Source organism: Ranitomeya imitator, chromosome 1 (assembly GCF_032444005.1).
Source record: "Ranitomeya imitator isolate aRanImi1 chromosome 1, aRanImi1.pri, whole genome shotgun sequence".
NCBI classification, from domain to species: Eukaryota; Metazoa; Chordata; class Amphibia; order Anura; family Dendrobatidae; genus Ranitomeya; species Ranitomeya imitator.
This window is the reverse complement of record NC_091282.1, coordinates 713,070,963-713,359,320: the sequence shown is the minus strand read 5'-3', so window position 1 is coordinate 713,359,320 and position 288,358 is coordinate 713,070,963. Positions and strand designations below refer to the sequence as shown.

The window sequence follows — 288,358 nt, the reverse complement described above, 5'->3', positions numbered from 1 at the left end:
TCTAAACAACATCTGCTGGGGGCTGTGAGGTCTGGAAATTGGGAATTGCTTGTCTAAAGCCACCTTCTTTATCTAAGAACAACTCTATCTCTGTTCTGACCAATACATGCATTTAATGGACTCCCAATAATTCATGATTTTTTAATTCATGAATAGGAGCTGATCCACATTGATGAGCTGATCACGGCATGGATGTCCGTTTTTACACAAGGCTTGCCTGAATTGAACAAATTCTTTAGCCCTAATTTGTGATTCTGCCTTTCCTTGGAATACTTACCATATGTCAAGCACATGGCTTTTTTTTTTATTTATTTTTTTTAATACAACTCACATTCGCTAATATATATTTAGTTTTTTTACCTGTGGATTTTCCGCATCTAATGCAGTTATATGGAGAAAATCCACATAAATCTTCGCACTCGAAAGAGAAAGTGAATTGGATTTCAAACACACACAAAAAAGCACAATTGGTTGTAAGATTTCTATAAATCCCAACCACTTTGCTGGACCTGTAAGACATGACTTTTGTGCAACAAATGTCTTTACAGCACAATGTTCACTAATAAAAGAAATTGCTTCCTGTTAAACTACCCATCGCACCCCATGAGATCCTAGACAGTTCTCGATAACTTTGTATGCCATCCCTGCAGCAAGGTAAGCAAAGACTTTGGCACCACCGTGGTGGAGCAACTGCTTCAACAGGTGGCAATTAACTTTATTTTCACACATTTCCTTCTTTTAGACTTTTTAAAAAATATTAGACAATCCTTCTAAACTAATAATTTTATTGTGGTAGTTATCTGGAGTCACTCACTTGCATCTGAGAAGTGAGAGGCGTTGATGGCGTTATAACCCCACAGCCATCTTCAGCACCGCTCGCTTCTGATGAGGAAGGCACTGGACCTGTCGCCTCTCTGCAACTATACAATGTCAGAGTGTACAACTGCCATTCATACACTTGTGGTAACATGCATGTAGCGAGGGAGATAACTGACTGCCAGTCATGTCTGACACTTCTCTCTGTGGAGCTTTCTCAAGAAGTCTTGAATGCACAATGATAGTTTAAACACAACAGCCTTCTATAGAAATAACTTAATGTACATATACTTTCCTTTTATTTTCCAGTCTCACACAATCTTGCTTGTCCAGCCTACAAAGAGGCCTGAAGGAAGAACATATGCAGATTATGAATCAGTCAATGAGTGCATGGAAGGTATGAGCTCGTTATTTTACTCAAGTACAGTATAGCATGTGAATATTTTTTTTTTATCCAGCTTCCATTTAACATTGCAGTAATGTATTACATATAGCCAGGAAAAAGAGTAGTTGGCACTGCTGTTGTCAGCATGTAATCAAGGAAGGAAGTTTTGGCCTTTAGTGAGATGCGGGGCAAAAGCAGGGAGAACATGTAGCACACAGCCAACGGCTATTTCAACTCCTAAAACTCTTTCTCAAGGCTCACCATCCGTATCGGTCATCAATATCCGATCAGTGGCGGTCTGCCACTCCACCAATCGGCAGCAGGCGGATGTTGTCTCTTGTGGAAATGAACATCACAGCTCAATCCAAATGTTTAGTGGCTGCTGTCGGACACTGCTCACCCACTACTATTTGTAAGCAGAATAGGTAATCAATACCAGGTTGGTGGAAGTCCAGAACTCGACTGCCCCACCGATCAGCTGTTCATGAGCACAGATCAGACCAGCACAGCTCTGTCCACTGTTTAGTGGCCGCTTCTGGGTACTGAAGATCTGCTCCTATTCAGTTGAACAGGAGTGGATCCGCAGTACTAACCGACGACCACTATATAGCTGATGTATCTTTGCTGGTCAGCTCTGCATCTGGCTGACACTGAGAACAGCTGATTAAGTGGTGGACCTCCACCAACCTAGCTTGTTTCAAAGGGCTCTGTCAGCACAGAATGACTTTTCAATCCAAGTACAGATGCTCAGTGCATCACACCCTCCCACCTGCTTAGTTTACCTCTGTCTCCACCCTTCTCTGGCCAGAGCTGTCAGTCAAATAAGGCAATGGAGTTCGAGGGGAAAACAAGCAGGTGGGAAGCCTTAAAGGGACACTGTCACCTGAATTTGGAGGGAACAATCTTCAGCCATGGAGGCGGGGTTTTTGGGTGTTTGATTCACCCTTTCCTTACCCACTGGCTGCATCCTGGCTGCAATATTGGATTGAAGTTCATTCTCTGTCCTCCATAGTACACGCCAGCGCAAGGCAAGATGGCCTTGCGCAGGCGTGTACTATGGAGGACAGAGAATGAACTTCAATCCAATATTGCAGCCAGCATGCCGCCAGCAGGTAAGGAAAGGGTGAATCAAACACCCAAAAACCCCGCCTCCATGGCTGAAGATTGTTCCCTCCAAATTCAGGTGACAGTGTCCCTTTAAATGACTGGCCATGCTATAAAACACAGGGTGGCCATTCTGTGCTGACAGTCTCTTTAAGGAAAAGTCATAATTATCGAAGTAGTTTAACAGCACTTTACAAACTGCCAGAAACATCAGATCTACAGATACAACCCTGAGCTCTGCTGTCTGTATATTGGTAATGGCGGCAGCAGTCTGTTTGACCACTGAGCCACTGTGCTGCCCTATATAGTACAGTGCTTGCCACGGAGCCATCGTGCCACTGCGCTGTCATATATAAAGTAGTGCTAACCGCTGAGCCACCATGCTGCTCTATTTATAGTACAGTGCTAACCACTGAGACACCTTGCCGCCCTCTATATAGTACAGTGCTAACCACTGAGCCATCATGCTGTCTTGGATATAGTAGTGCTAACCACTGAGCCACTGTTCTACCCACAATGTAGCTATCATTAATCAGTTATTTTCTTATGAAGAGGCAAGCAACAAATAATCTATTAAAATGTAGATATTTCCTGTTGATTTTTTTCGCGTGGCTGTTGACCTTTGCTCCGAATGATGGGTTATTATTCAGTATGCTAATAGCGGTTGTTTTTCTTACCTGTCAACAGTTTTCTGTAGTGCTAGTGATGAAAGTGGCACTCGGTACTGAGAGACGGACAATTTTTCTGCGTATAGTAAACTTTAAGGGGCTCTCCCGAGAATGTAGTTAAACGGCCCCTGTTATGCAGTTCAGTCGGCAGCCTGTCCTAGTCACGTGAAGAGAGGCTACAGTCTGAAGAAAAAGCTCCTGAAACCTACGTCTCATCTGACAGAGGAGCTGTATTGTCAGCACGCATACCTCTGCCAGTGGAGAACGGTTGTGACCGGAGAAGAAATGAATCTTCTCTTTGGCTGACTGAGCACAAAGGATTTATTTTCTCCAGCCCCAGTTTTCTGTGCAGGCAGCTGAGATTAATGTTATGATACTGTTCCTCTTGAGACACAGGTCTCGGGATCCGTTTCTTCAGACTGCAGCCTGTCCTGACACGTGACTAGGACGGGCTGCTATTTGAATTACGTGATGGCGGCTATATTATCACATTCTTGGAGAACCCCTTTAATAGAAGCTGTACAGAATTAGGAAAGCATGATTGTCTTTTTCAAGCCTCAACACCACACCTGCTGTGCAGTCTGCCTTGTTTGGCAGCTAAGCTTTAATATCATATGCAACCTGTGAACACGTGTGGCGCTGTATTTCAAAGAAAACCGCCATGTTTTTCTAAACCTGGATATCCCTTACGGTGCATGATTACTGTGGAGGGAGACAGTAGGATGTGACAAATCCTATTTGTGGTCTCCATAGGGAGCAATACACAGGACACAGTTCAGAGTGCTAGTTAGATAACTAGTGCAAGTTATCTGCTGGCTTTCATGGAGAACAAAGTAAGAGCTCTCCTGCAGCTTCTCATCACAATTCTTTGTTATATGATACAGGAGTGTGTAAGATGTATGAAGAACACTTAAAGAGAATGAATCCCAACAGCCCATCCATCACGTATGATATCAGCCAGCTGTTTGACTTCATTGATGACCTTGCAGACCTTAGCTGTCTAGTGTAAGTATATTGGCACTACATGGTGTGACAACTCTTATTACCACAAGGTGGTGGGTAATACAGGCTCAAGTATAAGATCACTAAACTGCAGAAAACCTCTATTTTCATTTTTATTGCTGCAAGAAACAGTGTGGACTGTTCCCTAAATATTACATTGCCGCATTGTTAGTGGAAGGATTTATTTGCCAGTGTTTAAAATTCTCCCAATATTGTCCCAATTCTGCCAGTTGATTCCACCTCTTCCTCGTCCCCTCTTCGACAAGGGATCACTGGACACCATGTACTGTAGGCTCCTGTGTTACACAAACATAACTAGAAGACCATGGAAATAAAAAAATTGGGGTGAAAATGGGGGTGCATCTTATGATGGGAATATACTTACAAATCCAGTGGCGGCGGTCCCAATGCAGCCTCTCTTCCCTGGCTGATGCAGTGGTGGTGGCGGGGCTCTGCCAGCATTGTGTCAAAGCCCGTAGACCCCCGCTCATCTGTTGCTGCAATGCGGTGGCATCGTTGCAGAGATCTGAACCTGAGCATGCGCCACCCCTGGCGGCCATTTTCCTGGAGCCACCACATTGCAGCAATGGAGCTGTGGGGTTTTCCTGGCTTTGACAAAATGCCGGTGGAGCCCCGCCACAACACAGAGCACTGCCACTGCAAAGGGATGGGATCTCCCGGAGGCCACCGCACCAGCCTGGACCACCAATCGACCCCTGTGACCACTCTTTCACCTGTGCCGATCCCTTCCCTGGTAGGCTGAATTCGGACTGTAAGACAGACCCCCATTTGACACATTTTTATTTATTTATTAATTCTCCCCCTCCCCCCTATTTTCCTTCTGAAAATTTGGGGTGCGGTTTATAGTTCTAAATAAATAAATATATATATATATATATTTTGCTCTCATTAATCTGACGCATGTAAATTTGACTTTGGTTCACAGCGTGTTTGCTCCTCCTGTTCTAGTAATTATTACAAAGCTAAAAATCGTAAACCGGAAAGCAACACTCTAGTGTGTTTTTGTTTTTTGTTCCCCCCTTCGTTTATTACAGCACCAGAATGGTGCTATTAATGTATGGTGCCTGCTCTTAGTCTTATAATTGCCATCTACCATCTTCTGCAATTATCCAGTCTGCTCCCATCGGTCTCCAGCAGTTTGTGACCTGCTGGATCGCTTCAGTGTTTGCTGGAGCAACAGGTAACTTTTCAATGCGAGTCTATGAAAGCATCAGTGTGGCTCTCAGACTTGGGGAAGAGACAGATGGCCGTATAACTCAGACGAGCATCATAATGCTTAGACTGGCCTGAGCGTGACAGCTGCATATAAATACATGCTGTCTCTCTTGGGTCGGGGGAGTTGACGGCGAGTCCGAGCATTGCATTGCTATCCTCGTTTGTTATACTGCCTCCCTTACATTGAGAGCCTGTGACGGTTGTCTCTGACTGGAGCGGAGCCGTGAAGAGCTGAAGGTGGTGGCTGGTGAGTATAATTGGGTGTAGGGATTTTGCATTATTAGAACTATTCCAGCACTGCAATAGAAAAAAACGCTGGAGTGGTGCAAGCCCAATTTTTGCTCTCTTGAGCTTCCCACAAACATGCATGCTTGGCTGAGCTTTCATTTTTATGCATTAGGTAGGATGTTATGGAATCCTGCTATTTATTGTATGTGGGTTTTTTTTAAACTATTATTCCCAGAACAAAACTAAAAAAATTAAACTTTGTTGAAACTAAAGCAGACCCAACCGTTTTGTATTCCAACATACGCTGTTTGGGGACATTTGGGATGGCCTCTTTAATATTAATCTAAGGGTGTTTTCATATTGCGCTGTTCTGCACGTTTGTGGGTCCTGTCGGGGCTTGTGTACGCACCCCCCTGCAAAACGGCATTTGGACATATGCGCCAACGTGAACATAGACTATAATGGTGCCGGGCAGAGCGAACGTGCTCTCCGACCTGCATCATTTTCCAATTGTTATTACTAAGCACAGCCGATTCCTTCAGTACTTGCAGCCTCTGCCCCTATGACAGCTCTAGCCATACAAAGTCACTGTAAATAAACGCACAGAAATGAAACTTAAGATCGATAACTGGAAAGCTTACCATTCCCCTTTTCAATTATATTTTTTTTGTATATTCCTAAAATGCTTCTGTGCTCTTCTGCAGGTATCGAGCGGACACTCAGACATATCAGCCCTATAACAAAGACTGGATCAAAGAGAAGATTTATGTTCTCCTTCGCCGACAGGCTCAGCAGGCGGGGAAGTAGGGAGGTGCGGCGGATGATGGTGTACAGCGGGCAGTAGAGGGCGATTTGTTTTGTAATATAGTGCTTTGTGTTTTGTTTGTACTGGGGACAACGTATTAGACCAATATGGAAACATTATGTTACAAACGTACACACCACTTCTGTTATGTTCACTCTGACCAACAGAACTAAAATAGCGACCGATTGTTTGCTTGTACCCCTGATAACCCCTGCAAAGTCTAGCTGTACCTTTCAGGATGGCTGGAGCGTGCAACATTTTTCAAAGCCCATATTTTTTTTTATTTTTTTTTTTATGGATTCACTATGCCCTAAATTTAATATTTTAGACAAAAATAAAATGACTTGGTAGTTAAAATGTGTGTTTTTATTTTTTAATGTGTGATTGTAATAACCAAGTTTTACTACGCAGCAGTATTGCTCAAAACACTAAGTGGGTATTTTCTTCTCTTGGCCATTGCATTCATTAAAAAGGTTTTCCACTTTTTTTTTTTTGATGTTCTACCATCCTACTTCTCCAGTGCAGTCTCTAGCCTATAACATTTCTTCAGATATGATGTCATCACTACAGCATTTGACCACTGCAGCCAATCACAGGGGTCATCAGTCTTGTGCTGTCTACATGTTCGTGATTGCTGAGCCCAGTGCTGTCAGCAGTAATCTCATGCTGTAGATGTGATGTCACGGTACAGCCGTGTCAACAAAGGCCATGAGTAGCAGAGTAGAGACAGTGTTGGAGCGGCAACAGTTAAATGGACATTCCAAACTTCAAGATCTTATCCCAATATATAGCAGGTGTAGTAATAGCAAATTTCTCCAATTAGAAATGTAGTATAGTTCTTCTGATTCACTGTGTCACTTACCCCTTGTGCAGGACATTGCAATAGGTTAGGTATCCATGGTTCCGACCACTAACAACTGTTAGAGTGGTTATAACCATAGATACCTAAGCTACTGCACATGGGGTAAGCGACATAGCAAATCAGACGAACTATACTACATTTATAATTGGAGGTATTTGCTAATATTTTAGCTACTGCATATTGGGACTGTAATGGGGAAAAACCGTGCTGGAGTACCTCTTTCAGTACCACCCCGTGTTTCAGGAGGTTCACTCTGCTTTGGCTGGAGTCTGAATGAAGGACGCTGGTTGGAACTGCTTGGTTACATGGGCGCATATAAAATCTCACTGCTTCTCCACGTATTTCCAGTCTGACAACACTTTATTCACAGGACACAGAATATATCACACAGATACAGAGGGCAGACCAATAGAAAAGCAGCAGGCCAGACATACAATAGCCGCAGGGGGCCCGGAGCCTGCCGATATTTACTGTGAGAATTACAAAGGTGGGGGAGGACAGAAGGGGGATGTCTTGTCCCCTCTGCCCAGGGGCGCAGCCTGTGTGCTGATGCATCTCACATGGAACCTATTATACATACATATAACTCAATATATTCTGGGTGCTGTGGGGTTCCGTAACACGGCTCCCCTTTTCAACGATGCGATCGGCATACACGGTCTGATCCTTAACGGATCGGTTTGGGGATGTCCGAAGTTTATGGGGTTGGTACAACTTCTGTTTGTCGACTTAGTCCATCGACGTTACCGTTTTTTGTTTGCCAGGTCTGTAGTGGATAGTGAAGTCCAGAGGTTGTAGGGCTAAACTCCACCGCAGTAATCTGGCGTTGTCTCCGGAGACCCGATTAAGCCAGACTAGGGGATTATGGTCCGTTAGGAGGGAAAACTGTCGTCCATACAAATATGGTTGCAACTTTTTGAGTGCCCATACTACTGCCAGGCACTCCTTCTCGATGGCTGCATATCTTACTTCACGGGGCAGTAGTTTCCGACGCGGGTAAGCTACTGGGTGTTCTTGGCTGTCCGGCCCGACTTGGCTCAGTACTACCCCCAATCCAAACATAGAAGCGTCTGTGTGAACAAGGAAACGTTTAGTTGGATCAGGTGCGGCCAATACAGGGGTATTGGTGAGGGCGTCCTTTAGTTGGCGGAAGGCTTCCTCACACTCTGGGGTCCAGGTTACCTGGCGGGGTTGGTTCTTACGGGTCAGATCAGTGAGGGGCTTGGCCACGCTGCTGTAATTGGGAACGAATTTCCTGTAATACCCCGCTGTCCCTAAAAACGCCATGGCCTGGGTTTTAGTGCGTGGGGTGGGCCATTTGGCTATGGCCTCAATCTTGGCTGGTTCTGGTCTCTGTTTCCCACTTCCCACCCAATGCCCTAAATACTGAACCTCTGCTTTGCCCACGTGACACTTGTTTGGGTTCAGGGTGATTCCGGCCTTGTGGATCCTGTCCAATACTGTCTCTGTGATTTAGATGCTCTTCCCATGTCGCTCTGTAGATGGCGATGTCGTCCAGGTAGGCACAAGCATAGTCCTGGAGACCATTCAGAACCCGGTCAGCCAGCCTCTGGAAGGTCGCCGGGGCATTCTTCATCCCGAATGGCATAACTCACAACTGGAATAAGCCGAACGGGGTGACAAATGCCGACTTGGGAATAGCGTCAGGACTAAGGGGAATCTGCCAGTAGCCTTTGTATAGATCGATGGTGGTCAAATACTTTGCCCCGCCAGCCGGTCTAACAAATCATCCACACGCGGCATGGGATACGCATCCGTCACTGTTTTCTCATTGAGCTTTCGATAGTCTACACAAAACCGTATAGTCCCATCCTTCTTGGGCACTAACACTACGGGGGATGCCCAGGGACTATCTTACTCTTCAATGACCCCTAAATGCAACATCTCTTGTATCTCTTGTCGCATCCCTTCTCGTACAGACTCGGGGACGCGGAAGGGGGATTGTCGCAAGGGGGTCTGATCCTGGGTCTCAACCTTGTGTTGTGCCAGGCGAGTGTACCCTGGTCTCCCCGAAAACATCCTCTGTCGCTGCCTCAACAACTCCTCTGCCTGCTGTCTCTCCCGGGGGCCTAGGTCTTCACCCAAGTGTACCTGGTCCCATGTTTTAGACTGAGTCCTTTCCCCTAAGACATCAGGCAAGGGAAGTCCGGCTATATCCTCTGCTTCAGGTGCACAGATGGCCACTACCTCTTCAGGGCGCTCCCGGTAGGGCTTCAGTGTATTCACGTGGAACATGCGGATAACCCTGGGGTCGTCACAATCGGCGACATTATAGGTGGTGTCGGCTATTTTCCCCACTACCTGGTAGGGCCCCTGCCATGCAGCTTGGAACTTGTTCTGCCTGGTGGGCTCTAACACCAGGACCTTCTGTCCTATTTCCAAGGTGCGCTCTCTGGCCCTCCGATCGTACCATACGCGTTGGCACCGCTGGGCCACCTGCATGTTCCCACATACAGCCTGGGTAAGCTCCTGTAGGCGGTCCCGGAATTCCAGCACATAGGGTACAATAGGTACCCCTTCTATGATGCCCTCCCCTTCCCAGTGTTCTAGCACTAAGTATAGAGGTCCCCTTACCCGTCTCCCGTATACAAGTTCGAACAGGGAGAACCCTGTGGATTCTTAGGGCACCTCCTGATAGGCAAACAGGAGGTGAGGCAAGAATTTCTCCCAGTCCCTGTAGGTCCTGGTAAAAGTCCCAATGAGTTGTTTTAACGTCCCCTTAAAGCGATCACACAACCCATTGGTTTGCGGGTGGTACGGGGCGCTTCTAATGGACTTTACGCAGCACAGCTTCCACAGTTGGTTAGTCACCTCTACTGTAAACTGGGTACCCTGGTCCGAGATAATCTCCCGGGGAAATCCAACCCATGAGAAAACCTGGAGCAGGGCAGCCGAAAACCTGGAGCAGGGCAGCCGCCACCGTCTCTGCCAGTATGTTAGGTAACGCAACCGCCTCCGGATACCGTGTGGCATAATCTACCACTGTCAATATATACCTTTTCCCTGACGGACTGGGTTTGGCTAACGGCCCTATCAGATCGACCGCTACTCGGCTAAATGGTTCCTCCACAATGGGGAGGGGGCATAATTTGGCCTTGCATCGATCTTCCCTCTTGCCAATGCGCTGGCAACTGTCACAGGTCTGGCAGTACTGACAATCATCATAGGTTACCCCCAGCCAAAAGAAGTTTTGTGTCAGACTATGCCTGGTGCGACTGACGCCGAAGCGCATGAGAGATTCGCAGTAACTCCTGCCTAGACTTCTTGGGAACTACCAGCTGTCGTTTTATAGTGGGGCTCGTCCCTGTGTGGTGCTGCTCTGTGATCCAGTAGAGGCGTCCCTGCTTCCATATAAACTGTTCCCCTTCCAGTACCCCTCTCCCTTCCTGTGCCTTCCCACGATATCCCTCCAATGAAGGATCCTCAAGTAACTCCCTCTTAAATTCATCTGGGGTGGCCCAAGAAATGTGTCTGGCTATGGGAATACGTGTAGGGCTGGGATGTCTTACCTGGGCCTCCTCTGAGTGTGATTCCACCTCCGCAGCTCGAGCTTGTCTCCGGGTGGTCACAGGATATGTCTCAGCCAGAGGGGCAACCGAGAAGACAGACAACATTGCCCCAAGTAATTTCCCAGCAAGACGTCTGCAGGCAAATCCTCCATCAAGCCGACCTCAACAAGGCCATCCCCGACTCCCAAGTTCAGGTGAATCCTGGCAGTGGGCAGTCGATGTATGGCTCCCCCTGCTACACGGACTGCCACTGTCTGGTCCATCTTCTCTTGGTTCCGGACGAGATGAGGCTTCGCAAGGGTCAAAGTTGCCCCTGAATCTCTTAGTCCCTGCATACGTTTCCCATTAACCCACACGACCTGTCGATGCTGTTGTCGATTATCTGCCCGAGCTGCCTGCACGGGGTCTACTTCATGCAGCACTTCCTCCATCTCTTCCACTCCTTGGTTAGTCGTAGTCCCCAATGCCGGGTCAGCTTCGCCTTGGTGGCAGTGTACAGCGGCCCGGCTGAAGGCAGCTGTTCCCGCCTTTGGCCACTGGGTATGCTGAGTCCAGTTGGGACATTGTCTTTGCAGGTGGCCCAGCTGACGGCAGGTGTGGCATCGCGCCCCAGGGGAACTGTGGTAGGCCGGGTTTCTAGCTGGTCCCCCTACAATCTTCGGTGGTTTGGGCCCCTCCAGGTCCATGGGCGGACCCCTAGTGACCATCTTTGATCCAGACAACTGAGGCCTCCTGGCATCATGATGTTCATCGGCCAGATGAGCGGCTTCCTCAAGAGTCGTTGGCCGCCTGTCCCGAAGCTATTCCTGTGTCTCGGGGGTTAGTCCATTAAAGAATCTTTCTAACAAGACCAGCTGGAGGACGTCCTCCTTAGTGGTTGCTTGGCTCCCTTGTACCCACTGTAGCCGTTACCGCCGTAATTTACAGGCCCATTCAGCGTGGGTATCAGTTACTCGTTTTATAAGTCCGCGGAACTTTTGGGGGTATGCCTCTGGTGTCGGCGCATATCGGGCAAAGATCACTTCTTTGATCCGCTCATAGTCCATACAGTCCTCATCGGGTACCGTGCGATAGGCGTCCGCTGCCCGGCCTGTCAGCTTGCTGGCCAGAATCTGAACCCGTTCCTCCAGCTTGATGAAGGGCACACTGCCGCTCAAAGTCCTGCAGAAAGTCATCAATGTCTTCCTCTGCCTCCCCCAACTGTCGGAAGGCATTATACTGGATCTTTTTGTGGCTTACTGTTGAAGGTACCTGGTCCAAGGCCAGAGCTCCCCCTGCTAGCTGACTCTCCTCTCTCCGCTCTGCCATCTCCATCTTGGCCAGCTCCACTTTGGTCCGCTCTGCCATCTCCATCATGGCTAGCTCTATCCTGGTCCGCTTGGCCATCTTTTCCTTCAGATCAGTACACACATAAGCCATCACCTCTCGTATGATCTCTACTGCAGGGTTTGGGCCATAGAACGCCAGTCTGTTCTTTACCTCTCTCTGGAATTCAATCTCCTCCACGTTCACATTGGGGGGCACTGCATTGTCGTGTTCCATGATGGCTGCTATCAAATCCGCTTTTGTTTTGTTGCTGGCGATTAACCCTTGGGCTTCCACCAGACCTTTTAATGTAGTCCTCTTTAACTTCTGGTAGTTGTTTTCCATTCATTCCTTTCCTCCTGTAGAAGGGGTATCACATCCCGCTGTCTGCCACTAGTGTAACGGGGAAAAACCATGCTGGGGTACCTCTTTCAGTACCACCCCGTGTTTCAGGAGGTCCACTCTGCTTTGGCTGGAGTCTGAATGAATTACGCTGGTTGGAACTGCTTGGTTACATGGGCGCATATAAAATCTCCACGTATTTCCAGTCTGACAACACTTTATTCACAGGACACAGAATATATCACACAGATACAGAGGGCAGACATCTATATATATAATTGTCTAAGGGTTTTTCCGTCTGTCTGTCCTGGAAATCCCACGTCCCTGATTGGCCTCGACCAATCAGAAACCGGCACAACATCGACGTAGAAATCCTGCGTCTCTGATTGGTCGAGGCTGCCAGGCCTCGACCAATCAGCAACGGGCACAGCGACGATGATGTCATAATGGTTGCCATGGCGACGATGATGTCATAAAGGTTGCCTCGATCAATCAGCGACGGACACAGTCTGCCGCGAATTCTGGAATCATCATTGTCCATATATTACAGGGACATGCATATTCTAGAATACCCGATGCGTTAGAATCGGGCCACAGTCTAGTCTATATATATAATTGTCTAAGGGTTTTTCCGTCTGTCTGTCTGTCTTTCTGTCTGTCTGTCCTGGAAATCCCGCGTCTCTGATTGGTCGAGGCCGCCAGGCCTCGACCAATCAGCGACGGGCACAGCGACGATGATGTCATAAAGGACGTAGACATCCCACGTTTCTGATTCAGCGACGGGCACAGTATCGGCGTAGATGTCATAATGGTTGCCATGGCGACGATGATGTCATAAAGGTTTCTTTAATGTCAGGTTGCACTCCTTGTTGGAATGCTCATGGAAATTCATGTTACAAAGTTTTTCTGACTATCAAATAACTGGAATTACTCCGAAATCCTCACCCTTCATACACTATAGAAGTAATTTACTTCTGCTATATTTAAGAGTTTTCTGATTTTGTGAAGTTATAGGATGGATAAGTTGTTGGGTTTTTGTCACTTACAGCCCGGCCCCACTTGTGATTTCCCCTTAAGACCCCCATTTTGGTCACGTTATGCTGTCGCTCCATTTACTCGCTGCTTGGTTAGAGATATCGGAGCGTTGTACTTGACTGTCAGTCCTGTAGACTGTGAATGGGGCGGCATGCGTGACTGCCACCTAACTCATCCTTGGCAATGGTTACATTCTTGTAGGTATTTGCGCCTATATGATGAGCAGTCTGATGTATGGCGTTATCTCTGCTGCTAAGGAGATGGGTTAGTAAAGAGCCACTGGGACCTTGTAAGTGTTCTTATTAGGCAGCAATGATTTGCATCGGGAAAAAGAATTGCACCATTGATACAAAGTGGTCTTTACCCTTAAATCGACGCACATTGGTCATCATGTCCGCTCCCTTTTCCAAAGCAGAAGTTTTTCCTTGTTTTGGAACTGCTGCGTCTTCAAAGTAAGCAATTCTACCTTCAATCTGCTTACCGTATTTTTCCGACTATAAGACGCACCTAGGTTTTAAAGGTGGAAAATAGGGAAAAAATATATGAAACAAAAAATGTGGTAAAATATTTAGCATAAATAGCATACTATTATATGTGGTGTTATATATGATTGTATGTTATGTTGGAAGCTCCTGGTAGAAGATGGTGCTGTGGGACCAGTGTGGTGTCTATAAAGTGCTATATGAAGATGCTGGAGGGTGAGTATAAGAATGGGGGCACAGGGCTTATATTTAAAGCACCACTCCAGCACAGATCTCATGGGAGAACTGCATGTCCTGCAGATCCTATGACATGCTGGGAGTTATAGTTCACTGCAGGAGTGTTAGAGTGCATTTTTATGTGTTGTAATTAATAAACTTTTAATACTTGTATAGGCTGTGCAGGTCCTGCAGCCAGCCAGCCACGCTGTGGTGACCGGTAGTAAAGGGCTGGAACATCACAACCGAGGAAGCTGCATTGTTTTCAGTAAAGTGTCTGCAGGACCTGTAATGACATCATGAAGAGGGAGGGCTCTGCTGTAATGTGCCCGCCCTCTTCATGACCTCACACAGGTCCTATACCATAGAACTCAGCAGAGCAGGTATGCGGCGATCTCTCCTCTGGCATCCTGCTCCTCCACCGGACACAGATCTCCCCAGCCGCTGCAGGAATCCGGTGCTGGGGAAACCACGTTGGTCCGCTGTTTAAGTGAAGGAATATTCATTTGCTGCTCACTGCTAGGCTCTGACAGGTAGGCGGGGAAGCGGCTAATGAACATTCCCTCACTTTAAGCATCGGGACCACGTGGTTTCCCCAGCGCTGGATTCCTGCCTCCTGCAAGTGGGATCCCAGTGCGATCCCACTCTGCCGTTGCCCCCTCTCCACATGTTACATTCGGACCATAAGACGCACCCCACATTTATCTCACAAATTTGGAGGAAAACAAGTGTCTTATGGTCCAAAAAATACGCTAGTTCTGTCCCGAAGGCTCTGTAGGTCTTCATGTCACGAATTGGGTTGTGGGTAACGCCTGCGTCTTCAGCTCAGGTTCATTATCCTATCATTATCTTGCACTGCTCCAACATAAGGCGTCGCCTTATCCCAGGGTATGTGCAAACGATGTATTTTATCAGGTGAGGAAGGTGTTTTAGGAATGCCAGCTTTTTCTTTTTGTTAATCACCCTGAATTGTCCTCAGGTGATGAGGTTAAGTCGTTAGGTGCTGCTCTATTTAACTCCACCTGGTGCTTTGATCCTGGCCTCCAGTCAATGTTCTAGTATTGGTCTTGCTTCCTCCTGGATCGTTCCTGTGGCCTGTCTATCCTGCATAAGCTAAGTTTTGCTTGTGTTATTTTTGTTTGCTATTTTTTCTGTCCAGCTTGCTATATTGGTTTTTCTTGCTTGCTGGAAGCTCTGAGAGGCAGAGGAAGCACCTCCGTACCGTTAGTCGGTGCGGAGGGTCTTTTTGCCCCTCTGCGTGGTTGTTTGTAGGTTTTTGTGTTGACCGCAAAGCTATCTTTCCTATCCTCGGTCTATTCAGTAAGTCGGGCCTCACTTTGCTAAATCTATTTCATCTCTGTGTTTGTATTTTCATCTTACTCACAGTCATTATATGTGGGGGGCTGCCTTTTCCTTTGGGGAATTTCTCTGAGGCAAGGTAGGCTTATTTTTCTATCTTCAGGGCTAGTTAGTTTCTCAGGCTGTGCCGAGTTGCATAGGGAGCGTTGGGCGCAATCCACGGCTACCTCTAGTGTGGTGTGTTAGGATTAGGGATTGCGGTCAGCAGAGTTCCCACGTCTCAGAGCTCGTCCTTTGTTTTTGGTAATTGTCAGGTCACTTTGTGTGCTCTGAACTTCAATGTCCATTGTGGTTCTGAATTACCTGTTCATTACAGTACTGGAGGCCCAAAGTACTAATGCTTCTCAATAGAGGGAAAAGAGAAGTTCTGAGACCATTTTTTTTTCTTTGCACTGTGTTCTGTCTTTCTTTTCCCCTTTACATCAGGGTGGTTCAGAACACAGGTGTGGACATGGACATTCAAGGTCTGTTCTCTTTGATGGATAATCTCGCTATAAATGTACAGCATATTCAAGATTTAGTGGTTCAGAATCCTATGTTAGAACCTAAAATTCCTATTCCTGAGTTATTTTCTGGAGATAGAGCTAAGTTTTTGAATTTTAAAAATAATTGTAAACTATTTCTGGCTTTGAAACCCCGCTCCTCTGGTGACCCAGTTCAACAAGTTAAGATCATTATTTCTTTATTACGTGGCGACCCTCAAGACTGGGCATTTTCCCTTGCGCCAGGAGATCCTGCATTATGTAATATTGATGCGTTTTTTCTGGCGCTCGGATTGCTATACGACGAACCAAATTCAGTGGATCAGGCAGAGAAAAATTTGCTGGCTCTGTGTCAGGGTCAGGATGAGATAGAGATTTATTGTCAGAAGTTTAGAAAGTGGTCCGTGCTCACTCAATGGAATGAATGTGTGCTGGCAGCTATTTTCAGAAAGGGTCTCTCTGAAGCCCTTAAGGATGTCATGGTGGGATTTCCTATGCCTGCTGGTCTGAATGAGTCTATGTCTTTGGCCATTCAGATCGGTCGACGCTTGCGCGAGCGTAAATCTGTGCACCATTTGGCGGTATTATCTGAGCATGAACCTGAGCCTATGCAGTGCGATAGGACTTTGACCAGAGCTGAAAGGCAAGAACACAGACGTCAGAATGGGCTGTGTTTCTACTGTGGTGATTCCACTCATGCTATCTCCGATTGTCCTAAGCGCACTAAGCGGTTCGCTAGGTCTGCCACCATTGGTACGATACAGTCGAAATTTCTTTTGTCCGTTACTTTGATCTGCTCTTTGTCTTCCTATTCTGTCATGGCATTTGTGGATTCAGGCGCTGCCCTGAATTTGATTGACTTGGAGTTTGCTAGGCGCTGTAGGTTTGTCTTGGAGCCCTTGCAGTGTCCTATTCCATTGAGAGGAATTGATGCTACGCCTTTGGCCAAGAATAAGCCTCAGTATTGGACCCAGCTGACCATGTGCATGGCTCCTGCGCACCAGGAGGATATTCGCTTTCTGGTGTTGCATAATCTGCATGATGTGGTCGTGTCGGGGTTGCCATGGCTACAAGTCCATAACCCAGTATTAGATTGGAAATCAATGTCTGTGTCCAGCTGGGGTTGTCAGGGGGTACATGGTGATGTTCCATTTCTGTCTATCTCATCATCCACCCCTTCTGAGGTCCCAGAGTTCTTGTCTGATTACCGGGATGTATTCGATGAGCCCAAGTCCAGTGCCCTACCTCCGCATAGGGATTGTGATTGTGCTATCGATTTGATTCCTGGTAGTAAGTTTCCTAAGGGTCGACTGTTTAATTTGTCTGTGCCTGAGCACGCCGCTATGCGGAGTTACGTGAAGGAGTCTTTGGAGAAGGGTCATATTCGCCCGTCATCGTTGCCATTGGGAGCTGGGTTCTTTTTTGTGGCCAAGAAGGATGGTTCACTGAGACCTTGTATTGATTACCGCCTTCTAAATAAAATTACGGTCAAATTTCAGTACCCCTTGCCGCTGCTGTCTGATTTGTTTGCTCGGATTAAGGGGGCTAGTTGGTTCACCAAGATAGATCTTCGTGGTGCGTATAATCTTGTGCGTATTAAACGGGGCGATGAATGGAAAACAGCATTTAATACGCCCGAAGGCCATTTTGAGTACCTGGTTATGCCATTCGGACTTTCTAATGCTCCATCAGTGTTTCAGTCCTTTATGCATGACATCTTCCGAGAGTACCTGGATAAATTCCTGGTTCACCAAGATAGATCTTCGTGGTGCGTATAATCTTGTGCGTATTAAACGGGGCGATGAATGGAAAACAGCATTTAATACGCCCGAAGGCCATTTTGAGTACCTGGTTATGCCATTCGGACTTTCTAATGCTCCATCAGTGTTTCAGTCCTTTATGCATGACATCTTCCGAGAGTACCTGGATAAATTCCTGATTGTATACTTGGATGATATTTTGGTCTTCTCGGATGATTGGGAGTCTCATGTGAAGCAGGTCAGAATGGTGTTCCAGGTCCTGCGTGCTAATTCTTTGTTTGTGAAGGGGTCAAAGTGTCTCTTTGGTGTTCAGAAGATTTCATTTTTGGGGTTCATTTTTTCTCCTACTATCGAGATGGACCCTGTTAAAGTTCAGGCCATTTATGATTGCACTCAGCCAACATCTCTGAAGAGTCTGCAGAAGTTCCTGGGCTTTGATAATTTTTATCGTCGCTTCATCGCTAATTTTTGTAGCATTGCTAAACCGTTGACTGATTTAACCAAGAAGGGTGCTGATGTGGTCAATTGGTCTTCTGCTGCTGTGGAAGCTTTTCAGGAGTTGAAGCGTCGTTTTTCTTCTGCCCCTGTGTTGTGCCAACCAGATGTTTCGCTTCCGTTCCAGGTCGAGGTTGATGCTTCCGAAATTGGAGCAGGGGCTGTTTTGTCGCAGAGAAGTTCTGATTGCTCGGTGATGAAACCATGCGCCTTCTTTTCCAGGAAATTTTCGCCTGCTGAGCGAAATTATGATGTTGGCAATCGAGAGTTGCTAGCAATGAAGTGGGCATTCGAGGAGTGGCGTCATTGGCTTGAAGGAGCTAAGCATCGCGTGGTGGTCTTGACTGATCACAAAAACTTGACTTATCTCGAGTCTGTCAAACGGTTGAATCCTAGACAGGCTCGTTGGTCGCTGTTTTTCTCCCGTTTTGACTTTGTGGTTTCGTACCTTCCGGGCTCTAAAAATGTGAAGGCGGATGCCCTGTCTAGGAGTTTTGTGCCCGATTCTCCGGGTTTGCCTGAGCCGGCGGGTATTCTCAAAGAGGGGGTAATTTTGTCTGCCATCTCCCCTGATTTGCGGCGGGTGCTGCAAAAATTTCAGGCTAATAGACCTGACCGTTGCCCAGCGGAGAAACTGTTTGTCCCTGATAGGTGGACGAATAAAGTTATCTCTGAGGTTCATTGTTCGGTGTTGGCTGGTCATCCTGGAATCTTTGGTACCAGAGATTTGGTGGCTAGATCCTTTTGGTGGCCGTCTCTGTCGCGGCATGTGCGTTCTTTTGTGCAGTCCTGTGGGATTTGTGCTCGGGCTAAGCCCTGCTGTTCTCGTGCCAGTGGGTTGCTTTTGCACTTGCTGGTCCCGAAGAGGCCTTGGACACATATCTCTATGGATTTTATTTCGGATCTCCCCGTCTCTCAAAGAATGTCGGTCATTTGGGTGGTTTGTGATCGCTTCTCTAAGATGGTCCATTTGGTGCCCTTGTCTAAATTGCCTTTCTCCTCTGATTTGGTGCCGTTGTTTTTCCAGCATGTGGTTCGTTTACATGGCATTCCAGAGAACATCGTTTCTGACAGAGGTTCCCAGTTTGTTTCGAGGTTTTGGCGAGCCTTTTGTGCTAGGATGGGCATTGATTTGTCTTTTTCCTCGGCTTACCATCCTCAGACAAATGACTTTGTCCCAGGAGAAGGCTCAACGTTTCGCTAACCGCAGGCGCTGTGTGGGTCCCCGACTTCGTGTTGGGGATTTGGTTTGGTTGTCATCTCGTTATATTCCTATGAAGGTTTCCTCTCCTAAATTTAAGCCTCGTTTCATTGGTCCATATAGGATTTCTGAGGTTCTTAATCCTGTGTCTTTTCGTTTGACTCTTCCAGCTTCTTTTTCCATCCATAACGTGTTCCATAGGTCATTGTTGCGGAGATACGTGGCACCTGTGGTTCCATCTATTGATCCTCCTGCTCCGGTTTTGGTTGAAGGGGAATTGGAGTATATAGTGGAGAAGATTTTGGATTCTCGTGTTTCGAGACGGAAACTCCAGTATCTGGTTAAGTGGAAAGGTTATGGTCAGGAAGATAATTCCTGGGTCTTTGCCTCTGATGTCCATGCTGCCGATCTGGTTCGTGCCTTTCATGTGGCTCATCCTGGTCGGCCTGGGGGCTCTGGTGAGGGTTCGGTGACCCCTCCTCAAGGGGGGGTACTGTTGTGAATTCTGTGGCCAAGCTCCCTCCTGTGGTCGAGAGTGGTACTTCGGCTGGTTCTGTCTATGAGCTTCCTTTGGTGGATGAGAGTGGTACTGCGGCTTCTGAGTTTCCTTCCTCAGGTGATGAGGTTAAGTCGTTAGGTGCTGCTCTATTTAACTCCACCTGGTGCTTTGATCCTGGCCTCCAGTCAATGTTCTAGTATTGGTCTTGCTTCCTCCTGGATCGTTCCTGTGGCCTGTCTATCCTGCATAAGCTAAGTTTTGCTTGTGTTATTTTTGTTTGCTATTTTTTCTGTCCAGCTTGCTATATTGGTTTTTCTTGCTTGCTGGAAGCTCTGAGACGCAGAGGAAGCACCTCCGTACCGTTAGTCGGTGCGGAGGGTCTTTTTGCCCCTCTGCGTGGTTGTTTGTAGGTTTTTGTGTTGACCGCAAAGCTATCTTTCCTATCCTCGGTCTATTCAGTAAGTCGGGCCTCACTTTGCTAAATCTATTTCATCTCTGTGTTTGTATTTTCATCTTACTCACAGTCATTATATGTGGGGGGCTGCCTTTTCCTTTGGGGAATTTCTCTGAGGCAAGGTAGGCTTATTTTTCTATCTTCAGGGCTAGTTAGTTTCTCAGGCTGTGCCGAGTTGCATAGGGAGCGTTGGGCGCAATCCACGGCTACCTCTAGTGTGGTGTGTTAGGATTAGGGATTGCGGTCAGCAGAGTTCCCACGTCTCAGAGCTCGTCCTTTGTTTTTGGTAATTGTCAGGTCACTTTGTGTGCTCTGAACTTCAATGTCCATTGTGGTTCTGAATTACCTGTTCATAACAGGGCCCCGACATGGGATACTCGCCACACACGGGCATATGAACACACCCACAAAATGCGCCACACACTACCACGTGTGTTGTGAATTCTGCTCTTGGTTTCCCTCCTGTGGTAGTAGGTGGGAATGCAGTGTCTCTGAGTCGCAGTCCTGGCCAGGTGTATCTGCTGATTGCAGTTCTGACTGGGATATTTAGGTGTGCTGGATTCATTAGTCCTTGCCAGTTCTCAATGTTTCTTGTGAAATGTTGGATCACTTTCTGGCTTCTGCTTAGCTGCCAATTCAGCAAAGATAAGTGTCTGTTCTTTTTCTGTGGCACACATTCAGAGTGCTTATATTCTGTGCTATTCATTTGTTTTTCTCTTGTCCAGCTTAGACTGTGTCAGTGTTTTCTCAGTCTTGTTGGATTCTCTGGAGTTGCAGATATACGCTCCACATCTTTAGTTAGATGGTGGAGTTTTTGTATTTTCTGCTGTGGATATTTTTGGAAGGATTTTTAATACTGACCGCTTAGTATCCTGTCCTATCCTTTCCTATTTAGCTAGTGTGTGCCTCATTTGCTAAATCCTGTTTCCTGCCTGCGTGTGTCTTTTCCTCTACTACTCACAGTCAATATATCCTTTGGGGTTCTGCTCTGAGGTAAGTTAGAAATTCCTATTTCCATCTATAGGGGTATTTAGTCCTCCGGCTGTGTCGAGGTGTCTAGGTTTTGTTAGGCACACCCCACGGCTACTTCTAGTTGCGGTGTTTAGACCAGGGTTTGCGGTCAGTATAGTTACCACCTACTCCAGTGAAAGTTTTCATGCTGCTCCAAGGTCACCTGATCATAACAGTACAACTGGCCAATAATGAGTTAAATGCATCTCAGAAGAAGGGAAGAAAGGTCTTGAGCCTTTTTTTTCTTCAGTCTACTTTGTCTTCTCCCTCTTTATCTCTGGGTGGCTGGCCTTGTGCTAGCATGAATGTTCAGGAATTAGCTTCTCGTGTAGACCAGCTTGCTACTAGGGTACAGGGTATTTCTGATTATATTGTTCAGACTCCTGTTTTAGAGCCAAAGATTCCTACTCCTGATTTGCTTTTTGGTGACAGGTCCAAATTTTTGAGTTTTAAAAAACAACTGTAAACTGTTTTTTGCTTTGAGACCTCGATCCTCCGGTGATTCCATTCAGCGGGTTAAAATTGTCATCTCCCTGCTGCGTGGCGACCCGCAGGATTGGGCATTTTCCCTGGAATCTGGGAATCCGGCTTTGCTTGATGTAGACTCCTTTTTTCAGGCTTTGGGATTGTTATATGATGAACCTAATTCTGTGGATCAAGCTGAGAAGACCTTGTTGGCCCTGTCTCAGGGTCAAGAGGCGGCAGAATTGTATTGTCAGAAATTCAGAAAATGGTCGGTGTTGACTAAATGGAATAATGATGCTTTGGCGGCAATTTTCAGAAAGGGTCTTTCTGAATCCGTTAAAGATGTTATGGTGGGGTTTCCCACGCCTTCCGGTCTGAGTGATTCTATGTCTCTGGCCATTCAGATTGACCGGCGCTTGCGGGAGCGCAGAACTGTGTGCGCTGTGGCGTTATCCTCAGAGCAAATTCCTGAGCCTATGCAGTGTGATAGGATTCTGTCTAGAACGGAACAACAAGGTTTCAGACGTCAGAATAGGTTGTGTTATTATTGTGGCGACGCTTCTCATGTCATTTCTGTCTGCCCTAAGCGGACAAAGAGGATCGCCAGTTCAATTACCATCATCTGTGTCCTTGATCTGCTCATTGTCATCATTTTCTGTCATGGCGTTTGTGGATTCAGGCGCCACCTTGAACTTAATGGACTTTCAGTTTGCCAAGCGTTGTGGTTTTCCCTTGCAGCCTTTGCAGAACCCTATTCCTTTAAGGGGCATTGATGCTACACCCTTGGCTAAAAATAAGCCCCAGTTTTGGACACAGGTGACCATGAGCATGGCGCCAGTCCATCAGGAAGATTGTCGATTTCTGGTGTTGCATAATTTGCATGATGCTATCGTACTGGGTTTTCCGTGGTTGCAGGTACATAATCCTGTGTTGGATTGGAAGTCCATGTCTGTGACTAGTTGGGGTTGTCAGGGGGTTCATAATGATGTTCCTTTGATGTTAATCTCTTCTTCCTCCTCTGAAATTCCAGAGTTTTTGTCTGATTTTCAGGATGTATTCGATGAGCCCAAGTCCAGTTTCCTTCCACCGCACAGGGACTGTGATTGTGCTATTGACTTAATTCCAGGCTGTAAGTTTCCTAAGGGTCGACTTTTCAACCTGTCTGTGCCTCAACATACCGCCATGTGGAGCTATATTAAGGAGTCTTTGGAGAAAGGGTATATTCGACCATCTTCTTCACCGTTGGGAGTGGGGTTCTTTTTTGTTGCTAAAAAAGATGGTTCCTTGAGACCCTGTATTGATTATCGCCTCTTGAATAAGATCACGGTCAAGTGTCAATACCCTTTACCTTTGCTTTCCGATTTGTTTGCTAGGATTAAGGGAGCTAGTTGGTTTACGAAGATTGACCTTCGGGGGGCATATAATCTTGTTCGTATTAAGCAGGGTGATGAATGGAAAACTGCGTTTAACACGCCCGAAGGCCATTTTGAATACCTTGTGATGCCATTTTGACTCTCTAATGCGCCATCTGTTTTTCAGTCCTTCATGCATGATATCTTCTGGACTTATCTTGATAAATTCTTGATTGTATATTTGGACGATATTTTGATTTTTTCCGATGATTGGGAGTCTCATGTGCAACAGGTCAGGATGGTATTTCAGATCCTTCGTGACAATGCTTTGTTTGTGAAAGGGTCTAAGTGTCTCTTTGGGGTGCAGGTTTCTTTTTTGGGCTTTATTTTTTCTCCCTCGTCTATAGAGATGGATCCGGTTAAGGTTCAGGCCATTCATGATTGGATTCAGCCCACATCCGTGAAGAGCCTTCAGAAATTTTTGGGTTTTGCAAATTTTTATCGCCGTTTCATTGCTAATTTTTCCAGCGTGGTTAAACCCTTGACCGATTTGACGAAGAAAGGCGCTGATGTGGCGAATTGGTCCTCTGCGGCTGTCTCTGCCTTTCAGGAGCTTAAACGTTGATTTACTTCTGCTCCGGTGTTGCGCCAACCGGTTGTTTCTCTTCCGTTTCAGGTTGAGGTTGACGCTTCTGAGATTGGGGCAGGGGCCGTTTTGTCTCACAGGGATCCTGTTGGTTCCTTGATGAAACCGTGTGCCTTCTTTTCCCGTAAGTTTTCGCCTGCTGAACGCAATTATGATGTCGGCAATCGGGAGTTGTTGGCTATGAAGTGGGCGTTTGAGGAGTGACGACATTGGCTTGAGGGAGCTAAGCACCGTATTGTGGTCTTAACCGATCATAAGAATCTGATTTACATCGAGTCTGCCAAACGGCTGAATCCTAGACAGGCTCGATGGTTCTTGTTTTTTTCCCGTTTTGATTTTGTGGTCTCATACCTTCCGGGTTCTAAGAATATTAAGGCTGATGCCCTCTCTAGGAGTTTTTTGCCTGATTCTCCTGAGGTCTTAGAACCGGTCGGTATTCTGAAAGAAGGGGTGGTCCTTTCTGCCATTTCCCCTGATTTACGACGGGTTCTTCAGGAATTTCAGGCTGACAAACCTGACCGCTGTCCTGTGGGGAAACTGTTTGTTCCTGACAGATGGACTAGTAGTGATTTCTGAGGTTCACTGTTCCGTGTTGGCTGGTCATCCTGGCATTTTTGGTACCAGAGACTTGGTTGGTAGGTCCTTTTGGTGGCCTTCTTTGTCGTGTGATGTGCGTTTTTTTGTGCAGTCCTGTGGGACTTGTGCGCGGGTCAAGCCTTGTTGTTCCCGTGCTAGTGGGTTGCTTTTGCCATTGCCAGTCCCTAAGAGGCCCTGGACGCATATTTCGATGGATTTTATTTCTGATCTCCCGGTCTCCCAGAAGATGTCTGTTATCTGGGTTGTTTGTGACCGGTTCTCTAAGATGGTTCATTTGGTGCCTTTGCCTAAATTTCCTTCCTCTTCAGATTTGGTTCCATTGTTTTTTCAGCATGTGGTTCGTTTGCATGGTATTCCGGAGAATATTGTGTCCGACAGAGGTTCCCAGTTTGTTTCTAGGTTTTCGCGGGCCTTTTGTGCTAGGTTGGGCATTGATTTGTCTTTTTCTTCTGCATTTCATCCTCAGACAAATGGCCAGACCGAGAGAACTAACCAGACTTTGGAGACTTATTTGAGATGCTTTGTGTCTGCTGATCAGGATGATTGGGTGGCCTTCTTGCCATTGGCCGAGTTTGCCCTTAATAATCGGGCTAGTTCGGCTACTTTGGTTTCGCCTTTCTTTTGTAATTTTGGTTTTCATCCTCGTTTTTCTTCTGGGCAGGTTGAGCCTTCTGACTGTCCTGGTGTGGATTCTGTGGTTGACAGGTTGCAGCAGATTTGGGCTCATGTGGTGGACAATTTGGTGTTGTCTCAGGAGGAGGCTCAACGTTTTGCTAACCATCGTCTGTGTGTTGGTTCCCGGCTTTGGGTTGGGGATCTGGTCTGGTTGTCTTCCCGTCATGTTCCTATGAAGGTTTCTTCCCCTAAGTGTAAGCCTCGGTTTATTGGTCCTTATAAAATTTCTGAGATTATTAATCCGGTGTCTTTTCGTTTGGCGCTTCCGGCCTCTTTTGCTATCCATAATGTCTTCCATAGATCTTTATTGCGGATATATATGGTGCCCGTTGTTCCCTCTGTTGATCCTCCGGCCCCTGTGTTGGTTGATGGAGAGTATGGAGGTTGAGAAGATTTTGGATTCTCGTTTTTCGAGGCGGAGGCTTCAGTACCTTGTCAAATGGAAGGGTTACAGCCAGGAGGATTATTCTTGGGTTTTTGCCTCTGATGTCCATGCTGCTGATTTGGTCCGTGCCTTTCATTTGGCTCATCCTGATCATCCTGGGGGCCCTGGTGAGGGTTCGGTGACCCCTCCTCAAGGGGGGGGGGGAGTACTGTTGTGAATTCTGCTCTTGGGTTCCCTCCTGTGGTTGTAGGTGGGAATGCAGTTGTCTCTGAGTCGCAGTCCTGGCCAGGTGTATCTGCTGATTGCAGTTCTGACTGGGATATTTAGGTGTGCAGGATTCATTAGTCCTTGCCAGTTGTCAATGTTTCTTGTGAAGTGTTGGATCACTTTCTGGCTTCTCCTGCTTAGCTGCCAATTCAGCAAAGATAAGTGTCTGCTTCTTTTTCTGTGGCACACATTCAGTGTGCTTATATTCTGTGCTATTCATTTGTTTTTCTCTTGTCCAGCTTAGACTGTGTCAGTGTTTTCTCAGTCTTGTTGGATTCTCTGGACTTGCGGATATACGCTCCACATCTTTAGTTAGATGGTGGAGTTTTTGTATTTTCTGCTGTGGATATTTTTGGAAGGATTTTTAATACTGACCGCTTAGTATCCTGTCCTATTCTATTTAGCTAGTGTGTGCCTCATTTGCTAAATCCTGTTTCCTGCCTGCGTTTGTCTTTTCAATATTTGTGGGGGGCTGCCTATCCTTTGGGGTTCTGCTCTGAGGCAAGGTAGAAATTCCTATTTCCATCTATAGGGGTATTTAGTCCTCCGGCTGTGTCGAGGTGTCTAGGTTTTGTTAGGCACACCCCACGGCTACTTCTAGTTGCGGTGTTTAGACCAGGGTTTGTGGTCAGTATAGTTACCACCTACTCCAGTGAAAGTTTTCATGCTGCTCCAAGGTCACCTGATCATAACACACGTGCTTGAACACATATTACCCTCAGCACACATTTCACCACACATACACCAACCTCGCCACATAAAAGTCGAAACACAAAAGTCGCGGCTCTAAACTCACCACGCGCAAAACTCGCCATATGCAAAAACTTGGTTCACGCAAAACTTGCCACAAGTGCAAAACTCACCTCATGGGAAACTCGCCACACGCAAAACTTGCATACGCGGAAAAATTGCCACATGCACAAAAGTTGCAACACATGCAAAAGTTGCCTCACACAAAACTTGCACATACTCAAAAGGCACCACACATAAAACTTGCCACACGCAAAACTCGCCATGCGCAAAACTTGCTGCACACAACTTGCTACACTAACCTGTCACATGCAACTCGACACACAAAAAGTTGCTACACGCATGTTGCCACACAAAACTCATCTCACAAAAGTCGCTACATGCATGTCGCCACACGCAACTCAACACACACAACTTGACAAACAAAACTCGCCCTAAAACACACACAAGTCTGTTATTATCCTTCCAAAATAAAAATCTGATTAATAAGCAAACTACAAGAGCAACAAATGTACCATATAGGAAATACGGCAGCTGTCAGTCACATGACCTGTCTATTATGTGTATGTGTGAGCTAATATATACTGCCAGGGGGATGGCTTCCTGTTGGCTGGGGATTTATCAGGCTGCCAATTTAGCTTACAAATACTGAGGTAAAAATACTGAGCAAATAACGTGTGAACGAGGTCTAATACAGGAGGAGATGACACACAGGTATATACTATATACAGGGGATATGACACACAGATATATACTATATACAGGAGAGATGACACACAGGTATATACTATATAGAGGAGGAGATGACATACAGGTACATACTATATACAGGAGGAGATGACATACAGGTATATACTATATACCGGAGGAGATGACACAGAGGTATATACTATATACAGGAGCAGATGACCTACAGGTATATACTATATACAGGAGGAGATGACATACAGGTATATACTATATATAGAAGGAGATGACATACAGGTATATACTATATATAGGAGGAGATGACATACAGGTATATACTATATACAGGGGAGATGACACACAGGTATATACTATATATAGAAGGAGATGACATACAGGTATATACTATATATAGGAGGAGATGACATACAGGTATATACTATATACAGGGGAGATGACACACAGGTATATACTATATATAGAAGGAGATGACATACAGGTATATACTATATATAGGAGGAGATGACATACAGGTATATACTATATACAGGGGAGATGACACACAGCAGGTATATACTATATACAGGGGAGATGACATACAGGTATATACTATATATAAGGGAGATGACAAACATGTATATACTGAGGTGAAAATGAGAGGTGTGAGGTGAAAATGAAAAGGTGTGAGTGCAAAATGAGAGGAGTGAGGGAAAATAGTGGAGTGATCGGAAAATGACAGATGTGATGTCGAAATGACAAGTGTTAGGGGGGAATGAGAGGAGTGAGGGAGAAAATGAGAGGTGTGAGGGAGAAAATGAGAGATGTGAGGGGGAAAATGAAAGATGTGATTGGGAAAATGAGAGGCGTGATGGGAAAATAAGAGAAGTGAGGTGCTATAACTAACCACAGATATTTACTATGCCCAGGCAACGACGGGCTCTTCAGCTAGTATGTTATAAAGCCAGAGACATGCCGAAGGTGTTCACAATCTCAGTCAGGCATATTGCATATGCTTTGGTATTGTCCCAGATTGTCCTCCTATTGGATTGTAGTGTTGAACCGCACTGGAGTGGTGTATGGGTGCGTTATCCCTAGGGATCCGTTGATATGTATATTAGGGTATGTGGAAGAAATATTAACTGACAACATGACTAACATTGTAATTGCAAGATTATGGTTTATTGCAAGGATATGCAAGATATTGGATTAGAGAGGAGCCTCTGTCCAGACGCGAATTCATCGCTCAAATTAACCATATAATTCAACTTGAGAAAAGTATTTACACCAAGAGAAACGAGCTGGAATTCTTCCATAAATTATGGCAGTCGTGGCTGGATAGGATTAATTATTGTTATACCAGTACATAGTATTATAGAGTACAACTTATGGTAAATTGGAACTCTGTTTGATATCGTCAACTATGGACGAATTATTGTTTGCTCCTGATATGGTCTCCGGGGGGGTGAGGTAATTTACTGTAAAACATAAAGTGAGTATAGACATGTGATTTGTTGTAAATCTTGTTATAGTTAATAAAAATGTATCTGATTATAAAATAATTAAAGCCAGAGACATGATTAGTGTAGTACTCAAGCAAGAGCAGGTTCATAGAGTGCATGGAGACTTTGTGGCTAGAATGGAGGTATTGGGGAACATTGTGGTTGTCATGGTCCATCAAGTTGGTTCAGATGGCATTGTGCCATTCAGATGGCAATGGGAATATTAAAGATGGTCGGCGGTAATTGCAATGGGAAATTGTAGCTGGCATGGAGGCATTGGGGCTATCATGTGGGAGTCTGGGACAATTAGGTTTTTTGTACTGTTCGTTTTGGCACTATTATTTGCATGGAATATTTTGCGGCTGTAGGGCCATTATGACTGGTATATAGAGCATTGATATCATTGTGTTTTTCATAATAGCATAGGGGGCTTTTTGGTTGTCATGGAGCACTGAAGTTGGTTCAGGAGGCATTGCAACTTGGCTTTTGAAGTTGTATCAGGTGGTTTCCTGACTTTCCTAGAGGCATTATGGTTGGAAAGTTGAGTACTGATGACATTCTGACTTGTATGGTAAACTTTGTGACTGACATGGGAGCAATATGACTGGCATATGAGGCATTGACAACATTGTGGGTTCAAGGAACATTGTAGCTGTCATGTCTTTGGCTACAGTTAGAGATATAATGGATATTATGATGGCATTCTAGCTTTTATAGAGACATTATGATTTTCATTTAGGTTCATGACTATTGTGACGGCATGGCAGAAATTGTGGCTAACGTAGGAGCATAATGACTGGCGTGGCTGGCATTGAGGGCATTGTAGTTGTTATGGAGCTGTAAAGCAGCCATGGGAGCCAGTTTACTGTGATGGGGCATTGACATCGTTGTGGTGGTCATTGGGGCATTTTGTCTGAGATTAAACACATTGTGGCATGTTTATAGAGCATTATGTCTGAAATGGGAGTATTGTTGCAGTCAACAGACATTTCTACTGGCATAGGGAATATTGTAGCTCACCTTTGCATTAATTCCTTTTGTTATTAAGCACTGTAGCTTGCATGTATAGCATTACGTAGTTGTTACATAGGTTGAAAAAGACCTAGGTCCATCAAGTTCAACCTTTCTCCACCAATTATACATTTTTTGTCTCTAAATTATCTAACCCAATGTTATGTGTACTGAGGAAATCATGCAATCTTTTTTTAAAAGCTGTTATAGTGTCTGCCATTACCACCTCTGGTGGGCATTCCTCAGTCTGACAGCTCTAATTGCAAAGAACGCTTTCCTGTTTAGCTGCCGGAATCACCTTTCTTCCACCATAATGAGTGCCCCCAGGTCCTTAGTATTATTCTTATTTATTTATATAGCACCACTGATTCCATAGTGCTGTACATGAGAAGGGTTTATGTGGCACCCCAGAGTCCGGTTGCCATGGTGACATTGCCTCCCTCTATGGGATGATGTCATGCCTGAAGGCAAGAAGGAAGGTCCACGTGCCAGGTAAGGCTTCTGTCACACTTCTGTTTTGTGACGGCCGTCGTAATGCGTCGGCACGATGTATCGACGGACATTGTGAAAAGATTGACAAGCGGATGTAACGGATCCAGTATGCGTCAAAATTGGTAGTACCTGAATTTTAATGAATACAATTCTGGAGAGAGAAAGAGAGAGAGAGATATTTTTCCAGACTTGAAAAATAGTTCCAGGCATGCTCAGACAGTGTACATGTCAATTCCTGCTCCAGGCCAGAAAGGGGAGCATCCTTATAAATTCTGGCCAGCAGGTGTGGTTAGTGAATCAGAAAGAAGTCAGCTGAGAGAGTAAACAGGGGAATTGTCATGGAAATGGGAGACAGCTGGAGCTGTGACAGGACAGTCAGAGAGGAGAGTTGGCAGTTGATCTGTGGAGAGGGAAGGGACAGGAGCAGAGACGAGCTCAGGGGAATAAAAAACAGTATAGCTGACCCCAGAGCGGAGCGCTGCTAAAAAGGGATGCCAGAGTCCTTGGCTGGGCGGGTGCTGTATGCCCTGACAGCCGAATCTGGAGGGCAGGGGACTGCAAGTTCCCTGGTCACACCAAACACCTGAAGGCACGGTAGCAGACCAAGAGACCGAGGCCGACAGTGAAAAGGACAGTGCCCGTGAAATAGGCTCACGCTGTCTGTCATACAGGTTAGTCTTCTTTTACACTTCCGTCATTCGGAGTGCGTCATAATGCAGTGAAGCGACGTATCGAAGGATGTTGTGAAAATAGTGGAAAACATGTGCAACGCATTCAGTGTTATGACGGATGCGTCGAAGGAGTTCCTGCCTGCATTTTCAGGTATAAAAAAAATCCTTCTGGGCATGCTCAGAATAAAAAAACGGGATACGTTGCTGGATTCCTGTGTTTGACAATCAGCAACGGATCCTGTGTCCATAGGCTTCCATTGTAGCCAGTTACGGGCAGCGCAGGACCCGTCGCTGAGCGATTTTCCGACGTGCAGGAAAAACGTTCCTCTGAATGTTTTCTCTGAACGACGGACCGATATTTTCCATCGGATCCAGTGCACGATGGATGAAACGGATGGCCATCCGTCATAATCCGTCGCTAATACAAGTCTATGGGAAAAAACAGGATCCTGCAGAAAAATTTGCAGGATCCTGTTTTTTCAAAACTTGACAGATTTCGACGGGAGAGAAAAGACGGAAGTTTGAAAGAGGCCTTAGAAATCACACAGGAGCGGGCCGCACCTTAGCTACAAGCAGCAGGGACCCTAAAAGAGCACAGAAGGAAAGTCCCCAACCTCACCTGGCAGGGTGGATCCCCTGAAAGCCTCCAGGCTCAATCCTCATCTGTAATTGGTACCCCAGATTGCATCTACTTTCAAGTAAAAGGTAAAGAAAACTGCACCGCTCTGTGTCCTTCATTTATTCTCTGCACCCCAATGTTCACCACCTTCTGACCAATCAAATATATTTGCCCTTGGGCCCCGCTCTACCCGTGGGGAGCTGAACCATCTTTGCTGCATCACCATCAGCCCCAGTGGACCTAAACTTCAGCATCGGCCACCCATTGCCGAACACCACGGGTGGCGTCACGATCAAACACCACATAATTATCCTCCATTTTATGCCAGGGCCACGGAAACGGATCACGGCGCCGTGACCTCCCCCATAGAACTGTCCAGTCCAATTTTGGATACCCCACGGCCCTGGCGGGCATGTCATTTACATAGAAATACAGATCACTTACAGTAAAAAAACTAACAATGACTGATTGTTGACAATGACCCTGCCATTGTGAGCTTACTTTCTACAGGATGATGGGGAAGGAGATAGTAGGTTTGGGATTACAGTAGCTCAGGTGGTGTTGAGGTGGCAGCGTGGTCATTGCAGGTTGTAAGCTTTTGTGGGAAGATGGGTTTTCAGGTTTCCGTCTGAAGGATCAGAATGTGGTGGATAATATGACGTGTTGGGGCACAGAATTCCAGAAGTTGGGGGATATTCGGGAGAAATCTTGGAGGCGGTTGGGTGAGGAACGAATAAGCATAGAGAAGAGAAGGATGTTTTGGGAAGACTGGAGATTACGTGAGGGAAAATATTGGGAGATTAATTCGGAGACATATGGAGCAGAAAGGTTATGGATGGCTTTGTACGTCAGTAGTAGGTAGGTAGTTTGAATTGGATACGTTGGGGAATTGGGAGCCAATGAAGGGATTTGCAAAGGAGAAGTAGTGTGGAGAGAAATGAATGTATTGGGCAGCAGAGTTAAGGACTGACTGGAGAGGTGCGAGAGTGTTAGCAGGGAAGCCACAGAGGAGGATGTTGCAGTAGTCAAGGCGGGAGATGATGAGGACATGCACAAGTATTTTAGCAGAATGAGGGTTGAAGAAAGGACAGATTCTGGAAATATTTTTGCGGCAACAGGAGGTGGCGAGAGCTTGGATGTGCGGTTTGAAGGACATGGCAAAGTCAAGAGTTACTCTGAGGCAGCGGATTTCCGGCACAGGGAAAAGCGTGATGTCATTTATTGTGATAGATGGATTAGGTAGGGAACATACGTGAGATGGAGGAAAGCTGATGAGTTCAGATTTGTTCAAATTGAGGAAGCGATAAGAGAAGGAGGATATAGTTGAAAGACACTCAGGGATTCTGAACAGCAGAGAGGTAACGTCTGGGCCAAAGAGTTAGATGTGAGTGTCATCAATGTACAGATGGTACTGGAAGCTATGGGACTTTGAGTTGTCAGAGGCCAAGGGTATAGATGGAGAAGAGTAGGGGTCCTAGGACAGAGCGTTGAGGGACTTCAAGAGATAGGTGGGATGAGGAAGTAGTGTGGGAGACGACAGGAGATCCAGGATAGCGCAAGGTCTTTGACATAAAAAAAGAGAGAATGTGTAGTAGGAGGCAGTAGTCAACTATGTCGAAAGCAGAGGACCGGTCTAGATGGAGGAGTATAGAGAATTGTCTGTTGGTTATGGCTTTAAGTCATTATTAATTTTGGTCAGGGCATTGTAGGACGTCGATGAGCGAGTTAGATGAGATATGGGAGGAAAGTTCAATGTGAACATGCTGCTCAAGGAGTTTGGAAATGAATGGGAGCAAAGATATGGGGCAATAGTATGGTCTTTGGAAAGAATAGGACATGTTCTCATCCTTTGTATTGAGCACACATATATTTATACATATAAATGAGATCTCTTGAGACATCTTTTTTGTAAGCTAAACAAGCCCAACTTTTCCAACCTCTCATCATATGAGAGTCCTTCCATCCCTTGTAATAATATAGTTGGCCGCCTTTGAACTAACTTTAACTTCTGAATATCCTTTGTGAAGTCTGTAGCCCAAAACTGGATCCCATATTCTAGATGTGGCTTCACAAGTGATTTATAAAGCGGTCACAATACTTTGGGCTCATGGGATTTTCTGTCTCTTTTTATACATCCTAAAATCTTTTTTGCTTTTGCGGCTGCTGCTTGACATCGAGTACTGCTGCTCAGCTTACTTGTAACCAGAATATCCAAGTCCTTCTCTTGTTCTGTAGTCTGAGTATATAAATTTCATTTTAAACATCAAGAATTTTTCATATAGAATTCACTTTTTTATGTCATAGCTCAATATTCACATGATTACATAAACATAGGCATAGGAAAAGCTTCAACACCAATGAGTATATTAACCAAAATGAATCTTTATTATTTGAATAAAATTTAAACAACACAATTATAAAAACCAAGTGCTGCTATGAATAGCGGCATACACAATATATCTTTTAATCAACTAAATGCACAAATCATAGTACTATCATATTTATTTAGTGCAAACATGATCAATGAAATGGCAATGAAACATGATTATGTTCTAGTAATAGATGCAGGAATCATAGTTCTATCAAATATTTTAGTACAAACATGATCATGAGTGTAACTACTTATAATACCAATTTGCTTAAGCAATGCAACAGTATAAATTAGGTAAGCAATACAACAGTATAACTTAGGTAAGCATAACAAAAAAACACTATATTTAGCGACCTGCTCCAGCTATATGAGTGACTGTACAGCTATTTGTAGTGTGCAGTGATGACATTTGAATAACTTGTACTAGATGGGAGTGCTTCATCTTCTACAACTAGCTGTACAGTCACTCATATAGCTGGAGCAGGTCACTAAATAGTGTTTTTGTTATGCTTACCTGATTATTCTGATATAATACCCATTTGCTTAAGTATTACAAGTCATTACTGTCAATCATGTTTGTACTAAAATATTTAATATCTTACATAATGTCATTGGCAAATACTGGCCCCTTACTCTCAATCCCATCCACAGATCCCTGCTGTACTCCACTGCTGACTATCCCATGTATCAACCATTGAGGACTCTCAATTCTAAATATATCCCATTTAGAGAGCGTACCATTGACGACGACTCAGTTTCCTGTCATTTAACCAATTCCTTACCCATATGCATATAGTTTCCCCAGTCCTTGCCTCTGTAGCTTCAGTATAAGGCTGTTAGGTGGAACAGTATCAAATGCCTTTGCAAAGTCCAAATAAATCACATTAGCCGCCTTACCAACATCCAGATTGGCACTTATCTCCTCATAGAGACCCAGAATTGGCTATACATGACCTGTCTTTCATGAATCCATGCTGGTTGTCAGTCATCTCTTATAATGCCCTCAAAAAACTTTGCACACTACTGATGTCAGACTTACCGGATGGCAGTTGCCAGGATCCACCTTCTTACCCTTCCTTAAATATCGGTACCACGTCAGCCATCCTCCAATTGGGTGGCACCCCCCCATTATACGAGAGTCTAAGAAGATAAGATACAGCAGTCTATCAATTACTGAGCTCAATACCCTCAGTATCCATGGATGCCATCTGGCCTGTACGGATTTGTAAATGTTTAATTTGTTCAGATGCAGGCATACTCTTCTTGTGTTAAACTAGATACCGTATATACTCGAGTATAAGCCAACCAGAATATAAGCCGAGACCCCTAATTTTGCCACAAAAAACTGGGAAAACTTAATTACTCGAGTATAAGCCTATAGTGGAAAATGCAGCAGCTACCGGTAAATGTCAAAAATAAAAATAGATACCAATAAAAGTAAAATTAATGGAGACATCAGTAGGTTAAGTGGAACTAGAGAGAGTACAAAGGAGGGCAACAAAATTAATAAAGGGGATGGGAGAACTACAATACCCAGATAGATTAGCGAAATTAGGATTATTTAGTCTAGAAAAAAGACGACTGAGGGGCGATCTAATAACCATGTATAAGTATATAAGGGGACAATACAAATATCTCGCTGAGGATCTGGTTATACCAAGGAAGGTGACGGGCACAAGGGGGCATTCTTTGCGTCTGGAGGAGAGAAGGTTTTTCCACCAACATAGAAGAGGATTCTTTACTGTTAGGGCAGTGAGAATCTGGAATTGCTTGCCTGAGGAGGTGGTGATGGCGAACTCAGTCGAGGGGTTCAAGAGAGGCCTGGATGTCTTCCTGGAGCAGAACAATATTGTATCATACAATTAGGTTCTGTAGAAGGACGTAGATCTGGGAATTTATTATGATCGAATATAGGCTGAACTGGATGGACAAATGTCTTTTTTCGGCCTTACTAACTATGTTACTATGTTACTATGTAAGTGTTTTTGAATATCCATATTGAATCAGGAGCCCCATATAATGCTCCATACAGTTCATGATGGGCCCCATAAGATGCTCCATATTAAAATATGCCCCATATAATGCTGCACAATTGTTGATTATGGCCCCATAAGATGCTCCAGAGACATTTGCCCCATACAATACTGCACAAATGCTGATTATGGCCCCATAAGATGCTCCACTGAGACATTTGCCCCATACAATGCTGCACAAATGGTGATTATGGCCCCATAAGATGCTTTATACAGACATTTGCCCCATATAATGGTGCACAAATGCTGATTATGGCCCAATAAGATGCTCCATAGACACATTTGCCCCATATAATGCTGCACAAATGCTGATAAAGGCCCCATAAGATGCTCCATAGACACATTTGCCCCGTATAATGCTCAACAAATCCTGATTATGACCCTATAAGATGCTCCATAGACTATTATGCCACATATGCTGTTGCTGCCATTAAAAAAAATGACATACTTGCCTCTCAGGCCCCCGACACTTGCTATAGTCACCTTTCCCCGTTCCAGTGCCGGGCGCCGCTGTGTCTTCTCCGTCCTCCACACTGACGCTCAGGCAGAGGGCACGCACTAACCACGTCATCGCTCCCTCTGACCTGAGCGTCACAGGCAGATGACATGGAAGACAGCGCCCGGCAGTGGAACGAGGAGATGTGAATATCTCCGTGCTCCCCTCCCCATTATACTCACCTGCTTCCGGCGCGGTTCCTGGCAGTTTCTCTGATGGACTCTCCGGGCGCGGCAGCTCTTCCAGCTTTGAGCGGTCACTGGTACCGCTCATTACAGTAATGAATATGCGGCTCCACCCCTATGGGAGTGGAGTCGCGTCTATATTCATTACTGTAATGAGCGGTACCATGTGACCGCTCAAAGCTGGAAGAGCTGCCGCGCCCAGAGACCATCGGAGATGCAGGGACCTCGCCAGGAGCAGGTGCAGTACTGTAGCTACCAGAGGGTGCAGGTGCCCCGGTGCTCAGAGGGGGCCCACCCAGAGCTACGCTACTGTAACTATCGGCGCCATCTCCCTACTCTGCAGCAGGCCGCTATGGGGTCCCTGAGTAGGCGGAGGGCCCGATGCCAGTAGTGGGCCCCCTACCTGTCATCGCAGGGTCAGCTGAACCGGCATTTTGCCATCATCCCCCTGTCAGCGTCTGATGTTGACGATGCTGACAGAGGGCGCAATGAGTCACTGTCCGGTGCCCGCTGTCAGGAGACAAGCAGGAGCTCTCAGAGCAGCGCAGGAAGAAAAGAGGTTAGTATTTTTTTAAGGGGTGCTGTCTTATACTAAAGGGTCTGCCTATGGGGAGTCTGCCTAATACTACAGGGTCTGCCTATGGGGGTCTGCCTAATACTTCAGGGTCTGCCTATGGGGGGTCTGCCTAATACTACAGGGTCTGCCTTATACTACAGGGTCTGCCTATGGGGGTCTGCCTTATACTGCAGGCTACACGGTCTGCCTTTGGGGGGTCTGCCTTATACTACAGGGCCTGCCTATGGGGGTCTGCCTTATACTACAGGGTCTGCCTATGGGGGTCTGCCTAATACTACAGGGTCTGCCTTTGGGGGGTCTGCCTTATACTACAGGGTCTGCCTATGGGGATGCTGCCTTATAGTACAGGGTCTGCCTATGGGGGTGCTGCCTTATAGTACAGGGTCTGCCTATAGGGGTGCTGCCTTATACCCTTATACTACAGGGTCTGCCTATAGGGGTGCTGTCTTATACTACAGGGTCTGCCTATAGGGGTGCTGCTTTGTACTACAGGGTCTGCCTGCGGGGTGCTACCTTGTGCTATAGAGTCTGCCTATGGGGAGTGCATTATACTATATTGAGGACTATCTGGTGCATTATACTATATACTATCTAGAGGGGCATCATACAGTGTGGGGATTACAGTGTTGGGGCCATCAAACAGTTTGTAGGCTACTAAAGGGTCAGTATACTGCGTATAAGAGAGCATCATACTGTGAATAGGGGAGCTGTACAGGGGGGCATACTTGGGACATTATTAAATGTAAAGTAGGCACTTATTGTTATAGGGGAACTCGGGTTACTGTGATTATCAAAGGGGCACACAGGGCAATATTACTTTCTAGGGGGCAAAATGTGGGCACTGTTTTCTAGGGCACTTGCACCCGGCATTACTATATTATAGAGGGGTGCCTTAGAATTTAGAGGGCACAAAGAATCACACAGCAGGTGCAGTAATAGGGACACATATGGCAGCAGCGGCTCAGTATTGGGGTATCGGGCAGTAATAGGGACACATATTGCAGCAGCGGCTCAGTATTGGGGTATCAGGTGCAGTAATAGGGACACATACAGCAGCAGCGGCTCAGTATTGGGGTATTAGGTGCAGTAATAGGGATACCTATGGCAGCAGTGGCTAGGTATTGGGGTATCAGCAGGATGAGGAGTTTGTGCAGGTTGGGAATAGATGGTGATGGCTGGAATATGAGAAGTGAAATGTGTCTTTGTTGTATTCTCTGCAGTCGAGTCCTGGCTGGAAGAAGTTGTCATGTCGGTCTGGGCCAGATGGAAAAGACGGGAAAAATGAACGATTCCATCATAAAGAACGTCAGCGGTAAGTCACCATCTGTAACTGTGCTGTGATCTATGTTCTGTAGAACTGGTATCTACCACCAGGGTCGGACTGGGGCACCAGGACACCGGAGAATCCTCCGGTGGGCCCCGCCCCCAGCTCCTGCCTCCTTCATTTGTGCCTGCTCTGCATCATGCTCATAGCTTGCGCACAGCAGTGCGCACTTTATTGTATAGACGGCACAGCTGGCAGACTGCACAGGTGATGGGAAGTGCAGGAGCAGCTCCTTCACATCACCTGCTGCCGCTGCCATTACTCTGCCAGGAGAGCTGTGTGTGGGGACCCTCACTTCAGCCAGCACAGTCAGAACAGCTGACTGTGAGGCTGAGAGCAGACATGCACACAACAGCTGACCGCAGTCACCTGTTTCCTGTGCTGCGTGTCTGTGCTCCTCTTCTACAAAGCCCTGGACAGCAGTGTAAACGCTGATTGGCTGCAATTCAGCCAGTCAGCGTTAGTTTTCTTTGTGTGAGCTCTCACCACAGCTCAGGCAAGGAGCTGTGCTGTGATTGGTCAGCAGTCCTGCCCAAGCAGCAGTGGAGCAGAGGGAGTCTGATGGCTGCAGTGTGACTAAGTAAATAACTATATGATGCACCCTGAGTAGATCTTCGGCCACAGAGGCAGTTAGGGGAGGGGGTCCCATTCATCCTAAGGCCATGTTCACACAGTGCGTTTTTTACTGCGGAACCGCAGCGTTTTTGCCGCTGCGGTTCCGCAGCTGTTTTCCATGCAGGGTACAGTACAATGTACCCTATGGAAAACAGGAACCACTGTGCACATGATCCTGAATTTTAAAAAAAAAGCCGCGCTGAATAGCTGCGGGAAAAAAGAAGTACCATGTCACTTCTTTTTTCGGAGCCGCAGCGGTTCTGCACCCATAGACCTCCATTGTGAGGTCAAACCCGCAGTAAAACCCGCAGATCAAAAATAGATCTGCGGGTTTTATTGCGGTTCGTGGTGCAGAACCGCTGCAGTAGGAAGTGCGGGGAAGCGGGCGGAAGTGCGTGGGTGGAGTGTGGCTGCCCCGATCCCACCCCCCATGCTCCGATGCCCCTCCCCCGTGCTCCGATGTCCCTCCCCCGTGCTCCGATGCCCCCCCCCGTGCTCCGATGCCCCCCCCGTGCCCTAATCTCCCCCCCTTATAGTTACCCGGCCTCCCGGTGTCCGTCCGGCCGTCTTCTCCCTGGGCGCCGCCATCTTGCAAAATGGCGGGCGCATGCGCAGTGCGCCCGCCGAATCTGCCGGCCGGCAGATTCGCTCCAAAGTGCATTTTGATCACTGAGATATAACCTATCTCAGTGATCAAAATAAAAAAATAGTAAATGACACCCCCCCCTTTGTCACCCCCATTGGTAGGGACAATAAAAAAATTAAGAATTTTTTTTTTTTTTTTCACTAAGGTTAGAATAGGGTTAGGGGTAGGGTTAGGGGTAGGGGTAGGGGTAGGGTTAGGGGTAGGGTTAGGGGTAGGGGTAGGGTTAGGGGTAGGGTTAGGGGTAGGGTTAGGGGTAGGGTTAGGGGTAGGGTTAGGGTATTTTCAGCCATTTTAGCCCTAAAAAGCTTCCTAGGAAACACACAGTCTCTGCATAGAAAACTGCATAAAAAAAAGGATAAAAAAACGCATCAAAAAACGCATCAAAAAAGGACAAAAAAAGGACCAAAAAAAGGACCTGCGTTTTCTGCCAAGAGCTGCAGTTTTTTAAAAAACAGTCCTGAAAAAAAAAGGATGGAAATCAGGAACGTGTGAACATACCCTAAAGGTGACATAGGGGAGGGGGCCCACAGTGATATTCTAATTTTCTTGTGGGTCCCATCCCCTATTGTGTCATCCACCTCTATTTTACTGTGGCTCCCCTTTCCCTCTCTGACTAGGCCCATAGGAAATCAGAGGTGACACAGTGGGGGAGGGGGCTCACAGGAAAATAGAGGTGACACAGTGGGGGAGGGGGCCCACAGGAAAATAGAGGTAGCACAGTGGGGGAGGGGGCCCACAGGATATTGGGTGACACAGTGGGGGAGGGGGCCACAGGAAAATAGAGGTAGCACAGTGGGGGAGGGGGCCCACAGGAAAATAGAGGTAGCACAGTGGGGGAGGGGGCCCACAGGATATTGGGTGACACAGTGGGGGAGGGGGCTCACAGGAAAATAGAGGTGACACAGTGGGGGAGGGGGCCCACAGGAAAATAGAGGTAGCACAGTGGGGGAGGGGGCCCACAGGAAAATAGAGGTAGCACAGTGGGGGAGGGGGCCCACAGGATATTGGGTGACACAGTGGGGAGGGGGCTCACAGGAAAATAGAGGTGACACAGTGGGGGCTCACAGGAAAATAGAGGTGACACAGTGGGGGAGGGGGCCCACAGGAAAATAGAGATAGCACAGTGGGGGAGGGGGCCCACAGGAAAATAGAGGTAGCACAGTGGGGGAGGGGGCCCACAGGATATTGGGTGACACAGTGGGGGAGGGGGCTCACAGGAAAATAGAGGTAACACAGTGGGGGAGGGGGCCCACAGGATATTGGGTGACACAGTGGGGGAGGGGGCTCACAGGAAAATAGAGGTAACACAGTGGGGGAGGGGGCCCACAGGAAAATAGAGATAGCACAGTGGGGGAGGGGGCCCACAGGAAAATAGAGGTAGCACAGTGGGGGAGGGGGCCCACAGGATATTGGGTGACACAGTGGGGGAGGGGGCCCACAGGAAAATAGAGGTGACACAGTGGGGGAGGGGGCCCACAGGAAAATAGAGGTGACACAGTGGGGGAGGGAGCCCACAGGAAAATAGAGGTAGCACAGTGATGGAGGGGGCCCACAGGACATTGGGTGACACAGTGGTGACGGGGGTCCTCAGGTAACACCTTTACGACATCAGCCTTACATGTATGGCGCGTGTTAAATGCCAGTGTCAATCTCTGACAGCAGCATATAATGACAGCCAGGGGTCTTCTTCCTGTGGCCAGGCGTTAAAGGAGACTGTGATTTCTGCTATCTGCAGTGATGCCGTGGTATCACTGCATATTATAGCACATGCGATCGGATGATCGCATCCTCATGTCCTCTAAGGGGGCTATCTGTACCAGTGAAAGGTAAAAACAAAATTTAAAAAATTCCTACAAGTTCAAATCACCCCTTTTAAGTCAATTGAAAATAAATATATTTAAAAAATAAAAAAAACAACACATATTTGGCATTGCTGGGTTCAGAAACGTCCGATCTATCAAAATATAAAAACAATTAACACGATCAGTAAACACCGTAAACAGAAACAACTCAAGAATTCCAAATGTCCTTTTTTCGGGTCGCCACAATTCCACAAAAAAAGCTATAACAAGTGATGAAAAAAATCACATTTATCCCAAAATCATACTAATGAAAACAATGTCTCGCCCCCAACAGAAACCTTCCCTGTGTGTAATAAAACATGCAGCAGTCGCCGTCTTCTGCCGCTGTGTCGTTGCTTCTGTCTTCTTCATTGCAGTGGAATATGGCCACCGGTAAGTATTTTACTACACACAGTGGACCTACATTACTGCTCTCCTGTGTGGTGTAGTATATAGAGGATCTGTCAGCTCTCCCGTGTGGTGTAGTATATAGAGGATCTGTCAGCTCTCCCGTGTGGTGTAGTATATAGAGGATCTGTCAGCTCTCCCGTGTGGTGTAGTATATAGAGGATCTGTCAGGTCTCCCGTGTGGTGTAGTATATAGAGGATCTGTCAGGTCTCCCGTGTGGTGTAGTATATAGAGGATCTGTCAGCTCTCCCGTGTGGTGTAGTATATAGAGGATCTGTCAGCTCTCCCGTGTGGTGTAGTATATAGAGGATCTGTCAGCTCTCCCGTGTGGTGTAGTATATAGAGGATCTGTCAGCTCTCCCGTGTGGTGTAGTATATAGAGGATCTGTCAGCTCTCCCGTGTGGTGTAGTATATAGAGGATCTGTCAGCTCTCCCGTGTGGTGTAGTATATAGAGGATCTGTCAGCTCTCCCGTGTGGTGTAGTATATAGAGGATCTGTCAGCTCTCCCGTGTGGTGTAGTATATAGAGGATCTGTCAGCTCTCCCGTGTGGTGTAGTATATAGAGGATCTGTCAGCTCTCCCGTGTGGTGTAGTATATAGAGGATCTGTCAGCTCTCCCGTGTGGTGTAGTATATAGAGGATCTGTCAGCTCTCCCGTGTGGTGTAGTATATAGAGGATCTGTCAGCTCTCCCGTGTGGTGTAGTATATAGAGGATCTGTCAGCTCTCCCGTGTGGTGTAGTATATAGAGGATCTGTCAGCTCTCCCGTGTGGTGTAGTATATAGAGGATCTGTCAGCTCTCCCGTGTGGTGTAGTATATATAGGATCTGTCAGCTCTCCCGTGTGGTGTAGTATATAGAGGATCTGTCAGCTCTCCCGTGTGGTGTAGTATATAGAGGATCTGTCAGCTCTCCCGTGTGGTGTAGTATATAGAGGATCTGTCAGCTCTCCCGTGTGGTGTAGTATATAGAGGATCTGTCAGCTCTCCCGTGTGGTGTAGTATATAGAGGATCTGTCAGCTCTCCCGTGTGGTGTAGTATATAGAGGATCTGTCAGCTCTCCCGTGTGGTGTAGTATATAAAGGATCTGTCAGCTCTCCCGTGTGGTGTAGTATATAGAGGATCTGTCGGCTCTCCCGTGTGGTGTAGTATATAGAGGATCTGTCGGCTCTCCCGTGTGGTGTAGTATATAGAGGATCTGTCGGCTCTCCCGTCTGGTGTAGTATATAGAGGATCTTTCGGCTCTCCCGTGTGGTGTAGTATATAGAGGATCTGTCGGCTCTCCCGTGTGGTGTAGTATATAGAGGATCTGTCGGCTCTCCCGTGTGGTGTAGTATATAGAGGATCTGTCGGCTCTCCCGTGTGGTGTAGTATATAGAGGATCTGTCGGCTCTCCCGTGTGGTGTAGTATATAGAGGATCTGTCGGCTCTCCCGTGTGGTGTAGTATATAGAGGATCTGTCAGCTCTCCCGTGTGGTGTAGTATATAAATGATCTGTCAGCTCTCCCGTGTGGTGTAGTATATATAGGATCTGTCAGCTCTCCCGTGTGGTGTAGTATATAGAGGATCTGTCGGCTCTCCCGTGTGGTGTAGTATATAGAGGATCTGTCGGCTCTCCCGTGTGGTGTAGTATATAGAGGATCTGTCGGCTCTCCCGTCTGGTGTAGTATATAGAGGATCTTTCGGCTCTCCCGTGTGGTGTAGTATATAGAGGATCTGTCGGCTCTCCCGTGTGGTGTAGTATATAGAGGATCTGTCAGTTCTCCCGGGTGGTGTAGTATATAGAGGATCTGTCAGCTCTCCCGTGTGGTGTAGTATATAGAGGATCTGTCAGCTCTCCCGTGTGGTGTAGTATATAGAGGATCTGTCAGTTCTCCCGTGTGGTGTAGTATATAGAGGATCTGTCAGCTCTCCCGTGTGGTGTAGTATATAGAGGATCTGTCAGCTCTCCCGTGTGGTGTAGTATATAGAGGATCTGTCAGCTCTCCCGTGTGGTGTAGTATATAGAGGATCTGTCAGCTCTCCCGTGTGGTGTAGTATATAGAGGATCTGTCAGCTCTCCCGTGTGGTGTAGTATATAGAGGATCTGTCAGCTCTCCCGTGTGGTGTAGTATATAGAGGATCTGTCAGCTCTCCCGTGTGGTGTAGTATATAGAGGATCTGTCAGCTCTCCCGTGTGGTCTAGTATATAGAGGATCTGTCAGCTCTCCCGTGTGGTGTAGTATATAGAGGATTTGTCAGCTCTCCCGTGTGGTGTAGTATATAGAGGATCTGTCAGCTCTCCCGTGTGATGTAGTATATAGAGGATCTGTCAGCTCTCCCGTGTGGTGTAGTATATAGAGGATCTGTCAGCTCTCTCGTGTGGTGTAGTATATAGAGGATCTGTCCGCTCTCCTGTGTGGTGTAGTATATAGGATCTATCCTGTGTGGTATTTTTACACGGCATGGTGGGCCCCAAGAATGATTTTTCTCTGGTGGGCCCAAGGTACTCCAGTCCGACGCTGTCTACCACTGACCATATGGCGGTAATATCCATGTTGGTCTTTATATAGAGATTATCTTCAGTAATCTGCTGATGTTTTCCTCCACTATTAGGGTGCGTCACCGAGTTGTAATCAAGGTTACCTGTTTAAGGGCTCACTCAGAAGCTTCGCCCCCCCTGAACCAAAACCCTAGCTACGCCTCTGAGCAGGTGAGTATGTCACAGCCGCCGCTCCCCCTCCCCTGCCGACCCCCAGGGACAATGACTTGAGTATAAGCCGAGAGGGGCACTTTCAGCCTAAAAAAATGGGCTGAAAATCTCGGCTTATACTCGAGTATACACTGTGTGCAGAAATATTAGGCAAGTTATATTTTAGAAAATTATTTTTATTATTGATCAACAACTATTTTCTCAATCAACCCAAAAGACTCATAAATATCAAAGCTTAATATTTTTGGAAGTTAGAGTGGTTTTTTTTAGATTTGGCTATCAAACGAGGATATCTGTTTGTGCAGGTAACTATTACTGTGCTGCTTAGTTTATTCTGATAGACTTTCAGTCATACATGGACATTTATGTAGTGCTAAAATGCCTGGTTCTATCATTTGTTGTATTTGTTATACTTTGCTGCCATCTACTGGCCGTTGCTATATCACACTGTAATATTTGTTATGGCATTTTTCCCACAACACCTTTCTGTCTTTAGCTCCTCCTATCTTTTTCCTTCTCTTCCTGTTTTGTACTCCGTGCCATCTTGGAATACACATGTGCTGCAGAGCTGGAGAAGGATTCTCTTGTTACCTCTAACCTGAAGCTTCTATTATCTCTATCTGGTGATTTTGTAACAGCTCTAACCTACAGTCCTCAGTCTCACCAAGGTACTGTAAATAAACCTGTTGAATGTATCACTGCATCATCCTTCCGGATCACCACGCGCGGCTGATAGAGACTGGTGGCACGGGTTGGCGAGTAACGCTACCTGCCATTGTTTATAGAAGAAGAAGAGGGGACGGGAAGAAAAACATTAGACTTGAACAAAGACGACCCAGGAAAACATACTCAGAAGGGAGGTAAGAACATTTCTAAAACAATCCACAGTGAGGAGATTGGAACAAAACAAAATCCTCTAAACTGCATGCTCGCAAACGCCAGAAGCCTGACAAACAAGATGGAAGAACTAGAAGCAGAAATATCTACAGGTAACTTTGACATAGTGGGAATAACCGAGACATGGTTAGATGAAAGCTATGACTGGCCAGTTAACTTACAGGGTTACAGTCTGTTTAGAAAGGATCGTAAAAATCGGAGAGGAGGAGGGGTTTGTCTCTATGTAAAGTCTTGTCTAAAGTCCACTTTAAGGGAGGATATTAGCGAAGGGAATGAGGATGTCGAGTCCATATGGGTTGAAATTCATGGAGGGAAAAATGGTAACAAAATTCTCATTGGGGTCTGTTACAAACCCCCAAATATAACAGAAAGCATGGAAAGTCTACTTCTAAAGCAGATAGATGAAGCTGCAACCCATAATGAGGTCCTGGTTATGGGGGACTTTAACTACCCGGATATTAACTGGGAAACAGAAACCTGTGAAACCCATAAAGGCAACAGGTTTCTGCTAATAACCAAGAAAAATTATCTTTCACAATTGGTGCAGAATCCAACCAGAGGAGCAGCACTTTTAGACCTAATACTATCTAATAGACCTGACAGAATAACAAATCTGCAGGTGGTTGGGCATTTAGGAAATAGCGACCACAATATTGTGCAGTTTCACCTGTCTTTCACTAGGGGGACTTGTCAGGGAGTCACAAAAACATTGAACTTTAGGAAGGCAAAGTTTGAACAGCTTAGAGATGCCCTTAATCTGGTAGACTGGGACAATATCCTCAGAAATGAGAATACAGATAATAAATGGGAAATGTTTAAGAACATCCTAAATAGGCAGTGTAAGCGGTTTATACCTTGTGGGAATAAAAGGACTAGAAATAGGAAAAACCCAATGTGGCTAAACAAAGAAGTAAGACAGGCAATTAACAGTAAAAAGAAAGCATTTGCACTACTAAAGCAGGATGGCACCATTGAAGCTCTAAAAAACTATAGGGAGAAAAATACTTTATCTAAAAAACTAATTAAAGCTGCCAAAAAGGAAACAGAGAAGCACATTGCTAAGGAGAGTAAAACTAATCCCAAACTGTTCTTCAACTATATCAATAGTAAAAGAATAAAAACTGAAAATGTAGGCCCCTTAAAAAATAGTGAGGAAAGAATGGTTGTAGATGACGAGGAAAAAGCTAACATATTAAACACCTTCTTCTCCACGGTATTCACGGTGGAAAATGAAATGCTAGGTGAAATCCCAAGAAACAATGAAAACCCTATATTAAGGGTCACCAATCTAACCCAAGAAGAGGTGCAAAACCGGCTAAATAAGATTAAAATAGATAAATCTCCGGGTCCGGATGGCATACACCCACGAGTACTAAGAGAACTAAGTAATGTAATAGATAAACCATTATTTCTTATTTTTAGTGACTCTATAGCGACAGGGTCTGTTCCGCAGGACTGGCGCATAGCAAATGTGGTGCCAATATTCAAAAAGGGCTCTAAAAGTGAACCTGGAAATTATAGGCCAGTAAGTCTAACCTCTATTGTTGGTAAAATATTTGAAGGGTTTCTGAGGGATGTTATTCTGGATTATCTCAATGAGAATAACTGTTTAACTCCATATCAGCATGGGTTTATGAGAAATCGCTCCTGTCAAACCAATCTAATCAGTTTTTATGAAGAGGTAAGCTATAGGCTGGACCACGGTGAGTCATTGGACGTGGTATATCTCGATTTTTCCAAAGCGTTTGATACCGTGCCGCACAAGAGGTTGGTACACAAAATGAGAATGCTTGGTCTGGGGGAAAATGTGTGTAAATGGGTTAGTAACTGGCTTAGTGATAGAAAGCAGAGGGTGGTTATAAATGGTATAGTCTCTAACTGGGTCGCTGTGACCAGTGGGGTACCGCAGGGGTCAGTATTGGGACCTGTTCTCTTCAACATATTCATTAATGATCTGGTAGAAGGTTTACACAGTAAAATATCGATATTTGCAGATGATACAAAACTATGTAAAGCAGTTAATACAAGAGAAGATAGTATTCTGCTACAGATGGATCTGGATAAGTTGGAAACTTGGGCTGAAAGGTGGCAGATGAGGTTTAACAATGATAAATGTAAGGTTATACACATGGGAAGAGGGAATCAATATCACCATTACACACTGAACGGGAAACCACTGGGTAAATCTGACAGGGAGAAGGACTTGGGGATCCTAGTTAATGATAAACTTACCTGGAGCAGCCAGTGCCAGGCAGCAGCTGCCAAGGCAAACAGGATCATGGGGTGCATTAAAAGAGGTCTGGATACACATGATGAGAGCATTATACTGCCTCTGTACAAATCCCTAGTTAGACCGCACATGGAGTACTGTGTCCAGTTTTGGGCACCGGTGCTCAGGAAGGATATAATGGAACTAGAGAGAGTACAAAGGAGGGCAACAAAATTAATAAAGGGGATGGGAGAACTACAATACCCAGATAGATTAGCGAAATTAGGATTATTTAGTCTAGAAAAAAGACGACTGAGGGGCGATCTAATAACCATGTATAAGTATATAAGGGGACAATACAAATATCTCGCTGAGGATCTGTTTATACCAAGGAAGGTGACGGGCACAAGGGGGCATTCTTTGCGTCTGGAGGAGAGAAGGTTTTTCCACCAACATAGAAGAGGATTCTTTACTGTTAGGGCAGTGAGAATCTGGAATTGCTTGCCTGAGGAGGTGGTGATGGCGAACTCAGTCGAGGGGTTCAAGAGAGGCCTGGATGTCTTCCTGGAGCAGAACAATATTGTATCATACAATTATTAGGTTCTGTAGAAGGACGTAGATCTGGGTATTTATTTATTATGATGGAATATAGGCTGAACTGGATGGACAAATGTCTTTTTTCGGCCTTACTAACTATGTTACTATGTTACTATGTTACTATATAGCGATTTGTGATCACATCCCTCAGACACATCTCATCCACGTATTTCGGTGGCAGAATAGTAACAAGAGACCTAAGTCTACAGTGTCTGTGTGCATATGCATTGTCTGCTAGCAAGTCTTAACCATCCGCCATCTTAGCTAAAACATGTCCACAAAAAGCACCGTGGACCCATCTGCAAGTGAAGCACATCAGGTTCCCGACACCAAAGATGCTGCAGGAGCAGAGTCCACACTTACTGCAGAGCAGGACGTACGACCCAAACGTGTAACCAAGCCGACACAAAAGGCCAGAGAGAACTTTGAGACTACTACAGACAAGTTCCATAATAACCTAGAACATTTATGGGGCAGAGTTGATCACTATTTAGCAGCTCTTCCACGTTACCACAGTGACGCTGCAGGTTTAACCACCACATTGAAGAGTTTATCTGCCGCCTATGATCGCTACCAGAGACTGTCTGCAAAGTACATCACATTTCTGAGTAACTGTGACATGGAAGATGCCCCAGCAGAACTAGCTGAAAGGGAAACTCTTCTCCAAGAAAAGACCTCATTAGTACGAGATGCCCAGGATAAAGCAGAACTCCGCATCGCTCACCTCCAAGAGGTTAGGTCACATCGCACAACATCGACCAAAATCACAGCTCGGTCTTCCAGATCATCTCACTCCAGGAAGTCAACATTGTCCGACAAGCTACTGGAGATCCGTGCAGCTGCAGAGGAAGCTAGAGTAAAAAGCTCCTTTGCTAAAAGGGAGGCTGAAGAGGAAGTGGAAGCTCAAAGAAACAAAGTGGAAGCTCAAAGAAATGAGATGGAAGCTCAAAGGAAATTAAAAATACTCCAAGCAGAAAGGGAAGAAGCAACAGCCCTTGCTAAACTGAAGGTCCTTGAACAAGCATTGGGACAAGAAGACAACTCGGACTGTCTTATTCCAGAAGAAATGGAGGACTCAGCTGATCGCACCTCTGACTACGTGCTAAGACATCTAACATCTGCACCAGCACCACCTCCAGTTTCTAACACGGATGCGCCCGCAAGTCAAGAAATGTCGCCACCTACTGCCGACAAGGTAACTTCCAGCACTAACTCACAATTTAGGCCACAGCCAGCGAACCCTATAGAGACTAAACCGCAGTTTAACCCTTATGCCGCATCATTTCGTCCTGATTTGTCGCAGTCATATAAGCCAGAGAACTTACATTCCCTACGGATACCACAAGTTCATCCTGCAACAATGACCGGGAGATCGGACATGTCTGACTTTGCCAGATACATGATTCGCCGGGAGTTAATAAACATTAGTCTCTCAAAGTTTGATGATCGTGCTGAGAATTATAGAGCCTGGAAATCCACCTTTCAAGCAGTGATCCAAGACCTTAATCTCACCGGCAAGGAACAACTGGATTTGCTTGTTAACTGGTTTGGCCCTGAATCAGTAGAGCGCATAAAGACAATAAGGGCAGTTCATGTGGACTATTCAGATGCAGGTCTTATTGCAGCCTGGGAGAGACTGGAACAAACCTACGGCAGCTCAGAAGCTATAGAATGTGCCTTATTTAAAAGACTGCAAACCTTCCCAAAGATAACTAACAAGGACAATAGAAAACTTCAAGATCTGAGCGACCTGCTAAAGGAAATAGAATTGGCAAAATTAGACCCACGTCTCTCAGGACTGAGCTACCTAGATACTGCTCATGGCGTTAATCCAATAGTGTCCAAGTTGCCACACGGCATGCAGGATAAATGGGCAGACCACGGCTCACGGTATAAAAGGCAGTATGATGTGTCCTTTCCCCCCTTTTCATATTTTTCCAGGTTCATCAGTGACCAAGCTCGGAAGAAGAATGATCCCAGCTTCGACTTCACTGAGCCTACTTCACCAGCATCATCATCATCTACAAGGTATGATAACATTGCCAAACGTAGAGATTCAAGGAACACAGTATCTGTGAGAAAGACTGACGTTCCACTTACTACACCTGCCTTCACTAAGACAAATAATGTTGCTCCTAAAGTCATGGACAGTAACCGCATGTGCCCTATCCACAAAAGGCCTCACCCACTTAAAGAATGCCGTGGATTCAGAGCAAGGAATTTGCAGGAGTGTAAAGATACCCTCAAGGAGCTTGGGATATGTTATAAGTGTTGCACCTCCTCAGACCACCTCGCTAAGGACTGTAAGGCCGCCATTAAGTGCACTGAATGCAGCAGTGATAAACACGTCACAGCCATGCATCCCACGCCGGCTCCACACAACTCACAACCTTCTGCAGCATCTAACCCTGCTCAAAAGCATGGCGGGGAGCCACAGGTCCCTGACCCAACTGCAGCTGCTGTTTCCTCCTCATGTACTGAAGTATGTGGAGAAGGGACTGATCCTAAATGCTGTGCCAAGGTATGTCTGATTAAGGTCTATCCAGTAGGACAACCCGACAAGGTCTCCAAAATGTATGCCATAATAGATGAGCAAAGTTACCGATCTCTAGCCATGCCCAAATTCTTTGAGATCTTCAACATAAAGGGACAAACGACTCCATAGACCCTCAACACCTGCTCTGGTCGTATTGAGACTTCTGGCAGGAGAGCCTCTGGGTACATAGTCTCTTCAATCAAGGGAAACATGCATATACCCTTGCCAACCCTAATTGAATGTGACCAGATACCTGATAACAGGGAGGAGATTCCCACTCCGGAAGCCGCACTTCATCATCGCCACTTGAGGCACCTGACTAATGAAATTCCTCCTCTGGACATGAATGCTGATATTCTAATCCTACTCGGAAGGGACATTCTGAAGGTCCATAAGGTACGCCAACAATGCAATGGTCCAGATGATGCTCCATACGCCCAAAGACTCGACCTAGGCTGGGTAATCGTGGGCGATGTATGTCTGGATAGGAGTCACAAGGCATCCGAAGTCAACGCCTGTAAAACGTATGTGCTCCAAAATGGTCGAGCAACTCACTTTAAGCCATGCCTTCATCACTACGAAGTGAAAGAGAGGTTCTCTGATTGCATCCAGGAGCCTGACATCATTCCCACTCCCTACGGTGATGACTTAGGGAGAACAGTGTTTCACACAACAAAAGATGACAACAAAGTCGCCTTATCCATAGAAGACAAGGAGTTTCTTAAAATTATGGACAGTGGATTCTTCAAAAATGAATCGGACCACTGGGTTGCTCCCTTACCCTTCAAGGCTTCAAGGACCAGGCTTCCTACCAACAGAGAACAGGCCTTATCTAGATTCATCTCACTGCAGAGAACGTTAAGGAACAAGCCTGAAATGAAGGAACATTTCATAGCCTTTATGGACAAGATATTTCGCAATGACCATGCAGAGCCAGCTCCACCATTGCAAGCTGATGAAGAATGCTGGTATCTCCCTGCCTTTGGAGTGTATCATCCAAGAAAGCCGAAACAAATCAGAGTGGTGTTCGATTCAAGCGCCAAACATGACGGCGTATCTCTGAATGACGTTCTCTTCACTGGTCCGAACCTGACTAACAACCTGGTGGGAGTGCTCATGAGATTCAGAAAGGAACCGGTCGCCATTACCGCCGACATCGAACAAATGTTCCATTGTTTCGTCGTGCAACAAGATCACAGAAATTATCTCCGTTTTCTATGGCACCGAGACAATGACACCAACAAGGAAATGATCGAATACCGCATGAAGGTGCACGTTTTCGGAAACAGTCCTTCTCCTGCAGTCGCTACATATGGCCTATGTAGGACCGCCTCCGATGGTGCTGCGGAGTTCGGGAAGGATGCCCAACAGTTCGTTGAAAAGGACTTCTACGTGGACGACGGTCTTAAATCCCTTCCTACAGTGGAGGAAGCCATTGATCTGCTCCAACGGACACAAGGTATGCTTTCTAAAGCTCATTTAAGATTGCATAAAATTGCCTCCAATAGTGCTGTTGTCATGAAGGCCTTTCACCCTAATGATCATGCCGCAGAATTTAGGGACTTGAACCTAGGCTCAGACAATCCACCAGTACAGAGAAGTCTAGGCCTGAGGTGGAACTTGCTAAATGACTCCTTCAGCTTTCAGGTTAGTGGTGCAGAAAAACCATTTACTAAGTGTGGGGTTCTGTCAGTGGTGAACAGTCTATATGATCCACTTGGGTTTGTCGCACCCCTGACTATACAAGGCAAGCTCCTGCTGAGACAACTCTCAGAGTACATTAAGGACTGGGATATACCACTCCCTGCAGACAAACAACTAAAGTGGAAGTCATGGAGAGAATCTCTTTGCGCCTTGGATAAGATCCACATACCACGTTGTTACACTCCGGCATCCCTAACTACAAGTCAAAGGAAGGAGATTCATGTATTCGCTGATGCCTCCACTGAAGCTATTGCTGCTGTCGCTTACTTGAAGGTTGTAGACTCTAATAATGAAGCCCATGTTGGATTTCTGTTTGGAAAGGCTAAACTGGCTCCTAAACCCGAGCACACCATACCCAGACTCGAGCTCTGTGGGGCTGTACTAGCCATAGAGATTGCAGACTTCATACAGAGCGAACTAGCTATTCACGTGGATGACACAAAATTCTACACAGACAGTAAGGTAGTTCTGGGCTACATATACAACCAGACGAAACGCTTCTACGTCTATGTCAGTAACCGAGTGGAAAGGATCAGGAAATCCTCCAAACCCCAGCAATGGCAGCACGTCCAATCCCATCTTAACCCTGCGGACCTTGCTACTAGACCATTGTCTATTGGTGCCTTCGCAAGCTCTTCTTGGTTGACTGGACCGGAGTTCCTTCACGAACAATGCAAAGAGACTGCCGTTGAAGACAGCTGCAGCCTTGAGGATCCAGATGTCGACCCAGAGATCCGTCCTGATTTCAGCACCTTCATCACCAAATTCAAGGAGAAGGTTGGCTTGGACTGTCAGCGTTTTGATCGCTTCTCAAGATGGACGAGGCTGGTTCGTGCCATTGCAAGGTTAGTACACATTGTACAATGCTATCGCAATAAGGACAGTAACACTGATTGTCACGGTTGGCATATCTGCCATAAGCCTCTCTCTGCAGAAGACATTGCTCTGAGTGAACTCATTGTGATACGCAATGTGCAGCAGAATGTTTTTCACAAGGAACTGGAATCTATGCTGATGGACTCAAATCTTTCAAGACTCACTCACGAGACCTTGACCACTTTCTTAGCAGAGGTCTCTGCTATAGTAAACTCAAGACCACTTGTACCCATATCTACGGATCCAGAATCTCCTACAATTCTCACTCCAGCAACTCTCCTCACCCAGAAACTTGGAACTGTTCCAAACCCGCCTGAAGACTCTGTGTCCAGTAACAAATATCAGAGACGGTGGAAATATGTGCAACATCTGGCTAATTGTTTCTGGAATAGATGGAAGAGGGAGTACCTGACACTTCTCCAAAAACGAAGAAAATGGCAACAAGTAAAGCCAAATTTACAAGTAGGAGATATTATCCTCATGAAAGACCAGAAGGAGGAAAGAAGCACATGGCCTATGGGACTTATATCTAAAACCTTTCCAAGTGACGATGGCAAGGTACGCAAGGTAGAAGTGACAGTTACTAAGCAAGGTGACCCCAAAACTTTCATTAGGCCTATATCAGAGATTATCTTACTCATACCGGTTGAGGATTGATTATCCATCCAATCAGTAGGAACTCTTTCAAGGAACTTCAACCTTTGGATTACAAATGGGTTGGAGACAGTTTGGCCTAGCGCGGCTTCTCCAATCCGAAGATGGGTTATCCGTTGGATTACTTCAAGAACTCGTTATAGACATTTGTCTATCTTGTTATTCAATATGTTATTGTTGCATTGCATGCGTTGTTTTTATCTTACAGGTTGAGGTATCCCTCCATGCACTTCTGGTAAACACTTCCAATTTGAGACTGGTATAGTGAAATCCGAGGATTTCAGACGGGGAGTGTGCTGCTTAGTTTATTCTGATAGACTTTCAGTCATACATGGACATTTATGTAGTGCTAAAATGCCTGGTTCTATCATTTGTTGTATTTGTTATACTTTGCTGCCATCTACTGGCCGTTGCTATATCACACTGTAATATATGTTATGGCATTTTTCCCACAACACCTTTCTGTCTTTAGCTCCTCCTATCTTTTTCCTTCTCTTCCTGTTTTGTACTCCGTGCCATCTTGGAATACACATGTGCTGCAGAGCTGGAGAAGGATTCTCTTGTTACCTCTAACCTGAAGCTTCTATTATCTCTATCTGATGATTTTGTAACAGCTCTAACCTACAGTCCTCAGTCTCACCAAGGTACTGTAAATAAACCTGTTGAATGTATCACTGCATCATCCTTCCGGATCACCACGCGCGGCTGATAGAGACTGGTGGCACGGGTTGGCGAGTAACGCTTCCTGCCATTGTTTATATAGCGATTTGTGATCACATCCCTCAGACACATCTCATCCACGTATATCGGTGGCAGAATAATTACTGTGCAGAATTATTAGGCAACTTAATAAAATCCAAACATATTCCCATCTCACTTGTTTATTTTCACCAGGTAAACCAATATAACTGCACAAAATTTAGAAATAAACATTTCTGATATGCAAAAACAAAACATTAGTGACCAATATAGCCACCTTTCTTTATGATGACACTCAACAGCCTTCCTTCCATAGATTCTGTCAGTTCTTTGATCTGTTTACAATCAACATTGCGTGCAGCAGCCACCAGACACTGTTCCGAGAGGTGGACTGTTTTCCCTCCCTGTAGATCTCACATTTTATGAGGGACCACAGGTTCTCTATGAGGTTCAGATCAGGTGAACAAGGGGCCCATGTCATTTTTTCTTCTTGGAGACCTTTACTGGCCAGCCACGCTGTGGAATAGTTGGAGGCATGTGATGGAGCATTGTCCTGCATGAAAATTACATTTTTCTTGAACGATACTGACTTCTTCCTGTACCACTGCTTGAAGAAGTTGTCTTCCAGAAACTGACAGTAGGTCTGGTAGTTGAGCTTCACTCCATCCTCAACCCGAAAAGGTCCCACAAGTTCATCTTTGATGATACCAACCCATACCAATACCCCACCTCCACCTTGCTGGCATCTGAGTCAGAGTGGAGCTCTCTGCCGTTTACTGATCCAGCCTCTGGCCCATCCATCTGGCCCATCAAGAGTCACTCATTTCATCAGTCCATAAAACCTTTGAAAAGTCAGTCTGAAGATATTTCTTGGCCCAGTCTTGACGTTTTATCTTATGTTTCTTGTTCAAAGGTTTTCAGCCTTCCTTACCTTGGCCATGTCCCTGAGTATCACACAACTTGTGCTTTTTGTTAGTCCAGTAACGTTGCAGCTCTGAAATATGGCAAAACTGGTGGCAAATGGCATCTTGCCAGCTTCACGCTTGATTTTCCTCAATTCATGGAGTTATTTTGCGCCTTTTTTGCCCAACACGCTTCTTGCGACCCTGTTGGATATTTGCCATGAAACGCTTGATTGTTCGGTGATCACTCTTCAACGGTTTGGCAATTTCAAGACTGCTGCATCCCTCTGCAAGACATATCACAATTTTGGACTTTTCAGAGCCCATCAAATCTTTTTTCTGACCCATTTTGCCAAAGGAAAGGAAGTTGACTAATAATTAAGCACACCTTATATAGGGTTTTGATGTCATTAGACAACACCCCCCCCCCCCCCCTCATTACAGAGATGCACATCACCTGATTTACTTAATTGGTAGTTGGCTCTCAAGCCTGAACAGCTTGGAGTAGAACAACATGTATAAAAAGTATCATGTGATCAAAATACAATTTGCCTATTAATTCTGCACACAGTGTATACGGTATATCAGGTGGTGAACTTTGATTTTTGCCTTGTTAAAAGATCCCTGGAGCAGTCAGTTCATTGGTGAACACGTATGAAAAGTGCCAGTTTAATATCTCCGCCTTTTCTTTGTGCTCTATAATTATCTTATTATCATCTTTTAAGGGGCTGATACATCAATACCAAATAGAAATAAAAGAGATTGTATGTATATATTTTGGGGAGATTTATTTTACTGTCGCTGGCAATTTGTTTTTCTGTAGATAACTACCTATTAGGATCTTTATACTCCTGAAATGCAATTTCTGTATTCTCAGCCTTCAAGATTTTGAATACCCTTTTGATTATATCTTATTAACCCCTTCACCCCAAATCCTGTTTCCACTTTCCTTACCAGGCCAATTTTTTTCAATTCTGACCACTGTCACTTTATGAGGTCATAATTCTGGAACTCTTCAATGGATAGAAATTTTGCGAAAAATGTGAAAATGTTGCAATTTTCAAACTTAATTTTTTTTACCTTAAATCAGAGAAATGTGTCACACAAAATACTGTAGTTAATAAATAACATTTTTGTCATGTCTACTTTACATCAGCACAATTTTTGAATTTTTTTTTATTAGGAAGTTGTAAGGGTTAAAAGTTGGTTGACCAGCGATTTCTATTTTTTTCTCATCAAGTGACACCATTCTAAAAACTGCACCCCTCAAGGTGCTCAAAAACCACATTCAAGAAGTTTGTTAACCCTTCAGGTGCTTCACAGGAATTAATGTAATGTGAAAGTAAAAATAAACATTTAACTTTTTTTTCACAAAAATTTTCCTTTAGACGCAATTTTTTTTTACTTTCACAAGGGTAACAGGAGAAAATAAACCATACAATTTGTTGTGCAATTTCTCCTGAGCATGCCGATACCCCTTATGCTGGGGAAAACCACTGCTTGGGTGCATGTCAGGGCTTGGAATGGAATGAGAACATTTGACTTTTTAAATATAAAATTTGCTGGCATAATTAGCAGGCGACATGTCGTGTTTGGAGAGCCCCTGATGTGACTAAACAGTGGAACCCTCCCTACAAGTGGCACCATTTTGGAAACTAGACCCCTCGGGGAACCTATCTAGATGTGTTTTGAGCAACTTGAAAACTCAGTTGCTTCACAAAAGTTTCTAACATTGAGCTGTGGAAAAAAAAAACACATTTTTCCCTCATCTTTTTTTAGCCCCAAATTTTGTATTTTCACATGGAAAATGGACCCCAAATTTGTTGGGCAATTTCTCCTGAGTACACTGATACTCCATATGAAAACTACTTTTGAGGCACAGTGCAAAGCACAGAAGGGAAGGAGTGCCACATTACAGTGCAGATTTTGCAGGACTAGTGTGAAGGTTCATGTCACATTGGCAGAGCCCCTGCGGTACCAGAACAGCAGAGCTCCCCATATGTGACCCAATTTTACAAACTATATTTCCCAATGAATTCATCTAGGGGTGCAGTGATCATAATGACATCACATGTATGCCACAGAATGTTATACCATTGGGCAGTGAAGAAAAAATAATTAACATTTTTACCACAAAGATTATGTGTTAGCCCCAAGTTTTACATTTTCATACTGGAAAATGGGAAAAAATGTCACCAGAATTTATCCCACAATTTTTGCTGAATATAGAAATACCCCATATGTGGCTGTACAGTACTGCTTAACCACTCGGCAAAACTTGGGAGGGACAGAGTGCTATTTGCCTCCTGGAGCAAAGATTTTCCTAAAATACTCTGCCGACTCCATATAGAGCCCCTAAGTGCTAGAAAAGCAGAATCCCCCTCAAGTAACCCTGGAAATTGTACTCCTTTGGGAATTTGTCTACAGGTGTAGTAACGAGTGGGACTCCATGGGTGTTTTCTAGAAACAAACAGTAGTACATGTTGCTGAGTGAAAATTGCAAACTGCCATTGTTATCACCAGTACATTATGCCCAGCTCGTGCTTCTGGAGACAAGCACCTGTAAATTAGGCGGGCTCTCGTCGCTACATAAATGCCAAATGTGAGTGAAAAATGTGGTTTAGGCACGCTGAGGCTTAGAAGGGAGGGGTGCACTTGGATTTGGGGGCACATCATTTGCTGAATTTCCATTCAGGGGTGAGGAGCCATTTTGTTTTTCCAGAGGCTTTGTGCAACCAGTAACGTGGAAGCCCCCTGTTTCCATTAACAGATAATAGACCTGAGTGGGGACTTGCTTTTTTTGTGGATTGAGTTGAAGCTTTTATTGGGAACATTTTACATAATGTTTGGGATCACATTTATCTGGCGCTCAACGCTGACCACTTACGTTGGGGTTTCCATCTAAATCTCTGAGTGACGTGATTCAGATGAAACCACCAAGACATCCACTCACTATAATGAGGCAGCAGAGTTACTCTGGACTCCGTCTGGCTTCTATTCAGCGGTGTCCTTCATTTCAGAAGAGCACAAAACTGTGGTCGACCGCAATTTTATGCATGCCTAAGGACATGTTCACACATTCAGAATTTGATCAGTATTTTACGTCAGTATTTGTAAGCAAAAACCAGGAGTGGAACAATCAGAAGAAAAATATAATGGAAACACGTGACCAGTTCTGTATTTATCACCCCCTCCTGCTTTTGGCTTACAAATATTGATGTAAAATACTGACCAAATACTGATAGTGTGAATGTGGCCTTATAAGACGGACACCAATGGATCACAAGTCTTACGGCGTCCACACTTCCTTCATCTGCCTCATTATAGGGAATCTTCTGTTTGGCGTTCTGTTTGAATCACCTATTTCAGAGATTTACATGGAAACCCTGATGTAAGCGCTCAGCACAGGATAAATGAGCACCGAGCCTTACTGTGACCTTTGGGAGGCAGAATGAAAAATATCAACAGCATGTGAAGAATTGTTGTTTTTTTTTTGGCCATTCATCATGCGGTATAAGTGATCAGGCAACTTTATTCTTCGGATCTGTGCGATTACCAGATTTATGTCGGTTTTTATGTTTGGCTGCTGTCACACAGTAAAAGACTCTTTTTATTGCAAAAACTTTTTTTGCATCTCCAAATTTAGACAGCTATAATTTTTCCATATTTCGACTGACAGAGTTATGTGACGGTTTGCTTCTTGCTGCACATGACATTTTTTAATCGCTTTCTATGCCAATTTTTGGGAGGTAGATTGAACAAAAACCAGCAATTCAGGAGTTGTTGTTTTTTTTAATATTGTTCGGCATGTGGTAAAATTGATAAAGCAGCTTTATTCTTTGGGTCAGTACAATTACAGCGATACACCATTTCAATTCTTCTTATGTTTTTGTCGCTTTTACACAAAAATTATTTTACAGAAATAATTATTTTTGCATAGCTTTATTCTAAGAGCTGTAACCTTTTTATTTTTCCACTGATGAAGCTGTATGGCACCTTGTTTTTTGCAGTACCATTTTTATTTATATTTGTCTTATTCAACGCGTTTTATTGCACTTTTTGTTCAGCGGTATGATGATAATGTATTGTTTTTTGCCTCGTTTTTAAACTTATTTTTTACAGTGTTCCCTAAAGAGGTTAACTAATGAGACAGTTTTATAGAGCGGGTCGTGCCGGATGCGACAATACCAAATATGTGTACTTTGTTTATTTTTTTATATATAAATGTATTTATTTGATTAATATTTTTTTCTGTTTTCTTCACTTGGCAATTTTTTTTATTTTTAAATATTTTACACATTTTAATCTTTTTTTTCTATTTTTTTTTTTACATTGTCCCACAATGGGACATCACTGTATTGTGACAGATCGCTGATCTGATACTCTGCAATGCTTCTGCACTGCAGGGCATAAGAGCAGCATCTGACAGGCAGGGAACTGACATGCCACATTGCCTGAAGGACCCCGCTGCCATCTTGCAGCCGAGGGTCACAATGGAGATCATCATCAGTACAATGTGATCGCATTGCGTTGTGCTGATGGAATCACACTGGGAGCACACTCCCTGTGCGATCTCAATGTCGCTGTCATTATTTCCAGCAGCACAAAGGGGTTAAACGCCCACGATCAGTACTATCACTGATCATGGGCGTTGTTGCAGGGTCTCACACAGAGCTGACACCTGCACCTGATCGTGTCGGCTCTCAGCGTGAGCCCCCGCAATTGCAGCGCCGTGCATGTACAGTGCTTTGCGGGAACTCCGCTCCCGCTGCGCTGTATGGCGCATGTCGGGAAGGAGTTAAACTTTGCACTGTTTTATTTATCCAAAATGTTTTATTTTTATGCCTGGATATTTTAGTACTAGAGGGTATAAGGTTTCTACAGGTTTCTAGTAGTATATCCTTAAATATACCTTGTTTATGTTCGTTATCCCCAGTTACCCTGGCATTGTCCCAGTCTACACGATTAAAGGGAACCTGCCACATCATTTTTAGGAACTAAACTGTCCCCAGTGTGTTGTTAGTGATGCAAGTTGTTTTCAATCAAAAGAGCGCTGTAATCATCTCCAAAATCACTTTGTATGCTTATGTAGTACCTTCTCTTTCAGTCATAGGGGTGGTGCTTCATTTTTTTTGGCACAAGCTTTTCATATTGTCTTCCCCCACGCACTCTGATTGATTGTTGTGTGTTGACGTTATGAGAATGTGCTCTAAAACCCTGCACTTGTGCAATGTTGACCTTGGTTACAAAGCCTGTAACTCACAGCGGCACCAGCGCATGCGCACAGTCAATGAAGTTTGGTAAGTACACACAGTTACAGTGTGCATGCGCTGAGAGGCGCAAGTGTGGAATTTTAGAGCAGATTCCTGTGACATTGGCTCTCCCTGGAACATTAATCAGAGTGCGTGGGCTTCCGCAATATAATATAATATATATATATATATATATATATAATGTTCCATGTATTGGGATTGGAGCTGTATACACCATACGCTCAATGTTAGATGGTGGTTCAGTGTAAGTTCAGCCTTTCTCCTAATACCCGGTCAAAATTTTTAAGGACCTTCCACCTCCCTCTAATTTTGTTATTGGTACCAATATGCACAATCACAGCTGGGTTTTTCCCAGACCCAGCAATCTGATCCGCAATATACTGAACCTGAGCACCCGGCAGACAACATAGTGTATTTTGCTCCTTCCTACAGCAATTGTTTTCCTGATTGCTAGGAGCAAGGTCCTGCTGCAGTGATCCCATTCCTGGGCTTGTATTCCTAATATCAGCCAAACCAGCATATTTACTAGGTTGTGCCAGATCAGGACTGATCTCCCTGGCACTTTTCCCCCTACCCCTTCTTCTGTTACCCAGATACGTACCTCTCCGTCCTGATCTTTCCTACATGTCACTGGCAATAGCCAGTGTATGCTCATTGAGTGCTTTACTCCTCTCCAGGTTTTCAATGCTCCTGAGTGTTAGACGCTGCACATTTAAAGCAAAGACAGACTGCTGTATTTCTTGTGTGAGAATCGCATCCTAAACCTCATACTGTCCGTAGGCTCTCCTGACCTGAGCTTGACAGCTGCACAGAAATCCATCACGCTGTCATGCTCGGGTCAGGAGAGGTGCCGGCCAGTCCGTGCCGTGCGATGCGATTCTCGCACGAGAAATACAGCAGTCTGACTCAGCCCTTAGATCCATTATCTAGGCTTCCAAACATACAACATGGTGACATCGGGTACTAATATATTCGCCCTCAAACAGCTGTTTAAGGCATCCATACATCTCACAAGATGCACACCTGGTGGTGTTGTCCATGGGAGCACACACTAAACAGTACAGATAAAAGCAGAGAAAACAATGAAAAACTTGTAAGGAAAACACCAAACGATGCTATTATGTTAAACTATGAAATTATGTTTAAGTATGCATTTATCTGCAGCCTCTGCTCAGCAGCTCTCGCTTGAATTCACTGGAACTTGTAGTTCTCCAACCAGCAAGGAACAGGTATGACTGCAACAAACATTTAAATCACAAGATCCCTTTTTTCCCCCTTCAACAGTGTTGATAGTGTTGTGACAGTCACTCAACCTTGTGGCTGAAATTAAGGTCAGTGTAGCTGAGATGATATTTTGTAGCCAACTTGGCGGCTTTTTGGGGGGGAATCTGGGCATTGATGTTCAACAGTGTGTAATTACGGCCATTGTGGTTTTCATGGTCAGATTTCTGCAGACATTTTTATGGGAATTTTGGCTTTAAGCCATTGTTTTGGGGGTAAAGTACATTTGGGCAGATTTATCAAAAATAATTTTTAGACAGTGTAATCTTAGACTCGTTGGTCTGAAAACATTACAGATATAGCATAGTAGCTTTTTGCAGGTTGATAAATTCAGTACATTATTTGACTGTCTGATGATTGGTCCATTTACACTGCAAGATAATATTGTTTCATGATAATTCTGCAGTGTAGACTGGCTACCGATCAACCAATGAGCAAGCAAAACGATAGTCCGTTAGAACAGTGGCAACTTAGTCTATGATCACATGCCCAGTAATGATCCAGCAGCAATCGTTGGCCCAAGTTGTGCAGACAACTTTTTCGTCAATTTTTAAATAACTGATCTCTGCTGTATGAGTTTCACATTGAAGTCAATGGAAATCGGATCCATTAATCAGCCATCCATTTTTCTTTCATATGTAACTGATCCATTTTTTTTTTTGCTTACTGGACACTATTAGGGGAACCCCAAACTTTAAAATGACGGTAATATGAATTTTGAGGAGCACGTTAGACTTATCTGAAAAAAGGGTTGAAAGAAAATAAAACAAAGACAGATTACTTATCACATAGACTTTGTCATCTAGGTCCACTTTTCTTTTTCTATGTTTTGTTATAAAACACAGAAGACCCACTATATAGCCAGATTTTCTGTGCACTGGTATTGAATTGTCTGTGTGCTTTTACCATGGGAAAACCTCTTCTGCTAAAGGAATTCTACTAACAATGCTTTGCTCAATTAATTAAAAAGTTTGAGATTTTTCGTAAAAGCTCATTGAGTATATTGAATAGTCGAAATATGAGCCATATATTTGGACACGAATTATAAACTGCATTAAACACAATGAACTCAAAAATGTAGCTAAAATTATATATTTCAAATTTATTTGTTGTGAGAACGGCTATTCTTATGCACCCTAGACTTCTTGAATAACGAGCCGATCAGTGGCCAAATGGGTCATGAAGTCAACAATGCAGAGGAATCGCGAACAATAAGTTAACATTAGATTATTACAAAATACTGTTGTCTTTCAGGTTCTGTTTCCATTGAAAAGGAACGCAATAATATTTAACTTCTAAGACAATCATCTCGGTCGTATACACAGTAACACAAAACTATTAAAGCTAGAGCTACAACTCCCCCATATTTTATTGACATGCAGAGCCAAGTATCAGAGGGTTGGATGTCTGAGCCTCTAAAATTTAGAATTACATGTATGATGAACCCCAGCAGAGCTTGAACATACAGAAAGGCCATTCGTTTTACATCGTCAAAAGACAATATCTGTGCAGCTGTAGATTTTGGATCCATTCACAAGGCCTCTAACACACAAATGTAAAGTATCACGTCCCTGGCTATTTGAAAGTCTTAAAAATTTGATGGTCGTTAACACATCACTTACTACACGTCAAGAAGTAATAATGTTATATTACTTTTAAGATGAAAAGATCCCGGTAGCCTTAAAGGCAACTGGTTTTAAGAACATCACATCTGTACTTACTGTGCAAAGAATAAGTAAACTTGCTGAAAACAGAAAATTAAGGGACCAAAATACCAAATATATCATCAAGAAAAAATAAAAACAGTTGGTGTCTGCCACGTCCAGAAGCAAATGGTCCCCTATAAAAAATAATAATAAAACCATGACAATATCATGTATTGCCACCCATGGTCTGGCAGTGTCTAAACCCCTACAAGGAGTCTGCGTATTTGATGTTTAGAACCGGGTGGTCCATAAATTGTTCCAGTGTCCCTCATCATGGATCATGTCCATGCAAAATTGTGATGATATGTGTTCAAGTTGCCTGAAGTAACTCCCACTGCTGACTTGTAAGATCTGACTGGCAAGGGTTGATCAGGACCCTGGAGGAATGAGTATCCAAACACATTGCACTGCTCAGGTGCTGCAAGAAGTGTCCTTTCAACTTCCATTTCTGAAAAAAAGGAATCAAAGTCAACACCATATACCAGTAATGCTGCCATAGTTTTAAAGAATTTTTAAAGCGAACCTGTCAGCAGGATTTTGCTAAGTAAACTACAGGCATTGTCATGTTGCCACTGTTAAACTGATTAAAATGATAGCTGGGGTGAAGAAATCCGTCTTGTGTAATCAGTGTTATAAGTTTTCATTTAATGAGATGCTCGTGGTCTGGGGCAGTACTGTAGGCAGAGTCTTACCTTCCTGCTCAAAGCCAGAGAAACCAAGAAGAGACCTGCCCACAGGCCGCCCTGAAGCACAAACAGTCTGCCTCTCTTTTTTTCTCTATGATGAACACATTTGTGTTCGGGGCGGCCGGTGGGCAGGTCTTTCCTTGGTTTCTCTGGCTTAGAGCCGGAAGATAAGACTCTGCTTACAGTCCTGCCCCGGAGCACGGGCATCTCATTACTTGAAAAATTCTAACACTGATTACACAAGAACCACAAGATGGATTTCTTCACCTCAGGTATCATCTTAATCAGTGTAACAATGCCAACATGACAATTCCCGTAGTTTACATAAAGCAAACCAGTCAGCAGGATTTTGCTAACACAGTAAAAGGATCGTAAAGTTAATTTTACAATAGTGACACAATTTTTAAAATCTGATGAAAGACGGGAAGGATAATATAATATAAATGGCATTTTTACAATTTTTATATTTTGCAGAATACAATATTATCATGGTCACAGTTTTGGGACACTCTGCAAAAACAAGGAAATGGTGCCAATAATGTTTTGACTTATGTTAGTTATGTAATGCAACCTGGCCAGATGGAGTGTCATATTTCAGGTATACTATGCTATCAGGCTATACACTGTAAGACACAAAAGAGCACAGTGAGGTCAAAAATACTCTGTTGTAAAAAAATCACAGTAATAAGCAAGTGCTAGTCAAAAGATGGAAAAAAAACAGGGTATTTAGTTGATACGTTTTTTTGCAAAAAAATGTATACTAAGCTGCTCCACCAATCGTCAAGGTATACCTATATAGAGCAGTCCTAACTAATGTATATAATCCCTATATGATGTATTTAAAAACCTGATCATCTGTATAGTACCTGTATAAGCAGGATTCAGAGAAGGAATATCCATGTGGACCTGCTAGATGGAACAGCTTTAGTGCAAATGACCCACACGGGAGTGGTGGACTCCCCAGTCTTGTAGAAACAAGAGAATAATTATAGAACCAGAAATTCATGGGCTACTTGCACATTGAACAAGTCTGTAGGAACACACCACCAAGAAACTTGAAGACACAAAAGAGTACAGTGAGGTCAAAAATACTCTGTTGTAAAAAAATCACAGTAATAAGCAAGTGCTAGTCAAAAGTCTGAACCCTGCTTATACAGGTACTATACAGATGATAAGGTTTTTAAATACATCAGATAGGGATTATATACATTAGATAGGATTGCTCTATATGGGTATACCTTGAAGATTGGTGGAGTAGCTTAGTATACATTTTTTTTGCAAAAAAAACGTATCAACTAAATACCCTGGTTTTTTTCCATCTTTTGACTAGCACTTGCTTATTACTGTGATTTTTTTTTACAACAGAGTATTTTTGACCTCATTGTGCTCTTTTGTGTCTTCAAGTTTCTTGGTGGTGTGAACATGATCCTACAGACTTGTTCAATGTGCAAGTAGCCCATGTGTTTCTGGTTCTATAATTATTCTCTTGTTTCTACAAGACTGGGAAGTCCACCACTCCCGTGTGGGTCATTTGCACTACAGCTGTTCATTAATGGGTGAGGACATTCCATATCCTTCCACTATTTATTTCTAAGTATTTCTGATCGAACATTGGGGTGGTTTTATTTGTACTGTTTGATTTTTTTTGAACTTTTGGAACAAAAGTGCACGATAGATATACATACAAGTGCATACTTTCCAACACCATCTTTATGGTTACTTTAGAGGTGCTCCACTTCCATATATGTTGTCCATTTGCATTGACTTATCTTTTCTTTTTGAGGCAGGTAATCATAATTCACTCTAGGTCTAATCATCCACTTGCCTCGATGTAGTTAACAGTGCGCTAATTCGCTCCATGTATAACTAAACATTATTGTGAGATATCTCTGCACTGTCCCACATGTATAGGTGTTTCATGATTCAAGTGTTGTCCACTTTGAGTTTTTATAGTATCAAGATTAAAAGTTATATTTTATTATTACTATACCCTTGCTGCTATTCCTCTCACAAACTTGATATTACAGGAACTTCCCAGTCTCTAGCATATACTATCCACCATGTATTTTCTTTCTCCAGCTCCAAAACAACACACAGCTGAACTAACCCTGCTGCCTGTTATTAGACTTGGTGTATGGGAGCGACCTTCCCCACCCAGGCTCTTTCGGTCTCTCCTAAATCCCAGACCCAAAATCCAGTCACAATAAAACCATCTCAGTAACACATACCTGCCATCCAGGACCTTACCTCCTGCTTTTTATGATTATATTAATAATAAGTTTGCTTTGCAGCAATGTATAAGCAATAATAATAGTTTTGTCAAGGCCTAATGGATAATTTTATGATCAATGTGGATATTTTTCCCGTAAGCATTTACATTAATTATATGAGCATACTTTCAATTTGGATTGTATAACAAAATCATTGTGTTTATTACCTACTGCCTGAACTCATCTTTGGGTTGCCGAATGGGAGCACGAATCGAGTATGCGCTTATTCACCACTGTAGGGCGGTGCCGACGCTGTGCGTCATCTCCCAGGTAACTGACCCCATTGCTAAACCTTGAGGTCATGCGACCGGGTGACATGAGCACTGTGCGACGGTCCCACCTCGTTACAGCAACATGACAATTTTGTGCTCATAACCACCAGACAACTTCCACCTTCCTGTTTGAATTACTATAATACACCTTTTTCTGCATGTTATACCACATCCTGACAAAACCACGGGTAGCAGTGAAATGCATGTCGAGGTTTTCCTCATGCCCCACATACAGACCAGGATGTCAGAAGGTAAGATAGGAGATGACAGTTGGTGCTCTTATGGTGAGTAAGGGAAGTGCTAGAGGCAAATAATGACATGTTACTGCAAGTTCCATAGAAGTTACTAAGCACCAACTGTCATCTCTCTCAGCAATGGGAAGATCTGCTTCTTCTATTTTCTGCTGTGTCACCGTGGACTGGGTCCTGTAGTCAGATAAATCTTGTACATGGTAGTTATAGAAGTATAGTCACCTGTCTGCTGTCTTTCTGGTTGCATGGTTCAAGCATAACCAAGGCCCCTGTTGAAAATGAGGTGATGGACAAGCATTTATCTTGCTGTCGGATCAAAGTGTCACTAAGCGTCCACTCCTGGAATTAAAACAGATCAGAAATTAGATTTATTAAAAAATAAAACTGTATAAATGGCACCAACTTCTCTGGCATCTACAATCTTCCCATGTTCAAAGTCACTCATGTCACATTTACATCTCTTTCCAACATTTTAACTCCCTCCCCCTTTGCCTGTAGCAGCCTCATGACCATTGGGACCAAAAAGGAAGTACAGGTAAATTTGGAGGATCCAAGCAGCGTTGGAACAGGAAAATAAATATTGATAAGATGATTAAAAAAATGGAAAGAACAAAATAAATAAAGGACTGAACTTTTTATGTTGCGATCATTTTCCTCATTTACATGTGTGGTTAGTGCAATGCTTGCATTTCCCTTACATGTGTGGTCGGTGCAGTGCTTGCAGTTCCCTTACATGTGTGGTCGGTGCAGTGCTTGCATTTCCCTTACATGTGTGGTCAGTGCAGTGCTTGCAGTTCCCTTACATGTGTGGTCGGTGCAGTACTTGCATTTCCCTTACATGTGTGGTCGGTGCAGTACTTGCAGTTCCCTTACATGTGTGGTCGGTGCAGTACTTGCATTTCCCTTACATGTGTGGTCGGTGCAGTGCTTGCATTTCCCTTACATGTGTGGTCGGAGCAGTGCTTGCAGTTCCCTTACATGTGTGGTCGGTGCAGTACTTGCATTTCCCTTACATGTGTGGTCGGTGCAGTACTTGCAGTTCCCTTACATGTGTGGTCGGTGCAGTACTTGCAGTTCCCTTACATGTGTGGTCGGTGCAGTACTTGCATTTCCCTTACATGTGTGGTCGGTGCAGTGCTTGCATTTCCCTTACATGTGTGGTCGGTGCAGTACTTGCAGTTCCCTTACATGTGTGGTCAGTGCAGTACTTGCATTTCCCTTACATGTGTGGTCGGTGCAGTGCTTGCATTTCCCTTACATGTGTGGTCGGTGCAGTGCTTGCATTTCCCTTACATGTGTGGTCGGTGCAGTGCTTGCAGTTCCCTTACATGTGTGGTCGGTGCAGTGCTTGCATTTCCCTTACATGTGTGGTCAGTGCAGTGCTTGCATTTCCCTTACATGTGTGGTCGGTGCAGTGCTTGCATTTCCCTTACATGTGTGGTCAGTGCAGTGCTTGCAGTTCCCTTACATGTGTGGTCGGTGCAGTACTTGCATTTCCCTTACATGTGTGGTCGGTGCAGTACTTGCATTTCCCTTACATGTGTGGTCGGTGCAGTACTTGCAGTTCCCTTACATGTGTGGTCGGTGCAGTACTTGCAGTTCCCTTACATGTGTGGTCGGTGCAGTGCTTGCATTTCCCTTACATGTGTGGTCGGTGCAGTACTTGCAGTTCCCTTACATGTGTGGTCGGTGCAGTGCTTGCATTTCCCTTACATGTGTGGTCGGTGCAGTACTTGCAGTTCCCTTACATGTGTGGTCGGTGCAGTACTTGCATTTCCCTTACATGTGTGGTCGGTGCAGTGCTTGCATTTCCCTTACATGTGTGGTCAGTGCAGTACTTGCATTTCCCTTACCTGTGTGGTCGGTGCAGTACTTGCATTTCCCTTACCTGTGTGGTCGGTGCAGTACTTGCATTTCCCTTACATGTGTGGTCGGTGCAGTACTTGCATTTCCCTTACATGTGTGGTCGGTGCAGTGCTTCCAGTTCCCTTACATGTGTGGTCAGTGCAGTGCTTGCATTTCCCTTACATGTGTGGTCGGTGCAGTACTTGCATTTCCCTTACATGTGTGGTCAGTGCAGTGCTTGCATTTCCCTTACATGTGTGGTCGGTGCAGTGCTTGCATTTCCCTTACATGTGTGGTCGGTGCAGTACTTGCATTTCCCTTACCTGTGTGGTCGGTGCAGTACTTGCATTTCCCTTACATGTGTGGTCGGTGCAGTACTTGCATTTCCCTTACATGTGTGGTCGGTGCAGTGCTTCCAGTTCCCTTACATGTGTGGTCGGTGCAGTGCTTGCAGTTCCCTTACCTGTGTGGTCGGTACAGTACTTGCATTTCCCTTACATGTGTGGTCGGTACAGTGCTTGCATTTCCCTTACATGTGTGTTCGGTACAATGCTTGCATTTCCCTTACATGTGTGGTCAGAGCAGTGCTTGCAGTTCCCTTACCTGTGTGGTCAGTGCAGTGGTTGCAGTTCCCTTACCTGTGTGGTCGGAGCAGTGCTTGCATTTCCCTTACATGTGTGGTCGGAGCAGTGCTAGTATTTCCCTTACCTGTGTGGTCGGTGCAGTACTTGCAGTTCCCTTACATGTGTGGTCGGTGCAGTACTTGCAGTTCCCTTACATGTGTGGTCGGTGCAGTACTTGCAGTTCCCTTACATGTGTGGTCGGTGCAGTGCTTGCAGTTCCCTTACATGTGTGGTCGGTGCAGTACTTGCATTTCCCTTACATGTGTGGTCGGTGCAGTACTTGCATTTCCCTTACATGTGTGGTCGGTGCAGTACTTGCAGTTCCCTTACATGTGTGGTCGGAGCAGTGCTAGCAGTTCCCTTACATGTGTGGTCGGTGCAGTACTTGCATTTCCCTTACATGTGTGGTCGGTGCAGTACTTGCATTTCCCTTACATGTGTGGTCGGTGCAGTACTTGCATTTCCCTTACATGTGTGGTCGATGCAGTACTTGCAGTTTTCTTACCTGTGTGGTCGGTGCAGTACTTGCATTTCCCTTACATGTGTGGTCGGTGCAGTACTTGCAGTTTTCTTACCTGTGTGGTCGGTGCAGTACTTGCATTTCCCTTACATGTGTGGTCGGTGCAGTACTTGCAGTTTTCTTACCTGTGTGGTCGGTGCAGTACTTGCATTTCCCTTACATGTGTGGTCGGTGCAGTACTTGCATTTCCCTTACCTGTGTGGTCGGTGCAGTACTTGCAGTTCCCTTACCTGTGTGGTCGGTGCAGTGCTTGCAGTTCCCTTACATGTGTGGTCGGAGCCGTGCTTGCATTTCCCTTACCTGTGTGGTCAGTGCAGTGGTTGCAGTTCCCTTACCTGTGTGGTCGGAGCAGTGCTTGCATTTCCCTTACATGTGTGGTCGGTGCAGTGCTTGCATTTCCCTTACATGTGTGGTCGGTGCAGTACTTGCATTTCCCTTACATGTGTGGTCGGTGCAGTACTTGCATTTCCTTTACCTGTGTGGTCGGTGCAGTACTTGCAGTTCCCTTACATGTGTGGTCGGAGCAGTGCTAGTATTTCCCTTACCTGTGTGGTCGGTGCAGTACTTGCATTTCCCTTACATGTGTGGTCGGTGCAGTACTTGCATTTCCCTTACCTGTGTGGTCGGTGCAGTACTTGCATTTCCTTTACCTGTGTGGTCGGTGCAGTACTTGCAGTTCCCTTACATGTGTGGTCGGAGCAGTGCTAGTATTTCCCTTACCTGTGTGGTCGGTGCAGTACTTGCATTTCCCTTACCTGTGTGGTCGGTGCAGTACTTGCATTTCCCTTACATGTGTGGTCGGTGCAGTGCTTGCATTTCCCTTACATGTGTGGTCGGTGCAGTACTTGCAGTTCCCTTACATGTGTGGTCGGTGCAGTACTTGCATTTCCCTTACATGTGTGGTCGGTGCAGTACTTGCAGTTCCCTTACATGTGTGGTCGGTGCAGTACTTGCAGTTCCCTTACATGTGTGGTCGGTGCAGTACTTGCTGTTCCCTTACATGTGTGGTCGGAGCAGTGCTTGCAGTTCCCTTACATGTGTGGTCGGTGCAGTACTTGCATTTCCCTTACCTGTGTGGTCGGTGCAGTACTTGCATTTCCCTTACATGTGTGGTCGGTGCAGTACTTGCATTTCCCTTACATGTGTGGTCGGTGCAGTACTTGCAGTTCCCTTACATGTGTGGTCGGAGCAGTGCTAGCAGTTCCCTTACATGTGTGGTCGGTGCAGTACTTGCATTTCCCTTACATGTGTGGTCGGTGCAGTACTTGCATTTCCCTTACATGTATGGTCGGTGCAGTACTTGCAGTTCCCTTACATGTGTGGTCGGAGCAGTGCTAGCAGTTCCCTTACATGTGTGGTCGGTGCAGTACTTGCATTTCCCTTACATGTGTGGTCGGTGCAGTACTTGCATTTCCCTTACATGTGTGGTCGGTGCAGTACTTGCAGTTTTCTTACCTGTGTGGTCGGTGCAGTACTTGCATTTCCCTTACATGTGTGGTCGGTGCAGTACTTGCATTTCCCTTACCTGTGTGGTCGGTGCAGTACTTGCATTTCCCTTACCTGTGTGGTCGGTGCAGTGCTTGCAGTTCCCTTACCTGTGTGGTCGGTGCAGTGCTTGCAGTTCCCTTACATGTGTGGTCGGAGCCGTGCTTGCATTTCCCTTACATGTGTGGTCGGTGCAGTACTTGCATTTCCCTTACATGTGTGGTCGGTGCAGTGCTTGCAGTTCCCTTACCTGTGTGGTCGGTGCAGTGCTTGCAGTTCCCTTACATGTGTGGTCGGAGCAGTGCTTGCAGTTCCCTTACATGTGTGGTCGGAGCAGTGCTTGCAGTTCCCTTAGCTGTGTGGTCGGTGCAGTGCTTGCAGTTCCCTTACATGTGTGGTCGGTGCAGTACTTGCAGTTCCCTTACATGTGTGGTCGGAGCAGTGCTTGCAGTTCCCTTACATGTGTGGTCGGTGCAGTATTTGCATTTCCCTTACCTGTGTGGTCGGTGCAGTACTTGCAGTTCCCTTACATGTGTGGTCGGTGCAGTACTTGCATTTCCCTTACATGTGTGGTCGGTGCAGTACTTGCAGTTCCCTTATATGTGTGGTCGGAGCAGTACTTGCAGTTCCCTTACATGTGTGGTCGGTGCAGTACTTGCAGTTCCCTTACATGTGTGGTCGGTGCAGTGCTTGCAGTTCCCTTACATGTGTGGTCGGTGCAGTACTTGCATTTCCCTTACATGTGTGGTCGGTGCAGTACTTGCAGTTCCCTTACATGTGTGGTCGGAGCAGTGCTTGCAGTTTAACATGTGTGGTCGGTGCAGTACTTGCATTTCCCTTACATGTGTGGTCGGTGCAGTGCTTGCAGTTCCCTTACCTGTGTGGTCGGTGCAGTGCTTGCATTTCCCTTACATGTGTGGTCGGTGCAGTACTTGCATTTCCCTTACATGTGTGGTCGGTGCAGTACTTGCATTTCCCTTACATGTGTGGTCGGTGCAGTACTTGCATTTCCCTTACCTGTGTGGTCGGTGCAGTACTTGCATTTCCCTTACCTGTGTGGTCGGTGCAGTACTTGCATTTCCCTTACATGTGTGGTCGGTGCAGTACTTGCATTTCCCTTACCTGTGTGGTCGGTGCAGTACTTGCATTTCCCTTACATGTGTGGTCGGTGCAGTACTTGCATTTCCCTTACCTGTGTGGTCGGTGCAGTACTTGCATTTCCCTTACATGTGTGGTCGGTGCAGTACTTGCATTTCCCTTACATGTGTGGTCGGTGCAGTACTTGCATTTCCCTTACCTGTGTGGTCGGTGCAGTACTTGCATTTCCCTTACATGTGTGGTCGGTGCAGTACTTGCATTTCCCTTACCTGTGTGGTCGGTGCAGTACTTGCATTTCCCTTACATGTGTGGTCGGTGCAGTACTTGCATTTCCCTTACATGTGTGGTCGGTGCAGTACTTGCAGTTCCCTTACATGTGTGGTCGGTGCAGTGCTTCCAGTTCCCTTACATGTGTGGTCGGTGCAGTACTTGCAGTTCCCTTACATGTGTGGTCGGTGCAGTACTTGCATTTCCCTTACCTGTGTGGTCGGTGCAGTACTTGCATTTCCCTTACATGTGTGGTCGGTGCAGTACTTGCATTTCCTTTACATGTGTGGTCGGTGCAGTACTTGCAGTTCCCTTACATGTGTGGTCGGAGCAGTGCTTGCAGTTCCCTTACATGTGTGGTCGGTGCAGTACTTGCATTTCCCTTACATGTGTGGTCGGTGCAGTACTTGCATTTCCCTTACATGTGTGGTCGGTGCAGTGCTTGCATTTCCCTTACATGTGTGGTCGGTGCAGTACTTGCAGTTCCCTTACATGTGTGGTCGGTGCAGTACTTGCAGTTCCCTTACATGTGTGGTCGGTGCAGTACTTGCAGTTCCCTTACATGTGTGGTCGGAGCAGTGCTTGCAGTTCCCTTACATGTGTGGTCGGTGCAGTACTTGCATTTCCCTTACATGTGTGGTCGGTGCAGTACTTGCATTTCCCTTACATGTGTGGTCGGTGCAGTACTTGCATTTCCCTTACATGTGTGGTCGGTGCAGTACTTGCAGTTCCCTTACATGTGTGGTCGGAGCAGTGCTAGCAGTTCCCTTACATGTGTGGTCGGTGCAGTACTTGCATTTCCCTTACATGTGTGGTCGGTGCAGTACTTGCATTTCCCTTACCTGTGTGGTCGGTGCAGTACTTGCATTTCCCTTACATGTGTGGTCGGTGCAGTACTTGCAGTTCCCTTACAAGTGTGGTCGGAGCAGTGCTTGCAGTTCCCTTACATGTGTGGTCGGTGCAGTATTTGCATTTCCCTTACCTGTGTGGTCGGTGCAGTACTTGCAGTTCCCTTACATGTGTGGTCGGAGCAGTACTTGCAGTTCCCTTACATGTGTGGTCGGAGCAGTACTTGCAGTTCCCTTACATGTGTGGTCGGTGCAGTACTTGCAGTTCCCTTACATGTGTGGTCGGTGCAGTGCTTGCAGTTCCCTTACATGTGTGGTCGGTGCAGTACTTGCATTTCCCTTACATGTGTGGTCGGTGCAGTACTTGCAGTTCCCTTACATGTGTGGTCGGAGCAGTGCTAGCAGTTTAACATGTGTGGTCGGTGCAGTACTTGCATTTCCCTTACATGTGTGGTCGGTGCAGTGCTTGCAGTTCCCTTACCTGTGTGGTCGGTGCAGTACTTGCATTTCCCTTACATGTGTGGTCGGTGCAGTACTTGCATTTCCCTTACATGTGTGGTCGGTGCAGTACTTGCATTTCCCTTACATGTGTGGTCGGTGCAGTACTTGCAGTTCCCTTACATGTGTGGTCGGAGCAGTGCTTGCAGTTTAACATGTGTGGTCGGTGCAGTACTTGCATTTCCCTTACCTGTGTGGTCGGTGCAGTGCTTGCAGTTCCCTTACCTGTGTGGTCGGTGCAGTACTTGCATTTCCCTTACCTGTGTGGTCGGTGCAGTACTTGCATTTCCCTTACATGTGTGGTCGGTGCAGTACTTGCATTTCCCTTACATGTGTGGTCGGTGCAGTACTTGCATTTCCCTTACATGTGTGGTCGGTGTAGTACTTGCATTTCCCTTACCTGTGTGGTCGGTGCAGTACTTGCATTTCCCTTACCTGTGTGGTCGGTGCAGTACTTGCATTTCCCTTACATGTGTGGTCGGTGCAGTACTTGCATTTCCCTTACCTGTGTGGTCGGTGCAGTACTTGCATTTCCCTTACATGTGTGGTCGGTGCAGTACTTGCATTTCCCTTACCTGTGTGGTCGGTGCAGTACTTGCATTTCCCTTACATGTGTGGTCGGTGCAGTACTTGCATTTCCCTTACATGTGTGGTCGGTGCAGTACTTGCATTTCCCTTACCTGTGTGGTCGGTGCAGTACTTGCATTTCCCTTACATGTGTGGTCGGTGCAGTACTTGCATTTCCCTTACATGTGTGGTCGGTGCAGTACTTGCATTTCCCTTACATGTGTGGTCGGTGCAGTACTTGCATTTCCCTTACATGTGTGGTCGGTGCAGTACTTGCATTTCCCTTACATGTGTGGTCGGTGCAGTGCTTCCAGTTCCCTTACATGTGTGGTCGGTGCAGTACTTGCAGTTCCCTTACATGTGTGGTCGGTGCAGTACTTGCATTTCCCTTACATGTGTGGTCGGTGCAGTACTTGCATTTCCCTTACATGTGTGGTCGGTGCAGTACTTGCATTTCCTTTACATGTGTGGTCGGTGCAGTACTTGCAGTTCCCTTACATGTGTGGTCGGTGCAGTACTTGCAGTTCCCTTACATGTGTGGTCGGAGCAGTGCTTGCAGTTCCCTTACATGTGTGGTCGGTGCAGTACTTGCATTTCCCTTACATGTGTGGTCGGTGCAGTACTTGCATTTCCCTTACATGTGTGGTCGGTGCAGTACTTGCATTTCCCTTACATGTGTGGTCGGTGCAGTACTTGCAGTTCCCTTACATGTGTGGTCGGAGCAGTGCTAGCAGTTCCCTTACATGTGTGGTCGGTGCAGTACTTGCATTTCCCTTACATGTGTGGTCGGTGCAGTACTTGCATTTCCCTTACATGTGTGGTCGGTGCAGTACTTGCATTTCCCTTACATGTGTGGTCGGTGCAGTACTTGCAGTTCCCTTACATGTGTGGTCGGTGCAGTACTTGCATTTCCCTTACATGTGTGGTCGGTGCAGTACTTGCATTTCCCTTACATGTGTGGTCGGTGCAGTACTTGCATTTCCCTTACATGTGTGGTCGGTGCAGTACTTGCATTTCCCTTACATGTGTGGTCGGAGCAGTACTTGCAGTTCCCTTACATGTGTGGTCGGTGCAGTACTTGCATTTCCCTTACATGTGTGGTCGGTGCAGTACTTGCATTTCCCTTACATGTGTGGTCGGTGCAGTACTTGCAGTTCCCTTACATGTGTGGTCGGAGCAGTGCTTGCAGTTCCCTTACATGTGTGGTCGGAGCAGTGCTAGCAGTTCCCTTACATGTGTGGTCGGTGCAGTACTTGCATTTCCCTTACATGTGTGGTCGGTGCAGTACTTGCATTTCCCTTACATGTGTGGTCGGTGCAGTACTTGCATTTCCCTTACATGTGTGGTCGGTGCAGTACTTGCATTTCCCTTACATGTGTGGTCGGTGCAGTACTTGCAGTTCCCTTACATGTGTGGTCGGAGCAGTGCTAGCAGTTCCCTTACATGTGTGGTCGGTGCAGTACTTGCATTTCCCTTACATGTGTGGTCGGTGCAGTACTTGCATTTCCCTTACATGTGTGGTCGGTGCAGTACTTGCAGTTTTCTTACATGTGTGGTCGGTGCAGTACTTGCATTTCCCTTACATGTGTGGTCGGTGCAGTACTTGCAGTTTTCTTACCTGTGTGGTCGGTGCAGTACTTGCATTTCCCTTACATGTGTGGTCGGTGCAGTACTTGCATTTCCCTTACCTGTGTGGTCGGTGCAGTACTTGCATTTCCCTTACCTGTGTGGTCGGTGCAGTGCTTGCAGTTCCCTTACCTGTGTGGTCGGTGCAGTGCTTGCAGTTCCCTTACATGTGTGGTCGGAGCCGTGCTTGCATTTCCCTTACATGTGTGGTCGGTGCAGTACTTGCATTTCCCTTACATGTGTGGTCGGTGCAGTGCTTGCAGTTCCCTTACCTGTGTGGTCGGTGCAGTGCTTGCAGTTCCCTTACATGTGTGGTCGGAGCAGTGCTTGCAGTTCCCTTACATGTGTGGTCGGAGCAGTGCTTGCAGTTCCCTTAGCTGTGGTCGGTGCAGTGCTTGCAGTTCCCTTACATGTGTGGTCGGTGCAGTACTTGCAGTTCCCTTACATGTGTGGTCGGAGCAGTGCTTGCAGTTCCCTTACATGTGTGGTCGGTGCAGTACTTGCATTTCCCTTACATGTGTGGTCGGTGCAGTGCTTCCAGTTCCCTTACATGTGTGGTCGGTGCAGTACTTGCAGTTCCCTTACATGTGTGGTCGGTGCAGTGCTTGCAGTTCCCTTACATGTGTGGTCGGTGCAGTACTTGCATTTCCCTTACATGTGTGGTCGGTGCAGTACTTGCAGTTCCTTTACATGTGTGGTCGGAGCAGTGCTTGCAGTTCCCTTACATGTGTGGTCGGTGCAGTACTTGCATTTCCCTTACCTGTGTGGTCGGTGCAGTACTTGCAGTTCCCTTACATGTGTGGTCGGTGCAGTACTTGCATTTCCCTTACATGTGTGGTCGGAGCAGTACTTGCAGTTCCCTTACATGTGTGGTCGGAGCAGTACTTGCAGTTCCCTTACATGTGTGGTCGGAGCAGTACTTGCAGTTCCCTTACATGTGTGGTCGGAGCAGTGCTTGCAGTTTAACATGTGTGGTCGGTGCAGTACTTGCATTTCCCTTACCTGTGTGGTCGGTGCAGTACTTGCATTTCCCTTACATGTGTGGTCGGTGCAGTACTTGCATTTCCCTTACCTGTGTGGTCGGTGCAGTACTTGCATTTCCCTTACATGTGTGGTCGGTGCAGTACTTGCATTTCCCTTACATGTGTGGTCGGTGCAGTACTTGCATTTCCCTTACATGTGTGGTCGGTGCAGTACTTGCAGTTCCCTTACATGTGTGGTCGGAGCAGTACTTGCATTTCCCTTACCTGTGTGGTCGGTGCAGTACTTGCAGTTCCCTTACATGTGTGGTCGGTGCAGTACTTGCATTTCCCTTACCTGTGTGGTCGGTGCAGTACTTGCAGTTCCCTTACATGTGTGGTCGGAGCAGTACTTGCAGTTCCCTTACATGTGTGGTCGGAGCAGTACTTGCAGGTCCCTTACATGTGTGGTCGGTGCAGTACTTGCAGTTCCCTTACATGTGTGGTCGGTGCAGTGCTTGCAGTTCCCTTACATGTGTGGTCGGTGCAGTACTTGCATTTCCCTTACATGTGTGGTCGGTGCAGTACTTGCAGTTCCCTTACATGTGTGGTCGGAGCAGTGCTTGCAGTTTAACATGTGTGGTCGGTGCAGTACTTGCATTTCCCTTACATGTGTGGTCGGTGCAGTGCTTGCAGTTCCCTTACCTGTGTGGTCGGTGCAGTACTTGCATTTCCCTTACATGTGTGGTCGGTGCAGTACTTGCATTTCCCTTACCTGTGTGGTCGGTGCAGTACTTGCATTTCCCTTACCTGTGTGGTCGGTGCAGTACTTGCATTTCCCTTACATGTGTGGTCGGTGCAGTACTTGCATTTCCCTTACCTGTGTGGTCGGTGCAGTACTTGCATTTCCCTTACATGTGTGGTCGGTGCAGTACTTGCATTTCCCTTACCTGTGTGGTCGGTGCAGTACTTGCATTTCCCTTACATGTGTGGTCGGTGCAGTACTTGCATTTCCCTTACATGTGTGGTCGGTGCAGTACTTGCATTTCCCTTACATGTGTGGTCGGTGCAGTACTTGCATTTCCCTTACATGTGTGGTCGGTGCAGTACTTGCATTTCCCTTACCTGTGTGGTCGGTGCAGTACTTGCATTTCCCTTACATGTGTGGTCGGTGCAGTACTTGCATTTCCCTTACATGTGTGGTCGGAGCAGTGCTTGCATTTCCCTTACATGTGTGGTCGGTGCAGTACTTGCATTTCCCTTACATGTGTGGTCGGTGCAGTACTTGCAGTTCCCTTACATGTGTGGTCGGAGCAGTGCTAGCAGTTCCCTTACCTGTGTGGTCGGTGCAGTACTTGCAGTTCCCTTACATGTGTGGTCGGTGCAGTACTTGCATTTCCCTTACATGTGTGGTCGGTGCAGTACTTGCATTTCCCTTACCTGTGTGGTCGGTGCAGTACTTGCATTTCCCTTACATGTGTGGTCGGTGCAGTACTTGCATTTCCCTTACATGTGTGGTCGGAGCAGTGCTTGCATTTCCCTTACATGTGTGGTCGGTGCAGTACTTGCATTTCCCTTACATGTGTGGTCGGTGCAGTACTTGCAGTTCCCTTACATGTGTGGTCGGAGCAGTGCTAGCAGTTCCCTTACCTGTGTGGTCGGTGCAGTACTTGCAGTTTTCTTACCTGTGTGGTCGGTGCAGTACTTGCATTTCCCTTACATGTGTGGTCGGTGCAGTGCTTGCAGTTCCCTTACCTGTGTGGTCGGTGCAGTGCTTGCAGTTCCCTTACATGTGTGGTCGGAGCAGTGCTTGCATTTCCCTTACATGTGTGGTCGGTGCAGTACTTGCATTTCCCTTATATGTGTGGTCGGTGCAGTGCTTGCAGTTCCCTTACCTGTGTGGTCGGTGCAGTGCTTGCAGTTCCCTTACATGTGTGGTCGGAGCAGTGCTTGCAGTTCCCTTACATGTGTGGTCGGAGCAGTGCTTGCAGTTCCCTTAGCTGTGTGGTCGGTGCAGTGCTTGCAGTTCCCTTACATGTGTGGTCGGTGCAGTACTTGCAGTTCCCTTACATGTGTGGTCGGAGCAGTGCTTGCAGTTCCCTTACATGTGTGGTCGGTGCAGTATTTGCATTTCCCTTACCTGTGTGGTCGGTGCAGTACTTGCAGTTCCCTTACATGTGTGGTCGGAGCAGTACTTGCAGTTCCCTTACATGTGTGGTCGGAGCAGTACTTGCAGTTCCCTTACATGTGTGGTCGGTGCAGTACTTGCAGTTCCCTTACATGTGTGGTCGGTGCAGTACTTGCAGTTCCCTTACATGTGTGGTCGGAGCAGTGCTTGCAGTTCCCTTACATGTGTGGTCGGTGCAGTATTTGCATTTCCCTTACCTGTGTGGTCGGTGCAGTACTTGCAGTTCCCTTACATGTGTGGTCGGAGCAGTACTTGCAGTTCCCTTACATGTGTGGTCGGAGCAGTACTTGCAGTTCCCTTACATGTGTGGTCGGTGCAGTACTTGCAGTTCCCTTACATGTGTGGTCGGTGCAGTACTTGCAGTTCCCTTACATGTGTGGTCGGAGCAGTACTTGCAGTTCCCTTACATGTGTGGTCGGAGCAGTACTTGCAGTTCCCTTACATGTGTGGTCGGTGCAGTACTTGCAGTTCCCTTACATGTGTGGTCGGTGCAGTATTTGCATTTCCCTTACATGTGTGGTCGGTGCAGTACTTGCATTTCCCTTACATGTGTGGTCGGTGCAGTGCTTGCAGTTCCCTTACCTGTGTGGTCGGTGCAGTACTTGCATTTCCCTTACATGTGTGGTCGGTGCAGTACTTGCATTTCCCTTACCTGTGTGGTCGGTGCAGTACTTGCATTTCCCTTACATGTGTGGTCGGTGCAGTACTTGCATTTCCCTTACATGTGTGGTCGGTGCAGTACTTGCATTTCCCTTACATGTGTGGTCGGTGCAGTACTTGCATTTCCCTTACCTGTGTGGTCGGTGCAGTACTTGCATTTCTCTTACCTGTGTGGTCGGTGCAGTACTTGCATTTCCCTTACATGTGTGGTCGGTGCAGTACTTGCATTTCCCTTACCTGTGTGGTCGGTGCAGTACTTGCATTTCCCTTACATGTGTGGTCGGTGCAGTACTTGCATTTCCCTTACCTGTGTGGTCGGTGCAGTACTTGCATTTCCCTTACATGTGTGGTCGGTGCAGTACTTGCATTTCCCTTACATGTGTGGTCGGTGCAGTACTTGCATTTCCCTTACATGTGTGGTCGGTGCAGTACTTGCATTTCCCTTACATGTGTGGTCGGTGCAGTACTTGCATTTCCCTTACATGTGTGGTCGGTGCAGTGCTTCCAGTTCCCTTACATGTGTGGTCGGTGCAGTACTTGCAGTTCCCTTACATGTGTGGTCGGTGCAGTACTTGCATTTCCCTTACATGTGTGGTCGGTGCAGTACTTGCATTTCCTTTACATGTGTGGTCGGTGCAGTACTTGCATTTCCTTTACATGTGTGGTCGGTGCAGTACTTGCATTTCCCTTACATGTGTGGTCGGTGCAGTACTTGCATTTCCCTTACATGTGTGGTCGGTGCAGTGCTTCCAGTTCCCTTACATGTGTGGTCGGTGCAGTACTTGCAGTTCCCTTACATGTGTGATCGGTGCAGTGCTTGCAGTTCCCTTACATGTGTGGTCGGTGCAGTACTTGCATTTCCCTTACCTGTGTGGTCGGTGCAGTACTTGCATTTCCCTTACATGTGTGGTCGGTGCAGTACTTGCATTTCCTTTACATGTGTGGTCGGTGCAGTACTTGCAGTTCCCTTACATGTGTGGTCGGAGCAGTGCTTGCAGTTCCCTTACATGTGTGGTCGGTGCAGTACTTGCATTTCCCTTACATGTGTGGTCGGTGCAGTACTTGCATTTCCCTTACATGTGTGGTCGGTGCAGTACTTGCATTTCCCTTACATGTGTGGTCGGTGCAGTACTTGCATTTCCCTTACATGTGTGGTCGGTGCAGTACTTGCATTTCCCTTACCTGTGTGGTCGGTGCAGTACTTGCATTTCCCTTACATGTGTGGTCGGTGCAGTACTTGCATTTCCCTTACATGTGTGGTCGGTGCAGTACTTGCATTTCCCTTACATGTGTGGTCGGTGCAGTGCTTCCAGTTCCCTTACATGTGTGGTCGGTGCAGTACTTGCAGTTCCCTTACATGTGTGGTCGGTGCAGTGCTTGCAGTTTCCTTACATGTGTGGTCGGTGCAGTACTTGCATTTCCTTTACATGTGTGGTCGGTGCAGTACTTGCAGTTCCCTTACATGTGTGGTCGGTGCAGTACTTGCATTTCCTTTACATGTGTGGTCGGTGCAGTACTTGCATTTCCTTTACATGTGTGGTCGGTGCAGTACTTGCATTTCCCTTACATGTGTGGTCGGTGCAGTACTTGCATTTCCCTTACATGTGTGGTCGGTGCAGTACTTGCATTTCCCTTACCTGTGTGGTCGGTGCAGTACTTGCATTTCTCTTACATGTGTGGTCGGTGCAGTACTTGCATTTCCCTTACCTGTGTGGTCGGTGCAGTACTTGCATTTCCCTTACATGTGTGGTCGGTGCAGTACTTGCATTTCCCTTACCTGTGTGGTCGGAGCAGTACTTGCATTTCCCTTACCTGTGTGGTCGGTGCAGTACTTGCATTTCCCTTACATGTGTGGTCGGAGCAGTGCTTCCAGTTCCCTTACATGTGTGGTCGGTGCAGTACTTGCAGTTCCCTTACATGTGTGGTCGGTGCAGTACTTGCATTTCCCTTACATGTGTGGTCGGTGCAGTGCTTCCAGTTCCCTTACATGTGTGGTCGGTGCAGTACTTGCAGTTCCCTTACATGTGTGGTCGGTGCAGTGCTTGCAGTTCCCTTACATGTGTGGTCGGTGCAGTACTTGCATTTCCCTTACATGTGTGGTCGGTGCAGTACTTGCATTTCCCTTACATGTGTGGTCGGTGCAGTACTTGCATTTCCCTTACCTGTGTGGTCGGAGCAGTACTTGCAGTTCCCTTACATGTGTGGTTGGTGCAGTACTTGCATTTCCCTTACATGTGTGGTCGGTGCAGTACTTGCATTTCCCTTACATGTGTGGTCGGAGCAGTGCTTGCAGTTCCCTTACATGTGTGGTCGGTGCAGTGCTTGCAGTTCCCTTACCTGTGTGGTTGGTGCAGTACTTGCATTTCCCTTACATGTGTGGTCGGTGCAGTACTTGCATTTCCCTTACATGTGTGGTCGGTGCAGTACTTGCATTTCCCTTACATGTGTGGTCGGTGCAGTACTTGCATTTCCCTTACATGTGTGGTCGGAGCAGTGCTTGCAGTTCCCTTACATGTGTGGTCGGTGCAGTGCTTGCAGTTCCCTTACCTGTGTGGTTGGTGCAGTACTTGCATTTCCCTTACATGTGTGGTCGGTGCAGTACTTGCATTTCCCTTACATGTGTGGTCGGTGCAGTGCTTGCAGTTCCCTTACATGTGTGGTCGGTGCAGTGCTTGCAGTTCCCTTACATGTGTGGTCGGTGCAGTACTTGCATTTCCCTTACATGTGTGGTCGGTGCAGTACTTGCATTTCCCTTACCTGTGTGGTCGGTGCAGTACTTGCAGTTCCCTTACATGTGTGGTCGGTGCAGTACTTGCATTTCCCTTACCTGTGTGGTTGGTGCAGTACTTGCATTTCCCTTACATGTGTGGTCGGTGCAGTACTTGCATTTCCCTTACCTGTGTGGTCGGTGCAGTACTTGCAGTTCCCTTACATGTGTGGTCGGTGCAGTACTTGCAGTTCCCTTACATGTGTGGTCGGTGCAGTACTTGCAGTTCCCTTACATGTGTGGTCGGTGCAGTACTTGCAGTTCCCTTACATGTGTGGTCGGTGCAGTGCTTGCAGTTCCCTTACATGTGTGGTCGGTGCAGTGCTTGCAGTTCCCTTACCTGTGTGGTTGGTGCAGTGCTTGCATTTCCCTTACATGTGTGGTCGGTGCAGTACTTGCATTTCCCTTACATGTGTGGTCGGTGCAGTACTTGCATTTCCCTTACATGTGTGGTCGGTGCAGTACTTGCATTTCCCTTACATGTGTGGTCGGTGCAGTACTTGCATTTCCCTTACATGTGTGGTCGGAGCAGTGCTTGCAGTTCCCTTAGATGTGTGGTCGGTGCAGTGCTTGCAGTTCCCTTACCTGTGTGGTTGGTGCAGTACTTGCATTTCCCTTACATGTGTGGTCGGTGCAGTACTTGCATTTCCCTTACATGTGTGGTCGGTGCAGTGCTTGCAGTTCCCTTACATGTGTGGTCGGTGCAGTGCTTGCAGTTCCCTTACATGTGTGGTCGGTGCAGTACTTGCATTTCCCTTACATGTGTGGTCGGTGCAGTACTTGCATTTCCCTTACCTGTGTGGTCGGTGCAGTACTTGCAGTTCCCTTACATGTGTGGTCGGTGCAGTACTTGCATTTCCCTTACCTGTGTGGTTGGTGCAGTACTTGCATTTCCCTTACCTGTGTGGTCGGTGCAGTACTTGCAGTTCCCTTACATGTGTGGTCGGTGCAGTACTTGCATTTCCCTTACCTGTGTGGTCGGTGCAGTACTTGCAGTTCCCTTACATGTGTGGTCGGTGCAGTACTTGCAGTTCCCTTACATGTGTGGTCGGTGCAGTACTTGCAGTTCCCTTACATGTGTGGTCGGTGCAGTACTTGCAGTTCCCTTACATGTGTGGTCGGTGCAGTGCTTGCAGTTCCCTTACATGTGTGGTCGGTGCAGTGCTTGCAGTTCCCTTACCTGTGTGGTTGGTGCAGTACTTGCATTTCCCTTACCTGTGTGGTTGGTGCAGTACTTGCATTTCCCTTACATGTGTGGTCGGTGCAGTACTTGCATTTCCCTTACATGTGTGGTCGGTGCAGTACTTGCAGTTCCCTTACATGTGTGGTCGGTGCAGTACTTGCAGTTCCCTTACATGTGTGGTCGGTGCAGTACTTGCAGTTCCCTTACATGTGTGGTCGGAGCAGTGCTAGCAGTTCCCTTACATGTCTGGTCGGTGCAGTACTTGCATTTCCCTTACATGTGTGGTCGGTGCAGTGCTTGCAGTTCCCTTACCTGTGTGGTCGGTGCAGTGCTAGCAGTTCCCTTACCTGTGTAGTCGGAGCAGTGCTAGCAGTTCCCTTGCAGCTTCCGACCCCAGCCAACGTATTTCCCGCTGTGTCTGGTCCTTGGGATTCCAAACAATTTCCTCCCTGCTTTATAATCCCTGTGATCACTTCTTTCTCGGGGATTCTATTTTATAAATATTACAATGTAATAAATATATAAAAATACATGTGATACAAATAACTTTTAAATATGTCCAGTCACTACACAAAAATTACATCTTTTGCACTATTTTGTCGCATACAAAGATTTGTAATAATGGTGGGTGAAGTTTATGCCAAGAACTGGTGCAAATTCATTGACAACTTCCCCACAATTTCTGCAAGGAGTCTGCATATCTTCACTATAAGGCTGCCGCCACACTATCAGTATTTGATCAGTATTTTACATCAGTATTTGTAAGCCAAAACCAGGAGTGGAACAAATAGAGGAAAAGTATAATAGAAACATATGCACCACTTCTGTATTTATCACCCACTCCTGGTTTTGGCTTACAAATACTGATGTAAAATACTGACCAAATACTGATAGTGTGACGGCAGCCTAAGGTTGTATGGCTACTGCGTGCTGCTGTGCCAGTGTTATTGTACTCTATGGACAGGGATATTTTCCCCTATAGGCAGCGCTTTCTTATATCCAAGTGCATACAGAGTCTAAATCAGGGATCTCAAACTCGGCTGGGTATATGGGCCGCATATAGAAAAAAAATTGATTTTAGGGGGCTGCATTCTTCGAAGGACAGTGACATTTTTAGTGATACCATTTTTTCTATACACCTTTTGAACATTTTTGCTGTGTTTATTTTTTTTTTATATCTTGGGTTGTTATGGATGTGGTGATAAATGTGCACTCATATTGTAATTATGTCCCCATATCCAGGTCCCCATATTGTAGTTATGTCACTTTCTTGTAGATATGTCCCCATCCAGGTTCTCATTGTATTTATGTCCCCATATTGTAGTTATGTTCCCATCCTGGTATGCGTGACCCCCTCATCTCCATTATGGTATGCACAGACGCATCATCCCCATCCTGGTATGCATGGCCCCCTCATCCCCATCCTGGTATGCGTGGCCCCCTCATCCACATCCTGGTATGCGTGGCCCCCTCATCCCCATCCTGGTCTGCATCACCCCCTCATCTCCATCCTGGTATGCACGGCCTCATCATCCCCATCCTGGTATGCATGGCCCCCTCATCTCCATCTTGGTATGCACGGCCCCCTCATCCTTATCCTGGTATGCACGGCCCCCTCATCCCTATCCTGGTATGCACGGCCTCATCATCCCCATCTTGGTATGCATGGCCCCCTCATCCCTATCCTGGTATGCACGGCCTCATCATCCCCATCTTGGTATGCACGGCCTAATCATCCCCATCTTGGTATGCATGGTCTCCTCATCCCCATCCTGGTATACAAGGCCCCATCAGAAAAACAAAAAAATAAACCATCCTACTTACCTACCCTGATCTCCCTCCCAGCGTCTTGTTCTGATGACAGCAGTCGATATATTCTTGTAAGCAGCGTATTGGAGTGACATCATGTGCCGCTTACAAGCAGAGGACAGCTGCTGGAATGCTCACTGCACCCCACGCCAGGACTGTAGGAGTGGAGAGCAGTGAATATTCTTTTATCTTTAGTAGTGCACACAGTAGTTGGCTGCAGAAACCAAGAGGAAAGTCCAGCTCCAGGTAAAATCAATGCGTCTATTTGAAAAATAGAATTTTTTAAAAATAAATCCTTGTCGTGAAAAAATAGAAAGTGAAGGGGGAAAGGGCAATGCAATGAAACGCATTGCACTGACCCCCTTTCACTTTTGGCATTGTCATGCCATTTTCGCCCAGATCTGACAAAGTGGGCAGAACTGGTTGGGAATAGTGATGTAGAGACCGCTGCTTGTCATAATCTCTTCAGGAATCAGGAGCTTCTGACTTGACTCCAGCACATCTCCTCATCGAGACCAGTGTGAACAACTCCAGTCTTGGTGAATCAGGCCCTGTGAGCACTTAGGCATAAGAAAGCATTGTATGATCTTTTTTTCTGCTTCTTGACAAAGAAGGCACCAAAAAAAAAAAAAAGAAAACGTCAAACTATAGGCATGAAAAATGCTGTCTGCACCTCAATGGCAGCCCATCTATAGCTGTGTACAAAACAGAGCAGTAAACAGTCGGGTGTATGGTCCCCCCAACACAGGAGCCCCTATTCTGGTACTGACTTACTTCAGTTCTGGGTAGACGTTCTGGAGGTACCACTGGAATGTTTTACAGCTCAACTTCTTTCTTAGCTCCAGTCGGTCAGACACACTACACAGAGGAGACAAATATTAATGGTTAAAATGCAAAAGGTTTGATTTCTCTAGAAATAACAGAGAAAAAAATCCAGTAATGTCAAAAGTTCTGCCACTAGATTAGCAGTGATGGATGAAATTGAACAGTGAGATTAAAATAAACTTCCTTAACTAAAGCGCTAATGGACCGCCCCCAAGGGCTATGGTACTCGGTATCGAGTCCTTCGGTTCTCAAGAGGGATGTCACGGTGGCTGACCCGGTCCGTGGCCCTCGGGATGTCCGTGTAAAAGGGAAAGGTCTTTAAAGGGATATGTTCGTGACGCCACCTGTGGTATTCGGTCAAGGTGACCGACGCTGCTTAGGGAGCCGCTGGGGTGATGTAATGGCAGCTAGATGGTATACCTTCCCACAGGTGAAGTGTGTCCTCAGGGCTTCCTAGTGTGTAGATGGTGGATGGTGTGAGGCGCAGTGAAGAACGAGGACACAAGGTTGCAGTCTCTTTACCTTTTACTGAAGGCTTCAGCGTCCACAGTGCAGAGCACCAGATCACTGGGCAGGCAGAGTCCGGCCGGTTTGGAGGCAAATCCAGAGTCCAATTATCCAGATAGAAATCAGTAGCCTTCCTCTAGTGTCGTGTGTTGTAGTACCTTACTGCTGAGACTCTCATAAAGTTCTCACAACTGTTGTAGATGTTCTAGATGTTATGTCTCTCTCTGTCCCCCAGATGGATAGGAAAAACCTGTATGACCGGTGGCTTAAGGCTTTTTACAGGGATTCTATCATGCCCCGGCCTCTAAGCGGTGCCACCGTGCCTCCTGGGTACAGGGGCGGATCAGTAATTTGCAATTAGCTGTCCTGCCGGTCTCTGGAGCAAGGCATAAAGGACTGTTGCTCCCTCGGTGTTCCGGCTACCGGGATCTTGCGCCTCAGAAGGAGGCAGTCTGTGTAGGGCAGAACTCCTTCTGGTATCCTCTCCTTTGCTATGACTTCTTCTCACTCTTTACAATACAATTCTCTTTTCGTGTCCTTTCTTGGGAACTGCCGCACTTAGGGCAGGTGCAGCTCCGTGACCCTCTGTCTAGGCCTCTGACAGGCTCCCACCCCTGTCAGGGACCAACTACCTGAGCAAAGCTCAGCCAGCAACTGCCTAACTTCCTCTCTAGGCCACCAGTTTTACCTAAGTGTGAAGAGTGCCCTAATAAAAAGGAGCATAGCTCCCCCTGGTGGACTGGAGTATGAAATGTGTTGTATGTTTGTGGTACCTGGTAAAGAGATCTCCTTTATTGCCTCCAAATGTAACATCACTCCCCCTAGAGGAAAATGTCATTACTGCAACGACCAGGACCCTGGGGCGCTGCACTAAAGCTTAAACATTTATGCTGAGTCCTCATGAGTTCCATTTACTGTGGACATTTTGTGCAACAATTCGAAATAAATCTGCAGGGAAATGCCCATGAAATTATACAGATTCTGCTGTGGATATAAAGCTGGGTTCCCGTTGGATTAGTGGAAAAACTCCGATGCAATGTTGGCCATTTGGCAAAAGAACTCACTTTCAGCCTCTCTATGGTGAGTAGTTGCCTATGGCGCAGCAATGTTGCCTTACAGCACTGGGGTCTTGGATTCAAATCCCACCAAGGACAACATCTGCAAGGAGTTTGTATGTTCTCCCTGTGTTTGTGTGGGTTTTCTCCGGTTTCCCCCAACACTCCAAAGACATACTGAGGAAATCTAGATTGTGAGCCCCAATGGGGACAGTGATGATCACATATGTAAAGCGCTGTAGAATATGATAGCGGTATACAAGCAAGTAAATGAAATATTGCGACATTACAGTATAAATTGAGAAAAGCTTCCAGCCATTCACTATGGCTACGTTCACAGACACAGTGTGCTCCAAACCTTACTTTGGTGGAGAAATCAATCCCCTGCAGCTCTTGTGGTGATGTTAGATGGGGGACTCGGCGACCTCTATATCCTGGCCCCCATGTCATCAATAAAGTTTTTGGTTTTTTTAGGTTTAAACCCCTAGATCTAAAGTAATCTGCAGACAAATCAGACACACTACGATTTGATTACGGATATCTTACCCACCAAATTTAGTGGGTGAATCCGCAACAAATCCATGCTCGGTCCACAGCAGAAATTGACGCACCGCTGATAAAATCCACACTGCAGATCCATTTTTAGGCAGATAAAAACTGAATGAGATTTTTTTTAAACCCTATTCCCATTTCTACAAGAAAAATCTATGGCATTTCCATCACGGGGAAAAGTGCTGGTACATAGAACATACACTAACAGTGCACAAAAGAAATCAGTGTAATGAAGACAAGGAAGAAGAAAAACACAAACAACTGTGCACTGGTGATAATCCGGCCTCCTGGTATAGGAAACTAAAATCACTGCTTACAGCTAGAAAGAAAAAGAAACACAAAAAAATTGTCCATTGGTTAACAGCACAAGAATGCATAAAGACAAAGCATAGAAAATGGATTAATGTTAAGCTGTACAGTTCCTCTGATTGATATTATGGAGTCTCAGATGTGGCGATGATTCTATTAAAGGGCCATACATTACATTTCATGTCTGCACTTCAAGCCATCAAAAAGGAAAATGGCTCCATGCCCCTTGAAAACAGCATTGCCACATGCTCCCCAATAGACAGTACAGTCTTTTGACCTCTGGAGCCCCCAATATACAGTATCTCACCACATACTGTAACTCCAGGCTCCTACTGTTTAATGTTGACCTGAGCAGGAATTCACTTTGCTGTAAGATGCTGCCACCTACTGGCCATGATGATTATGTCCATTGTATGCCCTAAAAGCTGGTGGAGTTGAATAATTGCAGACTAGAAGCTGACCTCAGATTTTCAAAACAATGCAGTGAGAAGTCACTTTTTTTGACAATCAAACTGATATATAACGACTGCACTTTCAATACTGGACTGTCATCTTCCTTGAGCTATACAGAAACAATGTGATGTTCATTTAAAAAAAAACCTGAAAAACCATAATGAGTAAGGCTACTTTCACACTAGCATCGTACGACGCACGTCGCAATGCGTCGTTTTGCCGAAAAATGCGTCCTGCAAAGTTGTCTGCAGGATGCGCTTTTTCTCCATAGGCTTGTATTAGCGACGCATTGCCACACGTCGCAACCATCATGCGACGGTTGCGTCGGACCGTCGGCACTAAAAATCATTGCTTGTAACGTTTTTTGGTGCGTTGTGCCCGCCATTTCCGACCGCGCATGCGCGTCCGGAACTCCGCCCCCTCCTCCCCGCAACTCACAATGGGGCAGCGGATGCGTTGTAATAATGCATCCGCTGCCCCCGTTGTGCTGCGTTGTGCCAGGATGCGTCGGAACATCGACGCTAGTGTGAAAGTAGCCTAAAAGAGCCTGGCACAATCACCCTCCTATTTTTTCTAGCATAAACTCCACATTGCTTCTATAGCTGTTTAACCTGAGGAATATACCTGCCAGATATGGAAACGTAATTATTTTAAGTATGCACATCTTTTTTTTCCATGGAGTGGAGCATTATTCTATTTTTTTCAGGAATTTAATCAGAATGTGTTCTTTTTAAATTTAAGCACACATTTAGCTGGTGCCCAGGATGTGCCCAGGATGGGGGACATATATACCTGGATGTGCCCAGGATGGGGGACATATATACTAGAGTGTGCCTTAGGATGAGGAACATGTATACTAGGATGGAGGACATATATACACTAAGATGTGCCCAGCCTGAGGGACATATATACTAGGAGGTGCCCAGGATGAGAGACATATACTAGTGTGTGCCCCAAGATGGGGACATATACTAGGGTGTGCCCCAGGATGAGGGACATATATACCAGGATGTGCCCAGGATGAGGGACATATATGCTAGGATGTGCCCAGGATGAGAGACATATACTAGGGTGTGCCCCAAGATAAGGGACATATATACCAGAAAGGAGAAACTTGTAAGTTCTTATAGGATTTAGAATGTTACAAGGGCCCATACATCTAACCAACATGTGGGGGAGGAGGGGAGCCCAGGTCCAAATCTTGCACCATCGGACTATAATTATGACACTGGATGCCAGATATGCTTGGTAGTGGATTCTCGCAGGGAGAACTATGCAATTGGAGCGCCCGCTAGGGCCTAGGGGATACTCGGTACCGGGTCTGGTGGTCGTTAAAGGGGTGGTCACGGTGGCAACGACCCGGTCCGTGGCCCTGGGCATCAAAATTAAAGGGAAGGACTTTAAAGGGGTTGTTGAATAAAGAATAAAGTTTGTTCATGACGCCACCTGTGGTATTCGGTCAGGGATGACCGACGCAGCTTAATGGGGTCCACTGGGGATGATGTTATGGCAGCCAGGATGGTATGGCTTCCCACAGGTGAAGCTGGGTTCCCAGGGCTCCCGGTGAAGTAGGGACATATGGTAGCTGATGTGGTGCCAGAAAGAATTAGAGGCCACATGGTTGCAGTCTCTTTACCTTTTACAGGGTAAGGCAACCACAGTCCAGGGTACGGATCACAGGTGATGGCGAGATCTGGCCAGCTTGGAAGCGATTCGGAAATTCCCCTAGCCAGGTGGGGTTGGAAGCATTCCTCACTGTGCTGTGTTGTAGTCCCTAGCTGCCTTAGGCTTCCCACAAGGTCCTCACTTTCTCTCTGTCCCTTTTTGGTAGGACACTACCCGCATTTCAGGTAACTCAAGCCTTTTTACAGGTGTCTCTAGTTATGACTCCGGGCTCTATGTGCTGCTGTGCCTTCGGGTGTTAATGGTGGACAGGCAACTTGAAATCTCCTGTCTGCCGGCATACAGTTACCCTCACAACCTCGGAATTCCGGCCTCCAGTCTTCTGCACTTCAGCGTGGAGGGAGCCTAGTCGCAGCTCCCCTCCAGCTCTTTCCTCTCCTTCGCTTCTTCTACCCTATCAGTCTCCTACAGACTGCTCTGTTTCTCTTTCCTCCTTCTAGGAGCTGCAGAATCACTCGTCTGCACGGCCCCAGCTTTCCACTCTCAGACTCTCTCTGTCTGACTCCTCTCTCCTCTGTCCCTCTGACAGACTCCCTATTTCCTCCTCCAGCTAGAATATATAGGGAAGTTCCCCTGAATCCAGGTCTCGAGCTCCCCCTTTTGGCCTGGAGTCAGAACAGTGTTGCATGCACTGGTTACCTGTTAAAGGGATCCTTCCTCGCTTCCAAGCCAGGCATCACCCTCCCCGAGATGAAAGCAATGCCACTGTAACAACCGGTTACCTGGGGTGTTACACAATGAGCAGTACAAACTTGAACATGCCAAACAATCAATTGTCCTGGGGCTCCCAAGAGCTACTAATTTGCATTTAACGCAAAAGACTGTTCTAGGATTTCTGAAATGACAAAAATATTTTATCTATGTGTTAAAACAATCTACTCACCTTCCAAAGGATTTTCCTATGGCAGATGGTCTGGCCTGGTAATAATACTGCTTATATTCATCCATCCAAACCTCTGCTGTCCGTTTGGTATTTCTGAAGGGATAAGGAAATGCAATTTTAGGCTTAAAACACATATCAAAACAGGTTATCCTGTACAGAACTACTGGAAATAAATAGTCCCGTTTCTCGAAGGAAATGTGCCGTCAGAAAATAACCTATTTTTTAAATTGGTTTTATATTAATACATATGTCTTATGTCATTACATTTTTTCATGTGACTGTTTATAATAATACTAAATGCTTGCAATTTTTATTCTAACCACTGAGCCTAATATTTCCTGTTCAGTACAGATTACTGATCAGTAGTATTATCACTACAGGGAAAATATCAATGACAGATAACTCAGAATCAAAATTTCACAATAGGTTATGTCACAGCTCCCCTCCTTCCCCTTCCTGTACACTTACCTCTTCGTAAGTCTCAAAGCATGCCTAGAAAGCTCACCTATGCAACCTAATAGGCCAGAGCCTGTTAAGTTCTGTCTATGGTCCAAATTGCTACGGTAAAACATATCTCTAAGGCTGGTTTCACACTAGCATTCAGCAGGGCTGCGGACGAAAGCCTTCTTCCTCTGTTAAGTTCCTCCCACTGCCACACCTCTTCCTTAAGCTCCGCCTACGTCTGCATGTGTCCTGCGTACCCTATCTTTAACATTGGGTTCGCAGGCCATGCTGATGTATGCGGATGCTTCCGCATGCGTCGTTTTGACGTTGCGCTCAACTGCGCTGAACGCAACATGTTGCATTTTGTTGCGGTCGGCGCAGCGACAAAACGGCGCATGCAGAGGCATCCGCATGGCCTGCGAACCCAATGTTAAAGATAGGTACGCAGGACGCAAGCAGACATAGGCGAAGCTGAAGCAAAAGGTACGACAGTGGGCGGGGCTTAACGGAGGAAGAAGGCTGCCATCCGCATTCCTGCTGAACGCTAGTGTGAAACTAGCCTAAATACTACAAGCTGCAAACAGAAAATAAAAACACATTATACATTAAAAAAAAATTGAATATTTCACCAGCTGGTTTTATTTGTTACAAAATAATATAGGAGAACATTTCACTTTAACTCATTAGTGCAAAATTATGTAGACACAAAAATCACTGGGCCCAGGTGGCATACACCCCTGAGCACTAAGTACCGTGATAGACAGGCCATTATTTCTAAAACTCAAGGATTCCATATTAAAAGGGGTCTGTACCACAGGACAACAAAAAGGTAGAAAATCTGAACCTGGATATCATAAACCGGTAAGATATCTATATATATAATTGTCTAAGGGTTTTTCCGTCTGTCTGTCTGTCTGTCTGTCCTGGAAATCCCGGCTCTCTGATTGGTCGAGGCCGCCAGGCCTCGACCAATCAGAGACCGGCACAGCATCGACGTAGAAATCCCGCGTCTCTGATTGGTCGAGGCCGCCAGGCCTCGACCAATCAGCAAAGGGCACAGCGACGATGATGTCATAATGGTTGCCACGGAGACGATGATGTCATAAAGGTTGCCTCGATCAATCAGCGACGGGCACAGTCTGCCGCGAATTCTGGAATCATCATTGTCCATATATTACAGGGACATGCATATTCTAGAATACCCGATGCGTTAGAATCGGGCCACAGTCTAGTCCTCTATAATGGGCAACATTTTCTAATTTTTCTTGGATTATCTCATTAAAAAGAACCTCACAAACCAGCACCAATGTGAGTCTTGTCAAACTAATCTGATCGACTTCTATGAGAAGGTAAGTTCCATACTGGAACAGGAAAACGCCATGGATGAGGTCTACCTGGATTTTTTTTTAAAGGTGATTGATACGGTGCCACAGAAAAGGTTGTTACATAATATTAGAGAAATGGGACTTGAGGAAGATATGTGTAACTGGGTTAACAACTGGCTCAGGGATAGGAAACAAAGAGTGATTATAAATGGAACAATACTCGGATTGGGTTGCAGTTAACAGTGAGGTACCACATTGGTCGGTATTGGGACCTCTTCTTTTTAACAGTATTTAATGACCTTATAGAAGGCATTTAGGGTATAATTTTAATATTTGCAGATCATACTAAACTCTGCAAGGTAATCAGCACAGAGGAAGATAATTTAATATTACAGAGGGATTTATGTAAGCTTGAGGAATGAGGAGAGAATTGGCAATTGAAGTTTAATGTAGATAAATGTAAGATTATGAACTTGGGCAGAGGAAATGTTTAATAATGTACTAAAAATAATAAAACAATAAGTAAAGTTGTCACTGAAAAAGACTTGGGTGTATAGGTGGACCTCAAACTCAACATAGTGGCCAGTGCCTTGCAGCTGCTGCCAAGGCAAATAAAATTATTGAATGTATTAAAGATACAGATATAGATGCTCAAGACAAGAACACACGGTAGTTTTGTCTCTATACAAGGGCGGCCACACTTAGAATGTGTACAATTTTGGGGTCCGGTGTATAAGAAGGACAGAGCTTAACTAGAGCGTGTGCAGAGAAGAGCGACCAAGGTTATTAAGGAAATGAGTAGTCTGCATTACCATGAAAGGTTGAACAACTTGGGGTTATTCAGTTTGGAAAAATAAAGGCTCAGAGGTGACCTTACTACAATGTACAAATACACTGACGAGCAATACAGTAACAATATTTTGAACTTTTGACTTTCAGGCTCCATATCTCGCCATCCACTACTGCTTTGAACGTGAGAATCTCATCATTTTATAAATGATTTCATACATAAATTTGATTTGCAAAAATTTAGCATATGATTGATTATGCAGATACTTGTGATGTCACTGCATTGTTACTGCTTTGCTTGTTTTGCTCCTAACAATCTATATTTAAATTTTTAGTATTTTGTTAGTATTTGGTAAATCCACCTTTGACTTTCAAGTCTGCCTGAATCCTTCTGGGCATGCTCTGGATCAGATACAAGCATGTCTCCAGCAAAATCCGATCCCAAGGTTGGTGCATACTGGTTGACTCTGACTTAGGTATGTCTACAGCTTTTTCTTCAACTCCAATACTAAGTGTTCAATGGGTTGAGGTCTGGGGACTGTGGAGGTCAATCCAGTACCAATACTTCATTGTAATTGAACCATTTCTTTGCCAATCTCACCAAATGCTTCAGGTCCTTGTCCTGCTGGAACACTATGTCATCCTTTTCATACCCATAGTACTCGAGTGTATGAAGTAACTCATCTTGTAGTATACTCACATATTGCTTAGCATTGAGACCACCATCGATCCTGTTCAAGTATCCAATACCTGGCTGTGAAACAACCCCATATCATCAGGTTTCCCCCACCGAACTGGACAGTTCCTTCTAATTCTTGATCTGTTAGCCCCTTTTTCATTGTTTCATCCAGACCCATTTGCACACATCACCCGTTTCCAATCTTCTACTATCCATTATTTGTACTTTTTTGCAAACTTGAGCTGACGCGTCTTATGATGATATAGGGCAGCACGGTGGCGCAGTGGTTAGCACATGTGGAGACCAGACTGAACCAAAGGATCCATTTTGTCTCCCAGATGAAATCTGCTTCTGCACAGCAAACTTGACATTTCCTTTTATAGAAGTAATCACGCGCGCATTTCTCCTTGATATTGTAGCCTTTCACCCACATACCAGATATTGTAACTTTTCACTAATATAGATTTGCTTTGTAAGTGATTATGAAATATGAGCGCTTGTGCGCATGTCTGTAAATGCCTAACTTCTTACTATATAAAGAAGGGGCAGCGCCCAGTGAGGCAGGCGTGCTCCGGGGCTACCCCTGTTTATGAACACACAACCTTTGTGCTGCGTGTCATTTACTTGGATTCCTCAATCCAGGAAGCCAGGGACGGAAGAGGACTCAACACACAGCAGCCTTGCAGCGCTGGGGTCCTGGGTTCTAATCCCACCCAGGACAACATCTGCAAAGAGTTTGTATGTTCTCTCCGTGTTTGCGTGGGTTTCCTCCGGGTTCTCTGGTTTCCTCCCACATTCCAAAGACATACTGTTAGGAATTCTAGATTGTGAGCCCCATCGGGGACAGTGATGATAATGTGTGCAAACTGTAAAGCGCTGCGGAATATGTTAGCGCTATATAAAAAATAAAGATTATTATTAAAGATTATATTGAAGTCTAGGCTTCTTCACCTTTTTCAGGCCACCATTTCAGACTTGTACAACACGCCTCGCAAGGTGCTTACATGGACGTCTGTGATCTCACTATTATGAAGCATACCGCTGCCACAACTGATAGACTTTGTGATGATCTGACTTGTTGACTCCGATATTTTGCCTGGACATCCACTTCTTGCCTTTTGAATGGACTGACTTTATTTGATTTTCTTCCAACTGTCATGGCACTCACATGATGCAGTTTGTCAATTTTTTTTAGCCGAGAGACCGCTATCGAAGAGCTCAGTAGCGTAACTACCAGGGGTGCAGAGGGGGCGGTCACCGCAGGACTTGTGCCCTGAGGGGGCCCACCCGGAGCTACACTACGCTACTGCACTGTGGCGGCATACAAATTACGCCGATACAGATACACTGTGGCAGAGCAGGGAGAGACGATCTCCCTGCTCTGCCAACTGGCCACTATGGGACCTCTGAGCAGGCAGGGGGGCCCCACTGCCAGTAGTGGCCCCCCGACCATCATCGCAGGGTCAACTGTATCGGTTAAATGCCGATACAGCTGACTGCATTGATGAGAGAGGGAGCATTATGCTTCCTCTCCCATCATCCCCCTCTCAGTGTCTGATGTTGCCAATGCCGACACTGACAGGGGTCACGATGACGTCACTACTCGGCGCACGCTGTCCGGAGATGTGCGGGCACTCAGAGCAGAGGAGGAACCAGGTAGAGAGAGGTGAGTATTGGATTTATTTTTTTATGGGGGTGCATTATACTATAGAGTCTGCCTGTGGGGTGTTGGGGGGTGCATTATGGAGTCCGCCTTCTATAGACTCTGCCTACGGTGGGAGGGCTGTATTATACTATAGAGTCTGCCTGTGTGGGGGTGCATTATGGAGCCTGCCTACGGTGGAGGGGGCTGTATTATACTATAGAGTCTGCCTGTGGGGGGTGCATTATGGAGTCTGCCTACTATAAAGTCTGCATATGGGGGGCTGTATTATACTATAGAGTCTGCCTATGGGGAGCTGCATTATACTATAGATTCTGCCTATGGGGGGCTGCATTATACTATAGAGCAGTGTTCCCCAACTCCGGTCCTCAAGAGCCACCAACAGGTCATGTTTTCAGGATTTCCTTAGTATTGCACAGGTGATAATTGCATCACCTGGACAGGCAAGCATTCAATCACCTGCGCAATACTAAGGAAATCCTGAAAACATGACCTGTTGGTGGCTCTTGAGGACCGGAGTTGGGGAACACTGCTATAGAGTCTGCCTAATGGGGGGTGCATTATACTAAATAGAGTCTGCCTAATAGGGGGTGCATTATACAGTATAGAGTCTGCCTGTGGGGGGTGCATTATACAATATAGGGTCTGCCTATGGGGGGTGCGTTATACTATATAGAGTCTGGTTAGGGGCCCACTCAGAAGTTTTGCCGGCCCTGAACCAAAACCCTAGCTACGCCTCTGGATGAGCTGGATGATGCGGTTTCTCTTTTCTTGGGAAATCTTCTTCATGGCTGCTTCTCTATTTGAACCAGTGATCTTTCACTTGGGAATCAACCCAATAACACACTGAACTATTAGGATATGTGAGAACAGGTTATAATTTGTACTCTTCAGGAAGAAAAAGATTTTTCCCACCACCAGGAGCAAATCAGTAACAATGCAGTGACATGACTAGAATCTTTACATCTAATCATATGCTAAATAGATACAAGTCAAATTTATGTATGAGATAGCCAAGATGACTGCCTATAAAATGATGGTAGTCTCACCTTTAAGGCAGTAGTGGATGGTGAGATATGGAGCCTGAAAGTCAAAAGGTCAAAACATGGTTACCCTTTTGCTCGTCCATGTATATGAGGGGACAGTACAGAGATCTTTATATAGATCTTTTACTCTTAAGGTACCGTCACACTAGACGATATCGCTAGCGATCCGTGACGTTGCAGCGTCCTCGCTAGCGATATCGTCCAGTGTGACAGACAGCAGCGATCAGGCCCCTGCTGTGCTGTCGCTGGTCGGGGAAGAAAGTCCAGAACTTTATTTCGTCGCTGGACTCCCCGCAGACATCGCTGAATCGGCGTGTGTGACACCGATTCAGCGATGTCTTCACTGGTAACCAGGGTAAACATCGGGTAACTAAGCGCAGGGCCGCGCTTAGTAACCCGATGTTTACCCTGGTTACCATCCTAAAAGTAAAAAAACAAACACTACATACTTACCTACAGCCGTCTGTCCTCCAGCGCTGTGCTCTGCTCTCCTCCTGTACTGGCTGTGAGCGTCGGTCAGCCGGAAAGCAGAGCGGTGACGTCACCGCTCTGCTTTCCGGCCGCTGTGCTCACACAGACAGTACAGGAGGAGTGCAGAGCACAGCGCTGGAGGACAGACGGCTGTAGGTAAGTATGTAGTGGTTGTTTTTTTACTTTTAGGATGGTAACTAGGGTAAACATCGGGTTACTAAGCGCGGCCCTGCGCTTAGTTACCCGATGTTTACCCTGGTTACCGGCATCGTTGGTCGCTGGAGAGTGGTCTGTGTGACAGCTCTCCAGCGACCAAACAGCGACGCTGCAGCGATCCGGATCGTTGTCGGTATCGCTGCAGCGTCGCTTAGTGTGACGGTACCTTTAAGCCTGTGATGACAAGAGGCACTCTTTACGTCTAGAGCAGCATTACCCAACAGATCATGATTTCAGAGTTTCGCACAGGTGAGAGAACCTGTGGCAATTGCTGATGCCTTGCTAATAACTCCATCACCTGTTCCATACTAAGGAAATCCTGAAAAGATTATGTGTTAGATGATGGAGTTTGGGAACACTGGTCTAAAGGAAAGAAGGTTTAATCATCAACAGATATCTATACTTTACTGTAAGAACAGTGAGATTACAGAACCTTCTGCCACATAATGTTCTAATGGTCTATTCACTAAAAAATACAAGGACGCCTGGATGCCTTACTTGAAAAGTATAATATTACAGGTTGTAGGCACTAGATTCTGTGATGGGACGTTGATCCAGGGAGCTAGTCTGATTGCTGTATATGGAGTCGGGAAGGAGTTTTTCCCATGATATAGCAATAGTCTCATGGGATTTTTGCCATCTTTTGGATCACCATGTTGGGGTATAGGTTGCACACAATGGACAATTAAGCATATACAGCAAAAACCGAAAAACATATTGATTCCAAAATTGCTGTTTTCTTTCTATTTTTCCCCAGCGGACCTCGGTATTTGGCCACTTCAATGCCACTGCACTCCACCGAACCTGCAGAAGCAAAAGCTGCATCTGCTTGCAGAATCTGGAGCGTAGAGTTGGAGCCACCAGCACAACCATGGACTGCTAATGAATCAGAAACGCACTGCTCCCTGGACAGCAGGAAGCCAAGAGGCCGGGGACTGGTGCGCTCCTGCTCAACAAGATGAACATAAATGATTTATCGTTTGACATCGAGCATAAGGCATAAGGAGGCATAAGGAGCAGTACATCTAATAAATGGGTTTTGACCCATTTTAACAAGCCCAGCCATTTATTCACTCAAAAATAAACTGCTGCTAGACACCTCTTCCTTTCTCCTTTCTCCTGCCCATTGAAAGAAAACAGGTACAACATGGCTCATCCAATAGATTTTTCACATAAGGACAAAAGGAAAAGAGGGAAACTAAATGGTTAAATACTGCAAGTAATGTATATGTGGCTGCAGTTTCCAGCTTGTAAGGGAGTGTCGCCATTTCTTGGTACAGACTCATTACAGAGCAGATTTTACAGGCTACATTAAAACATTTATTATGAAGGCATAAGTCAGATTTAATTGATCAGTAAATGTTTTGCAGATTTTGGCATCTGCTAAAACCCTCGCTGCTATAAGCATGGCCATTAATAACATTTGATTACATGGTTTATGGATTTTCCATCTAGTTTTCTTAAAACAGATATCTGTTTATATGACAGCAACCAATAACACATCCTAAAATTCATTTTATATGAACTTTCAGGCAAAATTAACTCTATCTTAAGCCTGTTCCCACGTCCCTATTTTACGGTCCGTGCACAGAAGCAATTTCTGGACCCACTGTGGTTTTCATAACTCTGAACCAACAGCCTGTGACCATTTACTCTGTGCAAAGGTGGCGTGGGATGTCCAGGGACATCAGGGCATACACTGCTCATGGCCATCCTGGGAACCAGCGCACGTAAGTGTGTTGTGCCTAGAACGTACTGGCTTCTCAGAGAATTTAACTTTGCCCTCAAATGATTCTTAGAATCTATGGTTGTCAAGGAAAACAACAGGGAGATCACAGAGATCGCATTGCTGCCACCAGTTTGTCAGAACACAGCCAGAGAATCATAGAGATCTCCCGGCTGGTACCAAGTTGTCAGGGAACAACACTCCTCCACCGCCACTCGCTAGGACAATTGAGTGACGAGTGATGGATGTGACCACGGCAGCTTCCACTACTAGGCCAGTTATTGGAGAACTCAAAGTAAGCGTATGGTACATACACATCTGGTCCAATATAGATGTATATTATACACACATGCTGTCTGCAACGAGTGTTCAATCGGACTGTATAAAAGACTGGTGGTGGCAGCTAGTTAGTTTTGTTATTGTGAAGCTGGCAGTGACCGTAAGGGGGTATATGTATATGTATACCCCTTTACGGTGGAGCTAGCTCCACCATAACTAAAGGAACTAGAGCTGCCACCACTGGAATGGGAAAAAAGCAGTTTGCTCGCAATTCTCTGTAAATATGGAGACTAGGGCCATAGGGCATCTCCACAAGTCATAAATTGGTCGTCTTTTATATTCTTTTGCAAGCTGCGCCTGAAATTTGTGTTTAGGACTGATCAGAAAACCAACTTTAATTATATGCAGCAGGGGGGTCTCCGCTGAATAAGGATCATGTGAAGTGTCATGGAGTGCTAGCCTTGCTTCAATGTTCACTTATGAGAACTATGAGATGAATTTATAGATTTTACAATTACATCTATGACAATGAAAACTAAATCCAAACTCTAACACGAGACCATACGGAGCCCCTTTAAAAATCATCATCAAGGGGCATGACCTGTTCTGCTACAATGGACCTAAAGGGTGCAGATGGGCATTACAGTGGACATTGCTTTTATTGGGACCTGCCGTAATAGAGCAACACTATAGAAGACAGCAAACAAAAGCATACAGCAGTATGACATTTGACCTGCATTAATGCTATATAAAATATACTGGTAAAAATGAAGGTACTTCACACATAAGTTGGCCAATTCATGAGAGCCCGTTAACCACGACAAGGCGACCTTTCTTTAATGGGACCCCTAAACCTAATATCATGCCTCTCCTGGGGTAAAAGCCTACAAATTTAAAGGGCAGGTAGGAGTCAGCACTAATCACAATGTTAATCCTAACAGCTCCTTAAATTTATAGACTTTTAGCCAGGGAGAGGCATAATAGGTTAGGGTCAAATCAAAAAAGGACGCCTTGTTGTGGCTGATGAGTTCTCATGAAATGGCCAATTATAGAAATGAAGGTGCTTTGCTCATAAAGTACCGTATATTCTATATTTGAGCAATGCTGTTCAAGTTTCATGTGTTGTGCAGTGTGCTGCTGTATTCTTTTGGTTTGTGTGTTATGCAGTCATAGCAGCTTGCACCTGTCCATACATGTTCTATTCTGTTCAGAGGTGCTGGTCAGTTTTTTTTTTGTAACTCTACAGAACACACATTTTAGTATATTTAAAAACTGTCAGTCATTCTGTAACCCCATTAAAAAGAGTTTACCCCGCATCATAAATGGTGAAAGATGCAAACTGAGAGTAAAAACAAGAAAATTAGCAATTTATTTGTTTAAAATCCTCTCTGTTTTCAAGAATAGGTAGGACTTTAATGATATTGTCTATTGATCATTGCCTAGTTTACCAGCCAATTCTTCAAAGCAGGGATCACTGAGCTCTTTGTTATTGAGCTTGTAAGTGCTGCTCTGAGGTTGGTAGGGACATTGGACCTGGCCAGCTGCCGATTCCAAACTGTCAATCAGAAGTGCTCCACTCTTGGACAATCATGAAAACTCAAGGAAGAGGAGCGGTGTGCTCCTGATTAGCAATGATGAGACATAACTTTACACCAAGATAGCAAAGGTAAAACATTGTGTTTAAAACAATATATAATCTATACTATAGAGAAAAAAAGAAGTAAATCTCCAGCGTGAAACTTGGATAAAAGTTCAATTTATTTAGACAAATCCATTAAAATCCTTATTTCATAGTGTTACAGGAAATGATGGGGTACATGATGCGTATCATATCATGTACCCCACATTTGCTGTACCATTATGAAATAAGGATTTTAATGGATTTGTCTAAATAAATTGAACTTTTATCCAAGTTTCGCGCTGGAGATTTACTTCTTTTTTTTTTCTGCTTCAAACTGGTGAGCTGAATTTTTTCCCCTTCCCTTTTTTCTTTGCATACATAATCTATACTATGATTCTATACTATAGTGCTGATGTATTTCCCTTCTACCTGTTTTGCATTAATATAATATAAATATAAATAATGTGTTAGCACATACTTGATATAGGTCAGAGCATTGCCGTCAGGAAATTCATAGGGGTGGCGTTTTCTAAAGACATGACCAACACGGCTGCAGGGAACAATTTCGAGGCTACCTCCACACATCCATACCCGGAAGGAGAGTTCTGCAATATAACAGGTCATTAAATCTCAAGAACTGGACATAATTGTTTAGACAGTAAATACATAAGATTTTGATTTCCATTCAATGTATTAACAGATTGTCTAATATGGCAAGACAAGAACAACTTGAATAATAAGAACATTAACAATACAAATATATCTATAACACATTTAGAACAAAAGGGATTATTCCCATTTTGGTGATTGTTGGCAAATTATTATTTATTTATTTATATAGCACCATTGATTCCATAGTGCGGTACATGGTGGGTTATAATTCCAGATATTGAAACTACACTGATAATGAGAACAGGGATCCCGCAACCAACGTTCACAAACTCAATGCAGTTTCAAGCATCTGCTTTTTCTGTTGCAACCCAAGTGCTACATCAGACAGCCGACCCAGCAGATTTTACATGCCATAAATGTCTCATACCTTTATAAGGAGAATCTGTCACCAGGTTTTTCCTATATAATCTGATAGCAGCCTGATGTAGGGATAGAGACCCTGATTCCAGCGATGTGTCACTTACTAGACTGTGTGTTACGGTTTCCACAAAATCAGTGTTTTATCAGCAGGAGATTATCACTACATGACTAGGTGTCTTGTGCCTCCTAGTCAACTGCTGTGTGTAACCCCGCCCCCAGCATGGATTGGCAGCTTTCTGTGTACACTGTATATTGACACAAAGCTACCAATCAGTGTTGTGGGCGAGGTTATATAGGGCTCATCACTCAGAGCTCTGCTAGATCTGCAGCAGAGAAAACAGGGATTCTATAACAACTGCTGCTGCCCCCAGTAAACCAAGTGACACATCGCTGGAATCATTGGAAAATAACAAATATGAAAAACAGCTGCTATAGAGAGAGGTTAGACTATTATATAGGCACAGTGCTCTAATATTAAGGCATGCAATCTATCCGAAGAATAGTAGCAGTTTATTTTTAGTGAGACTAATGCAATATACTAAATAATGCAGGTGTAGATACGTTAGATTAAAAAGGAAAAGGTAAGCTTGTGTTCAACGTGTATTTTTTGGGTTTGCAAACATGATTGCTAGAACAAAGGCTGCAGCATTGATGGGAAGCCAATGCCCAGTCGGATTGGAACTTAGAGCACCACTCCAGCAGTTTTTCTTTATTTTACCCCTGGAGTGGGGCCACTAATCTAAGATCCCTGTCCCTAGTCTCGTACTCACCAGCCGCCGTCTGCTTCTGTTATTGGCGGCTCTCCGGTCGCCTTCAACAGGTTGTGACCTCTTGGATCGCTCCAGTGTTTTCTGGGGAACTCGAAAGCCACAACTCAATGTAAGTCTATGAGAGACAGAATGAGGCCAGAACGAGGATCTCATAGACTTAGGCCGGGATCACACATACGCGAGATACGGTTGAGTCTCGCAGGTGAAAACCAAGCTCTGGCGCCAGTACTCCGGAGCGGAGCGTACAGGCACAGCAATACATGGAGCTGCACGCTCCGCTTCCAAGTGCCGGCGCCAGAGCTGAGTTTTCACCTGCGAGACTCGGCCGTATCTCGCGTATGTGTGATCCCGGCCTTACACTCAGAGCTTGTGACCGTTACATCTAACTTCCGGTCACAAGATGGCATATTAGGACCAGAGCTGCACTGGTAAGAGCTGAATTATAAAAAATTAAAATATTCCAGTGGTGCTTTAAAAAAATGATTTATTCCAGGAGATTTCTGAACTAAATGCTAACAATGCTGCTGCACACTAAGGGTGCACTACCAATGGCCGATCGTCCGGAACAAGTATTAATAGGAGCGAATGTTCATGAGCAAGCAATCACCGGACAATTAAAAATTATCGTTCTCGGCAGCACATCAACTTATGTAAACAAGTGATGTGCTGCCAAGAACAATGATTCTCTACTGTGCACATAATGATCATTAATATGACTGTTCTGTGTGCATAAAGTTGGGTCGGCAGCGTATCTAAAAAGGCTACTAAATGACTTGCATGTAGCCGATTGGAAGACGTTTTACATCCACAGGTTGGCAAGTGTAGTGGTAAGTTCACACAGGGCGTTTTGCTGCTTTTTTTTTTCTGCAACAAAACCTGATCTTCTTGGCAAGAAAGAAGCTGCGTCAAAAACACAGGTTTAGGTGCGATTTTGGTGCTTTTTTTTCTCTTTGTCCATGCTAATGTCCTTGGATTTTCAGCAGCAAATAATGATACCTGCGTTTTTGCTGCGTTTTTTTCAACACCCATTCAAGTCAATGGGTGAAAAAACGCAGCAAAAACGCTGAAAGAAGTGACATGCTCTATGTCCAAAAAAACGCAGCAAAGCACGAAACACTGATCACACAAAAACCCAATGTGTGTGCATGAGATTTCTGAAATCTAATAGGCTTTGCTAGTATTGTAAAAAGCAGCTGAAAATTAGCATAAAAAAACGCAGCAAAAAAACGCCCTGTGTGAACTTGCCCTAAGCCTACTTTTAAATGAGACTGCAGTATATAGCTCCCATAGTAATCAATGCAGTGTTCTTGTAAGGCTGGAGTCACACATGCGAGTTACACGTCTGTGTCTCGCATGTGAAAAGCAAGCTGTGGCGTCGGCACTTGGGAGCGGAGCGTGCGGCTCCATGTGTTGCTATGCGGCCGCACACTCCGCTCTGGAGTGCCGGCGCCAGAGCAGGGTTTTAACCTGTGAGACACAAACGTATTTCTTGCAAGTGAAAAGGAGCCCTAATACACGGATGCATATAGTCCTCCCGACCATGAAAAAAATGGGGAAATTATTGCGTTTGTTGCAGTAGCCCTATGTCTCTAAATACCCTAGGCAAAGTGGCGGCAGCACTCAGCAATGGCGAAACTCGGCAACAGGGGCACTCAGCAACGGCAACACTCAGCAACAGCGACACTAGCCAACGGTGACACTCAGCGACACTTGGCAACGGCGACACTCGGCAACAGGGGCACTCAGCAACGGCGACACTCAGCAACAGCGACACTAGCCAACGGTGACACTTAGCAACGGCGACACTCAGCAACGGCGACACTAGCCAACGGTGACACTCAGCAACGGCGACACTCGGCAACAGGGGCACTCAGCAACGGCGAAACTCGGCAACAGGGGCACTCAGCAACGGCGAAACTCGGCAACAGGGGCACTCCGCAACGGCGAAACTCGGCAACAGGGGCTCTCAGCAACGGCGACACTCAGCAATGGCGACACTCAGCAACGGCGACACTCAGCAACGGCGACACTCACTCTAGTTGCCCGCTCACCCCCTTTCCCAACTACACTCCTGATCAGGGCATAGACCAAATGCTTCCCAACCAGACATCCGCTGAACATGGCAGTGTTGCTTATAATAAACAGTCTCGGCTGATTCCATCTAAAGCCTACATTTTTCTAATGCAGAGAATACAATATATACTCTGGTTGCCATAGGTACCAAGATTACGTTCAGTAAAAGTCATTTCTGTCACAGAAGTCTTTGGTAAACATCGGGTTAACCGTTTTACAGCCCATCGTCTGTGTAAACTGCGCACATTTACTATTCTGCAGTATATGGGGCTTTAAATCTCTCTCTCTCTTTTTGCCAAGTTAATAAAGTATAATAAAAATCACAGACACACAGAGGAGGCGGCAGCTTCACCCACACATTTGCTACAAATCATAAGATTTATGGGGAGACGCAGGCAGATAAATAGCTGGAAGAATGATTCATCCGTATTTTATGGCGCAAGAGATAAATGGGTCCAAAACTAGCAAATGTATACGGAGTTTACTTTTCCATCAGTGCGGCTTAAGTGATTACTCATCAGCAGCCGGTACCACAGAATATGACAAATACACGCAAATGATCATTTACTATCCATCTGTTATAGGCACGAGAACAAGCAACACTTTCATCCCAGAGAAAGCAGGCGGCAAGGAAGGCAGCGTGGTGCGCATTATATGCAAAGGCTTCCAGATTTAGGGCAGAAAAAAAATGGTGGTGTGCACAAGTCATAATCAATTGTGTTTGCTTGTTTTGTTCTCTTATTATATATTCAATGACTGAAGAATAAATGGAAATCTGGTAATCAGTGCACACGATCGATTTTCTAGTAGAAGTGCCATCCATCATTTTCACAGATAGCACTTGTACCTATGATATTCTATGGGGCCGTGCATATGTCCGATATTGAACCGAAGGGTTACGTAAAAATCTGCCATGCATGTCTATGGTTCCGTGAAAAAAAAAAATACAGATTTTGATGAACAGATATTAAGGACAAGCTGGAGAAACTTTAGTTTTTATTTTTTCTTCTCCCCTTGTATGAGAAAAACTGATGTCAATTAACGTTTCATCAGAATAATCGGTCCATTTTTCATGTATGTGGAGATATCGGTCGTGTGAACCTACCTGCACCAGCAAAATCATCTTACAATCGATCAGACAGTGCAAGATTAATATACGGGCCCTTCACTGTCCAATATATCATCATAATGCACAATTCCACCGTAACTTTTGGTATGTCGGCCTCTGACCCTTTTTCTAGTCAAAAAACACCCTTTCTTTAAAAAAAAGACCCAAAATTAATGTCTATGAGGCTTGGGGGTCTGAGCTGTTCTGTTGTGCAAATTTGATTTTTTTTTTTTTTTTTTTTTTTTTTTTTTTTATACATGCATACAAAACATCTCTGCATGATTTCCCCCCTGAAGGCCTTAAAAAATTGGTCTGTTTGGTCTCTTTATGCAAGAAAGCATCTCCTGATAAATATACATTGCATGTGACACTTTCTTACTAATCTGTGATCAGCAGTGACACTTTGCCGCCTGCACGACTACTGTGGCTCTCCAGAAGAAATACCCAGCCGCACAAATTCGCTTACGCTGCCATGTGACTTCACACCTACTGCACTCCCTCCAGAAGACACAAGACTAAAATAAACTCACCAAAGTTTTCTCCTCCCCAGATGTCCATCTGAGTATCGTACTTTCCTAACTGGTTGAACCATGACTTGTCAATCACAAATATACCGCCAGCAATTACAGGAGTCCTGAAAAAAAAAAAAAAAAAAAGGCAGAAACAAGATAATTATTGTTACCAAGCGGCACTAGAAACATTTTACACTTCGGCCATGTTCCCACAATGATTCATTCAGAAAATCCGTTGCGTTTAAAAGTTCACGTAAAGTGGAAGTGATTTCATGTAAACTTATAATCGCTATCAGTTTAAAGGGGTTGTCCGGCCTTGGGGTACTCTATATGACTGCAGACTTGTGAATCCTCACACCTTGCACACTATGTGCTGTGAGGATTCATCCATGCTGGTGTTGGAAACGGGTGGTCATGTGACCGGAAGTACGCGATTTGCATATTTCCGGCCACATTCTGACTAGACGTGTCTGGCCTTGCTTGATACACTTTCATTGAGCGAGGCTGCGCACGTCTAGTTGGTTTGTGACCACATGTATGCATATCATATACTTACGGTCAGCACCGGAATATTCTCGCAGTGCGCAGTGTGCGTGACATGACTGTGCACAAGTTTACAGTACATAGTGACTGCAGACTTGTACCCCAAATCCATACCAAGCAAAAGAAATTTAAAATAAGCATCAAAAAAGAGGAAAACGCAACAAAATGCAATGACAATAATACATAAAGTGCAACAGTGGTTGTTATGTGTAAAAAAAAAAGCCAGGAACAAATGAAAGCAGGAACTTCGTGATGCGGAGGTCGAAGTAACAAGGCTATTGGGCTTACACGTTATTGGGAATCTGTCTGCAATTTTTTTCTATGTAATGTGAGACTTGCATAATGTAGGAGCAGAGCCCCTGATTTCAGTGAGGTGTCCCTTGTTCAGCAGCTCGCTGTAGATTCAATACAGACAGTGTTTTATCAGCAGGAGATTATCAGTGCAGAACTAGGTGTCTACTGCCAGGCAGTCCAGTTAATCTGGTAAAACCCTGCCCCCACGACTGACAGCTTGTTGACAATGCACAGTATACACTGGACGCTGCCAATCTGTGGTGTAGGCGGGGTTATATACATCTTAGAATTCTGAGCACTTACATTTACAGCAGAGAAAACAGGGATGCTATCAAAACTGCACCAAGCAGTCCAGTAAGTGACACACCACTGGAATCAGGGTCTCTGCCCCTACATTATGTTGCTCTCAGATTACATGACAAAAACCTGCTGACCGATTCCCTTTAAAAGATAGTCATGTATAAAAATTAAGGTGCAGGGTTGATTGTTTCTTTAACGATATCTACTTACTTTGATGATTTCACTTTTAAATTTCCGCATAGAAAATCTGCAGTGGCAAAAACTGCACCAACTGTGCCAATATGCCAAGCAGCATAGGAGAGAGTGGGAGACTTTCAGTTGAGATATAGTACCATGGAAAAGTTTTTGGCAAATATTTCAAAGCAGACTGGGGTTTCAAGATGTGCAGTTCAAGGTTTTTTTTTAAGCTCCAAGAAATAGGCAATGTGTAGGATCATAGGCACCGAAGAAACTTTGTGCAAGAGATTCAACAATATGCACAAAAACATAACTTGCAAAGGAAACTGCACAACCACTAGCCAGAATCTTTGAAAATTCCTGGAAAACAGGAAAAATCCCAGAAGATTAGAGAAGGGCAAATGTTGTCCCTATCTTCAAAGAAGGAAAGAAGATGGAGCCATGTCCCCATAAAACCCATTCCCAAATAAATACACACAGAGACGAAAGTAATGGAATAAAATGGCCGTGAGGTTTTATTTTGGGTTACATAAATAATTAATAAATAACCAATAAATAATGTTCCATATATTAAAATTCCAATAAATTCCAAATTTCCAGTAAAACCAAATCCACAGTGGCGTAGGAAGGGGAGTGCGGGGGGGTGGGGCGTCTTCAGCGCTCTCTGACTCTGCGACGTCTCAGGGCAGAGGGCGCGGTGACGTCATCACTGCGCGCTCAGCCTCTCTGTCCTGAGCGTTGCAGAGCCGGAGAGACGTTGAGTGCACCGGACCTGCGCTGGGAACGGGAGAGGTGAGGATTTTACTTTTTTTTTTTCTTTGTCTGACTGTCTGTCTGGGGGCAATGCTGGAGACCCTGGGGCAGATTTCTGGACAGACTGGGGCAGATTTCTGGACAGACTGGGGCAGATTTCTGGACAGACTGGGGCAATGCTGGACACTGGGGCAGATCGCTGGACACACTGGGGGCAATGCTGGATGCACTGGGGCAATGCTGGAGACCCTGGGGCAGAATTCTGGACACACTGGGGACAATGCTGGACACACTGGGGGCAATGCAGGACACACTGGGGCAGATTGCTGGACATACTGGGGCAGATTGCTGGACACACTGGGGGTAATATGCTGGACACACTGGGGCAGATTGCTGGACAACCTGGGGGTAATATGCTGGACACACTGGGGGTAATATTCTGGACACACTGGGGCAGATTGCTGGACACACTGGGGCAATGCTGGAGACCCTGGGGCAGATTTCTGGACACACTGGGGGCAATGCAGGACACACTGGGGCAATGCTGGACACACTGGGGCAGATTGCTGGACATACTGGGGCAGATTGCTGGACACACTGGGGGTAATATGCTGGACACACTGGGGCAGATTGCTGGACAAACTGGGGGTAATATGCTGGACACACTGGGGGTAATATGCTGGACACACTGGGGCAGATTGCTGGACAACCTGGGGGTAATATGCTGGACACACTGGGGGTAATATGCTGGACACACTGGGGCAGATTGCTGGACAACCTGGGGGTAATATGCTGGACACACTGGGGGTAATATGCTGGACACACTGGGGCAGATTGCTGGACACACTGGGGGCAATATGCTGGACACACTGGGGCAATGCTGGAGACCCTGGGGCAGATTTCTGGACACACTGGGGGCAATGCTGGACACACTGGGGCAATGCTGGACACACTGGGGCAGATTGCTGGACATACTGGGGCAGATTGCTGGACATACTGGGGCAGATTGCTGGACACACTGGGGGTAATATGCTGGACAAACTGGGGGTAATATGCTGGACACACTGGGGGTAATATGCTGGACACACTGGGGCAGATTGCTGGACAACCTGGGGGTAATATGCTGGACACACTGGGGGTAATATGCTGGACACACTGGGGCAGATTGCTGGACAACCTGGGGGTAATATGCTGGACACACTGGGTGTAATATGCTGGACACACTGGGGCAGATTGCTGGACACACTGGGGCAGATTGCTGGACACACTGGGGGCAGGACTTGAGGCATGGGCAGAATGTAGATACGGAGCATGATTGGAGACACGGGGCAGAATGAAAGACATGGGGCAGGATTGGATCATGGGGCAGGATGGATACGATGGAGACTGATGGGGCAGGATGGGGAGATCATATGGTGTAGAATGGATACTCATGAGGGCAGGATGGGAGAATATATGGCTGGAGCCAGGAATGAGATAAACGGGGCCAGGGTGGGGAATAGTATTACCATAGGGGCTAATTAAGGGATGTTATTACTGCAGTGATGTATTCAATTTATTTTTTGAGTATACTGTTTTAAATGGGGGGGCGGTCCTGTTACTGTGCAGAGTGACACTACATCGCCTTTTTTTCTTCATGTGGTGTAATGTAGAAGTTGTTAAAAATTAAGTAATGTGTTCTGCAAGCGGAGCTCGAAATAACTGTGTTATTTCCTGCAGAAACGAGTGCTGGCTGGGAGAAATGATGGCGGTCTGTGCTGGATGAAAGATGAATGAAGGACTTCATCTAGAGACGTCACTGGTGAGTCAGTGTTACCTATACACTGACACTATACACTATATACTATATACAGCGGTCCTGTGTACAATGTCACCAGTGATCACTGTATTACCTATACATTATATACAGAGCTCCTGTGTATAATACCACCAGTGATCTTTGTATTACCTCTACACAGACACTGCATACTAAGTACAGATCTCCTGTGAATACTGGCACTTATGGTGATAGTATTGTGTGTTTTTTTATTACTGATCAGTATTGTAGTATTCAGTCACTATGTGGTGGTAATATGTGGTCTGGAAATTGTGTTGTGGTATTTGTCCCTTGTATGTGCTATTTGGTCACCAAGTGGTGGTAATATGTGATCTGGTGGTATTTGTCCCTTGTATATAGTATTATTCGGTCACTATGTGGTCTGGTCTTGGTGTGGTGGAGTTTCTTCCTGTATGTGATATTATTGGTCTTGGTATAGTGGATTCTGTTGTGTATGGCGGTCATTTGTTCTCTCTGATATTAATTAATTAAAAGTCACAGGTTTGGCATGTGGGGGTGACACCATTAGGCCCAGTGTAAGTTCTACAAAACAGGAAAACTATTTTTGGTAAACTTTGTGTGTATTCAGTGGGGGGGGGGGGGGGCGCCAAACTCGGGAGCAGCCCTGGGCGGCAAAAGCTCTAGCTACGCCTCTGCAAATCCACCCATAACTGAGTGATTTTACCCCACGAATAAAACCATACGACAACTCATAACAAATAAATAAAGGGAGGGAGGGTGGGCTCTTCTTTCTTCGTGCGCCCGCAGACTGAGGTGACAGGAGCTTGACACGGGGTTATATCCCAGAAAAATACAGCCAAAACCGTTACCAGCTAATCAAAATTTGTCAATAAAAGGGTGCACAACCACTGGTCAGAGCCGGCTAGTCTATTAATAGCACACCGGTTACCATTACCTCAAGATTTTCTCCCCAGTAATATAGGAAGAATAAAGTGGGGGTTAGGGTATATGTGGACATGAGACCCCCGCCATATTTCTGTGTGTTTCGGCGGGGGGGCTTACAGGACATTACAGGTGTCATGATCCGGGTCGGAGTTTGCCATGTTTCTCCTTCTCCGGCCTGGTCATGGTGGGGTTAACTATTCCTGCCTCTCTTTGATTCGGAGTGGCTATTTCTCGGTTCTCTTGCTGGCAGCTTGTGTCAGTGATAGTTTTGGGTTTGCTGGACTGCTACCTGTGAAACCCCTGTGTTCCTTTTGCCTCTGACCTCCCTTAAGGCCCCGTCACACATAGCGACGCTTGAGCGATTCCGACAACGATACGACCTGTCAGGGATCGCTCAAGCGTCGCTATGTGGTCGCTGGTGAGATGTCAAACAGTGAGATCTCACCAACGACGCAGCAGCGATGCGGCGACCTGTAGCGACCTGTACAACGATCCTATTTCATGACGATTCAATGGGACGTCCTGTCAGCGAGGTCGTTGGTAAGGTGTCAAACACAGCGATGTGTGTTACCCAGCGGGACCTCAACGATCAAAAAATGGCCCAGGCCATTCCGACACGACCAGCGATCTCACAGCAGGGGCCTGATCGCTGCTACGTGTCACACATAGCGAGATCGCTACTGAGATCGCTGTTGCGTCACAAAACTTGTGACTCAGCAGCGATCTCGCTAGCGATCTCGCTGTGTGTGACGGGGGCTTTACCTGTACCTGACCTGTCTCCTGTACCCGACCTAGTTTGACTTTGGTGTGTATCCCCTCCTTTTGTGATTCGGCTAAAACTCTGACTTTGTCTCCGGTTTCTCGTCTTTGTTACCACACGTCTGTCTGGCTTTTTGACCTTTTGGCTTACTCTTACTCCGTTCTCTTTCTCACGTCTCTGGTACCTTTGCTCCTGGCTTGTTTGGACCCTCGGCTTGTATTTTGACCACAAGTTCTGTTTTCCCCTTTAAACTATACGCTTACCGACTGTTACGGACTTGGCTTGTTTTGACCACTCTCTGTCGCCACCTGGTGGCGCAGTGCAGCGTGCACTGGGCTGCAGTGTGGCAAGTGTGACCTCTTTTTCTGTCATCCACTCTCCTTCGTGGAGACTGCACATACCTGGATTGTTATAACAACACTAGTCCCATAAGGATAATAATAGGGCTAAGAAGAGATCCCACAAAATTAAAGATAAAAATATTTTTATTGTCAATAAATAAAACATAAAAAAACAGTTGATATATTCAAGAATAACCGTAATAAGGGACGCCCCCGGAAGAAGCTGGCGGCGAAACGCCCTTCGGGGTGAGGGGACGCCCGGTGAAGCTCTGCAGCAGGTAATATACCTTCCACAAAACAGTCTTATCTTCCCTGTACATTGAGGCTGGTCTAGCCTATTACACTTAATGTCTATTACGACTTGGGGTGATTTGGATATTCTATTTGTGGCATTTGAATCCAGATTTTCTAGGGTCCTGGGTGTATGGATATGCTGCTGATCTCCACCTATTTTTGTTCTTTGAAATATAGACTTTAGCTGGTATATTTTTAGCATTATTGGTATAGGATCTTTGTTAGCCATTATTATGTATGTAATGCAGTTGGTTGCTATATGCTCAATACCGGAGTCTATATTGTTTTGTGGCGTCCCTTATTACAGTTATTCTTGAATATATCAACTGTTTTTTTATGTTTTATTTATTGACAATAAAAATATTTTGATCTTTAATTTTGTGGGATCTCTTCTTAGCCCCATTATTATCTTTATGGGACTGGTGTTGTTATAGCGTTTTTGAAGTGCCCTAAGCGATTGTTGGGACATTTGGTGATTTATACCTGCATTGTTGTAGCGTGACAACAGGCCAGTGAGCCTCACTTATATACCAGGAAAGATATTTGAACAAATTGTTAAACAGCATATATGTAAGTACTTGGATATGAATACAGTAATTAACCAAATCCAGCATGGGCTTGTAGCAAACAAGTCATGCCAGACTAATCTAGTTTACTTCTATAATGGAATCACTGACTGGGTGGATCAGGGAAATGCGGTAGACATAGTGTATCTTGATTTCAGCAAAGCATTTGATAAAGTATGTCATATTATCCGTATTGAGAAAATGACCAAGTACAGGATTGACAAGGCTAAGGTTAGGTGGATTCATAACTGGTTCAGTGATCATACTCAAGAGTGATAATAAATGGTTGCACATTCAATTAGATAAGTGTTTCAAGTGAAGCACCAGAAGGCTCTATCTTGGCCCCAGTGTTTTTCAACAATTTTAAAAATGATCTAGATAAAAGAACTGAAGGTAAACTAATCAAATTTGCAGACGATGCAAAGCTAGGAGGGATAGCCCACACTAGAGAAGACAGAGATGGTCAGCGACTAATAGAATGGTATTTAACAGGAAGAAATGCAAGATTCTACATCTGGGCAAGAAAAACGAAAATTATATCTACAGAATGGGAAAAATAGACCTAAGCAACAGCACGTGTGAAAAAGGCTTGGGTGGACCAATAGATCACAGACTGCACATGAGTCAACAGTGTGATGCAAAAAAGGCAAACACAGTTCTATGATATATTAAGAGAAGCATAAAGTCTAGATCACGTGAAGTAATTATCCCCCTCTACTCCTCCTTGGTCAGACCCCATCTGAAATACTGTGTCCAGTTCTGGGCTCAACATTTAAAAAAAGACATTGAAGAACTGGAGCAGGTTCAGAGAAGAGATACCAGGATGGTGAGAGGCCTGCAAAGTATGTCCTATGAGGAACGGTTAAAGGATCAGGGAATGTTTAGCTTGCAAAAAAGAAGGCTAAGAGGACACTTAATAGCTGTCTACAAATATCTGAAGGGCTGTCACAGTGTAGAGGGATCATCATTATTCTCATTTGCGGAAACACATGAAGCAATGGAATGAAACTGAAAGGGAGAAGATACAGATTAGATATTAGATAAAACTTTTTGACAGTGAGGGCGATCAATGAGTGGAACAGGCTGCCACGAGAGGTGGCGAGTTCTCCTTCAATGGAAGTCTTCAAACAGAGGCTGGACAGACATCTGTCGGAGATGCTTTAGTAAATCCTGCATTGAGCAGGTGGTTGGACACAATGACTCTGCAGGTCCCTTTCAACTTTAACGTTCTATGATTTTTTAAACAACTGGTGTGAAGAAATATGGCAGCAGGTGTCTGGACTGATGAATTAAAATGTGGAATATTTGACTCAAATAGAAGGCAGTTTGTTCCCAATGAGCTTGAGTATAGTACGATGAGAATCTGCAAGAACAGTGAAGCATGGTCAAGGTTCCTTGGAAATTTGGGGCTGCATTTCAGCAAACTGAGTTCAGGATTAATGATGTCCTCAATGCTGAGAAATACAGGCAGATACCTATCCATCATGTAATACCATAAGAGAGGAATCTGATTGGCTCCAAATGTATTCTGCAGCAGAATAATGACCCCCAAACATTGCGAACTATCTTCAGCACAAAGAAGAACAAGGAAACCTGATCTCAGCATCATCCAGTCTATCTGGGATTACTTGAAGAGACAGAAGAATTTGTGCAATCCTACCCATCTGCCTAAAACCTTTGCACAGTACTGTATACAGTTCACAGATTTAATGTAGTTATATGCAAGTAAAAAAAAATTGCCTTCACACTCGCACACTTTTTTTCTAAAAAAAAAAAAAATACATGTAAGTATGCAAATTCTTTCAATTTTTAAGCTTTTTTTGGCGCATTTGCTTAAAAAATTTTTTTTCTATACTATGTTGTGCATAAATATGTGATTCTTCAGAATTTGTTTTAGTCTTTGCCTGATGAAGAGACGTATGTAGTCTCGAAAGCTTGCAATTTGTTACCATCTTTTCAGTTAGCCATTAAAAGGCATCAACCACTGAGGACTTTCAATTCTAAATATTTTTCTGTCTTTTTAGTTGCGTTCTTAAGATTAGGAATCCTATGATTCATAAGTTATGTGATTGCCAATCTTTTATTTTTTTAGAATCCCCCCAAAAAACACAATGGAGATCTAGTAGTCTACAGTATGCACAATTACAAAAATGCTCGTAATTTTGTCAATCCTGGGCAGAAATTATTCTGTCCCCGGGGCCTGTGGCTGCAAATATGGCTCTGTGAGATGCTGAATCTCTTCACCCTACTTACAATTGGCGACGGTCACAGATAGCTTAACTCAGCTGCAGGCACACATGTTATGAAGAATCCAGAAGAGACTTTGATTTCTTTAAGAATTCTTGTTGAATGCATACAAACAGCAGCAGGTAAAAAAGACTTTCTTCAGACAAGCTGAAAGCACATGTGCTTCTAATGAAGCCAAGATGGAGACTGAGACACAGGGAGAAGTGACATGACACCCAGCAGAGGGAGACAGGGAGACAGAAGGGACAAACTTCATGCAAAGAGAGGATTTCAGCTATGCAAAACACAGGAACACATAGCAACAATAAACAACATGAGAAACTGCAAAAAAGCATGTAAAATGTACAGGACAGTCTGTAAAATGTCTCATTCATGGGACATAACAGAAATAATGAGGGGAAAAAAAAGGGGGTAGAGAGCGCTACCTGAGCGTAGCAAGTATGATAAAGTCAATGATTCTGTAAATTGTATATGCTCACCTGAGCCGGTTGTGCAGGATAGGCACGACACAAGAAAAAAAGTTTGCATGTGGTTGGGACCTTGGGCCGTGGAGATGAAAAGCTCTGTGAAAATGCTCGCAAAATTAAATCCGTAAAAATAAAAATGTAGGTATTGTAATTGATATTTTCCCAAGGAAACATTTTACTGCTGCATTATCTGCCACACAAATGCAGCATTTTTAAGCTGTGGGTGAAGGCATCCAAAATGTTGCCTCTTCCAACCACTAATGGACGAAACTCATCATATACGAACCTGGCAGCATTTAATAAAAAACTGAACCAAATCATAGACAATTATAAATCACTGAGTTCACTATCTCTCCCGGTTTTTTATAATGCCCCAGGTAGGAAAGCATAGGAGACAGATCTAATAAAAGAACATATTAATAGTTAGAAGAGAGGTAGCGCTCACCGTATGGAGGACGTTGGGTCTGTGCGGGACATTTTCTGTTCTATGGGAATCTGTTCCCACTTAAAATGTAGACTCCAGTCAAAACCTAATAAGAAAACAGTAAAACCATAAGCAGCGTGCATTGGGTTTTTTCTTACGTAGCAAGTTTATTCTCATTTTAGGATAATTGGCAAAGTCATGGCTGCAGAAGTCATCTTCACCTACTATCTTAGACTATTAATTTCAACATGGCAAAAGATGGGAAGTCTCTAGTAAAAAAAACAAACATCTAAACCACTAACAAATAAGACTCGAATCCCCTCCCTCCCCTACTAGTTGTGCCATCCTACTACAAGTATTGCACTACAGATATACCACATTAAAATACAGTGGGCGAAATAAGTATTGAACTCGTCACCAATTTTTTAAGTACCGGTAAATATATTTCTAAAGGTGCTATTGACATGAAATTCTTACCAGATGGCGGAAACAACCCAACCAATTCACACAGGCAAAGAAATCACCATAGATGTCCATAAATTAAGATATGTGTAATAAAGAGAAATGAAGCAGGGAAAAAGTATTGAACACATGAAGAAAAAAGAGAGGTGTAAAAAGCCAAGGAAAGTCATGACACCAGCAGAAATTTATCAGTAATTGGAAAGCAATCTTGCCACTTGTTGAAAAATAATATCAGCTGGTTTCAACTGATGACCTATAAAAAGGTATCTCATTAACAAGGTGCCACACAAGAAACATCTCATGATAGGTAAAACCAGTGAACTGTCTCAAGATCTTTGCAACCTTATAAATGGAAAACATACTGATGGCATTGGTTACAGAAGGATTTCTAACCTACTGAAGGTTACAGTGAGCACTGTTTCTCTGTAATCTGTAAGTGGAAAGAACATCAATTTACCACAAACTGGTGACAACCAGGTGCTCCCCACAAGATTTTAGATAGAGGGGTGAAAAAAATTATCAGAAGAGTTGTCACAGAAAGACCTTGAAATAAGCAGGTACAATTGTTTCAAATAAACCAAGAAATAATGCACTCAATCGCCATGGCCTGTATGCACGCTCACCACACAAGACTCCATTGCTGAACAAAAAGCATCTTTAAAGTTTGCTTAACAACATTTAGACAAGCCTGGGAAATACTGGGAAAATATAGTCTGGTCAGATGAGATCAAAATTGAATTACACACCATTTTTGTAGGCTAAAAGTCACTGCATATCACCCCAGAAACACCATATCAACAGTGAAAATTGGAGGTGGGAACATCACGGTGTGAGGCTGTTTTTCAGCATACAACACTGAATAACTTCATATAATTGAAGGAAGGATGAATGGACAAATGTACTGAGACATTACTTTTCTGTCCCAGGCTCCATGGGATGAGGGAGGGGACAGACCAGGGATTAACAGGAGCATAGTGTGGTTGGAGACTCGGGCGTCTGCACCATCAAGAGTACCCTCGGGATGGGGATAGTTAGGATCCTAGTTTCAGGGACAGTTTGAGCCACCCACCAGACAGCGTGACAGGATTGTTACTGATATCTGGTGAGAATTCAATATGTGATATTTCATGTCAATGTGTGATAGGCTGGACAGTGGCACCAAGCCATATTAAGGGAGTCTATAGCAAGCTCTCAGTGGTGCCTAACAACCTCTGATCTGTGTGTCTTTAAATGGGGTACGACAGGGCTATACATCTACTTTTGCCCTACCTCCAATACAGTGTTCTGTGCGCAGGTGTCTCAAGACAAGGGTGAAATCCTTCCAATTTTATACCTGCACTGTTTTCGCCATGGGCACTTTATGCAATATCGTTCTTTCAATTTGTGGTTGTGTGTGTGTAGTATGTATTGTCTGTTGATGGGTTGTCAACAACTAAAGAGAAAAAAGCCAGCTCACCGAGTAGCCACCGCAGGTGCACGGAACTCCACGTAGATCAGCGTGGTCATCAAATGAAGAAAAAAAGAAAAAGAACCGTAGTAATCGAAACACGTCGCTGTTTGTGTCCCGGTGTGCGTCCGGAGAGCATGTCCCCACTGCTTTTATATTGGCAAAATAAAGTTTCAAGATGGAGCTGGAACGACTTTTTCTGTTGATGGGTTGTGTTAAAGGTTAAGTTTTGGTGTACTCTTTGCTTAGTACCAAGAGGAAACCCATGTAAACACAGGGAGAACATACAAACTCCTTGCAGATGTTATCCTCAGTGGGATTTGAACCCAAGAACCCAGCGATGCAAAGCAACAGTGCTAACCAGTCACACATATGGTTCAGTTTTTACACTAGCGTAAATCAAACAGTTTTGCATCCATTTTTTGTCTAACACCATTTAAAAAACAGAAGGTAAAATGCTTGAATTTTTTTTTTATCCATTGACTCTTCGAAATACACCAATTAAAAAACGACGAAACACAAATGGAACTCTGAAGATGAAAATCGCAAGGTGTCGTTTTTAACAGATCCCCACACTGCTGGTATTATTCTGATATGTTTTGCAAATAAAACTCGGCTATTAAAAGCAGAGCATCTGATAGTGGTGGAAGTTTGAGTGTGACTCGCCTAATTCGTTAAGAGACGCCTGATTCCTCTTAAATCAGGGGACGTGGAGTAAGATTTGTGGCATAGGGAAAGCCACAGTTTGCCATAAATTTGATGAGCAGGGGTCGCCCTGTCCCATCTCTATCCACTTTCTCAGAGTTGGCCAAAACTGGCATGAAAAAGCCAAAAAATTTTTGCTCAAAGCTTTTAATGCTCTTGTATTCTGGCATAAAATCTTTAATGAATTAAGGGCAGAAATCTCACTAATCCGACAATCTGATCTTTTTTTTTTTTTTTTTAAAGAGGATGAGTGTAAGGATCAATGAAACTTTATAAGTCAATGCGCTGTACATTTAAACAACGGAAAGCCACAGACGTGTAGAATGGATGTGTGAATGTACCTTCTACTTCAAGAAACACATTTAATATCACTCTAGTGCTCTCAAATCCAATCCAGCATGTGTGCAGAGCAGGATGTCAGTCAGAGTAATGGGAGTGATTACAAAGCAATGATGGCATAGCTGACTGATCGCTGCCCTAATAACTGGAAGCAAGCAGCTGCAGGGAGAATATAACTACATTTTCTCACTGCAGCCACACTTCCAATTAGGCTGTCACATTTACCTGCAGAATACCACGTACAGCTGCAGGTAAATACCGGTTGTTTTTGCCGACTGCATGCACGCAGTCACATGCAGACTAGAGTCCGCTATGTCTTGTAATGGTCTATTGAGCACATCAGCTGCGAATTTAGTTGGCATGTGAATGCAACTGCTGGTACCTGCAAGTAGAGCCGAATCCTAACAGTGCATTTGTCCGTGGGTGTACAAACCCATCAACCTTTCTAAATCTGACCAAGTGAAACATATATTTAAGACATATATATATATATATATATATATATATATATATATATATATTTAAGACCCCAAAGCCAAAAATAAAATGTAGAAAAAAATTACAAAGTAAATAAAACTCAGACGACATGGCATAAAGTATTACAGAATCTTACTCACCACCCCTGAGATCTGCAGAAGCTGCCAGATAAGCAAAGTTGTCCAAACTGATGACATCAATAATTGGACTAACAACACGGGTGTGATCCTATGTAAGACATGAAATATCAACACACATACAGTACAGTCTAAGAGGAGTCTGCTAGGAAGTCTCATTAGGATTTTAAAGGGGGTTTTCCACTACTCATGCATTGATACCCATACTAAGGGCTTGTGCACTTGACAGTGTTTTGGTCCGAGTGTGGAAGAAGGACTTAAAAAGGACCGCCTGATGACATCCCAAAACAAAAGGGAGTCTACCAACATGAAGCATCAAATGTGACAGAAAAACCAAGGGCAAAAAATGAAGGTAGCTTAAAACATTTTTGACAAAAGGAATATTGGAGAAGGGTTTACTTTTTGTACGCTCTGTCCTTTTCAATATAACTTCTGGAGGACACACCCTTTAATGATAGTAGCGAGAGATAAAACCTTTGATAGCAACTTACCTCCTTGACTCTCTGAAGTAGAGGTTGAAGCCACTCATTGTTGACCTCACAGTGACTGTCCAAGAAAGTTAGAATACCAGCAACAGCTGCCTCAGCTCCTCGGACTCGAGAACGGATCAATCCTAAAAGCAAATCCGAATAATAAATCAGGAGTCAAGATTTTAGCTATTTTCATCCTGACCTTGCACTAATAAAGGCTGTATGGAAGTCAGAATAAGTGGCTCTGTCTTAGGATTCCTATTAGAGCTTTACTTTTCTTCTGGAAAATGTCCATGCATGGTCAGAATTTCGGAGCAGAATGAACAAGTGAACAAGGCCTCATGTTTCCATGCCTCATCAGATGCTGTATTTATGGAGGAATTCTCCCTAAGAAGTCATGATTCTATGGGCGATGTAATAACCATGTATAAGTATATAAGGGGACAATACAAATATCTCGCTGAGTATCTGTTTATACCAAGGAAAGTGACAGGCACAAGGGGGCATTCTTTGCGTCTGGAGGAGAGAAGGTTTTTCCACCAACATAGAAGAGGATTCTTTACTGTTAGGGCAGTGAGAATTTGGAATTGCTTGCCTGAGGAGGTGGTGATGGCGAACTCAGTCGAGGGGTTCAAGAGAGGCCTGGATGTCTTCCTGGAGCAGAACAATATTGTATCATACAATTATTAGGTTCTGTAGAAGGACGTAGATCTGGGGATTTATTATGATGGAATATAGGCTGAACTGGATGGACAAATGTCTTTTTTCGGCCTTACTAACTATGTTACTATGTTACTATGTTACTATGATTCTATGGGGGAAAAGTGCAATATATAAAGAACCTGAACTGAGGCTTTCAAGGAGCACATGGAGGCCATACAGTTACATACCAGGCAGTCATACTAGACCTCTTACATGTGGCTTTAGGCTCTTTATGCTTTACACACCAGAGGTTTTGAATGCATAGTTGCCCACAAAGTGCAGAAGTAGTAATTTAGCATTTCTCCATTGACAACTTTACAATAAGGATTTCATATTTTTGTTGTGCATAATACACAGTGGGGAAAATAAGTATTTGATACACTGACGATTTTTCAAGTTTTCCCACCTACAAAGAATGGAGAGGTCTGTAATTTTTATCATAGGTACACTTCAGCTGTTAGAGACAGAATCTAAAAATAAAAAGCAGACAATCACATTGGATGATTTTTAAATAATTAATTTGCATTTTATTGGACAAAATATGTATTTGATACAATAGAAAAACAGAACTTAATACTTGGTACAGAAACCTTTGTTTGCCATTACAGAGGTCAAAGGTGTACTGTAGTTCTTGACCATTTACACACACTGCAGCAGGGATTTTGGCCCCCTCCTTCATACAGATCTTCTCCAGATCCTTCAGGTTTTGCGACTGTCACAGGGCAACATTGAGTTTCAGCTCCCTGTGTGTTTCAGATGATTGTTATGCTGGAAGACGCAGCCACGACCCATCTTCAATGCTCTTAATAAAGGGATGGAGGTTGTTGGCCAAAATCTTGAGATAATTGTGCTTACAGTTGTTGCCTTCTCACCAAGCTGCTTGCCTATTGTCCTGTAGCCCATCTCAATCTTGTGCAGGTCTACAATTTTGTTCCTGGTGTCCTTAGACAGCTCTTTGGTCTTGGCCATGGTGGAGAGGTTGAAGTGTGATTGAACTTGTTGCCTGTATAATAGATACCTGTCCACGCACTCAATTAAACAGGTGCAATTAATACAGGTAATGAGTACAGAGTAGGAGGGCTTCTTACAGAAAAACTAACAGGTCTCTTAGAGCCAGAATTCTTGCTGGTAGGTAGGTGATCAAATACTTATTTCGTGCAATAAATTGCAATTCTGGATTTTTTTTTCACGTTTCTGTCTCTCACAGTTGAATAATTTAGAAAAATCACAGACCTTTCCTTTCTTTGCGAGTGGGAAAACTTGCCACATTGGCAGTGTATCAAATACTTATTTTCTCCACTGTATACATTATCACTTGCTGAGCTGTTTATCATTGTTATTCAGTCAGTTTTTTTTCTGCTGATCTAGCAAAGCTGTGAATGCTGAGCTGTGTATGACTGCCACACCGCTGATTGGCTGGTTTCTGTGTACATAGGCAGAAAGCTGCTAATCAGTGGTGGTGGGGTTATACAGAGTAGTTGACTAGGAGGCACCAGACACCTAGACCTCTAGTGATGATCTCCTGCTTATAAAAACACAGATTTTATTGAAAACAAAAAACACACGGCCTTTTAATCCTAAAATATAAATAACTTTAAAACTCAGCCAACCTACAATACTATAAGGCTATGTTCACACGTTGCGGTTTTTACCGCGGATCCGCGGCGGTTTTGATGCTGCGGATCTGCAGCAGTTTTCCATGCGGTTTACAATACCATGTAAACCTATGGAAAACCAAATCCGCAGTACACATGCTGTGGAAAAAAAGCGCGGAAGCGTTGTTTTTTTTGCAGCATGTCAATTCTTTGTGCGGATCTGCAGCGTTTCTGCACCCATTGACTTGTATTGAGTCGGGCACTTCGGCAGCAAAACCGCAGATATAAAAAAGATCTGCGGTTTAGCTGTGGGTGAAACGCTGCAGATCAGGCGGAGACTGTGCGTGTCTGTGTGTGTGGGCGGGGTCTGTGTGGGCTGTCGGGGGTCTGTGTGGGCCTCTCGGTCGTCTGTGCTGGCTGTCAGGGGTCTGTGTGGGCCTCTCAGGGGTATGTGCGGGCCTCTTGGGGGTCTGTGCGGGTGTGCAGGCATCGTCTGATGGCAGTACAAGTCCCATCGGGCTATGCCTGCTACAATGACAGTGATTGACACATTAGCCAATGATGGGACAGTAGTAGTCCCATCATCCGGCTAATGTGTTGAATGTAACAAAAAAAAACCAACACAAACATATAACATACAACATATAACATACAGCATATAACAGGACATACAACATATAACATACAACATATAACAGAACATACAACATAACAGAACATACAACATATAACATACAACATATAACAGAACATGCAACATACAACATATAACATATAACATATAACATACAGCATATAACAGGACATACAACATATAACATACAACATATAACAGAACATACAACATAACAGAACATACAACATATAACATACAACATATAACAGAACATGCAACATACAACATATAACATATAACAGTACATACAACATATAACATACAACATATAACAGAACATACAACATATAACATAACATGCAACATATAACATAACATGCAACATAACAGAACATACAACATATAACATACAACATATAACAGAACATACAACATATAACATAACATGCAACATATAACATAACATGCAACATATAACAGAACATACAACATATAACATACAACATATAACAGAACATACAACATATAACATTCAACATATAACTGAACATACAACATATAACAGTACATACAACATACAACATATAACATACAACATATAACAGAACATAAAACATATAACATATAACAGAACATACAGCATACAACATATAATATAACAGAACATACAACATATAACAGTACATACAATATATAACATACAACATATAACAGAACATACAACATATAACATACCAGAACATACAACATATAACATACAACATATAACAGAACATACAACATATAGCATAACATACAACATACAACATAACAGAACATACAACATATAACATACTACATATAACAGAACATACAGCATATAACAGTGCATACAACATATAACATACAACATATAACAGAACATACAACATACAACAGTGCATACAACATACAACATATAACAGTACATACTACATACAACATATAATAACATGCAACATATAACAGAACATGCAACATATAACAGTACATACAACATATAACATACAACATATAACAGAACATACAACATACAACATATAACAGTGCATACAACATATAACAGTACATACTACATACAACATATAACATAACATACAACATACAACATATAACAGTACATACAACATATAACAGTACATACAACATATAACATACAATACATACACGCAGTACATGCATACATTACATACAATACATACATATAGACATACAGTACATATAACATAGAGTACATACTCACCATCACCTTGTCACCTTGATCCCCGAAGCCAGTGTCTCCTGTAAAAAATATTAAAATAATAAACAAACACTATACTCCCTGATCTGCAGAAATCCAATTAAAATGAGTGTCCCACGACGATCTCCCATGGAGAGCAGAAGCATCAGCTGATGCGACCGCTCTCCAGGGGCTCCAGGAATACAATGATGGAAGGTATCCTTCCGCACTGTATTCCTCCGCCACTGTAAAAAATAGTCCCTAGTCTCACTTTTGGCACTGCTGTGTGAGAAAATTCACACGCAGCAATGCCATAATGTGAGACCCTGAACTCAGGTAACCTCAATGATGCACTGCAGGAGCCATTGTCTCCTGTCAGTGTGTCACTGAAGGTCTATAGAGCAATGACATCACCTGATGTTACTGTTCTATTGGGGAGATCGTCGTGGGACACTCGTTATTAATTGGACTGTGTCAGACAGGGAGTATACGGTTTATTATTTTTATTTTTTTTACAGGCGATCGAGTATGGTAAGTATGGTTAAATTAAGAATATTAAAATACTTTTTTATGGCTGTGTCTTTATTATTATTTTTTTTAACTCTTTTACTACTCTAGGATTAATAATGGATAGGTGTCACGGGGCTACCGCGACAGAGAGGTTCCAGAGAACCGCAGCGCTCTGGGCCTCGTTCACACACGATGAACAGAAGCTCTTCTCCTGAATTCTGACCTGGCTGTCTTTTGCCAGCAGGGCAGGAGTTGAACCTTGTTGCTAAAGTTGCTGAGGGCTTGGACTCTCAGCTGAATTGGTTTTCGCAATCTCCTTTCCTATATAGACTCAGTCTTGACTACAACTGTTGTCAGTGATCAGTTCTGCTGCCTGGCTTGGAGGTTGAAGGAGCGTGGTATTAGGAGCTTGGAGGTTTATTTACAGAGATTGATGTTTTTTCCTTTTCTTCCCCTCTCTGTGTTCCCTCTGTGGTGGTGTGAGCATTTGGTGAGTTTGAGACTTTTAGTTACCTTGTCTGTATACCCTGTTTGCTTGTCATATTTATACACTGGTGCAGTCCTCCTCCCTGTGGAAAAGAGGGGGCCACTGATAGGACCTGCACAGGAGACAGGGATACGCTGGCAGCTCAGGCCTCCTAACCATCATAGGTACCCCTGAGATAAGGGAAAGCCAGGGCCCCTTATAGTGGCAGGGACAGGTGCGGGTCCCAGTACGCCATCCTGCCCCTTATCGCCGTTATCAGTGTGACAATAGGTGTCTTATTGACGCCTCTCCATTATTAACTGGGCTTACTGTCACCTTACAATAGCAAGGTGACATTAACCCCTTATTACCCCATATCCCACCGCTAAGTGGGAAGAGAGGGGCTAAGTGCCATTTCTGGGGCAGCTGGGGGCTGGTATTTGTAGCCGGGGGGGGGGGCAATATCCATGGACCCTTCCTAGGCTATGAATATCAGCCCGCAGCTGTCTGCGTAGCCTTTCTGGCTATAAAATATAGGGGGACCCCACATCATTTTTTTTGGGGGGGTCCCCCTATTTTAAAAGCCAGTAAAGGCCACACAGACAGCTGCGGGCTGATATTCATAGCCTGGGACGGGCCATGGGTATAGCCCCCTTCCCAGGCTACAAATATTGGCCCGCGGCCGTCGGCTTTCCCCCTCTAGCGCAGAAAACAGAAAACTGCGCGAGAGCCCACAACATTTTTTTTCGTTTTTTTTTTTTTTTTTTAATTAAACGCTCATTAAGAAACATAGGCCTCGCTATTATATATCTATGGATATATCCATAGATAAATCTATCTATACGTGGATATCTGTGGATATATGCAGCGCCCCAGAGACCTGGTCGTTGCAATAATGTCGCTCTGCCACTAAGGGGAGTGATGGTACGTCTGATGGCACTAAAGGGGTCTGACCAGGTATCACCAGCACACATTACACTTCACACTCCTGCCACTAGGGGGAACAAAAGGTTTTATTTATTAGGCCACTCCTCACACTGGTAAAACTAGGGGTTGGATAGGAAGTTAGACAGAAGCTGACTGGGTTTTGTCCAGGCAACATCCCGTGGCAGGGGGTGTTGCGGGGGGAAGATTCAGGGGGGTCCCTGTCAGGCGTGGGAACCTGGCAGGTACCTCGCGACAAGAACAGAACGAAACGGAACCGCGCCTGCACTACCTTGCGGCGGTATCCTAAGAAAGGACACGAAGCGAAGGATATTGTGGACAGTGAGAAACGAGATCAAGCACAAAGGAGAGCCAGTAGGAGTCGTGCCCCGAGAACGGCAACATCCTACTGAGGCGCGTAGCCGGTGCCCGGAATACAGAGGAAGTAACTGACTTTACGCCTTACTTCAAATACCGCAGGACAGTTAATTATAGGTTGGCTGTCTACCTTACATCACTTAAGCAGACATAGGGGGCAACGCGTGGAGAGGGGCGTCTCTAGGGTCCCGGAAGAGCTCCGAGCCTTCCCGTCAAACGGGTGCATCCTAGCCATAACAAACCTGGGGGACGGAGAATAGAAATTACTAGAAAGAAACGAGAAAGAACTAGAAAGAACGAGAACAGAAGTTGTGAGGACTATCCCGAATGCTCAGCAGGGAAGCACTACAACACACAGGCGCTAGTGGTAGGCAACGATTTCCACCTGCAAAGGGAACTCTGGATGTGCCTTTGGACCGGCCGGTCTCAGACAGCCCTGTTAACTGTGCTCTGGATTGAGGATCCTGAAGTCACCAGTAAAGAGGTAAAGAGACTGCAATCCTGTGTCCTCGTTATTGTCTGCACCTCACATCATCACCACCTACACTACTGGGAAGCCCTGGGGACTCACTTCACCTGTGGGAAGGTAAACCATCTAGCTGCCATCACATCACCCCAGTGGACCCCAAGCAGCGTCGGTCACCCTGACCGAATACCACAGGTGGGGTCACAAAACCTTAACAGACTCGTATCACCTTTCATTGGACGTCCCTTAGCAGGGTCACGGACCGGGTCCAGCCACGGTGACATCCCCAGATCTGAGCCAGAGAGGACCGGTACCGAGCAACCCGCTGCCCTGCGTCTGGGGGCGTTCCAACTTGGCGTCACGAATAGGATCGTACTTAAGCCTGAAGAATTGGGTCATGTGTGCCTTGGAACTGTGATTTATTGCAAAGACTGTGTATTGCTGATTGCCGCAAAGATTCCCGCCAAAACCGCCGCCATTATAGCGCCACGAGGAGCGCAGGAGAAGAAGAAGGGCATGGAGTTGTGGGCGTGAACGAACTGAGAAGCGTAAAAAGCCATGACCGCCCAGTATAAATATTTCTGTACCTTGAGGACGTGTCAGTCAGCGGCCGAGATCCGCCTCCTGATTCTCAATGGAGGGCAGAGACAAAGAAAACGGAACCGCACACGAAGGAGAGAGCGGGAAAGAGACCAGGAAGTGACCCATGTGGAGGACGCCATGGCCAGTCGCTCAGACCCAGAATGCGGGGTTGAAGCAGAGGGCTCCCCCAGCTACCCGGACGTGCACAGCAGCCAGATCTCCACGATTGGGACCGGTCTCCTGCAGGTTGAGATGGAGGATCTGATGGAGCAGCTCCTCCAGTTGCGGCTGGAGACCAAGGCCTCGTGCCAGGAGGCGCCGGCAGAGGACCCACCGACATTGGTTCCTTTGCCGCCAGCAGAGCCAACTGTGATGGAGGAAGCTGTATCGGCCCGTGAGTCCGCCGACCCTGCCCCGCTAGCGGAGGACCTGTTGATAGGCCTCGTCACAGCGCCCCCTCTCCCTGGGACCCATACGCTCCAGGGTCTTCCACACTGGGATCGGGCCACGGGCATGGAGCACTTCCTGAAGGCCCCGATCTCGCCGATCACCATGCCAGGCGAGGTCTATGCGGAGTGCACAGTGTGCCGCTGGGTGAACCCGGGATCTGACTTCATGGGGTTCCCCGGGGTGAAGACACAGGAAGGGGAGATGGTGGAGGCCCTCAGCTGGGAAGAATATCAGCCCAGCTACACCGGCAGTGGAAGAAGAAGGAGAGGGAGTACCAGGCTGAGCGAGAGGCCCACTACCAGCGGGACCTCGCGGTGAAGGACCGGGCCGCAAAGATCGTACCACCCAACAGGCCCCGCGCAGGCAGGGCACCGTCGTCGACTACAAGCTGCGTGGGGGATGGGGCTTTATTAAAGAGCCGGACCTGTATGCGGAGGTCTTTGAGAACCGGAGGGATGTGGAGTCCCATCTCAGAGAGGGCCACCCAGACCGGGATCTCTACCCGTGGGACGAGGTCACCTACACCTAGCACTTTGGGGAAAGGGGGTGGTTCGCCCTGAACGTCCACAAGCGGCGAGGCCCCGTGACACACTTGACTAAAGCGTCGGAGAAGCTGTCCCCCATAGCAAAGGCGCCCCATTGTGACTGGTCTACCACTATCACCAAGACTACGGTGGTTACCCCGACGTGCACCATCGTCAAGACCACCACCTGCACTGTGGATACCACTACCACAGTGGTAGCCGAAGGATCGGCCTCAGTGATGGCTAGTACCCAGGCCATTCCGGGCTCCAGAACTGTGGCCACCCAGACCCCTGCCTGGAGCGAAGGAGCTCCTGGGAACACACCTGGTGGCCGCAGGTATCCAGGTGGATGGCCCCGCCCACTGCTGCCTGCGGAGCTACAACCTCCAAAATCGAAATAAACCTTGAAGACCTGAACTTGTATATAGTTATTTAACTGTTTGTCTTCCTGCTATTTTGCTGCTCATACCCGTCTAGGGTTAACTCTTAAGGGATCCCTTCGTTTACCCGGGATCCCTCTTGTTTTTGGCTTGTTTGTTTGCCATCAGTGTTTTAAAGAACTGCCGAATCATGGACGGTGAATGATTCACAAACTGCATTGTAAATAGTTCGCACCATATTAAAGGTGCCCTCTACTGGTTTTACAAAGAAAGAAGGCTTTGTGAAGAGACTGTTTTTGAATACAGCGCAGAAGGTCTTGCTTTCTAATGGACTTGCAGACAGAGAGAATCTGCACTACCTCAAAGAGACTTGGTTCCCTCTTAAAGGGAATGTTCATATGTTGCACTTAAGTATAATGTTGCCTTAGGAAAGTTAAACTTGTAATAATGTTGAGATTTAGGAACTGTTAATGATGTTAATAGAGATTGAGGACAGGAAAAGTTGAAAGCCGAATTCCAACATAGTGAACCTGTAGGGGTTAGAGCAGGGGTCCCCAACTCCAGGCCTCGAGGGCCGCCAACAGTGCAGGTTTTCAGGATTTCTTTAGTATTGCATCGGTGGTAATGTGATCATCTGCACAGGTGATGATTCCAACCCCTGTGCAATACTAAGGAAATCCTGAAAACCTGCACTGTTGGTGGCCCTCGAGGCCTGGAGTTGGGGACCACTGGGTTAGAGAGTCCTCCTGAGAACCATAGAAAGATGGTTAATTACGTTGATAAAAGAACAGATGACAGTAGGCCCAGCCAAGGAGCTAGGCGGTCCTGCATTTGTGAAGTTAAAAAAATAAAGAAAAAGTTGAGTTTGCATTAAAGTACTTTATGGTAAGCCTTTAGTGGGTTCAGCCTATACGCCCTTAAAGGAGAAGTTAAATTATTGTTCAGAATTTGCACTTAGTAGAATACTCGGTGGGGTATCAGAAGTTATTTATAGTCAGAGTGTTATTTAAAATATTTAACCTTGTTTTCATTTGTAACGTTCAAGTGTCCTCACCTCCCATAAAGGGAAGCATTGTTATATTTACTTGTTTCAAGCATTTCAAAATTTGCATGTCTTTTGCTAACATGTATTGTTGTCCTTCTTCCCAGTCCAGGAGTACTAGATTTAACCGGGGGGAGTGCAGCGCCCCAGAGACCTGGTCGTTGCAGTACTGTCGCTCTGCCACTAAGGGGAGTGATGGTACGTCTGATGGCACTAAAGGAGTTCATCTGACCAGGTATCACCAGCACACATTACACTTCACACTCCTGCCACTAGGGGGAACAAAAGGTTTTATTTATTAGGCCACTCCTCACACTGGTAAAACTAGGGGTTGGATAGGAAGTTAGACAGAAGCTGACTGGGTTTTGTCCAGGCAACATCCCGTGGCAGGGGGTGTTGCGGGGGGAAGATTCAGGGGGGTCCCTGTCAGGCGTGGGAACCTGGCAGGTACCTCGCGACAAGAACAGAACGAAACGGAACCGCGCCTGCACTACCTTGCGGCGGTATCCTAAGAAAGGACACGAAGCGAAGGATATTGTGGACAGTGAGAAACGAGATCAAGCACAAAGGAGAGCCAGTAGGAGTCGTGCCCCGAGAACGGCAACATCCTACTGAGGCGCGTAGCCGGTGCCCGGAATACAGAGGAAGTAACTGACTTTACGCCTTACTTCAAATACCGCAGGACAGTTAATTATAGGTTGGCTGTCTACCTTACATCACTTAAGCAGACATAGGGGGCAACGCGTGGAGAGGGGCGTCTCTAGGGTCCCGGAAGAGCTCCGAGCCTTCCCGTCAAACGGGTGCATCCTAGCCATAACAAACCTGGGGGACGGAGAATAGAAATTACTAGAAAGAAACGAGAAAGAACTAGAAAGAACGAGAACAGAAGTTGTGAGGACTATCCCGAATGCTCAGCAGGGAAGCACTACAACACACAGGCGCTAGTGGTAGGCAACGATTTCCACCTGCAAAGGGAACTCTGGATGTGCCTTTGGACCGGCCGGTCTCAGACAGCCCTGTTAACTGTGCTCTGGATTGAGGATCCTGAAGTCACCAGTAAAGAGGTAAAGAGACTGCAATCCTGTGTCCTCGTTATTGTCTGCACCTCACATCATCACCACCTACACTACTGGGAAGCCCTGGGGACTCACTTCACCTGTGGGAAGGTAAACCATCTAGCTGCCATCACATCACCCCAGTGGACCCCAAGCAGCGTCGGTCACCCTGACCGAATACCACAGGTGGGGTCACAAAACCTTGACAGACTCGTATCACCTTTCATTGGACGTCCCTTAGCAGGGTCACGGACCGGGTCCAGCCACGGTGACATCCCCAGATCTGAGCCAGAGAGGACCGGTACCGAGCAACCCGCTGCCCTGCGTCTGGGGGCGTTCCAACTTGGCGTCACGAATAGGATCGTACTTAAGCCTGAAGAATTGGGTCATGTGTGCCTTGGAACTGTGATTTATTGCAAAGACTGTGTATTGCTGATTGCCGCAAAGATTCCCGCCAAAACCGCCGCCATTATAGCGCCACGAGGAGCGCAGGAGAAGAAGAAGGGCATGGAGTTGTGGGCGTGAACGAACTGAGAAGCGTAAAAAGCCATGACCGCCCAGTATAAATATTTCTGTACCTTGAGGACGTGTCAGTCAGCGGCCGAGATCCGCCTCCTGATTCTCAATGGAGGGCAGAGACAAAGAAAACGGAACCGCACACGAAGGAGAGAGCGGGAAAGAGACCAGGAAGTAACCCGCGGCCCTGTGTCTGGGGGCGCTCCATATATGTATAGCTATATCTATAGATATAACTATGGATATATGTATAGATATAACTATGGCTATATCGATCTATAGATATATTTATAGATAGATATATCTGTAGATACATAGATATACAGTGGGGCAAAAAAGTATTTAGTCAGTCAGCAATAGTGCAAGTTCCACCACTTAAAAAGATGAGAGGCGTCTGTAATTTACATCATAGGTAGACCTCAACTATGGGAGACAAACTGAGAAAAAAAAATCCAGAAAATCACATTGTCTGTTTTTTTTAACATTTTATTTGCATATTATGGTGGAAAATAAGTATTTGGTCAGAAACAAAATTTCATCTCAATACTTTGTAATATATCCTTTGTTGGCAATGACAGAGGTCAAACGTTTTCTGTAAGTCTTCACAAGGTTGCCACACACTGTTGTTGGTATGTTGGCCCATTCCTCCATGCAGATCTCCTCTAGAGCAGTGATGTTTTTGGCTTTTCGCTTGGCAACACGGACTTTCAACTCCCTCCAAAGGTTTTCTATAGGGTTGAGATCTGGAGACAGGCTAGGCCACTCCAGGACCTTGAAATGCTTCTTACGAAGCCACTCCTTCGTTGCCCTGGCGGTGTGCTTTGGATCATTGTCATGTTGAAAGACCCAACCACGTTTCATCTTCAATGCCCTTGCTGATGGAAGGAGGTTTGCCCTCAAAATCTCACGATACATGGCCCCATTCATTCTTTCATGTACCCGGATCAGTCGTCCTGGCCCCTTTGCAGAGAAACAGCCCCAAAGCATGATGTTTCCACCACCATGCTTTACAGTAGGTATGGTGTTTGATGGATGCAACTCAGTATTCTTTTTCCTCCAAACACGACAAGTTGTGTTTCTACCAAACAGTTCCAGTTTGGTTTCATCAGACCATAGGACATTCTCCCAAAACTCCTCTGGATCATCCAAATGCTCTCTAGCAAACTTCAGACGGGTCCGGACATGTACTGGCTTAAGCAGTGGGACACGTCTGGCACTGCAGGATCTGAGTCCATGGTGGCGTAGTGTGTTACTTATGGTAGTCCTTGTTACATTGGTCCCAGCTCTCTGCAGTTCATTCACTAGGTCCCCCCGCGTGGTTCTGGGATTTTTGCTCACCGTTCTTGTGATCATTCTGACCCCACGGGGTGGGATTTTGCGTGGAGCCCCAGATCGAGGGAGATTATCAGTGGTCTTATATGTCTTCCATTTTCTAATTATTGCTCCCACTGTTGATTTCTTCACTCCAAGCTGGTTGGCTATTGCAGATTCAGTCTTCCCAGCCTGGTGCAGGGCTACAATTTTGTTTCTGGTGTCCTTTGACAGCTCTTTGGTCTTCACCATAGTGGAGTTTGGAGTCAGACTGTTTGAGGGTGTGCACAGGTGTCTTTTTATACTGATAACAAGTTTAAACAGGTGCCATTACTACAGGTAATGAGTGGAGGAAAGAGGAGACTCTTAAAGAAGAAGTTACAGGTCTGTGAGAGCCAGAAATCTTGATTGTTTGCTTCTGACCAAATACTTATTTTCCACCATAAAATGCAAAAAAAATGATAAAAAAACAGACAATGTGATTTTCTGGATTTTTTTTTCTCAGTTTGTCTCCCATAGTTGAGGTCTACCTATGATGTAAATTACAGACGCCTCTCATCTTTTTAAGTGGTGGAACTTGCACTATTGCTGACTGACTAAATACTTTTTTGCCCCACTGTATCTATCCATATATCTATCTGGCTACTTTCACACATCAGGTTTTTGCCGTCAGGCACAATCCGGCAAGTTTTGAAAAAAACGGATCCGTGGTTTTTTTTTGCCGGATCCATTTTTTCTCATAGAGTTGTATTAGCACCAGATTGCGCCTGATGGCAACACGTTTCATCCGTTTTTTGCCGAATCCGTCAGAAAAGCTGTTTCTAGCGGATGGAGAAAACATACAGAAGAACGGTTTTTCTGTCCGGTGAAAAAATGCCCAGCGACGGATCCGGCGAAAAACATATGAAACTGAGATGTGAAATGATGAATCCGGCCTCCGATTCCAGTTTTTCATGCATTGTTCCATTGAAATCATGTACATTTTCTCTGTTCACCAGAAACAGTTTTTTTTACGAATTCGGCAAAAAACGGATGAAACATGAGGCCACCAGGCACAATCCGGCGCTAAAACAACTCTATGAGAAAAAAACAGATCCGGCGGAAAAAAAAAGGATCCGTTTTTTTAAAAACTCGCCAGATTTTGCCTGACGGCAAAAACCTGATGTGTGAAAGTAGCCTGACTATCCATATATCTATCTACATCTATCTATCTATCTCATTACATCTATCTATCTAAATTCAAAAAAAGAGGCAGCACTCCATTGTTTCAGTGGGATAAGGTGCAGGATTTTAATCAACCCACTTGTCTGGGCGACATTTCGGCTGCAAATGAGCCTTTCTCTGCTTGAGAAAACAAACAAGTGGGTTGATTAAAATCCTGCACCTTATCCCACTGAATTTTTTGAATTTATGAATTGTGGACAATCACTGGACAGATTGTCTGGGGGCCTTGCACCCGAAGATAAGTATTACACTGTGGTGTTCCTTTTTTTGTTTCTATCTATCTATCTATCTATCTATCTATCTATCTATCTATCTATCTATCTATCTATCTATCTATCTATCTATCTATCTACCTACCTACCTACCTATCTATCTATGTAATGGACTGTGGGTTGGACAAATGTAAAAGAGGAGGTTGGACAAGACATGACATCACAAATCTTTTTTTTTTGGTCAATAATATATCTTTATTTAGCTGTCAAAAACGCATACAAAAACGCATAAAAACCGAGCAAAACACGTATCAAAAACGCACCTGCGTTTTCTGCAAAGAGCTGTGGATTTAATGCAGAAAAATCCGCAGGCAAATCTGCAACGTGTGCACATACCCTAAGTCAAGAAAATGGTGGAAAAGTTTCCATTGAAAATCAGACTCAAGAAGACATGTTAACTCTTTCCCCAAAAAAATTTCACAAAATACACAACAGGCCATTTTACAAGTGTCATGAGTGACCGAGTATTAGGCTGCTGTCACACTAGCAGTATTTGGTCAGTATTTTACATCAGTATTTGTAAGCCAAAACCAGGAGTGGAACAATTAGAGGAAAAGTATAATAGAAACATATGCACCACTTCTGTATTTATCACCCACTCCTGGTTTTGGCTTACAAATACTGATGTAAAATACTGACCAAATACTGATAGTGTGACGGCAGCCTTAATCATGCATAGATGGTATCCGAGCGTCGTACATGCGATATGATGTAAGCAGCTTATATAGTGAATGTCAGTATGTTTTCCCACACGCTGGAATGTATTTTCACAGAACATCAAGTTTGTGCTAATAGAACAAAAATTCGATCAAAATCTAGAGAAATTGGAACAATTACAAGCACTTTTTAGTATGAAGCCTAGAAGAGGTCGGCACTCAGCACGCACTACATATTTCATTTTTTGTGAATTTGTTAATCCTAAATGCACAATTCTCGAGAGGGACATCTTTAGGTCTATTTGAGGACAAACAACCCTCTTTTTCTGTATGACAACCCCGTGATGAGCTAAACACGGGACCTCAATCAGTACATCGCTCTTGGCACTAGAGGATTAGCTCAGGAAGAAATTACTTTACAGGTCCATTTCTATTTCTTTCTTTAGATAAGTTGTAATACTTTCTCCCCTTATTCAGAGATAACAACCATGCACATCATGGTAATGTAACTGCATTCGGCTCCCCGGGGAAATACCACCCATCTGCGGAGAACTGACGGTCCATTAATATAGAGAGGATGTTAAAGCTAAACTCTCATTTTCCCTTGCTGTGAAGTTGAATACAATCTGTACCGTTCCTACTATTGAAAACCCCCATACACATTAGACTAATGTTGGTCAAAATACGCCAATAATGATGGGTTCAACATACAGTCTATTTTGTATGGTGGCCCCCAAATATTGATTGCTGGGGAAGTTAAAGGGATTTTGTCAGCAGGATCAAGCCTACTAAACCGTTTATATGGCCATGTAGGTCATAGAAAGTTGAATAAAACGATACCTTGGTATCTGCAATCCGATGTCTTATTTCAGAGAAATCCACTTTTTTCTTAATATGTAAATGAACCATAAAGATCTATGGGCTGGTCATAGAGATCAGTGTCCGGCCCATAGATCTTAACAGCTCATTTACATATTAAGAATTAAGTGGATTTCTCTGGAATAAGACATCGGATCACAGGTATCAAGGTATCGTTTTATTTAGCTTTCTATGACCTGCATGTCCAAATAGACGACTTATGAGGGTAAATCCTACTGATCCTTTTGTTCTCCCTTATAAAAGCCACCGCCAGAGACGTCTGACATTGACTCTCTCATAGAGAACACAGGAGAGGTTGGCTGAGCGACTGTTACCGTGTAAGGGCTCATTCAGACGTCAGTAATTTTCTCGTACTAGAAAAATCAGTCTGAGTTTCAACAATTACTTTTTTCATCCGTTTCATCAGAGTTAGGTTAGAAGGTAAGTTTTTAACAACAGAGTTTGGTCTATCTTTTCATCTCTAGAAATCTGTGAAAAACATGTTGGCATCCGATTTTTTTCACAGACCCATAGACTTACACTGACGTTTTTGATCAGATGCTCCGAACAAAATTGGACATGCCTCCGCAAGCCACAAAAAATCACGTACACGTGGACAGCTACATTCACTATTAGGTACAGTGCTGTCCATGAAAAACATGGATAGCACTCGTATGTAAAAGGCGGACGCCTGAATGAGCCCTAAGGGAGAGAAGGCCCTAGTTCGGCTGACAGCCATCCAATGTGAACAGGAGGCTTAAAGCTTTAAAGAAAATGACTGTAGTGGTTTAAAATAGGATTACTGAGTGACAGGCTGAACAATGTCTGTCATGATCTCTATTTTACCTCATATCAACAACCCCCCATTGGAATACCAGTACCCCTCCCTAGAACAGCCTGGAGTGGAGAACCATGGTGAGGACCCTCGCTAAGAGAACCTGTCGAGACGGAACAGTTTTTATAAGCGCCATTTATCTCAAAGGTTTTCCAAGTCCGATGTCTGTGCGCAAAGTTCTGGTGAACATGAGAGATTTCCCACAAAGAGCATTAAAAACAAGGTCAGCAGAAGGCAGACACAACCAGACACATAGCACCGAGCTCGTGTGCCCGGCAGCAGAAGAGCAAAAACACACACAATCACGGCTGCAATTTGCAGGCGAATTTCCACATTTGATTGAACGAAGTCAGACAAGGAGAGAAATTTCAATAATTATTATTATGCACCATAATATTTTTATTTCGCACCTTCTCTCCTGTTGTTTCTCAAGCATTTAACCTTGGGTATCTTCGTGAGGAGCTGGCAGTCATCGGCTGTGAAAAGAAGACAAGAAACAAACAATTGGCACATTGTAATTATGATTCGCCTGAAAAAAAAAAAAAAAAGAAAATTAACTCTCCAGAGTGTTTCCATAGGAAGAATCTGCTTTCACTTATTATCGTATTAATCAGACTGACAGCCTTAATCCTCTCAGCTAAAGTGCACTCATGCTCATCTGCTCAGATAGAAGCCACTTCACATGGCGAACGCCTTCATCTCTCCTCATCAGGTCATTCACGCAGAAGCCACACTCCATTACAGATCCATCTAATGCACAACTTGTCTGCAGACAGATCTGGGCAGATGCCATCTAAAGTGCTGAGCATTGCGGGATACATTATAGGGAAGCTGTCGATGGATCCATGCTGCCTGAACTGCGGGTGGCATGGATCAGAGCCTGGCAGCGGGATTTGTCTGAAATGCTGTGACGTTTCAGAATAAATATGGTTTTAATAATCGGATGGGGAAAGACCCAATGAGCCTGGTGTGGCCTTTGGTGGCTTCTCCCCACCTTGCTACAGGTGATGGACAGATCTCCCATAGAGAAAGACTTGTCAATAAACTGGTATTGGAGGAAGTCAGCTGGGGCCCCACCAGAGGAATAAGGTCTTTAGTTATAGCCCCTGCATATGCTGTCGCGTTTTCGAGAAAAACATGCCTGGCTGCAGTGGTACGGTGTAGGATTTCTCTGAAATGCTGCATTGTTTCAGATCACACATGGTTTTAGCGAATCGAATGAGGACTACAGGGAAAGAACTGATCAGTCCATTGCGGCCCCAGGGTCGGCTTCTCCCCCGTCACCTCTCTACAGGGGATTGACAGATGTCTACCGTGTGTATATAAAGACTTGTCAATTAACTGGGGTGGGAGGAAGTCGGCTGGGGCCGCACTGGACTAATCAGGTCTTTAGCGACGTCAGGTTCGGATTCATGCTGCCTGTGGTTCGAGCAGTAGAGCAGAAACTAACGTTTTTCAATTGTCTACAGGATAATACTCCATTTAATGCAGGCAGGGTAAATGTATGGCTTGCAGAAATATTCCCTGGTTGATTGAAGAGGTTACAGAATTGGGACCTTCTGTAGTTTTCATTTTCAGGAGCCGCTGTCCTAATGAGAAATCCCTTTAAGCCATTTCTTGCATGTTTCTAATATTTTTCATTTGCTGTATTTTTTTTCCTACCAACCAGTTCCACGTTCCGATCTCATGCAGTTACGTCCAAGATGTAGCAACCATTAGTAATTAGGTTTAATTACATGAATTGTCCCTGCCCGCTTTACTTCAGCTCCGACTCAATGCAGTACCTGATCTTGGGTTATTAAAACTTGTAAAATTTTACTATATCCATACTAGATCCTGATTAAGTTCCTTTTTGTATCACCATTCTTGAGACTGAGGGTAAAAATGAGGTTCATGCACGCTGAGATTGGCCTAGCATGCATAGTTATTTCTATGAGTACTACCTGTCAGAAAGCCCCAGTCAATAAGTGGAAAGACTAATATTTTACAGAATGCACTATCCATATCTAAAACATGTCATTTCACTTTTCTGTCCATTTAGCTTCATAAATTAATTTCTAATAAAGTATTAAATGATGTTTTGGCCTCCAAAATGTGCGGTTTTATTTAACCCCTTCATGACCCAGCCTATTTTGACCTGGCCGTTTTTTTGTAATTCTGACCAGTGTCCCTTTATGAGGTAATGACTCAGGAACGCTTCAACAGATCCTAGCGGTTCTGATAATGTTTTTTCGTGACATATTGGGCTTCATAATAGTGGTACATTTAGGTCGATAATTTTTGCGTTTATTTGTGAAAAAAATGGAAATTTGGCTAAAATTTTGAAAATTTAGCAATTTTCAAATTTTGAATCTTTATTCTGTTAAACAAGAGAGTTATGTGACACAAAATAGTTAATAAATAACATTAACCACATGTCTACTTTACATCAGCACAATTTTGGAAACAAAATGTTGTTTTGTTAGGAAGTTATAAGGGTTAAAATTTGACCAGCGATTTCTCATTTTTACAACGAAATTTACAAAACCATTTTTTTTAGGGACCACCTCACATTTGAAGTCAGTTTGATGGGGTCTATATGGCTGAAAATACCCAAAAGTGACACCATTCTAAAAACTGCACCCCTCAAGGTACTCAAAACCACATTCAAGAAGTTTATTAACCCTTCAGGTGCTTCACAGCAGCAGAAGCAACATGGAAGGAAAAAATGAACATTTAACTTTTTAGTTACAAAAGTGATTTTTAGCAACAATTTTTATATTTTCCCAAGGGTAAAAAGAGAAACTGGACCACAAAAGTTATTGTACAATTTATCCTGAGTACGCCGATACCCCATATGTGGGGGGGAACCACTGTTTGGGCGCACAACAGGGCTCGGAAGGAAAGAGCGCCATTTGACTTTTTCAATGAAAAATTGGCTCCAATCTTTAGTGGACACCATTTCGCGTTTGGAGAGCCCCTGTGTACCTAAACATTAGAGCTCCCCCACAAGTGACCACATTTTGGAAACTAGACCCCCCAAGGAGCTTATCTAGATGCATAGTGGGCACTTTGAACCCCCAGGTACTTCACAAATTGATCCTTAAAAATGAAAAAGTACTTTTTTCACAAAAAAATTATTTTAGCCTCACTTTTTTCATTTTCACATGGGCAACAGGATAAGATGGATCCTAAAATGTGTTGGGCAATTGCTCCTGAGTACACCGATACCTCATACAGTGGGGCAAAAAAGTATTTAGTCAGTCAGCAATAGTGCAAGTTCCACCACTTAAAAAGATGAGAGGCGTCTGTAATTTACATCATAGGTAGACCTCAACTATGGGAGACAAACTGAGAAAAAAAAATCCAGAAAATCACATTGTCTGTTTTTTTTTAACATTTTATTTGCATATTATGGTGGAAAATAAGTATTTGGGCAGAAACAAACAATCAAGATTTCTGGCTCTCACAGACCTGTAACTTCTTCTTTAAGAGTCTCCTCTTTCCTCCACTCATTACCTGTAGTAATGGCACCTGTTTAAACTTGTTATCAGTATAAAAAGACACCTGTGCACACCCTCAAACAGTCTGACTCCAAACTCCACTATGGTGAAGACCAAAGAGCTGTCAAAGGACACCAGAAACAAAATTGTAGCCCTGCACCAGGCTGGGAAGACTGAATCTGCAATAGCCAACCAGCTTGGAGTGAAGAAATCAACAGTGGGAGCAATAATTAGAAAATGGAAGACATACAAGACCACTGATAATCTCCCTCGATCTGGGGCTCCACGCAAAATCCCACCCCGTGGGGTCAGAATGATCACAAGAACGGTGAGCAAAAATCCCAGAACCACGCGGGGGGACCTAGTGAATGAACTGCAGAGAGCTGGGACCAATGTAACAAGGCCTACCATAAGTAACACACTACGCCACCATGGACTCAGATCCTGCAGTGCCAGACGTGTCCCACTGCTTAAGCCAGTACATGTGTGGGCCCGTCTGAAGTTTGCTAGAGAGCATTTGGATGATCCAGAGGAGTTTTGGGAGAATGTCCTATGGTCTGATGAAACCAAACTGGAACTGTTTGGTAGAAACACAACTTGTCGTGTTTGGAGGAAAAAGAATACTGAGTTGCATCCATCAAACACCATACCTACTGTAAAGCATGGTGGTGGAAACATCATGCTTTGGAGCGGTTTCTCTGCAAAGGGGCCAGGACGACTGATCCAGGTACATGAAAGAATGAATGGGGCCATGTATCGTGAGATTTTGAGTGCAAACCTCCTTCCATCAGCAAGGGCATTGAAGATGAAACGTGGCTGGGTCTTTCAACATGACAATGATCCAAAGCACACCACCAGGGCAACGAAGGAGTGGCTTCGTAAGAAGCATTTCAAGGTCCTGGAGTGGCCTAGCCAGTCTCCAGATCTCAACCCTATAGAAAACCTTTGGAGGGAGTTGAAAGTCCGTGTTGCCAAGCGAAAAGCCAAAAACATCACTGCTCTAGAGGAGATCTGCATGGAGGAATGGGCCAACATACCAACAACAGTGTGTGGCCACCTTGTGAAGACTTACAGAAAACGTTTGACCTCTGTCATTGCCAACAAAGGATATATTACAAAGTATTGAGATGAAATTTTGTTTCTGACCAAATACTTATTTTCCACCATAATATGCAAATAAAATGTTAAAAAAACAGACAATGTGATTTTCTGGATTTTTTTTTCTCAGTTTGTCTCCCATAGTTGAGGTCTACCTATGATGTAAATTACAGACGCCTCTCATCTTTTTAAGTGGTGGAACTTGCACTATTGCTGACTGACTAAATACTTTTTTGCCCCACTGTATGTGATCACAAACCACTGTTTGTGCACACGGCAAGGCTCGGAAAGGAAGGAGCGCTATTTGACTTTTGAATGAAAAATTAGCTCCAATCGTTAGCGGACACCATGTCGCATTTGGAGAGCCCCTGTGTGCCTAAACATTGGAGCTCCCCCACATGTGACCCCATTTTGGAAAGTAGACCCCCCAAGGAATTTATCTAGGTGCTTCACAAATTGATCTGTAAAAATGGAAAAATAACTTTTTTTTTTTTTTTTTACACAAAAAATTCTTTTAGCCTCAATTTGTTCATTTCCACATGGGCAACAGGATAAAATGGATCCTAAAATTTATTGGGCAATTTCTCCTGAGTATAATGATACCTCACATGTGGGGGTAAACCACTGTTTGGACACACGGCAGGGCTCGGAAGGGAAGGAGCGCTATTTGACTTTTTAAATGAAAAATTAGCTCCAATCGTTAGCGGACACCATGTCGCGTTTGGAGAGCCCCTGTGTGCCTAAACATTGGAGCTCCCCCACATGTGACCCCATTTTGGAAACTAGACCTCCCATGGAACTAATCTAGATGTGTGGTGACCACTTTAAACCCCCAAGTGCTTCACAGAAGTTTATAACGCAGAGCCGTGAAAATAAAAAATCATTTTTTTTTCCTCAAAAATTATTTTTCAGCCCAATGTTTTATTTTCACAAGAGTAACAGGAGAAATTGGACCCCAAAAGTTGTTGTCCAGTTTGTCCTGAGTATGCTGGTACCCCATATGTGGGGGTAAACCACTGTTTGGGAACACGTCGGAGCTCGGAAGGGAAGTAGTGACTTTTGAAATGCAGACTTTGATGGAATGGTCTGCGGGCGTCACGTTGCGTTTGCAGAGCTACTGATATGCCTAAACAGTAGAAACCCCCCTCAAGTGACCCCATTTTGGAAACTAGACCCCCCAAGGAACTTATCTAGATATGTGGTGAGCACTTTGAACCCCCAAGTGCTTCACAGAAGTTTACAACGCAGAGCCGTGAAGATAAAAAATCATTTTTCTTTCCTCAAAAATGATGTTTTAGCAAACAATTTTTTACTTTCACAAGGGTAACAGGAGGAATTGGACCCCAATAATTGTTGCCCAGTTTGTCCTGAGTATGCTGGTACCCCATATGTGGGGGTAAACCACTGTTTGGGTGCACGTCGGGGCTCGGAAGGGAGGGAGCACCATTTGACTTTTTGAACCCAAGATTTGCTGGAATCAATGGTGGCGCCATGTTGCGTTTAGAGACCCCTGATGTGCCTAAACAGTGGAAACCCCTCAATTCAAACTCCAACACTAACCCCAACACACCCCTAACCCTAATCCCAACTCTAGCCATAACCCTAATCACAACCCTAACCCCAACACACCCCTAACCACAACCCTAACCCCAACACACCCCTAAACCTAATCCCAACCCTAACCCTAATCCTAACCCTAATCCCAACCCTAACCACAACCCTAAACCCAACACACCCCTAACCCTAACCATAACCCTAACCACAAGCCTAATCTTAACCCTATTTCCAACCCTAGCCCTAATTCCAACCCTAACTTTAATTCCAACCCTAACCTTAAGGCTATGTGCCCACGTTGCGGATTCATGTGAGAAAAATCCGCAGGTTAAAAGGCACTGTGTTTTACCTGTGGATTTACCGTGGATTTCCAGTGTTTTTTGTGTGGATTTCACCTGCGGATTACTATTGAGGAACAGGTGTAAAACGCTGCGGAATCCGCACAAAGAATTGACATGCTGCGGAAAATACAACACAGCGTTTCCGCGCGGTATTTTCCATACCATGGGCACAGCGGATTTGGTTTTCCATATGTTTACATGGTACTGTAAACCTGATGTAAAACTGCTACGAATCCGCAGCGGCCAATCCGCTGCAGATCCGCAGCCAAATCCGCACCGTGTGCACATAGCCTAATTCTAACCCTAACCCTAGTTCTAACCCTAATTCTAGCCCTAACCCTAACCCTAGTGGAAAATACATATATATGTATGTATTATTATTATTATTATTTATTGTTATAGCGCCATTTATTCCATGGCGCTTTACATGTGAGGAGGGGTATACATAATGAAAACTATATATATATATATATATATATATATATATATATATATATATATATATGTTTTCTTTATTTTATTATTGTCCCTACCTATGAGGGTGATAAAGGGGGGGGGTTCATTTACTATTTTTTTATTTTGATCACTGTGATAGGTTTTATCACAGTGATCAAAGTGTACCTGGAATTAATCTGTCAGCCGGCAGATTCGGCGGGCGCACTGCGCATGCGCCCACCATTTTGGAAGATGGCGGCGCCCATGGAGAAGACGGACGCACACCGGGAGGTTCGGTAAGTATGAGGGGGTGGGATCGGAGCACGGGGGTGGATCAGAGCACGGGGGAGCGGACAGGAGGACGGGGGAGCGGACCGGAGGACGGAGGGGAGGAGATCAGTGGCGGTGGCGGGGGCAGATCGCGGTCTCCAGCCATGGCTGATGCTATTGCAGCATCGGCCATGGCTGGATTGTAATATTTCACCAATTTTCATTGGTGAAATATTACTATCGCTCTGATTGAAAGTGAAACGTCACTTTCAACAGCCAATCAGAGCGATCGTAGCCACGAGGGGCTAAGCCAAGCCCTTGGGCTCAAGTACCACTCCCCCAGTCCCTGCAGGTCGGGTGAAATTACAGTTAACCCTTTCATCCGACCTGCAGGAGCGCGATCCGACCATGACGCATATGCTGCGTCACAGGTCGGATTGGCACAGGTTTAGTAGTCAATGCAGTAATCAAGTAAATTCAATAAAGAGACCTCAATTAATTCTACTTCTTTATGAGAATATCATAAAACAGAATGGACTCTACATTTTGTGATAATATTTGTCACATTGGGGACATTTCGGGAGGGGATGCAGGAGTTGCACTTGCTCCTTGGGGCCCAGGAGACAACAAAGTCCATAAGGCACCTGGCACGTATAAGATGACCAAAACTATTCAAGACCTGCGATAGTTGGAGGTCCTGTTGTAGATTATGCATGGGATCCACCAGCTTAAAGTTACACCTCTGATCACGTTTAAAGTAATTGTTTGTCTATGGAGATTACATGGAGGTGTGGAGGCTTTTGTTAATCTGTTTATATGGTTGTGACAAAAGTCTATGGATGTCTCCAAGCTGATCTGACAGCAGGTATTACGCACCTGTCCTATTCTCAACTCCACTCCGTACTGGGAGCGAGTGAGGCCAATGACATCATTAGTATAAGACAGGTGCGGTATACCTGCTGCTCACGGAAGGCGGCATTCATTAGTAGGCGTGATGTTGTAAGGAGGTGGCAGAGAGCCTCATTGCTTCTCTCTCTCCAATGTGCTGGGCCCGTACATACTATGTGGTACCCGGACAGTGTACCCGTTTAGCAATGTCTGTATTTCTTATGCCTGGTATATTAATATATTGCCCATTTATTCCTATGTTCTGAGCTGTGCTAGTAATGTTTGATAATTCATTATATTTGCCTGTATGTTACAGACAGGGGCAGAAGAGGTTATCTCAGAGGGTTGGGTTAATAGCCCCAAAGATGAGCAGGAAGTTCCTGCTCCTCAGTTGGAGCCGAGGCAGGCTTGCCTACAGCAGGACGTGCTCCCCTGTGGGGAGCTGATCAAACCCCAGGAAGGGAAGAGACTGCTACTCCCGGACCCACAGGCAGTGAAATGGGTACCAGGACTGCGGAGGTGCCCCGCCGAAGGGTAATTCATCTGGGTTATATCTGTCCTGTCAGTTTCATATGCAAGGGGCCCGGGTAGTTCACTGACTGTATTCTCGGTGGACTCTGTTCGTGGACTGCAGCTTTAAGTGACTCGGCTAGGACTACCACCCCATGCTACCTTGTTACAATGTCACCTCCCGAAACAAAAGTGAGTGGATCCTGAATACCACTTTAAGTGGTTTCAGACAAGTATATTATAGGCACGTTTGTGATGTAAATTCTGGTCCAAACAGGATCTATGAAGCTGTGATTCCTAGCATCACTGCAGGATCAGAGGATTTTAAAGGGAGTGTCAGTAAGATGAACCCTCCTAAGCAGTCTATATGGGCATGTACACCATAGAAAATTTAATAAAATGATACCTTGATATCTGTGATTTGATGTCTTATTCCAGAAAAATCCACATTTTGTAAATGAATTGTTAAGATCTATGGGTCAGACATAGATCTCTCTGAGAATGTGCCTCCAGAGCTTACTATTAGATGAAAGGGGGTGTTACCAATGTGAGACATGTAATGACTGACAAGCTGCTCTCCTGATTTACATGTCTCACACTGGTAATGTTTTTTCCTTTAAAATAAGCTCTGGAGGAAAACTCTCAGGGAGATCTATGTCCAGCCCATAGATCTTAAAGGGACTCTGTCAGCACAGAATGACTGTTCAAACTAATTACTGCCATTCGGTGCTTCACAGTGGGGCCTTTTATTTCAATACACCATCCCCACATGCTTGGTTTCCACTTATCTCCATCTTGCTCATCTTGGATTGACAGCTCCGGCTTCATTGAGCTAGAGAAGGGTGGAGATAGATGGAAAACAAGCAGGTGAGAAGGTGTATATAAATGATTGCCCAGTGACGTAGTATACAGCACAGAGCCACGTAGTATATTGCCCAGTGACGTAGTATACAGCACAGAGCCACGTAGTATATTGCACAGCGAAGTAGTATACAGCACAGAGCCATGTATTATATTGCACAGCGAAGTAGTATACAGCACAGAGCCACGTAGTATATTGCCCAGTCAAGTAGTATATTGCTCAGCTACGTAGTATATTGCCCAGCTACGTAGTATATTGCCCAGCCAGGTTTGTCACAGTTTAAAAAATAAACATATACTCAACTTTCCGAGGGCCCCTTGTAGTCCACGGCAGCTTCCGGTCGCAGGGTTGGTATGAGCGCAGGACCTGTGATGACATCGCGGTCACAGACCGTGACATCATGGCAGGTCCTTCTCCCATACCATCTTTGCCACCGGAACCTGCAACGGAAGATGGCTGCCTGCGCGAGCGGCTCAGCGGACTACAGAGGGTGAGTATAGCAGTTTTTTTTTTTTTTTATTATTTTTATCATTACATTGTTTACTATTGATGCCGCATAGGCAGTGTCAATAGTAAAAAGTTGCGGACACACAGGGTTAATAGCGGCGGTAACGGAGTGCGTTACCCGCAGCATAACGCGGTCCGTTACCACTGGCATTAACCTTGTGTTAGTGGTGACCGGAGGGGAGTATGCGGGCGACAGGCACTGACTGCGGGGAGTAAGGAGCTGCCATTTTCTTCCGGACTGTGCCCGTCGCTGATTGGTCGCGGCAGCCATGACAGGCAGCTGGCGAGACCAATCAGCGAATGAATAACTGTGACAGAAAGACAGAAGGACAGAAAGACGGAAGTGACCCTTAGACAATTATATAGTAGATTGGCCCCACCATGAAGCACAATGTGCACATACTTGAGTTGAAAAGTCATTCTGTGCTGACAGAGTCTCTTTAACACCTGGATTTCTCTGGAATAAGACATCAGATGGCAGATATCATGGTCTCATTTCATTTAGCTTACTATGACCTACGAGTCCATATAGACGGCTTAGGAGGGTTGATCCTACTGACAGGTTCCCTTTAAATTAGGTCCAATCACACGACAATGGATACCTTCATGCCATCTTCGCGATCGGAATCTGTGTAGGATTCAAACTCTCAAGTCTATAAAAGCCATAAATAGATCCCATCTGCTGCACAGAATAACACCTTCTGTACGCACACAGCAGAATTAGCTCATCTCCCTCACGCTGTACCGAGGAGCATCAATATAGGAAAAAAAAAAGGGTATAAAGCGGAAAATATTATACATACAACTTAAAGAAATACTCACGGTCAGCACTGTAGTCATCCACTAAAATAATCTCTTGTATTAAACTAGGAGGGCTTCGGATTAAAACACTGTTAGAGAAAGGAAATACAGAATCAAGAGTTTTGCACTGTATCAGAGGATGCACAGAGTCTGTAATGTATCCCGTGTACAAATGTGATGCCCCGAACTAATGCCAACTACATCTGTGCCCATCAGGATGTCTCAACCCTGAAAACATTCACTGGTATTAGGTAGCAAAAAATTCCAAGACATTTTGGATCCCTTTTTTTTTTTTGCAGTTGACTGGAAGATCATATTTAATTCCTTATCTGCTGTGCATTACAATAGCATTACAATTACAATAGCAAAAGTTTAACCTCTTAGATGCTGCGGTCAAATGTGACAGCGACATTAACGGTAAGAAGTGGGGAATGAGCCTCGCGGTTCTGACACCCATGTCTTTATTGCTTGTACAAGTCCGCGCTTAACTGTAAAGTGCTGCAAATTATTATTATCAATCGTACAACATACTAAAGTAATTTTGGGCGACAAGAATATCAAGTAATCACAGGTACATGCTCCCTAAAGAGACTAATTAGAAATGCAAAAAATATTACAAATATACATTTTTAAAAATAATAGCAAATATAAACGTTGAATGCAGTTTCATACAACAATATAAGGGCTAAAACAAAATAAGTTTTCTTGCAGGATTTTTTATTTTTTAAACAACCAACAGTTTAAAAAAAAAATCCTATATAAATTTGCACGCACAGCCATACTGACTTGTTGCATAAAGTTACCAAGTCATTTTTATTCCAAAATTAAACATAGTAATAATGAGACCCCAATTTTATTATTTTTTTCAGAACATTATACCGTATGGTAAAATTATTCAAAATTGCAACATGTCCTGCAAAAAAAACAAACAAACAAAAAAAAGAAAAAAAAGGGCACTTTTGCTACCATAATATGTTCTCAAATCTCAAATAAACAAATGTGAATAAAAACAATCTTGCCAATAGTCTGGATTTAAAATGCATTGCTATTTTCTGACTGCAGCTCATATCCAGTTCTATGTGTCCCTATGGAAACAGAATAAAGGCTGATGCTGCCATCCATCTGAATTTTTATTTATTTTTTAACAGCTACGGGTCTGATTATAGTTTGTAACCATTAAGGCAGATCGATCTGCATAGATGTAAAAATTATAAAATATTTTAAATCAATGGCATTTGCAAAGTTGTTTCATTTAATACATTAGATGCATGGGAAATGCTTGCACATGCTTGACTGTAGGTACGGTCTTATTTTTTTTGTTGGCCTCATTCTGTTTTGGGTAATCAGTAGAATGATGTGCTTTACTACAAACTCCATCTTGGACTCATATGTTGAGTCAACTTTTCCCCTTTTTATATGGGTTCTGGTGTGATTTTGATATTGCCCACACCTGTTACTTGCCACATGGGAGTTTGAACGAGCATCGCATGTTTTCTATTATTTTTTATTTATATAGCACCATTGATTCCATGGTTCTGTACATGAGAAGGGGGTAACATACAAACTACAGACATAATTAACAGTAAACAAACTAACAATGATAGACTGGTATAGAGGGAAGAAGACCCTGACTTTGCAGGCTTCCATTCTAAAGGATGATGGGGAACAAGACAGTAGGTTGGGGGTTGCAGTAGTAGTAGTGTTAAGGTGGCAGTGTGGTCATTGCAGACTATAAATTTTCTTGAAGAGATGGGTTATCTGTCTGATGGATCCGGATATGATGGATAATCGGACGTGTCAGGGCACAGAATTCCAGAAGTTGGAGATATTTGGGAGAAGTCTTGGAGGTGGTTGGGTGAGGAACAAATAAGTGTGGAGGAGAGAAGGAGGTCTTGATTATGTGAAGGAAGAGATTATTTCAGAGATGTACAGAAGAGACAGATTAAGGATGGCTTTGTAGGTCACCTTTAGTTAGTAGTTTTAACTACTAATGTTGGGGAATTGGGAGCCAATAAAGGTATTTACAAAGGGGAGAAGCAGAGGAGTAGCGAGTAGAGATATGAACTACAGGTGCTTCTCAGAAAATTAGAATATCATCAAAAAGTTAATTTATTTCAGTTCAACACAAAAAGTGAAACTCATATTATATAGTGTCATTACAAACAGAGTGATCTATTTCAAGTGTTTATTTCTGTTAATGTTGATGTAATCAACAGCTTACAGCCAATGAAAACCCAAAAGTCATTAAGTCAGAAAATTAGAATACTTTATAACACCAGCTTGGAAAATGATTTTAAAATCCGAAATGTTGGCCTACTGAAATGTATGTTCCGTAAATGCACTTGTAACACCCCTTTAGGGCTACCACGGTACACTGGGTGTTATGGGGGGTCTCACCTCTCCAGGGCGCAGTGCCTCCACCCGAATCTTGATTGGAGCTCTCTCTCTGGGACTGCAGAAGGACTATTATCTTCTGCCAGGGGCTGATTCGGGAAACCCCTGCCACTCTCAGTACACACTCACAGGGATCAGGAGTAAAACAGTTTAACAGGTTTATTGCTATGCAGCATAAATGAGATGGATTTAAAAGAATAACATGAAATACAAATAACTGTGCTCTGTCAAGGTCATATACACATCTCACTCTAATTCTACTTCAACCCTGCAAGTATAACATAGTAGGGTTTTTTGTTTGTTTCTTCTAGTTTAACTCAGTCCAAACGTTGGGGCCCAGTTGCTGCGGATGCAGGCGCGCAAATTAAAACAGTCGGTGCACTTAGACGAATATAACTGGCAATAGTCTGAGCTGTAATGTACTCACTGTAAATGTACTAGAAGAGATGGAGGGCACCATCAAGCAAAAATACCATAACGGTAATAAAGGGGTCAACCCAAAGTGTGACCTGTAATAGCTACAACAAGAACAAGAAAAAGACGTCACACTATATATAATGGGGACCACCAAACAAGTAGTATGTAATCACATTTAAATTCTTTATTATGTCAGCCAAAAGAACACAAAGAAACACACCACACTTTTAAAAACATTTAAAAACAAAAATAAGACATCAGAGGTTCCAAATAAGGAACCCCCCCCCCTTGGACATGTAGTATAATAGGTATCATACAAATATACTTGTTAGTATAGTTACCAAAGGTACAGTATCCAATTTAAAATAAGGTCACGTGTGATTTTACTGGCCTAACAAGACAATGAGTAATTACAAGTCTAAAAGGTCACCTAAGTATCTGGCCCAGCTCGCAGTACTGAAGGGAAAAATATCTCTATGAACATACATATAATTGCTATAGTAGTAAATGTAAGCCAGAGGTTGTACACATGATAATTACAATAACAGGATATAGAAAATACATCACATATCAAATGTTCATAATGGGTCCCCCAAGTAAACAAAGTGTATAATCATGAACCGAAGGTGATCAGCCTCCAGCCCTTGAGAGGTGTCAATATAACAAAAAAAAATGAAGAGACCCTCAAGGTGTTAAACTAAGTCATGGAGAAAACATATGTACATAAATAAAGACAACCCTCAACAAACCAGATTGCTATCAAATGCTCAAAGAGTATCCCAGAAATATAGCCGAGCACTAACAGAAGTATATAGGGCCCCCTCACAGCCAGGTATAAACTTTCATGTAAGGCTGAAAATAGATGTAAATAAGGGAGTGCCCCCTCAGCTGTGCAGAGCGAACGTGGACCAAAGTACTGCCACAGTCTGACATACGAAAATAGTGGTGCTGCAAATACAACATGACCAGGATACCTATCCCTACAGCGGTCCAAGGGGCCAAAGCCCAACGCGTGTCGCCACAAGAGTGGCTTCGTCAGGAGCAGGTGCCGCAATGTGTGGCCGACCATTATTTTTATATACATCTAGCACATACCCCAATTACTGGATCCGCTGCAGCTGTGGAGCGGCATCATGAACTTGCTATCGTGGAGCAGGAGAACGGCGTTCCCCATGCCGGATATGATCACAAAATACACCCGTACATCCGGGAGTACCAAGATGGCCGAATAGGCCCCTAATGCGCATGCGCGGACCTGGCGTCAGTGAGTACAAAGATGGATGCAATAAGAACGTACTGCGCAAGCGCCGAACGAACTTAATCCCCTGCTGGGGAAAGGTAGTGAGCAAGAAACGTCATGATGCTCACTAACATGGCCCGCATAATGCACGGGCTAAACCAAAGGATGAACACACCCACCACACAGGGAGCAACGGCTCCGCTAGAGAGAAGTAGACTTAAACCATAACCCTAAGTACATGAGAGGTACAGTAAGTAGTGTCGCCGCCAAAAATACCAATATGAGCAAAAAGAACATTTTATATATGAACATAATTCTTGAACAATAGTACAATGCGATTCAAGACCACTGCGCCAAGATAAATATGAGACATAAGAATGGTAATCAGCAGGCTCAAATAGACCTAACTCGGTATATTGGAAAATGGTAAGACGGTCCCAACAGATGGCTCTGTAAACATAGCCATAATGTTGGGCCGGGGGTATGTATATCACATATGGTACCATATGCCCTAATTCAGCAATTTAAAGTCGCCACGATCTTATTACACATAATAGTATATACACAACTGGAAATAAGTGTATAAACATGAACAACACTGAACAATTTGCTTAAAAGAAAATATATATACTAATAGATCTTACGGACATGTTTCCACATATATACATACCCCGCCACAAGGGGATACCTGAATGAATGCCTTGTGACAAAAAGGCCCTCTGAAACAAATGGGTTCTTGAATGAGTAGACATCACATCTAAGACACAGAAAAGAGAGCCCCTTTCCATATATGCCAAAAGAGGGGATCACTCCACATTACCGCCCATACCTGCAAAATTGCAATAAGACCCAGAATTTTACAGATGACCAAATGCTCAACCCAGATAAAACCAGGTCTAATTATGGGTCTGATTGTTATTATCCACTTAGTATGATTTCTGCAAAGATAAGGGGCCTAGATTAGACGTCGATATTTACAAAATGTATGCGAGCTGGTGCCAGGCCCAGAACACTAAAGCTACAAATATCCCATGTCATCCAAAAAATACCCGCCAAGTACCTGAAATCACATAGAATGACACAAATGACAGAAGTAACACATCCCCATGTAGAGGAAAGGGGGGGGCTGAGACCAAAACCGCACAGGAGGAGGATGAACAAAAGAAGGAGAAGGAGAGCCATACATGTCCAGATTAACCATATCATAATTGTTTATAGAACCCGGTGAAGAGAAATTCCTCATTAAGGCCCCTCGGGGCCATGCTCTGTAGATTGTATATCCATTTTGTTTCACAACACAAAAGGCGGTTGGTAATGTCCCCACCCCTGATGTTGAGGTGCACTCCTTCCAGTCCCATAACCTTAAAGTTGGAGATATTACACCGATGATGGTCCAAAAAGTGTGCTGCCACAGAGGATAAAGTCTTATTCTTCGCCCGGTCCCTTGATGCCGTAGAGATACTTGAAAGATGCTGTTGCATTCTCCTCCTTAACTCTTGTGTAGTCTGCCCCACATACACCTTTGGGCAATCGCAGAAAATAGCATATACCAAGTTCCTGGATCTACAGTTAAAGTATTCCTTTGGTTGAATCCGACATGGTACTGTAGAGATAGAAAAACCATCCTGAGAAATCATAAAACGGCAAATATTGCACCCCCCACAGGGATAAGAACCAAAAATTCTGGTCCCTCGATTGAGCCTCGTAACAGGTCGTAGGTAATGGCTATGGCAAAGGTCATCCCTGAGATTTTTCGCCCTTCTTGCCACCATACAGGGTGAAGTGGAAACTACTGGTGGAATCTTTTTGTCGGTCATGAGAATATCCCAATTCCTACTGAGAAGGTCCCGTATATCCGCCCACTGGTTAGTAAAGGTAGTAATGATTGCCAGAGGGCGTGTAGAAGCACGTACCTTTTTTTCAAACAGGTGTTTCCGGTCCTGTTGGAGGGCATGTTGAAAAGCCCCTGAAACGAGTCTCTGTGGGTATCCTCTTTTCTTAAAGCGGGCCGAAAGGTCTCTTGCTTGATGCCTGAATTCCTCATCCGTGCTGCAATTCCTTCTAACACGTAAGAATTGTCCCTTCGGAATGCCCTTTCTAAGATGGAAAGGATGGAAACTCGTAAAGTGGAGAAGACTATTAGTAGCTGTAGTCTTACGGTGTAAGCCACTTACAATTTTAGAGTCCATAATCGAAAGTCTTAGATCCAGGAAGTCAATCGTAGTCTCTGAAATCACAGATGTAAGTTTAATGTTGAGATTATTGACATTGAGATCCCCAATGAATTGGTGGCAGTCCTCTACCGATCCCATCCATATCAGCAGGATGTCGTCAATATACCGTTGCCAGGTATGCACCCTTGAGCTAAACAAATGATGTTGGTACACCACTGTCTCCTCCCACCAACCTAAAAATAGGTTGGCGTAGGCGGGGGCACAGCGAGCCCCCATGGCAGTGCCGGACACTTGTCTAAAGAACTTTCTATCAAAGACAAAATAGTTCTTGTCCAGTATAAAGTATAATAATCTCAAAATGAAATTATCATGCTCAATAGATCTCTCCGTAGTTTTTTCAAAAAAATAAGAGACTGCCTGCATACCTGAACGATGTGCAATACTGGTGTACAAGGATTCCACATCCATACTGATTAGCAAGGTGTTATCAGGGATATTGCATTCTTCAAGGAGTTGTAATAAGTGGGTAGAGTCTCTAATAAATGATTTCAGGGAAGTAACCAGTGGCTGTAAAAAATGGTCAACATAAATACAAGGGCGTTCAAAAATACTCCCTATCCCTGAAACAATAGGCCTACCTGGTGGTTCCTCAAGAGACTTGTGAATTTTCGGTAGAGCATAGAAGGTAGGTATAGTTGGTACCGGTGTTAGAAGAAAATCCAATTCCTTCTTGGTCACAATATGATCCCGAAAGGCCCCATTAATGATACCGTCAAGCTGATCCTTGAAGAAACTCGTTGGATCTGAGGGTAGGATAGTATAGCAGTTGTTATTGCTAAGTTGTCGTGTGACTTCCTTGAGATATTGATCGTGTGGCCACAAGACAACATTTCCCCCTTTATCAGCCTCACGTACCACGAACTGATTGTTCCTCTTTAGATCTTGCAGAGCCCCAAGTTCTTCTCTACTAAGATTATTCGCCTTATGGGGGTCCAGTCTCAGATTCTCGATATCCCGACATGTTTTCTCAAAAAATATCTGGACCGCAGGGAACAAAGAGAAAGATGGAGTTGCCTGTGATGGGAGCCGTCTGGTAAATCTACCCCTGGATGGTGGGGTCTCATTTTCCTGCAGAAGTTCCAAGAGGTCCTGAAAGACCTGTCTCTCGTTATCCGGGAATGTGTCCAACAAGGTGGGTTGGTCATAAAGTAACCTGAAAGTCAATTGACGACAAAAAAGGTAAAGGTCTTTCACCAATACAAATTTATTTAGCGTGTTCATAGGCGAAAACGAAAGGCCCCTAGAAAGAACCTTAATTTCTGGTTCTGACAGTACGTGTGATGATAAATTGACTATCTGTAGATTACCTGACTGGGCCATTCCCTCTGTATCATCCATCATCTCCTCTTGTTGAACCTGGTTTCTCTCCTGTACGTGGGTGACCAATTCTTGTAACCTCTCCCCTTTCTTGTGTTTACTCCTCGTTTTTCTGCGACCCCTCCGACTGCGCCTTCCCCATCGCTGGGGTCTGAGGATAAAAAATCACTGGAGGACATTTCTGGGCCGGTATGACTCTCGGCCACCCTACCAAAATCATCAAAGAGAGGTCTTTTATTCCCCCGATGAGTCCATCTATAGGCTCTTCCATTAGTAAAGTCCGATTTGTCTCTGTGAAATTTATTCCTTTTGCGGGCGATGATCTCTTTCTCAAAGGTGTCGATTAGGTTCTTTAATTTTAATTGAAAAGGGTTAACTAAAGATTCCCTGTCAAATTCTGTGAGCTTGTTTTCACAGTTCTTGATTTCACTCTTAATTCTATTAAGCAAGGTCTGGTCATGTTCTATAAGCATGTCTATTAAAATGGTGGAACATTTGGCCAAACCTACCTCCCAGGTATGACGAAAATCAGGGGTAGTCTCCCAAGCCGGGAAGATCTGTACCCGTAAGCCACGTGGTATAAAATTGGCTTTTTTATATTCTTCTAGGCTTCTAATGTTCCACCATGTTTTAGTCAACGATTTATGTAAATTCAGAATTTTAGAAGAAAGATTATTAAAATCCCCATCCTTACTCGTATCTCCAGCTATAGTATTGGAGTCGCTATCAAACAAGCCCAAAGCTCTATTGCTCCATGCCGTCTCTCTGCTAGACAAATCCATATTGGGCCGCTAGATGCAATAACCAAACAATATAGATATAGTGCCTGAAGACTATAATCGTCCAATATGATGTGCCACTACTCCAGAAAAAGGAGGAACAAGAGCCCCCAAAAAAGACAAGTATGTACTAGAAGAGATGGAGGGCACCATCAAGCAAAAATACCATAACGGTAATAAAGGGGTCAACCCAAAGTGTGACCTGTAATAGCTACAACAAGAACAAGAAAAAGACGTCACACTATATATAATGGGGACCACCAAACAAGTAGTATGTAATCACATTTAAATTCTTTATTATGTCAGCCAAAAGAACACAAAGAAACACACCACACTTTTAAAAACATTTAAAAACAAAAATAAGACATCAGAGGTTCCAAATAAGGAACCCCCCCCTTGGACATGTAGTATAATAGGTATCATACAAATATACTTGTTAGTATAGTTACCAAAGGTACAGTATCCAATTTAAAATAAGGTCACGTGTGATTTTACTGGCCTAACAAGACAATGAGTAATTACAAGTCTAAAAGGTCACCTAAGTATCTGGCCCAGCTCGCAGTACTGAAGGGAAAAATATCTCTATGAACATACATATAATTGCTATAGTAGTAAATGTAAGCCAGAGGTTGTACACATGATAATTACAATAACAGGATATAGAAAATACATCACATATCAAATGTTCATAATGGGTCCCCCAAGTAAACAAAGTGTATAATCATGAACCGAAGGTGATCAGCCTCCAGCCCTTGAGAGGTGTCAATATAACAAAAAAAAATGAAGAGACCCTCAAGGTGTTAAACTAAGTCATGGAGAAAACATATGTACATAAATAAAGACAACCCTCAACAAACCAGATTGCTATCAAATGCTCAAAGAGTATCCCAGAAATATAGCCGAGCACTAACAGAAGTATATAGGGCCCCCTCACAACCAGGTATAAACTTGCATGTAAGGCTGAAAATAGATGTAAATAAGGGAGTGCCCCCTCAGCTGTGCAGAGTGAACGTGGACCAAAGTACTGCCACAGTCTGACATACGAAAATAGTGGTGCTGCAAATACAACATGACCAGGATACCTATCCCTACAGCGGTCCAAGGGGCCAAAGCCCAACGCGTGTCGCCACAAGAGTGGCTTCGTCAGGAGCAGGTGCCGCAATGTGTGGCCGACCATTATTTTTATATACATCTAGCACATACCCCAATTACTGGATCCGCTGCAGCTGTGGAGCGGCATCATGAACTTGCTATCGTGGAGCAGGAGAGCGGCGTTCCCCATGCCGGATATGATCACAAAATACACCCGTACATCCGGGAGTACCAAGATGGCCGAATAGGCCCCTAATGCGCATGCGCGGACCTGGCGTCAGTGAGTACAAAGATGGATGCAATAAGAACGTACTGCGCAAGCGCCGAACGAACTTAATCCCCTGCTGGGGAAAGGTAGTGAGCAAGAAACGTCATGATGCTCACTAACATGGCCCGCATAATGCACGGGCTAAACCAAAGGATGAACACACCCACCACACAGGGAGCAACGGCTCCGCTAGAGAGAAGTAGACTTAAACCATAACCCTAAGTACATGAGAGGTACAGTAAGTAGTGTCGCCGCCAAAAATACCAATATGAGCAAAAAGAACATTTTATATATGAACATAATTCTTGAACAATAGTACAATGCGATTCAAGACCACTGCGCCAAGATAAATATGAGACATAAGAATGGTAATCAGCAGGCTCAAATAGACCTAACTCGGTATATTGGAAAATGGTAAGACGGTCCCAACAGATGGCTCTGTAAACATAGCCATAATGTTGGGCCGGGGGTATGTATATCACATATGGTACCATATGCCCTAATTCAGCAATTTAAAGTCGCCACGATCTTATTACACATAATAGTATATACACAACTGGAAATAAGTGTATAAACATGAACAACACTGAACAATTTGCTTAAAAGAAAATATATATACTAATAGATCTTACGGACATGTTTCCACATATATACATACCCCGCCACAAGGGGATACCTGAATGAATGCCTTGTGACAAAAAGGCCCTCTGAAACAAATGGGTTCTTGAATGAGTAGACATCACATCTAAGACACAGAAAAGAGAGAGCCCCTTTCCATATATGCCAAAAGAGGGGATCACTCCACATTACCGCCCATACCTGCAAAATTGCAATAAGACCCAGAATTTTACAGATGACCAAATGCTCAACCCAGATAAAACCAATTCATTGGGGATCTCAATGTCAATAATCTCAACATTAAACTTACATCTGTGATTTCAGAGACTACGATTGACTTCCTGGATCTAAGACTTTCGATTATGGACTCTAAAATTGTAAGTGGCTTACACCGTAAGACTACAGCTACTAATAGTCTTCTCCACTTTACGAGTTTCCATCCTTTCCATCTTAGAAAGGGCATTCCGAAGGGACAATTCTTACGTGTTAGAAGGAATTGCAGCACGGATGAGGAATTCAGGCATCAAGCAAGAGACCTTTCGGCCCACTTTAAGAAAAGAGGATACCCACAGAGACTCGTTTCAGGGGCTTTTCAACATGCCCTCCAACAGGACCGGAAACACCTGTTTGAAAAAAAGGTACGTGCTTCTACACGCCCTCTGGCAATCATTACTACCTTTAATAACCAGTGGGCGGATATACGGGACCTTCTCAGTAGGAATTGGGATATTCTCATGACCGACAAAAAGATTCCACCAGTAGTTTCCACTTCACCCTGTATGGTGGCAAGAAGGGCGAAAAATCTCAGGGATGACCTTTGCCATAGCCATTACCTACGACCTGTTACGAGGCTCAATCGAGGGACCAGAATTTTTGGTTCTTATCCCTGTGGGGGGTGCAATATTTGCCGTTTTATGATTTCTCAGGATGGTTTTTCTATCTCTACAGTACCATGTCGGATTCAACCAAAGGAATACTTTAACTGTAGATCCAGGAACTTGGTATATGCTATTTTCTGCGATTGCCCAAAGGTGTATGTGGGGCAGACTACACAAGAGTTAAGGAGGAGAATGCAACAGCATCTTTCAAGTATCTCTACGGCATCAAGGGACCGGGTGAAGAATAAGACTTTATCCTCTGTGGCAGCACACTTTTTGGACCATCATCGGTGTAATATCTCCAACTTTAAGGTTATGGGACTGGAAGGAGTGCACCTCAACATCAGGGGTGGGGACATTACCAACCGCCTTTTGTGTTGTGAAACAAAATGGATATACAATCTACAGAGCATGGCCCCGAGGGGCCTTAATGAGGAATTTCTCTTCACCGGGTTCTATAAACAATTATGATATGGTTAATCTGGACATGTATGGCTCTCCTTCTCCTTCTTTTGTTCATCCTCCTCCTGTGCGGTTTTGGTCTCAGCCCCCCCCTTTCCTCTACATGGGGATGTGTTACTTCTGTCATTTGTGTCATTCTATGTGATTTCAGGTACTTGGCGGGTATTTTTTGGATGACATGGGATATTTGTAGCTTTAGTGTTCTGGGCCTGGCACCAGCTCGCATACATTTTGTAAATATCGACGTCTAATCTAGGCCCCTTATCTTTGCAGAAATCATACTAAGTGGATAATAACAATCAGACCCATAATTAGACCTGGTTTTATCTGGGTTGAGCATTTGGTCATCTGTAAAATTCTGGGTCTTATTGCAATTTTGCAGGTATGGGCGGTAATGTGGAGTGATCCCCTCTTTTGGCATATATGGAAAGGGGCTCTCTCTTTTCTGTGTCTTAGATGTGATGTCTACTCATTCAAGAACCCATTTGTTTCAGAGGGCCTTTTTGTCACAAGGCATTCATTCAGGTATCCCCTTGTGGCGGGGTATGTATATATGTGGAAACATGTCCGTAAGATCTATTAGTATATATATTTTCTTTTAAGCAAATTGTTCAGTGTTGTTCATGTTTATACACTTATTTCCAGTTGTGTATATACTATTATGTGTAATAAGATCGTGGCGACTTTAAATTGCTGAATTAGGGCATATGGTACCATATGTGATATACATACCCCCGGCCCAACATTATGGCTATGTTTACAGAGCCATCTGTTGGGACCGTCTTACCATTTTCCAATATACCGAGTTAGGTCTATTTGAGCCTGCTGATTACCATTCTTATGTCTCATATTTATCTTGGCGCAGTGGTCTTGAATCGCATTGTACTATTGTTCAAGAATTATGTTCATATATAAAATGTTCTTTTTGCTCATATTGGTATTTTTGGCGGCGACACTACTTACTGTACCTCTCATGTACTTAGGGTTATGGTTTAAGTCTACTTCTCTCTAGCGGAGCCGTTGCTCCCTGTGTGGTGGGTGTGTTCATCCTTTGGTTTAGCCCGTGCATTATGCGGGCCATGTTAGTGAGCATCATGACGTTTCTTGCTCACTACCTTTCCCCAGCAGGGGATTAAGTTCGTTCGGCGCTTGCGCAGTACGTTCTTATTGCATCCATCTTTGTACTCACTGACGCCAGGTCCGCGCATGCGCATTAGGGGCCTATTCGGCCATCTTGGTACTTCCGGATGTACGGGTGTATTTTGTGATCATATCCGGCATGGGGAACGCCGCTCTCCTGCTCCACGATAGCAAGTTCATGATGCCGCTCCACAGCTGCAGCGGATCCAGTAATTGGGGTATGTGCTAGATGTATATAAAAATAATGGTCGGCCACACATTGCGGCACCTGCTCCTGACGAAGCCACTCTTGTGGCGACACGCGTTGGGCTTTGGCCCCTTGGACCGCTGTAGGGATAGGTATCCTGGTCATGTTGTATTTGCAGCACCACTATTTTCGTATGTCAGACTGTGGCAGTACTTTGGTCCACGTTCGCTCTGCACAGCTGAGGGGGCACCCCCTTATTTACATCTATTTTCAGCCTTACATGCAAGTTTATACCTGGCTGTGAGGGGGCCCTATATACTTCTGTTAGTGCTCGGCTATATTTCTGGGATACTCTTTGAGCATTTGATAGCAATCTGGTTTGTTGAGGGTTGTCTTTATTTATGTACATATGTTTTCTCCATGACTTAGTTTAACACCTTGAGGGTCTCTTCATTTTTTTTTTTGTTATATTGACACCTCTCAAGGGCTGGAGGCTGATCACCTTCGGTTCATGATTATACACTTTGTTTACTTGGGGGACCCATTATGAACATTTGATATGTGATGTATTTTCTATATCCTGTTATTGTAATTATCATGTGTACAACCTCTGGCTTACATTTACTACTATAGCAATTATATGTATGTTCATAGAGATATTTTTCCCTTCAGTACTGCGAGCTGGGCCAGATACTTAGGTGACCTTTTAGACTTGTAATTACTCATTGTCTTGTTAGGCCAGTAAAATCACACGTGACCTTATTTTAAATTGGATACTGTACCTTTGGTAACTATACTAACAAGTATATTTGTATGATACCTATTATACTACATGTCCAAGGGGGGGTTCCTTATTTGGAACCTCTGATGGCTTATTTTTGTTTTTAAATGTTTTTAAAAGTGTGGTGTGTTTCTTTGTGTTCTTTTGGCTGACATAATAAAGAATTTAAATGTGATTACATACTACTTGTTTGGTGGTCCCCATTATATATAGTGTGACGTCTTTTTCTTGTTCTTGTTGTACTCACTGTAAATAACGCTGGTATGACCACAAGTCTCAGAAAGTCACTCACGGCACGTCTCTAACGGTCGGATGGTTCTCTGGACACCAGCTGGGGGCGGCCGGATTCAGTCCTTTATACTGTGGGAGTGCAGGCAGAAATCTCCAAGTTCTTGATGCAACTTGCTCCAGAGGGTAACACAAAGTCGCACTCTCTCCAGCAACACGAGTATATCCGGGAGGACAGCAACCCTGCAGCATGCGGCCAGGCAAGTCCCCCGTGCTCCGTCTCTCCCAACAAGATACCACGCTCTTTTCTTCCTCTGAATTCTTAGTTTCACTTTCTCCCCAGCTCCTGTGTCCAAGTCCCTCCTCCTCCAATCCAAGCTGTGTCATCTGACTCAAACAAGGATCCCTGGGAATTGTAGTCCAGGGGTCCTTGGGAATTGTAGTCCACTGCAGCTCAGAGGAAAATCTGCTAATGTCTGTAGGTCCTGGTATAACAGCAGCTGCAAAGCTCTTCTTAGTGTCTGTAAATCCCAGTATACCAGTAGCTGCCCTAACAGTTCCCAGTGCAGGTGTTACACTCTCCCCCTGGTGAGTCATTGAAAGTGTCCCATCACGACATGAGGACTCACCACCTGAAACATGAATGGGGGTTAAAGCATCCTGACTAACACCAAATTTACATGCACGCAAACCACCTCCTGGACACATAGGAGATACTGGGAAATAAGGCCAAACAGATTTTGAATTAAAGTGTATCAGCCGGGGGACCTCAGTGGTATGTCCCATTCTATCATAGGTCAGCATCATGGGTGGCCTAGTGTCCCGTTTGGGACGAGTGTGTACTGAGGGGGCCCCCTCCTCAGCTCCCGACTCTTGTCGGTCAAGAACGGGCTCCTCCAGGTGGATCTCTTCATTTAATAAATGTCCCTCTTCTGAACTCTCCCCCAATGGTGGGCAGAGCGCACTCGCCTCCTGACGAATGTCCTTTTTTTGTGCTTCCACTTCAGAAGTCTGGTTTTCAGGGCCCCCCCTCCCTATGGGGCATGGGTCCTCAGTCCACCTGTAGCTCCATTGACCTTCAGATCCCCATTCATCCCCAGACTCGCTGTCACTTCCTCCTGAAGCAACTCCAGGCTGGGGTGGTTGTTGACACCTACGACTTCTCCTATTGCATGGAAGGTTTGTATGACCTCCTTGGGTTGGCAATGGCGGTAACAGGATGTTTTTTCCCACAGGCAACAAATGGTGTCGATGATAGGTTTTGACAGCTCCACTCCCTTTCTCGGGCTTCACTCTGTAGGCCGGGACACCAGGCAGCTTCTCCATCACCACATAAGGGTCAGTACACCACCGATCAGCAAGCTTATGCTTCCCAGGAAGACCTAGAAGTTGGATAAGAACTCTATCTCCAAGCAGTAAAACTTGTTCCCGAACTCTACAGTCGCAGCGAGTCTTATTGCGCTTCCCTGACCGACCAGAGGCCTGCTCTGCCAATCTGTACGCTTTTTCCAAATCTTCTTTTAGCTGGGACACATATTTTAAATAGGTCTTCCCATTAGAATTTTCAAAGGATGTCCCAAAACTAATATCCACTGGTAGCCGAGCTTTTCTTCCAAACATGAGAAAATAGGGCGAGTATCCCGTTGACTCATTTGTGGTGCAATTGTAGGCATGAACCAACTGACTCACATGCCTGCTCCATTGTCCCTTCTTCCTGGGATCCAAAGTGCCTAACATGTTCAGAAGGGTACGGTTGAACCTCTCAGGTTGAGGATCCCCTTGGGGGTGATACGGGGTGGTTCTGGATTTCTTGATCCCACAGATAGCGCATAGCTCCTTGATTAGTCTACTTTCGAAATCTCTTCTTTGATCGGTATGGATGTGGGCAGGCAGCCCATAATGCACGAAGAACTTCTCCCATAGTGTTTTTGCTACAGTAGTTGCCCTTTGATCTTTGGTGGGGTAGGCTTGGGGATATCGGGTGAAATGGTCAGTGACCACTAACACATTACTGACATTGCTTTCATCAGGCTCGATGGAGAGGAAATCAATGCACACTAGCTCAAGTGGGCCATCACTGGTAATGTTCACAAGGGGGGCTGTTCTCAAAGGCAAGGTTTTTCTCAACACACATCGGGAGCATGATTTGCAGTAGTCTTCAATATCCGCTTCCATCCGAGGCCAGTAAAATCGGTCAGCCACAAGACTCGTGGTCTTTTCGATGCCGAGATGTCCATGGTCATCATGCAGGGACTTCATGACCATCCTCCGGAATCGGGTGGGTAACACCAGCTGTCGGTGGACTCCTTCCTTCTGGCGCTTTGCCTCCCGGTATAGTAGTCCATTTCTTACTACCAGAGACTCTAGCTGCCGCGTCAGCAGGACAGATTCCTCTGTTCGTAATGCATTCTTTTCGGGCCTCCAGCCCCTCTTAACCCACCATCGGACCACCCCCACTGATCGATCCTCCTGCTGCGCCTTTTGGACTTGATTACGAGTCAGTTGAGGGAGAAAGTCTGGGGTTACATTTGTCACTTGGCAGTACAACAACAGGAGCGCTTCACTGGATACTCCTAGGAATTCAGCACAACCCTGCATAGGGAGAGCATTAGTTTGATGTCTATGGCACAGAGTCTTCACCTCAGGGGCAGGGACCCCTATCCATCCTCCTTCTTCTTCTTCATTTAAGGGTTCCCTAGGCAGGCGAGAGAGTGTGTCTGCATCGATGTTACTGATCCCCGGTCGATATTTTAAGCTGAAATCGTACAAAGAGAGTGCGGCAAGCCACCGGTACCCCGTGGCATCCAGTTTTGCCGTGGTTCTCACGTAGGTTAATGGATTGTTGTCGGTATGAACCACAAAGGGTACCCCATAGAGGTAGTCATGCAGCGTGTCCACTACAGCCCATTTCAAGGCCAGAAACTCCAGTTTGTGGGCTGGGTAGTTGCGTTCACTGGGAGTCAATCCTCGACTAATGTAGTAGACGGGACGCAGACAGCCTTCACGGTCTTGATAAAGAATCCCTCCTAGCCCGTCAAGAGAAGCATCTACATGTAACACATATGGTTTGCTGGGGTCTGCATAGGCCAACACTGGGGTTTGGGTCAAGCATGACTTAAATTTCTCGAATGCCTCATCGCATGCCGATGTCCATCTATCCCCAAAAAGTTCGTTAACTTTGAAGTAGACCTTCTTTCCTGACCTTGAGGAATGGGCTGTCCTCCCGGAAGGGAGATACCCCTGAGTAAGGGCAGTTAACGGCTTCGCAATCCGAGAGTACTGGGGTACAAATCTTCGGTAGTATCCGCAAAATCCTAAAAAGGACCTAAGCTCCTTCAGTTTGGTGGGTTTTGGCCAGTTTACAACAGCCTCCACTTTGGCGGGGTCGGTGGAAATTCCTTCTCTGCTGACTATGTGCCCCACATATTTCACAGTCGTCTGGCAAATCCGGCACTTATCAAGGGACAACTTCAACCCAGCCTCCTTCAACCGATCCAGCACCTTGAACAACCGCTGGTTGTGTTCTTCCAGAGTCTTCCCAAAAACAATTAGATCATCGAGATAAACCAGGACCTCACGTAAGTGCATGTCCCCCACTACTTTGTCCATACATCTCTGAAAAGTGGCCGGAGCACCTGTCAGTCCTTGAGGCAGTCTCTGAAACTCGAAGAACCCAATGGGGCAGATAAAAGCAGTCTTCTCTTGATCTTCTTTTGACATGGGTATCTGATAGTAGCCACTCCGGAGATCTAACACAGAAAACCATTGGCTCCCTTGCAAGCAATCCAAAGCTTCATCGATTCTGGGCACAGTGTACTGGTCGGGGATCGTACGCTTATTCAAGGTTCGATAATCCACACACATCCGAATAGCTCCATTTTTCTTTCGAGCTATCACAATGGGGGAAGCATAAGGGCTACTAGATTCTATGATGACTCCTGTGTCTAACATACCGCGTAGATGCTGCCTGACATCTTCGATATCTGCTGGGGCCAATCTTCGGGACCTCTCTCGAAAAGGCTTTTGATCCTTCAACCGAATGCGATGCTCCACTCCATGAGCGAGGCCCATGTCCCATTCACCTAGAGAAAAAACTGCACCTCGCATCATCAGGCCATCAATGACCAACCCCCTCTCTTCTCCTTTTAGCTCGCTTCCTTCAAAACAAGGGTCAAAGCTTTCAGGCCGTAGTTCCCTCTTCTCCTCCTCTGTTCTCACATAGGCCTCCAGGCAGACTGGGTGGATGGATAGGGTCTGCGAGTAATTTTCTCCCCCAACTTCCCGACACCACTGAGCTAACGTACGGAAGATGTTGGCATTTGTTCCCACTATGACAGGTGTTTGTCTCTCATCTGCCTCGGCCTCTGGGCAGATTAGCGCTATGATGGGTATCTCTTTATCCACTCCAACAACAGTCTCTGAGAATCGTAGTGTCACGGACACGTATCCTCCGTAGGGGTAGCTGTGCTCACTCAGTCCCCACACCACGAGTCCAGACAACGGTTTCAGAGGCACTTTGGATAAATATCTCTTATACCATCCTTCAAAGATGATAGATACTTGAGACCCGCTATCCAGTAATACTGTGCAAGGTTGACCATTGATATATGCGGGGACATGTGGGGATGGTCCCACTAAACCTTCAGGCAGGGTTTTCGATGATGCACTATTAGATGGGGCGGTAGAGTAGGTCCTAGTTGCTGATGGGGGCTCAGTATGGGGTTCTACTGGCCCCCTTTCCCGTTTCCCGACTGCCTTTGAGAGTGATGGGGAAGCTGTGAAGAGTTCTTTGAGCTCCACCTCTTTGGACACTGACGAGCTATATGGCCTGGACTCCCACAGACAAAGCACCCTTCTGGTTTCCTACTCTCCACTCTACCGAGATCTTCTTTCTCTCTTCCTGAAACCAGTGTTTTCTGCTCGGCTACCTCCGCAACACTTTGAAGTCGCTGTATTGTCTTGGCCTGAGCACTTAACAGTTGTGTAATCTGCTCCCCCTGTTTCTCGATGACTTTCAACAGTTCTATGTGTCGGCAGTCGGCTTCTGGCTTCAAGGCAACAGTGGTCACCCGAGGGGATGCCTTCTCTCTTGCGGCCAAAATAACCTCCTCCTTCCTAACTTCCTTAAGCATCTCATGAAAAGATCCAGGAATCTTCTCTCTATCACAAGACCTCATCCGCTGGGCAATTGGATCATGAGTGAGAGCTCCTCTGAGTACTTGTTCCAGGCGACACTGATCAACTTCTTGAGGGCTGATGCCACCATTAGCTACTATTCTATGAACCAGCTTATCTAGTCGGTATAAATAGTCGGACATCTTCTCATCTGGCTGTTGGTAGGTGGTACGGAGTTTAAAGAGTAGATCAGTAGCATCTTCAGGGGATCCAAAAGCATCTTCTAAAGCACTCATATAATCTTGATAAGTTGCCAGAGGCTTGCTCCGCCAAGCAGCCTGCACCACCTCCATAGCAGTACCCTTCAAGCTCTCTACTATTCTCTGCCTCTTTACAGCATCAGTGCACTGCCACTCTTCTAGGCACTGTAAAGTGACATCCCTCCAAGTATCATATCCTTTTTCTCCAGTAGGGGTGGGGAGGGCACCCGAGAAAATTCTTAGACGACGGTAGTTCCCTTCTGGCTGCATCTTGGCAAACTGACTGACTAACTTTTCCATAGCTGTCATAAGCACATCAGCAGGGGCCGCTGTCTCTTCAGGACGGAATCTAGGTGGCGTAGAAGGTGGAGATATACTAGTCTTTCTAGGCTGAGTGGTTGATTCCTGTTGCCGGGTCTCAACTTCGGACTCAGTAGGCCAAGTGATCTGCCATTGTCGACCATACTCTGAAGACACAACTACCATAGAGGGGAAGTATTCTTTCCTCAAGATCTGCCCGGTTGAAATCAGGGCTGTGGGTAACTGTCCCCCCTTTTCCTTCCGGCGATCAACCACTTTAGGGTGGGCAAGTTCAGTGAGTCGGTTAACTATTTTCAGTATCTCTTCATCAGACGCATCACAGAGCTCACCACTCACTGCAAAGCTTTGTTTGGCGGGAACATCCATCTCTTCACACCATAAATACACTTCTTGTTCTGTTAAAGTCTCCATAGTAAATACTCCTGTGTTAGTTCTAGATCTCAGCAGTGCCTCCACTGTAACACCCCTTTAGGGCTACCACGGTACACTGGGTGTTATGGGGGGTCTCACCTCTCCAGGGCGCAGTGCCTCCACCCGAATCTTGATTGGAGTTCTCTCTCTGGGACTGCAGAAGGGCTATTATCTTCTGCCAGGGGCTGATTCGGGAAACCCCTGCCACTCTCAGTACACACTCACAGGGATCAGGAGTAAAACAGTTTAACAGGTTTATTGCTATGCAGCATAAATTAGATGGATTTAAAAGAATAACATGAAATACAAATAACTGTGCTCTGTCAAGGTCATATACACATCTCACTCTAATTCTACTTCAACCCTGCAAGTATAACGTAGTAGGGTTTTTTGTTTGTTTCTTCTAGTTTAACTCAGTCCAAACGTTGGGGCCCAGTTGCCGCGGATGCAGGCGCGCAAATTAAAACAGTTGGTGCACTTAGACGAATATAACTGGCAATAGTCTGAGCTGTAATGTACTCACTGTAAATAACGCTGGTATGACCACAAGTCTCAGAAAGTCACTCACGGCACGTCTCTAACGGTCGGATGGTTCTCTGGACACCAGCTGGGGGCGGCCGGATTCAGTCCTTTATACGGTGGGAGTGCAGGCAGAAATCTCCAAGTTCTTGATGCAACTTGCTCCAGAGGGTAACACAAAGTCGCACTCTCTCCAGCAACACGAGTATATCCGGGAGGACAGCAACCCTGCAGCATGCGGCCAGGCAAGTCCCCTGTGCTCCGTCTCTCCCAACAAGATACCACGCTCTTTTCTTCCTCTGAATTCTTAGTTTCACTTTCTCCCCAGCTCCTGCCTCCAAGTCCCTCCTCCTCCAATCCAAGCTGTGTCATCTGACTCAAACAAGGATCCCTGGGAATTGTAGTCCAGGGGTCCTTGGGAATTGTAGTCCACTGCAGCTCAGAGGAAAATCTGCTAATGTCTGTAGGTCCTGGTATAACAGCAGCTGCAAAGCTCTTCTTAGTGTCTGTAAATCCCAGTATACCAGTAGCTGCCCTAACAGTTCCCAGTGCAGGTGTTACACACTCAATACTTGATTGGTTTGCATCAGTTACTGCATTAATGCAGCGTTGCATGGAGGCGATCAGCCTGTGTCACTGCTGAGGTAACATAGTAACATAGTAACATAGTTAGTAAGGCCGAAAAAAGACATTTGTCCATCCAGTTCAGCCTATATTCCATCATAATAAATCCCCAGATCTACGTCCTTCTACAGAACCTAATTGTATGATACAATATTGTTCTGCTCCAGGAAGACATCCAGGCCTCTCTTGAACCCCTCGACTGAGTTCGCCATCACCACCTCCTCAGGCAAGCAATTCCAGATTCTCACTGCCCTAACAGTAAAGAATCCTCTTCTATGTTGGTGGAAAAACCTTCTCTCCTCCAGACGCAAAGAATGCCCCCTTGTGCCCGTCACCTTCCTTGGTATAAACAGATCCTCAGCGAGATATTTGTATTGTCCCCTTATATACTTATACATGGTTATTAGATCGCCCCTCAGTCGTCTTTTTTCTAGACTAAATAATCCTAATTTCGTTAATCTATCTGGGTATTGTAGTTCTCCCATCCCCTTTATTAATTTTGTTGCCCTCCTTTGTACTCTCTCTAGTTCCATTATATCCTTCCTGAGCACCGGTGCCCAAAACTGGACACAGTACTCCATGTGCGGTCTAACTAGGGATTTGTACAGAGGCAGTATAATGCTCTCATCATGTGTATCCAGACCTCTTTTAATGCACCCCATGATCCTGTTTGCCTTGGCAGCTGCTGCCTGGCACTGGCTGCTCCAGGTAAGTTTATCATTAACTAGGATCCCCAAGTCCTTCTCCCTGTCAGATTTACCCAGTGGTTTCCCATTCAGTGTGTAATGGTGACATTGATTCCTTCTTCCCATGTGTATAACCTTACATTTATCATTGTTAAACCTCATCTGCCACCTTTCAGCCCAAGTTTCCAACTTATCCAGATCCATCTGTAGCAGAATACTATCTTCTCTTGTATTAACTGCTTTACATAGTTTTGTATCATCTGCAAATATCGATATTTTACTGTGTAAACCTTCTACCAGATCATTAATGAATATGTTGAAGAGAACAGGTCCCAATACTGACCCCTGCGGTACCCCACTGGTCACAGCGACCCAGTTAGAGACTATACCATTTATAACCACCCTCTGCTTTCTATCACTAAGCCAGTTACTAACCCATTTACACACAATTTCCCCCAGACCAAGCATTCTCATTTTGTGTACCAACCTCTTGTGCGGCACGGTATCAAACGCTTTGGAAAAATCGAGATATACCACGTCCAATGACTCACCGTGGTCCAGCCTATAGCTTACCTCTTCATAAAAACTGATTAGATTGGTTTGACAGGAGCGATTTCTCATAAACCCATGCTGATATGGAGTTAAACAGTTATTCTCATTGAGATAATCCAGAATAACATCCCTCAGAAACCCTTCAAATATTTTACCAACAATAGAGGTTAGACTTACTGGCCTATAATTTCCAGGTTCACTTTTAGAGCCCTTTTTGAATATTGGCACCACATTTGCTATGCGCCAATCCTGCGGAACAGACCCTGTCTCTATAGAGTCCCTAAAAATAAGAAATAATGGTTTATCTATTACATTACTTAGTTCTCTTAGTACTCGTGGGTGTATGCCATCCGGACCCGGAGATTTATCTATTTTAATCTTATTTAGCCGGTTTCGCACCTCTTCTTGGGTTAGATTGGTGACCCTTAATATAGGGTTTTCATTGTTTCTTGGGATTTCACCTAGCATTTCATTTTCCACCGTGAATACCGTGGAGAAGAAGGTGTTTAATATGTTAGCTTTTTCCTCGTCATCTACAACCATTCTTTCCTCACTATTTTTTAAGGGGCCTACATTTTCAGTTTTTATTCTTTTACTATTGATATAGTTGAAGAACAGTTTGGGATTAGTTTTACTCTCCTTAGCAATGTGCTTCTCTGTTTCCTTTTTGGCAGCTTTAATTAGTTTTTTAGATAAAGTATTTTTCTCCCTATAGTTTTTTAGAGCTTCAATGGTGCCATCCTGCTTTAGTAGTGCAAATGCTTTCTTTTTACTGTTAATTGCCTGTCTTACTTCTTTGTTTAGCCACATTGGGTTTTTCCTATTTCTAGTCCTTTTATTCCCACAAGGTATAAACCGCTTACACTGCCTATTTAGGATGTTCTTAAACATTTCCCATTTATTATCTGTATTATTAGTTCTGAGGATATTGTCCCAGTCTACCAGATTAAGGGCATCTCTAAGCTGGTGTTATGGAAGCTTAGGTTGTTTTGATAGCAGCCTTCAGCTCATCTGCATTGTTGGGTCTGGTGTCTCTCATCTTCCCCTTTACAACACATAGATTCTCTATGGGGTTAAGGTCAGGCGAGTTTGCTGGCCAATCAAACACAGTGATACTGGTGTTTTTAAACCAGGTGTTGGTACTTTTGGCAGTGTGGACAGGTGCCAAGTCCTGCTGGAGAATGAAATTTCCATCTCCAAAAAGCTTGTCAGCAGAGGGAAGCATTAAGTGCTCTAAAATTTCCTGGTAGACGGCTGCGCTGACTTTGGTCTTGATAAAACAAAGTAAACCTACACCAGCAGATGACATGGCTCTACAAACCATCACTGATTGTAGAAACTTCACACTAGACCTCAAGCAGCTTGGATTGTGGCCTCTCCACTCTTCCTCCAGACTCTGGGACCTCGATTTCCAAATGCAAATTCTGCAAAATTTACTTTTATCTGAAAAAAACACCTTGGACCACTGAGCAACAGTCCAGTTCTTTTTCTCCTTGGCCCAGGTAAGACGCTTCTGGCGATGTTTATTGGTCATGAGTGGCTTGACACAAGGAATGTGACACTTATAGCCCATGTTCTGGATATGTCTGTGTGTGGTGCTCTTGAAGCAATGAATCCAGCAGCAGTCCACTCCTTGTGAATTTCTCCCAAATTTTTGAATAGCCTTTTCTTAACAATCATTTCAAGGCTGCTGTTATCCCGGTTGCTTGTGCACATTTTCCTACCACACTTTTTCCTTCCAATCAACTTTCCATTATTATTTTTGGACACAGCACTCTGTGAACAGCCATCTTCTTTAGCAATGATCTTTTGTGGCATACCCTCCTTGTGGAGTGTGTCAATGACTGCCTTCTGGACATCTGTCAAGTCAGTAGTCTTCCCCATGATTGTGAAGCCTACTGAAACAGACTAAGGAACGTTTTTTAAATGCTTAGGAAGACTTTTGCAGGTGTTTGTAGCTCTTCTAATTTACTGAGATAATGACTTTTAGGTTTTTATTGGCTGTAAACTATAATCAGCAAAATTAACCCCTTCCCGACATGCGCCGTACTAGTACGGCAGCACGATCGCGCGGTGTCACGGTGAGCACTGCGGCGATCGCGTGAGGGTGTCCGCAGCAATGCCCGCGATCGGCGCTAGCTAAAGGTACCTTCACACTCAGCGACGCTGCAGCGATACCGACAACGATGTCGATCGCTGCAGCGTCGCTGTTTGGCCACTGGAGAGCTGTCACACAGACAGCTCTCCAGCGACCAACAATCCCGAGGTCCCCGGTAACCAGGGTAAACATCGGGTTACTAAGCGCAGGGCCGCGCTTAGTAACCCAATGTTTACCATGGTTACCAGCGTAAACGTTAAAAAACAAACACTACATACTTACCTTCAGCTGTCTGTCCTCCGGCGCTCTGCTTTCCTCTGCACTCTCAGCGCCGGTCAGCCGGAAAGCAGAGCGGTGACGTCACCGCTGTGCTTTCCGTCTGGCCGGCGCTGACACAGGATGCAGGAGGAGTGCAGAGAAGCACAGCGCCGGGGACAGACAGCTGAAGGTAAGTATGTAGTGTTTGTTTTTTTAACGTTTACGCTGGTAACCAGGGTAAACATCGGGTTACTAAGCGCGGCTCTGCGCTTAGTAACCCGATGTTTACCCTGGTTACCAATGAAGACATCGCTGGATCGGCGTCACACACGCCGATCCAGCGATGTCAGCGGGAGATCCAGCGACGAAATAAAGTTCTGGACTTTCCTCAGCGACCAACGATCTCCCAGCAGGGGCCTGATCGCTGGTCGCTGTCACACATAACGATTTCCTTAACGATATTGTTGCTACATCACAAAAAGCAACGATATCGTTAACGATATCGTTATGTGTGACGGTACCTTAAATCCCCAAATAAAGAAAAAATATATATGTTTTCCAATAAATCCATTTATTTATGTAAACAAAAAGAACAATATAAGTACACATATTTGGTATCACCGCGTCTGTAACGACTCGCTCTATAAAACTATAACACTAGTTAACCCCTTCAGTGAACACCGCAAAAATAAAAAATAAAAAAACGAGGTAAAAAACAATGCTTTATCATCATACTGCTGAACAAAAAGTGCAATAAAATGTGATCAAAAAGACGGTTATAAATAAACATGGTACCGCTGAAAACGTCATCTTGTCCTGCAAAGAAAAAGCCGCCATACAGTATCATCAGCAGAAAAATAAAAAAGTTATAGCTCTCAGAATAAAGCGATGCAAAAACAATTATTTTTTATATAAAATAGTTTTTATTGTGTAAAAGCGCCAAAATATAAAAAAAATATAGATGAGGTATCGCTGTAATCGTACTGACCCAAAGAATAAAGCTGCTTTATCAATTTTACCACACACGGAACAGTATAAACGCCATGGGCCGGCTCCAGGATTTTGTGGGCCCCGGGCAAAAGAGTCTCAGTGGGCCCACATACCACGATTCATGATGCACAGATACGGCGGAGGAATAAAGATATACTACATAGGACCTAGCCTTCCCCCTCATCCTTCACATAGGCAGATATGCACACACACAATACGCAGACATACATACACATCTACAGTGCGCAGACGTGCACTCACACACACACACAATACGCAGACATGCACACACACACACAATATGCAGACATGCACACACACACACACACAATACGCAGACATGCACACACACACACACAATACGCAGACATGCACACACACACACAATACGCAGACATGCACACACACACACAATATGCAGACATGCACACACACACAATATGCAGACATGCACACACACACACAATACGCAGACATGCACACACACACACACAATACGCAGACATGCACATACACAATACGCAGACATGCACACACACACACACAATACGCAGACATGCACACACACACACACACAATACGCAGACATGCACACACACACAATACGCAGACATGCACACACACAATACGCAGACATGCACACACACAATACGTAGACATGCACACACACAATACGCAGACATGCACACACACACAATACGCAGACATGCACACACACACAATACGCAGACATGCACACACACACAATACGCAGACATGCACACACACACAATACGCAGACATGCACACACACACAATACGCAGACATGCACACACACAATACGCAGACATTCACACACACACAATACGCAGACATGCACACACACACACAATATGCAGACATGCACACACATACAATATGCAGACATGCACACACATGCAATACGCAGACATGCACGCATACAATACGCAGATATTTACATACATATATTTGAAGACAAATTCACAAAAATACATAAATATGTACAGTCAAACACACTGATATACACAGATATGCACATCATACAGGCATACACAGACATACAGACAGACACAAGCCTCACTCACCTCCCCCAGGCTTGTCACCCATCAGGCTCCAAAGGCATGTGGCTGTGGAGGGAGCGCTGCTTGATCGATGGCCGTCACTTAAACAGACATGGCCACCCACAGTGCACGCTGCAGCTGTGTCTGCTGCTAATGATGCGGTCAGGCAGACACTGTGCCTTTAACTTTGCTTGTGTGTCCGCCCGGCCGCGTCATTACTAGCAGAGACATCGCTGCAGACTGCACTGTGCGCGGCCATGTTTATTTAAGTGACAGCTGAGCTCAAATAGTGCAGAAGCTGCTGGGGGAGCGGCTCGGGCCCCCCTGGTATCCCGGCCACGAGTGGGCCCCCCCATTTGTTCAGGGCCCCGGCACTTGCCCCCATGCGCCGGGTGCTGACGCCGGCCCTGTAAACGCCCCCCGCTGATTTTGTTCATTCTGCCTCCCAAAAATCGGAATAAAAAGCAATCAAAAAATGTCATGTGCCCGAAAATGGTACCAATAAAAACGTCAACTCGTCCCGCAAAAAAACAAGACCTCACATGACTCTGTGGGCCAAAATATGGATAAATTATAGCTCTCAAAATGTGTTGATGCAAAAACTATTTTTTGCAACAAAAAGCATCTCTTAGCGTGTGACAGCTGCCAAACATAAAAACCGCTATAAAAACCCGCTATAAATAGTAAATCAAACCCCCCTTTATCACCCCCTTTGTTAGGGAAAAATAATAAAATTAAAAAAAATGTATTTATTTCCATTTTCCCATTAGGGTTAGGGTTGGGCTAACGTTAGGGTTAGGGTTGGGGCCAAAGTTAGGGTTAGGGCTGGGGCTAAAGTTAGGGTTAGGGTTGGGGCTAAAGTTAGGGTTTGGATTATGTTTATGGTTGGGGTTAGGGTAGGGATTAGGATTAGGGGTATGTCAGGGTTAGGAGTGTGGTTAGGGTTAGGGCTGTGGTTAGGGTTATAGTTAGGGTTGGGATTAGGGTTATGTTCGTGATGCCACCTGTGGTATTCGGTCAGTGGGGACCGATGCTGCTTTAAGGGGTCCTCTGGGTGATGTTATGGCAGCTAGATGGTACAACTTTCCACAGGTGAAGTAGTCCCCAGGGCTCCAGGTGTGTAGATCAAAGATGGTGAATGGTGCAGTAAAGAACGAAGAGACAGGTTTGCAGTCTCTTTACCTGGTTTACTGAAGACTTCAGGCAGCCACAGTCCAGGGTACCAGATCACAGGACAGGCAGGGTCCAGCCTGCTTGGAAGCGAATCCAGAGTCCCCTTTACCAGGTGGAGTTAAAAGCCTTCCTCTACCGCGGTGGTGTTGTAGTCCCTTACTACCTATGGCTTCAGATAAGGTCCTCACAGTTCTTCTCTCTGTCCCCCATATAGGATAGGACAATACCTGTATGACAGGTAACTCGAGCCTTTTTACAGGGACTCCATCATGCCCCGGTCTCTATGTGTTACTGTGTCTTTAGGTGTGTGTGGCGGACAGGTAACTTGCAGTTCAGCTGTCCTGCCGGTCTCTGCTGTAAGTCGTAGAGTCTCTTACAACATCGGGGTTCCGGCTACCGGTTATCTTCAGAGAGAGGGCGCTCGTTCGCAGCTGGTCTCCCGTGATGTCACTCTCCTGTGCTTCGCTCTCCTTCACGCTCACTGAACGATGTCCTTTCCTTCTGTATCTCTGTACAAGAGCTGCAGCACTTTCTCGTGGCTGCACGGCTCCTCATACGCTCTTCCTGCCTCAGACTGCTCCAGTCTGCTTCCTGGCACTATCTGACTGAAACTCTACTAACTTTCCCTCCAAACCACAATATATATAGGAGAGTCACCTATGAATAGGATCAAAAGCTCCCCCTTGTGGCCTGGAGTGTGAAAATGTTGTGTGTATGGTGATTACCTGATAAAAGATATCCTTCATCGCTTCCAAGCGTAACATCACTCTCCCCATGAGGAAAGCAATGCCACTGTGATGACCAGGACCCTGGGGCGCCACATGGGCATCAGAATTAAGCATAGACTGGGGAGGTGCGAGAGCGTTAGCAGGGAAGCCACAGAGGAGGATGCTGTAGTAGTCGAGGCAGGAGATTATGAGGGAACTCACAAGCATTTTAGTAGATGAGGGTTGTTGAAAGGACAGATTCTGCAAATATTTTTGAGCTGGAGGTGGAGAGAGCTTGGATGTGCGGTTTGAAGGACAGGTCAGATTTAAGGCTTACTACGAGGCAGCAGATTTCGGGTACTGGAGAAAGTATGATGTCATTTATTTTGATAGATAGATCAGGTAGCGAAGGTACGTGAGATGGAGGAAAGATAATTAGTTCAGATTTGTCCACATTGAGCTTAAGGAAGAGAGAGCAGAAGGAGGATATGGCTGATAGACACTCTGGGATTCTGGACAGCAGAGAGGTGACGTCTCGGCCAGACAGAGAGTTCTGAGTCTCATTAGTGTATAGCTGGTACTGGAAGCCATAGGAATTTAGGAGTTGTCCCAGGCCAAGGGTATAGATGGAGAAGAGTAGGGGTCCTAGAACAGAGCCTTGAGGGACTCCAACAGAGAGAGGGTGGGATGACGAGGTAGTGTGGGAGTGGGAGACGCTAAACCTGCAGTTAGAAAGATATGAGGAGATCCAGAATAGGGCAAGGTCTTTCACGTCAAAGGAAGAGAGAATCTATAGTAGGAGGCCGTGGTCAACTGTGTCAAAAGCGAGTAAGATGAGAAGTGGGAGGAAAGTTCACAGTGAACATGCTGCTCAAAGAGTTTGGAAGTGAATGGGACAAGCGATATGGGGTGAAAGCTGGACATGATGGTCAGGTCAATGGATGGCTTTTTTGAGGATAGGTGCGATTGATTGCATGTTTGAAATCAGAAGGGAAGGTACCAGAAGTTAGTGATAAGATGAAGATAAAGTTCACATTTCTTGATATTTATGGGAGTCTCTTTTCAATGTGATTGAATGTGACATATGACAAGGATTCTGTTTTCTGTTTTGTACCTCTCAAACCAGAAAAACTAAATATAGGGTTTTAACATGCATTCATAAATCAGCCCGACCCTAGACACATGTGGGAGACTTTGAAATGATTGTTTTTTTCCTTTGGGAAACTCCACCTATGTGAACAGAAAAATATACAAGTACTCTCTAGAAGGCATATATACTCACACACCTAATTAAGGCTATATCAGCCGAAACGCATTGTGTTTGCCATATTTTATGGTCGTTAGTCTTGGTATTTTCCCAATACTGCTCCAACTAAAGAAATCTTTTTATTAGTTTTTGTAATATATATATTAAATAAATAAAAATACTTTTTTCATTCATGACAACATTCTGTTGATTTCTCTTAGAATTTTCCTATATTCAAACGGAAGCACCTTCCAGGATTCTCCATCCACACATTATGGCATGTTTGAAAGCAGAAGTGAAGGCACCAGAAGTTAGTGATACATTTGAGATATGGGTTAGGGGTGAGATAAGTGTTGTGGTGAGGTTGGGGAGCAGGTTAGATGGAATGGAGTAAAGTGCACAAGTGGTGAGATGTGGTTTGGAGAGATGAATAAGCTCTCCTTCAGTGATGTTGGAGAAGGAGGGTAAGGGGGAAGGGCAATTGGTCTGGTATACAAGTGAGTTGTGGTGGTTTAACAATAAAGACTTTGTTTTGTTTGGTCGATCATATTTTTGAAGTGTGTGGCAAAGATGAAGCCAGGAAATTACAGGCCAGTGAGCCTTACTTCAATACAGGAAAGATATTTGAACAAATTATTAAACAGCATGTAAGTACTTGGATAAGAATACAGTAATTAACTAGATCCAGTAAGGGTTTGTAGCAAACAAGTCATGCCGGACTAAGCTAATCTCCTTCTATCATGGAATCACTGACTGGGTGGATCAGAAAAATGCAGTAGATACATGAATATCTTGACTTCAGTAAAGCATTTGATAAAGTACTGTATCTCATAGTATCCTTGTTGAGAAAATGACCAAGTATGAGATTGACAAGGCTACAGTTAGGTGGATTCATAACTATCACCCTCTACTCCTCCTTGGTCAGGCCTCATCTGGAATACTGTGTCCAGTTCTGGGCACCACGTTTTTAGAAAGACATTAACAAACTGGAGCAAGTTCAGAGAAGATCTACCAGGATGGTGAGCGGACTGCAAAGTATGTCCTACGACAAATGGTTAAAGCATCTGGGAATGTTTAGTTTACAAAAATGAAGGCTAAGAGGAGACTTAATAGCTGTCTACAAATATCTGAAGGGATGTCACAGTGTAGAGGGATCATCATTATTCTTATTTGTAAATGGAAACACATGAAGCCATGGAATGAAACTGAAAGGGAGAAGATACAGATTAGATATTAGGAAAAACTTTTTGACAGTGAGGGTGATCAATGAGTGGAACAAGCTACCACGAAAGGTGGCGAGTTCTCCTTCAATGAAAGTCTTCAACAGAGGCTGGACCGACATCTGTCTGAGATGGTTTAGAATCCTGCATTGAGCAGGGGGTTGGACACGATTACCCTTGAGGTCCCTTCCAATCTAACATTCTATGATTCTATGAAATCCATGCTTGAAAAAAAGTTGTTTATCCACAATTTTGGTGTTGTTTCAAATACACACAAATAAAATGAATGAAGTGTATAACCAAACATGTGTAAATGCAATACTTTTCTGGGAGAAATATTCATTGTCTGGAACAATAACAAGGGTGCCCACACTTTCGGCCATGACTGTATAAAAGTTTTGAAGAACTGAGAGTGGTGCAAGTTAGAAGCCAAAGTTTGGCATAAGGACAATAGGGCAGTTATCATTGACGTTGATAGTTTCCTCCAAATAAGGAGTAATAGTAACAGTGAATGGATGTAGAACAATAGCAGGCACTTGGCTGAATGCTCAGATGTGAAAATGGGAACGACCTGTAAATACTAGTAATGGTTTATTTATGTAAGGTAAAGTACGGCATAGGACAACTGAGCTTTCATTAGAATGTAGACTGTTGAGGTTATTGGGCTTTACACTAAATGTGCCATATGGGTGCAACAAGGGCTACACTGTTATTCTGAGACGTCTGGCACACAAGCGCTTCCTTATCTTAAAGCCAATAAGGTGGAGATAGAATTGGCATTTTTTTGCAATGCAGACATGAGCTAATCTACAGGAAAGGAATGTAAACTTAATTCCAAGTCAAACATTTTAGAGAGATTTCAGCTCATTTATACTGTAGTTGTCACGTTTCCAACGTTCCAGGGAGTGCTCTGCAATTATAGGGCATCATCTGAGAAATATTAAATGTAGACATCAACGCTGCTAATGGTTTGAAACAACAGAATAAAGCATTATTTACCCATAAAAGATCCTCGGGCACCGCCTCTCCGCTGCCCCAGGTCATCCTTTGCTTATAGGGCTGCAGGGGTGACTTTCCATTTACAGCACATGACTGACGCACTGGGCTCAGAGGACTTATGTCTTCCCCCCGGCCATCACTGGCTGCAATAATCATATGTTGTAGATGGGATGTCACCACATAAAATGACTGCAATGCTTCATTTAATCTTTAGTGGCCTCCAGAATCACTCACAATTTACAGTATGTTGAATTTATGGCCTGGTAACCATTGTACCAAAGCTAAATAATCCAAAGCAGGAAACCACTTTAATTTATTTATTAAAAAGGCTATTCCTATCTCCAAGATTGTATCCCAATATGTGGTTGGTGTAGTAATAATACTATAAGCAAGTGCCTACAATTAGACATATAGTATAGTTCTTCTGATTAGCTATGTCGCTGACCCCATATGCAAGGCATTGCAAAAGGTTTGGTATCCATAGTTAATAGTAACAGTTAATTAGTTAGTTATTCATAACCATGTATGACTAAGCTACTGCAATGCTCTGAATGTGGGAGAAAGCCACATAGCTAATCAGAAGAACTATACTACTTTTCTAATTGAAGGTATGTGCTAGTATTATTATTACACCCACTACATATTGGGATAGGATCTTGGAGATGGGAATACGCCTTTAAGTTTACTTGGACATGCATTTTCTATGGGTAATGAGGGTAAGTGGTAATCATATCCTAATTATCAAAATATTCTACAAAGTGGTGTGTGATCTATAGCATTCACTGAAAGTTTATAAAAAGTATAAAACTATATTAAAGAGAGTTACCTCCTACAAGTGACCGCACATATTTTGCTCTATCCTGCCATATAAAGCGGATATTTGAGTGTTAAGCCTCTCTGTACAATAAATTCAATGGACACCAAACCAATGTAGATGCACCCCCCACCCCACCAATATCCCACCATTATCAGCAGATCACTGAATCTATGGTTATTGCAGAACATGCCTGTATTCACTGCTCACACAAGACACAATGGGCCTCCACCATGATTAGCAGGAAACACGGAATGATATAATGACACCCAATCACCACCTTTTATACATTGCACAATGAGGCAGTCATTACTGAGACATTAGCCGTGTAAGAGAAGCCCATCATCCATCACAGGGTATAATAAGCTGACGTACAGCAACCAGGACCGGTACCGACCTTTTAATAGTTCGCAGGAGAGTAGACCGCGCTTCATTATGGAAAGTAATGATCACACTGGTGGAGGGGAGGTCGTTGTCATAATGGACAGAGGTGCATCTGGGAAGAAAGGAGCGAGAGTCTGTTATAAGTCTGATCTCTAATGTCAAGCAGTAATGAGCGAACGTGCAGGGATAAGGTGTTATCTGAGCATGCTCGGGTACTAACCGAGTGTCTAAGGCTGGTTTCACACTTGCGTTTCAAAACGCATGCGTTTAAAAAAAAACGCATGGTGAAAAAACGCATGTAAACGCGTGCAAACGCTGCGTTTTTTTGACGCATGAGTTTTTGCATGTGGTGAAAAAACGCGGCGTTTTGACGCGTTTACATGCGTTTTTTCATGCGTTTGCGTTTTTTAAACGCATGCAGATAAATGTGTGACAGCTGCCAATCATCAAAATAAAGAAAAAACCCTATAAACAGAAAGAGCTAGGGTTAGGGGTAGGGTTAGGGGTAGGGATCCTAACCCTAACCCTAAAGGGATCCTAACCCTAACCCTACCCCTAACCCTAACCCTAAAGGGATCCTAACCCTAACCCTAACCCTACCCCTAACCCTAAAGGGATCCTAACCCTAACCCTACCCCTAACCCTACCCCTAACCCTAACCCTACCCTTAAAGGGATTAGGGTTAGGGGTAGGGTTAGGGGTAGGGTTAGGGGTAGGGTTAGGGTTAGGATCCCTTTATCAATGTGTGGGGTGGTTTATCAGTGTGTTTTTATGTTTTTTTTAAAAAAAAAAACACATGCGTTTTTAACGCATGCAAACGCATGTGGTTAAAAACGCATGCGTTTACATAGACAGCAATGCATTTTTTTGCCGCAAAAAAACGCATGCGTTTTTTCGCGGCAAAAAAACGCAGCTAAAAATACTACATGTTGCATTTCTGCAACACAACGCATGCAGAAAAAAAACGCATGCGTTGCAAAAACGCACCAAAACGCATAAAAAAAAACGCATGCGTTTTTAATGTTAAATATAGGGGAAAAAACGCATACGTTTTTTGCCGCAAAAACGCAAAAAAAAAAAACGCAAATGTGAAACCACCCTTACATACATGAAATTCCTGCTTGTGTTGTGGCTGTTGAACAGCCGCGAGACATGCATCCGCGGGGACTCAAACATATTTTTTGAGCATGCCGAAGACACTTGGTTATACACATCCTGTAATATTTCTCAGCGCAAGTATTCCAACAGGGCAAAATGAGCACATCTGCGTCAATCTTCATACATAGTGTTTGCAAAAATTCTGTGTATCAATACAGACTGAGGTCGGATTCAGAAGAGTGTAATAAAAGAGCATTTCTGGACCCATAATACAGACACAAGTCTAGGCCTAGCTGTAAGTGTAATAATCAGCACTTACACCATCAAAGATCCATCTTAGTTACATAGTTACATAGTTATTAAGGTTGAAGGAAGACTATATGTCCATCTAGTTCAACCCATAGCCTAACGAAACATGCCCTAACATGTTGATCCAGAGGAAGGCAAAAAAAACCCATGTGGCAAAGAGTAAGCTCCACATTGGGGAAAAAAATTCCTTCCCGACTCCACATACGGCAATCAGACTAGTTCCCTGGATCAATGCCCTATCAAGGAATCTAGTGTATATACCCTGTAACATTATACTTTTCCAGAAAGGTATCCAGTCCCCTCTTAAATTTAAGTATTGAATCACTCATTACAACATCATACGGCAGAGAGTTCCATAGTCTCACTGCTCTTACAGTAAAGAATCCGCGTCTGTTATTATGCTTAAACCTTTTTTCCTCCAACCGCAGAGGATGCCCCCTTGTCCCTGTTTCAGGTCTATGAATAAAAAGATCATCAGAAAGGTCTTTGTACTGTCCCCTCATATATTTATACATTAAAATAAGATCACCCCTTAGTCTTCGTTTTTCCAAACTAAATAGCCCCAAGTGTAATAACCTATCTTGGTATTGCAGACCCCCCAGTCCTCTAATAACCTTGGTCGCTCTTCTCTGCACCCGCTCTAGTTCAGCTATGTCTTTCTTAAACACCGGAGACCAGAACTGTGCACAGTATTCTAAGTGTGGTCGCACTAGTGACTTGTATAGAGGTAAAATTATGTTCTCCTCATGAGCATCTATGCCTCTTTTAATGCATCCCATTATTTTATTTGCCTTTGTAGCCGCTGCCTGACACTGGCCACTGAATTTAAGTTTGTCATCCACCCATACACCCAGGTCTTTTTCATTGACGGTTTTGCCCAGAGTTTTAGAATTAAGCACATAATTATACATCTTATTACTTCTACCCAAGTGCATGACCTTACATTTATCCCCATTAAAGCTCATTTGCCATTTATCAGCCCAAGCTTCTAGTTTACATAAATCATCCTGTAATATAAAATTGTCCTCCTCTGTATTGATTACCCTGCAGAGTTTAGTGTCATCTGCAAATATTGAAATTCTACTCTGAATGCCCCCTACAAGGTCATTAATAAATATGTTAAAAAGAAGAAGGCCCAATACTGACCCCTGTGGTACCCCACTGCTAACCGCTACCCAGTCCGAGTGTGCTCCATTAATAACCACCCTTTGTTTCCTATCCCTGAGCCAGCTCTCAACCCACTTGCACATATTTTCCCCTATCCCCATTATTCTCATTTTATGTATCAACCTTTTGTGTGGCACCGTATCAAAAGCTTTTGAAAAGTCCATATACACTACATCCACTGGTTTCCCTTGGTCCAATCCGGAACTTACCTCGTCATAGAAACTGATCAAATTAGTCTGACATGAACGGTCCCTAGTAAACCCATGCTGATACTGGGTCATGAGGTTATTCCTCTTCAGATACTCCAGTATAGCGTCCCTTAGAATGCCCTCCAGGATTTTACCCACAGTAGAGGTTAAGCTTACTGGCCTATAATTTCCGAGTTCAGTTTTTGTTCCCTTTTTGAATATTGGCACCACATTTGCTATACGCCAGTCCTGTGGCACAGACCCTGTTATTATGGAGTCTTTAAAGATTAAAAATAATGGTCTATCAATGACTGTACTTAATTCCTGCAGTACTCGAGGGTGTATCCCATCCGGGCCCGGAGATTTGTCAATTTTAGTGATTTTTAGACGCTGCCGCACTTCCTGCTGGGTTAAGCAGGTGACATTTAATTGGAAATTTTTATCACTAGACATTTTGTCTGCCATGGGATTTTCTTGTGTAAATACTGATGAAACAAAGTCATTTAGCATATTGGGTTTTTCCTCATCCTCATCCACCATCTCACCCAGACTATTTTTAAGGGGGCCAACACTATCATTTTTTAGTTTCTTACTATTTATGTAGTTAAAGAATATTTTAGGATTATTTTTACTCTCTCTGGCAATGAGTCTCTCTGTCTCAATCTTTGCTGCCTTGATTTGCTTTTTACAGAATTTATTTAATTTTCTGTATTTATTTAATGCCTCCTCACTACCTACTTCCTTTAATTCTCTAAATGCTTTCTTTTTGTCACTTATTGCGCCCCTTACAGCTCTATTTAGCCATATTGGTTTCCTCCTATTTCTAGTATGTTTATTCCCATACGGTATATACTGTGCACAGGTCCTATCCAGGATGCTAATAAACGTCTCCCATTTTCTTTGTGTATTTTTGTGTCTCAGGATATCGTCCCAGTTAATTGCATCAAGATCCTCTCTCATCCGTTGGAAATTTGCCCTCCTGAAGTTTAGTGTCCTTGTAACCCCTCTACTACACATCTTTTTAAAGGATACATGAAAACTTATTATTTTGTGATCGCTATTTCCCAAGTGACCCCCAACCCTTATATTTGATATGCGGTCTGGCCTGTTGGTTAATATTAGGTCTAGTAGTGCCCCCCTTCTTGTTGGGTCCTGAACCAGTTGTGAAAGGTAATTGTCTCTCATAATTGTCAAAAACCGATTACCTTTGCTGGAACTGCAGGTTTCTGTTCCCCAATCTATTTCAGGGTAGTTGAAGTCCCCCATAATAATGACTTCTCCTTGAGTCGCAGCTTCATCTATTTGCTTTACGAGGATATTCTCCATTGCTTCCATTATTTTTGGAGATTTATAACAAACCCCTATCAGTAATTTATTATTTTTTCCCCCTCCCCTTATCTCCATCTTATACCCTTATATTGGGTCATTGGACCCGCGGCAGGATCAGGATGAGCTTCTATATTACAGTAGTGCAGTTCTTTTATGAAGTCCTAAATAAAGACTACACTTCTATGGAGTGAAAAAAAGTTCTCTGCTGCTTAACTTCAGCACTAAATGTTGAAGAATTAATAAAGCAACTCTGTGCTATAAAAACAAACAAACTATAAATTGAGGATCAGTCTACTGCTTCCATGACAACGAAGGGAATGCGCAGCTTCTCTATCACACTAGCTTACTTCTGCTGCTCCTTAAAAAGGACCTGTCACTGGCTAAAAAAAATAAAATGGAGTTAAATACACTATAAAAATTCCTGCGCTCCTCCGATTTTGCAGCATTTTTCCTTTTTCCGCTGAGACCCTCTACTGCACAGATATTCACATTTATTTCTTTTGGAGAGCGTTATGTGAAATCTCTGCTTGAAGACTAAAGGAAAAAATGCTGGAACTACCACCACACCCAGGTACAAGGAAAAATAGGATCAAACAAAATATATCTAGATAATAGCCACATCTTGAGGTGCACAGTTTGATACATGTAAATGATCATGAAAATTCAGAGGAAGGCAAGAGAAGTGGCACTCACCACTGGCAAGTTCATTAAAATGCATTTTAGTTCAGTGTGATGAAGTGACCCATGCTGCAGCCAGGGGCGCTGTGTGGGCTCCTCAGGATATGCATGGATGCATAAATGAGTTTGTGAAACAGTGTTCGGCATAATTGTAAATGGCTGGTATGTGTCGCAGAGGGAGTCTGTGCTGTTAGCCAGTATTGTTGCTCTGGGACTTGTAGTTCCATAAGAGTTGTGTTTGTGTAGCTTTACAGGGAGGCTTACAGGGTTAGTCGGAGAACTGGGTGGGTCTGACTAACCACACACACCTCCCACCTATAGGAGTGGTTACAAGTATATAATGTGGTCACATGGAGAGTGTGTAAGGTCCTGGAAGGTCTATGTGTTGGAAGGTCCCAGGTGGGGACGGACTTCCTGAAGAGCACATGGTGAGGCCTTCGTCCTCAAGACCTATGTGTTGGAAGATCCTGGGAGTAGGACTTCCTAAATAGTGCATGGAGAGGCCATGTATGCAGAGTCTGTGACAGCACTGCATTGGTGGAGCTACCGTCCGTCTGAGGATCTGGACTGTCAGGTGGCCCGGTGAGCAGGGCATTGTCCAGGATGGTGATCTCAGTTCGGCAGCTTCCCTAGGAGAGAGAGTACTGACAGGAGTCAGCGTGTGGAGCAGGGCCTCCTGGAAGGTAACCCAGAGTATGGGGAACTGTGTGCACTGACAGGGGGTTAGTTAATGAACTGTGTGCTTACCCATGGTAACTGGACAGAGTAAGGTCCAGCATATTTAGAGTCTGCACCCTAATGTCATGTGTTGTGTCTGTTGTGTTCCATTGACATTAATGAACTATTCAGCGTGCAGTCACCCGCGGTAACTGGACAAAGAGGTCTGGCGTGTTTAGTAACTGTGTCTCAACGCCATATACTATGAAGTGCTAAGGTCTATGTGAGGCCTGTGATGGGTAACATGGCCTACAGCAGTTTATGAAGCTTGAATAAACCAAAAGAGACTGTTTATGTGAAAAACCGTGCTTGTCTACGTTTATCCTGTTGCCAAGCGAGTATTCCCCAACCCGTTAGTGATCGCGGCATCACATCGATCATAGGATTGCAGGCAGAGACATCTGCTTTCTGCCCATGTAGAGTGTACACAGAAAGCAGCCAATCAGTGGTGGGGGCGTGGTTGGACTACCTGGCAGCAGGCTTACTAGTCCTGTAGTGATAATCTCCTGCTGATAAAACAGTGATTTTATGTAAACTACAGCAAGCAGCCCAATAAGTGATATATCTGTCATGATATTGGTTATATCTTTTATATAGATCACACAATACAGCATCTGTGCAGGTGAGATCAGCTGCTAGGAAGCCATGAGGCATTTAACAGGGATAGAGAGGACTATGTCAGCACATCAGGATCTCGGCTGAGCGATCACAGGGTGCCAATGGTTTGCTTTTGCAATTGGAGGACTATCCGTGGACTCCGGGTCTGCCAAACACTACAGTCTATCCAGAGTCCTCCAGCGCCGGGGACAGATTGACACGATTAGGTATTACCTACGCAACCATAAGATCACATATTCATGTCCCCAAAACAGACTAATAAATATTATTAAAAAAAGTTTTAAGTATAAATATATAAATATGAAAAACGCCCTCCCCAAAATCCAAGTTTTGCCAGAAAAAAAGTCACATATTTCATTTTGCTATGACCGTAATGACCTTAACAGCTCTCCCTTTTGATAAATGTGGCAAACAAAAACTATAAAAAAAACTAAGAAAAAAAAAACAGAATTGCAGTTTTTGTTCATCCCATCTCATAAAAAAATTCAATAAAAAATTATCAAAAAAATTGTACGTATTCTAAGTGGTACCAATCAATACTACAACTTGTCATATGAAAACCCAAGCCCTCTTGTACACAAAAAAAGGGAAAGAAGGGTATACAACCAGAATATGACACACAAGAATATATTGGGGTAAAAAAAAAAGTACAGAATTGCTGTTTTTGTACATTCCACCTGTCAAAAAGTGTAATAATAAATTATCAATCTTATGTACCAGTAAATGGTTCCCCTGAAAACTTCATTTTGTTATTCAAAAATTAAGCCTCATAAAGCTCCTCTGGTGAAAAATTGTAAAATTTCTAACTTTTGATGCCGTCACAAAAGATTTTATTTTTTTTCGGTATATTTATTGTAAAAAAGAGATTAAACATATATTTATATCGATTTGATTTAGTCATAATCTTGCTGACTCGCACATCAAACTGTACACTTTATTTGTGCAGCAAATGAATAGTGAAAAATGTGAAAACATCAAAGAGCAGAAGATTTGATGCTTTTTCTCCCCATAAATCATTAATAAAAGTTAGGTAATAAGTTATATGTACCCCAAGTTAGGTAATAAGTTATATGTACCCCAAAATGCGACGGATTCTGTAATAGAAAAGAAAAAAAACATTCTCATAAAGCTACTTCAATGAAAAAATAAGGCATTATGGCTCCTGGAATGTAACAATGAAAAAGAAATTTTAAAAATCCTGTGTCCTTTAGGGTCAAAATGTGCATGTCCTTAAAAGGAATCTGTCACAAGGATTTTGCCAGCTAATCTGAGAGCCTCATAATGTAGGGGCAGAGATCCTGATTCCAGTGATGTATCACTTACTGGGCTGCTTGCTGTAGTTTTTATAAAATCACACTTTTATCAGCAGGAGACTATCACTAGTGGACTTGTAATCCTGCTGCCCCCCCCCCCCCCCGACAGTTTTGTGTGCACTGTGCATAGGCAGAAAGCTGCTAATCAGTGGTGTGGGCAGGGCTATACAGAGCTCAGTAGTCAGACAACTGGTAGATCTGCAGCAGAGAAAGCTGGGATTTTATTAAAACTGCAGTGAGCAAAATAGTAAGTGACACATCACTGGAATCAGTGTCTCTGCCAACATATCATGCTGAACAATTCCCTAGAAAGAGTAGTTTTGTTTGTGCTGCTGCAGTCAGGAGTATATGACCTAGGCAGTGTCAGTTACTGGTGGGTCCTTGGCACCCCAGTCCAACTCCAGCGCCCCACTTCTCAGCTACATGCAAAATAGGACATAATCCTCAGTCACAAATGTATATAACAATGACCTGGGAGATTGTTAAATATATAAGATGTCTGTACACAGTGATTCAAGTGTATTGTGCCAAGTGCTGCTCATATAACAGGGTGGTGGCCAACTCCTGCACAGTGGCCCACCAGAGGATTCTCCTGTTCTCCTGTGGGCCAGTCCAGGCCTGGGCCTAGGAGACCAAGACCAAGGCCATGAATGAAATGGGAAACATTTTAAAACTTTATTCCCTCGACCTTACATACTTCAACCCTTCCTCCCTCAAAAAAAAAAGGACACCACTCAAGAATTTCTGTAAGTGTATGCTGATTTAGTGAATTCCGTGGATATAATCTGCACAGATGTTTGACACGGAGCCAGGGACGCAGGGTCCAGCATAGTTTACCTTTTCTATTCTCCCTATAAAACATCTTATTTTCCTCATTTACCTGTAATGTCGTGTGTCCCGAATGGGCCGGTCACTGCTCAGCTTGTCGCTTTCCAGCTGGTTGAAGGCATGTTGTCGGTAAGGATCCTCTCCAGCCTTTAGAATCTTGGAGGATAGATACAACTTCTCATCAAAGCCGTTCAGCTTCCCCTTCTCCGTCTGCACGGCTGACGTCACCTGGAACAAAATCCATCTCATGAAACGTGCTCTGACTACATCGCAGCCTGTAAATCCCTATACAATTCTGCGCTCTCAGAGATTTCTGGCAGATGGAAAAAGGTGAAGCAACGAGGAGTCTGTCTGAGACATTATAACGGAGGCTTAAAGGGATATGTGCATTTAAAGGCCTTGCCACCAGTTTTACAGAATCCACAGAAAAGCCACCACCTTTAGCTACTCCTTTGTCGCAGTCCGCAAACCTGTTTTTTTTTATTTTCCACAAAAATTTAAAAAAAATATATTTTTCCCAACGCTGTATGCAAATTACTTCGGTCTGGTCCGATGGGTGCCATTGCTGTGTTGCCTGCTCCATTTTGCTAATCTCCACCCTCTGGCTTTGATTGGCGTGGACGCATCCAACGTCATCCACATAGCGCAAACAAACTTCATGCCTGCGCAAGTACCATCGCAGGCCCCCGGAAATCACAGAAAACAAAATCTTCTGAGAGTGTAAGAGCCGGAATTACGTTTTGCACGGAGCTTGCACATTGACGACCTATGCGCTGCCCTCAGTAGGGTAGAGCTAAGAGCACTTGCGCGGGCGCAATATTTCGTTGTGCTATGTGGATGAAGCAGGACATTAATCAAAGCCATAGGATGACGATTAGGACAACGGAGGAGGATCACAGCGATGATGCCTATAGGAATGAACGATTGTAATTTGTACAACCCCTGGCAAAAATTATGGAATCACCGGCCTTGGAAGATGTTTATTCAGTTGTTTAATTTTGGAGAAAAAAGCAGATCACAGACATGGCACAAAACTAAAGTAATTTCAAATGGCAACTTTCTGGCTTTAAGAAACACTAAAAGAAATCAAGAATAAAAAATGTGGTAGTCAGTAATGGTTACTTTTTTTAAACAAGCATAGGGGAAATATTATGGAGTTACTCAATTCTGAGGAAAAAATTATGGAATCACCCTGTAAATTTTCATAACCAAAACTAACACCTGCATCAGATTAGATCGTTAGTCTACATCTAAAAAGGTGTGATCACACCTTGGAGAGCTGTTGCACCAAGTGGACTGACATGAATCATGGCTCTAACATGAGAGATGTCAATTGAAACAAAGGAGAGGATTATCAAACTCTTAAAAGAGGGTAAATCATCACGCAATGTTGCAAAAGATCTTGGTTGTTCACAGTCAGCTATGTCTAAAATCTGGACCAAATCCAAACAACATGGGAAGGTTGTTAAAGGCAAACATACTGGTAGACCAAGGAAGACCTCAAATGTCAAGACCGAAAACTTAAAGCAAAATGTCTCCAAAACAGGAAGTGCACAACAAAACAAATGAGGAACAAATGGGTGGAAACTGGTGTCAATGGCTGTGACCGAACTGTAAGAAACCACCTAAAGGAAATGGGATTTACATACAGAAAAGCTAAACGAAAGCCATCATTAACACCTAAACAGAAAAAAACAAGGTTATAATGGGCTAAGGAAAAGCAATTGTTGAATGTGGATGACTGGGTGAAAGTCATATTCAGCGATGATTCACAAATCTGCATTGGGCAAGGTGATGGTGGAACTTTTGTTTGGTGCCGTTCCAATGAGATTTATAAAGATGACTGCCTGAAGAGAACATGCAAATTTCCAGTCATTGATGATATGGGGCTGCATGTCAGGTAAAGGCACTGGGAGATGGCTGTCATTACATCTTCAATAAATGCACAAGTTTATGTTGATATTTTGTGGTGGATGCTTTCCTGAAACGGAAAGTACTTGCAAGCAGCATAATACAAAGAATGGCAGGTTTACCCAGAATCCTTTGCAGTAGGCGGAGCTATGCAAATCATCTCTTTCCACCCCTGTCTAATCCACAATTTTGGACACTTTTCTTATCCCACCAACTGAAAGGATGTCTGGAGATGATGAAATAATTTTTCAAGATGATAATGCATCCTGCTATAGAGCAAAAACTGTGAAAACATTCCTTGAAAAAAGACGCATAAGGTCAATGTCATGGCCTGCAAATAGTCCGGATCTCAATCCAATTGAAAATCTTTGGTGGAAGTTGAAGTAAATGGTCCATGACAAGGCTCCAACCTGCAAAACTGATCTGGCAACAGCAATCAGAGAAAGTTGGAGCGAGATTGATGAAGAGTACGGTTTGGCACTCGTTAAGTCCAGGCCTCAGAGACTGCAAACTGTTATAAAAGCCAGAGGTGGTGCAACAAAATACTAGTGATGTGTTGGAGTGTTTTTTTTTGTTTATTTTTCATGATTCCATAATGTTTTCCTCAGAATTGAGTGATTCAATAATTTGTCCCCTATGCTGGGTTAAAAAAGTAACCATTACTGACTACCACATTTTTGTTCTTGATTGCTTTTAGTGTTTCTTAAAGGGAACCTGTCACCCCGTTTTTTGAGATTGAGCTATAAATACTGTTAAATAGGGCCTGCGCTGTGTGTTCCTATAGTGTATGTAGTGTACCCCGATTCCCTATGTATGCTGAGAAATAACTTACCAAAGTCGCCGTTTTCGCCTGTCAATCAGGCTGGTCAGGTCGGGAGGGCGTGGTGACATCGGTGGTTCTTCCTCAGCTTTACGTTGGTGGCGTAGTGGTGTAGTGGTGAAGACACAGCGCGCGATCTGCGCTGTAATCCCTTGCATCGGTGGGGGCGGCCATCTTCCTGGGGCCGCGCGTGCGCAGATCGAGTGCTCTGCTGCACGGGGCTTCAGGAAAATGGCCGCGGGATGCCGCGCGTGCGCATTAGAGATCGCGGCGGCCATTTTCCCAAAGCCGAGATGCAAACTCGGCTTTGGGAAAATGGCCGCCGCGATCTCTAATGCGCACGCGCGGCATCCCGCGGCCATTTTCCTGAAGCCCCGTGCAGCAGAGCACTCGATCTGCGCACGCGCGGCCCCAGGAAGATGGCCGCCCCCACCGATGCAAGGGATTACAGCGCAGATCGCGCGCTGTGTCTTCACCACTACACCACTACGCCACCAACGTAAAGCTGAGGAAGAACCACCGATGTCACCACGCCCTCCCGACCTGACCAGCCTGATTGACAGGCGAAAACGGCGACTTTGGTAAGTTATTTCTCAGCATACATAGGGAATCGGGGTACACTACATACACTATAGGAACACACAGCGCAGGCCCTATTTAACAGTATTTATAGCTCAATCTCAAAAAACGGGGTGACAGGTTCCCTTTAACCTTCGTCAGGCTGCATAATTTTACAACGTTAACAGGCTGCAGAGGTACAATTGTACCTTCATATATATTTTATTGAAATTTGGCCAATATATTCTGGACCAAAACTGCAGAGATGTCACGAAATTTCAGCCCTCTACGGCTTTTCGAAAAAAAAAGTTATTGCAATTTTAAAACGGAATAGTTACAATTGTACCTCAGCCGGACAAAGGTTAAAGCCAGAAAATTGCCATTTGAAATGACTTTAGTTTTGTGCCATGTCTGTGATCTGCTTTTTTTTCTACAAAATTAAACAACTGAATGAACATCCTCCAAGGCCGGTGATTCCATAATTTTTTGCCAGGGCTTGTATATGCTATTTTGAGATACATAGAGGCAGTTAGTAGATAATATACAGGTTTGTGGACGGCGATAATGGAGTAAATAAAGGAGGTGGCTTTTGTTCAGATACTAAAAAAAATTGTAACAGGTTCCCTTTAAGAGTCTCACTGCAGTAAGAGGTACAGTAAATTTCACAGCACATCGTACACACGGACTAACGTGTCTTTGTAGAGCTGCTCAGATATTTCCTCCCATCATAACAATTACAGATTTGTGGTCAAATTTTACATTTAATATCTTATGTATGTTTGGAAAAAATAAAATAAAATCACCAATGCCCCTTTCACTTTATTGTTGCACGTGCAAGGGGCAGGGTGTAGGTCAGGGAGGGTCACAAGACCGTATTTTCTCCTATCCAGGAGGATCGGGGCCAGTTATGTTAATCACACTCTGATATGAGCGCAATCAGAGCGCCGTCAGGGTGCAATCAAAGCGCCGTCAGGCTATACGCACACGCTGCGGATTTTGCTGCGGATCCGCAGTGGATTTGACGCTGCGGATTTGCAGCTGTTTTCCATGAGTTTACAGTACCATGTAAACCTATGGAAAACAAAATCCGCAGTGCACATGCGGTTTATATTCCGCAGTATGTCAATTCTTTGTGTGGATTCTGCAGCGGTTTACACCTGCTCCATAATAGGAATCCACAGGTGTAAAACCACAGGTGAAATCCGCACAAAAACCACGGAAATACTGTGGATTTACCAAGATCAGTGCGGACAAATCTGCACACCATTCCGCAACGTGTGCACATACCCTCAGACTTTCTTGGATGTGGACAAGACAGAAAAAATAAGTCTCCATCTTCTCCATTCTGTTAGTTCATGTAAATGCACTCAGATGTCATCCACGTGGCTGTCCAATTTTGTCCAAGGACTAATTGACTTGCATGGACGAGTGCGATCCAAATATCAGTTGAAAATCATGCATGGTGCCATTTTTTTTTCCTCTGACAGACTTGTACTGAGGGGGGGAAAAAAAATCGGGCATGTGCACAACCCAATAGAATAACGCTAGTCCGAGTGCGATCCGATGTTTTATTTATTCATATACTGTTTCTGTAATGTGTATGTACTTGACATGTGTTGTATATAGGATCAGGGATAGAATAGTAGAAGGTAGCAGTAGCACAGAATAGTGGGGCACCATAGAGATAGGGGATGAGAGTGTAAGACTACTTTCACACATCAGGTTTTTTGCATCAGGCACAATCCGGCAAATGTTGGAAAAACCACATCCGGCGCAGATTGTGAAAAACTGATGCGACGAATCCGTTTTTTTGACGGATCCGGCTAGCATATCTAGATTATTGGATAAAAAAAAAATTGGAGCATGCTCAGTTTAAAGGACCGGAATCCGGCACCGGAATCCGTCATTTTCTGGATCCGGCACCTTCCGGCTCCCATTCTAGCAAACAGCCGGAAGCGCTTCTGGCTTTGTTGCCGGAGACAAAAAACATTGCTATGGACATTTTTTCCAGAAAACGGAAACGGCAGATTTTTCGGGTCCAGCAAAAAATGGACGAAACGCAATGTCATCCGGCACAATCCGGCACTATTACAAGTCCATGGGGAAAAAAACTGGATCCAGCGGCAACATTTGCCGGTCCGTTTTTTTTAAATTTAGTCAGATTGAGCCTGACAGCGAAAACCTGATGTGTGAAAGTAGCCTTAGGATAAGCATAGTTAGTATAAGGGGTTTTCCAGGCTGGGAGGAGTTACAGATGGGTGTAGTGCAGAGCAGTGGAATATAGTGAAGACACTTCCTGGTTGAGAGCAGAGCCTGGGGGCACTGGGCAGCCATGCCCAGGGCAAGGAGAAGTGATGCAGCAGTGAGCAAGGCAGAGATTGCCAGGAAGAGGCAGAGATTGCCGGGAGCGACAGAGATTGTCGGGACAGGCAGAGATTGCCAGGATGGAACAGGGATTGTCCAGCGAGGCAAAGATTGCCAGGATCAGGTAGAGATTGCCAGGAAGCGGCAGAGATTGTCAGGACAAGGCAGAGATTTCCAGGATGGGACAGGGATTGACCAGCGAGGCTGAGATTGCCAGGGTCAGGCAGATTGCCAGGAAGAGGCAGAGATTGACGGGAGCGACAGATTGTCGGAATAAGCAGAGATTGCCGGGAGCGACAGAGATTGTCGGGACAGGCAGAGATTGCCAGGAGTTATTCCCCCCAAAAAAATCAAGTTATCCCTTATCAATAGAATAGGGGATAGCTTTCTGATTGCTGGGACCCCTAGCTATCATGAGAATGGGGATCTGCAGCCCCATCCTGATTGGGTCAGAGGTGCACTTGCTCAGACTCTGCTGCACTCACTATCAAAGGGACTGTTTTGTAAGGTGGTTAGATATTTTCAGCAGTCACATAGCCAATCTATGGAGTGAAGTCTGCACATGTGCACCTCCACTTCTCTCCGGACAGGACTACAGAGCTATCCATGCATAAGGGGAGAACTTTTTAAAACAAAAATCAAGTATATCCCGGTACAACAGGCTATACCATAAACCTCGCCTCCCTCCACAGTGGCATCGGGTTGCCTCTAACGTCAGACTGTCGGCAGACCCTGTTGGCCCCTGCCAACAAGTTGGTGTTGTACCTCACCTTGGGCATATGTCTGTGTCTAAAGTATCCACGCATCATATGTCAGTTTGGGTGCGTTTATGCTAAGCGATCTGCATTAGGCATATGCACAAGGAAAGCCCCCAGCAAATATGTCACATTTCTCCACCCTGGTATAAAGTGCATATAATGCGACGCTTACCGCTAAAATGAAGGGCAATAGGACACACCAGACTGGAACCAGATGAGGATGGAAGATCCCCAACGCGCGTTTCGCTTTTGTATTTGCAGCTTTCTCGTCGGGGATCTTCCATCCTCATCTGGTTCCAGTCCGGTGTGTCCTATTGCCCTTCATTTTAGCGGTAAGCGTTGCATTATATGCACTTTATACCAGGGATCTCGTTTTACCCCATTATAGTGGTTATCATGGCGGCGACTTGCCGCAAGTAGTAATACCAGCACGCTGATTATTTCAGACTGGTTGATGGTTTTTTGGGCATTACACACTGGTGGATACCTGTCCCTTCCTATCATCCTTATGCACCTACGTTGTTCTTCTAACTTTGTATATTTTTTTGATACTTGTGTTAGATTTTTGTGGTAATTAATAAATAAATCAATTGACTTTTATACCCGTGATACTCCTTGTCCTCTTCATCTCTATTACTACTATGGAGTGGGTTGTTTTCTTCTATGGTTGAGGGTCTTTTACCACTATTTAGTGCGCATAGGCCCCTCCTTTAGCTTAATATGTTGTCTGGTTCTGTTGCGTTGATAATAACAGTACATCAGAGTTGAATGTTGTCTAATTACAAACACAACAAGCACATTTGCAGCTGTCCTCTCACATTGTTGTCAGCTCTACTGTACTTCCCTTCTCCCAAACTGGCTGCCTGCGAGATGGAAGCTGAAGCACCATGAGAGGAAAACTGAAGCAGCAACTGTTCACTTCTGGTGTCCTGTGTTAGTTCTCAGCTCAAGGCAGAATGTTGTATGATTAGTAGAGCAAAGCGTCAGTCATTACATGTCTCATACTAGTAATGCCTCTCGGGAGGCAGATTTTCAGGGAGATCTATGTCTGTCCCATAGATCTTAACAGCTCATTTACATATATGAGAAATGTAGATTGTGAGCCCTCGTGGGCAGGGTCCTCTCTCATAGTAACATACATAACATAGTTAGTAAGGCTGAAAAAAGACATTTGTCCATCCAGTTCAGCCTATATTCCATCATAATAAATACCCAGATCTACGTCCTTCTACAGAACCTAATAATTGTATGATACAATATTGTTCTGCTCCAGGAAGACATCCAGGCCTCTCTTGAACCCCTCGACTGAGTTCGCCATCACCACCTCCTCAGGCAAGCAATTCCAGATTCTCACTGCCCTAACAGTAAAGAATCCTCTTCTATGTTGGTGGAAAAACCTTCTCTCCTCCAGACGCAAAGAATGCCCCCTTGTGCCCGTCACCTTCCTTGGTATAAACAGATCCTCAGCGAGATATTTGTATTGTCCCCTTATATACTTATACATGGTTATTAGATCGCCCCTCAGTCGTCTTTTTTCTAGACTAAATAATCCTAATTTCGCTAATCTATCTGGGTATTGTAGTTCTCCCATCCCCTTTATTAATTTTGTTGCCCTCCTTTGTACTCTCTCTAGTTCCATTATATCCTTCCTGAGCACCGGTGCCCAAAACTGGACACAGTACTCCATGTGCGGTCTAACTAGGGATTTGTACAGAGGCAGTATAATGCTCTCATCATGTGTATCCAGACCTCTTTTAATGCACCCCATGATCCTGTTTGCCTTGGCAGCTGCTGCCTGGCACTGGCTGCTCCAGGTAAGTTTATCATTAACTAGGATCCCCAAGTCCTTCTCCCTGTCAGATTTACCCAGTGGTTTCCCGTTCAGTGTGTAATGGTGATATTGATTCCCTCTTCCCATGTGTATAACCTTACATTTATCATTGTTAAACCTCATCTGCCACCTTTCAGCCCAAGTTTCCAACTTATCCAGATCCATCTGTAGCAGAATACTATCTTCTCTTGTATTAACTGCTTTACATAGTTTTGTATCATCTGCAAATATCGATATTTTACTGTGTAAACCTTCTACCAGATCATTAATGAATATGTTGAAGAGAACAGGTCCCAATACTGACCCCTGCGGTACCCCACTGGTCACAGCGACCCAGTTAGAGACTATACCATTTATAACCACCCTCTGCTTTCTATCACTAAGCCAGTTACTAACCCATTTACACACATTTTCCCCCAGACCAAGCATTCTCATTTTGTGTACCAACCTCTTGTGCGGCACGGTATCAAACGCTTTGGAAAAATCGAGATATACCACGTCCAATGACTCACCGTGGTCCAGTCTATAGCTTACCTCTTCATAAAAACTGATTAGATTGGTTTGACAGGAGCGATTTCTCATAAACCCATGCTGATATGGAGTTAAACAGTTATTCTCATTGAGATAATCCAGAATAACATCCCTCAGAAACCCTTCAAATATTTTACCAACAATAGAGGTTAGACTTACTGGCCTATAATTTCCAGGTTCACTTTTAGAGCCCTTTTTGAATATTGGCACCACATTTGCTATGCGCCAGTCCTGCGGAACAGACCCTGTCGCTATAGAGTCACTAAAAATAAGAAATAATGGTTTATCTATTACATTACTTAGTTCTCTTAGTACTCGTGGGTGTATGCCATCCGGACCCGGAGATTTATCTATTTTAATCTTATTTAGCCGGTTTCGCACCTCTTCTTGGGTTAGATTGGTGACCCTTAATATAGGGTTTTCATTGTTTCTTGGGATTTCACCTAGCATTTCATTTTCCACCGTGAATACCGTGGAGAAGAAGGTGTTTAATATGTTAGCTTTTTCCTCGTCATCTACAACCATTCTTTCCTCACTATTTTTTAAGGGGCCTACATTTTCAGTTTTTATTCTTTTACTATTGATATAGTTGAAGAACAGTTTGGGATTAGTTTTACTCTCCTTAGCAATGTGCTTCTCTGTTTCCTTTTTGGCAGCTTTAATTAGTTTTTTAGATAAAGTATTTTTCTCCCTATAGTTTTTTAGAGCTTCAATGGTGCCATCCTGCTTTAGTAGTGCAAATGCTTTCTTTTTACTGTTAATTGCCTGTCTTACTTCTTTGTTTAGCCACATTGGGTTTTTCCTATTTCTAGTCCTTTTATTCCCACAAGGTATAAACCGCTTACACTGCCTATTTAGGATGTTCTTAAACATTTCCCATTTATTATCTGTATTCTCATTTCTGAGGATATTGTCCCAGTCTACCAGATTAAGGGCATCTCTAAGCTGTTCAAACTTTGCCTTCCTAAAGTTCAATGTTTTTGTGACTCCCTGACAAGTCCCCCTAGTGAAAGACAGGTGAAACTGCACAATATTGTGGTCGCTATTTCCTAAATGCCCAACCACCTGCAGATTTGTTATTCTGTCAGGTCTATTAGATAGTATTAGGTCTAAAAGTGCTGCTCCTCTGGTTGGATTCTGCACCAATTGTGAAAGATAATTTTTCTTGGTTATTAGCAGAAACCTGTTGCCTTTATGGGTTTCACAGGTTTCTGTTTCCCAGTTAATATCCGGGTAGTTAAAGTCCCCCATAACCAGGACCTCATTATGGGTTGCAGCTTCATCTATCTGCAAATAAATCTTTATTTTTATATAGCGCTAACATATTCCGCAGCGCTTTACAGTTTGAACACATTATCATCGCTGTCCCCAATGGGGCTCACAATCTAAATTCCCTATCAGTATGTCTTTGGAATGTGGGAGGAAACCGGAGTACCCGGAGGAAACCCACGCAAACACGGAGAGAACATACAAACTCTTTGCAGATGTTGTCCTGGGTGGGATTAGAACCCATGACTCCAGCGCTGCAAGGCTGCAGTGCTAACCACTGCGCCACCGTGCTGCCCCTCTCCTCCTGTACTTGTATTGTTCAAGATTATTGTACCTGTTTTTATTATGTATACCCCTCCTCACATGTAAAGCGCCATGGAATAAATGGCGCTATAATAATAAATAATAATAAATTGCTCTGGAATACGATATCTTCTGTTGAGAATCCATTGGGATGCTGCTTTCATTTGTTTCACCATTGTCTACATGTGCTCATGCTTATTAATATTTAGGGGTATGGGTTGGTTCAGCAACGCAACAAATACCTGATCACAAACTTTGCTCTCTTAGATTGTAAGCGGGGTCTTCTCTCATTATGAATTTACTAGATGGTGGCCCGATTGTAACGCATCGGGTATTCTAGAATATGCATGTCCACGTAGTATATTGCCCAGCCACGTAGTATATTGCCCAGCCACGTAATCTATTGCCCAGTCACGTACTATATTACCCAGCCACGTAGTATATTGCCCAGCCACGTAGTATATTGCCCAGCCACGTAGTATACTGCCCAGCCCACGTAGTATATTGCCCAGCCACATAGTATATTGCACAGCGACATAGTATACAGCACAGAGCCATGTAGTATACAGCACAGACACGTAGTATATTGGCCAGTCCCACGTAGTACTGTATATAGCAGCCATGTAGTATGCAGTACTGTCCACGTAGTATATAGCAGCCATGTAGTATCAAGTACTGCCCACGTAGTATATAGCAGCCATGTAGTATATAGTACTGTCCATGTAGTATATAGCAGCCATGTAGTATATAGTACTGTCCACGTAGCATATAGCAGCCATGTAGTATCAAGTACTGCCCACGTAGTATATAGCAGCCATGTAGTATACAGTACTGTCCACGTAGTATATAGCAGCCATGTAGTATCAAGTACTGCCCACGTAGTATATAGCAGCCATGTAGTATATAGTACTGCCCACGTAGTATATAGCAGCCATGTAGTATATAGTACTGTCCACGTAGTATATAGCAGCCATGTAGTATCAAGTACTGCCCACGTAGTATATAGCAGCCATGTAGTATATAGTACTGTCCATGTAGTATATAGCAGCCATGTAGTATATAGTACTGCCCACGTAGTATATAGCAGCCATGTAGTATATAGAACTGTCCACGTAGTATATAGCAGCCATGTAGTATATAGTACTGCCCACGTAGTATATGGCAGCCATGTAGTATATAGTACTGCCCACGTAGTATACAGCAGCTATGTAGCCCACGCAGTATTTAGCAGTGTGGGCACATATCCCTGTTATAAAAAGAATTAAAATAAAAAATAGTTACACACTCACCCCTGGAATCCAACGGCGCTGTGGCGATGGGCACGCAGCTGCCGCCATCTTCCGTTCCCAGGATGCATTGCGAAATTACCCAGAATTCTTAGCGGTCTCGCGGACTACGGAGGGTGAGTATAGCAGGTTTTTTGTTTTTTTATTATTGTTAACATTACATTTTTTTACTATTGATGCCGCATAGGCAGCATCAATAGTAAAAGGTTGGGGACACACAGGGTTAATAGCGGCGGTAACGGAGTGCGTTACCCGCGGCATAACGCGGTCTGTTACCGCCGGCATTAACCCTGTGTTAGCGGTGGCTGGACGGGCACTGACTGCGGGGAGTAAGGAGCGGCCATTTTCTTCCGGACTGTGCCCGTCGCTGATTGGTCGTGGCTGTTTTGACGCGACCAATCAGCGACTTGGATTTCCTTGACAGACAGAGGCCGCGACCAATGAATATCCGTGACAGAAAGAAGGACAGACAGAAAGACGGAAGTGACCCTTTGACAATTATAAAGTAGATTGTATCCAATATTTTAAACTTGCAATGTATTGTACATCACTGCAGAAAATGTTGGCACTTTACAGCACAATTCTCTCTCCAAGAACGCTCAGTACATTATGAAGAACCATAGAGATCTTCCCTGAATGTCAATTGAATAAAATTGCACAACATGAAAACGTCATGGCCGTACAGTCACAGGCTCATTAAAACACATCTCTTATTTCTCTTCTGGCCAAATAGTTTCTTGCTTATATCACAGTGGACTGAGGCCATTATTCTTACAAGCAGATGTTCTTTTGTGGGGTAGCCGAGCTCACAGCAGTGTTACAGCCGCTCTACTCCAACATTAACTATGAAAAGTTGATGAAAAGCAACATATTGCAGATTTCTGTAAAAGATGACACCCACATCACTGGCCAAAGAAATAACCAATCTGATAACTCCTGCCAATAAAAAAGGTGGGTTGTTTCAAGATTTTGCACAGGCAATAGATTTGTGATGTACTGAACAAAGTAACGATCACATTGGATGTAAAATGTATATCTTGCACAATCTATTTCTTAGCAAACAAAGCCACGTTTGCAAGTAAAATATACGGTAATTAATGTGCAATCTTTCTGAAAGCAGCGGCGCATGTTACTATGAAATTATTATAAAACAATGCTAAAAAACAAATTAAAAGACACATACAAACCAATCACCCATAACATCAAAACCACCTGCCTAACGTTGTGTAGATTTCTCATGTTGCCAAAACAGCTCGGACCCATTGATGCACAGGCTCCACAAGACCTCTGATGGTCTCCTGTGTGATCTGGCACCAGGTGGGACCTCCAGAAATAGGACTTGCTTTTTTTAATTTTTATATAGCTCAATCTCATTCCGCAGCGCTTTACAGACATTGTGAGCCCCGATTGGGACAGGGATGAACAATCTAAATTCTTTGGAGTGTGGAGGAACCTGGAGAACCCGGAGGAAACCCATGCTGTTTTATGCTGAAGGAAGTCATTGACACTAGAAGATGTTGTGATAAAGGCATGTAGTTGGTCTGAAACAATGTTAAACAGCACACATTAAAACAAGGCTGGATTCAGATATTTGTGTTTGGCAGTGCAAATTGATGGCCGCTGATCTGAATTCAACAGCCTCATAGACCTATATAAGGCTGTCAAGTTTGAATTGACTGTGAAACACGGATGTGTGAATACGACCTACAGGCTTGCCTTCTTTTCATAGTGCATCAAATATACAATCCTCTGGCACTTGGGGATTGTCAGTGTTAGTTTCATACTGCCTGGTTAAAAACAAAAGAACATAACCCATTCAAGGATCCAGAACGATTCAATAATTCAAAAAAATTGCCTTTATTTAGATATTGAATGGCAAACGGTAGCACTATGAGAATGTGCCCGTACTTGGAAAATATAAAATTACAACAACAATATTAATAATTTCATTTAATATATTTATATAAAAAGAGAAACAGCTGTCCAAAAAAAGTAGATATATATATTTATAGTATTATCTAAAAATATGTACGCACATCAAAGTAAAGTATGTAAAAAGTATACAGTATATGTGTGTGGTGGAATATCTGTATATATATCTATATGTGTATAGTGACATATGACTAGGGCTATATGTGTGACTAGTGATAATGTAACATCTATCCTGAAGGCAAGTCACACCTAGGTGTTAATAGGTACTTCCTTGGGACTAGTAGAAATTGTGTCTCCATATCTCACCAGGAGGTCTAGCTAGGGCCAAGAAGAAAGGGAACATTCGGCACCTCCTAGGTCTTGGAGGGGAGATGTTAATTGTGGCCTGAGGTTATCTATTCCTGAGAACCTTTTCACAAGTGTCTCAAGAGAAAAATAATATATTCATTAGTAGCATGGCCATGGCCAATCAAAAAGCCAGCAATTATGATATTAACCTGAGGGGCCAGTCTAGAAACCTGTCCTCCAGACCAAAGTTATAAATTTAGGCTGCAGACAGAGAATTGTGTTCACATGATGGGGCAGCCTGAGAAGCTGGAGTGATCCAATCTACATTGTCCTACCCTCAGGGAGCAGAAAGCAACTACCAGTTTGATCATTTCTGTAAGTTTCACCTGTTTATTTTGATACTGTTTTGCATAAGTTGTATGTCTTTTTATTATCATATTTTTATACCTTTTTCTTATTGTAAGCATTGAACCTTTTGTTATTAAAGTATAAAACTTTAACAAGTTGAACCTTGAATGTTCTCAAAGAATCCATAGCCTTAGGTGTGTGAGCCTTATGAGTGATAGACATTATTAGTATTATTAGTTCCGGGACTCATCGCCTGTGTATTCGGTGAGTGGTGGCAGCGTGTATGAGCGGGTGTGTGGCCTAGGTCAGTGTGTGATTTCTGCTCCCATTACAGCATAGGACAGAGGTTGAATGCTGGACTGAGAGTGGGGAGACAGATTAACCCTGGCAGGCACAACCCCAAGTCACGTGTGAGAGCAGGCACGTGACAAATAAGTAACACCACGGAGAAGGGATTCGTGACAATGTTTATATATAGGAAGGGGGAGTGGCCAACACTGAACAGCTGAGACCATCAAAGCAGGAAAGCCCCAGGAGCTCTCAACTGAACAGAGTAACTCCTTCACTGCTAACAGAAACCTGCACTGTTTAATATGATGGTAAGTGCTTCTAATTAGTGCAGGAGTACGTAAAATCAGACACCGCTGTTTTCTGGCCCCTCTATGTCACAGTAAACCCGTGATGATAAGAATAATTTGTGGATATAGAGTGTATAGATTACGTTAAATCTCAGCGATTCATTCAAGTGTTTTTTATTCAACACGTTTCAAAGTGTCATGCACTCCTTTCTCATGAAATGACAACATACTTATGGTATGTCATTATTTTTTGTGGATCAAACTTTGGAATGAAAGACTACAGATCCATGATGCCATGACTTGAATGTCTGTGTGTGGTCCATTTCTCACTGAGTGATTCTGTCCTTTTCTCATATGTGGAAAAACTTGTATCTTACATGAACAGCTTTCAAAATCTGCAAGTAGTAGCGTAGCTACCAAAGGTGCAGATGATGCGGCCACCCCAGGCCCTGCACACTGAGGGGCCCACCCAGAGATACGCTACCTTTAACTGTATCGGCGTGCGCAGCACACAGATACACTTACAATCTCCCTGCACTGCCACTATGGGGCCCATGAGCCAGGGGGGCCCTGTTCCAGTTCCAGCACTGGGCCCTCCACTTGTCATTGCAATTTCAATTGTGATGGGATTCTAGATGCCTCTACAGTTGAAATCAATGATGAAGGGGGAGCGTCAGCTGATGCTTCCTCCCCATCATTCTTCCTCAGCGTCTGATGTCTCAACGAAGCAGGAGTGACAAAGTCACTACATTGCACCGGAGATTCAGAGCCCTCACTGCAGAGACCAGAGACGCGGGGAAACGAGGAAGAAAGGTAAATATTGTATTTTTTTTTAGAATACTGTGGTGCTTAGAATACCATATGACTACTATACTATATTTGAGGGCCCTCTCTGTCATCGCTCCCTCCCAAATGTTGCAAATTACAGTTTTGCATCATCTGAAACTAATAGACTGCTAGATAAGCAGTCAAACTGTGATTGAGAGGAAGGGATGAAAGAGCACTGTCCCAAACATTGGCCAGTTGGATTGCAAAGCAGAGATTTCACATACTGTGCTACAAAAGCACCAAATGTGAATGTCTCTGCAATAGAGCGAAGCAGAGCAAAACGGAAAAGAGCGGCAGAATCGGGGGAGCTCAGGGATTTTTTTTAGAAAGTATTTAATGCAAGTTTTTTCAAAGGCATTGGGTATGTAAGAGACAGCCTATAGTAATGCCCTACGGAATCCAGGGAAAGGTGAAGAGAAAAAAAAGTTCTGCCCACATAATCGCCACACACATTTTTTTCAGTTTACCATATTAAAAAGGTATATAAACCGCTATTTAGTGGTTTAGGGAACCATAAATTTTCCAGACTACCATCTATGTGCTACATGATGGGCACACAGCTCTTATGAACATTCCTGCTGAATACAGTTTTCATTTTGCCTTGAGTAGAACATTGTTCAGCATGGTGGCATAGCTTATGGAAAGTAAGACACGCCTGTAATTTTCCTCATATTAATCGTGGTTTTGCAGGCTCCTTTCCTGTTACGTGCTACAGGGCAGGAGAGGTTCAGAGTCTAAAATCCTAGTGGGGATGGATGCCATTGTGCAGCACTTTACAATGTATGAATTATGTATGTTGTACAGGGCGAGAAGGCCAGACATACTAAGCAGTTTGCCCAGATAAGGTTCACATTAAATGGCTTCTCTGGGAATAGTTGGATAAGATTTAACAGTGCACAGAATCTCCCATGCTCCGTAAAACTTTTTGATTCGTTCTCATTATATTTAAGGGGGTGATAAAGCAGGATATTACATATTCTCATTATTCTGCAGTTATTTATTGTATTAATGCAATGTCTGTACATAGCTGCTAGAGTCAATAGTCAGAATAGAGCCATGTAAGTGAATATTAAGAACATGCTTTGGTTTTTTAGATCCTTTTACCTTTAATATTCACTCTGTGATTGTTCTGTGTACAAGCAGATATTATGGGTAAAGTTAACGGTGGTTGGTAATGTATGGGGACACAGCGTCGACACACAGGCTCCACTATATTAGAGTATTTAAAGAGTTAAAGCTGTCATCTGGCCATAGGAGGAAGTAACAGAAGGGACCACCACAATGCATAAGTTATCACCTTTCCTATCCATGGATGGTAACCATAAATGTTGGGAATGACCCTTTCAGAAGAGAGTGTCATATGGAGACTGCTAGGGTAAGGGTTGGAGCAGTAGCGAAGCAATGTCCATACACTGGCAGACAGACAGAAGATGATTCCACCTGCTTCGGAGATGGATGTGGCCTGCTTACTTCTTTGGTCCAAGTGCGGCTGCACAGGTTGCACCAATGATATGTCTGTCACCGCTTACTAGAGTTTCGGTCAGCCTACCCTTGTATGCTGGCTGAATGGTTCCTGACCACTTCTAACATCCTCTGAAAAATCCAATCCCAATAGGTGAAAACCAACCCTTAGTACAGCCTATAATACCGTATTCCTCGTGAGTACATGTAAAGTACTTTGAATGCAGTTGTGTCTACAGTGGGTGGAATTTTCTAGCTCCCCACCAAGACAAAGCCGAGCCTACAGTGTGCCCACTGTAATTTAAGTGATTGTGAGCTGGTGTGCATCTGCCCAGTATCAGTGCCAATAGACTACAAAAAACATTGTTTGATACAAGGTCATAGAGTCTAACAAAGTTTTATGGCTTTCAGTAAGGCCATTTCCGAAATTCACAGTCCTAGTGCGGACTAATATGGCCATGAAGCACCTTTCTCTGAAGCCTCCCATGCACATTAGACCAATGTCAGCCGAACCTGCCAAGATTGATGGGTTTTGTCCAATAGTCCAATATATATGAGAGCCCCGAACAATTTATTGTCAGAAGAAATATTGATCTGACATGTCTGATTTTGGACTGTTGATCATATTGTCTCCTGGAGATAAGCTGCTGACAGACATTTCTGGTATCAGCTCTCTCATAGAGAATACTATAGCGCTCGACCAAACGAGCGCTCCTGTGTATAGGAGAGCCGGCGGAGCCATCATTTGGCCAATGGCCGTCTAATGTCTGTGGAAGCCCTAACTCAACAGCCACATGTATGAATATAAATAGACCCACACCATTCTGGATACTCCAATCCACGGATAAAACCGTGAATGTCGAAAGTGTGAAACCAGCCTTGGAGAAACATGTATTTAATAATAATAATAATAATCTTTATTTTTATATAGCGCTAACATATTCCGCAGCGCTTTACAGTTTGCACACATTATCATCACTGTCCCCGATGGGGCTCACAATCTAAATCCCCTATCAGTATGTCTTTGGAGTGTGGGAGGAAATCGGAGTGCCCAGATGAAACTCACACAAACACGGAGAGTAACATACAAACTCCTTGCAGGTGTTGTCCTTGGTGGACTTTGAACCCAGGACTCCAGCGCTGCAAGACTGCTGTGCTATCCACTGCACCACCGTGCTGCCCTATTTATGTTATTTTTGTTAGCTACTGAAAGGTGTCATAAGTACAAGATTATCATTTTATTTCTCTAACGGCGCAGTCAGATGGCCATATAAATCCGATCAATATCGTAAAGCAGTGCACGGACTTGATGGCAGCTCTCTCGACCCAAGTGTGACAGCTACATATTAATACATGATGATGTTACACTCGGGTTGGAAGAGTCACCGGCCAGCTGGTACGTTCTGATTTTGATCCGATTTACCTTTACTTTGAACATCATAAGACACCAATGGCCAATCCATTGTACCATATGTGGAAACCTGCATGCTTTGTTCCCAAATCATGGGAAAGTTGTATTTTGTGTCATCTTAATCTTTTGGACAGTAATAAAATTTGCCCACTGTTTTCAATGAAATTTGTGTTGTAATTATGACTTCTTACTTAAAAAAAAAAGTCACAAACTCACTCTAATAGGGGGTGAGCATAAAAAAGTGAATAAACACTATCTAGATAGAAGTATAACATCTTACGAAGCGCAAAATGTATCAAACATCCTGCAACATTTGGGAAATAATGGCAATGCGACCAAAACGGACTTAAAAATTCCTCTCATAATAAATTTTCCCATATAGTCTGACATGCTAGTCCTAATCTGAGAGAAACATAATGCACAAGGAGAAACTTGACCCTCAGAGGAGTATCCCTGGGGGCGCTGTGCCGTCTGGCAAAAGGTCAGAAATCCCACAATCCTACGTTAATGCAGGTTTCAGATGTACTTGCCTGGGTCCATGGAGAACAGATATGTGGATGATCACATAGCAGGGGTGGAAATACATTATATATATATTTATATACTGTATATATTTTACCAATGTTTAAATCTAACACGAGGAGGGTTGGGATACCCTAGTAAAGAACCCCTGCTGCTTTTATAAATTCACATCTGATTTGTGTGTGTAAAACATAATTGTATAAATGAATCCAGACATCTGACTGGCAGCTCCAGCTCCACGACCCTCTGGGACATTAGCACTACACATTGCAGATCATTATTCCAACGCTGCTTTCCATCTCTGCAGCACATATGAAATCACATCTTTCCTTTGTGATTTGTCTCTGTAGTGCTGCTGATAAGAATTAAACTATATGTTTCTCAATCACATTTGCTCTTTATTAGTTTTTGGAACATCATCAGAAAAATACAGTCGTATGTCTGGACTGTCACACAAGCGGCATCTAAGAGCAACCCCCAACTCTTTCCAAAATATTGCATCTGCACAAAATATTAGTCTAGTACAGCAACTCACAAAGACTTATCTACAGGGGGAATTAATAAAAATTATCCTTTCAATGCAGAGCAATCTCAGTGTGCGATAAGGGTCCTATATGCACACAAAATGGCTGTCAGACGAACAATGCTGCGACCAATTGTTTGGCCAACAGCCATCTCAGCTGGCTATCCCATACAGAGAAGCTCTCTTTGGCCGATCGTTTGTCCAACAGCCAGCTCGCCTGGCTCTCCCATACAGAGAAGCACTCAATCGGCCAAATGTTTAGCCAATAGCCATCTAAGCTGACTCTTCCATACAGTGAAGCGCTCGCTTGGTCAATCGTTTGGCCAACAGCCATTTCGGGAGGCTCTCCCATACAGTGAAGAGCTCATTCTGCCGAGCGTTTTGCCAAAAGCCATCTCAGCTGGCTTTCACATTCAGAGAGGCGATCATTCGGCTGAGCGCTCCTGTGTTCTTAAGCACTGCAGCTTTGTAGCACTGGGGTAGAGGGTTCTAATCCCACCAAGATCAACCTCTGCAAGGAGGTTCATCTCTTTAATTTTTTTTTTAACCTCCGCAAGGAATTTGCACATTCTCCCCAAGTTTACGTGGATTTCCTCCAATTTCCCCCCACACTTTAAAGACATACCTATAGGGAATTTAGCGCTTTGCTGAGGAGTATGATGAAGCTATCCAAGTAAGATGGCCGACACTCCCATCAAAATTAGTGTTGGCCAACATTAGTCTAATGTAAGATGTTCAGCCAAGATTTATGGACATTTTCCCATGATCTTTATTCACAGCTCTCATTAACACTAGGACTACCGGACTGGTCCTTCCCCTAGAACTACCGAATGGAGTAATTTTGACTCCTGGCTTGTTTTCGTTTATTTTTAGAGTTTCTTGCTCCTGGTATTGTTGTAACTTTAATTTATAGAATGTATAGAATATATGTATATATATATGTATATATATATATATATATATATATATATATATATCAAGACTATCGTCAGGCTTTAGCGCACTTCTAGCCATATTAGCAATTCGCAAAACTGCAGGCCGTATTCTACAGAAATTATGTAGTCCATCGAGAGTTCACTGGTTCACTGACGGATGTCCTGTGTTATGATCCGGTGACCTTGGAGCAGCATGAAAACTTTCACTGGAGTAGGTGGTAACTATACTGACCGCAAACCCTGATCTTAACACCGCAACTAGAAGTAGCCATGGGGTGTGCCCAACAAAACCTAGACACCTCGTCACAGCCGGAGGACTAAATACCCCTATAGATGGAAATAGGAATACTATCTTGCCTCCGAGCAGAACCCCAAAGGATAGGCAGCCCCCCACAAATATTGACGGTGAGTAGTAGAGGAAATGACACACGCAGGCAGGAAACAGGATTTAGCAAATGAGGCACACACTAACTAAATAGGAAAGGATAGGACAGGATACTAAGCGGTCAGTATTAAAAAATCCTTCCAAAAATATCCACCGCAGAAAATACAAAAACTCCACAATCTAACTAAAGATGTGGAGCGTATATCTGCAACTCCAGAGAATCCAACAAGACTGAGAAAAACACTGACACAGTCTAAGCTGGACAAGAGAAAAACAAATGAAAAGCACAGAATATAAGCACACTGCATGTGTGCCACAGAAAAAGAAACAGACACTTATCTTTGCTGAATTGGCAGCCAAGCAGGAGAAGCCAGAAAGTGATCCAACACTTCACAAAAAACATTGACAACTGGCAAGGACTAATGAATCCTGCACACCTAAATATCCCAGTCAGAACTGCAATCAGCAGATACACCTGGCCAGGACTGTGACTCAGAGACAACTGCATTCCCACCTTTAACCACTGGAGGGAACCCAAAAGCAGAATTCACAACAGTCCTGTATATGTCCTGTGTATGTCAAGTATATTTGCAAAAATGCAAATTATTCTAAGTCTAAGCCAACATTTATTCTTAACATACAAGTAAATGAAAACTAAAAGAAATAATAACATTCAGCGACAAAGACTAACTGGCTGTGACGTTCAGGTCAGAGGGCGCGATGACGTGTTTAGTGTGCACCCTCTGCCTGAAAAGTCACTGTAGAGACCCAGAAGACACAGCGGCGGTGGAACGAGGACAGGTCAATATCGCAAGTGCTGGGGGCCTGAGCCAGCGGTGACACTGGCACCTGGCCCCCATAGCGCACCAGTGTCCCCGCCTGCTCAGGACACCGACACCTCTCCCCCAGCGATGAGAGGTGAGTATGTCATTTTTTTTTGTTTTTTTTTAATCACAGCAGCAGCATATTATTCTGTGGAGCATCTTATGGGGCCATCAACTTTATGGAGCATCTTATGGGGCATGTTATTCTATGGAGCATCTTATGGGGCCATTATTAACCTTTGTGCAGCATTATATGGGGCATATTTTTTGTATGGAGCATCTTATGGGACCCATCATGAATTTTATGGAGCATTACACGGGGCGTATTTTGTATGGAGCATCTTATGGGGCCCATCATGAACTGTATGGAGCATTATATGGGGCTCCTGATTCAATATGGATATTCAATAACATTTAACCTACTGATGTCTCAATTAATTTTACTTTTATTGGTATCTATTTTTATTTTTTAAATTTACCAGTAGCTGCTGCATTTCCCACCCTAGGCTTATACTCGAGTCAATAAGTTTTCCCAGTTTTTGTGGCAAAATTAGGGGTCTCAGCTTATACTCGGGTCAGCTTATACTCGAGTATATACGGTACTCTTTTGTCAAAAATTATTTATTTTCACAAAATCTTTTTTCGCATCCTAAATGAGTGAAAGTCACTAAGTCTCAAGGCGAAATTCGGAAAAATGTAGTCACAGTAGAGAAGTAAAAATTGCGAGGAGTCAAAATGACTCCATCAGTAGTTCTAGTGTTGAAGGGATTTTCCAGCCCCAGGGTATCTTCTATAATTAGCTACTAATTAGTGATAAGAGAGCGTGCTTGCATAAGATGCTATCCGAGTATGGTCTAATGCTATGTTCGAGTCCCAGCGACTGTTCGACAGCCACAACACATGAAGGAATTACCGGTTTGTTAGACAATCCCTACATTTGTTGCGGCTGTCGAACAGTCGCGAGACATGCAGCCTCGGCGACACAAACATAGAACATAGTATTAGAGCATGCCGAAGATGCTCTATTAGCACTCGACCATGCTTGGATAAACACTTTATCCAAGCATACTCTCTCATCACTAGTACTAATAGTTAAAGACAATAAAAAAGGTAAACGCCCATTTTGACAGGGCAAATTAAGCCCACAAGTGTTGATATATAGATTATATTGCCAATTAAGTGTTTTTTTTTTAATTTTTTTAATTTTCTTAACTACACCCCAATAGTCACTAGTTCTCAAGCCGGCCTTTTCCTGGTCCCCTTCTTGGCTCTGTATTTATCCAGTTTGAGCGTCGTCATGTCATCATAACATTTGACTGCTGCAGTCAATCACTGGTTGCGGCGGTGTCAACATACAATATCATTGCTAAAGCTAGAGAAAAAAAAAAAATTGGTCAGGTGGGGACCAGAAATGTGTCAGAGCAAGATTGGTAAGGAGAGTATAATTTATCAGCCACTTGGCTTACAGCAGTGTAATCCCTTTAATTTACTGTCGAGATTACGTGGATATGTAGGCAATAAACACTACTCTAATGAAATACCAAACAACCGCACCTACATACAGTATGTGCATTATGGAAATACAGTGTATATCGACCTAACATTCATACATTTTATCAAAATACTAGAAAAGAAGTGAAGCTAGTTCCAATAAAAAACAACCACACTACTGATTCGACCTGCCATGGACCTTCTGAAAAATGAGAGCTGGGTACAACTCATCCCTAATAGTATCCTGATAATTCCCTCAATATTTGCAATACTATTATTTGCCAAATCACCACGTAGATCAGAAGATAACACAAGGTTTATGCTTTACTATTCAAACTGTCAAAAATAGTTCTTATCCTTTGTACACAACTAGTAGAAAAGCAAGAGACGGGTTTCTAGACTCCCCACCTGCTGACACCAAAGGTAAGGAGTAAATTCATCAAAGTGCACGTCCATACATTTGGCTTCAAACACCTCAGCAACTACTGTAATGAGCTAGGAGTGCCAACATTCAAGTGAGAAAACTAAGTTTTTGCAGAACAAATGTAAAAAAAAAAAGATGACAAAGTATGTAACATCTGACATCAGTCAGTTACCTTTTCCTTATGAGACTTTAGATATCACGGATATAACTGTATTCATTTCACAATGAGCTCATTAAAGCCGGGATTGTAGTGTTTGATGCCAAATGTATAGACTTTAATACGTAAACCTTTCCTTTCTGAGGTTGCAGAGTCTTTAACCGCCTTAACGACCAGAGGTATTTTTGGTTTTGCACATTAATTTTTTGCTCCCCTTCTTCCCAGAGCCATAACTTTTTAATTTTTCGGTCAATGTGGCCATGCGAGTGCTTGTTTTTTGGGGGACGAATTATACTTTTGAACAACACCATTGGTTTTAACATATGGTGTACTGAAAAACGGGAAAAAAATTCCAAGTGCGGTGAAATTGAAATAAAGTGCAATTCCACAGTTTTTTTTTACCATGTTCACTAAATGCTAAAACTGACCTGCCATTATGATTCTCCTGGTCATCATGAGTTCATAGACACCAAGCATGTCCAGGTTATGTTTTTATGTAAGTGGTGAAAAAAAAATCCAAACTATGTTTAAAAACAAAATTGCGCCATTTTCCGATACCCGTAGCATCACCATTTTTTGTGATCTCGGGTCGGGTGAGGGCTTATTTTTTGCGTGCCGAGCTGACGCTTTTAATTATACCATTTAGGTGCACATACATTCTTATTATCCCCTGGTATTGTTCTTTTTTTATATTGATAAAACGGGCGATTCTGAATGTGGTGATACCAAATATGTGTATATATTTTTTTTTTATTGTTTTATTTTGAATGGGGTGAAAGGGGGGTGATTTCAACTTTTATATCTTTTTTTTTTTTTTTTTTACTTTTGGCATGCTTCAATAGCCTCCATGGGAGACTAGAAGCCATAATTCGATTGGCTCTGCTACATACAGGAGATGATCAGATCGCCTGTATGTAGCAGGAATGCTCTCTTGCTATGAGCCCTGACCACCGGCAGTGACAGTTAGAGGTCTGCTGGAGACCTCTGGTTGTCATGCCAACCCATCGGTGACCCATGATCACGTGATCACCAATGGGTGGGATTTCCGGTGCGCTTGCATTAAATGCTGCTGTCAGAGATTGACAGCGGTATTTAATTAGTTATCAGCCGTGGGTGGATGGTGATTCCACCTGTGGCTGTTAGAGGGACATGTCAGCTGTTCAAAACAGCTGACATGTGTTGGAAAAGATCTGGGCTCAGTGCTGGAGCCCACATCAAAGGGAGGGAGTACTATTACACCCAATGTCGGAAAGGGGTTAAAGAGTAAGTGTTGTCTTAATTTTTATATCATAAATCCATAGTACACATGAAAATAAGAAACTTTGTAATACATCTTATCAGAGAAATCTGCTTCTTTCTCCTCCAGGACTGATCATTCCTTCTGAAAATTTTCAGTTCTGGGGTAAAATCTGTACTCAGTGTAGACAGATTTTTACATTACTGAGATAGGAGATGACAGAGGCTACTGATGATATTCTATGGAGATGAGAGAGGGGAAAAGAAGAGAAATGCTCTGTCTCTAGCTCCCTCTAAATAGAATTTTAGCAATAGCAACTGCCATCTTTCTCAGTAATGTAAGGCTATGTTCACATTTGCGGTGCGTCGGGCGCAATCGCGGCGACGCATGCGCTATGCTCCCCTATATTTAACATGGGGGGCGCATGGACATGCGTTTTGTTGCGTTTTGTGACGCATGCTTTTTTGGGCGCAAGCGTCAGGGAGCAGAGGACGCTGCTTGTTGCATTTTTTTGTGCTATAAAAATGAACGCATGCATCACAAAACGCAGCGTTTTGCTGCATTTTGCATGCGTTTTTGCGTGCATTGTGCGTTGTGCGATGCGTCGCCGACGCAGCACACAACAACGCAAATGTGAACGTAGCCTATCATTCTGTCTTCACTGAATACAGAATTTACGCAGGAATTCAGAATTTTGAAAATGACTGATCAGTCCTAGAGGAAAAAAGAAACAGATACCTCTGATAAGATACATTACAAAGTTGTTTATTGTCACATGTAATATTGATATATGAAATAAAAATTAAAAGAATGGTTACACTTTAAGATTAGCCCTTTGTTTTCTGCACTTTGTGCACAAGGGCCAATATCTATTTTGTGCTGTTTTATTTTCGTACAGGCTATAGACAATCTAAAGCTTTTGTCTAATGTCTGACGTCTTTATTCAGGTCTTAAAGGCGCACATTACAAGATAGCCATGATGGTTGGGAAGAATTCTTCACTCTTGCAAATATTCTTCCGACTTGACAGACCGTGGTCTCTGGATATACGGGGTTATTGCTCAGCGGCAGACAATACTAAGTAACATCTCTACACCTCAGAACGCTAATTTAAAAACATTAGCAACATTTACACAGGATTGTAAATTGCAGATAGTCACATAGGCACAATACCAGGGTCAAGTCAGCTCAGCCGTCATTTCTATCAACAGTGTTTAAAAGAAGAACAAAACGTCTACAAAAGCACTTTACGGCCAAGTGAAGTTTTATCTGCCGTCATTAATCTGCAAGAGGTCACTAGAGTCAAAATCACTTTTAATACAGTAATGTAGCTACGGTTACCATAGAAACAGCACTCCGCAATGGTTTGTTAAGCAAATAATAGGTCCAAACGCGGCAGATCTAACATTTCCCTGCATGATCATTCAGCGTAGAAATGTTATTCCAGGTCTTGAGCACCTATAGGTCTAAGGAAATATACCCAGGAGTTTTTTTTATTTTACAGATATCAAAAGAAAAATATGCTGCTATCCCTCGCATTTATTACCCTTAGATCTACCTTCTTTTTTCATTTCTGTAATAGAAAATTAATTGGGAATTGATGAGATGCTATGATGGGGCTGATGGGGCACGTGTCCTGGGTTTTCAGAAGGTACCAGCTGCAGAACTTTTACTCATGATGGACCTACCTTCCAGCAGAGGACTCACTTACTGGGGGAAAGGAAGGGTTAATGGTATTTGGAAAGGTAAACTAAAGGTCTGACCAGTGACCTACAAATGTATCCAGATCAGCATATACAGAAGGTATGACTAAGGTGGAGGAGCACCTAAGGCTACGTTCACATTAGCGTTGCGTCGGGCGCAGCCGCGACGACGCATGCTTCATGCACCCCTATTTTTAACATGGGGGCGCATGGACATGCGTTGTCTAGCATTTTGCGACGCATGCGTCATTTTTGGCGCAAGCGTCAGGGTGCAGAGGACGCAGCAAGTTGCATTTTTTTGCGTCCAAAATCAAGCCAAAAATGGACGCATGCGTCACAAAACAATGCGTTTTTGCATGCGTTTTGCATGCGTTGTGCGTTGCGTCGCCGACGCAACACACAACAACGCAAATGTGAACGTAGCCTAACTGAATAACCGCCCCATATAAAGGAAGCTTAGCATTGCCTCTGCCAATGGTTTCATATCCTATCCAATAGAATTTAATCAATAATAATTGACCAAAGACAGACCAGAGTCAGTCCAAGTGTCAAAATTAAAGGGAATCTGTCCATAGGATCAACCCTCCTAAGCCGTCTATACGGACATGTAGGTGTTTGAAAGTTGAAAAAATAATACTTTGATATCTGTGATCCAATGATTTATTGCATAGAAATCTATGTTTTTCTTAATATGGCAAGCATATTACCCAAGCTTATTCTCCTATACTAGGAGGGAGCAACACACTGGTACATATCCAAACATACTGACTAAATTGCTATTAAGCTATATTCAGTCAAAAAGTGTCTCTTATTTTTTGATTAAAAGATACAGCTTTATTTAAACACATATAAAATACATATACAAATAGATAAAAATAGTGCCTCTAATCAAAAGCAATTCTATACACGGGGCCAGCTGGAGCGTACACATACAGAAATTCCAATTAATGCAAACAGGATATGTAGATACTAAATATATTAATTACTCAGAGAAAATATGGAATACTAGCTGAGGAAACATTTTTTTCTCAAAATCATACTACCATCGTAGCTGCTCCTGCTAGAATGCTAGCTGAGGGAATTTCCAAACTCATACTAATATCATAAATACCTACACATGTTCAAAGAATTATAAGGGAATTCCTTATTGCATGGAAACAAACTATCTTTTTTTAAAGTGCGAAGTGCATAAAAGACTCTAAATTTCCCATATCCATGACATATTGTTCCATAGCAATATATGCGGGAGCGTCTCAAAAGTGCATGCAGTATAGGCAGAAAATAACCATAGCAGCTAAGAGCTACTAACAATATCACAAAACACCGCACTATTAACCATAATGTGTGCATCATGCAGTTTTAGAGATGATGAAGAGTTACGATCCCTCATAAACACATATTACTTGACAAAATGTATTGCTTCCAAAATTGTGGTGCCGCGTGGCACGCTGAGCCTCCGAGATCCCCGACGCGCGTTTCGCGTTAGCTTCCTCTTGGGGGCGAGGCCTGAGCTACAGCTAAAGTTCCCCTGCCCTATGGGTGGGGCCTGAGCTACTCACAAAGCTCCTGAACGTTATATAGGAGCTTCCCCTCAGCATTTCCTTGTCCACATGCTCAGCTGCCACAGAGCCCCGGTCTCTGCCCCCCCCCCTAGTTCGGGTAAGCCCGGGTCCCCCTCTGCGGTATAAAGGGTCCGTATTTCATCCCCGGGGGACGCACGCCCCACGCCTCTGAGGTCGGTCGGCTTGGGGGCGTCTATGGGCTGGGCCGCATCAGCGACTGCAGCTTACCGTGACAGAAGCTCAGGCCTCGGACTCAGCTGAGCATGTATGGATGGTAGGACTGTTTCCGAGCCCCGTTTGGCCAGCGGATGATATAGTTCGGATCCCAGCTCGTAGTGGACTAGATTGCTCAACACTGCGCTTGGTATGCGGTTTGGATTTCTGGAGCAATTAACCCTGCTGCTTGTGAACTGGGACTTACTGCCTTTCCCAAGAAAAGTTTCTGTGTACTTTTTTGGGACTTCAGAAGAGGGGGACTTTAAGAGGGGATAATGTCACGCCGTTCTGTCTGTATCTGGTTTTCGGTGTGACAATGCATATGTTTGCTTTAACCCTTTACTCTTTTCTCCCTACTTTGAGCTGGGATACTGTTGGCTATTACCTGGATGGAGCCTTCTCAGTTCCCTGCTCTGCTGCGCAGCCTTACATGGGTGGTTAAATCTTTTCTATTGCTTGTCCATCCGCATGTGCGGTCCCTGGTTGCCGCTGTGGGAGCTATCGGTGGGTTGCGAGGTCATTTGCAGTTGGTGCATGACTTTCCACGTTTGTCAGTGCATGCAGGTGCCCTAAGCCACAGTTTGTGCACTGATTGTGCTGTAATGGTTTCTGTTTGTGCTTAGGGCTTGCACGGCCACACCTCCCCTGCTTTTATCAGGGATAGTGTGTGTACTTGAAATTGCTAATTGCTGAGGGGAAGCTCCTATATAAAGTTCCCCTGCCCTATGGGTGGGGCCTGAGCTACTCACAAAGCTCCTGAACTTTGCTATGTGTGTTTGTGTTCCTGCACCTCTCCTGTTTATGTTTTGGTACCAAAGTCCTTGCCTTGATTCCTGTTTTGTCCTGTTCTGGCGCCTGTCCTGGAGGCGGTATATCCCAGTCCGAATCCTTGATTCTGTACCTGAACCTGTCTGAACTGTATTTGCTGTGATTATGTTCCTGGAAGCCCTCTGCATCTGGAGCCTCACACCCTGTGACTTTGAGTCTCTTGTAACCGGTGTTTCTGCTGAGCATCTACTACTCTGTGCTCTGACTACCATGAGGTGTTAACCCCTTCTGGCTCACGCCCAGTACGGTGGTGCTCCGAACGACTCATGTCTGGTGTCTGCCAGTGACCCTGGGTCCTGATGTCCTGTCTGTACCGTGTAACCATGCCTGTTTCCTGATGTCCTGATGCCCTGTCTATGTCCTGATGTCCTTCCTGTGTCCGATGTCCTGATGTAACTGATGACCTGGGCTGCCACGCCAGTGTCCCAGCTGATGACCTGGGCTGCCACGCCAGTGTCCCAGATGTTTATCTGGTATTCCTGTGTCCTGATGCCCTTCCTGTGTCCTGATGCCCTTCCTGTGTCCTGATGTCCTGAGGTCCTTCCTGATGTCCTGTCTGTACCCTGACGTCTTGCCTACATCCTGATGACCTTGTTTACCCTGATGTCCTGCCTGTGTCCTGATGTCCAGCCTATATGTGCCTCGGTGATCCGTTGGTGCCTTGGGGTCCACTAGGTGGTACCCTTATGGAGGTGTGGAATCGGGAGCCTGGCATAGTCATGTTTGGTTTATGTACTGCGTGACTTTACTTTAGTAAACTTTACTTTCTCTATACCTGAATTTGTGCGGTGTAATCAAGTCCTACGTGTCTCTTTCCTTGTGCACATGCTAAGCTGCCACAGAACCCCGGTCTCTGCCCTCCCATAGTTCGGGTAAGCCTGGGTCCCCCTCTGCGGTATAAAGGGTCCGTATTTCGTCCCAGGGGACGCACGCCCCATGCCTTCTGAGATTGGTCGGCTTGGGGGCGTCTATGGGCTGGGCCGCATCAGCAGCTGCAGCTTATCATGACAATCATGAAATCCTGGGTCTGTGCAGATCCGCTACTGGTCCCTGCACAGTGTCCTGCACTTCTATGGGTGCTGGCCTCTACTTTCTTCTGCGCAGATGCCACCCGGTTACATATTATGAAGTTGAAGCCAGTGCCCACAGATGGGCAGAACTATGTGCAGAAGCGATGTGAGAAAGACTCTCATTCAGATGTCCGACTTTTTCATGTACAAGTAAATCGGACCAACTATTCTGATCAGATTGTAATCAGAGTCGGATGCAAGTGTGTCATCCAATGTTCACCATGTATATATATATATACATATACACACACACACACACACACAATAAAGATATATTTTATAATATATATCCACCTTCTCTATTCTGACAGTCTGTGAAAAAAATGGACCGCACTTGGATATCATCAGAGGGCAGTCCGGTCCTATTTTTGCAGACCCATTGACTTGCTAATTTTGATTTGACCCTTGGATCAAAATTGGACATATTTCATATATTCTGTAGAACACTTGGTCCAAGGAAAAAACAAAACAAAAATATGTGTATGGCCCCATAGAATACCACAGGTACGAGTGCAATCTGTGAAAAACGTGGATAGCATTCTTATGTGAAAATAGGACTAAGATCTCTGTCCTGCTCAACGACCTTAACACCTCATTTATCTATTACAAAAAAAAGTGGATTTCTCTGGTAAAAGACATCGCAGATATTAAGGAGTCAGTTTATTCAGTTTCCTATGATCTACATGCCCATATGGATGACTTAGGAGGGTAGATCCTACTGACAGATTCCCTTTAAACCATGCTGGTATTTTGTCCATTACGAAGAAACAGAAAAATAAATGTACTACTCATTTGTACATCAATAAGTACAAATATACAATGTGGCACATTTATACAATTTGTAGGTCACATACTCTCCTCCCAGTTGGTCCATCTGGTTTACATCTGGGAAAACATGAGCCTTTTTAGACAATTTAAGAAAATGCGAGATGTGGGCGTCTTCAGTTTGCCAGGGCCATGTACAATTTTTCTACAATCTGAGTCCATGCAGACATCATGACATCATAGACATGGCGTAAGTCCTTGCACCATATTAAACACAACAGATTTACTTGAATAAGCCCACCAATGTCCTTAAATGTAACAGACGCTCCTCGCTGTGCACGCCGCTTTGCTTCTGTATAGAATGGTTTCATTTATGGAAATTCTTCATGCTGTATAGAGCGATAGTTTTTCAAATTAAAGAGAAAATGGTTTATGTGTAATTCAGTCTGCAAAAACATTCTAATATAATGGAGTTATCTGCAATTAAGTGAGAATCAGGATAATTAAGGAGTGCAGTAAAATGAAAAAAAAAAATCGCTATTATGAAGTCAAGTCTCCTGAATGTGCATTTAAAACAGAGTTTTAGTAGGAAAAGGATTTGAATGCAGAGCTTCCATCTGTCCTGCTATTCCATCCGGTCTGCGTTTAGTTGGACCATCATTTATTTTTCAACAGGACAATGACCCCAAACACACCTCCAGGCTGTGTAAGGGCTATTTGACCAAGAAGGAGAGTGATGGGGTGCTACGCCAGATGACCTGGCCTCCATCGTCACCAGACCTGAACCCAATCGAGATGGTTTGGGGTGAGCTGGACCACAGAGTGAAGGCAAAAGGGCGAACAAGTGCTAAGCATCTCTGGGAACTCCTTCAAGACTGTTGGAAGACCATTCTCGGCGACTAACTCTTGAAGCTCATCAAGAGAATGCCAAGAGTGTGCAAAGCAGTCATCAAAGCAAAAGGTGGCTACTTTGAAGAAGTTGGTAAAATTGTTGGTAAAATATTTGAAGGGTTTCTGAGGGATGTTATTCTGGATTATCTCAATGAGAATAACTGTTTAACTCCATATCAGCATGGGTTTATGAGAAATCGCTCCTGTCAAACCAATCTAATCAGTTTTTATGAAGAGGTAAGCTATAGGCTGGACCACGGTGAGTCATTGGACGTGGTATATCTCGATTTTTCCAAAGCGTTTGATACCGTGCCGCACAAGAGGTTGGTACACAAAATGAGAATGCTTGGTCTGGGGGAAAATGTGTGTAAATGGGTTAGTAACTGGCTTAGTGATAGAAAGCAGAGGGTGGTTATAAATGGTATAGTCTCTAACTGGGTCGCTGTGACCAGTGGGGTACCGCAGGGGTCAGTATTGGGACCTGTTCTCTTCAACATATTCATTAATGATCTGGTAGAAGGTTTACACAGTAAAATATCGATATTTGCAGATGATACAAAACTATGTAAAGCAGTTAATACAAGAGAAGATAGTATTCTGCTACAGATGGATCTGGATAAGTTGGAGACTTGGGCTGAAAGGTGGCAGATGAGGTTTAACAATGATAAATGTAAGGTTATACACATGGGAAGAAGGAATCAACGTCACCATTACACACTGAATGGGAAACCACTGGGTAAATCTGACAGGGAGAAGGACTTGGGGATCCTAGTTAATGATAAACTTACCTGGAGCAGCCAGTGCCAGGCAGCAGCTGCCAAGGCAAACAGGATCATGGGGTGCATTAAAAGAGGTCTGGATACACATGATGAGAGCATTATACTGCCTCTGTACAAATCCCTAGTTAGACCGCACATGGAGTACTGTGTCCAGTTTTGGGCACCGGTGCTCAGGAAGGATATAATGGAACTAGAGAGAGTACAAAGGAGGGCAACAAAATTAATAAAGGGGATGGGAGAACTACAATACCCAGATAGATTAGCGAAATTAGGATTATTTAGTCTAGAAAAAAGACGACTGAGGGGCGATCTAATAACCATGTATAAGTATATAAGGGGACAATACAAATATCTCGCTGAGGATCTGTTTATACCAAGGAAGGTGACGGGCACAAGGGGGCATTCTTTGCGTCTGGAGGAGAGAAGGTTTTTCCACCAACATAGAAGAGGATTCTTTACTGTTAGGGCAGTGAGAATCTGGAATTGCTTGCCTGAGGAGGTGGTGATGGCGAACTCAGTCGAGGGGTTCAAGAGAGGCCTGGATGTCTTCCTGGAGCAGAACAATATTGTATCATACAATTAGGTTCTGTAGAAGGACGTAGATCTGGGGATTTATTATGATGGAATATAGGCTGAACTGGATGGACAAATGTCTTTTTTCGGCCTTACTAACTATGTTACTATGTATGTTACTATGTAACCTAGGATATAAGACATAATTTCAGTTCTTTCACACCTTTTTGTTAAGTATATAATTCCACATGTGTTAATTCATAGTTTTGATGTCTTCAGTGTGAATGTACAATTTTCATAGTCATGAAAATACAGAAAAATCTTTAAATGAGAAGGAGTGTCCAAACTTTTGGTCTGTACTGTAGCTCCAAGTAACTTAAGAAGCGTGTACAGATCACCATGTGCACCATAAGGTCTTAGGACTCAATAATACAAGGGGTAACGTTTCTCCTTTGTGGAGATTGACATGCCAAGCCTGACATGCCAATGTGAGGAGACTTTTAAGCCCTGCAACGCTCATCTGGGAAATTAAATATGCAAATTGCCTCTTCAGAGAGGAAGAGGATTGGAACTCTAGCGCCACCTATTGGAAGCAGCAATACTAAAAGTCAATACCGAACCTTTAAGAAGCCTTGTTGCATGACTTAGGATAAAAAGCCAAAACAGAATCTCAATTTGCAGACGTCATGGGATCGCGATGGATTACATTGGAGCTGCGGGGAATTTTTTATTTTTATGAATAAATTGGTGAATGAGGGAATGTTTATTGTCTATTTTTTTAATTATATATTTTTATGTCTTTCAGGTTCCCATTTACTGACTACTTCAGATCTTCATGTTTTTTTTAATTTAAATAGATGAATGAGGTGTGGTGGAGTGATTTTTAAAATAAACTTCTTACCATTTGTTTTTTATTTTTAAGTTACTTGGTTAGTAGTACGGTGTCTGATAGATGCCTCTCCATTACGCCCCGGTCCGAACCGCCGGACAGTGCCGGGTAGTGAGGCGAGAGACTTGCATGAGTCTGACACCGGCCTTACACTTCACGTTACCTTAGCTACACTCATCTCATGATAATCTAGGATTGAAAACAGGTTGCCGATCTCCCTGCGAATGAGCAAGATGCTAGCTGGATGGGTGGAATGATCTTTTGGTTTGCCTAAAAAATAATCGTTCAACAATGGCAGTCTGCGCACACTGAACAATGTATTATAGATCGGTCAGTACGTATCTGAAGCTGGCCTGGTATTAGTAAGTACGCCATTACTGTTAACACGTTGCCGGTCTACAGACGTTTAACGCTGCACATAAGGACTTTAAGGATTATGGAGGTGCAGTAACGGCTCGTACACTTGTAGGGGTCTTGTAGTATTGCTCAGAACAGGCAGAACAGAACAGTTGTAGGCAGCTGCAAAACAACTGTGCATGAGCATTTTCAGGCTGTTCGCTAGGTTATTACTTATTTTTGCATTTTCCAGGTGATCCATTTGTGATAGGGTAGTGGTACCCAACTTTCATCATCAATTAATAAGACATTGGTAATAATAATAAATAATAATCTTTATTTTTATATTGCGCTAACATTCTGCAGCGCTTTAAAGTTTGCACACATTATCATCGCTGTCCCCAATGGGGCTCACAATCTAAATTCCCTATCAGTATGTCTTTGGAATGTGGGAGGAAACCAGAGAACCCGGAGGAAACTCATGCAAACACGGAGAGAACATACAAACTCCTTGCAGATGTTGTCCAAGGTGGGATTAGAACCCAGGACTCCAGCGCTGCAAGGTTGCAGTGCTAATCACGTAGGCTACTTTCACACTAGCGTCGGTACGGGGCCGTCGCCATGCATCGGCCCGACGTACCGACGCAAACTGCAAATAAAAATGAACAACCGGGGCAGCGGATGCAGTTTTACAACGCATCCGCTGCCCCATTGTAAGGTCCGGGGAGGAGGGGGCGGACCCGACGCACAAAAAAACGTTACATGCAACTTTTTTTGTGCCGACGGTCCGCCAAAACACGATGCATCCGTCGCAAGACGGATGCGACGTGTGGCCATACGTCGCAATGCGTCGCTAATGCAAGTCTATGGAGAAGAAACGCATCCTGCGGGCAACTTTGCAGGATGCGTTTTTTCTCCAAAAGACGCATTGTGACGTCCATCACATGACGCTAGTGTGAAAGTAGCCTTAGCCACCATGCTGCCCATTGGTATAGCCAATCTGTCTGCCAACAGGACACCAGACCAGTCATTCAATTATATAGTTTGGCCTTTTTTTTGTTTCACTTCACAACCAGTTTCATAGAACCACAACTTATTCTAGCAGATATTGGGACCTTTACCAAGAAGACCGGTAAAGGGGTCAATCCATGCCATTCAGCGGCATTCCCCTTACGTTACGGAGTTGTCAGGAACGTGGAAAGAGACGTTACTCAATTACGTTTTGCTGATCATTACTAATAATACTAGAAATATAAATTAGTAATATGGTAGAACGCTAAATGGTTTGATCAAGATACGTACTATACATTAATGCATTCATCACTTTGTAAGTGAAAACTACTTCATATTACCGTAAGTCTATTGTGGCATTTTTACGTACACGGTGAAAGGCTCTATGACTAATTTATGGATGTTCCATCTACATAAGAGATTTCTGGCTTTATAGCCATTACATCATCTGCATTATAAATCCATATATTATATATGGAGATGCATATAAATAGCATTGCTTTGTCTGAGATCATTTAGACCCTTTCCTATTAAACTCGTATAATTCAACGACACGTGAATCTATTAATCTAAATATCACAATTTGATGAAGTCTCTGCTGCCGAGCAGCTTTTCTCTTCTCCACTGTCAACCATATGTGCGACCAAATGTGAGATTGTCATTGGTATCTGCTTAGTGATGAGTGAATGTGCTGGGATAAGGTGTGATCACGCTTAGGTGCGAATCGAGTTTTTCCAGCGTACTCGAATTATATGTCCGAAACACATATAAAAACAGCCAAAACACATGCAGGGATTGTCTAACAAACAGGAAATCACTGCTTGTGTTGCAGGTGTTGAACAGACGCGAGACATGCAGCCTCAGGGACATGGACATACGACGCTGAAGACAATTCGTTTGCACCCGAGCATGCTTACATAGCACCTTATCCGAGGACGCTGGCTCATCACTTTATCTGATACCTTAAGGCTACGTTTACATGACCGTATTTTTGATCTGAGTGCTGTCCATGAAAAGAACTGACCTCACATGGACAACGATCGCACCAGATATTTAATTTGGCTGTTCAGATTACAGTTATTTTTTCAATGAACTGAATGTTTGCTTGCAAAAACAAACAAACGAATAAAAGCAACATGCACTGGTCTTTTCCGTATTTAGGACGAGACTCGTCTAATCGGGCACATTAAAAAATAAATAAATTAAAAAAAAAAAGAAGTCGATCCATCTGATCGTACACATACAGTGGGGCAAAAAAGTATTTAGTCAGTCAGCAATAGTGCAAGTTCCACCACTTAAAAAGATGAGAGGCGTCTGTAATTTACATCATAGGTAGACCTCAACTATGGGAGACAAACTGAGACAAAAAAATCCAGAAAATCACATTGTCTGTTTTTTTAACATTTTATTTGCATATTATCGTGGAAAATAAGTATTTGGTCAGAAACAAACAATCAAGATTTCTGGCTCTCACAGACCTGTAACTTCTTCTTTAAGAGTCTCCTCTTTCCTCCACTCATTACCTGTAGTAATGGCACCTGTTTAAACTTGTTATCAGTGTAAAAAGACACCTGTGCACACCCTCAAACAGTCTGACTCCAAACTCCACTATGGTGAAGACCAAAGAGCTGTCAAAGGACACCAGAAACAAAATTGTAGCCCTGCACCAGGCTGGGAAGACTGAATCTGCAATACCCAACCAGCTTGGAGTGAAGAAATCAACAGTGGGAGCAATAATTAGAAAATGGAAGACATACAAGACCACTGATAATCTCCCTCGATCTGGGGCTCCACGCAAAATCCCACCCCGTGGGGTCAGAATGATCACAAGAACGGTGAGCAAAAATCCCAGAACCACGCGGGGGGACCTAGTGAATGAACTGCAGAGAGCTGGGACCAATGTAACAAGGCCTACCATAAGTAACACACTACGCCACCATGGACTCAGATCCTGCAGTGCCAGACGTGTCCCACTGCTTAAGCCAGTACATGTCCGGGCCCGTCTGAAGTTTGCTAGAGAGCATTTGGATGATCCAGGGGAGTTTTGGGAGAATATCCTATGGTCTGATGAAACCAAACTGGAACTGTTTGGTAGAAACACAACTTGTCATGTTTGGAGGAAAAAGAATACTGAGTTGCATCCATCAAACACCATACCTACTGTAAAGCATGGTGGTGGAAACATCATGCTTTGGGGCTGTTTCTCTGCAAAGGGGCCAGGACGACTGATCCGGGTACATGAAAGAATGAATGGGGCCATGTATCGTGAGATTTTGAGTGCAAGCCTCCTTCCATCAGCAAGGGCATTGAAGATGAAACGTGGCTGGGTCTTTCAACATGACAATGATCCAAAGCACACAGCCAGGGCAACGAAGGAGTGGCTTTGTAAGAAGCATTTCAAGGTCCTGGAGTGGCCTAGCCAGTCTCCAGATCTCAACCCTATAGAAAACCTTTGGAGGGAGTTGAAAGTCCGTGTTGCCAAGCGAAAAGCCAAAAACATCACTGCTCTAGAGGAGATCTGCATGGAGGAATGGGCCAACATACCAACAACAGTGTGTGGCAACCTTGTGAAGACTTACAGAAAACGTTTGACCTCTGTCATTGCCAACAAAGGATATATTACAAAGTATTGAGATGAAATTTTGTTTCTGACCAAATACTTATTTTCCACCATAATATGCAAATAAAATGTTAAAAAAACAGACAATGTGATTTTCTGGATTTTTTTTTCTCAGTTTGTCTCCCATAGTTGAGGTCTACCTATGATGTAAATTACAGATGCCTCTCATCTTTTTAAGTGGTGGAACTTGCACTATTGCTGACTGACTAAATACTTTTTTGCCCCACTGTACATTGCAATTATTAACATAACTAAATTTGGTCTTGAATATTTTTTTTGCTGTTGATGTACAAAAACCTGAGGCCATATATTAGACTTTTTTTTATACACTCATGCGAACTAAGACTGCATTCACACAGCCATGTGACACATTCTAGTGCTGTCCGTTATTTCTGGTGCAGCGCACTGACCCATAGAGTTTTATCGATCCACACACATCAATTAAAAAAAATGGATTTGTGTCTCCAGTTAGTGAGACTCAGAGCAGGTCCTATTCTCTTCTATTTTGTGGATCAGACTCCGCCATTAACGCCTATGAGGATCCATGTAAAACTGATGACACACAGAAGACAGAACTTTGTACTTACGTTTTCCATCTAGGTTTCATTTGCAATATGGTTGCAAGGTTCGTTAAAGGGTTGATATTGAGTTTTAGGACTGCTACTTCCAATAGGTGACACTGTTGTTCAAGTCCTCCTACGCTCTGAAAAGGCAATTTGCATATTTAAATTTCCCAGAGGAGCACTGCATGGCCTATAAGTCTTCCTACACTTGCAAGTCAGGCATGTCACTCAACACAAGGAGAAATGTTACCCCTACCTGTGAAGGCATCTCCACAGGCTTTCATAGATGTACTTTCAGTTATATTAAGCTACAGTATCTGTGATGAGAATTGCCACAACCGACATAGGCGACCAAGACATCTACTTGTTCATTCACACAAGCAGATAATCCCTTAAGAATGAATGACAGGGTCATAACTTACGACAAGCAAATGATGTCAGACGAGCGTTTAGAGGTCGAGAATCGTGAATGAAATGGCCGATAGCGATCATTAAATCGTATCATAGAAGATCGTGCACATTGTTCACAACGACAAATAATCTGGTGTAGTCCGGTGCTCAATGTTCATATCCCATAAGTGATTCGATTTTACCCGAATACATGAATTCATAAAGCAGTGTACAAACATTTCCATCGATCCTATGCTAAGAAAATATAATCGAATCAGGGCTAAAATGTTCAATAATCAATGTCAGGGTTTTAGATGAACAGTAGCACTTGCAATAATACCCATGACCAATAAGACATGAGCTCCAGTTGCTACTGAACAGTCGTTTCAAGACACGGACAGTCAATCTCTGGATGTATGCTCAATATTTAGGACTTGAATCTTCGCTCCTCCCAATTGCCCAATTATTGAACAAGCAAAGAATCCCCATTGATATTACACAATTTTCAAAAGATGAATGAGAATGTTTTTTCAATTTCACGCACGACGAACAAGCAAACTTAGATCGTTCAGTCGCTCGACCCATTCACATTACACAATTATAGTGAACGATGGGTCATTAGAATCTGAAGGATTGTTGGCCAGTGAAAATGCATCTTAAATGGTCAGACAAAGTGGTGGTTGGGCTTCCTCTGTCACCCTACAGAGCAATTGTGGGGTGTCAATTGGTTCTTATGAACGCGCCCAAGTCTGACAAATTTGTACCCCCCTTAAGGCTACTTTCACACATCAGGTTTTTTGTTACAGGCAGAATCCGGCTGTTTCAAAAAACGAATCCGTTGGAAATAGTGTAAAAACTGATGCAACGGATCGGTTTTTCTGCCTGATCCGGTTTTTATTTTTAGTATGGGGTTTACATTGACTTCCTGGAAAAAAATGAGAAAAAGAGAGAAAGAGAGAGAGAGAGAAAAAGAGAGAACTCAGAACGGAAAATCTGCATGAATTCAATGGAAAATGCTTGGAAAACTGGAATCGGAGGCGGATTCATCTTTTCACATGTCCGTTTCGACCCGCAAAAAAACGGATGAAACGTCTAGCCATCAGGCGCAATCCGGCACTAATACAATTCTATGAGAAAAAAACGGATCCGGCGCAAAAAAAACGGATCCGTTTTTTTCAAAACTTGCCGGATTGTGCCTGAAACAAAAAACCTGATGTGTGAAAGTAGCCTAAGTGTTGTCATAAGAGTTAGCTGAAAAGACAATATATTGTAATCCAGGAACAAGTAATCAAGCAAGGAACAAGGTATCGTAGGGTCATGTCTCCCAGAGGGGTGGGGGGAGAATTGGAAAAAATAACTTTTACAAGAATATATGTACATTATAAAATCACCCACCTTAAAACAGTAAACCTATTTAGTTTTGCTACATCTGTACAAAAGTTTGAACTATCTATTACTATTAATTATTTTGCACAGTGAACGCTGTAAACAAATAAATGCAAAATGCCTGAACTGCTGTGCTATATATACACACATCTAAAAAATAAAAATAAGGAGCAAAATTGTACTAATAAAAACTATAGCTCACATTGCAAAAAAAAAGTGATGGCTCTGGTAGGACAGAGATTAAAAAAAAAAAAAAAAAAAAAAAAAAGATTGTCACGAAACAGTATGAAGAATATCATATTCTCTTTCTGAATATGAAGCAAAAAATACTCCTGTAATGAGCCTATGCATAGATAATGTCCTTTCTGTTGTGCCAAGCCATGTAAACCACTTCATACCTTTTCCTTATACGCAATGTCTAATATCACAAAATATAAATTGGAATAATTCACTTCTTGGAAAATTTGATCTAATTATTTTGCTTACATCAGTGAGATGCTCCTAGAGGAACACATTTGCTACTTTAAATACATATGAGCCTCATCAGAAGGAGAAGGGCTGCTTATTTGTAATTTTTACAATAAAATCAGGGAGAAGGACTTGGGGATCCTAGTTAATGATAAACTTACCTGGAGCAGCCAGTGCCAGGCAGCAGCTGCCAAGGCAAACAGGATCATGGGGTGCATTAAAAGAGGTCTGGATACACATGATGAGAGCATTATACTGCCTCTGTACAAATCCCTAGTTAGACCGCACATGGAGTACTGTGTCCAGTTTTGGGCACCGGTGCTCAGGAAGGATATAATGGAACTAGAGAGAGTACAAAGGAGGGCAACAAAATTAATAAAGGGGATGGGAGAACTACAATACCCAGATAGATTAGCGAAATTAGGATTATTTAGTCTAGAAAAAAGACGACTGAGGGGCGATCTAATAACCATGTATAAGTATATAAGGGGACAATACAAATATCTCGCTGAGGATCTGTTTATACCAAGGAAGGTGACGGGCACAAGGGGGCATTCTTTGCGTCTGGAGGAGAGAAGGTTTTTCCACCAACATAGAAGAGGATTCTTTACTGTTAGGGCAGTGAGAATCTGGAATTGCTTGCCTGAGGAGGTGGTGATGGCGAACTCAGTCGAGGGGTTCAAGAGAGGCCTGGATGTCTTCCTGGAGCAGAACAATATTGTATCATACAATTAGGTTCTGTAGAAGGACGTAGATCTGGGGATTTATTATCATGGAATATAGGCTGAACTGGATGGACAAATGTCTTTTTTCGGCCTTACTAACTATGTTACTATGTTACTATGTAAAATCAATTTCTGAACATAAAAGGCCAAAGGCATTGCTAGAATTTTTGAAAAAAAAAATGTTCTCCATCTTCTACATTCTGTCAGTATGTGAAAATTGGACCGCACTCAGTTGTCATCCGAGTGCAGGCCGAAGTTTTCCACGGACTCATTGACTTGCATGGCCGAGTGCGATTCGATAAACTGATCCAACTTGGATCACCATCTTTCTTGGTTTCCAGTGCCGCTCCGGACCTCTTCTAGGTCACGTGAAGATTATTACAACTTTCTGTATCACACTGGGGTCTGTGTGTGATCCAGCAAGTCGGAAGAGCTGTCACGTGTCCCAGAAGAGGACCAGATTGGCCCTGGAACCAATGAAAATGGTGATCAGTGAGTATATTAGCACACTTAAGGTACCGTCACACTGAGCGACGCTGCAGCGATACCGACAACGATCCGGATCGCTGCAGCGTCGCTGTTTGGTCGCTGGAGAGCTGTCACACAGACAGCTCTCCAGCAACCAACTATGCCGGTAACCAGGGTAAACATCGGGTTACTAAGCGCAGGGCCGCACTTAGTAACCCGATGTTTACCCTGGTTACCATCCTAAAAGTAAAAAAAACAAACGCTTCATACTTACCTTCCGCTGTCTGTTCCCGGCGCTGTGCTTTCCTGCACTCACTGTGACGTCACCGCTCTGCTTTCCGGCCGCTGCGCTTACACAGGGCAGAGAAGCAGAGCGCCGAGGGACAGACAGCGGAACGTAAGTATGTAGTGTTTGTTTGTTTTTTACTTTTACGCTGGTAACCAGCGTAAACATCGGGTTACTAAGCGCGGCCCTGCGCTTAGTAACCCGATGTTTACCCTGGTTACCAGCGAAGACATCGCTGAATCGGCGTCACACACGCCGATTCAGCGATGTCAGCAGGAAGTCCAGTGATGAAATAAAGTGCTGGACTTTCTGCAGCGACCAACGACATCACAGCAGGATTCTGATCGCTGCTGTGTGTCAAACTGAACGATATCGCTAGCCAGGACGCTGCAACGTCACGGATCGCTAGCGATATCGTTTAGTGTGACGGTACCTTTACACTACACATACATTTACACAGGCTTAAGCAATAAAAAGTTGTGCGATTGCTTCTGTTATCTTGCAGTTGAAGGAGGCCAAAACTTAGCCGTGTAGTTTGTCCAACAGAATTATGGTGTGTAGATACATTCACTGGAGAGTCTCCAAATAACACTTCAATCTGCATCAATTACTGCGGATAACTTCCTTTCCCACTGTTGAGTAATAGGCCTATACACCGATTATACATCCACCCACAAAAAAAAGCTACTAACATCCTATTGTAATGGAAGGATAGATCTTACCTGCAACGCCGCAGTAATAAGTGTCATTAACTGTATGGAAGCGTTACACAGCAGAATAAATTTTCAAGCCGTAATCAATCTCTGTAATAGTATTGGACCGGAAAAGTATAGATTTCTGACAGTACTCTGCATGACCGCGTACGGCCAAAATTGGGTTTTCCAGTCACACCAACTCGTCCCCCCACCAACCTGTACCCAAAGAAAACATCCGCCCAACACTTATTACGAATAAAAAACCCAACACATTAAATTCTTTGGATAAATCGGCCACAGCGGCCAGTTTATTAACAAACAATGACATAGATAACAACATGTATAAAATTACATATGCAAAAAAATTTGAGGGGAGGGTTCTTGGAGCTAAAAGATCTGGCTCACAATAGGCAAAAGCCACCACAAAAATTGAACCAACACTTTTTTACCCTCAGCCGTAACCACCAGCTCGAGGGCACCATGTAACCTGTTTCGGCAAACAAACTCCAAAGCTCCCGAGGTCAATTCCCTATCCAGAGCCCATAACCAAAAGCCAGATCAACCCCATAAAACATCTTCAACTCCAAGAACCCCATCCCCCACCAACCACGAACAGCCCTGACCACCTCAGGCTCGTGAGTGCCCCGCCACCGCTCTTTCGACTCCTTCCTGTAGTGCAAATCAATACCTATGTCATTTAAAAGAACACCATCATCCCTCCAAAAATTCCCAATCCCAGATTCCAACTCAAAATGCCTTACAGCAATACCCCCGTTCCTACATACAAAACTCACCACCGCCCTATTCAGCTTCACCCTGGCCCTATTAATGCCTCTTTGCGACCGTGCTGCCCTCCACTTCGTCTTCGGCTCAATGTCTGACCAAACCGTAAACACACAAGGAAAAGATACTCATAATCATTCTTTCCCAAATGCACTATGAAAATATCCGGGGTTCTGTCCAACCGAGCAGCCCGAGTAAACTCAGATAAAGCCCTACTCCACAACATGCCTCTAAACCCCAACCATCTAATGACCACTTCATCTCGACTAAAACCTAATTGCCTATCGTTCAGTCTAGCGTCAGCCCGAAGCGCACCCCAATAAACGAATGAGTGTCCAAAAATCCATGCCAACAGGGGAGTCCGACCTAAAAAATATAACAATTAAGACAAGCAGAAACTTACCAGCCCCAAACTACTTAACTCCTCACGAAAGACAAATAGCGGTTCGAACTCCATCTGTCAATTTGTTTAATAACCTCAGCTCCCAAACCCAAACAGTCCGCTTCCGATGCAGCACCAATTCTAAATGAGTGCGACCCAAAACTACCAACCCCTTCTTTAACACTGCCGTAAATTGAAAAACGAAACATAAATGTCCCCCCGATGCCCGACCTCCCTGACCACAAACTCCAATATGCTTCCAAACAATGCTGCGGGCACATCAAACCACCATCAACCCTTCCTAATACGACCCACTTGCCCCTCCCTAGCTGATCAGTCTTTAAATGCCTAATCCAAAAAACAATGCCCCCGGCCCAAAAATCGACATCCTCTGCTATCAACCCCCCTGGCCCTATCTTTATTAGAGACACCAGCTCTCCTAGCCGCAAAGCCCAAAAAAATGCCAAAGAAAAGGCCAACCTAAAAAGTACTGCCTCAAAATGCGAACAACAAATACTCTCCACAACGTCACCTAACAGCTCCAGCACCTTAAACAAAATGGGTGTGCGCTTATCAAAGCTCTTGTTGCCCTTCAGAAAACCCTTCAATGCCTGTCTTATCAAGAAATTCTTTGTAACATCCACGGACCCCTGCAGCTTAAAACCAAAGGCCAGGCCGGAAATAAATTTGCTCACCTTTGCCACGGACCAACCCCATTCAGGCGCCTTGCCTACCAAAAACAACACCGCCATTGTCTTATCACTGTCGGACTCAACCGGGCCCAACTGACCCGGCCAACCTTCCCAAATTTGCCATGCCGAATCATAAGCTGACCATGTCTGGCTCGAAACCGAGGCTTGGATCAACCGTCCTCCTTGTCTGCAACAATCTGCCACAAATGTGAATGGCATCCTGCTCCTGAGGCCTGCGTCTGGTGCCAACTCCCGGAAACGCTCCCACTGCGAACCAGATAAAGCATCCGCTATAGATTTTAGAACACCTGGTAAGTGCACAGCCGAAATCCATGCCATTGCATTCAATTCCAAGCACCGCAACACTAACTCCCTCACCTACCTGATCACCGGCCTAGAGGAAGAAGAGAGGCTGTTAATCACCGATACTACACTCGCGTTATCACAATGAAACCTGACCCTAAGATCTTTAAAAATGTCTCCCCAGATGAATACCGACACCACGATTGGGAACAACTCAAGCAACGCAAGATACTTGGTGAAGCTTTTTTGGCGCCACCGTTCTGGCCACAACCCAACACTCCATTTGCCACTACAACAGGCACCATAACCGATCCCTCCAGCTGCATCCATGTAAATATCGCAGTCAAAATCATTCAATTCTTCCAGTTGAATCAACGATCTTCCATTACAAGTTTCCAGAAAACGCTGCCAAACAAGCAAATCCTCCTTATGCTCCTTATGTAATCGGATAAAATGGTGCGCCGCCCGAACTCCCGCCGTCGCACCAGACAATCTACGGCATAAAATCCTGACCATGGGCATGATACGGCACACAAAGTTCAACCGACCCAACAACGACTGCAACTCCTTCAACGTTACCTTACGCATTTTCCCAACTCTCCGCAATTCCTGCTTGAGCATCAAGAGCTTATCCTCCGGTAACCTACACCCATCCTCTCCGAATCAATAAGAATGCAGAGAAAACTTAAAACCGTGCAAGGGCCTTCTATCTTTTCTCTTGGCAATGGCACACCGAACTGCCCAGCCACCCACTCCATAGTGGCCAATGTATTCCTGCATAAGACAGAGTCCGGTGGACCGATAAACAAAAAATCGTCCAAATAATGATTGACGGAGGAAACACCAGCAACGTCCCTAACAACCCATTCAAGAAAAGTACTAAAAGTCTCAAACAAAGAACAGGAAATCGAACAGCCCATAGGCAAATATCTGTCCAAATAAAAACCTCCATTCCAGAAGCAACCCAACAAAGGAATACTATCAGGGTGCACCGGAAGCAACCTGAAGGACGATTCAATATCCATCTTAGCCAGCAAAGCCCCTCACCGTAACGCCGAACCTATTGCACCGCCGCATCAGACAATGTATACACTAGCATAACTCCTCAGCAATGCCATCATTAACCGACCGACCCTTCGGATATGAAAAATGATGAATCAACCGAAACTTGTTCGGTTCCTTCTTGGGCACCACCTCCAATGGGGAAACAATCACCTCCTCCACAGGCAAGCAACTAAACGGCCCTGCCATTCTTCCGAATTCAACCTCTTTGTCCAACTTAGCGGTAACCACTTCTGTATGCAAACTTGCCAACCTCAAATTCAAAGGGGACCGCATGATTAGGCGGAGGAATCCTAAAACCTTCAGAAAAACCCTCCCGAAGAACCCCCGTCTTTATTTGACCAGGATACCTATTTAGATAAGGGGCCATTTCTTGAAGCCTCACTGGCGTCACCCCCTTGACCACCACCCACCGATAGCTTCCCCCTTGCTTTTTTAAAACATTTGGACGCTCTATGCGAGGCCCTATTGCAGTGAGAACATACATGTTTAAATTTGCAGGTATTCCCATATTTACATTGGCCATCATTAAATTGCCAACACGTTCCGTTTTTTTTCTCTTGCACTCTGTGTCCCCTGCCCTCCACTTCCTTGCCCTTACTGTTCGCTGCTGGCCCCCCTCCCCCATGAAAGGACGGCCCGTACCGCACAGGGGCCATCACTTTTAACCAAAGCCCAATGTCCTTTTGATTCCATTTAATCTCAGGTCTAACCGCCTTCCGCTGCCTAAACTTCTCGTCATAACGCAGCCACGCTTGACCCTCATATGTGTGGTGCACTTCCCCTATGGCATCTAAATAACAAAAGTTTTCCGGAAACTTTTCACCTATCACACTAGCCAGAATTGCAAAGGCTTGCAGCCAATTGACAAATGTCTGCGGTATCAGATGCCATCGTCTCTTCTCCTCCTCCTCCTTTTTACTGTCATCCTTTTTGCCTTTGTCTAAATTAAATTTTTCCAAAGGAAAGGGGGAGAAAATCTCCATATATTCGTCCTTCCAAATTTTGTCTTTCACTTCTTTTTTTAAATATGCGCCGAGAGGACCCTCAAAGCACACGTACACCTCCCCTTTCGCCCTATCATCCAATTTTACTGAATCCCCTTTTTCTTTCTCAGTTTGACCCGACACCGATACCCCTGCCGATGACTCCTGAGCCGATCCGCCTGACCTCCTTGTCTCGCTCGCCAATCATGATGCACAACCAGACCCTGGCAACCAGGCACCCACAGTCGATGTCCCAACGCTATCTGGAACCCCCCTTCCAGCCTCCGCAAGATATGCGACATCCCGGCCAAAATATCCCTAATGCCTGGCACCTTTGAGCCACCAACTCCAGCCGGCCCCCTAACATCTACCCCTAGTCTCCAACTCCCCCCACTCTCCACTGACCCAACGCCCCCCGGCAACAAAACAGGCATAGACATATACTCACGAGGCTGCGTGGATGCAGTGTTTCCACCAGCCGGACATCCAGAATCCTGCTGCTCTCCGTCGTCCTGGTGATCGCTCCCAGACCCAGACTCTTCGTTGCCGCTCTGCTGCCCCAGGCCTATGCCCCTGGCCTCCTCGTCAGCAGGGGGGACCAGAGCTGGAGAATTATTCCGCTCCCTTGACCTCCTGCTGGACCGCGACCTGTCCGCAGCCGAGATCTCCGGTGACCTGTCAGCCAGCCTTGCCCTGCTGCTAGCTGCTCCTGATGTACGATCTCCATGCTCTGACCCCAGCTAACCTGCTCAATTCAGCCTGCCCGCTGACCTGCTCTGCCTTCCGATGTCACTGCCAGGCACCCCCGGAGCTGATGATCCTGGGGTACCCGCCGCTGTCCGATCTGCATACTGAGTCCCATAGGCTGCTGCCCCCGCCTGCCACTGCCCCCTCACCGGCATCGCAGCCCTTGATAGCGCTGCTCCCCTATGAGTCCCACAGACTACACTGGCCATCGCTGCCCCGCCATGATCCTGACCAGGCCACACTTCTGGTCGGGCCCGTCCAGCCGCCGGAGCGCGCCGCCGACCCGCGCCAGCAGGGCGGGCCTTTGGATTCCTGCCGGAGGGGTGACCGGGCGGAGCTGCCGCACCACTGCCCCAGAGGGGCTCCGCGACCTCCGCCTGCCGCGCGTCTCCACGTCGCATGATAGTCTTTCGGGAGGCCTTGTCCTCCTGGTCCTGCTGCCCTGCTGTCCGCTGTCGCCCAGCAGCGATGATAGCTGCTTCTCTAGCCAGCCACCCCTTCTGGAATGTGCCACACTCCTCAACTGGTCCATCAAACTGTCAGCCGTGTCCATGGTAAGTCTGACAGTGATGGAAGGTCTTTTCACTCCAACGCTCAGTGGGATACTGACCCCTTTTCCCGCACTTTCCTGCCCTGAATCCCACCCCCCATCCTACTATTCCGCCCCTCCTTCCTTAACCAATCACCATCCCTTATTTATTTTTCTTCAAATGAAAACCCTCCCCTTGGCAACGCAGTCATGGGGGGTTCCATCTAGCTGCGCCCATTCCTGCCTCCCCACTTTATAATATACAGGTCCTTCTCAAAAAATTAGCATATAGTGTTAAATTTCATTATTTACCATAATGTAATGATTACAATTAAACTTTCATATATTATAGATTCATTATCCACCAACTGAAATTTGTCAGGTCTTTTATTGTTTTAATACTGATGATTTTGGCATACAACTCCTGATAACCCAAAAAACCTGTCTCAATAAATTAGCATATTTCACCCATCCAATCAAATAAAAGTGTTTTTTAATAACAAACAAAAAAACCATCAAATAATAATGTTCAGTTATGCACTCAATACTTGGTCGGGAATCCTTTGGCAGAAATGACTGCTTCAATGCGGCGTGGCATGGAGGCAATCAGCCTGTGACACTGCTGAGATGTTATGGAGGCCCAGGATGCTTCAATAGCGGCCTTAAGCTCATCCAGAGTGTTGGGTCTTGCGTCTCTCAACTTTCTCTTCACAATATCCCACAGATTCTCTATGGGGTTCAGGTCAGGAGAGTTGGCAGGCCAATTGAGCACAGTAATACCATGGTCAGTAAACCATTTACCAGTGGTTTTGGCACTGTGAGCAGGTGCCAGGTCGTGCTGAAAAATGAAATCTTCATCTCCATAAAGCATTTCAGCCGATGGAAGCATGAAGTGCTCCAAAATCTCCTAATAGCTAGCTGCATTGACCCTGCCCTTGATGAAACACAGTGGACCAACACCAGCAGCTGACATTGGGTACTTGACACTGGACTTCAGGCATTTTGGCATTTCCTTCTCCCCAGTCTTCCTCCAGACTCTGGCACCTTGATTTCCGAATGACATGCAAAATTTGCTTTCATCAGAAAAAAGTACTTGGGACCACTTAGCAACAGTCCAGTGCTGCTTCTCTGTAGCCCAGGTCAGGCGCCTCTGCCGCTGTTTATGGTTCAAAAGTGGCTTTACTTGGGGAATGCGGCACCTGTAGCCCATTTCCTGCACACGCCTGTGCACGGTGGCTCTGGATGTTTCCACACCAGACTCAGTCCACTGCTTCCTCAGGTTCCCCAAGGTCTGGAATCGGTCCTTCTCCACAATCTTCCTCAGGGTCCGGTCTCCTCTTCTCGTTGTACAGCGTTTTCTGCCACATTGTTTCCTTCCAACAGACTTACCATTGAGGTGCCTTGATACAGCACTCTGGGAACAGCCTATTTGTTGAGAAATTTCTTTCTGGGTCTTACCCTCTTGCTTGAGGGTGTCAATGATGGCCTTCTTGACATCTGTCAGGTCGCTAGTCTTAAGGTACCTTCACACATAACGATATTGTTAACGATATCGTTGCTATTTGTGACGTAGCAACGATATCGTTAATGAAATCGTTATGTGTGACAGCGACCAACAATCAGGCCCCTGCTGGGAGATCGTTGGTCGCTGAATAAAGTCCAGAACTTTATTTCGTCGCTGGATCTCCCGCGGACATCGCTGGATCGGCGTGTGTGACACCGATCCAGCGATGTCTTCACTGGTAACCAGGGTAAACATCGGGTAACTAAGCGCAGGGCCGCGCTTAGTAACCCGATGTTTACCCTGGTTACCATGCTAAAAGTAAAAAAAAACAAACAGTACATACTTACCTACAGCTGTCTGTCCTCCAGCGCTGCGCTCTGCTCTCCTCCTGTACTGGCTGTGAGCACAGCGGCCGGAAAGCAGAGCGGTGACGTCACCGCTCTGCTTTCCGGCTCCCAGCCAGTACAGGAGGAGAGCAGAGAAGCAGAGCGCAGCGCTGGAGGACAGACGGCTGTAGGTAAGTATCTAGTGTTTGTTTTTTTTTACTTTTAGCATGGTAACCAGGGTAAACATCGGGTTACTAAGCGCGGCCCTGCGCTTAGTTACCCGATGTTTACCCTGGTTACCGGCATCGTTGGTCGCTGGAGAGCGGTCTGTGTGACAGCTCTCCAGCGACCAAACAGCGACGCTGCAGCGATTCGGATCGTTGTCGGTATCGCTGCAGCGTCGCTTAATGTGAAGGGGCCTTTACCCATGATGGGGGTTTTGAGTAATGAACCAGGCAGGGAGTTTATAAAAGCCTCAGGTATCTTTTGCATGTGTTTAGAGTTAATTAGTTGATTCAGAAGATTAGTGTAATAGGTCGTTTAGAGAACCTTTTCTTGATATGCTAATTTATTGAGACAGGTTTTTTGGGTTATCAGGAGTTGTATGCCAAAATCATCAGTATTAAAACAATAAAAGACCTGACAAATTTCAGTTGGTGGATAATGAATCTATAATATATGAAAGTTTAATTGTAATCATTACATTATGGTAAATAATGAAATTTAACACTATATGCTAATTTTTTGAGAAGGACCTGTATACCAGAGTTTCTTTTTAGAGCAATAAGTCATAGTTGTTGTTTTTTTTTTACATGACTTTCAGGTTATCATTAAGGATGTCTTTTAATTATTTTAAGGCCGAGGGGTGCAATGTTAGTCTGCCTCCACGTGGTGCACCCTGGGTAACGCTAAAGGACTAACAATCTTGACTACCAAACAATCAAATTACATCTAGGTCTCTTGGTCAATATATTTTACATCATTTCAACTGTGATTTGTGTTCCTTTGTCCCCTTTCAATCTCTTTTTATTATTTGTTATTCATTCTTATATGTTGTTAAAATATATGTTCATACGATTAAATAAATGTAAGGCCGAGTTCACACATCCGCATAGTTTATTGCAAACGCTACTGGCTTCGTTTGTCCATCCTTATATGGATAAGTCTGGTCCGTAAATCATACACCCTAAAAAAAATTACTTAAAAAGTTTTTCTAGTCCTCTTTTCTCTCCCCTGACTACTGACTTCCAGCTGCCTGTTGAGCTCCTGAAAATTGACAATTCAGACCAGTGGCATGGTGGCATCACTGGTCAGAACCGTGCTCTATACCGCTTGCAAGCTAAAGCAGCTTTGATTCTGCAGCCTCGGAGAAGAGCAGGGGCACTGAAGTGAACTAGATCCAGTGATCCAGAGCAGCTCTTACCTAGGTAACCGTCCACCTCTGATAGACTGCAGCGGCAGCAAGTAATCTAGGCAACGAGCAGTCAACTATGAAGCAGCACAGCCATCACTCCGGGCCTGTGAGCGCCGGGGGCCGCCTCCTCTTCCCTCATTGCGCTGTAAGTTCGAAGGGCAGCGCAACTGCGCATGCCCGCAAAAAAAATACTTACAGCGCAGGTGACGTTGACGTTAATGAAGCAAGAGAAGGCGGTGCCCGACGCACACAGGCCTGGAGTGACAGCTGTGCCGCGTCTGATTAAGGGGGAAAGACCCACCCCGGGACGATTTCACAGAATGAGGGGGCACATTTTATAAGCGTTTACTTCAGCGTGTGCAGGGAGCATAACTAAAAGAGCCTCCTTGTCAGAATGCAGCATTAGTGCTGAGCAAGTGGCTCTTTTAGTTACAAACGCCTGAGGGGGGGTGGGGGGGGGGGTGACAGGTTCCCTTTAAGTCCATATATATTTGGACAGAGACAACATTTTTCTAATTTTTGTTATAGACATTACCACAATAAATATTAAACAAAACAATTCAGATGCAGTTGAATTTCAGACTTTCAGCTTTCATTTGAGGGTATCCACATTTAAATTGGATGAAGGGTTTAGGAGTTTCAGCTCCTTAACATTTGCCACCCTGTTTTTAAAGGGACCAAAAGTAATTGGCCAATTGACTCCAAGGCTATTTCATGGACAGGTGTGTGCAATTCCTTCGTTATGTCATTCTCAATTAAGCAGATAAAAGGCCTGGAGTTGATTTGAGGTGTGGCGCTTGCATTTGGAAGGTTTTGCTGTGAAGTAAACATGCAGTCAAAGGAGCTCTCCATGCAGGTGAAACAAGCCATCCTTAACCCCTTCAAGACCCAGCCTGTTTTCACCTTTCTGACCCAGCCAATTTTTACCCTTCTGACCACTGTCACTTTATGAGGTAATAACTCTGGAACGCTTCAACGGATCCCACTCATTCTAAGACTGTTTTCTCGTGACATATTGTACTTTATAATACCAGTAAAATTTCCTTGATATGACTTGCGTTTATTTGTGAAAAAAATGGAAATTTGGCAAAAATGTAGACAATTTAGCAATTTTCAAACTTTTAATTTTTATGCCCTTAAATCATAGAGTCATATCACACAAAATAGTTAATAAATAATATTTCCCACATGTCTACTTTACATCAACACAATTTTGGAAGCAATTTTTTTTTTTGTTAGAAAGTTATAAGGGTTAAACTTTGACCAGCGATTTCTCATTTTTTCAACAAATTTTACAAAACCATTTTTTTTAGGGACCACATCACATTTGAAGTCACTTTGAGGGGTCAATATGAAAGAAAATACCCCAAAGTGACACCATTCTAAAAACGGCATCCCTCAAGCTGATCAAAACCACGTTAAATAAATTGATTAACCCTTCAGGTGCTTCACAGCAGCTAAAGGAACGTGGAAGTAAAAAATGAACATTTAAATTTCAGTCAAAAATTATCTTTCAACAACGATATTTTTATTTTCACAAGTGTAAAAGGAGAAAATGGACCACAAAAGTTGTTGCAATTTCTCACGAGTACGCCAATACCCCATATGTGGGGGAAAACCACTGTTTGTGCGCACGGCAGGGCTTGGAAGGGAAGGATCACCTTTTGACTTTTTGAACGCAAATTTGGTTGGAATTGATAGCGGATGCCATGTTGCGTTTGAAGAGCCCCTGATGTGCCATTGGAAAACCCCCATAAGTGACCCCATTTTGAAAACCAGACCCTTCAAGGAACTTATCTAGCCATGTGGTGAGCACTTTGAACTCCCAGGTGCTTCACAGTAGTTTAGAACGTAGAGCCATGGAAAAAAAAAAAAAAATTTTTCCACAAAATTGATTTTTAAGCAACAATTTTTTTATTTTCACAAGTGTAAAAGGAGAAAATGGACCACAAAAGTTGTTGTGCAATTTCTCCTGAGTACGCTGATACCCCATATGTGGGGGAAAACCACTGTTTGGGCGCACGGCAGGGCTCGGAATGGAAGGAGTGACGTTTTGGATTGCAGATTTTGATGGAATGATCTGCAGGCGTCATGTTGCGTTTGCAGAGCCCCTGATGTGCCTAAACAGTGGAAACTCCTCACAAGTGACCCCATTTTGGAATCTACACCCCTGATTGAATTTATCTAGAGGCATAGTTTTATAGTATTGATTATAATGCTTTTTGTTTTACTGGTGTATGAATTTATAATGGTGTTATATGTAAGATGTGCTCGGTACATCAGATTTATAAAAGGGTGTAGTGTCAACAGGGTGTAAACAAAATTTATTAATTTGTGGACGTGTGGTATGCTTTGAAGCAATCCTTAATGCAAAGGCCAGGTTTCTCAGGGCAGGTTTCACAATGGTAAATTGTGTCCTTTCGGATTCCCCTCTTGGAGCATACTCTGCAACGTTTTTGTGATCGGCCTGTCCTCGCTGCTTGGGGAACCTGTCCTGGGAAATGTTGACCGGGGACAATACGGGCACTATCAGATTCAGAAGTACTGGGACCCTCACCTCCCTGAGTGCCAAACATTAGGGCCTTGATGACTACCTCCTGAAACTGAAGGAAGGTCCCCGTATTGCTTGCAGATCGGAACAGCACAAAAGCATTGTACATTGCCATCTGTACAATGTGCACAGCCAATTTTTTGTACCATACTTTGGCTTTTCGCATGGCACTGTATGGTTGGAGAACCTGATCTGAAAGATCCACACGCCCCATGTACCAATTGTAATCAAAGATACAATCTGGCTTTGGGACTTGTGTTGTGGTCCCACGAACAGTGACAAGGGTGCTGTTGTCATGGTGTATGGTGGTCAGGATAAGGACATCCCTTTTGTCCTTATACTTGACCACCAGATTGTTGTCGCTGCATTGGGCTCTGCTTTCCCCTTTTCTCAGCAATTAGCGGCTTAGGGAGGCCACATGCGGCTGTACCTCTGGCAGAGAGGGCCTTGAAGAGTGGGACGCTGGTGTAAAAGTTATCAATGTAGAGGTGATAACCCTTATCCAGCAGTGGGTGCAGCAATTCCCACACAATTTTCCCACTCACCCCCAGGACAGGGGGCATTCAGGGGGGTTAATCTGGGTGTCCTTCCCCTCGTAGACCCTAAATCTGTGGGTGTAACCTGAGGTACTCTCGCACAGTTTGTACAGCTTTATTCCGTACCTGGACCTCTTACTGGGCAGGTATTGTCGGAATTTTCGCCTCCCTTTGAAGTGAACGAGAGATTCATCAATAGCGATGTCCCTATGGGTGTGTACGCCTGAGCAAATTTTCTGCTGAAGTGTTCAACCACTGGCCGAATTTTATATAGACGATCAAAGTTAGGATCGTCTCGTGGAGGACACTGAGCATTATCATTATAATGCAAAAATTTATGGAACCCTTCAAAACATTTCCTTGTCGTGGCCATGCGGATACTGGTGTACTGTAGAGAATATCAGTACTCCAGTATTGACGAATCTCTGTTTTTTTTATTATGCCCTTACGCCCATATGCAGCAAAATTCCCCAAAATGTCATCATCTCTGCTGCATTTACGTGGTTCCATCTGGCGTATGATGACGAAGGTTTTTTGGGTGAAAAATTGTTGGGCATACAGGTTCGTCTGGGCCATCATAAGATTTATTATTTCATCACTGAAAAAGAATTTGAAGAAGTTAATTTCAATGAGGCCAGTGGTGTCAAACTGGATTCCTGAGCTGCTGCTGAAATCTGGAATGACGGGATGAAAATTTTCAGGGGGTGCAATCCATACGGGATCGATTGCTTTTACATATGTAATGTGTGGGGCTTGTGTAATAGGGTACTCTTTATTATAACAAAACGGAGAGAACAAAAGTAGAGAGATAAATTGTAGAATAGAAAAAAATGAAAAGAAAAATCAGATGTTAAAAAAAAGTTTGTAAAAAAAATTAGATGTTCACTACACCAATGCCCTCCCTATAAATTTACCTGCCACAAATAATTCTTTTTTACAAAAGAAAAACGGACGTTAGCAACAATGTGACGTACGCTCCCCTAATGCACTCGCTAAAAAGTTAATCGACGCAACAAATTCTTTTTTTTTTTCAAAAGAAAAACGGACGCCAGCAACAATGTGACGTACGCTCCCCTAATGCACTCGCTGAAAAGTTAATCGACGCAACAAATTATTTTTTTTTTTACAAAAGAAAAACGGACTCCAGCTACAATGTGACGTACGCTCCACCATATGCACTTGCTAAAAAGTTAATTGACGCAAATAATTCTTTTTTTTTTTTTACAAAAGAAAAAAGGACGTCAGCAGCTCCCCTAATGCACTCGCTAAAAATGTATTCGGCACAATTATTTTTTTACAAAAGAAAAAAGGACATCAGCAACAGTGTGACATACTCTCCCCTAATGCACTAGAAATTACCCAGCGATAGCAACAAACACTGACGCCGACTGACTGAAACCTAAACACTGACGCCAACTGTCTGAAACCTGAAACCTAACACACTAGCTATAAAACTACTCTATACGATTTTTTTTCTATAAAAGATCGGTCGTCACTAACGCTGTGACACCGGCAACGCTACCTTGCTACGTCTAAATCTACACTGTATTAACTACTATAATTATGTTTTTCTAAAAAAACAAAATCGGACGTCACTTAGACTGTGATGTCCCTACGCTAAATAGCTAAAAAGAGAAAAATTCCTGTGGCGCAGTCTTTGATCAGCAGCGATACTGATCTGGGCGCTGCGGACACAGGAAGCGCACAAATGCTCTGGGCAGGACGCAGCGCACACAAAAAAGGGCAAAAAAAGTGCGCTAAAAATTCAATTAGAGTTGGGGGAGGGGGTACTGGAACAAGGAGGGTGGATGGGAAAGGGGGCGTCACCAAACACTGACGCCGGCTACACTATGTCTAAAACTACACTGTACTAACTACTATCATTATTATTTTCTAAAAAAAAAAACAATCGGACGTCGCTTAGACTGCGAAGTCCGCTATGCTAACTAGCTAAAAAGAGAAAAACTCCCGTGGCGCAGTCTCTGATCAGCAGCGATACTGATCAGAGCGCTGCGGACATGGGAAGAGCATGAATGCTCTGCGCAGGATGCCGCACACTGGAAAAAAGCGCAAAAAAGTGTGCTAAAAAAATCAATTGGAGGGTGGGGGAGGGGAAATGGAGGGGGGTACTGGAACAGGGATGGGTGATGTAAAAGGGGTGGTGGAGGTGCTGCTGCTCTGCTGTGATCACTGGAGTCACACAGCAGGCAGATGGCTGCAGAGAGCACAGCAGGAAGCTGGATCAAGAAGCAGGAAGCAGGAGATCGCAGGGACGATCGCACTGGCCACCAATGGATTCCTTCACTCATGCACAGAGAGGTGCTTGGACAACCGCTCTGCATGCCAAATCTGAGGTAAAGATGGCGTGCAGGGCGGTGATCGGTATTTTAAATTAACCCCTTTGGCACTGATTGGCTAGAAGCTATTGTTCAGCCAATCAGTGCCCTAGGGGTTAATCAGGTGAGGTGATGTTTTGATCACCCCACCCACTGTGACGGCTGTGATCGGTGCGACGTCACTCAGCACAGATCACAGCCAGTCACATGCTTTTTCTTTTAATAACTTTATTGTTTTATTGCTGTGATTGGCTGGTCAGGATTGACCAGCCAATCACAGCGATCGCCGATGTGGGGGGGCGGTGCAGTCCCCCGGGGCTACGTGCTGAGATGGTCTGCTGTCATGGAACCCGTTCACCGCATGATGCCGTGTGGTGACCGGAAAATGGCGACGCCGTACTAGTACTGCGGTGGTCAGAAATGCACCTCCCGCAGCGCAGTACTAGTACAGCGGAGGTCAGGAAGGGGTTAAGCAGCGAAAACAGAAAAAAAAATCCGAGAAATTGCTACAATATTAGGAGTGGGAAAATCTACAGTTTGGTACATCCTGAGAAAGAAAGAAAGCACTGGTGAACTCATCAAGGCAAAAAGACCTGGGTGCCCACGGAAGACCACAGTGGTGGATGATCGCAGAATAATCTCCATGGTGAAGAGAAACCCCTTCACAACAGCCAACCAAGTGACCAACACTCTCCAGGAGGTCGGCGTATCAATATCCAAATCTACCATAAAGAGAAGACTGCATGAAAGTAAATACAGAGGGTTCACTGCACGGTGCAGCCACTCATAAGCATCAAGAATAAAAAGGCTAGACTGGACTTGGCTAAAAACATCTAAAAAAGCCAGCACAGTTCTGGAAGAACATTCTTTGGACAGATGAAACCAAGATCAACCTCTACCAGAATAATGGAAAGAGAAAAGTATGGTGAAGGCGTGGTACAGCTCATGATCCAAAGCATACCACATCATCTGTAAAATATGGCGGAGGCAGTGTGATGGCTCGGGCATGCATGGCTGCCAGTGGCACTGGGTCACTAGTGTTTATTGATGATGTGACACAGGACAGAAGCAGCCAAATTAATTCTGAGGTATTCAGAGCCATACTGTGTGCTCAGATCCAGCCAAATGCAGCCAAACTGATTGGTCGTCGCTTCATACTACAGATAGACAATGACCCAAAATATAAAGCCAAAGCAACCCAGGAGTTTATTAAAGCAAAGAAGTGGAATATTCTTGAATGGCCAAGTCAGTCACCTGATCTTAACCCAATTGAGCATGCATTTCACTTGTTAAAGACTAAACTTCAGACAGAAAGGCCCACAAACAAACAGCAACTGAAAACCACCGCAGTGAAGGCCGGGCAGAGCATCAAAAAGGAGGAAACACAGCGTCTGGTGATGTCCATGAGTTCAAGACTTCAGGCAGTCATTGCCAACAAAGGGTTTTCAACCTAGTACTAGAAATGAACATTTTATTTAAAATTACAGTGCATACAAGTAGTATTCAACCCCCTGCAGATTTAGCAGGTTTAATAAGATGCAAATAAGTTAGAGCCTTCAAACTTCAAACAAGAGCAGGATTTATTAACAGATGCATAAATCTTACAAACCAAAAAGTTTTGTTGCTCAGTTAAATTTTTATAAATTTTAAACATAAAAGTGTGGGTCAATTATTATTCAACCCCTAGGTTTAATATTTTGTGGAATAACCTTTGTTTGCAATTACAGCTAATAATCGTCTTTTATAAGACCTGATCAGGCCGACACAGGTCTCTGGAGTTATCTTGGCCCACTCCTCCATGCAGATCTTCTCCAAGTTATCTAGGTTCTTTGTGTGTCTCATGTGGACTTTAATCTTGAGCTCCTTCCACAAGTTTTCAAGTGGGTTAAGGTCAGGAGACTGACTAGGCCACTGCAACACCTTGATTTTTTGCCTCTTGAACCAGGCCTTGGTTTTCTTGGCTGTGTGCTTTGGGTCGTTGTCTTGTTGGAAGATGAAATGATGACCCATCTTAAGATCCTTGATGGAGGAGCGGAGGTTCTTGGCCAAAATCTCCAGGTAGGCCGTGCTATCCATCTTCCCATGGATGCACACCAGATGGCCAGGCCCCTTGGCTGAGAAACAGCCCCACAGCATGATGCTGCCACCACCATGCTTGACTGTAGGGATGGTATTCTTGGGGTCGTATACAGTGCCATCCAGTCTCCAAAGGTCACGTGTGTGGTTGGTACCAAAGATCTCGATCTTGGTCTCATCAGACCAGAGAACCTTCAACCAGTCAGTCTCAGAGTCCTCCAAGTGATCATGAGCAAACTGTAGACGAGCCTTGACATGACGCTTTGAAAGTAAAGGTACCTTACTGACTCGTCTGGAATGGAGACCATTGCGGTGGAGTACGTTACTTATGGTATTGACTGAAACCAATGTCCCCACTGCCATGAGATCTTCCCGGAGCTCCTTCCTTGTTGTCCTTGGGTTAGCCTTGACTCTTCGGACAAGCCTGGCCTCGGCACGGGAGGAAACCTTCAAAGGCTGTCCAGGCCGTGGAAGGCTAACAGTAGTTCCATAAGCCTTCCACTTCCGGATGATGCTCCCAACAGTGGAGACAGGTAGGCCCAACTCGTTGGAAAGGGTTTTGTACCCCTTGCCAACCTTGTGACCCTCCACGATCTTGCCTTTGATGGCCTTGGAATGCTCCTTTGTCTTTCCCATGTTGACCATGTATGAGTGCTGTTCACAAGTTTGGGGAGGGTCTTAAATAGTCAGAAAAGGCTGTAAAAAGAGATAATTAAGCCAAACATGTGAAGCTCATTGTTCTTTGTGCCTGAACTACTTCTTAATACTTTAGGGGAACCAAACAGAATTCTGGTGGGTTGAGGGGTTGAATAATAAATGACCCTCTGAAAAGACTTTTCACAATTTAAAAAAAAAATAAACAAAGAAATAACATTCTTTTTTGCTGCAGTGCATTTCACACTTCCAGGCTGATCTACAGTCCAAATGTCACAATGCCAAGTTAATTCCAAATGTGTAAACCTGCGAAATCTGCAGGGGGTTGAATACTACTTGTAGGCACTGTATTTAATCTGTCCAATCACTTTTGGTCCCTTTAAAAACAGGGTGGCACATGTTAAGGAGCTGAAACTCCTAAACCCTTCATCCAATTTTAATGTGGATACCCTCAAATGAAAGCTGAAAGTCTGAACTTCAACTGCATCTCAATTGTTTTGTTTAAAATTCATTGTGGTAATGTCTATAACCAAAATTAGAAAAATGTTGTCTCTGTCCAAATATATATGGACTTAACTGTATATCTCTGAAACACTGAAACTTTGGAAAGTTGATGGGGGACAATGTTTCTCGAATTACTAGTCAAAAGCGGTCCGCAGTGACTTCTCCCCATCCTGCAACAGTTGAGTGACCCGTCTCTCCCTATGGAGAGACCTGTCAGTTGAGGCGAGTGTGGCGGAGGAAGGGGTGTGGAGAGGCGGTGAAGACCACATCGGACAAGTTATTTGAGACAACCTTTAGTGAGTTGTTCAATTAGGAAATTACTTCAGATTGCAATTTATGAACATGTGTGATAAGTAGAGCATGATTGGAAAAACAGGAGAGGGATAACACTTTTTAAATGTAGGTGCAAAAAGGTCATGAGGGCAATGAACATTTTCTATGAGAGCGCATCATCACCCACAGAAATTACTCAACATTTTGGAAAGCTTTCATATGGTGATGAATATGTTCCTTTACTTATGATTCACTTGACATCATCTGTGCTGGCGAGATGGACAGGATTTCCATCTAAAGTCACCCATAGACAGCTCTGAACAAGTAGAGATGACAGCATAATATGGGCATTTATAGGGAGCGATGGCTGGCAGGGGTATTGCCAAGACCTATGGGTAACAGTACATTTTCTATCATCTCATATCTTACCACTTTTGGCAATTATGTGCAGATGTCTGGATATGGTTTTAGACTGTTTGCTTTTGTGCATATATTTTGATACGTAGTCTACAGTATAACACGTAGGTGCGGCTGCACTAATCTATCACCAATAGAACAAGAACCATTTCTTATTAATACGTTTTTAATTACAATGAAAATTGTATGTAAAAAAATCATCTTCTGTACGTGCATTAATACAAAACAATTTCCAAATTCTATAAAAGGGCTTAATGATTTCAGAAGTGTAGTCAGTCTGCTCCTGCCCACAAGCCAGCTGTACACATCTACCCACATTGCCCATAGAAAGATGAGACTTGGCAAAAATATGGATGTACTGTTATTAGAGAGGTACTCGGTGTTTGTATGAAGTTCATTAATCAAAGCACATGAACTTACCATTCTGTGGCACAGAACACTGTAAATAGTCCTGTAAATGCCTGTATAAAAATAGTTGCAGAGAAAAAAAAGGGATTGCATACGGATGTAAAAACGGATGATGCGATTAAAAATCGCATTGCACTCGCATGACAATCGCATAAGTTACATCCGTTTTTTCGGTCCAGATTATGGACCGTTTTTTTTTCTCACAAGTGGAAAGGGGCCCTTAAAGTCACATTTACAAGTCAGGTTTGGTTGGAGCGTAATCAGTTTTTCTCACAGGAAAGATATATATCTTTGTTACCATCTTTTCGGTTAGTCATTAAAAAGGTATCAACCACTGAGGATTCTCCATTCTAAATATTTTTCAATCAGTTTTTCTCATAAGCTGAAAATTAAAAAAAAAGTTTCTCCACATTCTCTCATCTAACAGTCCAGGAAAATGAGACTCCACTGAGATGTCATTTGAGTGCTGTCTAATTTTTTTTTCACGGACCCATAGGCTTGTGATGTCGATTTTGATTTCTGATTAAAAAAAAAAATCAGACTTGTCTCCGCAAATCAATATTCTTTGTCTTCCACAATGTCCTCCATCGCGCTCCTGCACAGGCGTTACATGTCTCTGCCCTGCTGAGGTTAGAGCAAAGTATTGTAGTGCACTTGCGCGGGGAAAGAGTGCTGATGACCTGGAAGTTAAGCTGGCGCATGCGCACCCCTGAGCTGGGCGCTGCCCTCAACAGGATAGACAGAATTGCGCCTGTGAAGGAGAAAGGCTGCCGTCACACTAGCAGTATTTGGTCAGTATTTTACCTCAGTATTTGTAAGCCAAAACCACGAGTGGGTGATAAATACAGAAGTGGTGCATATGTTTCTATTATACTTTTCCTCTATTTGTTCCACTCCTGGTTTTGGCTTACAAATACCGATGTAAAATACTGACCAAATACTGCTAGTGTGACAGCAGCCAATGATGGAGGTTTTCTGCACCATTTTTTCACCCACAAAGATAGGTTACTTGAATTTTTTTCAAAAATATGCAAAGTAAAAAAAAAACACCAAAAACTTGGAGTGATTGTACACTAATTTAGATATATGGTGCAGAAAATCTGCGACATCAAAAACTCAACTTAGCCTAAGGGTATGTTCACAAAGAGCTTCAAATCTGCTTACAACAAGCTTTCCATTCATTTATATGAAAAAACTCACTTGTACGAAATATGTTCCTTTTTATTCATGTTTTTAATATGTTAAAAAAGGTTATGTAAATTCATTCCTGCTTTTTTAAATGCGCAAGTCTGTGTATTTTTCATGCTTTTCAGAAGTGTTTTTAGTAGTAGAAACGTGCCAAAATCTACACATATTGATACATCCCATTTAATAATTTAAAATGCAAGTAAAGTAAAAAAAAACCAAAGCATCATAACAATGTGTTTTTCAGACACCGTTGTGACACTGTCTTTATGCATTTTAATAGTAATGTGAGGTGTAGCACTAGTGATTTTGGCCAGTTTCTGCAGCAAAATGCACATTAAAAACCACAGGTTTTGGCCCATTTATGAGTGGAAAGCCAGCCATAGGATTGTCATGATGCTTTTTCCAACATACATTGAAAAATATACAGAAAAAAATGCAACATGTGTACTATTGATGAATCATCTTTTTAGGGTGAATGGGAAACTTATTGCATTTTTTAACGTTCCAAAAACCTCAGTGTGAAACTGTTTTGGCTTTGTTCACGTGGAGGTTTTAGAGAAGTTAAAAACCAAGACGTTTATCAGGCCGGTTTCACACGTCCAGATAATTCCAGTACCGTATAAAATCGGTACTGGAGTTATCCGTGTCCGTGTGCTCACGTGGCACATCAGTGTGGCACACGTGCGGCACACGTGTGCCGCCCGTGTGCCCACTGGGTACCACACGCACCATGCAGGAGACAGCGCTAAAGTTTAGCGCTGTCCCCTGCATCGTGCTGAATCCGCGATTCATATCTTCCCTGCAGCAGCGTTTGCTGCATAGAAGATATGAATAATAGTGCCCCGCCCTCCCACCCATGCGCCCCCCCCGTTGTTCTGAAAATACTCACCCGCCTCCCTCGTTGGCTGTCGCTGCTTCCTGGTCTGGCCGCATCTTCTCCTGTATGCGGTCACGTGGGGCCTATGGGAGGTGGAGCCGCATATTCATTACTGTAAATGAGCGGCCCCATGTGACCGCTGCTGCAGATATGAATCGCGGATTCAGCACCAGTGGGGGGGGACAGCGCTTAATGTAGCGCTGTCCCCTGCACGGCACACGGACTGCACACGGACAACGTCCGTGTGTGGTACGTGTTTTACACGGAGCCATTGACTTTAATGGGTCCGTGTAATACGTGCGCTCCCACGAACACTGACATGTCTCCGTGTTTGGCACACGGAGACACGGTCCACAAAAAATCACTGACATCTGAACAGATGCAGTGATTTTTATGTGTCTACGTGTGTCAGTGTCTCCGGTACGTGAGGAAACTGTCACCTCACGTACCGGAGACACTGACGTGTGAAACAGGCCTCAAGCGGTAACGGCTTCAGGACACACTTGTTTTTTGAGGAGGGTTGCAATTTTACAAATACTCATGGGGGCATAGCATTAGGACATGTGCACACATGCATTTTTTGCGTGGAAACTCAGTTTTTGAGGAGTTTTGGAATTTGGATTTTCTGCAAAGTTTCTACTTCAAAATGTCCTAAAAAAACAAACAAAAAAAGCAACTGAGTTTACATACCATCAGAAAACCACGTGAAAAACATATCAGATAACACTCAAAAGAATGAACATAAGCCATTCTATGTAAAAACGACTTGCTGTTTATATGTTCATTTTTTGACCATCTTTTAACCCCTATCTGGCCTCGGACGGGATAGTACGTCCGAGGTCAGATCCCCTGCTTTGATGCAGGGCTCCGCGGTGAGCCCGCACCAAAGCCGGGACATGTCAGCTGTTTTGAACAGCTGACATGTGCCCGTAATAGGCGCGGGCAGAATCGCGATCTGCCCGCACCTATTAACTAGTTAAATGCCGCTGTCAAACGCAGACAGCGGCATTTAACTACCGCATCCGGCCGGGGCGGCCGGAAATGACATCATCGCCGACCCCCGTCACATGATCAGGGGTCGGCGATTCGTCTCCATTGTAACCATAGAGGTCCTTGAGACCTCTATGGTTACTGATCGCCGGTGGCTGTGAGCGCCACCCTGTGGACGGCGCTCACAGCACACCTGATTTTCTGCTACATAGCAGCGATCAGCAGATCGCTGCTATGTAGCAGAGGCGATCGAGTTGTGCCTGCTTCTAGCCTCTCATGGAGGCTATTGAAGCATGGCAAAAGTAAAAAAAAAAAGTTGAAAAAAATGTTAAAAAAAAAAAATATATAAAAGTTTAAATCACCCCCCTTTCGCCCCAATCAAAATAAATCCATAAAAAAAAAATATCAAATCTACACATATTTGGTATCGCCGCGCTCAGAATCGCCCGATCTATCAATTAAAAAAAAGCATTAACCTGATCGCTAAACAGCGTAGCGGGAAAAAAATTTGAAATGCCAGAATTACGTTTTTTTGGTCGCCGCGACATTACATTAAAATGCAATAACAGGCGATCAAAAAAACGTATCTGCACCGAAATGCTATCATTAAAAACGTCATCTCGGCACGCAAAAAATAAGCCCTCAACTGACCCCAGATCACGAAAAATGGAGACGCTACGAGTATCAGAAAATGGCACAATTTTTATTTTTTTTTAGCAAAGTTTGGAATTTTTTTTCACCACTTAGATAAAAAATAACCTAGTCATGTTAGGTGTCTATGAACTCGTAATGACCTGGAGAATCATAATGGCAGGTCAGTTTTAGCATTTAGTGAACCTAGCAAAAAAGCCAAACAAAAAACAAGTGTGGGACTGCACTTTTTTTGCAATTTCACCGCACTTGGAATTTTTTCCTGTTTTCTAGTACACGACATGCTAAAACCAATGATGTCGTTCAAAAGTACAACTTGTCCCGCAAAAAATAAGCCCTCACATGGCCAAATTGACGGAAAAATAAAAAAGTTATGGCTCTGGGAAGGAGGGGAGCGAAAAACGAACACGGAAAAACAAAAAATCCCAAGGTCATGAAGGGGTTAACTGCTTCAGGTTTATAAAAACACCGAGAGTTTAGAAGAAGTAACATCCATTCTTCTGATGTTTTGTACCTTACACTACAAGTCAAAGGGAAAGCTCAGGAGACACCCGGGTACTTTGAGTGTTTTACCATTATTTATGCTTTAAAAAAAAAATACTAGCCATTCCTTGATTCAATGGAGTGGAACAAAAAAACAAAAACAGAAAAAAAAAATGGAATGGAAAATGACTGTAACAAAGACGTTGCACGAAATGAGAAAATCCATCCTGCCGGTGGTCAAAACAGTCAGAAAAAAGCTCAAGAAATTACCCTAAGGGATGAGTCACATGGTCGGTCAAGGATCGCAATGCAGTGCTCGGACTAGCCAGATTTTATGCGGGTTAACAAAACCCAGTATTCCTGAGATTCCTATAAATCTCATACACTTTTTTGGAACTGTAAGACACTGGGTGAAAAATTAACTGAAAACTCAATGTGGGCACACAACCTTAAGCTTCTTTTCCTTCCAATAGTGGAACACGTTTATATTGTAGATGATGATATTTCCCCCCCACACGTAGAAAAATATTCTGCTTGAAAAAAAAACAAACAATTCAAAATTTACCACTCAACCAATAGAAGCAGAAGAATACACTCTTGAAAAAAAGTTTATCCTTTTCCTTTTTATATGTGGTTTTTGAATACTGACTTTCCAGCCAGAAAAAAACTCTCTGTGTGCACATACCCGGATATGGATTTCAAGGCATCGTGTATAGAAATGCCTGTGTGCACCAACAAATATACCTACAGTGGTGGTCTTTGGTATATAATATACGGATCAAGCACTTTCAATGTTGGATTTCACAAATAATTAAAACAAAATGAAGTCCCTTTAAAATTATAATATAATGCACATTTATCGGAGAATCAATGTAATTCCAGGAATTTTCTCTCTTTCGTATTCACGTACCCTATGGGCATTATGACGACATGGCTCATCAATAAATCAATGGGATCTTAAGGCCTTTTCTAAAGTCTATACAAGAGTGGTATATTTTCCACTCTGCCCTGGATCCATTGTACTAACAGAGACAAAAGCCATTTATCTCCGAATATTTTAGATTTCAAGGTTTTATCGGAAGAGTGAGCTACAAGGTAACATAGGCAGAAGCTCTGGCCGGTGGATCAATGCAGGGATCTAGAGCTTTTCAATAGATATGTGTGTCATATATCATTCCCCATAGGATTCGGCAGCCGAGTACACATTCATAACATTTCAGAAGTCATCCATTAAAGGGAACCTGTCACCCCGTTTTTTGAGATTGAGCTATAAATACTGTTAAATAGGGCCTGCGCTGTGTGTTCCTATAGTGTATGTAGTGTACCCCGATTCCCCACCTATGCTGAGAAATAACTTACCAAAGTCGCCGTTTTCGCCTGTCAATCAGGCTGGTCAGGTCGGGAGGGCGTGGTGACATCGCTGGTTCTTCCTCAGCTTTACGTTGGTGGCGTAGTGGCGTAGTGGTGAACAAGCAGCGCGCGATCTGCGCTGTCATCCCTTTCGTCGGTGGGGGCGGCCATCTTCCTGGGGCCGCGCGTGCGCAGATCGAGTGCTCTGCTGCACGGGGCTTCAGGAAAATGGCCGCGGGATGCCGCGCGTGCGCATTAGAGATCGCGGCGGCCATTTTCCCAAAGCCGAGATGCAAACTCGGCTTTGGGAAAATGGCCGCCGCGATCTCTAATGCGCACGCGCGGCATCCCGCGGCCATTTTCCTGAAGCCCCGTGCAGCAGAGCACTCGATCTGCGCACGCGCGGCCCCAGGAAGATGGCCGCCCCCACCGATGCAAGGGATTACAGCGCAGATCGCGCGCTGCTTGTTCACCACTACGCCACTACGCCACCAACGTAAAGCTGAGGAAGAACCAGCGATGTCACCACGCCCTCCCGACCTGACCAGCCTGATTGACAGGCGAAAACGGCGACTTTGGTAAGTTATTTCTCAGCATAGGTGGGGAATCGGGGTACACTACATACACTATAAGAACACACAGCGCAGGCCCTATTTAACAGTATTTATAGCTCAATCTCAAAAAACGGGGTGACAGGTTCCCTTTAAGAAAAAAACTTAGCTATTCGGGGTAATGGTAATTCAGGTTCCCAAGTGTAAATCTGGATTCAGCTGCAAAGTCCGCACCAGATTTCATGAAAAGCCAGGAGACATACAATCACATTTCTCGAACATTGGCTGCCATGGAGACCAGAACTCATAATACCAGCATGTACACACAGAGATTAAAAGCTATCCACCCCCACACATCTTTACTATGGCCCAAGCCTACAACCTGTATCAATAGGGAGTGGATACAATTCCCAAGTATCAGTTTCTTTTGTTCCCACCATGTAGATTAATTGTGTGATAGATACAAAGTTACAAATTTAAAAAAAAGCTAAAAAAGGGAACCGGTCAGAAAATTCTGCACCCCCCAAACCATTTATATGACAGTATAGCTCTTTAAAAGACTAGTTGATCTCTTTATGACAAGTTGATCTCTTTATAGACACCAAAGCAAAACTCCAGAACAGTGAAATCCCAATTCGAAGTTCTGTATATATGTGTCTGGAAGTGCATTGGGGCGTGACGATTCACTTACAGCTTTTCAGCCTCTCCCTACATTCCCTATGTAGCACCACTACACTGCTTGATTGGCAGGTCGTTGGTTCCCATACACGGCAGGGTACGTAGCTCATCAGCCTCCCCCTGTATTCCCTGCCTACAGCTACTCTCCTCTAGTTGACTGACAAGTTGTTAGCCCCAATACACGGCAGGGAATAGAGCCTGAGAAGCGTAAGTGCATATCCACACTTCCAGACACATATACTGTATGAAAAACTTCAAAACGCGCTCTTTCGCTACTGGAAAAACTCTTTGAGGTAAAAGAGGGATCAACTTGTTTATTTTACTTTTTTTTTTTTTTTTTTTAAAAGGCTATTCTGTCATAGAAATATATAATCCTCTCTGAAATCAGAGGACTCGACTATAAAATATTTCAAAACTTATATTGAATAAAAAAAAAATACAAATCCCCTTGAGATCAACAGTACAAATTCAATACTATTGATTTGAATAGGAGGTGGATGTGCAGTACCCAGACGCGGTCACTATGAGAAGATGGAGCAGCTTCGTAATTGAGAATTTCCAGCGGTGGCAGCCGACACCCGAGCACAGCTGACAGCCGAACGATCAAGCACTGATGACCTATCCTAATGATGCTAATAATGATAGGTCGTCAATGATACTGTGGACAACCTCTTTAACCCCTTTCCGACCTTAGTCGTATAGGTACGTCTAAGGTTGCCTCCCCATTTGCTGCGGGCAATGAGCCCGTAACTTTTCCAGCACATGTCAGCAGATTTCATTAACTGACATGTGTCTGTAACAGCCGCAGGAGGAATCACGATCCCCCCACAGCTGTTAACATGTTAAATGCCGCTGTCAGTCTTTGGCAGCGGCATTTAACATGATCACGCCAGAGGCATGTCACTAGCCCCGCCCATTGGCGCCACTTTCACATGATCGGGGGTCGGCGAATGGTTGGCATGACAAGCTGGGATCTGCAGGAGAAGCCTGTGGTTGTCATAGATAGCTATGAGTGCCGCCCAGATTTTTAAAAATATTTACAAAATATAAAAGTTTACAATCACTCCCCATTCAAAATAAAACAATTTAAAAAAAAAATACATATTTGGTATCGCCGTGTTCAGAATCACCCGATCTATCAATATATATAAAAAGAATTAATACGGCATAGCAAAAAAAAAAATCATAACACTAGATTTCCTTATTTTTGTTGCCACAACATTACATTAAAATGAAATAAGAGGCGATCAAAATATCATACCTATACCAAAATGGTTTCAATAAAAAACGTCAGCTCGGCACACGAAAAATAAGCCCTCACCAAGCTCCAGATCCCGAAAAATGGCAAAAAAAATTTTGGGTCAGAAACTTTGGATTTTTTTTTCAACACTTACATAAAAAAAGAACCTAGACATGTTTGGGATCTACAAACTTGTAATGACCTGGAGAATCATAATGGCAGGTCAGTTTTGGCATTTAGTGAATATGGTAAAAAAAAAAAAAATAGTGGAATTGCACCTTTTAGGAAATGTCACTGCACTTGGAATTTTTTTCTCATTTTTCAGTACGCTATATGACCGAGCCTTTGATAAATACCCAACAGTCATATTTAACGTATACATATACAATACAGGTCAAAAGTTTGAACACATCTGTTCATTTAATGGTTATTCTAAATGGAATGTGCACATTGTACATTCAGACTGAAAGCAGCAAAATCAAGAAGGAACAAATATCGAAACATGGAGTAAAGAAACATATGTGAAACAAACTGGGAAATGTGTAAAAGCTTAGATTACTCAAATTACCCCACCCCCACCTTTAATTCTGCTGACAGCTTTACGCCCCTTGGCATTTTCGCCACCATCTTCATGAGTACTCACCTGGAATGGTTTCCAATGAACAGGTTTGCCTCATCAAGAGTTCATTTAAGGAATCACTGCCTTTCAGGAAAGCGTTTGCAGTGATAATAATAATAATAATAATAATAATAATAATAATAATAATAGTATACAGTGCTGAGCCACATTTAACAACTGATCTAAGCCAGATTATGGCAAGAAGCATGCAAATAACTAAAGAGAAACAATAGTCCATCAGTACTATAAGAAATGAAGGTTAGTCATTAGTTAGTTAGAAAACTGCTAAAACCTTGATGGTATCTTCAAGTATAGTCATGAAAACCATCCAGCACTATGATGAATCTAGCTCTCATTAAGATCGCCCCAGGAAAGAAAGACCAATAATTACCTCTGCTGCAGAGGATAAGTTCATAAGAGGTATTATTATTATTCATTTATATAGCACCATTAATTCCATGGTGCTGTACATGAGAAAGGGGTTACATACAGAGTTATAGATATCGCTTACAGTAAACAAATTTACAGTGACAGACTGGTACAGATGGGAGAGGACCCTGTCCTTGCGGACTTACATTCTATGGGATAGTGGGGAAGAGGCAGAAGGTAGGGGCGAGGCAGCGGCTCTGGCGATGGCAAGGCGGCAGAATGGTTATTGCAGGCTGTAGGCTTTCTGGAAGAGATGGGTTTTCAGGTTCCGTCTGAAGGAGCCGAGGGTGGTCGATAGTCGGATGTGTTGAGGCATGGAATTCCAGAGGATGGGGATATTTGGGAAAAATCTTGGAGGCGGTTGTGTGAGGAACGAATAAGTGTGGAGGAGAGTAGGAGGTCTTGGGAAAATCGGAGATTACGTGAGGGAAGATATTGGGAGATTAGTTCAGAGATACAGGGAGGGGACAGGTTGTGGATGGCTTTGTAGATCAGTGTTAGTAGTTTGAACAGGATTCGTTGGGGAATTGGGAGCCAGTGGAGGGATTTGCAGAGGGGAGAAGTAGGGGAGTAGCAAGGAGAGAGGTGGATTAGCCGGGCAGCAGAGTTGAGGACAGACTGGAGTGGTGCAAGAGAGTTAGCGGGGAGGCCACAGAGGAGGGTGTTGCAGTAGTCGAGGCGGGAGATGATGAGGGCATGCACAAGAGTTTTGGTAGATTGTGGGCTGAGGAAGGAACGGATTCTGGCAATATTTTTGAGTTGGAGGCGACAGGAGGTGGCAAGAGTTTGGACGTGCGGTTTGAAGGACAGGGCAGAGTCGAGAGTTACCCCGAGGCAGCGGATTTCAGGTGCGGGAGAGAGCGTGAAGCCGTTTACCATAATAGATAGGTCAGGTAGGGGGAGATACGTGAGATGGGGGAAAGATGATGAGTTCGGTTTTGCCTACATTGAGTTTTAGGAAGCGAGAGGTGAAGAAGGAGGATATGGCTGACAGACACTTCGGGATTCTGGACAGCAGAGAGGTGACATCTGGGCCAGAGAAGTAGATCTGAGTGTCATCCGCATACAGGTGGTACTGGAAGCCGTGGGACTTTATGAGTTGTCCTAGGCCAAGAGTATAGATGGAAAAAAGTAGGGGCCCTAGGACAGAGCCTTGAGGGACTCCAACAGAGAGAGGGCGGTATGAGGAGGTGGTGTGGGAGTGGGAAACGCTAAATGTGCGGTCGGAAAGGTATGAGGTGATCCAGGACAGGGCAAGGTCTTTGATGCCAAGGGAAGAAAGAATCTGTAGCAGTAGGCAGTGATCGACTGTGTCGAAAGCAGAGGACAGGTCAAGAAGGAGGAGGATGGAGAACTGTCTGTTTGCTTTGGCTGTGAGTCAGTCATTAGTAATTTTTGTCAGGGCAGTTTTGGTGGAGTGGTGGGGGCGGAAGCCAGATTGGAGGTTGTCAAGGAGAGAGTTAGATGAGAGGTGGGAGGAAATTTGAGCATGGACATGCTGCTCAAGGAGCTTTGAAGCAAACGGGAGCACTGATATGGGGCAGTAGCTGGGCATAGCAGTTGGGTCAAGGTTAGTTTTTTTGAGGATGGGTGTGATGGTGGCATGTTTGAAGGCCGAGAGGAAGGTACCAGAAGATAGCGATAGGTTGAAGAGATGGGTTAGGGCTGGAATGAGCATGTTAGTGAGATTGGGGAGCAGGTGGGAGGGGATGGGTCAAGTGCACAGGTGGTGAGGTACGATTTGGAAAAGAGGCGAGTAAGCTCTCCTTCAGTGATGTCGGAGAGGGAGGTTATTAGGGAAGGGCAGAGGTCTGGTATATGGAGTGGTTGGGGTGATGGAACAGTAAAGGTTTGCCTTGTTTGGTTGATCTTGTTTTTGAAGTCGGTGGCAAAGTCCTCGGTGGAGATGAGGGGAGTTGAAGGTGGCAGTGGTGGGCGGAGGAGGGAGGTAAATGTGCTGAATAGTTGTTTTGGGTTGTAGGATAGTGAAGATACAAGATTAGTGAAATAGGTCTGTTTAGCAGAGGTGAGGGCTAATTTGAAGTCAAATGTAGTTTGTTTGAAAGCAGTGAAGTCGTCTGGCAGGCGTGTTTTCTTCCAACGCCGCTCCGCAACCCTGGATGCTTGTCAAAGTTTTTTTGTGAGATTGTTATGCCAAGGTTGCCTATTGGTTCGTCGCACTGTGCCATGCATGGGAGGGGCGACTGAGTCTATGGCTGATGTGAGGGTGGAGTTATAGAAAGCGGTGGCGCTGTCCGTGTCATGGAGTGAAGATATGGAGGACAGGGGTAGGAGAGAGTCAGAGTCTGTGAATGTCTAGATGTGTGAGGTTTCTGCGAGGATGTGGTAATGGCTGGACATGGGGGCAGGTGAGGAGGACAAGGATGAGACGGTGAGTAGATGGTGGTCAGATAGGAGGAAGGGAGAGGTTGTGAGATTAGATAAGGAACAGAGGCGGGTGAAGATGAGGTCTAGTGTATGTCCATCTGTGTGGGTGGCTGTGGAGGACCACTGAGTGAGTCCAAAGGATGAAGTAAGGGCCAGTAGCTTGGAGGCTGCTGGCTGGTGTCAGTAGGGTTATTAAAGTCACCCATGATGATGGTGGGGATGTCAGCAGAGCGAAAGTGAAGAAGCCAGGTAGAGAATTGGTCAGAGGTACCAGGAAATTGACAACACCTCAGATAATAGCCTTTATAAATGATGCACAGACATCTAACAACATCAACTGTCCAGAGTAGATTGTGAGAAGAACCCTTTACAGACAAATTTCTGCAAAGAAGCCAATACTGAGGACTACAGGCAAGTGAAAAAACTTGCTTGTGCAAAGAAACACAAGGGCTGGGAATTTTAAATCAGTGGAAATCTGTACTGTGGTCTGCTGAATCACATTTTGAGATTTTTGCACCAATAGTAGTGTCTTTGTGAGACACGGACATGGTGAGACGATGATTTTTACATGTGTGGTGACCATCATGAAGCGTGGAGGGAGAGGTTTGATGGTGTGATTCTGAATTCAAGACACACTTAGCATGGCTACCACGGCATTCTGCAACAATATGCAGTTACATCTGGTTTGCACTTAGAAGGACCATAATATGTGTTGCAATAGGACATTGACCCTAAACACCTCCAGGCTATGTAAGTGGTCTGCAACTAAGGGTACCGTCACACAGTGCAATTTTGATCGCTACGACGGCACGATTCGTGACGTTCGAGCGATATAGTTACGATATCGCAGTGTCTGACACGCTCCTGCGATCAGGGACCCCGCTGAGAATCGTACGTCGTAGCAGATCGTTTGAAACTTTCTTTCGTCGTCTAGTGTCCCGCTGTGGCGGCATGATCGCATGGTGTAACATATATCGTATACGATGTGCGCATAGTAACCAACGGCTTCTACATCGCACATACGTCATGAAATCGCTCCAGCGTCGTACATTGCAAAGTGTGACAGCAGTCTACGACGCTGGAGCGATATTGTTACGATGCTGGAGCGTCACGGATCGTACCGTCGTAGCGATCAAAATGCCACTGTGTGACGGTACCCTAAGAAGGAGAGAAATGGAGGCTGCCTCAGATGACATGGTCTCAACAATCACTGGATTTCAACCCATCTGAGATATTTAGGATGATTTGGACGCAGAGTACTGCTAAAGCAGCCAACAAGTGCCCAAAACCTAAGGAAACTCCTTCAATGGCTGGAAAGCCTTTCCAGTTGAGGGCCTGATAAAGCCGCTTGAAAGAATGTCAAGGGGGTATAAGGCTGTCATCAGGCTGTCATCAGTAAAAGGGGGGGGATAGTGAGGGTGGGGCTATGAGGAGCCTAAAGTTTAATAACACATATTCTACTTTTGTTTCATACTTTTCTTTACGCCTTGTCTCCATATGTATTACCTCCTTGCATGAGTTTTGTTGGCTTCAGTCTGAATCAAAAATGTGCACAAGAACAAGGAAAACCATTCCATAAATGCATGTGCCCAAAGTTTTGATGTATCTGTAACATGGATGCCATAGCATATATACTTTGTGAAAACCAGTACATGGGCTGCATCCAATCACATCACTGACACACTCATTGAAATGTATGGCATTAGGCAGCGAATTGGGCATAACTCATGTCTTTGCTTTTTTTTTTTTTTTTTTGAAGGACATGTGAAAACAGCCACTGGCTGCACATGTACACTGACGAGGAAAAGGGTAGTAATGTTTTGAACTTTTGACTTCATTTCTCATGAATGTGAGACTACCATTATTTTATAGACAATGATCTTGGCTATCTCATATATAAATTTGACTTGCAGTTATTTAGCATATGATTAGTTATGCAGATTCTTGTCATGTCACTGCATTGTTAGGCTATGTGTGCCCACGTTGCAGAATAGAAGAAGATTATTCTGCTTCAAATCCGCATTCCCTTGCTTGCAGATTTTAATGCGTTTTTGTTGCATTTTTCACGACTTTTTTCCATGCGTTTTCCTATACAACTCTATGGTGGCAGAATCGCCGCGATTCCGCAAAATTAATGAACATGCTGCATATTTTTCCGCGATGCGAATCTGCTGCAGAAAAATACGCAGCATGGGCACAGCAATTGCGGAATGCAATTAAAATTAATGGGATGCGTTTTGTGAGCGTTTTATAAGTGTTTCCACTGCAGAAAAATGTGGCGGAAACTCTTAAAAAACATAATATGGGCACACAGCCTTACTGTTTTGCTCCTAAAAATCTAAATTTAAATTTGTATTATTTTGTTAGTATTTTGTAAATCTACCTTTGACTTTCAACTCTGCCTGAATTCTTCTGAACATGCTCTCCATCAGATTCAAGAATATGTGGACCAAAATCTGAGCCAAGGTCTCCTCAGCATGTTACCAAAGATGGTGCATACTGGTTGATTCACTTGGTTATATATATAGTTTTATCTTCAACTCTACCCACAAGTGATCGATTGGGTTGAGGCCTGAGGACTGTGGAAGTCAATCCAGCACCTCTACTTCATTGTCATTGACCCATTTATTTGCTAATTTTTACATATTATTGTTGTCCTGCTGGAACACTATATCATCATTTTGTTACCCATAGTACTCGAGAGTCTGAAGTAACTCATCTTGTAGGATACTCACGTATAGATTAGCATTGAGACCACCATGGATCCTAGTTAGTGATGAGCAAGTATTCTCATTGCTCGGGTTTTCCCGAGCACACTCAGGTGGTCTCCAAGTATTTGTAAGTGCTCGGAGATTTAGTTTTCGTTGCCTCAGGTGCATGATTTACAGCTGATAGACAGCTTGAATACATGTGGGGGATTCCCTAGCAACCAGGCAACCCCCACATGTACTCAGGCTGGCTAGCAGCCGTAAATTATGCAGCTGGGTCAACAAAAACTAAATCTCCGAGCACTAACAAATACTCGGAGACCACCCGAGCATACTCGGGAAAACCCGAGCAACGAGTACACTCGCTCACCACCAATCCTAGTCAAGTATCCAACACCTTTGGCTGTGAAACAACCCCACATCATAAAGGTTTCCTCCACCGAACTTGTCAGTTCCATCATTTTCTCGCCCCATTAGCCTCTTTTTCATTTGTTTCTACCCGACCCATTTGCACCCATCAGAGCCTAGTACATTGACTTCCATCTCATCGCTCCAAATCGCCCATTTCCAATCTTTTCCTGTCCACATTTTGTACTTTTTTGGCAACTAGAGCCAACGCTTCTTATGACGATATAGAAGTCAAGCCTTCTTCGTCTTTTTTTGGGCCACCGTTCCTGACTTGTGTAACGTGCTTCGCATGATGCTTGCAAGGCTTGTGATCTCACTATTATGAAGCATTCGAGCCACCACCACTGCCAGAACTGATAGACCTTGTGATGAGCCGGCTTGTTGACTCAGATATTTTGACTGGACATCCAAATTTTGAGTTCATTCTGTACTTTTCCAACTATCATGATGCTCACGTGATGCAGTTTGGCAATTTTCTTGGCTGACAGATCGCTATCAATGAGCTGGATGATGCGGTTGGAACCAGGCAGTGATCTTTCACGTGGAAATCAACCTAATAACACACTGAGCTATTAGGAAACATGAGAACAGGTTGTACAGGAAGAAAAAGATTTTTCCACCACCAGGAGCAAAACAGTAACAATGCAGTGACATGACTAGAATCTGCATAACTAATCATATGCTAAATTGCTGCAAGTGAAATGTATGAGGTAGCCAAGATCATTGTCTATATAATGATGGTAGTCTCACCTTCAAGACAGTAGTGGGTGGTGAGTTATGGGGCCTGAAAGTCAAAAGGTCAAAACATTATATCCCCCTTAGGGGTATATTAATCATAGGGATTTACAGGGCGGATTTGCATAGGAATTTCTGCCGCATAATACAGTAGAATCATGGTAAAAAAAATCCCATTCAACCGAGAAAATCCTTTAACAGTCCAGACTGTCTGCCAATACAAACTAGTCAGCATCTAAAACTTTGCTGTACTATCTCCTTTGTACAGTAACGCAAGATTAAATATTTGGTAATGCAGTAGCATTTGGGCAACAAAATCTGGAGTGGTTTTTCTGCTGCAGATTTTACTGTAGGGAAATTTTCTGCTACGGAAACTCTGCAGTTATGAGCAAAGTGTGACTTTATTATACGTGTACCACTAAGGCACGTTCAGTCTCTGGTTGTGAAAAGTATGCCCAAAGTATGTAAATAAGAGATAGCAAAAAAAAAAATACAATAAAAATTCTGTGCAATCTGAAAAATTTTTATTATTTTTCCAAGTGGAAAATGCTAGAAAAATGGATGCTATTTCTTTTAACCACTTGGCGTTTTTAGAAAAGCTGATAAAAGACGTTCAAAAACCTGAACACACAGAAGTAGTTTTTGCCTAGGATTGCTGGTGTTCATTATTTGGAACATTTTCACTTTTTTTTTTTCAGGAGGTTTCCGTGTCTGAATCTGCTTGTGAAAGACGTTGTGTGCCCATAGCCACTGTTTTTTAGGAAGTAGTTTTTTTTTCCTGACACACTTTTACAGTGGTGTTTTTTTTTTACCCCATACTGTTTTACAGTTTTTCGACTACACAGCATCATGTTTGGAGTGGATTCCGAGAGGAACTCACAGGAAGCTTTTCAAAAAAACCTTGTCGGAAATAATCTCAACTTACTATGTGAAAGACCAAAAGGAATGGAAGAATTTTCCAAGAGTATTTTAATTTTTAAATTTTTTTTTTTAATTGTAGATTTTGAAGGGGGATCCGCTTCAAAATTCTTCTCTGAAAAGAAGCCTAGCCTCGCATTGAGCAATATGGTTTTCATAGTCCACACGTGTGATGCGCTGTCAGAAACGTCAGATCGCAGCTAATAAGAATACTATTATGTAGGCAAGGCAACAACATAAAACAGGCAAAACCAACAAAGACGGCGCGGAACGCTACGGCAAAATTGGCAGGAAAGCAAAAGGTAACGGCAATATTAATTTTAAATCGGAGTCGGGACCTTGTAGTAAGATAATAAAATTCTACAGGAACATCAGTGATCGTTGTTCTCTGGCTGTTGGGACACTACAACTCCCAGCATGCTAGGACAGCCTCCTTGGGTTGTAAGGTTATTTTAGTTGTAGTTTTGGAGAGACTTATGATGAAGACGACGGTTATATATTTATTATAACAATCGGTGATTACAATGAATGTATCCAGAATAAAAATAACTCTGCCAATATGATCCATCATGGGTCCATAAATCGGTGCACAATAGTCAATGAATGGATCACGGATGAGGACCAGATCCGACACCAGGGATCATTATTGGTCTTAGGTTAGATCCCTAATCTCGGCTATGACAATAAGTTTTAAGGACAGGTAAGCCCCAGGAATACAATGAGAAGTTATTCTGGAGACTTTATGGAAGCTACGGAACCAGAATACATCACCGGAGGCCGATCCATATTTCGGATTATCTTACAGCAATGAATTAGGGGGGGTGGGAAGCGGTCGGTGAAGGAATCCTTGCTTCGAGACCGAGGGACCAGTCCTTAATCCCCCTCCCCCTGATGGAGATACATGACAAGGTGCTGATACTTACAGCCCCAGGGCTGGTCCTGTCCTCTCTGTGCCCCTCCTGCCTCACTGCTGCCCGGCTTTTGCTTGGTGATCTGCTGGATGTTGCAGGATGGGGTTTGTTGTCTTGCCATAGGTAGTAGAAGGTGCCCAGGATCCAGGCGACAGTCAGGATGGCGATGGCATTAGCCCTGATCCTTCTCATGCTTACTGCAGGCAGGAGGCTAGAGAGATTTGTATGAATGGGGGGAGGCGAGGGGCTGCCAGCTCCTTTACATTCTCCCCCAGCCTGTGTCAGATCTACCCCCTGTGATGTGCTCCTGCTGCTGCACCCTTCCAGCCTCCAGTCTCCCCCTCTCCCCTGTATCCCTGTGTCTGCCTCCTTCTCCCTGGATCTCCCTCCCTTCCCTTCTGCTCTCACTCAGCTGTTTGTTTTAGCTCAGTCCTGCAGAGAGAGAACATCCTCCTCAGGGTCCTAAGGTCCACCCTGCCACTCAACATGGAAATGTGCCTCTCCACATCAGAATGACCATTCATCCATAGATGATGCAGAGCATCAGTAAGAAAATCATCACCCGCTCCACGATTATTATTATTATTATTATTTTTTTTGCCAATGGAATTGGATAATATTGTGGCTTTATAAATGTAATAATAATAATAATAATAATAATTTATTATTATTAAATGTTATAGCACGTATCAAGAAATATTCGCATTAGGCTACGTTCCCGCGGTGAGCTGCGTATTCTTGAAAAAAAATGCAAGTAAACTATTTTCCTTAACGAGTGCGGAAAATCTAAAACTCACCAAAAGCTCAATGTGGGAACACAGCATAGAGGAGAGCATAAAAACGGGAATAAAACGTTTCAGCACCAGTATTTGAACGAGTGTTTGGGTTTCCTAAAAAGTGATCTGTTCGCATCCACAGCAATATGTTTCTTGGACAGAACCGTAGTCAGCGCAACTTTTGCTATTTTAGCAAATAATAGCAGACAAAGCGTTTATTTCTAAAGTTTTTTTGTTTTTTTCACAAATCATGACATTTTCTCAGATAAGATATGTTACAAAGTTTCTTATTTTCATGTGTACTATTGATTTATGAAATAACAATTAAAATGTTGGTTACACTTTAACATTACAGACTTTAAGAAACAGATCATAATGGATTTTCACCCCTTTTGTCATTCGTTTCATGGATCCGGTTTTTTTTTTTACACCGGTAGTAAAAATGGATCCGTTCATTGCAGAATGCAAACGGATGCAAGCAGATACAAATTGGAAACTTTGGTGTCGGTTTAGTATCCATCTGTATTTTCATTTTTACAAATGGACACGTCACCAGATCCTTATGTTACTCCTAGTATAATCAATAATGAGACTTTTCTTATGTAAATGCACATTGTGAAGATAAATTGTGGCAGGATTCTGCCCTACACATGGATGAAAAACGGAAGCGAATTGTTAGCCCTCCGATTCGGCGTATGAGTTTCATGGATCCACATAGACTTAAATGGCTGATTCTTATCCGCAAACACAGATCAGAATAGGACCGCGCGGATCTCATTCATTGATCTGTGTGTTTCTCGGATGTTTGCAAGGATCAATAAAACTATGGGTCTGTGCGTTGTGCGAGAGAAAAACAGCACACAGAGGTGTAAATGAAGCCTAAAGGGAACATGTCGTCAGAAAATGACCTAGCTTAAATTAGATTTTTGTGTTACGTGTATTTACAAAAAAAATTGGCAATATTTAATTTTCTTTTCATTTTGTGATCTTTATTAAAATACAAAATGAGTAATCTTGCTATTTTCATGCTGTCCACTGGGGTTTATTTTAGACTCATAATTTCTGTCTGAAAAAGCCCCAGTGAATAAATTACATAGTTACATAGTTATTAAGGTCGAAGGAAGACTATAAGTCCATCTAGTTCAACCCAAATTGCAAGACTTCTATTTTTTATTTTTAATACCGATTGTGATATGAAAAAAACATTGGCAAACATGTTTAACCCCTTAGCGACAGAGCCAATTTGGTACTTAATGACCGATCCAATTTATGCGGAGTACACTGATACCCCATATGTGGGGGGAACCACTGTTTGGGCGCATGGCAGAGTTTGGAAGGGAATGGGCGCTGCTTTGGAATGCAGACTTTGATAGAATGGTCTGCGGCGTTATGATGCGTTTGCAGAACTACTGATGTACCAAAACAGTAGAAACCCCCCACAAGTGACCCTATTTTGGAAACTAGACCCCCAAGGAACTTATCTAGATATGTGGTGAGCATTTTGAACGCCCAAGTGCTTCACAGAAGTTTGACGCAGAGCCGTTAAATAAAAAAAAAAAATTATTCCACAAAAATGATTTTTTAGCCCCCAATTTTTTTTCATTTTTGCAAGGGTGACAGAAGAAACTGGACCCAAAAAGTTGTTGTCCAATTAGTCCTGAGTACGCTGATGCCCCATATGTGGGGGTAAACCACTGTTCGGGTGCACAGAGGAGCTCAGAGGGGAGGGAGCACCATTTGACTTTTTGAGTGCAAAATTGGCTGTCGCGTTTGGAAACCCCCTGATGTACCTAAACAGTAGAAACCCCCAATTCTAACTCCAACCCTAACCCCAACACACCCCTTACCATAATCCCAACCCGATCCATAACCCTAATCCCAACCGTAACCATAACCCTAATCAAAACCCTAAGCCCAACACACTCCTAATCATAATCTCAACCCTAACCTCAAACCTAACCGTAATCCCAACCCTAATCCCAATACACCCCTAACCCTAATCTCAAACGTAACCCTAATGCCAACCCTAACCCTAATGCCAACCCTAACCCTAATACCAACCCTAATCCAAACCCTAATCCCAACCCTAACCCCGACTCTAACCCTAACTTTAGCCCCAACCCTAACCCTAACTTTAGCCTCAACCCTAACCCTAACTTTAACACCAACCCTAACCCTAACTTTAGCCACAACCCTGTTGTGAATTCTGTTGTCGAACTCCCTCCTGTGGTCGTGAATGGTGCTTCGGCGGGTTCTGTCTGTGGGCTCCCTCTGGTGGCTATGAGTGAAGCTGCTGCTTCTGAGGTTCCTTACACAGGTGACGTGGGTTATCCTTTGGTTGGCTTCTCTATTTAACTCCACTCGAATCGTTACTCCATGCCAGCTGTCAATGTTTTAGCATTGGTTCAGTTCGCTCCTGGATCTGCCTGGTGACCTGTCTTCTCCTGCAGAAGCTAAGTTCCTTATTGTTATTTTTGCTCATTGTTTCTTTGTCCAGCTGGTTATCTTGATTTTGTCTTGCTAGCTGGAAGCTCTGGGATGCAGAGTGGCACCCCCCGCACCGTGAGTCGGTGCGGAGGACCCTTTTGCACACTCTGCGTGGTCTTTTGTAGGTTTTTGTGCTGACCGCAAAGATTCCTTTCCTATCCTCTGTCTATTTAGTAAGTCTGGCCTCCCTTTGCTGAAACCTATTTCATTTCTGCGTTTGTGACTTTCATCTTTACTCACAGTCATTATATGTGGGGGGCTGCCTATTCCTTTGGGGAATTTCTCTGAGGCAAGTTAGGCTTTATTTTCTTCTCTAGGGCTAGCTAGCTCTGAGGCTGTGACGAGGCGCCTAGGGAGCGTCAGGAGCGCTCCACGGCTATTTTTAGTGTGTGCGATAGGATTAGGGCTTGCGGTCAGCAGAGCTCCCACATCCCAGAGCTCGTCCTGTATGAGTTTAACTATCAGGTCGGGTGCTCCTAACCACCAGGTCATAACACAACCCTAACCCTAACCCTAATTGGAAAATGGAAATTAAAATTAAAAAATGTATTTAAGTTTTTTTCCTAACTAAGGGGGTGATAAAGGGGGGGTTATTTATTATTTTTCCTATTTTGATCACTGTGGTAGGATTTCACAGTGACTAAAATAAAACTGCGCATGCGCCCGCCATTTTCTTACCGGAGGAAGAAGCCAGCGGCCAGGAGGGGATGAAGGAGGACCCAGGGACACCGGTAAGTATAACAGGGTCCCCGATCCCCCTATTTCTCTGTCCTCTGATGTGCGATCACATCAGAGGACAGAGAATGACAGACATCACTTTTTTTTTTTGGCCACTGGTAAACGGTTAATTACCGGTGATAGCAAAACAGGGGTCGTAAAAACCGACCCCGATCCTGTTCTTTGGGGTCTCGGCTACTCCAGTCAGCCGAGACCCCAAAGATCTGCCGGGTGCCGGCCGGCGGGCACACTACGCATGCGCCCCCCATTTTTTTCCCAGAAGAAGATGGCGGCGCCCATCGGGAGCCACGAGGAGCATCGGGGAACAAGGGTAAGCATTGGGGGCGATCGGGAACCCCATTTCTCTGTCCTCTGATGTGCTATCACATTGGATGACAGAGAAATTAAATGGGAAATCACGTTTGTTTTTTTGCGGCTGCCGGTAAACGGTTAATTACCAGCGATCGTAACCGGGAGGGGCGGTAAAAACCGACCCGAATCATGTTCTCTGGGGTCTCGGCTACCCTCGGCAATCGAGACCCCAGAGAAAATCTGGGGAGTGGTATACACTTTTTCCGCTGTGGTTGAAGTACCCTTAACCGCTGCCATTAAAAGGCGTATCGGCGGTTGTTAAGGAGTTAAACAAATTTCCCTCACCCTTGATCTAGAGGCCAATTCTTTGGACCATTTCTGGAATAAACTGTATGAAATGATGAAAAAATTGTGGAGCTTTTGGCCTTATTATGCCAGTGTATATTAACTCCACCAACGTTATTAAAAGTAGACAGAGCCAAGTTGAAGGTTGCATGGCCAAGCATGTCTGGCAAAACTCACATATAGTACATGGACACATTTTTTTTTATTTAGCTCTTTTCATATGTCCACCAAAAAGAAAATGGAAAAAATGTCCACAGTTTTAGGATTGCTTTGCAGCTCTGGGGTCCTGGGTTCAAATCCCACCAAGGACAACACCTGCAATAAGTTTGTTTGTTTTTCCCGTAGTTGTGTGGGTTTCCTCTGAGTTTTCCATTTTCATCTCCACAAAGAGATGCTGATAGGGAATTTAGTTTGTGAGAGAGTGATCATGATGTCTGTAGAGAGGGGAATTGGATAGTAGTCTTTCAAGGGGATATGAACCTGGATAGTTTGCGCAAGGTGGAAGAGAACGGTCTGTCACGATCTCCACACTGTACTTGTCTGCTATGTTACTATTGTGTGGAGGCTGACAGTCTGTTCTGGTTGTGCTGGGTCTGGGCTGCCATCACCTGTGTTCACTTCTCTTGATTAGTCCTCTACTTAAGCATGCTAGTTCCTCCATCCAGTGTCAATCGAACACTTGCTGCTGCCTGTTTAAGTCTGATCTCTCTGTGCCTGACCCAGCCTCACTTTTTATTCCCTTCCTTGACTTAAGGTACCGTTACACTAAACGATTTACCAATGATCATGACCAGCGATACGACCTGGCCGTGATCGTTGGTAAGTCGTTGTGTGGTCGCTGGGGAGCTGTCACACAGACAGCTCTCTCCAGCGACCAACGATCAGGGGAACAACTTCGGCATCGTTGAAACTGTCTTCAACGATGCCGAAGTCCCCGGGTAACCAGGATACACATCGGGTTACTAAGTGCAGGGCCGCGCTTAGTAACCCGATATTTACCCTGGTTACCATTGTAAAAGTTAAAAAAAAAACACACTACATACTCACATTCCGATGTCTTTCAAGTCCCCCGGCGTCAGCTTCCCGCACTGTGTAAGCGCCGGCCGTAAAGCAGAGCGGTGATGTCACCGCTGTGCTCTGCTTTACGGCCAGCCGGCGCTGACACAGTGCAGGGAAGATGATGCCGGGGGACGTGACAGACATCGGAATGTGAGTATGTAGTGTTTTTTATTTTTTAACTTTTACAATGGTAACCAGGGTAAAGATCGGGTTACTAAGTGCGGCCATGCGCTTAGTAACCCGATGTTTAACCTGGTTACAGGTGAACACATCGCTAGATCGGCGTCACACACGCCGATCTAGCGATGACAGAGGGGTGATCAGCGACCAAAAAAAGGTCCTGATCATTCCCCAGCGACCAACGATCTCCCAGCAGGGGCCTGATCGTTGGTCGCTGTCACACATAAAGATATCGTTAGCGGGATCGTTGCTACGTTACAAAAAGCGTGACGTTGCAACAATATCCTTAACGATATCGTTATGTGTGAAGGTACCTTTAGACTCTTTGCTTGTGACCTGACTTCTCTTTTGCCTGCTCCTTATTATTTCTATAGTGACTCGCGTCACAGTCTTTCTTCTTTACAAGGGGATGCAGATTTTTGGAGAAATACCCTCTCAAATTTTTCCTTAACCCCTTTCTGTCATTGGACGTCCTATTCCGTCCATGTGGGGTGGGCCTTAATTCCCACGGACGGAATAGTACGTCCAGATCGGCCGCGCTCACGGGGGAGCGTGGCTGATTGCGGCCGGGTGTCAGCTGCCTATCGCAGCTGACATCCGGCACTATGTGCCAGGAGCAGTCATGGACCGCCCCCGGCACATTAACCCCCGGCACACCGCGATCAAACATGATCATGTTGTGCCGGCGGTATAGGGAAGCATCGCGCAGGGAGGGGGCTCGCTGCGTGCTTCCCTGAGACCCCCGCAGCAACGCGATGTGATCGCGTTGCTGTGAGGGCCTCTTACCTTCCTCCCTGCAGCAGCCCTGGATCCAAGATGGCCGCGGCATCCGGGTCCTGCAGGGAGGGAGGTGTGTTGTGAATTCTGTGGCAGAGTTCACTCCTGTGGTCACAAGTGGTACTTCGGCTGATTCTCTCTGGGATCTTCCGTTTGTGGAGGAAAGTGGTACTGCAGCTTCTGAGTTTCCTCCCTCAGGTGATCTGGTGAGCTCGTTAGCTTCTTCTCTACTTAACTCCACCTGATGCTTTGATCTATGCTTCCTGTCAATGTTTCAGTGTGGGACTTGTTTTTTCCCTGGGTCATTCCTGTGGCCTGCTGCTCTGCAAAGCTAAGTTTTGCTTATGTTATTTTGTTGCTATTTTTCTGTCCAGCTTGCTTTATTGGTTTTTCTCGCCTGCTGGAAGCTCTGAGACGCAGAGGGACCACCTCCGTACCGTTAGTCGGTGCGGAGGGTCTTTTTGTCCCCTCTGCGTGGTTTTATATAGGTTTTTGTGCTGACCGCAAAGTTATCTTCCCTATCCTCGTTCTGTTCAGCTAGTCGGGCCTCACTTTGCTAAACCTGTTTCATCTCTATGTTTGTGTTTTCATCTTACTCACAGTCATTATATGTGGGGGGCTGCCTTTTCCTTTGGGGAATTTCTCTGAGGCAAGGTAGGCTTATTTTTCTATCTTCAGGATTAGCTAGTTTCTCAGGCTGTGACGAGGCGCCTAGGTTCTGGTCAGGAGCGCTCCACGGCTACCTTTAGTGTGGTTTGATAGGCTTAGGGATTGCGGTCTGCAGAGTTCCCACGTCTCAGAGCTCGTTCTATTATTTTGGGTTATTGTCAGTTCACTGTATGTGCTCTGACCTCCATGTCCATTGTGATTCTGAATTGCCTTTCATAACAGAGGTGGCTTACCAAGTCCCTGCTCAGAGCAGGCGCTTGGTAAGCCTGCAGCGCTGCAAGTCAGATCGCTGATCTGACAGAGTGCTGTGCAAACTGTCAGATCAGTGATCTGTGATGCCCCCCCCCCCCCCCCCGGGACAAAGTAAAAAAGTCAAAAAAAAAATTTCCACATGTGTAAAAAAAAATTTAAAAAATTCTTAAATAAAGAAAAAAAAAATATTAATCCCATAAATACATTTCTTTATCTAAATAAAAAAAAAAACAATAAAAGTACACATATTTAGTATCGCCGCGTCCGTAACGGCCCAGCCTATAAAACTGTCCCACTAGTTAACCCCCTCAGTAAACACTGTAAGAAAAAAAAAAACAAAGCAAAAAGCAACGCTTTATTATTATACCGCCAAACAAAAAGTGGAATAACACGCGATCAAAAAGACAGATATAAATAACCATGGTACTGCTGAAAACGTCATCTTGTCCCGTAAAAATGAGCCGCCACACAGCATCATCAGCAAAAAAATAAAAAAGTTATAGTCCTCAGAATAAAGCGATGCAAAAATAATTATTTTTTCTATAAAATAGTTTTTATCGTATAAGAGCGCCAAAACATAAAAAAATGATATAAATGAGGTATCGCTATAATCATACTGACCCGAAGAATAAAACTGCTTTATCAATTTTACCAAACGCAGAACGGTATAAACGCCTTCCCCAAAAGAAATTCATGAATAGCTGGTTTTTGGTCATTCTGCCTCACAAAAATCAAAATAAAAAGCGATCAACAAATGTCACGCCCCCGAAAATGTTACCAATAAAAATGTCAACTCGTCCTGCAAAAAACAAGACCTCACATGACTCTGTGGACTCAAATATGGAAAAATTATAGCTCTCAAAATGAGGTAACGCAAAAAATATTTTTTGCAATAAAAAGCGTCTTTCAGTGTTTGACGGCTGCCAATCATAAAAATCCGCTAAAAAACCCGCTATAAAAGTAAATCAAACCCCCCTTCATCACCCCCTTAGTTAGGGAAAAAGAAAAAAATTTAAAAAATTTATTTATTTCCATTTTCCCATCAGGGTTAGGGCTAGGGTTAGGGTTAGGGCTAGGGTTAGGGTTAGGGTTGGGGCTAAAGTTAGGGTTAGAGTTTGGATTACATTTACGGTTGGGAATAGGGTTGGAATTAGGGTTAGGGGTGTGTCTGGGTTTGAGGTGTGGTTAGGGTAACCGTTGGGATTACGGTTAGGGGTGTGTTTGGATTAGGGTTTCAGTTATAATTGGGGGGCTTCCACTGTTTAGGCACATCAGGGGCTCTCCAAACGGGACATGGCGTCCGATCTCAATGCCAGGCAATTCTGCGTTGAAAAAGTAAAACAGTGCTCCTTCCCTTCCGAGCTCTCCCGTGTGCCCAAACAGCGGTTTACCCCAACATATGGGGTATCAGCGTACTCAGGACAAATTGGACAACAACTTTTGGGGTCCAATTTCTCCTGCTACCCATGGGAAAATACAAAACTGGGGGCTAAAAAATAATTTTTGTGGGAAAAAAAAAGGATTTTTTATTTTCACGGCTCTGCGTTATAAACTATACTGAAACACTTGGGAGCTCAAAGTTCTCACAACACATCTAGATAAGTTCCTTTGGGGGTCTAGTTTCCAATACGGGGTCACTTGTGGGGGGTTTCTACTGTTTAGGTACATTAGGGGCTCTGCAAACGCAATGTGACGCCTGCAGACCAATCCATCTAAGTCTGCATTCCAAATGATGCTCCTTCCCTTCCGAGCTCTGCCATGTGCTCCAACGGTGGTTCCCCCCCACATATCGGGTATCAGCGTACTCAGGACAAATTGGACAACAATATTTAGAAGAAAAAAGGGGAGAAGCCAGCACTGCTTATGGTCAGAACGCAATAACTGAAGTGCACATGCACATAATAAATTCTAACTGTATTTAAAATATGAGACATTTAGCAAACAATTGATCAATTCTTTGAGCTACCCCGCCACTTCACGGCATTCTCATAATGGGGCAGTCCTATTCTACGTATTTTATTTACGTTGTGCCATTATGGCCTCCTGAATGTATAAAGAGTGTAAAAAGAAAGACCACATTACATGCGAACTGTACCTGGAGCATTTTCAGAATCACTCCCTTGGTGCCAGGAAAGGCAAAAGCAGGTAAAGGCCGATCAGGTCCAGTGCGGACATTTCAGATCTGGCTTCCACACTGCCAAACCCGCACCAAAGATGAAGGGTGAGACAGGCTGAGACACAAGTGCACAATTAACTGGAGCCTGAGGCAGGGCAGGGCTGCTGTGTGTGTGCACAGCAGCCTATCAATCACAGTGAACACTGTGTTTTATTTTTACGGCTCTGCATTATAAACTTCTGTGAAGCCCTTGGTGGGTCAAAGTGCTCACCATACATCTAGATAAGTTCTTTAGGGGGTCTACTTTCCAAAATGGTGTCACTTGTGGGGGGTTTCAATGTTTAGGCACATCAGTGGCTCTCCAAATGCATCATGGCATCCCATCTCAATTCCTGTCAATTTTGCCTTGAAAAGTCAAACGGCGCTCCTTCCCTTCCGAGCTCTCCCATGCGCCCAAACAGTGGTTTACCCCCACATATGGGGTATTAGCGTACTCAGGACAAATTGGACAACAACTTTTGGGGTCCAATTTCTCCTGCTACCCATGGGAAAATACAAAACTGGGGGCTAAAAAATAATTTTTGTGGGAAAAAAAAAGGATTTTTTATTTTCACGGCTCTGCGTTATAAACTATACTGAAACACTTGGGAGCTCAAAGTTCTCACAACACATCTAGATAAGTTCCTTTGGGGGTCTAGTTTCCAATACGGGGTCACTTGTGGGGGGTTTCTACTGTTTAGGTACATTAGGGGCTCTGCAAACGCAATGTGACGCCTGCAGACCAATCCATCTAAGTCTGCATTCCAAATGATGCTCCTTCCCTTCCGAGCTCTGCCATGTGCTCCAACGGTGGTTCCCCCCCACATATCGGGTATCAGCGTACTCAGGACAAATTGGACAACAATATTTAGGAGAAAAAAGGGGAGAAGCCAGCACTGCTTATGGTCAGAACGCAATAACTGAAGTGCACATGCACATAATAAATTCTAACTGTATTTAAAATATGAGACATTTAGCAAACAATTGATCAATTCTTTGAGCTACCCCGCCACTTCACGGCATTCTCATAATGGGGCAGTCCTATTCTACGTATTTTATTTACGTTGTGCCATTATGGCCTCCTGAATGTATAAAGAGTGTAAAAAGAAAGACCACATTACATGCGAACTGTACCTGGAGCATTTTCAGAATCACTCCCTTGGTGCCAGGAAAGGCAAAAGCAGGTAAAGGCCGATCAGGTCCAGTGCGGACATTTCAGATCTGGCTTCCACACTGCCAAACCCGCACCAAAGATGAAGGGTGAGACAGGCTGAGACACAAGTGCACAATTAACTGGAGCCTGAGGCAGGGCAGGGCTGCTGTGTGTGTGCACAGCAGCCTATCAATCACAGTGAACACTGTGTTTTATTTTTACGGCTCTGCATTATAAACTTCTGTGAAGCCCTTGGTGGGTCAAAGTGCTCACCATACATCTAGATAAGTTCTTTAGGGGGTCTACTTTCCAAAATGGTGTCACTTGTGGGGGGTTTCAATGTTTAGGCACATCAGTGGCTCTCCAAATGCATCATGGCATCCCATCTCAATTCCTGTCAATTTTGCCTTGAAAAGTCAAACGGCGCTCCTTCCCTTCCGAGCTCTCCCATGCGCCCAAACAGTGGTTTACCCCCACATATGGGGTATTAGCGTACTCAGGACAAATTGTACAACAACTTTTGGGGTCTATTTTCTCCTGTTACGCCTGGTAAAATAAAACAAATTGGAGCTGAAGTAAGTTTTTTGTGAAAAAAGTTAAATGTTCATTTTTATTTAAACATTCCAAAAATTCCTGTGAAACACCTGAAGGGTTAATAAACTTCTTGAATGTGGTTTTGAGCACCTTGAGGGGTGCAGTTTTTAGAATGGTGTCACACATGGGTATTTTCTATCACATAGACCCCTCAAAATGACTTCAAATGAGATGTGGTCCCTAAAAAAAATGGTGTTGTAAAAATGGGAAATTGCTGGTCAACTTTGAACCCTTATAACTCCCTAACAAAAAAAAATTTTGGTTCCAAAATTGTGCTGATGTAAAGTAGACATGTGGGAAATGTTACTTATTAAGTATTTTGTGTGACATATCTCTGTGATTTAATTACATAAAAATTCAAAGTTGGAAAATTGCTAAATTTTTGCCAAATTTCCGTTTTTTCACAAATAAACGCAGGTAATATCAAAGAAATTTTACCACTATCATGAAGTACAATATGTCATGAGAAAACAATGTCAGAATCACTAGGATCCGTTGAAGCGTTCCAGAGTTATAACCTCATAAAGGGACAGTGGTCAGAATTGTAAAAATTGGCCTGGTCATTAACGTGCAAACCACCCTTGGGGGTAAAGGGGTTAATGTAGATGGACATTGTTTCAGTCTCTGGAAGACATGGAGAATATACTCTTCCTCTGGGTGGATCAGCCACTGGAAGAAAAGGAATAGCTCGGACAAACAAGACAATGAAGAGATATAGTTTCAGTCCTCTGTTTAGAAAAGACACCTGCAATGGAGGAGCTGGAAGGAGAACAACATTTTTTAGCTAGAACTCAAAACAAGAAAATTCCCACTGGGCAAACTGGTTATTAACCAGATCATGAAAGATCAGAGCATAGATACATCAGTAGGTGTCAAAACCGAAAAGAAAAGTCTTCAACCTGAAATGCTCCTACTTGCAGGATCACTTTCTCAGTCCAGAATTGTATGCGGCCATTCAGAATTGCATAGCCATTTGTAGAAATAAGTTTCAAAATCATCCATTATTAAAGGATGTTCCAGCCTTCTGGCTAATGTGACAGCAACTAAAATTTCTGCAGCTCCTTGAATCAATAAAGGCTTGCCCCCAAAATTCAGAAGAACTGAAGATGATAGAGAGATGCTCAACAAGCTTGTCTTTAGTGGAAGATAACATTAAGTCCAAGCAGATCCCTTGAGCATTCTGTAGATCCTCTCTGATGACAAGACAAATTAATTAATCAAGAGAGCTTGACTACACACTACTACAAGTACATCCTTTATGCAACTAGACAGATTCGGAATGGAATGGCATAATGTTCTACAGAAATAGTCCCTTGCCTTAGCAGCGAAGAGAACACGATCTGGTTCATCTAATACTCTATGGGATACATATAAGAAAGACAGAAGTGAGTATATCATGGAATTGTCTCATTGCCTTAAAATGGGTGAGGAACCTTTTTCTGCTAAGGGCCATAGGATATTTATATAATCACTCAGTATCAGTACAAAATTATCAAATTGAAATTTATCCTGCTATATTTGGTCAAGTTATTTAATTAACTCGCCCCTAAAGTGATGGCTGGAGCAGCTTCTCTTTGGTGCTGTGATGTTAGGTGGTATTGATGAAGTGGCTAATCGCAACTGCTTTTCCAGATTTGCTTCAGTCTGGAGCGCAGGTGACTTTTTGAGATGAGTTTTGAAAAGAACTCACAGCATTAAGTTCTTAACACAGATGTATATTACACTGCAGGTCTCCTCACAGTGGGTAATTCATCACTTCTCAGGTTACATTTATAGAACTCAAGCAGTGGGGGGAGGGTCTGTAGTATATACATCACCTAGGAGACTGTTACGATAGGCAATTCAGTAACACAATGTACATAGCGATCAGAGCACATACAGTGATCTGACAATAACCCAAAATAATAGAACGAGCTCTGAGACGTGGAAACTCTGTAGACCGCAATTCCTGATCCTCTCCAAACACAACTAGAGGCAGCTGTGGATTGCGCCTAACGCTCCCTATGCAACTCGGCACAGCCTGAGAAACTAACTAGCCTGAAGATAGAAAAATAAGCCTACCTTGCCTCAGAGAAATACCCCAAAGGAAAAGGCAGCCCCCCACATATAATGACTGTGAGTAAGATGAAAAGACAAACGTAGGGATGAAATAGATTCAGCAAAGTGAGGCCCGATATTCTAGACAGAACGAGGATAGGAAAGATAACTTTGCGGTCTACACAAAACCCTAAAGAAAACCATGCAAAGGGGGCAAAAAGACCCTCCGTACCGAACTAACGGCACGGAGGTACACCCTTTGCGTCCCAGAGCTTCCAGCAAAACAAATAGACAAGCTGGACAGAAAAAATAGCAACAAATAGCAAAGAAGCACTTAGCTATGCAGAGCAGCAGGCCACAGGAATGATCCAGAGAAACACAAGTCCAACACTGGAACATTGACAGGAAGCATGGATCAAAGCATCAGGTGGAGTTAAGTAGAGAAGTAGCTAACGACCTCACCAGATCACCTGAGGGAGGAAACTCAGAAGCTGCAGTACCACTTTCCTCCACAAACGGAAGCTCCCAGAGAGAATCAGCCGAAGTACCACTTGTGACCACAGGAGTGAACTCTGCCACAGAATTCACAACAGTACCCCCCCCCCCTTGAGGAGGGGTCACCGAACCCTCACCAGAGCCCCCAGGCCGACCAGGATGAGCCACATGAAAGGCACGAACAAGATCGGGAGCATGGACATCAGAGGCAAAAACCCAGGAATTATCTTCCTGAGCATAACCCTTCCATTTAACCAGATACTGGAGTTTCCGTCTTGAAACACGAGAATCCAAAATCTTCTCCACAATATACTCCAATTCCCCCTCCACCAAAACCGGGGCAGGAGGCTCAACAGATGGGACCATAGGTGCCACGTATCTCCGCAACAATGACCTATGGAATACGTTATGTATGGAAAAAGAATCTGGAAGGGTCAGACGAAAAGACACAGGATTAAGAACCTCAGAAATCCTATACGGACCAATAAAACGAGGTTTAAACTTAGGAGAGGAAACCTTCATAGGAATATGACGAGAAGATAACCAAACCAGATCCCCAACACGAAGTCGGGGACCCACACGGCGTCTGCGATTAGCGAAAAGTTGAGCCTTCTCCTGGGACAAGGTCAAATTGTCCACTACCTGAGTCCAAATCTGCTGCAACCTGTCCACCACAGTATCCACACCAGGACAGTCCGAAGACTCAACCTGTCCTGAAGAGAAACGAGGATGGAACCCAGAATTGCAGAAAAACGGCGAAACCAAGGTAGCCGAGCTGGCCCGATTATTAAGGGCGAACTCAGCCAAAGGCAAAAAGGACACCCAGTCATCCTGATCAGCAGAAACAAAGCATCTCAGATATGTTTCCAAGGTCTGATTGGTTCGTTCGGTCTGGCCATTAGTCTGAGGATGGAAAGCCGAGGAAAAAGACAAGTCAATGCCCATCCTACCACAAAAGGCTCGCCAAAACCTCGAAACAAACTGGGAACCTCTGTCAGAAACAATATTCTCTGGAATGCCATGCAAACGAACCACATGCTGGAAGAACAAAGGCACCAAATCAGAAGAGGAAGGCAATTTAGACAAGGGTACCAGATGGACCATCTTAGAAAAGCGATCACAGACCACCCAAATGACTGACATCTTTTGAGAAACGGGAAGGTCAGAAATAAAATCCATAGAGATATGTGTCCAAGGCCTCTTCGGGACCGGCAAGGGCAAAAGCAACCCACTGGCACGAGAACAGCAGGGCTTAGCCCGAGCACAAATCCCACAGGACTGCACAAAAGTACGCACATCCCGCGACAGAGAGGGCCACCAAAAGGATCTAGCCACTAACTCTCTGGTACCAAAGATTCCAGGATGACCAGCCAACACCGAACAATGAAGTTCAGAGATAACTCTATTCGTCCACCTATCAGGGACAAACAGTTTCTCCGCTGGGCAACGATCAGGTTTATTAGCCTGAAATTTTTGCAGCACCCGCCGCAAATCAGGGGAGATGGCAGACACAATTACTCCTTCCTTGAGGATACCCGCCGGCTCAGATAAACCCGGAGAGTCGGGCACAAAACTCCTAGACAGAGCATCCGCCTTCACATTTTTAGAGCCCGGAAGGTACGAAATCACGAAGTCAAAACGGGCAAAAAACAACGACCAACGAGCTTGTCTAGGATTCAAGCGCTTGGCAGACTCGAGATAAGTCAAGTTCTTATGATCAGTCAATACCACCACGCGATGCTTAGCTCCTTCAAGCCAATGACGCCACTCCTCGAATGCCCACTTCATGGCCAGCAACTCTCGGTTGCCCATATCATAATTTCGCTCAGCAGGCGAAAACTTCCTGGAAAAGAAAGTGCATGGTTTCATCACTGAGCAACCAGAACCTCTCTGTGACAAAACAGCCCCTGCTCCAATCTCAGAAGCATCAACCTCGACCTGGAACGGAAGAGAAACATCTGGTTGACACAACACGGGCAGAAGAAAAACGACGCTTCAACTCTTGAAAAGCTTCCACAGCAGCAGAAGACCAATTGACCAAATCAGCACCCTTCTTGGTCAAATCGGTCAATGGTTTGGCATCACTAGAAAAATTGCAGATGAAGCGACGATAAAAATTAGCAAAGCCCAGGAACTTTTGCAGACTTTTCAGAGATGTCGGCTGAGTCCAATCATGGATGGCTTGGACCTTAACCGGATCCATCTCGATAGTAGAAGGGGAAAAGATGAACCCCAAAAATGAAACCTTCTGCACACCAAAGAGACACTTTGATCCCTTCACAAACAAAGAATTAGCACGCAGGACCTGAAAAAACGTTCTGACCTGCTTCACATGAGACTCCCAATCATCCGAGAAGATCAAAATGTCATCCAAGTACACAATCAGGAATTTATCCAGGTACTCACGGAAGATGTCATGCATAAAGGATTGAAACACTGATGGAGCATTGGCAAGTCCGAACGGCATCACTAGATACTCAAAATGACCCTCGGGCGTATTAAATGCAGTTTTCCATTCATCGCCTTGCCTGATTCTCACCAGATTATACGCACCACGAAGATCTATCTTAGTGAACCAACTAGCCCCCTTAATCCGAGCAAACAAATCAGATAACAATGGCAAGGGGTACTGAAATTTAACAGTGATCTTATTAAGAAGGCGGTAATCTATACACGGTCTCAGCGAACCATCCTTCTTGGCCACAAAAAAGAACCCTGCTCCCAATGGCGACGACGACGGGCGAATATGTCCCTTCTCCAGGGATTCCTTCACGTAACTGCGCATAGCGGTGTGCTCAGGCACGGATAAATTAAACAGTCGACCTTTTGGGAATTTACTACCAGGAATCAAATTTATAGCACAATCACAATCCCTATGCGGAGGCTGGGCATCGGACTTGGGCTCATCAAATACATCCCGGTAATCAGACAAGAACTCTGGAACCTCAGAAGGGGTGGATGACGAAATTGACAGAAATGGAACATCACCATATACCCCCTGACAACCCCAGCTGGACACCAACATGGAATTCCAATCCAATACTGGATTATGGGCTTGTAGCCATGGCAACCCCAACACGACCACATCATGCAGATTATGCAACACCAGAAAGCGAACAACCTCCTGATGTGCAGGAGCCATGCACATGGTCAGCTGGGTCCAGTATTGAGGCTTATTCTTGGCCAAAGGTGTAGCATCAATTCCTATCAATGGAATAGGACACTGCAAGGGCTCCAACAAAAACCCACAACGTCTAGCATAATCCAAGTCCATCAAATTCAGGGCAGTGCCTGAATCCACAAACGCCATGACAGAATATGACGACAAGGAGCATATCAAGGTAACGGACAGAAGAAATTTTGACTGTACAGTACCAATGGCGGCAGACCTAGCGAACCGCTTAGTGCGCTTAGGACAATCAGAGATAGCATGAGTGGAATCACCACAGTAGAAACACAGCCCATTCAGACGTCTGTGTTCTTGCCGTTCAACTCTGGTCATAGTCCTATCGCACTGCATAGGCTCAGGTTTAATCTCAGGTAATACCGCCAAATGGTACACAGATTTACACTCACGCAAGCGTCGACCGATCTGAATGGCCAAAGACATAGACTCATTCAAACCAGCGGGCATAGGAAATCCCACCATGGCATCCTTAATGGCTTCAGAGAGACCCTTTCTGAAAATGGCTGCAAGCGCAGATTCATTCCATTGAGTGAGCACGGACCATTTTCTAAATTTCTGGCAATATAGCTCTATCTCATCCTGAGCCTGACAAAGAGCCAGCAAATTTTTTTCTGCCTGATCTACTGAATTAGGCTCATCGTACAGCAATCCAAGCGCCAGGAAAAACGCATCGATATCACTCAATGCAGGATCTCCTGACGCAAGAGAAAATGCCCAGTCCTGAGGGTCGCCACGCAAAAAAGAAATGACGATCCTAACCTGTTGCGCTGGGTCACCAGAGGAGCGAGGTTTCAAAGCCAGAAACAGTTTACAATTATTCTTGAAACTCAGAAATTTAGTTCTATCTCCAAAAAACAAATCTGGAATAGGAATTCTCGGTTCTAACAAAGAATTCTGAACCACAAAATTTTGAATATCTTGAACTCTTGCCGTGAGCTGATCTACACATGAAGACAGACATGTAATGTCCATTGTAACACCTGTGTCCTGAACCACCCAAATGTCTAGGGGAAAAAAAAGACAAATCACAGTGCAAAGGAAAAAAAATGGTCTCAGAACTTCTTTTT

General features: G+C 44.2%; 2 protein-coding genes across 2 annotated transcripts in view; one reads left to right on the top strand and one right to left on the bottom strand.

Moving 5' to 3' along the window:
* ERH (ERH mRNA splicing and mitosis factor) overlaps positions 1 to 6,601 on the top strand; it is an 8,198-nt gene extending 1,597 nt beyond the window's left edge. The window contains exons 2-4 of the mRNA XM_069732330.1: positions 1,126 to 1,213; positions 3,858 to 3,978; positions 6,144 to 6,601. Coding sequence (XP_069588431.1) covers positions 1,126 to 1,213; positions 3,858 to 3,978; positions 6,144 to 6,246 — 312 coding nt within the window. The 3' untranslated portion in view covers positions 6,247 to 6,601. The remainder of the gene's footprint in view (positions 1 to 1,125; positions 1,214 to 3,857; positions 3,979 to 6,143) is intronic.
* A 56,686-nt stretch (positions 6,602 to 63,287) lies between these two features.
* Positions 63,288 to 270,539, bottom strand: GALNT16 (polypeptide N-acetylgalactosaminyltransferase 16). Its single transcript, XM_069732323.1, has 15 exons — positions 270,109 to 270,539; positions 191,404 to 191,579; positions 183,120 to 183,218; positions 149,654 to 149,721; positions 139,295 to 139,360; positions 122,307 to 122,428; positions 121,819 to 121,906; positions 118,270 to 118,354; positions 108,379 to 108,482; positions 103,344 to 103,470; positions 92,607 to 92,699; positions 87,114 to 87,197; positions 84,878 to 85,019; positions 67,619 to 67,735; positions 63,288 to 64,365 (listed from the first exon to the last, which is right to left on the bottom strand). Exons 1-15 carry the CDS (start codon positions 270,286 to 270,288, stop codon positions 64,228 to 64,230), a joined length of 1,689 nt encoding a protein of 562 aa, XP_069588424.1. The 5' UTR covers positions 270,289 to 270,539; the 3' UTR covers positions 63,288 to 64,227.
* Between the last annotated feature and the right edge of the window lie 17,819 nt (positions 270,540 to 288,358).

Excerpts from the sequence above, each read along its gene's own strand:
- GALNT16 (XM_069732323.1), bottom strand. The coding sequence starts at position 270,288 with ATGAGAAGGATCAGGGCTAATGCCATCGCCATCCTGACTGTCGCCTGG. Across the intron at positions 139,361-149,653 it reads GGATGACTACAGTGCTGACC|CCGATGACTGCCAGCTCCTC; the intron begins GTGAGTATTTCT and ends TTCTTTTCACAG. Across the intron at positions 64,366-67,618 it reads ACCAGAAAGACAGCAGACAG|AAATGGAAGTTGAAAGGACA; the intron begins GTGACTATACTT and ends CCTTTTTTTCAG.